A 288,358-nucleotide genomic window follows, 5' to 3' on the forward strand; every position below is an offset into this window, starting at 1 on the left:
TAGGAAAAGGAGACTTGGGTAGAGCTGGGGAAGAGTGGGAAATTAAGGAAGAAATGTTTTAACACAACCAAACCTTCTGTGAGACCTGCAGGTAGAGTGAAATGAAATGACAGAATCCTAACTCCTGGTGGTGAATCTCTGTTACTATGTTTTTGTTTCCTTTTGTTTTTAGGTTCACTGATATGTCAGAGGCTGGGCCAAAATAGCCTCTTCATGAGAACATCACTGTAACTCTGCTTAAAATGGGTACTCCCCTTCCTATCCCGCTGCAGGCCAAAGTAATGTGATGACTCAAAGGCTTAAATAAAAAGAGGAATGGGCCAGCCCTTAGCCATGACTGCCCAAAGACAGCTTTCTGTTGGTAAGAAACTAATGCCACCATTTGATCAGAGTAAGTTGTGATGCTTTTAGAGGATCAGACAATGGATGAGACTTCCTGGGGAAGACAGAGAAGCCCACCAGTGACTATGCTATCATTCTGGATGAGATAACTTCATGAGGGCCGCATCCTCACCAGTGTACCAGGTCAGGAAGGCACATGTGTAATACATTGAGATCAGTAAGACCAAAAAAGAAAGAATACACCAATCAGAAAATAAAGACTTTATGAACATGTATGGGGTCTAAATTATCCCTTACAAATGTTTGTACTCATTCCGCAAGAAATCAGGTGGTTCACTTCTGTGTAACTTGCAGGGACCACCTCCAGGACTTCCGGGTCTGCTTGAGTGACCTCCTCCAGGCTGCCCCGTTTAGAACTCTCAGCATCGCAGGGATAGCAGCTCTCTCAGAGTCTCCACACACCCATGCGCTATATCAACTCCAGCTGTGAACAGGAACAACACATTAAGAAAGAGAGCAGACCAAGTTCAGGGCATTGCTTCTCTGGGGAGGGGACCATAAGTGACAAGGGTTCTCCTCACTGGTGACATGCGCGGACTTGCACACTTAGTAACTATTTTAGGGGGTTTCCCCGGTGGCTCAGAAGTAAAGAACCTGCCAATGTAGGAGACATGTATTTGATCCCTGGATTGGGAAGATCCCTTGGAGAAGGAAATGGCAATCCACTCCAGAATTCTTGCCTGAGAAATTCCATGGACAGAGGAGCCTGGAGGGCTATAGTTCATGAGACTGCAAACAGTCGTACACGACTGAGCGACTAAACAGCAAACAAACAAGCTATTTCAGGAGCTAAATTCGAAGCATCTGTTTTTATTTCAATACTAAGAACTTCTCCACAAAAAGGCTGAAAGTTTTTGCTGGACTGCTGTCATGTGAGGCTTAAAGGCAGGAAGTTCCCACACATGAAAGATGGATACAAAAGCCAACACCCTACCCAGCCTCCCAGGCATCCAGACATGGTGTGAGAAAGTCCAGAAATCCCCCAATGCTGATCAGTCTGTTTTGTTTACACTGAGTTCATTGAGAACATTTAAGAATGAGGCTTTTTAAATGCTGTTTTTATTTGTCATCCCACACAGACTGCGCACTGTATTGCTTATTTTGGTGGAGAGCAATTTCAGTAAATTATGAAATTTTTGCTGCTAAAGGAATAGCCTTCCCAGCTCTTTTTCAGTCCTTCAATGAGAGGATTAAACTGAATGAACAATAAATTTAAAGAACCACAGAGCACAGGACTGTCTATTATGAAATTACTTATCTGATTACATTTATAATGGCAATAAATAATAATAGTGTTGAGAGCTGCTGGTGTGTTAGAAACTCAAACACATTAAGTCCACGATAAGCAGGCTTGGTGGCTGTATTTACAGCTCAGGCAAGTTTAAGGGTGACAAGACCTGGTAGACATTAAAAGTACTTACCAAGTCATCCACGTCCCCACCCTCCTCAAAGGCGGCCGCTGTGTCTGCATTTGCATTTTCTTTGGGGGCCAGAAACTGTGAACAGAAAGTCAGGCATGATACCACAAGGACAGCTTTGCCTCCTTTGATGGAGGAACACATGCAAATGGCCCCAAAGAAGCACCATCTTGATGTACGCCCCTTCCTTTGGTTCTGGATGAGAGGACCCATGTGAGGTTGTTGAACAGTCCACTAACTAGTCACGGAGAAAGTTCCTGTGAAGAGGGAGGCTGTGATGTGGCTCGCCAAGGCAGTGAGCATGTGGAGGGGCCTCCATCAGGCCCCGAAGACACCAGGTATTCCCACTTCTGCTTCCACAGCGGGTATATGGGCTCATTAGGGTTAAGAAAAGAACCAAACATCCCAAACCAGTATGACTCAGTCTCTCTTTTTTTTTAAACAAAAGCAAACTTTACTGAGGTGTAATTGGCATACAATAAATCTCAGTCTCTTTTGAAGGGAGCACTAAGGATCAAGTGTTTGGACTTAAAAGATTATAAGCATCTACTCAATTCCACTGAGGACAAAAGAGGTAAAAGGAAGGACTTCTTCTAGGAGATGTGAAACACAAAAATGGGTGGGTTTGTTCTATTCTTTTTCTGGCAATCTTTAAATGTGTGTTAGAAATTGTTTGAAAACAGGAAGGTGGGTGAGAAAACTTCCAGTGTACGCTTCTGCTTAGCATCAGTATTCTAGACCTGGAACTTCTAAAGGCAGATATGCAGAAAGGCAAAGGGCCCTGAACTGAAGTCTGCAAGGATGGAGGAAGGCAACTCAGATTTTCAAAGGGGAGTGAGTGTCCATGAAGACTATCTGAACATTCCTGCCTTCCAAAGACAGCAGTGGGGACTCTTGTCATTCACGGCGTGTGATAACTGTATCGAAGACCTAGGTTCTATTAATCTCTTGTCCATCCTAACACCAGAGCTGATCTTCTCGTAGGATAAGTACGGTGGCAGAGACCAGCCTGTAGGAGGGAGGGTTTTTAAAAGGGGAGGTGGAAGTGTGGCAGGCCTCTCCCAGTTAGCATCCCTCAGGGTCAGTGTGCATGGAGCTGGCGGGCGGTAAACAAGCCTTCCAGCCCACTTCACTCCTGTGGCAGCTCCACCCAAGAGGGAAAGGTGTGTTCATGTGTACACTTTCTCAACAAGAAAACAGGGCAAGAACTGCTTTCCCTGTATTTTCTGTAATTTTTATGGTACCATGGACACAATCAAGGCCTCTGAAACCTAAGAATCATATATAAATTAAAATATGTCTCCTCACAGATGTACAGAACAGACTTTTGGACTCTGTGGGAGAAGGCGAGAGTGGGATGTTTTGAGAGAACAGCATCAAAACATGTATATTATCAAGGGTGAAACACATAACCAGCCCAGGTTGGATGGATGAGACAAGTGCTCAGGGCTGGTGCACTGGGAAGACCCAGAGGGATGGGGTGGGGAGGGAGGTGGGAGGGGGGATCGGGATGGGGAACACATGTAAATCCATGGCTGATTCATGTCAATGTATGGCAAAAACCACTACAATACTGTAAAGTGATTAGCCTCCAACTAATAAAAATAAATGGGAAAAAAAAAAATGTCTCCTTATACCACAGACTAAAGTAACAACTAAAATACAAGGCTGTGTACAAGTCTAAGGAAGCAAGCGCTGTGTGTCCTTTCATTCCTTGTGTGCCGAAACTTACTGGCGTGGCTAAGAAGGGCAAGAGGAAGGCTGCTCGTGCAGAACCGGGCGAGGCCGCGTCAGCACCTGGATGTGGCTATGACAGTCTGTTTCTGACTCATTCTCCCTCCTGGACTTTTTCCCCCTCAGTCAAAACCACCTCATCAATCATTGACTTCAATTCTGATTGAGAGATTAAGGAGTTCACCTTTCTCTAAGGACATGTATACATCTTTCTGTAGCCTTTTGCTGACTCTGAACTGGATCGTGGTCGGTACTGGAAATCTATCCGTGGTTTAGGAGACAGAAGATGCTAGCAGTGGAGGCACAGCCTGAACACAACAGAATTGATCCATATCATCAATTCTACTTATTCATTCAGGTTGATTATTAATAAAGATACTCTATGTGGCACATAGAGATGAATGAGTCAGCAATCCACACGTGCATCTGCATGTAGGTTACATCTAAAGGTCAGACTCTGCTCCTGGATTCCCAAATTAATTTTTATTTATGATTCTAATTATTATCAACATTAAAAACGATTTTTATTTTGTTCCTCTCCTACTATCATTAACCCCCAGGTGATTTTCCCTACAACAAGAATATCAGCCTAAAGGATAAAGACATATCGAGTTGATGAGAAAAGAATAAAAAAGTAAAAAAAAAAATAAAATAAAATAAAAAAGTAGAGCTGTGTCTTACCAGAAGCCTCTGGGGACTACAAGTGACTGGTACCTTCAAACACAAACTCTGTGTGGTCTTAATCGTTTTATAGTCCGTTATATCTTGTATTACCCCCTTAGAAACCTGACCCATAGTAGGTACGCACTGATGAATCTTGGAGAAGGAAATGGCAACCCACTCCAGTATTCTTGCCTGGAGAATCCCATGGGCAGAGGAGCCTGGCTAGCTACAGTCCATGGGGTTGCAAGAATCGGACATAGTGACTAAACCACTGATGAATCTAGAAAATTCCTAATGCTTTTTGGCACACAATCTCTGGAAGCTCCAATTCCCATTCCCAAACCACCTGCAAAGCCCCTTTCACACTGCAATTAAGGATAAATTCAGATAGGACTGTCTGCACCATATGACCATAGTACATACCTTTAAACATAAAGGGCACATTTCTGAGATGAGGCCGAATTCCAGGAAGAAAGGAACGGCAGCAAATAAACTCTCCTTTCCATCAAGTGCTAAACATCTGGAGCTGATTTCCTGACAGATCTGCTTTACACTTCTGCTTAAGCAAATTACAGCTAAGAGCAGGCTGCCATCCATTATCCTTCCCACAGCCCCAGGCGAAGCTGATCTCTTACACTTATCACTCCTCACCATCAGAGTTTTTAACTACAAGTAATTTCCAGGCTGTGCATGACAGGGAAGCTAGAGATAAGCAGAGACTGGCTTGTTTTCTCAATAAAAGCAACAGATTCTCTGAATGCAGCCAAAAAGGGCACGAGTCAACACCTGACTTTTCTTATGTTCTTTCTCTCTGCAATATGCTGAAAAAAGAGGATAAATAGAAAAAGAAAAAAAAAAAAAATAAAACAGTTGTGTGACACAGTCCTCCATCCTCAAGCCACCATCATGTACTTGGGGTTACCAAGAAAGAACCTTCTTACTTAGAGATCTTTATGAGATGGATAAACCACTACTTCTCAGGTACACTGAAATACAATCCTGGCCACAAGCAGAGAAACTGCATCTATCACTTCTATACAGAAGCTTGCAGCCCTATTCCTCCATTAAGACTAAAAACTAAAGATCAGCTTGTCCTAAGGCCCTTGCTGCTGCTGCTGCTGCTGCTAAGTCGCTTCAGTCGTGTCTGACTCTGTGTGACCCCATAGACGGCAGCCCACCAGGCTCCGCCATCCCTGGGATTCTCCAGGCAAGAACACTGGAGTGGGTTGCCATTTCCTTCTCCGGTGCATGAAAGTGAAAAGTGAAAGTGAAGTCACTCAGTCGTGTACAACTCTTCTCGACCCCCTTAGCAATCCCCAAATTGAAAACATATGGTTTCTACCAGGTTGATTCCAACACCAAGGTCTAAACATACAATAGCATCATGAAGAATGAAAACCTGTTTGCATGTATTTTGTTTAAAATGACACACACTTAGGTTTCATTAATGCTATTTTCATGCTTTATAGGGAATACAGTTCAGCAGAGGAATCTGCAAACCAGTGTGGGGAAAAAGAACCATATAATCAAGGCACTGTACATTTCCCAGTAACCCTGGGTAAGCCACTTGACCTTTCTATAACTAGCTCTCCTCAAAAATAAAATGGGAATACTACTACTGACCCCATTTAACTCTTGAGGTTGCACTGCTTCTCAGACGAAATAAAATATACAAAAAATGCCTCGTGGTATTGTAGATTTTAGGTTCCAATTCCTAGGAATACAACCAATATATGTTTACCAAATGACAGGCACAAGAATACCCGTAGCATTTTTATTCCCAATTGCCAATGTTTAGAAACAACCAGTGTCCATCATTAGGAGAATGGATGAAAAAATTGTGGTTTAACCACAAAAGAGAATACTACATAGCTGTAATAAGAATGAGCAACTTTAACATCATGGATGAGTCATAAAAGGCATGATTCCAATTATACGAAGGTTGAGCTAGGCAAAACTACTCTCAAGTGACAGATGTCAGAACTGGGTAGGGTATCAGGGAGCCTTCTGAGGTTTTGGAAATGCTCTGTATTTTGCTCTGGGTGGTGGGCACCCAGATATATGACTATGTAAGAATTGACCAGTGTTCACGTTTAAGATTTGTGCTTTTACTGTATGTTCTAGCTCAATAAAAAATTTAAAATCATATCTTAAAAATATCAAACTCTAAACAAATATAAAGTAACAATGTGATATTTTAATTACTGCTTTTCTTGTACTAACATATAGAACTTCACTAGGGATTTAAGGCAGAAAAGGAAGAAAAGAACAAAGGAAAATGTCATGGGGTCCAACAGGGGCCAGCAGTCAGAGACAACTGTTCTCCAAAAACAATTCTTAATTCTAATCTTATAATCTTTCACAATGTTTGGGGGATCTTTTTTGAAAGAGGGAGTGTGAGAATCTTTTATGTACACTGGTGGCTGGTGGCATTCTATGGTGGAGGCATGAAAACGCATGGACTATGGTTGAGTCAAGGGTCTGGACTCTAACCAGTTTTGCTGGCCATGAACTTGTGAGACACTGAGGAAGTCAACCTCACCTCTCTAGACTGCCTCTGGAAAATGACCAGATCACTAAGCTTTGAGCATCCATGATGCTAGGCTGGAAAAATCAATAAACGTCAACACCAATAAAGAAGGCTAGGTTAGGCAGCTATAAGGAAAGCTATAAGGAAACAAGTGCTAAAATGATGCCTTTTCCCCCATAGACTTTGTATCAAATGCTTACTTAGGCAAATCTCAGCCTTGGTATCCTGTGAGAAACAATATTCCAAAGCCACGGGAATAAATTCTCTTTCCTCTCTGAGCTCTTAATATGGAGTAAAAAGAATGGAGGGCTGGAGCTCAGTCCTACCACTGGATTCCTGGCCAGTGACACTACGAGATTGTAAGCACATCATTTGATGTCTCAGCCACAAGTTTCTTCACGTGTAAATAAAAAAAGGAGTTTGGACCAGATCAGTATTTTTCAGGTTCTGTTCCCTGAGGGCTCTTCCAAGTCCTCAGGGCATGGGTAACCCCCAAATTTCCACTCCCACTGTCCATCAAGGGAGAGGTGTCACCCCTTCTCTGTTTTATGTATCAGGCTTCCTTGCAAGCTTTCAGTTTTAAAAATAAAAACTTAGCTAGATCATCATTAGGATTCCTTCCAGCTGAATAAAATTCTATACAACTTAAGCCAGTATCCTCTGCCTTAGTTAAGGATCTGACTTGTTTAAATCCTTTCAGCCCAGGGCTTCTCATCACTCTTGGTTGTGAGGGTATCTACCTACTAGGAGTCAGTCGCATGCCCCCTGCTGTAACCACCTGGAATGTCTGTGGACAATGCCAATATCTCCTGGGGAATAAAATCACTCCTGGCTGAGAACTACTCTTTCAACCCTAACACAGGTTAGTAGGAAAAAATTTTTAAAAATTTTGTTTTATAAAGACGACAAACTTTGAATGAAGAATCAGCCTTTCCTGACCTTTTATAAGTCCAGGTCTCATGGACCATGGTTCCTGGTCCTGGACTGTGATGCTCCTGGAGTGTGGCAGGATCAACAGGCACGACTCCCACCCACCACAGAGCCAAGCCCTGCGAGTGAGACGACAGACAGAGGGGGCACAGGCGCTGCAGAGTCCTCCCGACGTTGTTGCAGATGGCAAGACTCCATCTTTTTATGGCTGAGCAGTATTCCACTGCGGAGAAGGCGATGGCACCCCACTCCAGTGCTCTTGCCTGGAAAATCCCATGGACGGAGGAGCCTGGTAGGCTGCGGTCCATGGGGCTGCTGAGAGTCGGACTCGACTGAGTGACTTCACTTTCACTTTTCACTTGCATGCATTGGAGAAGGAAATGGCAACCCACTCCAGTGTTCTTGCCTGGAAAATCCCAGGGACGGAGGAGCCCGGTGGGCTGCCGTCTATGGGGTCGCACAGAGTCGGACACGACTGCAGTGACTTAGCAGCAGCAGCAGCAGTATCCCACTGTGTATGTACACCACATCTTCTTTACTCACTCATCATCAATGGACACTTAGGTGTTTTTTTTTCCCCCCGTATCTTTGTTATTGTAAATAATGCTGCGGTGAACACTGAGGTGTATATATGTTTTTGAAATATGGTCCTTGAGAAGATTATGCTAAGTGAAATAAGTCAGATGAAGAAAGATAAACACTGTATAATTTCACTCATATGTGGAATATAAAACAAAACCAGAACAACTGAACAAACCAAATGAACCAAAAACAAACCCACAGATACAGAGAATAGACTAGTAGTTACCAGAAGGGAAGGCATGAGGGGAGGGTAAAATGGGTAAAGAGGGTCAACTGTATGGGGATGAATGGAAACTAAACTTTTGGTGGTGAGCACGTAGTGTATACAGAAGTTGAAATACAATGTTGTACACAGAAACTTACTAACGGTATAAAGCAACATTAACTCAATAAAAATAAACAAAATAAAACTGGAGGAAAAAAAATATATACAAACATCAAACATTAATGGCATGTCTAACTACCAGAAAACAGAAAAAGTGAAAGAATTCACAAATGGAAAACAGGGGTTATATTTATATCTAGGCTTCAAAATGTAACAGAGGTATCAGTTATTGAAAGGAAAAGTGACTGTCTAAGCTTATGTCATGAGAGAACTTTCTATTTCTACAGCAAGAATGACTTACCTATATTCTCAAAGGATCATAAAATCCACACATTTCTAGAATATACTAGAGGGAAACAGCTGTCCTTAAGATGAGCAAGTGTAAAGTCATGATTTAATTTTCATGTAAAATGGGCATCCCTGAATAATATTTCCTTTCAAATCATCAAAATTTAACAGCGATAATGTGACAGTGTGCCAACTTTAAATAACTTATGGTCAATATCTTGAAAGAATTTTAACAGACTATGAAGATTGTTCTTCAATGTCTGATTACAGCCAAGTTTCTATAATTGATTCTTTGGGAAGTGACCAAACACAACAGCTGCTTTGAAGAAAATGTAAATGAGTATTTTACTGTGTGGTCAAAACTGATTATACTTCCATAACTTGGCTAAGATAAAAAGCTGAAGCATGTCTCTCCTATTAAAACTACAAGGAATCAACTTCCTTGAGCCAGAATTGTACTAATTCTCCCCATTATCATCCATGTGTACCTTTTCCCTTGCACAATTCTCTCCAAAAATCAACAGGTGCCATTTAAAAATTTTTTTAACATAGAGGACTAAGTTTTCATTCTGGAAAAAAATTTTAAAAAAAGGGCTCCTGTGATACTGAAGCAGACACAAAAGCATAATCTTACAGGTCAGATATGACAGAGTGTGTGCCGAGAGTCAGTCACAACAGCAAGCTTCATTCACTCTGCTATGTTGACCGTGTTCTCTCTCTCTTTAAACATGGTGATGTTTTCGGAGTTGTCTTAAATTGCAACCAACTGAAATCATTTCTGTTGATATTAGACACCCACCCATATCTAGTCTTCACTGAAATTCCTCTTTGCAGCTTCCTTACCAGACATTAAAATTACTGACGGTTATGCTCTGTGCTCTTAAATTCCAAAGGTGATATTGCATTTGCAACAAAGACTAAGGCTCAGACACTTGCAGGAAGCACATTATCCTTCGCTTTCTTCCTTTTCTCGTATTATGGCCTCACGCAACTGTGACACCTTCAGTTAAGAGGTAATGCTGGGGGAAAAAGACTGCCTTTTCAGGTCAGGGCTTTCGGCTTCCTCCCAAAACTGTAACATGTACTCAACTCTCAACTGGATAATAGATTTTTTTGAATGCAATAATGATTAAAATTAAACTATCTGCCTTATTTTACCTGTTTACCAAAAACTGATTGATAAGCCTTCACTCTACATGGTTTTATGTGTCAACTTCACTATGCTATGGTGCCCAGCTGTCATGGCAAACACTAGATGTTGCTGTGAAGGTATTTTATGAATGTGACTAACATTTGCAATCAGCTGACTAAGTAAAGAAGGTTACCCTCAATAATGCTGGTAAGCCTCATCCAATCAGCTGAAGGAATTATGCCCCTGGAATGTAATACAGAAATCCTGCCTTAATTTCCAGCTTGCTGGCCTGCTCTATAAATGCCAGATTTGCCAGCCCCCACAATTGTGTAAGCCAGTTCCTTAAAATGAATCAATCCCCACTCCACACCCTCCCCACACACAGTGTTGGTTCTCTCTGCAGAGCCCTGAATGACGCACCCTAGTTCAAGGGGGAAGTATTATCATGCCACTGTATAAAGTAACCAATAGAAATAGAACCAGTGACAGGGCACTCGGAAGCCCACAGTACTCAGTCTTGACCGTGGCAGCAGTGGGTACAGACATCACAGAACCTTCTCTGAGACAACAGTTAGCATCTTAAAGAATGCTTCTTAAATCCTGAGATCTTACTTCCTGAGAGCAGGGGCCATATCTGTTCTTTAACAAAATGCTTTTGCCAGGCAGAGGGCTTAACAAAAAGTCTTGTATATTCTCATTTCTTTGCCAAACAATATCATGGTTTTTGCCAAATGTATTTTCTGAACTGAAAATTGAAGAGTTTTAAACTTTGGCCTGAGTTTAGCCCATAGATGAACATCTCTGACCTTGTTTCCGCCATTCCCTTAGATTCCTGTTCATCAGTCCCTGACCAAGCTCTCTCTTAGTTGGGCAGTTACTTTTTGAGTCTCCGTTGCTTCCTCCTGCTACCCTGTAAGCAAATGAGTCTCTAGAGGATAGGGGCGCTGTTTTACCCTTCAGTACAGTGCCCGGCACACAGCAGAGGCTTAGCACACAGCCGACAGCGGCCACGTGCTGTGCCAGCAAGGCTGGGGCAGCCACTGACTGTAAACAACACTGCATGTTATGAACCACATACTTTTGAGCTACTCAACTTAATTTCATTGAAATTTCATCACAAATCTGCAGTATAATGAAGAAGAACTGAGCTAAATAGCTGTATGTTTTTGACTCACAACTGAATCAGATGTGATGCTCATTCTCCACATAGGAAGACACCAAGTATGTTGACCATTTGCATCAATATGAAGTCCATGGGGCCTGCATGCCCGGGGTGTGTTACTATGAAGACCTGGATGTGCCTTATGTTGGAACACTAGTGTTGTTATACCTTGCTGCACCTTACAACTACCTGAGGGGCCTTAAAAACTCAAAACCACATTCCAAATGCATTTCAGACCCATTTTAGGGGAGAGTAAGGGGTCATCTATATATACATATATTTATATATATATATTTCTTTTTTTGTTGTTAAAAATTAACTCCCTGGTGACTAATGTGTAGCCTGGGTGGGGATCACTGGGCTGATGGATTTCCTAGCCTTAACCAGGGTCTACTATGGATCACAAACTCTAGAGGTACTGAAGTGCAATTGTAGGTGAGTTCTAGAAACATTATCGTAGCTTATGGCAAACTGAGTGAGATTACAATTTCTCCTATGAGGATGCTGCAGCTGAAGCAATTTGCCTGTTGGTTGAGTAAAGAATGGTACAGTAATTTAATTTAGTTACCCCTAGAATTTTACTTCTTCAAGGAAGAATGAGCACCAAGAAAATAATCTCCCCTGCAATAATTCATCTAAAGACAGGGAGCTACCCCACAATACCTTTTTGGCTTCCTCAGCAGTGACAGAGCTTCCAGGGGCTTCATCTTTGGTGATCAGAGTAACTCCATCTATAAAGTAATTCACAGAGGAAAATGCAAGCACAGAGACTCAAGCCCAATCCCACCTTCCTTTCCACCACCTCCTCCCAGCTTTGCATGGGAGATTTTTGGAATTATTAATATAAAGGTGCTCTTCTCTATAGGAAATATAAAGCTTTATGAAAGGCGCTGAACTCACATCGTTTTTTCCATCCTCCATCACCCTTTCTCCCATGTTTGCTTATAGAAAATGAAGGCCACATCACAAATGCTACCTGCTGTGTGAAGTCTTTCTTGATTGAATCTCTCCCTTAGAACTCTCAGATCACTTTGTTTATCCCTTTGAAATAGCTCTCACCATACTGTATCCTGTATGACTGTAAATATTTTATCCCTCCTAACAGATTATACTTTCTCTAGGGCAGGGATTACATTTTATTCATCCTTATATTTCCCTCAGTGTAATTCATAGCAGGAGCTCAGTAAATAAATGCAAATTGAGTAACGATGCTTTTGTCCAAACCCATTAGGTACCAGATACGGGAATCTGCAGACTTTCTGACTTCTAGCAGTGTGACCAGCTATTGATGGAATTGAAGAAAGCTAAGGTCCAAAGGAAAAATGCTCTTACAAAGATCTTGTCTATCATTTAGCCCAGAGTGTTGAGCTGAGCTCAGTGAGAGCAAATCAAGGATGGAAAATCTACCCTTTAGTTTTCTCTTCTTCTTAAGATTTTCTTCTGTCTCAAATGGTTGATGCACGAAACACTCTCAGAAAAGCACATGCATTTAACATCCATTTGTACCTAGAAATGGTACAGGTCATGTGCATTCTCTCAACAGGATATATATATGTATCTTGTGTATGTCCTGCAAACTTCTTTTAAGCAAGCAATATACTGGAGGCATTCAATAGCTACCAAAACCAATCTCTTTCATCTACTAGGTCGACAGCAGAGACACAAAAGTGATTTGAGTAAGCCCCATTCACCACCTATTCTAATTGCTTTTGCTCCCCAGTGTAGAAGTTAAAGGGCTGAAAAATTAACTGTCAGGGAAACGGTTGTCTGTGTGATGAAAAACTGCCTGTTAGAAGCTGGAGAGATAGGCGTGTGACTCCTTTTTTACAGAGTTTGCACAGAAGGACAGGTTGAAACTAATTTGGGGGCTCTACTTCAAGTAAGAAGTTTTGTACTTTGCAACATCATTGTTTTCATAATAGGTACTTTTAACAGGTAATATCTTGTGTTTTGGTTCTGAAAGAAAATCAAGGCATGTTAAAGGAAATGGGCAAATGGCATGATAGAAATCAAACAACAAGCCGAAAAGTGAAAGAATGTTTGTTGCCCTCTTCCTATGTTTAATTTGCATTGGTCATTATGAATAAGTGAGTGGCTTTGATGCATGAAGATGCTGGTTGGCTAATATAAAATGCCCAAGAACATGGCAATGAAAGATGGAGGAGGGCAAAATGTGGGGGAGATTAATGAAAGTGCTATGGATCCAGCAGAACTTACAGGTCTAAGAATCTGAGACAGGGATCAATGAATGCCTATACAGCTTCTTTGGTCATCAAACAGAAAGCACAGTCATGAAAGGGCCACACTACACAAAGAGTTTAAGATGGGACTTATATGTTTACTTATTATTTATCACTTTGTATTTCTGCTTATTAATCAAGATTTTTAGTTTACCAAATACTGAGCATTTCCCAAATCCACATGGAAAAATCCACATGGGAAGTCATCAGGTCCTCACATAACACATCACACAATATAATTTATATTTAGAATTTATACTTGAAAATATAGCATAACTATATGGAGAAAAAGACAAATCACACCTTACCATGGACGACAATTTCCCAGAAATGATTTAATTGTTTCATTTCCACTTTCTCTCGAAGGGCTTTCAGGAAATTATTAAAGCGCTGCTCTTCTGAAAACTGTGGGAGCATGTGGGGGTAGGGAAGGTGGCAGGTCAGAGCTCATACAGAAACATAATTCACCCCTAAACTGTTTTATATACATATATACACAAAGCCACCATATTTATTAAAAACACATAAAATGTTCTTCTTTGGTAAATTCGGCTTCGTTTGCTGGAAGTTGTAAATCCTTCCATCTGTTGAAGGCACAGAACTTTCCATAGCCACCCAGGTTTTTTCGTGGCCTGGTACTTTGTTCTTTTAAGTTTTAATATAGACAAATTCAAACAGAGCAATTTAATGGGTGCTGTGTGCCCATCACCCTTGTAACATCTATACCCTCACTTTCTCCCATGACTCTTGGGTTGTTTTGAAGCAAATTTCAACCATATTAGCTCATCTATAAATATGCATTATCTAAAATATAGACTTAAAAAATTCACAAAAAACTAATAATAAGAGTAATAACCAGTCAGTATTCACATATTCCCAACTTTCTTTTTATATTTTTAGTTTAAAAAAGGTCATTAAGATTGACTGATATGTCTCTAAAGCCTCTTTGGCTCCTCTTCCACCTTCTTCTCTCTCTCTTTTGGAATCCAATGACCTGGTAATTTAAAGGACACGTGCTGGCCACAGTGCACAGAGTGTTATCAGACACTCCATCCGGGCAGAGGGGATGCGTGCACTAAAAACCATTTCCACTACCTTTTCAGCTAAGCAAATCTTTCTCCACCTGAATGAGTCATCCTTAGTCTGATACTGACTCTATTTGGCCAAAATTTTGATATTTATCTGTAGGGCATTTGGTTTATCTACTTCTGACTCTTTCATCCCATTCTAATTTTAACAATATTTTTATTTTCTTATCACTCTTTGTAACTACCTAAACAATTCAAGAAGTAATTTGGTCATTCACTCAATCCTCTCAATAATTATGTAACTGTATTTTCTCCATCCATTTCCCTAAAATAGCCAAATAGAATCGAACAGAAGAGAAATTTGGTTGGCTCACTAAGTAGAAATCATAAAGCCAGGGCTATAGTGTAATAAAAAGCTAACTCCGAGGGATACAACATCCCAGTCACCCACCCATCTTTATTCTTCCTCAGAAATGACAGCAACAGTAACATGAGCTAGTCATTTCTACTCCTCTTGGCACATGTTGCTCTTCACAGTAAGGATGATTATTTTCAAAGCCCAGGCTTATCTGTGGGGTGCTGTATGTCTCTCCACTGTGATGGTGGCCAAATGTTTAGGAAGAGGACACAGGATAGAGTTACCTGAATGGCTTCTTCCCTGAAGGCTTTGATGCAGTCCATGCTCTTCATGAAATACAGTGTTTCGTTAGTATCCAAAAACTGCTCGATGTGATTTATTAGCTGGTGACTCGCTAGAACATAAGACAATAAATTTATTTTCCTTGATCTGAGTGATGCTTGTTAGAGAGAATGGATGCTCCTGTGTACCTGTAAGTAGTGTGTTTTTAATGGATCAAGAGCCTCCCTGGTGGTCTGTTTGCACAAAAGCCATTCCTCTTTTAAGAGGGTGGATGGGAAGGAAAGATGAGATGCAGAATGCGGATTTCAAAAGCCTACATTTAAAAGGCTTGGATATACTTACATTTGTCAAGAAACAAAATTTCTTAAGTGCTTAGAATTATAGCTAAATGTTCCTTTTGGAATTTCAAACATTTAGCTGTTATTGCTTTTTATTTACCCCCCAAAATTGAGGGGCCATTTGGGTATTTCAAAACTGCATTTCCTGATAACGTCATCGAAAATAGATCTTCTATTTCCTCCCCTAATTCCACTCAGGATAAATGTCAAATAGTGTCAGACAAAGAAAAATAATCAGCCAGGGACACTCCACTCTCTTCTAATCACAGGTCACATTAGAAAAGACCAGCCCTCAACTTAATTTGGTAATATCCCCATAGAATGGAAAATCATTGCTACTTATCCTCTGCCCGTAGCTGAATCTTAAGAGTCTCTAAGGTACTCAGCACTCTACAAAGCCATGGATACTTAACAAACGATAATGGTCAGCAAGCAACATCATAAGTAGTACAGAAAGAGGAAATGAATTAATAACGTTACGGTTTCCAAGGTGGGCTGCAATTTGAGACTGCCTCATAAACAAAACATTCTTCATTTAAAAAAAAGCAGAGGAAATTAAAACATAAAGTCATCAGGGAACTTAAAGTGGTTAAGCAGGTCAAAACAGACCCTTAAGATCTGTGTGGAAGAACAAACCAAGGAGACGTGCACAGGTCATGACCTAAAGGCTCATTCTTACTTGCTCCCTGAAACTGCTCACCAGCTGGCTGTTCAGCAATTTGTGCTGATGGTCAAGACATTCTAAGAGTGCACGTCTGCCATTGCTGTGGCCTCACCTGAGCTTTCCCATAGCTATGAATGTGCGCCTGCAGTACTAATGAAAATACTTTCAAGGCTTCCCTCTAAAGGCTAACGGCCACTAGCTGAATCACAGTGACTGGAGCACTGCTCAATACCTTACGAAAAGACATGAAATGTGGTGCCATCAACTTATTTGCTAAGGATCCTGTAGCATGTGGAAAGGATTAAAAAACTGCATGAAGTATTTCCTAATATAACAACTTTGCAGCAAGTGAAAACATCCTGGTAACCATTTCATCTTTTCTACCAACTAGGAGATTATGATCTCCATAACCAACTTGAGGTATTATAGAAACACTTTTCTGAAATTTCAGAAATCTTTACCTGTGTATCCTACAGCAGTGAATTAACATCCAACTATGATTCAAAGCAGAGAAGGAATGTTTGGATAGGACTTTTTAAACAAAGTTTTAAATAATACAACCCTGATCAGTAAGCAGAGCAGAAAACTATCAACAAGAAGCTGAAACCAACAGAAGCTCTCTCCCTCTTTTAGCCTGGAAAGGTAAAGTAAGAGAAATGTTTGATATTTTCATTCAAGCAGCCTGCTTTCTCAGATAGTCTGATATCAAGTTCACTTGGCATTTCTTATCTGGGCACAAATTAGAATTTTTAAAGGCCAAGGGCAATAATCCCAGAGACGTCACGTTTCTCATTTCTTTTGAAATGTGAATGAGGAAATCTCTGCAAGTTATAATGTAAAGCTATAATATTTCTCTTTGCTTGATACAGTGATTATTTTAATTTAGCCTAGTACATACTTGGAAAGAAAGTTATGACCAACCTAGACAGCATATTAAAAAGCAGAGACAATACTTTGCCAACAAATGTCTGTCTAGTCAAGGCTATGGTTTTTCCAGTAGTCATGTATGGATATGAGAGTTGGACTATAAAGAAAGCTGAGCACCAAAGAATTGATGCTTTTGAACTGTGTTGTTGGAGAAGACTCCTGAGAGTCCTTTGGAGTGCAAGGAGATCCAACCAGTCTGTCCTAAAGGAGATCAGTCCTGGGTGTTCATTGGAAGGGCTGATTTTGAAGCTGAAACTCCAATACTTTGGCCACCTGGTGCAAAGAGCTGACTCATTTGAAAAGACCCTGATGCTGGGAAAGATTGAGGGCGGGAGGAGAAGGGGACGACAGAGGATGGATGGTTGGATGGCATCACTGACCCAATGGACATGGGTTTGGGTGGACCCTGGGAGTTGGTGATGGACAGGGAGGCCTGGCGTGCTGCGGTTCATGGGGTCACAAAGAGTTGGACATGACTGAGTGAGTGAACTGAACTGAGTACATATTTACTGTGTAACTGTGACATATAAGATGCTATTCTATGTTCTAAAGGAGGCATGATTAAGTTGAAGATAAGATCCTTGCCCTTGGGGAGTTTCCACGCTAATAGAGAATATAACACATATACATAAAAATAGTAACAGGAGGTAAACATGAAGAGCGCTGAGTGGTACAGAAATATATCAACTAATCTGAATTTTACTGAATCACTCTTTGGTGATTATAAGAAAGCTTTGTGAATTAACATGGCTGTTTTGCTGGGCAATGAATGAAAAATAGAAGTTGGCTATCAGACAGCAAAAAAACAGAATGAGCAAAAGTATAAAGCAGAGAGGTGAGAAAGCACGGGGTGTATGTGGAGAAAAGCACTCGGTCCAGCACATCGAGCCCATGGCCAGGAGTAGTGAAGAAAAAGGAGGAGAGGCAGGAGGGAAGGGTGTCCCAAGGAGAATGAACAGTGTGCGTGAGGAGCTGGGGCAGGACAGAGAAAGTGCAGGAAAAAAGGGTTCAAGACCAAGCCTATAAGGAACCTCAGGACTCAGAGGCTGTACAGAGGAAAGGCTGCTGACAAAGGAGGCCAAGAAGGGGTGGTCAGGGAGGCAGGAGAGAGTCAGGAGGGTATGGCACCACAGACACTAAGAGAAGAAATTATCTGAAGAGGAGAATTGTCTACTGTGTTATAAAGTGTTACATAAATAATATTACACATTATTGTTACATAAATTCTGCAAGGAAGAGAGTGCAATGAGCACAGAAGATAAAGGACTCTAAAACATAGGGTGTCCTTGGGCCCGGGAGCCCATGAAACAACTAGACAGTGCTGAATTGCTCTGCAAAAGACAATCTCTGTACCCATCTTTATCTTGAATTTTGATGGCACGCACGTGCGCACGCGCACACACACACACACACAACTGCCACCTTATAGAAAAAAATATTCAAAAGAAGCTAAAATAAAGCCAATGCGAAAGCCAATAATCCACTTGCAATAATGATATGGATAAGAAAGAATACAAAGAAAAGGAAGTAGCAGTCTCAATACTCAGTTTCCATTTAAGAATGACATCCTTATGTATCTGTGGGCCCATCTGGATTTAGTTTTCTTATTTACATGTTAGACTGTTCTGTCCTTTTCCCCAGAAGGTTCAGAACGCAGGTAGATAAACATACCCAAACTTCAGATAAACCCAATGAATACACAGAATCACTCTGTCCTTCTCAGAACAATCAGTTATGTGGTCTGTGCATCTGGCCCCCTACCTAGACTATTTTGTGGTTCGCTGATTATAATGAACCTTTTAACACCAGTGAATAGATGTGATGGATGATGCTCTAATACACTGAATATCAGAATGGGATGTGGATAAGGGACCTCTCATCCAAACTTTGGTGGCATTTTCCTGCCATTTTTAATAAATGTAAAAATGCAGAAATGGCTGACAAAAGTAATCTAACTCTGGCTGGATTATGCTTTTGATTCCCCCTCTTCTCCTCCTCCTTATATAGGAAATGTTGAGCATTGGGGTGCTTTCCACTGCTTCCAAATCAATCACAGTGTTCACACTCAGTAAATCACAGTCCCAACTATAATTCACCAAAATGCTTTTTCAGAATTACTCAGAGGCTCAATAATACTCATTAGCAGCTAATATAAAAAATGGCCACTGGAAGAGCCATCCGTCTTAGGATAGTAGTTCAGGCAAAGGCTGTCATTTATCTCAAGAAGTCTTCAAAATCAAGATGTCTATTCTGGATTTCAAACCTGTCTGTTGTGGATTTTGAGGTTTTTAATAGGGGCATTAATATATTAACCTAGAATCTGACATGAGTACAGATCGTCGAGACACAAAATGAGTCTTCATATTTATTATACTTTAGTGTTATATTAAAATCTTATCAAGATTCAAAAGTGTTATGTAAGAGGAAAATGGTGGTGTTTTTTTGATCTGAAATGTATGCTTTTTCTCTCTCTCCAGAAAACCTTTAAACACCTTCCAAAAGTGAAAGGGATAGTTGCTCAGTCCTGTCTGACTCTTTGAGACCCCATGGACTATAGCCCACCAGGCTTCTCCTGTCCTGGAACTTTGCACACAAAAATACTGGAATGGATTGTCATTCCCTTCTCCAAGGGATCTTCCCAACCCAGGGATCAAATCTCGGTCTCCTGCATTGCAGGCAGATTCTTTACCATTTGAGCCACCAGGGAAGCCCCCAAAGTTCTACAAAACGAATCATCCCCCCTCCTGCTGCTTAGTCATGACCACCTGGGGCCGTGTGCTTGCTGGCCTCTGACTTGACATTTACTTACTCCTCTCTTTTCTGCAAAGATGTTTCCAACAAAGTGAAAGAAAGTCATTTACTGAGGGTTTTTTTCCCTCTATCCTACAGAGCCAAAAGAGCAGTAGTTCACTCAACTGTCACACGTTGTATATAAGGGACTGGAAAGCTACTCAAATGATTTTGCTGAACCCAGGCATCATTCAGGATGTTTCTCAATTTTCTTCTCGTGATCTCAATGCCTTATGTGAATTTTACTTATTGAAGAGGTGCACATTTTACAGATGTCAGCAGTTAAATCATTTTAAAATGTTCAACAGTTTACATAGTCAACGACAATGGCATCTTTGTTAAAGAAAATAAAGTGACAATAAAAAATCCAATATTTAAATTAAAAAAGTATATGATCAGGTCAGTCATTAAGAGAATTAAAAGGAGTAACATCTATCAGTAACAAATAAAAATCTAAGCAAGCAGTTCAGTTTATAGCCAATGAAATCCACATGTAAATTACTATCACTGTTTTCAAAGCAAAAAGTTAACAAGAAACATTTGCCTGGTAAGAAAACAAGTCTGTGTTTTAATACAGGGAACAAAAATCAGTCACAAAGAGGCTTCCCTGTGTCTCAAATAGGGTATAAACTGGCCATTGTGGATAGAGGCTTTGTGCATTATCAGCCAGGGTCCAAAGAGAAGAACAGAAATCACTGAATATTTAACCCAAGAAATTTAATGCAGGCAACTGTTAACACAGGTGATAAAGAACTGTAAAGCCAACTATGGGTGCTGTAACCCAGAGATTAGAAATAGCAAGAAGCCCCTAGTACCTCCTGGCACCACAGGGGAACAAGAACAGAGCAGAAAGGAGGTAAGAGGAGGGGATAACTAAAGCCTGCCCTCTGGGAGCAGAAACCGTGGAGGACTTGGAGATGCTGCCCCACTTGGCGGGGGTGAGGGGGGGAGGGAGAAAGAGAAATACTCTGGCTTCTCCCTCCCTCCTTACTTCTCACCAATCTCTCACCAGGATCTGAACCTGTAGGGAGCCAGTAGCTGTGGGAGCCTGGAAGATGCAACCTGCGGGGACAGGCCCTACCCCACTCCTCCCCGCAGACCCCAGGCACCCAGGGAAAGGGTGAGCAGAGGACCGAGGGGCCACTGGCACAGTGGGTTATCATGAACCCACAGGAGTGCATGCCCCATTTACACATCAGATATTTGCAGGAGACAGAAATTAACAAAGCATTCTTGAACTTAAATAATAAAGGAATATAAAGTACATAGGACTTTTCTTCATTACTGAACCCTTCCCATGGTGTTCATGACCTTTAAGGAGTCAAATGCACTTCAGGGAATATAAGAACAAAAAGAAGGTATCCTAAATATTTTCCCTCTAAATGACATAAGATGTGCCGATTTATTTCTTTAAATACCCTTTCGACTTCTACTTCTAAAAGAATTTGGATTTATGATCCCAGGAATTTGTCCTGAATGTTGTGCTTCTTGGTCTGGTTTTATTGCTGTCTTTAGTTTTGCAGTCTTTAATGAAATCTGCTTACTGGGGAAAAATAAATCACTGGTGACAACAAGAGAAACTAAGAACCAGGGGTAAAGGATAAGCGTTATGAACCTGAAAGTGACATTCAATTGTTGTCTCGTTTTTAAGCAGGTGGACTGTGGAGTGGACACAGCTCTGTCCTGCCGTTTACCTCTGCCCCACCCTTCCCCCTTTAAGAAACTGTTCTGCTAGACTCTTTGCCCCAAATTTCCTCATGTAGCAGACAGAAGAAGTTGCCTGCCTCCCTTGAAAGAACAGAAAAAGTCAGCAGATATGACAGAGAATACCATAGCTATAATATTATGCATGACCAGTGGCACAGGAAATTGAACTAAGGTATGTAAAAGCGCTGACCACTTCAACAGTACAGATACAGCCCTGGTAGTTGTTTTTCATTATTAATATTTTTCTTACCAGTAACTAAAAAACTCAATTAAAACTTCACCATTTAAGCTCCGTAAATTAAGTCACAGCCCATTTTTTCATGCTTAACGATTTTCTCATTAAGTGCAGTAATTTCTTACAAATTGCACTAATAAAAGTAAGTCTTGCTGGGTGTTTTCCCCCTCTTTTTAAATGCTGCCTTTTCATTGATGTGTTAAATTAAAACCCCAGGCACAAAGAGCGGAGTAAATGCAAAGTCTTTATTGTTCAGACTCCAATCGGCAGACTATGAGATCTCTCTCATTTTATTTTTGTTTTCATTTGAGCTAACTGTGAGGCCTACTTTGTAGCCACAGGAAGAAAGATTTTGAAGGTCTCTTGGTCTTAGCTCACTCTAGAAAACAAGTGATAATGTAAGCTAATGAGAAACTAGAAAAATGGCATTTGGTTCAGCCCACTGCCTTCAAGATCAGTTTATGAGCGGGAACATGACGACAAGACCTTTTCATTCTGGATGAATAATATTTCTCATCTTAAATAACTTGGGTGTAAGACTAGATCTGTCCCCAAGTTAGTTGGAAATTTTTAGGCTTGCTGGTCGGTGGGTGGCAGTTTTATGGTATTCTATGGCCTTTCAACTTTTTATTAAAAATTCTATTTATTTACTCCATTTAACTATTAAAGACCCACCAAATACATCCCATGAAACCTGAAGATGATCAGTTCATATTTACAAGGCTTATAGCAATTAGTTAAAGACCAAAGAATATCCACTCTTTAGTCTAACAAATTCCTTCGTTTCCAGACAGGAGTGTACTTTAAGCAGTGCAAATCGGGGGCATGACGCTAACATAAGGAAGAAACGCAAGGAAGTCCTTTTCATCAAACGAGGAAGTGATATCTTCAGCTCACTTATATAATGTACATGCTATATGCTTGGAAGTACGTGTTGAAGATGGGAGTAGGGAGTGGAGAGGGCAGAGAAAGAGCATCTTCATAATTTTCTAAGGTCCTAAAACAAATGTTCAATTCTACAATGGCGAAGCATACTAAAATAAGATATTTTACTAAATACTGCAGTGATACAGAAGAATTCAGAATTAAACCATCTAGATTCCATTCTGGATGAGTAGTGGGAAAGAGGCAGAATGCAAGATGACAGTATTTGGTACTGTAGGCATTTTATAGTCTCTGTCCAGCTTCATACCTGAGTGGATGCCATCAAACTAATACGGGAAGTAGGCAGAGGGAACCAAGCAGACGCAGAAAAGAGGGCAGCCAAGAGAAAATGCTGGGACAGGAGACCAATCTGGCAGTGGGATCCAATTAAAAGTTGGTAATTGCATGGAACTGAAATTCATGTATCAGGTGAAGAGATACAGTGAGTGATGAGTCAGACTCCTCAGCAAGGAGAGAAGCAGATTGCCGCTAGCTGGATGTGCTTTTGGGGATGATGGAGGAGGGGGAGGCAGGGCACAGAGCTTTACAATGCCTCAAGAATCTGACAAATTCTTAAAGGAATATCAAGAACCAGAAATTTAAAAACCATACTCCATGTATAAATCTTAAAAACTGGTAAATAATGATGTACTGGGCATATTTGGTATCTTTCCTTAAGGACCCTTCAGACCACTCTTTTTTTTTTTTTTCCATTTTTTCCCCTGTTTTTGATTTTTGTGAAGAAAGTTGTATAATATTCTAGAACTCAAAATACAGAGATGCTTCTTCTCTGATGAGGCTAAGATTTACAAATCAATCTGGAAAATCTGAGGGTTAGTCTGGCTGTAATTCAAAAATTCAAATCATGATTATTCCCAAGCACTGTTTTATTAAGGACAATGATGAAAACAAAAAAATTACTACTAGCCAGCAGACTCAGAGAGCAGAAAAACAAATGGAGGTTTTATCTGTATAGACCAGCAGCAGCAGCTTTGATAATGAATCATATTACAATAAAACTACTACCAGGCATTAATATCCCAGGACACACAGTCTCTTAAATCTCCAGAATCTCTCTGCAGCGTTGGGGCCGGGATCTGGCGGGGTGAGAAAAAACAAGGGACATTCATACAGAAGGGCAGCAAAGTGAACGTCACAGGACTATTAGCAGGTGTCCAGTGTGGTCTGAGCACAGGGTACACAGAGGGGACCTGTAGAAGATTGGTCTAGAATGGCAGGATGCGACCAGGCTGTGTGAAGTCTCGACTGGAGGACTAATTTCAAAGACACGGAGAGTGATTAAGAAGGGTTGAACCATAATCAAATCTGTGCTGTAAGAAGCTAAATCTGTACCAACACATAGGATGAGTTGAACAAGAAGAATTTTGAGGGTAACTAATTTAGGATGCTATAACTGTCCAATGGTGAAATGATGGAAGCCTAAATTGTAGTAGTGGTATTTAGAATGGAAATGAAAAGAGATATGAAACAACTGGATTAGAAAGTGATTAAAAATTAGAAGAAACTTAGATCTAGGTACAAAGCGGTTAGAAACACTCATCAACAATAAATTCAAGAGGCAAAATAACAGCAGAAACAAAAATCCCTTATTTCTGCAGGAAGTCCTATTAACGCTCATGGCACTAGGACACCCCATCACTTTGGCTGCTGCCTCACTTGGGATACCTTTCTCTGGGCCCTCTCCTATCCAGCCTTTTATTGCTCAGGTCTGCCAGCCTCTTCCACGAATTCTTCCTCACACCGGTCAACCCACCTGCACCTATACCCGTACTCTGCTTCCTTCCTATTGTTTTGGATAAACTATCTGTGTGTGCAACTATCTAAATTACTCCTTCCACCTGTGCCCTAAAACTCACACCTCTCCCCTACTCAAGAATCTCATTATTCTCATGTCTTTACAGATCATTTCTATGGTGACTTCTCCTAGATTTATATTTACAATCCAGGCCTTTTTCTTAAAGTCAGGACCTGTATAACCAACTTAATATGTCTTTATATTCTCAATAAATGTCAACACCTTCCAGTTGTTCAGGCCCAAATACTTAAGAGTCACCCTTGACTTGTTTCCTTCTCTCACATCCTATTTTCAGACTATCAGCAAAACCTGCCAAGAATATATATATATATATGTATATAAATATATCTCAAGAGTTTGACCTCTTTTCACTACTTCTCACTTGGATCACTGCAGTGGCTTTCTAACTCATCTCCCTACTTCGACCTTGCCCAGTCTCAACAGGGCAGCCAGAGTGCCTTTTAAAACATAATCAATCAGCTCATCTTCTACTCAGAACTCTTCAGCAATTTCCCATTTCACTCAGAGTAAAAGCAAAAGGTTAGGAGGCCCTACATGACACGTGCCCCAGATGCCGCTCTGATCTCCTCTGCTTCTTTCCTCCAGCCACACTGGCTTCCCCGATACTCCTGGGCAATGCTCCCTCTTGGCTGCAGTGTTCCCCAGATAGCTACCACACTTTACCTTCCACATTCCTCAATGCTCTGTTCAAATGACAACCAAGCAGCAAGCCTTCCTTGGTCCTCTACGTAAAATCACAAGCCTGTAGCAACCCCAGCACCCACTTTCCCACCAGTATCCTGTTTTAATTTTTCTCTATAGTGATGGTGCTATTAGGAGTTGAACAGGGTTCCCTCCAAATTCATATTCTTCCCAGAACTTCAGAATGTGACCTTATTTGGAAATAGGGTCCTTGCAGAGTAATCAAGTCAAGATGAGTTCATAACGGGGAGGTGGTGCTGTCCAGTAAGACGGTGTTCATGTAAGAAGAGGGAAATCTGGATGCAGATACACAGAACTCCAGCTGAAGATGAGGCAGACTGGAGGGATGCATCCACAAGCTAAGGAACACCAAGGATTGCCAGCTGTCACCAAAAGCTAGGAGACTGGTGTGGAATGGACTCTCCCAAGAGTCCTTACAGAGAATCAGCCTGATGGACACCTTGATTTTGGACTTCTAACTTCCAGAACTGAGAGAAAATAAACTTGTTATTATAAGCCAGCCAGCTGGTGTACCTCATTACAGCAGCCCTAGGAAACGAATCCAAGTGCTTACCACCACTTGACATAGATTTTATTCATTTACTGTCTGTATCTTGCCAAAATGACTAGCACATAATAGGCATTCAACCACCATTTGCTGAATGGATGAATAAATGATCGAGGCCTCCTGAGTTACTCCCCTAAAAGCTTCATGTCTAAAAGACATGAAGATGTCTTTTTGTGTTCCTTCAACTTAAATCCATACATTGCGTATTCAGTATTGGCTATCACTGGGGGGAATGGACAGCCGAGATTCTTATCACCACTCTTTCATTTTTATAGAGAAAGAAATAATTAAAACAAAGATCCCTTAAAAGAGAAAATGCAGAGACAAAGAGTAACAGCCTACAAATGATGTATACAGGAGTCAGATATATCATTTCCACATTACTATAACTATATATGCAGGCATCTTTGTTGCTGTCATTTACTAAGAATGAATTAGCCTCACCCCATCTTGTTGTAAGCTCTTTTTTACCCTCTTAGGTCAAGATGCTTGACCCCACTGCCTATGACTATAGCCTCAATTTACCATACCGTAAAAGAATAAATCATCTTGACTATAATATAGAACAGTAACAGGGATTAACGGGGTTATTCTTACAAAGAGAGAGTGAGAAAGCAAGACAGAGAATGCTGGTTATAAGGAGGGTTTGGAAGAGAGGGGGACAATGAATGAAGAGATTTCTTCTTTTCATGTGCTACTTACTGTATTATTATTTGACTTTTTTTCAATGAGTATATACTTATTTTTTAATGAGAGGTCTAAGAAGCAATTAAATCATCTTGAAACTGTAAGAGACTATTAGATAAGTAAACAATAAACAATTATTTCTATTTCTAATGAGTTCTAAATGGAAACATATTTTTCATGGATTGGCATTTATGGGTGGCAGTTACTCTGGACACTTCTATTTCACTGATCCTTTAATTTATTTTGTTTTCTTTCTCCACCACTTACTTCTTTCTGTTTATTACTCATTTACTTAAATGGCAGTATGAAAAAGGACCTTAGAAAATATTTAATTTCGCCCATCAGCCTTCAGGTTAGTCTACCAATTTGAATCAGATTTGTAGAAGGCAAATTTTATCTTTATAGATTCAATCTCCTCTATAATTCCTTATATTTAAAATTCCAATGTGTAAGTGGCTTCATTAATTGTGGGATAAGCCAACCTATGTGTGAGACAAATAATGAATCAAACAAAATACACCCATACTTGAGAAAAATGGCACAAAGAAGAAACAAATGAAAGGCGGAAACAATGAAAGCTTTGAATTTTCCGAATCTGTAAACACTAAAGTGAGACTTGCTAACAAGTTCCTAAAATTGCCACGGTTTTCCCTGTACTGTGTAAGCTTGTCCTTTACTAATGTAAGGGACTTCCCTGGTGACTGAGACAGTAAAGAATCTGCAATGCGGGAGACCCAGGTTCAATCCCTAGCTTGGGAAGATCCCCTGGAGAAGGGAATGGTTACCCACTCCAGTATTCTTGCCTGGAGAATCCCATGGACAGATGAGACTGGTGAACTACAGTTCATGGGGTCACAAAGAGCTGGACACAACTAAGTGACCAATACTTTACTAATGTAAATGAATTCCTCCCAAGAAGCAGAGAATTCTGAAATACAAACAATCGTGTGATATATATATCTACGTTTATTTTTTTTAAACTCCAATACCTGAAGACCTTTATTTAAAATACACCCTATTACTTGAATTGACAATGTTTCTTTATTGGTACTCTATAGACATTCACTTGGGGTTCTAGACAGTTGTTTAGCTAGATGAGGCAAAAATATAAAGGTCTCACTAGCCCACAAGGTCTCAAGGTAAATAACCTTCCATACTCAAAACATCATGGAAAACAACTAGATAGAAAATCAACAAAGGTACACGTTTGAACAAACTATCATCCAAAGTGATCAACTTGACATTTACAGAAGCCTCAACCTAGCAACAACAGAATAGATATTCTTTTAAAGGACATATGAAACGTCTGTCAAAAGAATCTAAATGCTAAGCCATAAAATAAGTCTCAATAAATGTAAAAAGTTGAAGCCACTTGAAATGTTCTCTGGTCAAAACAGAATTAAATTAAAACTCAACAACAGAAATAAAATTGGGAACTTCCTAGTATTTGGAAATTAAACAACACAGTTCTAAATAATCCAAAGATCAAAGTAACCACAAAAGGAATTAGATAGTATTTTAACTGAGTGAGAATGAAAAGTTTATGGTGCACAGTTGGCTAGAGAGAAATGTACAGATTTAAATATCTATGTTAGAAAAAGTTTCAAATCAATAATCTAAACTTATACCACAAATTAAAAAAAGAACAAATTAAATCCTAAGTGAGAAAAAGGAAGGGAAAATCAAGATCAGAGCAGAAATCAATGAAATTTTAAAAAAAAATTATGAAGAAAATCAGTAAAACTAAAAGTTAGATCTTCTATAAAAGAGAAACTTTATTTAGACTAACCGAGAGAAGATACAAATTACTAAAAATCAGGAATAAAAGCAGTCATATACCTAACAACCACAGAACTTAAAATTTATAAGGGAAAAATAATGTGAACAATGCTATGCCAACAATTAGACAATGTAGATGAAATGGACAAATTTATATAAAGATACAAATTACCACCAGTGATTCAAGAAGAAATAGGAAATCTGACTAAATTTATCATAAGTAAAATAACTGAATTAGTATTAAAAACTTTCCCACAAAGAAACCAGGCCCAGAAGGCTTCACTGACAAATTTTATCATATATTTAATGAAGAAACCATACCAATTCTGAAAAGGAGGAAAGAATATTTCCCAACTCATTCTATGAGGCCTGCTTTCCCAGATACTGAAGCCAGACAAAGATACCACAAGAAAACTACAGGAAAGTATCACTTATGAACATACACACAATAATCCTACCAAAATATGAGCAAAATGAATTCAGAAACATTCAAAAAGGATTATTTACCATGACTGACTGGAATTTACTCCTGTAGTGGAAGACTGGTTTAACAACTGAAAATCAATTAACATAGTATACCATATAAATAGACAAATAAAACCCATGTAACCATCTCATAGATGTCGAACATGCACCTGACGAAACTCAACACTCATTCACAGCAAAACTCTCTGTCCCCTAGGAGTAGAAGAAAACTTTTTCAAGCTGATTAAGGGGATCTGAGAAAACTTACAACTAACATTATACTAATGGTGAAGGACTAAAAAGCCAACACTGTACTGAATGTTCCAGCCAGTAAAATTAAAAAAAAAAAAGAAACTGAAAGCAATACAAGTCACATAGGAAGAAGTAAAACTGCCTTTATTTGCACAGTATGATCCTGTAAGTAGAAAATCCTAAGGAGTATATAAACATACAAATATCCATAGCAGCATTGTTCTTAATAGCTAAAAACTGGAAACAATCCAAATATCCAGCAATTGGTGAATGGATAAACAAAATGTGGCATATTCATTAAAATGGAATACTATTCAGCACAAAAAAGAATTCAATTATTGATACATTCTACAACATAGACAAAAGTCAGAAACCTTATGCTAAATAAAAGAAGCCAGACACAAAAGCCTGCCTACTGAGTGATTCCATTACGGAATTTTCAGAAAAGACAAATCTATAGAGACAGAAAGTGGTTGGCTGAGGTGGTGGTGACAGAGAACGGACTACAAACTGTCAGGGGGAACTCTGTGGAGTTAAGGGAAAAGTTTTTCAACTGGGTTGCGGTGATGATTGCATAACCTTTTTCATTTATAAAGAATCACAAAATTTTACTTAGAATGAGTACTTTTATAGCAGAAAATGACACTGCAACAAACTGTTTAAAAATTGGCAATAAATAAGTGCAATTCAACTAAAGATTTGTGGAGATTTACCACAGCTAGAAGGGAGACACTAGGTGTTCTACTACAGAATAACCACTAAAAAGCTCAAACAATAAATCTTGTCCTTAATGTCCCAAGGGAACTCTACTAGATTCCAAGGGCAAGAGAATTATAGTTTGATAGTTCCCATATGAGAAATGGCTCCTGACTCCAATGGCCTACCAGTGAAACACTGTACAGTGACCATCCTGAGTGTTATGGCTGCATCTCATTACTGCTAAAAGACAAAGAGATAAAATACAGGATTTCAGCAGCTTAATCTGACAAAGGAAAAGAAAATGAGCCTATATTAGCCAGCTCAGTCTGACATAACAAAATATCATGGACCAGCTGGCTTCAACAACAGAAATTTATTTCCTCACAGTTGGAAGCTGGTGTCAGGTTTGGGTGGGGGCTCTCTTTCTGGCTTGCAAACAGTCACCTTCACATCAGAGAGAAAAGAAAGAGAAGAAGAGAGAAGAGAATGCAAACTAGTGTCTCTTTTTATAAGGGTTACTAATCTCATTATGAGGGCTCCACCATCATGACCTCATCTAAATCTAATGACCTCCCAAAGGCTCCATCTCCAAATACCATCACATGAGGGGTCAGGGCTTTAAAAAATTTGGGGAGGACACAGTTCAGTCTACAGCAAGGCCTTTAATCATAACTGTTAACTAAAAGTTTTTTTTTCCCAACTGTCCAGAAGGAATTGCAAAAAAAAAAAAGTTGATTTTTTTCCTCTATATCCAAGGATATCTATGCTGCTAATATTCTCAAGCTCTACTGGAACTGTGTTCTCTAACTGAACCAAATTCCCTTCCCTTTTCTGGCCCAAGAAACAAGTATGCCATTTTTTAAAGTTTTATGTAGACATGGAAACAGACAGGACTAATAATACCTAATTATACTTACCACTTCTTTCTGTGTCAGCATATTTTTTGCCCTGGGCTTGCAATTTGAAGGTGGGGTGGGGTAGAGGGAACCAAAACATTTTTACTGCATTTAAGCTGTTTCTGGGTTCCTCTTAACACATTTCAACCTATTAGTGACTATTCTAACGAAAGATTAACATCCTTTCCTAAACATTTCCATTGGTTAAGAGCTTCTGCTAATTGCTACAAGCAGTCATTTTCAGTCAGTCATTGACTGCAGCAGTTTGCAGATCAGCAAAATCAGATATCAGTTTCCTTTCTCAACCAGCTGGACTTACAAAGCAGTCATGAAGACAGCTCAATTCAAGGACAACTAGGAGAACCAAGTACAATGCCCTGCATGACAGTGATCTACTATGCACCGTGAATTACAGGCAATGAAGAAAAAGAACCAAACTGCCCTAAGTACTTCAACAGCTCTCTGCTTCACAAATCACTCTCATTAGCACGTCTTGCAAGGGTGAACACCAACAGCAAGCTGGATACCACACCCTTTTTCCAGAGAACCCATGATTAATTCTGTTTCCAGCAGAGCCAACTGTGAGCACCTGCCTGGCTGCACTGCTGGCACGGGTCATCAATGCAAGCCAGGGGGTCACCACATTACATGCAGGCTTGAATGAACTCTGTGTTCTTCTAGCTGTTCTGACACAGGGAAACCATTCATGTGAGTTCCACATTTTCAGCCAGAGAAAAAAACATTCTTTCTATTTTTAACATAAAAAAAGAAAAAAAAAATACTCAGCAAGTTTAAGACAAGCAACTTTACCACCTGGCATGAGAAAACAAAACATTGGGAGACTGAAAATGCTGTGTGTATCACACATAGGTGTCCTTTAATGCTCTCAGGAAGAAATCTTGGTGCTTACTGAGAGAGTTTACCTATTAGCAAACAGTTTTTGATTTGCATGCTCTCATTTTTAACATACAGCTAGGCTACAATTTACAAGAGTCATACTCCATAATTAGAGATACTCTGATCCACAGATTGACAGGAATTTGAAAAGATGTTAGAAGCTGAGTAAGAATGGACAGGAGACTTTTAGGACAAATGTGAAAACTGAAAACACTTACTTATAAAGTGGTTGTGTGTATATGCTAGTCTTTGACTTCTATGTCATGTCTCTTTCTATTTTTTCTTTTTGTCTTCAATGATTTCATTGGAATTATTTGGTTAATGAGTTTTATTACATTAAACTGTAAACTTCAGAGCAGTTGTGTACAATCTAATGCAATGTAAGCAACGAATGGAGATGTTTAAGGCCACAAAAGGCAACAACTGGCTCTTGAATCTGATCCACACATTTGCAATAATCTGTGGAAAGTCATCTCAACCATTCTGGGCCTAAAACCATGGGCCACATGGAAGATGAACAAGACCCTAAGAGTCACTGATACACAATTATCACATCAAATAATAGCATATCTTTCTACTAGGGGTCCTTTACAATTCCAAATAAACTTTAATTTTAAAATTCACATTGATAAGTGAGGTATAAATTAAGCATGGATCATCAAGTTTTAGAGTTTAACAATTTAAAACTAGTCAAAAAGAAGGTCAATGAAGGACAAGTAAAATATTTAATAAAAAAATATAAAAGCATAGACTAAATCTCTAGAATTTGTAATCATGTATTTTCTCTCTCATGATTACATGGATCTCTGTTGCTTTGGGGAAAGCTAATAAAGTATGTCAAATTGTTAAAGAAACTTTTAAAGGGCTAACAATACTAAAAATTTTAGTTCTGTTTGTATTTAGTATCCTTTTTTCAGGATGTTTAAGGTACTTAACAGAAGCTATTTTTCTGTTATTTTCTCTGTGCAAAACAGATAAAGGCCATATTTTTTATTTTCTTATGTTTATCTAGAAAGGGGTATGATAGGTTATATAATTCATAGCGAAGATTAATAAACCATTAACAAAGGAAAATACATAAAACACACACATATGGGAATTTTTTCCCAGATCCCTTAAGAAACTTGGATTGAGAACCCAGAGGTTAGACTAGATTCATGGTAGAAAATCATATGGGTCAGTGCTCTACTCACAGAGTTGAAAGAAATTATTTATTTGACTTTGCTGAATAATATAATTTCATTACTAGTTGCATTGATAACATTCTGCCTAGTTTTGGGCAATCCTGCAGAAGTAAATTTTAAGAAACGTCCTTTAAAGTTGGAAGGATGTTGTTTGACATATGAGACTAAGAGGTTGGAGAACGAAGATGGCAGACTAGAGGATGAGACATGATCCAAACAAAGTGAGAGGAAAAGATGTGAGAATCATGAAATACCTCAATGGCCACAGAATTGAGTGATCATCATCTATCAAACGGCTGTGCACGTTACACTCACTGCAAATAAATCTAATGTTAGATATCAGACCCCAAATAGGAGTCCATATCACTCCAACTTAGGATGTTTTAGATATCAGACCCCAAATAGTAGTCCATACCACTCCTACTTAGGATGTCTTTTCTTGACAGGTTTGTTTTTTAACCAATCATGCTCCTGTGAATTCAGTTTGGTGGAACAGGGTTCCGCTACCTTGTCACTACTCAGGGGTCTCCGAGAACTGTGGACTCAGGTTCCCTCAATAACTCACAAGTGCACATAACAGACATCACAGATGATGGAATTGATGGGTTTATGGATACTGTGTGAGGGAAACAAACCCACCTTCACAACTGAGAGATGATTATTTTATACAGAGAATAAAGAACAAGAATTTTCTATTGTAAAACTGTAGTAACAGAATGGCAGGTGGCTAGCAAGGAAGGGGGAAAGTTGGACCAGAAAGAGAAGGGCACATAAGAATTAAAGACATCTCATAGAAGCATCAACAGCCAGAATGAACATGTTCCTGGGGTTCGGTGTTACTTGCTCTATGTCAGTAAGCTTAGGACAAGGAACACCGCTTACACTAAAAACCAGAAAAGAAAATGTGTGTTGCTGACTGCTCATGTCAAGGGGACAGGATCACAAAACTCTATTTGAGTTGAAAGTTTTGGATGACTCTGCTATTGGTTCAAGGGCAAAGGAATTACACCCGTACTTTAGTTTATAACAGAAGTTAAAGGGCCAAGTTCTAACAAAGGGTAAAACTACCCATTATTAATCACACTTTTGGCCACTCCATTTAAAAAATAGATATACAGGAGAGAAGAGAAGGACTTCAGCCTCCCCTGCCCAATCTCTAGAAGATCAAAACCAGGGAGGTAGCTTTAAGTTTGGGGGAGTTCTTCAGGCTTACAAGTGAGTCTTGGCTCACCAAGACATTTTCAAGTAGAAGAACACGGGAGGTAGAAAAGGAATGAAGACATAAAATTTCTGAAGCTTGAAGCAAGAAAGGGAAGCCAAATGAGGACCATGAGACAGAACTAACTGCTAACAAGTGGGCAGTCCCATTTTTTGGCAGCTCGGCAGAAAGTCTGCTTTTGTGAGGTCACTGGAGATCTCTGACTGACCAAGTTCCAGAATGAGGTCCAGAGGGACATCCACCATCACAACACTTCAGTGTGCTAGGACTCAGTCACCTTCAACAGGGAAGAACAGTCTACCGATCAAAATCCTAGCTGTGGGCACAGGTGTGAGATGCTTGACCTTGTAATGTTTAAACAAATAAACAAACAAAAAAAGGGCACAGGAAAGGAAGGCATTAGGAATCAGGAAAAATAGTACTGCTAAATAGAAAAATCCAGTATCTGAAGGACACATGGATTTGAATCCCTGTGTGATTTTGGGGGGAAGTTCATTTCTTCCAGTTTTACAGATTGTCCTCCTATAAAATGGGAATAATGATAATACCTATTGTGACCTATGGGCTTCCCAGGCGGCTCAGTGGTAAAGAATCTACCTGCCAATGTAGGAGATGCAGGTTTTGATCCCTGGATCAGGAAGATCCCCGGGAGGAGGACATGACAACCCACTCTAGCAGTCTTGCCTGGGAAATCCCACGGAGAGAGGAGCCCGACAGGCCAGAGTCCATGGGGTCACAAAGAGTCAGACACGACTGAGCATGCACACATTGCGATCTATATGCCATCGAGGGGTCACCTGCCACTGTTGTTTTCACAAGACTGCTTTAATCCCCAATTAGCTTAGGAAAAACAGTGTTTTCCTAAGATATAAGCAAATTCTCAAGAATTTACTCTCTCAAGACCTCTTTAGACTCTGGCATCTGGTGTTCTCAGGAGCTTTCTCTGCTCTGTCTGAAGTTAACTCCAGACCCAAAACTCTGCCTCCTCACCAACTTCCCCAGGCACAGCACTCAAGCCAAGCATTCCAGAGTTTTACCAACACTGAAGAATATCCTCAGTCATGAGTTGAGAATACTGTAGAACACTGTGCCCTTATGCAAATCCATTCACTTCCTCTCCTCTTACCTGTTTCTCCTCATTCCCTCCTCTCCTGAAATAGCTTATTTTTCCACTTCTATGGTGCCAGCAGCTTCCCTCTTCTCTGAACCCTACCACTGGCCCCTAACCTTACTTTTTGTCTCAATTATCCCACAAAGCAATCCTGCAGTCATGAGAGCAAGTAGAGAAAATATTAGAGCTTCAAAAACTGGTACCAGAATTGTCTGAAAAAAATATTTTTATTGGGAAAATCCTTTGATAAGTACTTGTCCCCCAGGGGAACACAGATTCAGTTTCTACCTCAAGTCTCCATTCAGCTCACAGGCCCTGACCCAGGGTAGCAATAATGAATACAATACTGTTACATACACCAGGCTGTAGGATTACAATTGCCAGTGGCCACTTGTTAAAGGCAAATGAACAGGAACCGGAATGCAATCAAGTGAATGAATGTCAGTCCGAGACCCTCCATCCATCCCTTCAAGTTGCTTTAGTATCAGCTCAAGACTAAATGGAAATCTAGGTTTCATCTGATAAGAAAAATGTGAGGATGTAATCAATTTCAGAAGGATCAAATCCAAGGGCAGGAATAAGGTCTTTCTGAGATTATTGTCATGAGGCTCAAACTCTTAGGAGCAAACAAGAATTCTGTCTCAGAAAATGGGAGGATATGACACAAAAATATTTTATTCCCAGAGAACTTCAGTGAAGTGGAACTAAAAGCTCCAGGATTCCAGCCCACTGTTTTCCTAACAGAGAGACCTATGAATTGGCTCTTCTCTGTTTAAAAGACCAGTGCTAAATTTACCTTCCTGTGCTCACACTGTGGCCCTGGTGAGCTTACCAACAAGGGACAGTCACAAAGATCTACCAGGAAAGAAAATCGTTCTATAAAACAGTGTAACAAAAGGTGACAACTATTAGTCTAGACTTAAATCACATTAACCTAACTAAACACCTTTCCTCAAGTGCAAAGCCCACGGCATCTCTTACCTTCCTCAAAGCTGGCCTTCTTCTGCCTCACTAGAACACGGAAGTTCTCAGCAGGATTCACGCTTCCAACCTAGAACACACCCACAGACAGTAAACCTGCAGATCACTTCTCTTTTCGGAAGTACCCCAGGCAAGACGAGACAGCTTAAAGTAGAGTGTTCTTATAAAACAGGCAAAGACAAAGTGAGGCCCTTCCTGTTCATTTTCATTTCCATGGTTTGTTAAGAACTAGCAGATTCCTGTGGTCAAAGGGCTGCCGTCTGTCTGTACTTCCACTCACCTCTCCTCATGCAAACTGACTTCATTCCCGAGGGGTCAGAAGGCTGATGCCCGAGGCACCAGGCAGCCTAGCTTACCAGGCAGACTACCTGTCCATCCTGACACCCAGCCAATTAGGAAGGGGAGGATGCTGTGGCGCAGGGTCAGTTCAGAGTATCCCTGTCCCACTAGGATGACACAGGAACTGAGAGCCTGATGCCCTGATGTGCTGAACTGTCCTTTCTGGGGACTGCTGCTGATCAAACCCGTGGCACTGAAGTCTTGGTAGACTATTCAAACATGCCCAAAATAAACATGGCCCCAAAATAAAAACAAATCAGTGCTAGGTGGGAGAGTTTCAAACACAAAAATCTCTGCCACACTATATGGCACTTTCTGATCATGCCCATGTCTTTCATCATCTGATCTTAACCTTAATAGGGGTTAAGTTGAGCTCAAGGAGAAGACAATAGGCTTCTATAAAGGCTGGTAAATGCTGGTACAAAAGTACTCAGATTTCCAGTCTACTCTAGTATAGCATCAGAAGAGCTCTGAGAATAAAAAAGGTCATGACTTTTTTTTTCCTTTACTATGAAGATATTGGACTAAAATCCAAATAATTTTTTAGACATTCAGTTTTTCTGGAGCATTGCTTTTTCAGGAGGGGAAAAGGCATGCCCTAATACTAGCTACCCTTTCTAGTCTATTTGGCTAGTAGTAAAGAACAATTTTTAAGATCCATTGATTCAAAATAATGTCACTTAAAATAAGGCAATATGTTCAAGTTCCAAAAACCATTCCATTAAATAAAGAAGATCTCAAGTGTCAAAGGATACATGGTTTGGGGAAATCCTAAACTAGTGAGCTGTACATCAGAAAAGAAACGAGACATTCTTAAAGCTTATATACTCGGAGATAAGACTCCTATCACTAAGCCCCCACTTATCCTACCATTGTGACTAAACAGAAAGCTGCAAAATGAAGTCAGCAGAAAAACTTTACAAAAGTGATGTTTCATGTTCTATATAGTGCTCTATGTATTGATACTACATATCATATAATATAAATGTATCATAAAATACATATCATATACATGAATCATATAGGTGATTCACTGACAATAATTAAAAGAAGAAAGGAAGAAGTGTGGGATGGACAAACGTGGCTTATATACTGAAAGGATCAAAGAAAGTGCTACATTGAAGGACTAACAGAAATTGATGCCAACTCCCCAAGTCCCAACCTTCCCCAAAGAGGGGAGCACAGCAGGGAAGTTCTGCTTACACAGGTGACACCGCCTTCGGCCAGACTGGAGATACTAAAGTGGGCATCCTCTTCCTCAGTCTTCAGTTTTTTACAGGTGGGTCCCTCTTCATGACTGGAAAAGAAATAAATGGTTTTTTCCTTCCCTTAGAACAGAACAAACAATACAAAACCCAGAACTGCTGATGTGAAAAGTATAAATTTATTTTTCAAGAATCAAAGACAAGTAGCCACATTTAGTCTTCTTTACAAGCAGCTGTCTCCCCTTCCCAGCCTCCAAGTTCCTGACAGACCAACTACAGCGGCCTGGGCTTTAATTAGCAGTCGCATCACAAAACCCTTTCAAAAGATGAAACTGCAAGCACCAGTAATGGAAACTTCACATTTCAGTACGAAACCCATTTACCCTTTGGTTATTATTTGCTAGTTTCTGAGAGTTGATAGAGTTGATATTAGCTTTCTAGATACAGAGAAGACTTTTGTGTCTAATAACTTATCTTCTTCATCATGTATGTGAGAGTTTTATAAGCTCCTACTTACAGCTGTCAAAACTTTCTAGACAATCCTTAATTAAATATGCAAGAGCATACTCTTAAAGAAGTCTTAAACTATAAAAAACCACTTTCAAAAGAAAACTTTTAATGTGTTCCTTTATAAACCTAATTGTGTTTTGGGCAATAGTGCAAAAGCATCTGTGTGGTAAGGGAACGATGACTCCAAGGAAGTGTATCAAACATATTGCCTCAAGTAACACACTGGCTTTAACAGTCTGCCTTAAAGTCAAGAGGAGGTCAAGTTAATTGCAAAGGAGAAGAAAGATCCAAAGACTGTGCCCATAATCTTCCTTAAGCTACAGAACAGAGAAACATGAATATTTTTCTCCCAGACAAATAGTCAGTGTGGGGCAAGAGAAGCTGCCAAGAAATGCCTGAATGAGAAGGGAAAATAGTAACTAAGAACTACAATTCTAAATGTGATGTTTTTATTCAAAAGCCCAACTTCCAGACAGTAAGGCTTGAAGAGGTTATCCTAAAAATAAAGCAAAGAAAAATAAGACATAAGTTAGCTTATTCAATAATATTTCAATAATGAATCTCCTCTTCGAGCCCAATGAAAGAACTAAAGTCATCGTTACAGTCTTACAAACACAAATTAAAAGTTTTACTCTTGACATCTTTCCCATTTACCATTTGCCTTCTTCTCTTTGAGAAGTAAAGAAAAGATAAGGAGTGAGTCATTCAGAGCTCTTTCCTTCAAGCAGAATAAATAAACACACAAAACCTTGCTGATGAAAACAAGGGAAAATGCACAAACTTGAGGAAGCATAAAATTCTATCAGAATTTGAGTAGTTCTTTAAAAAAAAAAAAAAAAAAGTCACAGCCACTTTAGTTAACCTTTGCCAGCTCTTCCCAAGAGAAAGATGACATGGTTCAGGGAAAATCTACAGATAAAAACATCCAGGCTCTAGTCTCAGGGATACTGGCTAGCCCTGGAGTTTTATTCCTTCTTGAAGGTACTGACTCGGTACTAATTTTTGTATGTTTAGAGTCTAGTAAGTTACTGTCCTCTCTGACCTTCAGTTTGTTCCTCAGGAAAACACTAAGATGAAAAATACCATCTATTGATGGTATTTTGATATATATACCATATATCAACTATTCACACTTTCTCTTCCAAAAGGACAAATTAACTTATACAGTAGCATTAAACATACAAAGCTAAGTTCTGTGAGAACACAAGGTCAAATCACATGGAAGAATTTCTTCAACCCTCCCAAATAAGATTCTAGGGAAGGAAGAATTAGAAAACATATATACTAATTCTCCAGAACTGGGCAGATAAATGCCAGTCCAGAAAAGAGCAGGAAGCAGTAAGAATACGTTTAATAATCTCAAGATTGAATCACTTAACAGGATTAATGGGAAATCTACATATATTAAACTCGTAATATCTATCTGAAGTGGGAAAGTGCAATGACTCTCATTCCCAAGTTATCTATGAATGAGTTGAGCCCTGGAAAGTACACATCATCCAGGCGAGGACACGGCAGACACAGAAGTGTTAACAGCTGCTGCGTCTGGATGCTGGGGCCCTAGACAGTTTGTTGCTTTCTCTCCTTTTCTCCTTAGCAATCTTTATTTTATACAGAAAACTAGGAAGTAGACAACTGCAAATTATCTGTCCTATCCCAGTATTCTGCAGCAGATTAGCAAATTTTATGAGTATAGCCTCTTATAATCTGTAAGGTTGGAGAAGGAAATGGCAACCCACTCTAGTATTCTTGTCTGGAAAGTCTCATGGACAGAGGAGCCTGGTGGGCTATAGTCCTTGACGTCATAGAGGGTCAAACACGGCTGAGCACCAGCATGAGAATACATAATCATCACCTTCAAGAAGTTCAGTCAAATAAGAAGGATAATATATAAACAGGCAATTAACAAAACAGTGTGGTAAGCAGTGCATCCCTTTGAGAGAACAGCGAGAGGCTGTACTGGGCTGGGGTATGAGGTGCAAGCTGGGAAGTAGTGAGAGATGAAGACAGAAAATATCTAAACTGTAGGCATAAAAACTTTGAGGACACAAAGTGGTTCTCCAGTTAGCAGGATAGATACTTCTTTTCCTTCTCATTTGTGTAACAGAATTTGACCCGAAGCTGAAGGTAACAGAAAGCCATGAGAGCAAAGGTTTTTAATCAGGCATCCAAGAAGGACATCAAAGAATTTGTGACCACCTAAAATTATATGCAAAATTTATTATGTTGGGGCATTTTCCTGGGGAGATGGTTCATAGTTTTTATCAGAAGACAAAAGGGTCCATCACATACAAACACACACTGACGAAGAATCACTGCATTAGAGAATTTTAAGCAAGGGAGTGATGTGATCAGATTTGTTTTCTAAAAAATCACTCAGCAGATTGCAGAATGAACTGGAAGGGGAAGCCTGGAATGAGGGAAATTGGCCAAGGGGGTTATATCAGTAAAGCAGGCTAAAGTGAAACCTACATAAAAGCAATGGCAGTGGGCAATGCTAGTAAGAACTAACTTTTTTTTTTTTTTTTTAATGCTTACCATTAATCATGAAGCCAAGCATTTGAGTTAGCTATTATAAACTATCCTCTTACAAATGAGCAAAAGAGCCTGATTTTGTCTTAAGCACACAGTAACACAGTCCACAGCTAACCCTGTACTTTTAACTACTCTCCTAAAAGGCAGGTATTTGTTATCACAGCTTGGCATGGAGCAACTTGCCTATTTTGACCACTATTAAAAACAAATGCTTGAGTTTTGATCCAAATCTATCTGACTCTAAAATCAATGCTATTAGCCACTATACTAACCTGAAGTGAAAGGAGTGAACTTGAGGTAAATCTAATACAACCTGGTAAACCAATTAGATGAGGAAAGTGAAGAAAAGGGATGACTCCCTAGAAATTAGGTGTCATTCACTGGAATTGAAAATAATAACATGAAGAGGGGGCTGAAAGGAGTGTGGAAAGGGAAAGGTGATAAAATAATCTCTGGACATATTGACCTTGAGTTATCTGTAGACACTTAGGATCCAGTGGATAAGATGGAAATATTTTAGGATAGACAGGTATTCAGTTATTTCTGAAGACCTATATGAGAAATAATTAAGGTCTTAGGATGTGCAACACAGCATAATCCTTGAGAGTGTAAGCTCTGGGGTCGAACTACCACGTTTAAATCCTCACTCTAACACTTAACCAGCTGTGATCCTGAGCAAGTTTCTTATCTTCTCTAAGCTTCAGGGTTCTCAGGGTTAAGATGGAGTAAATAAAAGAACCTACTTCATAGGGTGGCCAGGAGGATCCAAACAGATAATACACGTAAAGCTCCCAGAACATACCTGTGTCCAATAAATGTCAGCCCTTTCAGAGAAGGAGACCTACAAAATATCAACCTGAAAGACGTGTGGGGAAAGAAAAGCCGCCCCAGAAGAATCTGAGAGGGAGCTGTCAAAGGTTTAGCTGGACAAGCTGAAGTTCAGGAAGATATATAAATTTCAAGAGGGAAAGAATAACTGACAATGTCAAGTGTTACAAAGAGGTCAAGTAAGAAAAGGACTGCCAAGCTTAAGTAAACCTAGCAGGGAGGGTCTTTCAGGAGACCAGGGGCAGGGACGTGGTGGGGGCATAAGCCTGAGCTGACAAGCGCTGGGAAAAGCAGCAGTGTGGGCTATTCTTCTAATAAGCCTGGCTGTGGAAGGAAAGAAGATGATGACAGGTAGTAATTAGAGGGAGGAAAACAGAGAGGATTACTTCATTTTCTTTTAGAGGAAAGAAATAAAATGTTAATGTGTGGAGGGAAGGGGGTTGGTACAGTGGGAGAAGCTGAAAATTACAGTGAGGAAGGAAGGAAGGAAGAAATTATTAGTGGACTGAAAGGTACCAGATAGGATGGAAGACGGCATCCGAGGACACAGGTGAAAGGATTAACTTGGGACAGGATGTGGTACCCTCCTCCACTGAGACAGGAAGAAAGGAAGTGAAGGCAGATAAAATGCAGATATGTTTTTCGGTAAGATGGGCTGGAAAACCGAGGCGTTCTGACCTACTATGGGCTTCTATTTTCTCTTTGAAATCACCATCATCATAGAAATACGTACCCTGGATACAGGGACGTTGAATATACACAAAATCATAGCTTTTTGTAAGCAATCTCTCTTTCCCTTAGGGAGACCGCCTCTAAAGCTGATTGGGGTTTAATCATAAAAACTGAGAGTCTCTAGAACCTTGCAGAAGGGACTGAGTCATTCTTAAATATACGAGGTGCTCGATAAATACTTGTTAAATGTGTCGTTTCTGCAATTCTTAAAAACTAAGATTTCTGAGAAGGAAGACTAGAGCAGTGACGTGTGAGTAGGTATGTATGAGCAAGATTATTCTCTGGTCCCAGGCAGCTCACTTGGCTGTGTGGCAAACCAAACCTTTATGGGAGCAAAGAACAAGCAGGGATCAAATCACAGAACAACAGTCTTCAGGGTCTGGGTCTCAGTGGTATGTTGTTTTTTTTTTTAACCAGCTAATTTACATTTTAATCAACAGGAGGAGGGGGAAATGGCCCATTTCTTTCCCAAGACATAGGAAGGTAATCAAGATCATGAACGAGAGCTTTAAAACAGAGAGAGAATAGCCATATGACTGTTGGTAGATGACAGCAAGGCTGTCGTGGGAAGAAAAGGACTCAGAGTTTTATTGACTGTTCTGAGACAGGAGGAATCCAGAGATAGCTGAGGGTAGCAGGGGGAAAGAGAGTTTTGAGTGACAGTCTTCTAACGTAGAAAAAGGCACAACAGACTAAAGAGAAACATAAAATTCTCCAGATGTGTTAGAAATGCACATGATAGAATCTTTCAACCCTACAATTTTTTTTTTTTTAATCCTGACAAAGCTTGGAGTAGTAACCTCTAAAAAGCCACAGAAAATGCAAAGATTTCTTTTTAACTTGGAAGATAATTCACTGAATTAACACTTTACAGAACCCTGTGAAGATTTCTGGAAATTACTCAATACTGTTCCAATCAGGTACTGACAAATAAAAACTTTATTTTGTCAATAAAGACACAGCTGTGGTAAGGAAATCAAAGAAAAAGGAAAAAATAAATTGTGATCTAAAATAGGATCTCAGCATACAACCTACAAAAATGAGTAGATCGTTTTGATCTGGGGGGAAAAGTTACCAATAATCAGACCAAAACCTGGTGAAATCAATGTCATACACCCACATAATTCTGGATAAGAACAGCCTACGGTTTGTTTGTGTTCTGCTTTGAATGGAAACTGATATAATTCTAAACAGACTCTGATGTGCGGGAAAAAACACTTAATAGCTGCCTGAAAGATTGATCTAAGGGCATGAAAACCATTTTACAATCCTTAATCTGTGACTACCTCACTAACGGTATGACCAAGCACATCACACAGTAACAGCAGAGCTGCAGACGGCCAGGCTTCTCATTCTCCTCCCCATCTTCCTTCCAAAAATCTCAGATGTTCTCCTGAGAGCCTACCTCCAAAATGAAAAACTTTGACTTCACCCTTCTCCTCTCATCCCCAGCACCTTACTTTAAAAATGGTAAAATTTAATCGCAGATATTCAATAGATCATTTATCTTCATATATATATATGTGTATATATATATATATATATATATATATAAAATTCACTAAGAATCTGACGCTGGTTAAAAAGTCAACAACCCCAAAGGTAGCTCTGATTCCTAGACGCACAAGCAGGATAAAACGTATCCACACTGGATTTCCAACGCAAGGCTCAAATAGCAAGAGGTTTCTTTCTCCCACCTTTGTGATTCTACAAACCCAGGTTGCAATCCTTAATGACAGAGCCCCTCTAAGACCACCACCCGTCTGCTTTGCTCCAACCTCGCACACAACTCCATTGAGTACTTACTTATCTTGGAAAATGTCCTGACCAGTCACTTGGTTCTTCTTCTTGATGACTTCCGTCAGAGGGAAGAGTGTCTTTACTTTGGAGAGAGGAACCTGACATCTAGCAGTCACCTCGGCGGGAGGATCCAGCATATTCAAAATGTGCTGCTGAATGGGGGGCAGAGGCTCCTGGGGATGGAGAGCTCTGTGCAGGAGACACTGTGGAAGAGGAGTGAGGACTGTGAAATGCAGACACGGACACCACACACAGCTGACCAGGCATCCTCCATCTTTAGCTTGGGAGGGCTACAAGATTCCTACCATTAGTAAAAGACAGCAAAGCAGGCGGACCCAGAACCACCCTGGTTAGCAGGATGCTGGTAATGTCTAAAAGCAACCATAAGACAGATCCCAGCCTAGCAGCACCGTCAGCTGAAGCAGTCCTAGAAAACAGCTTCACCCCACAAAAAGAGTCCGCTGCTCTGGCTTCATGGAAGATATATGGGGTTTCCTCAGCCTCTGACAATTTGGGAGTATAACCTCTTGGCTATAATCCTTTTACCTCCCTTCAGCATGCTGTGCTTTCTCCCTTGTACTGTCTGAGATAACAACACAAGCTAGATGAATCAGGTGCTGAAGGGGAGGTGCTCAGTGAGTCCCGGGAAGAATGTTCAAGAGATGGCACCAGAGGTGTCTCTCAAACCTCCTGGAGTCAAGCACTCGCTTCCAACCACCTCTACCACAGCACTCCTGTCCAGGCGCCTTCGCCTCTCACATGGGCTACCACAACCCCTTTCTAACTGGTCTCCCCGCGTCCACTCTCACGGCTCTCCTGTCTGGAGTCAGCCATCACAGAGCCGCTGAACGCCTCTCTCCTCCTCACTCACCACGACCCCACTAGCCTGGGCTCCTCCTCCTCCACTCAAAGACCAGCTCTCTCCAGATTTTAGGTCCCATGCGTAAGGCTCCCTCGGCCTCTTCTGCCTTCCCTTAGACCTCAGTGGAGCTGGCCCTTTTAAAATCATTCTGTTCTTTGCTCACTTATCACCTCTTCTGAGAGGCTTCCCCTGACACTATACGAAGGAGACCTTTACCCTCATTTTACCACTCAGTCATTCTCTATCGTGAACCTGATCTTATATTTGGTACAGTATTTACCATTATCTAAAATTACCTTATCAACCTTTTAGTTTACTTACTACCTCCACTTTCTCCCTGAAAGTAGAAATACTGCTGGTCTTGTTTACTGCTGAATCCCAAGTGCTGAAAATGGTGCCCCAACATGATAAGCACCTAACAGGTGCTGGCTGAGGGAATACGGTGCTCTTCTTCAGAACTCCAGTTGTTGACAGAGGTTTTAGGAAGCTGCACCAGGAGTGGGGCCAAGATCAAGGCCAGGACAGGTTCTCCACTGCTCACACAAGTGGAAACCCGGACAGCAGGCCACATCTATTCAATCACTGATAACTGCTCTCAGACTAGGAAGCCAGGCCTTCGCAAAGTACTGTTATCTGCCCAGAAAAGTAAATACTCTAAAAGGAATGCAGGAATGTCATCAAAGAAGGAAGTAACCATTTAGGAAAAAAAAAGAGAAAAAGTGAAACTTACGAATATACTGAAGTTTTATTCCCCTTGCTAGAGGATAATTACAAAATTAGGCTGAAGAACAAAACTCCTATTCCCACTTTTTTAAACAATTTATATGTTAGTAACTGTGAAGAAAAAAACCAGGGAACTGAATAGCTCCTATAATTTTAAAATTACTGTTTCATATCACAAGGTATATATGTATTGTTTTCCTACCCTGTCGAAAATGGAAGCTAGACGTCTTAGTTCTAAAAAAAAAGATACTTGGGCTTAAGTAGTAAATATCATCAGAGTCAATGTTCTACAAATTAAGAAAACCCCGAGGTAGGAATTAAATACCAATTTTCTCTAGAAATTTCATGTATTGCTCCCTGATTTCACTAGACCAACCCCAAGCCTTCCTTCTCCTGGTAAATTCATTGTTTCAGAGTCCTGATTTCCTTTTTCCTAATTACCTTCCCTGGCGCATCAATGACACTGGGCCTGTTCAATATACAGCAAAAGGGGAAACCAAAACAGATCTCAAACTCTGTGAATCTACCCTGACCTTCTCATGAATAATTTATAATTCACCACGCTCTCCCTCAGGTCAGTCATTAAAATACCTAAAACAATTTAGAAAGTCCTAAAGAAGTAAGCAGAAATCCAACACCCAACACCACACACTACCTCTCAAATACTCTGGGAGATTCTATCTGTGATAGTCAAGTGACATTTTTGGGGAAAGAACTGTGAATTCTAGGCAATTCTTTCAAATAGTATCATTATCCTTAAGTCAGTAATAAGGAACCCACAAGAGATGTTCAAAACCATCAAACTCACATGTTTTCTCAAAGGTCACATTTTAAATAAGGCTCAGTGGGGGTAAAAATCCAATCAAAAAAATCTCAATTTATTAAAAAAAAAAAAAAACAGGTTATGAGAAAGTGACACTTTTCAGTGGCCAAGACGCTGAGATCTCAGTCCTCAGTCTACTTAATGTCTCCTTTAAGCAACTATTTTCCTTTATGTGATTTTTACAATTTGAAACAGACTAGAGAAAAAACAAAAAAAAACCCAAAAAACTTCAGGCCACATGGCTAGCTTGTAAGTTACTAATATGTTGATTTTAGCAACCAAGTATCAATTATTTAAAAGGCAGTATTAACTCTACACTTGACAAAGGATATTTTTCAGCATTTCTTCCCAAAGTTAGAATTAAATTAACTCCTGCCAATGAGTTGATTACTAACCTCTCCCTACTTCTGCCCTCTACTCCCAGCTCATTCACCCTTAGTTATAAGACATTTTAAAAGGGGGGGGAAGAAGAGTCTTCCTGGGTCCGACCTCCTCCTGTAGCTTCCCAGTCCTCTCGCCCCTTCATCAGCACAGCTTCCTCCTCCAGGCCCTGTAACCTGGCTCCCTCACCATCAGCCTACTGCCCCCGGGCCCTCGCAGTCATCAGAGACGTCACTACAAACCCCAAAGGCCCTTTGCCAGGTTCAGCTCCCTTCACCACTGCGCAACGTCTGACTCCAACACCCCTCTAGTTCTTTCTACCTCTCTGAGCTGTGGGGGGTGGCGGGGGGCGGGGTAGGAACACTGATTAGCAGCCTTTCTGTCTCTCCCTAATTGTTCAGGACTTCGTTCTCTTCCCTTGTCACTCAACACTCTCCTAGGTGACCGCATTCACTTCTGTTTCTATCTAAATGAGGAGGGCTCTCAAATGTATAGACATTTAGTCCTGAAGGCTCTCCTGGGTTTTGCACCCCTATTTCCAACTTCCCCGAGTGTCTGAACTGGAACAGCCGACAGATAACTCAAATTGAACACCTGCAAGAATACATGAACTACCTTTTCTATCTGTTCATTCTGTATTCCTTATCCTAATTCATGGTGATATCACCCCTCCAGGGGTCCAAGTTAGGATTCTGTTTTCTTCAACTCCTATTTCTCATCAGCCACCACTCAATCCCTTAAATTCTATCCACTTGAGCTTCTAAATTTTCTCTTCTTTACTCTCTGTCACTGCTGTAACTCAAGTCTTCCTGGGGGCCACTGCAGGTTTCCTAACTGGTCTCTAGCCCATCTCCCGTGCCACCATCAGACCTATTTTCTAAAATTCACGTCACCTGCCTACTGACAACAGCCTTTCCTGATTACCCACTGCCTATGGGATAGAAACCCAAACTACTGGTTCTTCATGACCTGCCTGCTACCTGCCACCTTTCCCATCATTTTCCCATAGAGCCCATTTCCCAGCCAAATGGAACTCTTTGTGGATCCCTAAATACATCACGCTTCTTATGTTTTCTTGTTTTTGCATGTGCTACTTCTTTTGCCAGGCACGCTTTCGTCACATCACACGTCACCTTTATTCCTCCATGAAATCTTCCTAAGTCACTCACTTGCAAGAATCTCTCTTTCCTCTTATTCCCACAGCATTTTGTACCCACCACTGTTGAGCCTATGAATTTTACTACTCTATTCTCTATTCCTCTCTTCTCTCTATTCTCTTTCACTCCTCTGGAGGGGTCCTTTCAGGTAGTGAGCTTCCAGTATCTCCAGCACATGAAACACTTATGAGTACCTGATACTTGTTTTAGAAAAAGTGAATTCAATTTATAAATACCCCAGTAATGATACTTCTTTATACAGATAAACCATATTAAAAAGTCACCCCCACAAAAGAAAACAATGTCTGCATTTATGGCTTGCATCTGTTCAATTAATCCAACAAATATTTGTTGAAGATAATAGTACCCACCCTTGATAAATCTACCAAGTATTAGAAGTTTCTATTTTTTACCACGGTGACCTGTTTTTGCAAGCTTTCCATACCAACTTATCTATTCCTCCCTTCTCTGTCAAGTGGCAAAGGCCATTTGTCAAAAACAGCAGGTCTTGAAGTCTACTTGTCAAAGACAGCAAAGGAATGTATACAAATAATTTATACTTGATTATACTTAGAATACAAAAGTACTTACTGAGTCAGATCTTGACCTGTTAAGCTTCATAGTACTGATTTTAGAACAAAAGACTTCTTTAAAGGAAGTTTAAAGGAAACCGCCTAGTATAAAAAAACTAGGCAGCTTCTTTTGAGTAGAAAAATCCATAAAATCATAACAGGCCTTAACATGGACTTGAATTAGTTAAGGACGCTTTGAGAAATGAGTCAAAGGGGCAATCAGTGGACCCCCAATACGAAGCCTCCACTCTCACCTCCCTGCCTCTCCCCACCTGTCATAAGAGTAGGCCCTCCACTCCCCTTCATGGAGAAGTCTGCCTAGAGAAGCTGCTGGTGACTTTCTGCACCTTCGTGGGGTTCAGACACGCCTACGTCCTGCAGCCACCAGGTCACTCCAGGACTGGGACCAACCTTCACCACTGGCCCATCCCTCCCCTTCCATCAGATAAGTCGCTCCCTTATCAAGTTCCCAGTTCCCATTAATCTAATCTCCATCTTCTAATTCCTTTGGACCAAGATTCAGAAATTTAAATTTTTCTTTAGTTACTGTTTAATAAGTTCATACTATAACCTCTCTATCTGACTTCTAACACTGCTTCCCTGATAGTGGTTATATACTACACAGTCCCTAAAAACTCCCCTACTATTTGGATATTAAAAAACAATGAAAAGTCTCATTCACATAAAACATAGGAGGAAACTGTTAAAATATATACATATATATTTATATATATGTAAAAGAAACAGGTTTTTATTTTGCCCTCCTATTTAAGACACAAAACCACAAATCTAGCCTTCTCCTAGAAAAAGATATTTAAGAACATCCAAACTTTACTTCTTTCTTTCTAAAAGCTCAGAGTATTTTTTTAATCGTTTTTCAGTAGGAAGAGAAAGGTGTTAACCTTTCATTAAACAGAGCAACTGAGCTCTCGATTTGACTTGGACCAGCCAATTGCCCTAACTTTTCACTCTGCTCTCTTTCATCTAAAAAAAAAGTCTATTATTGGTTCATCTTTCCTCTCTCACCTGAAACAGTCTCTGGAATTGAGGATTTGGGATTTTGCTGGTTGGAAATAAGTCTTCAATGGTGCCCTCCTCTTCATCTTTCTGCACCAAGCTCATGGAGTCAATCAAAGCATCAATGGCACTCAACTGTGCCTCTAAGACAAGGACAAACAAAGCAGCAAAAAGAAACAATGATTAGTTCCATTAGTCTCCCAAACAAACGCCTTCCATTCATAGATGTTCACAGCAACACTGGCAGGAAAGACAGTCCTGGCCCTGCCAAAAGCACTCTCCAGTTACGTAAGCCATTTAACCTAAGCCTCAGTTTTCTTACTGGCAAAGAGAGCTATTTAGAATAGCTGGTCTCTTAGGTACTTCTGAGCTCTACCAATTGATGAACTTCTGACAATGGGTTATCTTATCAAAAGTGCTCTAGAGGAATGCACCACAGTCAAACAAAACTCACCTTCTATATGCTAATTCAAAATATTGGGTATTCATGGAAAAAGTGAAGTGTCAGTCACTCAGCCGTGTCTGACTCTTTGAGATCCAATGAACTGTAGCCCACCAGGCACCTCTGTCCATGGAATTCTCTAGGCAAGAATACTAGGGTACCAGTTCCTTCTCTAGGGGATTGTCCCCACCCAGGGATCGAACCCAGGTCTCCTGCATTGCAGCGAGACTCTTCACTGTCTGAGCCACCAGGGAAGCCCTTGAGTTGACATTTAAAAAAACTATTAACTGGCAAAGGAGAAGAACATTAAAAACATTCCTTTGGTAATGAAACATCAGCTTCATAACGATTTAACATAACCTGTATTGGAGTATACCAACTTAACAGGAAGACGTCACTGGACCAGACGGAGTGGATTCTTTTACAAGCTCTACAAGGCAGATAGAGTTCTTTTCCTCTCACAAATCTCATGGCATTAATCACATAGACCTGCATGCATATCTTTTTTTAACTGAAGTAGAATTGATCTACAACATTTCATTAGTTCCAGATGTATAATGTAGTGATTCAGTATTTCTAAACATTACAAAATCACCAACATAATAAATCTAGTTACCACCTGTCACCATGCAAAGTTATTACAATATGATTGACTATATTCTAGCGGTCATGTATGGATGTGAGGGCTGGACCATAAAGAAGGCTGAGCACAGAAGAACTGATGGTTTTGAACTGTGGTGTTGAAGACTCTTGAGAGTCCCTTGGACAGCAAGGAGAGCCAACCAGTCAATCCTAAAGGAAATCAATCCTGAATATTCACTGGAGGGATTGATGCTGAAGCTGAAGCTCCAATACTTTGGCCACCTGATGCGAAGAACTGACTCACTGGAAAAGACCCTGATGCTGGGAAAGATTGAAGGCAGGAGGAGAAGGGGACGACAGAGGAGACGGTTGGATGGCAACACCGACTCAATGGACATGAGTTTGAACAAGCTCCAGAAGTTGGTGATGAACAGGGAAACCTGGCATGCTGCAGTCCATGGGGTTGCAAAGAGTTGGACACAACTGAGCGACTGAACTGACTGACTATATTCGCAATGTAAAAAGTGTTTTATCCCTGTGACCTATTAACTAAGTTTTTACCTCTGATCACTCTTACCTATTACACTCATCCCCTTATTCTACTTCCCTCTAGCAACCCCCAGTTTGCTCTCTGTATCTATGAGTCTGTTTCTGTTTTGTTTGCTCATTTGTTTTTTAGATTCCACACTTAAGTGAAATCATACCGTATTTCTCTTTCTCTGCCTGACTTGTTTTACCTGGAATAATACTGGGTTGGCCAGTAAGTTTGTTCAGAGTTTTTCCATAAAAGGTAACAGAAAAACCCAAACGAAATTTTTGGACAACCCAATACCTTCTAGGTTCATCCATGCTGCAAATGGCAAGATTTAACTCTTTTTTTATAGCTGAGTAATACTCCACTGTGTGTGTGTATGTGTGTGTGTGTATCACATCTTCTTTGTTCATTCATTTACTGATGGACATTTAAGTTGCTCCCATATCTTGGTTGTCGTAAATAATGCAGCAATAAACATAGGCATGCATATATCTTTTTGAGTTCGTGTTAATGTTTTCTGTGGGAAAATATTCAGAATCAGAAGTGCTGGATGGTATGGTAAGAATTTAAATTTTTGAGAAATTTGCATACTGTTTTTCATAGTAGCTACACCAATTTATATTCTAACAACAGTGCACTGGGTTTCCCTTTTCTCTACATCCTCACAAGCATGTTATTTGTTGTCATTTTGATGATAGCTATTCTGACAGATGTGGTTCTAACTTGCATTTCCCTGATGATTAGTGATGTCAAGCATCTTTTCATGTGTCTGCAGGCCATTCATATGTATGTATTCTTTGGAAAAATGTCCTGCATACATGTCTTACCACACTCCAGGCAAATTCTAAGGATCTTTAAGAGCAGAAACATGGTGTCCTCTTCTTTATGTCTCTCAGATACCAGATAGAAAGCAAGTTTTTCCCAGTAAAAATCTACGAAGTCAATAAAAATGGCACTGCCCAAAGCTACTCTCCCCAAAATGCTTCTACCTAAACTACCATAAGGAACTTTCATTCTGCTGACTCATACGGCAGTTCAGCTATTAAAAAACTGAAGTGTTAAAAAATAAATAAATAAATAAAATTAAAAAAAAAAAAACAAAAAAACTGAAGTGTTATTTTGGGATCATTCACGGCCACCAGGTAAAAGGCGGAAAAGAGTAAGCAGTTCCTCAAAGTTTATTATACTTCTGTTCCTCGCCTTTCAAACATCCCTTTCAGACAGCTACTACAAAAGGAATGAGCATATAGACATTTATCATGAGACATTTCTGTCCCATTTTTTGACTTTCTAAGGGAGGCTTCAGGGACCATGTCAAACTGATGACTGCAGGGTCCACCCGGCAATAAGAAGGAGGTGGTACCTGTGTGGGTGAATATTCAGTGATTTCCATCTGCTACTCCAGGCTAGTATCAGGCCAGACCACGCTGGCATCACACACCCTTACATAAATGTTGACTTGGGAAATATGTCAAACAGTTTTAATGATCTGTTTTTCCAATGGAGCAAATGCAAACAAAACTGTCAACTCACATGAAATAAATCAACAGATTGAAAAATTATGTTTTAGATCCTGAGTGATTTATATCTATTAGGTTCTCTCTCAACAAAGTTCTCTTTTTTAAATGTTCTTCTCATTTAAAGTTTGGAATTATCAAGAGGAAAAGACTGAATATTATAATACACTGGCATCTTCTACACATTCAAGTCCATGCTTGACTCCACATGACGGATCTGACTCTTGGCTCTTCTCCCACACCCTGCTCCCAACATCCAGAGAGCACCCAGTTCTGAACTCACCTCACAGCTCCCTCATCCTACACCAAGGCAGATTTAAAGTTGTCAACTAAAACATCTATTCATCATTCTGTGTTCTTTTGGGTGTATGTTCTCTATTTCAGCCCACTATTATATCTTATGATAACTGTCTTAAACTGTGAGATTTATGGAAGACAGGATCTATGTGTGTGAGAATCACTGTGTGTAGCATCCTGACATCTGCAGACAGATACTTAATAAAGGCCTCTTCTCATTAAGCTTCCAGTAACTCCTGGCAATAAGGAGCAACAGGACTTGGACTGAAAATGTGAACTAGGAAGAAAGGGCAAAGAGAAAAGTATGGTTAAAGTTACATCATATTTTATGTAGGACACTAGTCACAAGTTTGATACTATGTGCCAATTCACTGCACAGAAGGACAAACCCTCTGCTCATAATTAGAGAATGTACATCCATTTCCATTAAACTGCTCCCTGGAGACAACCTCTAAGTCAGAAGGGGGATGCTGGAGAATCCCTACTACTGGGAAAAAAATCACCTTTCATCATTACAGTATACCACTGTGACTGGAATTCAACTACAGTTGACTCTTGAACAACATGGGTTTGAACTGCTCAGATCCACTTACATGTGGATTACAAGTAAATATGTACATTTCTATACAATCTGAGATTGGTTGAATACAGATCTGTGAATACTGAGGGCCCTGTAAAGTCATACATGGATTTTCAATTGGGGGAGTAGTGCCCCAAACCTCTTCAGTGTTCAAGGGTCAACTATAATCCCACCCTGTGAAATCCTAGCCCCCAAACATGACTAAAGACGGGTGGTTTCCCCCAGTCTGTGTTTAGAGCAAATAAGTGAGCAAAATGGAAATCAACTCACCTGTGGGAGTGCATTTCCTATTATTTTTCAAGGATGAAAACATGTACTGGCGCAAATCTTCCATGAAGGGCAGTTGTATGTACACTAAACACTAATGAGAAGCAGTGAGATAAACACAGAGACAACTCAGTTAACGGAAAAACTTAAAGCTGATCCCAAATGCTATGAAAATGGCCAACAGAGGGACTTCAAAAATCAGAAGGCAGAAGTACAGGACATGGGGAGTGAAGCGCTCTCATCTCTGTTCTTAGCTGCTGCTGATCCGTTGCTTGGTTCAGTCATGTCCGACTCCTTGCGACCCCATGGACTGTAGCCCACCAGGCTCCTCTGTCCATGAGGTTTCCCAGGCAAGAGTACTGGAGTGGGTAGCCACTTCCTTCTCCAGGGGACCTTCCTGACCCAGGGATTGAATTCGTGGCTCTGTTGGCAGGTGGATTCTTTACCACTGAGTCACCTGGGAAGCCCTGCGATTAGCTGTATACAACCGCAAACAGCACAAAAATAGTAAATATAAAAGAAATGCTCAAAGAAAGACTATCAGATATCCACAAAATGCATGACCAACACAGCAAATGAGAAGAGTCAAGGTGACTGGCAGGCTGGCGTGGAAGTCAGGATATCTGCCTTCTCTTCAGGAAGTCAGGATATCTGCCACAGGGAGTTCTCTGAGACACAGGAAATGGCAAGGAATCTAGGCCTGTGTTTTCAACAGGAGAGCCCTAAAAAAAACGTCAATTCAGCAGGATCACAAGAAAATCACACCTTCAGCCTTCATCCATAGTAAAGACTGTTGTATAAAGGGAGGTAATCTGTATTCCCTTGAGGTTCTGAGAAGTCAGGAAGGATGAGAATGGAGAGGAAGTCACTGGATTGGGCAAACGGTAAGTCATGGTCAACCGTTACTAGTTGTTTTATTAGGAAGCTCCTTGTACATTGTCGTAATTTATGTTCTTTCACTGCTACTGAAAGTGTGATTTCCAGACCAGCAGTCTCAGCATTAGGTGGGAGTGGGTGAGAGATGCAGAATTTCAGGCAACGCCGCTCCCCAGAGCTACAGAATCAGAATGTGCATTTTAACCAGATTCCCTCAGTACCTCCCATGCACATGAACAGTTGAAAAACACTGTTTAGAACAAAGCAACTGAAGGGAAAAAATTAATATGAATAAAAGACTTGCAGGTTCTACCTCATATGCGTCCTTGATCAAAGGAAAAGCCACGCCAACTTGAGGATTAGCTCTTTTGTCGTAAGCATATCGAACCACGGCCACCATGTCTAATTCATCCAAAGCGTGAATCAGGGAGGAGAGGGCAACTGCCGCCGCCTAGTAAGAGATGCCTATGTTAACAGGTGTTCAACATGTGAGGATTTTCACAGCACAACCGAGTACTTGTAAGATTGCTACCCACTTTCTCCCTGTTTCAGATATTAAATACTCCTCTATCCACTTGGAGGCTACACTGTACACATCTGCATTTGATCACATTTACTGTACCTCTTCGGGAACTTCGTCATATGCTCTTTTTCCTTCAACTTTCCTCCTCTGAATTCATACCTAACTCTGAACAAAATTTTTCTTTGTCCCTCTCTCCATAAATTACTATCTGTAACCTTCTTTTCCTTCATCTTTAAATTTCATGAAATAATCTTCTTGTTTCACCACTTAGAACCCAATTATTCTTCAATCTAAACCAGCTACGTAGCCATTTCCTTCCTGAAACTACTCTGAAGTGACCTGTGATCTCCAAGTTGCCGAAGTCTTAGTCTCCATTCTATCTGTGTGACCTTTCAGTAGCATCTGACCATCCCTCTCTCTCTGCACTCTCTCCGTCTCTGGCTTCAGAAGCAATACTCTCCCCTGCTTATTCTACTGTTGTGGACCACTCTTCCCCCAGCTCTTTCCATCTTCCAGTCTTGAAATTCTGCTCTTGGCCTTTCTCTCCTCCTCTCACTCTAAAAGAACTCTACTTTGGTGACAATTTCTTTCATCCAGTGCCACGAGTTGATGAATCAAAAATCTGTATATTCAGCTTCAAAACTCCTAAGATCTAGACTTACACAGCCTACTAGTTGGTAGATAACTTGTATAGTTATACCTCAGGTATTTTAAACTGTCCATGACCAAAACTAAGTTTAGTATCTCTCCCCTCTTCTCCACCTGTATTCCCTACGTCCACAAATATCACTTCCAAATGAGAAGCCCAAAAGTTGTTGATAAGGCCTCCCTACTGTCCTTCAAGTGTTCATCAAGTTCTACAAATTCGACTTTTATGCCATTTTTCAGATTCTATCCGCCCTGTTCCATCACCGTGTCCCCTGTTCCGAGAGCTATGTCACTCTCTTCCATAAAAACCTCCACAGGCACCTCTCTCTCAGCCTCAGTAGAGCAGATCATTATTCACAGGCAAGTCTTGTGCTTTCCTGCCCCAGTAGTTTTTCCATGTACAATTTCTACTCACTGGAATGCTCTCCCCAAGTCTCTGGCTCTCAAGCTTCGAACCCATCCTCAAGAATCAGAAAACTGACAAGCTCTCTGTTTCAGATCTGCTTTACTAAGCCCTCCCCCACTCCCTAACCTCTCAAACACTTTGTATTTTTCTCAAATACAAATACAAAAACATTTGTATGTTTTTGATACTATGTGTCAATTCCTAACATCCATCAAACTTAGCTATGTATATTCCCATATCCTCCACAAAAAAACCTATGATATCAACACCTGGCCATCAAAATCCTCTATAGATGTCATGATAAGAGTGATTACCTTTTCAGTTCAAGGAATATTAACTTAGTGCCTACTCTTGGCTAAGTACTGTCTTCAGTTCAGTTGCTCAGTTGTGTCTGACTCTTTGTGACCCCACGGACTGCAGCACGCCAGGCCTCCCAGTCCATCACCAACTCCTGGAGTTTACCCAAACTCATGTCCATTGAGTCAGGGATCCAACCATCTCATCCTCTGTCATCCCCTTCTCCTCCTGTCTTCAACTTTCCCAGCATCAGGGTCTTTTCCAATGAGTCAATTCTTCACATCAGGTGGTCAAAGTATTGGGGCTTCAGCTTCAGCATCAGTCCCTCCAATGAATATTCAGGATTGATTTCCTTTAGGATTGACTGGTTTGATCTCCTTGCAGTCCAAGGGACTCTCAAGAGTCTTCTCCAACACCACAGTTCAAAGGCATCAATTCTTCAGCACTCAGCTTTCTTTATAGTCCAACATCCATACATGACTACTGGAAAAACCATAGCCTTGACTAGACGGACCTTTGTTGGCAATGTAATGTCTCTGCTCTTTAATATGTTGTCTAGGTTGGTCATAGCTTTTCTTCCACGGAGCAAGTGTCTTTTAATTTCATGTCTGCAGTCACCAACTGCAGTGATTTTGGAGCCCAAGAAAATAAAGTCTGTCACTGTTTCCACTGTTTCCCCATCTATTTGCCCTGAAGTGATGGGACCGGATGCCATGATTTTAGCTTTTTGAATGTTGAGTTTTAAGCCAGCTTTTTCACTCTCCTCTTTCATTTTCATCAACAGGCTCTTCAGTTCCTTTTTCGCTTTCACCATAAGGGTGGTATCATCTGCATATCTGATGTTATTATTGGTATTTCTCCCTGTAATCTTAATTTCAGGTTGTGCTTCATCCAGCCTGGCATTTCCATGATGCACTCTGCATATAAGTCAAATATGCAGGGTGACAATATACAGCCTTGATGCACTCCTTTCCCAATTTTGAACCAGTCCATTGTTCCATATCCAGTTCTAACTGTCGCTTCTTGATTTGCATATAGGTTTCTCAGGAGGCAGGTAAGGTGGCATGGTTTTCCCATGTCTTTAAGAATTGTCCACAGTTTGTGGTGATCCACACAATCAAAGGCTTTAGCATTGTCAGTAAAACAGAAATAGATGCGTTTCTGGAATTCTGTTGCTTGTTCTATGAGCCAATGGATGTGGGCGATTTGATCTCTGCTTTCTCTGCCTTTTCTAAATCCAGCTTGAACATCTGGAAGTTCTTGGTTCATGAACTGTTGAAGCCTAGCTTGAAAAATTTTGAACATTATTTTGCTAGCAAATGAAATGATTGTACTTTGGCAGTTTGAACATTCTTGGCATTGCCCTTCTTTGGGACTGGAATGAAAACTGACCTTTTCCAGTCCTATGGCCACTGCTGAGTTTTCCAAATTTGCTGGCATATTGAGTGCAGCACTTTCGCAGCATCATCTTTTAGGATTTGAAAGAGCTCAGCTGGAATTCCACTACCTCCACTAGCTTTGTTCAGTTCAAGCCAGCACTAAATGTTCTGCTTATGAAAAATGAAAATATTAACCTAATGCCACACTTCCTGAACCTGTGACCATGAGATCCCCAAATTAAATGTATTTGTTCAAACATTTTTGTTTTTAATACTCACCTGATCTCCAAATGCAGGACTATGCTCTCAGGCCTTGTGCTCAAGCTACGACAAATTCATTTATCACTTCTCCATTTTCAAAGCTAAAGGTAAGTGAATTTTCCCGATGTTGCAAGAATTAATGTTATTTTAAACTATAAAAGGCCCGAACAACTCACTTAAAATGACAATTCAATTCTGTGGCCCTGCCTCAAAGACCTACTGTCAACTCACCTCATCATCTTTTGCTGCAAAGACCTTTAGAACTTGATTTCCCATAAAATATTTCATGTGGACCTACAGGAGGAAGTGAGGAAAAGAACTGGTTTAGATCCAAAGTAAGGAACATATGAAACCATAATGCCACATGTTATTAAGAAATTCTATTCAAAATGCTCTTGCTGAAAAACATTCACAGGCACTAGAAACAACTTACTACTTGAGGTCCAAATAAATTAAACACGATAAATGTAAAGTCAGATGAGTAAGATTTAGCACAGATCAGATCATGAAGTCTCATAAGCAAAGTGGTTTGGACTTCATCCTAAGAGCAATGACGAAGCACTGATGAATTGCAAAGAGACTAGAGTGCCATTTGTCCTTTAAATTACTTAACTAGCACAGCATCAGAGTCAAAGAAAGACTAGAAAATGAATACTAAGAGTTCCTGATATTATAACCACCTGCATCTATCAACCAAGATCAACATCTCTTTGATCTATGTCATCTTGAGCCCAGAGTTTCTAAGAAGGTGCCATAAGAGAAGTAATGCTTCTCAAATATTTTTTCTGCACTCCCACCTCTAATGCTGAGAAACTGTGAGCACTTTCACAGTAACAGCAGTTCAAGAAAACGAAGTCTCAGAGGTGTGGGGGTGAGGCCCATATTATCCAAATACCCTCCATCTTCATTCCCTACCTGAAAACCATTATGAAGAAATATGGGAATAATTTTATATTTTCAGTCTGCTATATTTGTATAGATTTATTTGCCCTTCTATTAGAATCTGTAATAGTTGACTGATTTAAGAACAGTTAATGATACCTCTTCCTAAGGCACCTAAATGACTTCTCTAAGGACAGTCAGACATTTGGGGAATTTCTGGCTAAATTCTTATCCATCCTATAATTAGATACCAGGAACACTGACAACTTGGAAGAAGACAAAGTGAAAAGTCTCTTGAAAATTTAAAAGAGTAATTCACAATTCAAAAAAAAAAAAAAACCAAACCAAAAAGTCCATTTTATACAATGAAAAGTTTCACACTAATTCAATCCAGAAATATTACTGTCCCTCAGTTTAAGGGAATCTGGAAAACTATGTGATCTTATTTACTTAAGGCTAATTACTAGTCTGTTAGAAGGTACATACATACACTTTACTTTAGTTGGTATGGCAAAACCTTCTTAAGATGCTGTGTATGCATTGGTTAACACAGTACACGAAAGCAAGTATGCAAAAGCTCGACTATTCAAAAATGAGCCTATCGGTGCACAGATCACAGCTGATTAATGGCATAGCTTCAGAGTCAGAGAGACCTTGTTCAAAATCCATCTCTACCACCTTCTAACTGGGTGACCTTGGGCCTATTATCTAACAGCTCTGAACCTCAATTTCCTAATATATAAAGTATGTATCATGCACCTACCTAAGAGGGTTGTCCAACCAGTCCTTCCTAAAGGAAATCAATCCTGAATATTTATTGGAACGACAGATGTTGAAACTGAAACTCCAATACTTTGGTCACCTGATGTGAAGAACTGACTCATTTGAAAAGACCCTGATGCTGGGAAAGATTGAAGGCGGGAGGAGAAGGGGACGACAGAGGAGATGGTTGGATGGCATCACCGACTCAATGGACATGAGTTTGAGTAAACGCTGGGAGTTGGTGATGGACAGGGAGGCCTGGTGTGCTGCAGTCCCTGGGGTTGCAAAGAGTTGGATACGACTGAGCAACTGAACTGAACTGAAGCGGGTTGTAATAAGAATTAAATGGGAATTTATATAAAATGCTTAGTATACTGACTGTATTATTGTAATCACTCAATAAACGGTAGCTATTATGATTTTCTATTGTATCCGTCTGATACTGTACTTAAGATAAAAATAACTTAGAGCTTAACTTCAAAAAAAGTTGATTTAGAAAATACTTCATGACTTAAAACTTCAGTTTAAGTGAATAAAAATCTCTTTAAATGGAATATGTACTTTTTCAGCTCACTCTTTTTTGCTTCATCATTTAACTAAATGGGCCCCCACACCCATTGTGGCACAGATGATTTAAGTTTTTTGAGTCCTGAATTACAGTTGTAGCAGTTTTAGATAGGCAATTCTTTTCTGCCTATCTGGAATTAGCTCTCAAGAGGCCAGTTTCTACAAACAGGTCTGAATGGAGGCTCTGTTTCACTTGACTCATAAGCACTGGCTTTAATAAACATAAATTTTAAGTTTAATCACACCTCCCAAAGTAAATAATTTTAAAGAAAAGTATGTTGATTGTAATTTGTTAGAGACTCTCAACTTCCAAAAAGTATTTAATCTCACCATTAAAACTGTATTGACTTTGAGTAAATATTCTCAAATTTTGACTTATGAGTCTTGAACATGCACCTAACAGTTTGAGCATATCATGAAACACATTCTCCCCAACTTCACTGAATTATTCTAACACTGACTTACACAAGGACTACAAGCTAGAGCAACATGAAGAAGTTCATATCTGGTATACTGGATTATATTTATTTTATTTTAATTCTCACTTGAGTTCTTCTAGAGCCAACAAGAATCTCTTCATCCCTATAAAGCTGAAAAGATGCACTTTCTACTTATTCAAGTACATTTCAAGAACATTTCACTTCACTTAAGACCTCTATGAATCTTTAATGACTCTTTCCAGGACCATATATTGTATCTCATAGCCTTCACTGAGTTACTGCATTTCCCATTGTGTCTATTTTGCATCTCTGTATTGCAGTCTAAAGAACCGATGACTTATGAACAAGCTTCACATCTTAGATCTCTGTTGGGCACTGAGAAGGGTGACTGGCATGAATCAATGATATTCTAAGAGATCTATGGTCATTCAAAACCCAACTAGACTTTTATTCCTATAAAACATTCCAGTTTACAATTAGAGAAAGGAATACAATAGCAAAGAACTGGCTGCTGTTTCTTTAAGGCTACCATGAGCTACCACTGAGACCAAAGTGAAGAAGTGACTTTTCACTGAGTTTGTTCTTCTGATTTATGCTGACTTCTCTACCTCCTGATTTTCAATCTTCAAAAATCAAAGATAGTAGCACCGCAAACTACATTTAGAAAAATTAAAAGTGAAATAAGTATAAATAAAAGGTCCAATCAAAACCACACCATTTCAAATAATGAGGAAGAAGCTCGTCTGTTTTATTTACAATTAGTAGAATGTGTGCTTTACCTGAGAAGATCTACAAAATCCCAACACAGAGAAGCACTTTCCCTCCGATTTATACTTCATTTGTTCCTCATCCACTTTAGAGAAAGGAATGATATCACTCCCATAGCGGAACCCTGGAGAATAAGAGAAGAGCATCTGTTAAGCATATGGGGCCTCATTTTCTACAAGCTGAAATTGGCCCCACACATACATTAACAATATATGCACACTCCGGATCAAGCCTCTATCTACTGTTCCCTGGAATCAAATTTCTGTCCCTTGTGATCAAAGAGGGAAAAGAAGCAGCAGATCCACAAACATATACAATATAGAGATAATTAAAATCTAATTACATTTTTTAAGTAGCATATTCTGCCATCTAGTTACCTTGATGATTATCCAGCCTAGAAGAAAGAATAGCAGCAAATGCAATGTACTAGTTATCCTCCAAAGATAAACCATGAATGACTGTAAAGTATAATCATTATTTGTAAAAATAATAACAAGAGCACATTTATTCAGAAACCTGCAGATCTACAGAGAAAAACGCCCATTGGAAAATTTCAGAACAAAATGTTCCCAAAAATGAATGCTGGAGATATATAAATGCCTAATGGAAGATGCCAAAATTTTTCTATTCAGAAACATTCAATTGATATGCTGGATATTTTTCTGCATTTAAATTTATTTTATTTCTGGGGTAGGATTTTCTATATATATATATATATTTTTTAATTACTTAGGGTATTCATACACATATAGGCTCTTGGCTCCTTAAAAAAACTCCAACCCTGTTTCAGGGTCTTTGCTCTATGCAAGCTCATGCCCTTTCACTATATAGTATTATATGTTTAATAGGGAGCAAGATCATCAAAATCCAAGGAGTCTGACCTTGGGCAGATAAAAAGGAAAAGTATATGCATGCATCTTCACTCCAAGAAACAAAGAAACATGTGTGTCTGGGGGCAGATTCTGTGATCCAATGTTTCTTAGTCCCTCTCACTCTGTTCATGAAATGTATTTGATTAAAAAGAAACATGTTTCTGTATGTCTTTTAATAAAAGCTAATGATAAAAAAAATTTCAACAAAAAGTTAAGAGGGAAATATATGGCACATAAGAGTGGTACATAATGTTTTTTCAGACATCTTACTTGAATTGTTTAAGAGTAATTTGAAACTTCTCATTAAAAGTGTCATGATTTCTGGTTCATCTTTTAAAGGGCAAATCAATTACTGTAACTTTTGTATATGGCCAAAAGTAGAGAACAGAATATAAATACGACCACAGTCTTTGCTCATATTAACTGATCCCTCTATCTAGAAGACAGAACTCTACCTATTAGGGGGTAGAGAGTAGAGGACAGGCAAAGGAAGGATGTGGGTAACTGCAAAAAGCTAAGAGAGAAAAGCTACACACCTGTACTCTTTGAACTTAAACCATATTTAACTCTTTACTCTCCACTGCTATACCAATGAATTTGCTTTTTGCCTAAGATAAACCAGAGTTGCTTTCTTTGCTTGCAACCAAAAGAATTGGCACCCTCATGTCTAGTCCCTTCTCCTTCCAATCCATCCTATACCCAGATGTTCTATTAATCTTCTTAAAACACAACTCTGACACTCTGCTCCTCAAAATTATACACAGTTCCATGTTGCTCTCAAAATTAAGCATCAACTCTTCAGTGTATCATTCAGAGCCCTTCCTAACTCAGAATAGTATGGAGAAACACAGACTCTTGCAGCCCTGGGTTCAAATCTACTAGCTGTTAGCTACGGGATACTGCATGTGTTAATGAATGTCTTTCAGCCTCAGTTCTCTTATCTGTAAAATGGGAACAAGAGTGCCTACTTCACTGCTTGCTGTGAAGACTAAAAGAGAAAAGAAGTATATAAAATGTCTTTTATATACTGCTCTGACCACAAATCTGTATATGCCCAGTACATCTTACCCAACTATTCAGTATCATTGAGAAGGCCCTCTACTTTTCTGGTCTTATGCCCTTAATCATGTTAATCCTCCTACTATGAGACAGTCATTATACTAGGATTAAATGACTAGCAAGTAGTGGAGCCAAGATTCTAACCAGTCTGACTCCAAAACTTCTGTTCTTAACCCCACTCTACCGATGAGCTGAATTAAAGAGTTAGTAGAGATTATGGGATGGTAATTACATTCTAAATATAACCCATGAGAAGAAAGAAAGGAGGCATAACAACTATCACTTTTAATCATTCTCCTACCCCCCTGAAACCCTGCAAAACATACAAATATACACAAATACTGTGACACAATGCCACACAAATAAAATGAATTTTTTCAAGGCTTGCAAATTAAAATTATACTGAGACTATTTACCATATAGTAGTCTGGTGATAAATTTATTATATAAAGACTCTGGCTTCTATGTTAACCATCATTTGGTATCTTATCATTTTAGCTCTTGAACATTCAGCTGGTTTCTAATCCCTCTGGATAAAGACATGCTCTAAATACACTCTACAGAGCCAATGGATATAAATATATGAAGTACAACTCTAAAGATCCCAATGAATATAAAGCAACATGACAAATATAAATAATTTTTCTTATCCTCTAAATTACCTTAAGGGAGCTAATCTGGCACATTATGAGACCTGAAACTGGCATTCAGAAAAATGATCACCATGGAAGTCAAAGATTCACAAAAGAAGTTGTTTCACCCATGTTAATATAAGTATTTCCCTAGCTAGCAAGCGTCAGACTTCAAAACAAAGCCAAGTATTAAGTCCTGTCACTTGAGAAGAGGGAGAGGGTGAGCTGAATGGAGAGAGGAGCATGGGAGCATATACACTAAGACATGTAAACAGACAGCCAACGGGAACTTGCTATACAAGTCAGGGAACTCAAACTGGGGCTCTGTGATAACCCAGAGGGGTGGGAATGGGTGGGAGGGGAGAGAGACTCAAGAGGGAGGGGACACATGTACACCTATGGTTAATTCACGTTGATATATGATAGAAATCAAACCAGTACTGTAAAGCAATCATCAACAATTAAAAATAAATAAAAACCAGAGAGACCGAATGCATGAGCATACTCCTGTTTCAGAACAGCCCTACCCAAGCCTCAGCAGATGAGTTACAGAACCCAGCATCCCATGATTCCCTCACACAGATGCGTCTCTAGACAAATAACAATACAAAAACCTAGCCTGCCTCGTATCATCTTGAAGAAAATCTTCCAGGAAACAGTGAAACTCTCACTGGCCTAATACCTTGAATAGTATCCTCTTTTGAAACTTCAGTTTCATCATCATCATTCAAGCAATAGACTGTTTCTTTTTGTATATCTTCTTTTTTCAGAGTTCTTGCATCCACAACTGTCCAACACTTTTTAACTTTCTCCTGTAGAATCTGATTTCCAAAAGAAAAATAAAGGGAAAACAAGGAACGTCAGGGTTCAGATTGATGAAAGAGGAAAAACTAATATATACTCTCTGCTTTACAGAAAAATATCCAAAACAATCACTCCAGCTACACTGGTTTGTTGTCTCTGGCTTACTGTGGAAATTTTAGTTTATTTTATAATCCTTTCTACATTTTATTTTCCCCAAGGGTAATCCACAAATATTAATATTCATAGATACTCGAACACTTTCTACACAAAACCCACAGACTGCCTAATAATAGAAAACCCTACATTTTGTTACCATACTTTTTCGATAGAGAAAAGAGGGGAAAGCAGTCTATCAGTAGTCAGAAATCAATAAGAAAATATGAAAAAGAAACTACCAAAAGAAAAAAAAAGGTAAGGGACTTATTCTCATTCTCAGGGACACTATTCTAGGCCTTGAAGCACCTCCATGGTGTTCATTCATGTAGTATGTTTTGGAATTAAGTCCTTGAATATTAAAAGAAAAAAAAAACACTTTATAAAAAAACATGCTTTTGTACATTTTATATATTTAAGTGTGTTTATATATTTATTTTGTGCATTTAAAGAAAAAAGGCAAGGAGGGTCAAGTGGAGGCATGGATCAGAGACTGACATTCAAACTGGAATGTCATCAAGTCATTACCAAAAACAACTCATTTTTGAGAGTGTGCTATTATGCACATATGCTACAAAAAGCCATTTCACAATAACAGGTCAAAATGTGTTCATATTTTTTAGATGCTGTTACTACCAGGTCATTAATAATTTAATTAGATGTGACTGAGCTTTAAAAACTCTGAACTTAAAAAAAAAATAAAAAAAATAAAAACTCTGAACTTAACTCTGGTGTGTATCTGTATTTCTGCTACAATACTACAACAATGCAACTTAATGCATTTCATTTTCTTTCTTTTAAAAAAGAAAAGGAGAGGGAAAGACTTGAAACTTGTGATTAACAATCAATTGTCAATGGAGAGAAAGAAAGAGAAAGAGGAGGGAACTAACTTCTATTACAGACAATTCTTAAAACTTCCTCTCCTAGGATGCCTTTTACATAAAAGCTAAATAGAGATGAAATAAACAGGGAGAGCAGTTAGAGAAGCAGTAATTATGGTTTTGAATAACCCATACATGAATTGCCAGTTTCTTATATAAGCACATTTGTCTGCCTGGTAACATTTCTTTAAAAAATGTGTACCTACCACTTACCGATTTATAAGCCACAATCTTTATAGATAAATTGGAGCCAACGGTCAGCTGACAGGGCCAGGGCATGGAACGCCTCTCAGTTTTCTTGAAGACACACAGCTGTCTCAGACTCTCACTTGACAAAGAAAAGTGTATTTCTTATGAAAGCAGCAATTTTAAAATGTTAACCTTTGCTGGGTGTTGCATTTAGTTTTCTAGACTGAGAAGTGAGATGCTGTTGATCATAAAGAGAGGAACAGCAGGCGATGACAAGCAAAACTTGTGGCAACTCTCAGCTGGGGGAGCGCCAGAGTACAAATGAGTTGGCTGAGGAAGGAGCTGAATTCCAGCTGAATTTCACCAACAGGTGAAAAGGTGCATCTCTATCTTCCCTCATTCAATCTTTTCTCTCAACTCAGCCAGGTGTTTGTCACATTTTTTTTTTTCAGGATCAAGGACACTGTGAGGATATGATACAAGCACATTCATAAATGCATTTGCACAACTCCCTTAAAATCACAGACCTCAGGATAAAAAGCCCTGCTCTAGGATATCAAAGGGTGGGCTCCACCCTATAATGTCACTGTTCAATGTCATTGAACTCTGCAATTCTTTAGTTCGTTTCCATTCTCTTAAATAAAAGACATGATGAGTATATGCACATTGTGGAGAGAGTTAAAAAATGATCTTTCAGGAGTTAAAGGAACTTAGCAGTCCATACTGTCTTAAAATAAAGCAGATATAATAACTCTAGGTTTCTCAGTCGGCAGGGAAGGGGAACTGGCAAGTAGCAAACACAACGTACAGAGCTAGTTCCTTTGAACATTAGAGAAGATCAATTCTACCTTCATTTGGTTCCTAATCAAATATAACAAAGAAAAATACAGGAAAGAGGTGGAACTTATGGAATTCACTAAGGATTATCTGGCATTATTGGACAGAATTATGGACAAATAGGCCTCAAGAGACTCCAATTTTCAGGAACAATTTACAATGAATAGTAGATATTCTACCTGATACTCTGCTCCAAAGCTTATGGTACACCTTGGCTTTGTATTCGTTGAAGTATGAGTGGGTCTGAAATCAGGTTTCACCTGTCCCACAGGACATTGCTAGTTGTACTATGAGTCATGCCTAAAATAATCGAGAGGTTTGGATTCTGTTCCAGGCGAAGTTCTAAAGACCAGCATCTTATAGGTAACATCTGAGAACAACTGGATAAGTTCTGCAGCAGATATGAACTTCCCCATATTAGAAGTCACGTTATCTCCCTCTAATGTCTTCTAGATGAGAATAAACCTAGCCCAGGGCGGTCCTGTAGAACTTTATGCAATGAGGGAATTGCTATATTTCCAGCTGTGCCTGTACAATAGGCTACTGAGCACTTGAACTGTGAAGAGTATGACTGAGGGACTAGAGTTTTAATTTTATTTAATTTTACTGAAATTCCATTTAAGTAGCCACCTGTGGATAATGGCTACTACATCAGATGGCCAAGTTCTGATCCATACCTTTATGGCATACCTGAAATCAACATAGCTTCAAAAATGGTAAGAGGGACTTGTCTGGTGGTCCAGTGGTTAAGACTCTGCACACCCAATGCAGACGGCCTGGGTTCCAACCCTGGTCGGGAAACTACGTCCCATGTGTCACAACTAAAGACCCTGCATGCAGCATTTAAGACCCAGGGCAGCCAAATAAATAAATAAACATTTAAAAAAAGGTGAGTATAACACGTAGTAATTTCCCTCCTTGCTGTAAGCTTTTTTAAAAATAATTTTATTGGCTGATAATTCTTTTTAATATCATGGTGAATGTGTTCACTTTAGGCATGTATTCCCATATTAAAGCAAGCCATGTTCAAATTTGAGAGAATAATAATTTAGAAACACACATTCAAATATATTACAATTAGAACACATACTAAGACAAAGAAATATCACTTTATAGGATTCCTCTTTGATTCTTTCACCAACCCCTTGGGAAATTACAGTTTAATTTCCAAAATCCCCATCTACCTGCAATTTTCCAAGAGTATCTATACTTAGAAAAGCAGGCTGATCACTTATCAACCATAGCTCATTAGAAATATGTAAAAATTGTGATTGAGAAGAAAAATTAGAGCAGATATACACTATCGCTACTCAAAAAAATCTTAATTGTTGAACCTCTACTTCAACAATTAAGAATTTTATTTAAAATGCTCGTGCTTTGTGTATTTATTGATAAACTAGAATGAATTCTTTAACATTAAGTAGTATTATTCCTGAAAATTTGAAACTCTAAAAAAGCCATACTGTGTGGTAGAGTATGCCGCCACCACCTTTACCAAATCAAGCCCCTAAAATATACACTATTCTAGATGCCAGGGGCACCTCTCAGGTTCTTGCTCAAACTAAGTGTATATCCAATTCCAACCAAGAACGACACAAAGAAGATCATCTCTCCCACTATCTCTGGATAGCTGAAAAAAGCAGCTTGCTTTATTGTTATATGGTACTTCAGGGATTTCACATTTCTTGCCTTTACAAAGCCCATATGGAATAAGTACGTGATAAATTTGGGGGTTTTGTTTTGCTTTTGCCTGACCAAACTATTTTGTGACTAAAGCTTTGAAAAAAAAAAAATCACTCTATTATATATACGGACTTCTCTGGCAGTCTAGTGGTTAAGACACTGCACTTCCACGGCGGGGGGCACGGCTTCGAGCCCTGGTCGGGATGCACACTGCACAGCACAGTCAAAAAGGTAAAACTAAAGAAATAAATGGCAAAACATTACTCTAGTCTAGTATACTGCCTCCAAAACCTAAATCAGAGGACAAGAGGACACTGAGTATTATCTCAGATCTGATACCATGTTTATAATTAAGAATATTTTTTAGGTGTATGACAAGGAAGGGCCTGAGATATGTACCCCAAGCTTGGCATAAAGAAGAAATCTACCACCTCATCTTTTATCGTTTGACTTGTTAAATCTTTCATTGTATCTATATATTTCCAACCTCTCCTGACAGTCCTGGAAATAAAAGAGAAACCTTGTGCCAACCATGCAAACTTCAAAGAAAGGGATTAGAGGCTGGTATACCATTTCTTTAGTAAAAACCAGAGTATTTATTAAAGTGTTAGTATAACTGCTAATTCAAGAATGGCTCAGAAAAGGAAAAGCATTAGAGAGCTCTCTGATCAAAGCAGAAAGGAATATGCTTACAACTGAAATTTGTAGACAAATGTTTTCACTTCTTACCTAAAGGAATAAATTTCCTCCAGCCCATCTTCACCTTCTAAAGACATCATCACCTTTTTCACCATCTGAATACCTTCTTTTTGCTGCTCAGTGATTCCTTTTGGAGGAAAGGAAGGCCCGTGGTGGTCTGAGAGCAAGCTGCCGTCTCCTCTGTCCCCAGTTCCACCTTGCTTGCCAATTGGGAAAGGCAAACTATCAAGAAAAGATCAGCAGTAGTTAAGAAGACAAGTTCTGCAGCCAAATAATAAACTGGGTTCCAATTCTGTGACTGCCACTCACTAGCTATGAGAAAATGGGCATGTCAGTCAACTTCTCTGAGCTTTACATTTCTCAGCTGTCAGACAGCACTCAGCTACCTTAGCCAGTACTCTTACCAGTTTCAAGTAACTGAAGCCTCTTTGGTTTGGATTTTATGGGGGAAATTTATTGGCTTACATAACAAAATAATTGAAAGGGCAAGGTTGCACATGGCCTTAGGATGACTAGATCCAAAGTCTCAAACACCACAAGGATTCTGTGACCCTTCAACTCTATCTCCGTATTTCGTCTTCATTTGCCTTTATGCTGGCCCTGCTCTCTCCTCCACATTGCTTCTGAACACCCTCAAGCTCATAAAGCCCAATTCCACTACCAAAGAGGGATTGATGGTTTAACCCTCTACTCTCCAAATAAAAAAAAACAAAATCAAAAGCAGGAATCAGTGGTAACCTGGGGGCCAGATCTAGAAGAGGTCAGCTTTCATTCAAGCCATAAGGTTAAAGAGTAGGAAGAAATGCTTCCTAGAAAAAAGCTGGGTGACATTCTAGGCAGACAAAAATAACAAACAAATGCTCATTAATGATTTCTCAAGGTTATTAGAAAGATCAGTAAGATAAAGTGTTAAAATACTTATAACGCAAATATTATCATCATTATTTTAGATATAAAATTCTTATACAGAAATCATTTAATTGCTAGAAATAAGTAAAACCAATTTTGTTCTTGCTTCACTCCAGTTGTTTGACTGAAATGAGACTAAAACTAGATTGGGATCAACAGTCATGGGAATAGTCAATAGTCAATATACAAATTGAAAAGTAAACCAACGAAACACATTTTATGATAATAATCTATATGACACTTTATAAATGCTTTCATATAAACAATCTTATTTCATCTTTATATTATAGGTAGACAGAGATTTCTATCTTCATCTTTTGAAAAGAAATGAAATATACAGAGATAAAATAATTTAGCCAAAGCTGCATAGCTAGTAAGTGATGGAGCAAAGACCTGGTCATCTGACTGAAAGAGCAAGGTTCTTGCCACTGTAGTATGTCACCCTACTTTGTCCCTGGAAACCCAAACAGCTTCTTCAGTTTACTCAACATTATCTGTTAGTCACCCCATGTGGATTTTTAAGGTGATTCCTTTATCATTTTATCTGCCATCATTAAAACAGAGCTTCCCATTGACATTTTTTTCTACATGTTGTTTGCATGACAAATGTGATGTCCTGCATTACATGAAAAAAGAGCTTCCAGGGAGCAGGATATGGCACAACGTGTTTGCATGAGACTATTGCTGCTTCCAGGGCATCAACCAGGAAGAAGGGATGATGAAAATAAAGGGTCAGGAAGGTCTGGTCCAACTAGAAGAATCAATCATACATGGGAGACACCAAACAAGAAAACTCAAAACTCTACTTTGGAAGCTACAGGTCTGCAGCAAAGGGAGAGAGAGTTAAACAATCCAATCAGCATTTTATAAACAACCAGTCAAATACCAAGGCAGTGGAAGAAAAGGCTGTTCTGTCTCAGCTCGCTTTACAGTGTTGCTCACACAAAAGGAAAAGTAGCCCTTTCCAGTGAAACCGACAGAAGTACAGGATGTGTGAAGGATGCAAAGACATCTGAGATTATGAGCAGGGAACAGAAACCACGCTGGGCTTTTGAAGTGCTGAGAAAACCCCGACTCAGTAAGAAGAATCACTTAAAAAGCACTTAATTTCTCTGAAGTACCATCTTAACAAGTATCAGCTTGATGGCTTATTCTGAACTATTTTTCCACAGAAAGGAGATGCCCCTCAGCAGTCTTAAGAAGTACATACATGCAACAGACGTTTTTAATTCCCCATGGCAGACATTTTAAAGAAGCCATGGGCTTACCACTCAGAGCTGGAGGCTTCCTGGTAGAGCTCTCAACCTGAAAAATGAGTGTCCCCAGAAGACTAATAATTCAACATTCTATACTATCACTCTTTTTACCAAAAAATAGGGCAAGGAAAAACAGGTTTTAGATGGAGCAGGAAGGTTAATATAGTGAAAAAAACTTTCTGTAAGTGACATAAAGTAAGTACCTGGAGGGGAAATTCAAGTTAGTGAGAGAGGAGGGACTCTCCCTCTAGCAAATTGTGAAATATATTTTCCCCCTAAGTTTGTTACCTCATCTGTAAATACACACAGCAAATTACATTTTACAAATGTGTATGTATCCTTTAGATCTGAAAAAGAGTTAAAAATAAGCATATGTGTTTAAAATGGTTTCCAAGTTGACATTCCTCTCTATCCTAAAAATATCTACTGTCTTTAAGACACAGTTCTCTAGGACGTTTAAGAGAAGACACTACCAATCCGGTAACTATTGGGTAAAGTCTTCTATGCAGGCAGGGGATGAACTGGATGATCTTAATAGATTTCTCTAATTCCTCAGTTCTTTGAGTCTAAGAACAGCACAAGCAAACATCTGCTATAGAGCCAAATTCCCATGTTTCACTGTGACTTTCATCCCTTTATCATCAAAACTCAGAAGAGTTACCGGAACAGCCAGTGAGTGCTGGCTGAAGTTACTGATGTGGCAGATTCTGACTCAAGAGCAGAGAGGACTCCTGCAAACCAGGCGCTCTGTGAAGGGGTCCTATCACCGCATCACGAGAACACAAGAGCTGTCCACAATGATTATTCGTATGGTCTTACAAGAACTGCAGGGAGATGCCAGATTTCTTCAGGTTATGAATTATAATATCCAGCTGATCTCTGCTGAACGGGCTGCTGAGGTCAGTGAACACTTCAATATGCCTCTTCTCAAACTTCTTTCCTCTAGAAGACAGAGTCAGCACATTAACAAATCATTCTTCTAAATCTTTTTCCTACAAATTCAAATGTACTTGGTCACTGAGCAGAAAAAGGGTAAGGAATCAATTAGCTCCAGTTAATGTGATTACGCTCTAGAAGTCCATGTGCTGTTGACGCTAAGTTCTTACTAAACACATAATCAACCCAGTTGTGACTCACACTTTAAACGTCTTAGGCAAAATTTCTGAGCATTATGGAAATATCAGGTCTCTGATTTCCAAACTTTAACCACCTCGGTTAAAGGTGCAGTCACTATGATAAAAAAGGATCCCCTTCCAGCCTTCAGAAGGTAGAATATAAACAAGGAGCTCTCCCGGCTTCCCTGGTGGCTCAGACGGTAAAGAGTCCCCCTGCAGTGCGGGAGACCTGGGTTCAATCCCTGGGTTTGCAGGGTACTACAACCACAACCGTGAAGGGTTCATTTTCCAAACAGTCTGATTCCACACTGAGAGGTTCATTTCCAACTCTCTTCAGCTGCGATACTTACACAGTTTCTTCTTGAATCAAATCCATGCAGACGATGAGGGCATCCAGGACTCAGCTTGTTAAGGGCAGAAGATCACACCAAACAGTCCCTTTACCCCCCCAAAATGCAACTTTTCCCCAGTGAGATCCAGTGCTGGAACCTGTGGACGCTGGGCTGACTGTGTGATGATTTAAGAGTACTTGCCCAAGTGCCCTTCTTCCAAGTTTCTTTCACTAACATATATCCATATATATATATATTAAAAATCAAAGTAGACTCCCTAAAACATATAACCAGGAAAAATGAAGTAAGCCGAAAGGTAATCTCACATATTCCACTCATTTAATGAAAAACTGTGATGCCATTTTACTGGGTCTAGAACTCATCTTCTGTGAGTGCAGCCCATTCTTACACATGAAGTGAGCCATAATGTAGCATCGGTAAGTCACTCCCAGCACAGCAGCACCTCCCAGTGACCAGAGATGGCATCACTGTTTGAAAAAATAAGAGGAACAGGACACCTTAAAACCAGGGCACCTGTGGAAGAAATTGTTAAGTCTCACGGTTGGGGCATCAGTCTGATTTTTGGCATACAAACATCCTCTATGCAGGAAGGCTAGGAGAACGCTAAAGCTGGACTCTCTGTACAGCACTGTGTCCAAACACATCTAACTATGGCCACCACCACGCCTTCTGCACACAGCCAACACACACACACCCTTCTGGTACTTCTCATCCTCTCAATGTCACTAGGGCAGAGACTGGAGGGCTTGGAGTCCAGGCACCCAACCAAGTAATGTGTAACTAATTTCACATTAAGTCCTAATGCGCATCACATCCATGATGTCCTCAGTGCCAAAAATGTCCATATACTCAGAGCAAGGACTCTTAAAGACCCTCACTGAACTAGATGACAATTCCCCAGATTAAAGGAAATTTCTTCAGAGTCTTCTCTGGCTGAGAAAAGGATACAGTCAGCTTGTTGAGAACCTGGTTGGATTTTGCTTTCAATGTCCTCCAGCAAGTCAAAATCCGGGAGCATCAGGTGTCTGTGCACTGTGATGTTCTGATACTGATCCTTACCAGCAAGGGCATTCTCGGTGCCATCGGTACCAAAAAGGACTACGGCAACTTCATCTTTGCTCTCAGCAAACACCTAGAGGAGTACGTGAGAAGGCTGCAAATCATACAGTACCACCTGGAAGCCACAGACAGTTAACCTTCCGGGAGCAAGACAACCGTATTTCCCCTTGGGAGGCCCCTGGGGCCATTGGCAACAACAGGATACTGGGCTAACTGGCCCCTGGGATTGATGGGCAATGACAATTCCTAGGTTCTAAGCGGACTTCCTCATTGACTAAAGGTCCCGCCCTTTCAACACACTTTGTGGTGGAGGAATGGGTGGGCACTAAATGCTTTCGATGAGTTTCTTTGATGTGCTTCCACCCAAATCAGACTCTCATTCTCAGTGAAAACTAATTACAGATGACTTGAAAAGATTTTAGTCTGTCTTTCTGGAATGACTATCCCTGGTTGAAATTTTCCAGAGATTAAAAGAAAATTACTGGTTCATATTCTATGTCCCAGCAATTTCACCTGTAGGTATATATACTATAGAGAAGCCCTTACACATGTACGCAAGAAGATAAGGGACAAGAAAGTTTAAGTTCACTTCAGCACTGTTCATAACAGGGCAAAACTGAAAATAATCAACTGAAGAACGCAAAAACACACTGCAAAATATTTATACAATGGAATATTATACCCTAGTTAAAAAAAGAATGAATTTGTTCAGTGTTTACCAACACGAATAAATCTCAAAAACATAAGGTTGAGAAAAAGTAACTTGTGGAATTATATGTACTGCATAATACTATTACATATACTTTTGAGAGCTTCATAAAATACTAAATATTATTTATAAATACACTTAAATCCAAAGCATAAAATATGCACAGTAATAACTGAAAATTCTGAGGAAAAGAGGGGAGGAAGAGGAAAGAAAAGTGTTAGGAGGGGACACACAGGAGGCGTTAATTTAAGATTTTTTTAAGAAAGAAAAAAAAAAAGAAATCAAACAAATAGTGTAAAACTTTAGGGCTGTATAGCTCTAGACAATGGGAAAACAGCTTTCCATTATATTATTCTTTGTATTTGCTTCTTTCACGAAGCATTTCATAATTAATTAAAAAAACAAGAAATAGTATGATACAAAAGGCAGTCCTGCTCCCACCTACTCATTAACATAAGCCATTAGTAAGAAAAAAGCTGCATCGGTAAAGGATGGAATTCTGTCATTCTTCATCTCTCTCTGCTGACAACAATTCCAGTCTGTTAACAAGTTCAGCTACAACCGCCGGTTGTACATGGAGGGAAGGTCCCAGTTGCTGGGGTTAAAATATTTCCAGCACACCCATGGGGAGGGCCAGCAAGAGTTCTAGCTGTATCCTGCACAAGTATGCATCTTCAGGCAAGGTATTCTTACTTGACAACAGAGTCTCAGTCTGGAGAGGGGAGGAAAATTCCATGTAGCATGGGAGTGACACCAGGTTTTGTCTCCTGGCCTTCCAGATTCACTCCGGCTCCCATGTAAGGGGCAGAGCCAAAAATAAAGACCAAAAGCACTGCTGCTCTTTAAAAACTATACACACACTACACGGGGGCACAACAGCACCACTTAAATATCACCAACACAAATTACTATAACCAAGAATGGGGTTAGAAGCATTCTTGTCTTCTTTAAGACATTAGGTTAGGACTTCAGGTTATCAGAATTTGTAAAAAATAATCTTGGATGACAGGTGGGAGGTACTAGTTCCATGTGGAAAAGGCAACACCCAGAAGAAGCACAGAGGTATCCGGGGAAGCAGTGGATGAAGCAGAGCTTCATGGACTTAGCAAAAGCAGCAGTCAGACCAGGTAGAAAGGGCAGAAATGAATAATTGTAGTAATAATGATAATAAAAACATATACAGTGTTTACAATACGCCAAGTACTGTTCTAAGCATTTTATTCTTAGAGGTACTATTATTTTCCCCTATTTGACACACAGGACACTGAAGCATCGTGTAGAGTCTTCAAAGTGGCCTCCATCCATTCCTTCTCTCTCTGTACTTAGAGGCTATGCTTGAAAACAACAGGGGAGTCTAATTCCTGCCCCTTCTCCCCCACTGAATGTGAGCTAGCTAAGTGACCCGACTAACAGAAGGCAGGGGAAATGACTTTCTGGGACTTATAGAGCTAGGTCATAAAAAGTCACATAAGCAGGTCTCTTAGAATACCCAGTCTTGGATATTTAGAACCAACTGCTATACTGAGCATCCCAAGCGACATGTAGAGGCCACATGTAAGGGTTCTGGGGGACAGTTCCACCGAGCACACAGCCAGCAGAAGGCAGCACTTCCACCCACAGGAGCGAGCCATCTCGGATGTACATGAAGGGACCTGCTGAACCTCGAGATGACTCAGCCCCAGCCATCACTGAGTGCGCCCGAACAAGAGGCCTCAGAGAGAACCACCCAACACAGACACCCATCTATCTCACAAAACCACACAGGATGACTTTCTTAAACTGTCATTTAAGACATTAAGTTTTGGGAGGGTAGTTTGTAACCAGTAAAAGGTAAACGGAATAGGCACAGAGTAGTTGAAAGACTTACTCAAGATAGCAAGGTTAGTAAGTGACATGGCAGAGCAAGCATTCAGACCCAGGTCATCTGGCTATAGCGGTTACACGTTTAAACATTACATTGCCTCTTGTTTCGGAAAAGCTGCAATATCCAGTGGAGGAGCCAAAACGAGAAAAGAAAAAACATCAGGCTCTAATGGCAGCTGGACTTGCATGTGAGCGTGTATAAGAATAACTCCTTGGGATACCCCAAACACTGAGGGTGGACAACATAAAGAAACGGGCATCTTGCATTACTAAGTTGCAGCCACAGACAGTGAAACCATGAGTTACAAGCTCAGGACCATTCTGAATCTTACCTGTCGCTGCACGAACATGGTCATCACCTTCTTTGCTAGTTCAAATGGGGATTCTTCACCAGGAAAGGAGTTACTCATGGCAAAGCCCACATCCATACACAGCACCACTGCTGCCTAGAAATGAAGTCCCAGAGAGTGTGTGAGAAAATATTAATGGTCATTAAAAAAAGAAAACAAAGGATGTGTCCTTTGCTTATTTCACTTAGATATTCAGGGGATGCATGATAAAGGGAGGGGAGTTGTTCAACGTAGAGAATGGATCTAAAACATATAAATTTTTACTGTGGAGAAACTTTAAATAGTCCTGCTATTTCTGAAAGCTACAAAGTATTTTACCTGCCAGCACAGGAGCATGCTCCAAGCAGGTGCTGCTCCTCTGGCCTGAGCCTGACCATGAGCAAACCCATGGGGAGCAGATCTGAAAACAACCTGCTGGCAACAGCTAAGTCCAGCCCAGCTCAGCCCCAAATCCACCAAATCAAAAAATTCAACTGATCTGCAGACCCACGGCATGAGGACAGATGCTTTTGTTGCAAGCCACCAATTTGGAGTATAGTTTGTCATAAAGCATTTTTGTGGCAATAGGTGACTGTCACAATCTATATATGCTAAAATGATATACTCCAATCATTTGAATCAGTTTGTAAACTGAGAATCTAAAATGAAGACTAAGACACCAAATCTATTCTAGTAGGGGACACAGACACATAAATGACATCAGTGCAATATTCCATGACCGAGGTATGCAGTGGGCACTAAGAGGGCTCATAGGAGGGGCATCTACCCAAGACTGGTGGAAGTGACAGAGGACAGGTAAGGAAGCGGAAAGACTTTCTAGATATGATCCTTGGGTGAACTAAAGAATGAGCAGGAGTTAGTCCTGTGAACAAGGAGAGTTTTAGGGAGAGGAAACCAAATGAAGACTCTAGTCGTTGGCTAGTAATAATGCATATTGGGAACTAAGGAAATAGGGCAAACATAAACTGAAAGTAAAATGGATACATGTAAAGTCCTACATTTGGCATCCAAAATTTAACTGAACTGGGCTGGAGGAGGCCTAAACAAACAGCAGCTCACAATTTCAGGGTGGATTATAAAACATCACCAGTATGGCATGGCTACAGTAGTTGATTCCCCATACCTACCCTATTCCACCCTCTGAAGTATTTTTGGTCCTAAATGGTATGATGAAAAAATATTTTCAATGTTGTAATCAATTCATGGAAGGAAAAGACAGGTTTAATGGTTTAAAAAAAAAAAGACTAGATTAGCAATCTGGAGACCTGGAATCAGTCCCATCTTTTTTACCACATAGCTACATTTTCAGGCATGTCACTTAACTTCACTGCTAATCTGTGGAAGCAGTTGTTCGACTAAGTGGACTAAATGAGATCTAAAGTCTTTTCCAGAGTTAACGTTCTCTGACATTGACTGACAGTCTCACCTATGCTTTGTACTGATTGGACCACATGTGACAAACTCTGAGCAGTTCTGATCATCACATCTTATCAGACTAATTACAACTGAATATGAAATAAGCAGGTTAGAGACGGATCTGGAGCATATGTGGTTAAACGGAACAGGTGGACAAAACTGACTATTTGAACCAGACAAGAAGGTTTAGAGGAACGTGATTGTTATCCTCATATAGTTGACAGCTGTGTTACAGAAAAACAGCTCTGCAAGAGAGATAACGGGATTCACAGATGGACGTTACACGGAAACTGATTTGACTCCATTATGACCAACCTAGACAGCATATTAAAAAGTAGAGACATTACTTTGCCAACAAAGGTCTGTCTTGTCAAAGCTATGGTTTTTCCAGGAGTCATGTATGGATGTGAGAGTTGGACTATAAAGAAAACTGAGCACTGAAGAATGATGCTTTTGAACTGTGGTGTTGGAGAAGACTCTTGAGAGTCCCTTGGACTGCAAGGAGATCCAACCAGTCCATCCTAAAGGAGATCAGTCCTGAATATTCATTGGAAGGACTGATGCTGAAGCTGAAGCTCCAATACTTTGGCCACCTGATGTGAAGAACTGACTCACTGGAAAAGACCCTGATGCTGGGAAAGATTGAAGGCGGGAGGAGAAAGGGACGACAGAGGATGAGACGGTTGGGTGGCATCACCGACTCAATGAACATGAGTTTGAGTAAGCTCTGGGAGTTGGTGATGGACAGGGAGGCCTGGTGTGTTGCAGTCCATGGGGTCACAAAGAGTGACTTAAATAGTCTTTCCTTTCCATAGTTTTGCCTTGCCTGAGATGTAACCAAATTAGATACCATCTATAACGTCCCTGATAGGAGCTCATCCAGAGTCACGAATGAGCGATTGAACTAAACTGAAGGGAGGAAAAAATGATACCTAGAAGTAATCAATGAAATTATTTTCTGAAACAACTATCTCCTGACCCTAGAATTCTTTGAAAAACCTGGATGAGCTCCTATCAGGGACATTATAGATGATATCTAATTTGGTTATATCTTAGGCAAGGCAAAACTATGGAAAGGAAAGACTATTTAAGTTTTTCCCTAATTTACAAAAAATTAAACACAATGCACTAATATTAAGAGAGCTCCAGGTTATAAATAACATGTTTGGAGAAATTCCTTTGAGGGCAACAAAATTTACATCCCATAGTTTCAATGCTCTGACCATAAGAATCTCTAAAAAAGTTAGAGTCCCCAAATATGCTGCTGCACTTATTTAATATATAAATAAGTTCATAAAGCTACTTTTTTTTTCCATAAAGCTACTTTTAAAAAAGAAAACTCTAAAAAAAGAGGACTAAAGGTCCTCTGCCAGGAATCAGCTCTCCAAAAAATGTCAACAAAGGGTTTCACAGTATGGAACTTCTCTGAAAGCAGAGAATGGTCTATGTAGTATCTCAAGTTCTTTTCTGACAGCAGTAAGAAAACCAGGAAAAAGAAACGGAGCGTCATAGTGCCCACCCCCCTCATTTAAACACTGAAGCAAGTATTAGAATTTTGCTACAAGTCCACCTGCCATAAACATCTGCTTTATTAGAGCTGAAAGTTTTCAGCAGCTGAAAGGAATAAAGGAGGTGCGTGGCATATGTTTAAAACCATTTTAGTCAGTATTTCCCTCTGGGGAAGCGAGGGCACTAGAGACCACCTCCTCCAACTCCTATCTGTATACCAGTTGCCTAATAAAGGGCCTAGTTCTTGAGATTACAGATGGATGCACGAATAAACAACTCCTCCGAACACACCTACCTCTAGTGATCACTCAGAGACAAGTACCACTTTCTGCCTATACTGAAAACACTATTTTAAAAATTCATCATCATACGTTATTAACCTGGGTCACTGAGAACCATCGATTTCTAGCAAGAGAAACATTCTCCAGAGCTCTGCGAGCAGAGAGCTTGTGTTCAAATTCTGATTCTACCGCTTATGGGCTGGGTGACCTTGGGGCTAATCACTTTCTTTAAGCTTTGCTTTTCTCAACTTATGTAAAGGAGATAAAAACGTTTCGACTCCAGGGCTTGTGGTGAAGATTAAGACAGACAGAAATAAAGCCTTTAGATCAGTGCTTCATCAGAGTAAGCTTTCAATAAATGCAAAATATTTGATATTCGATTACTATAGAGGTAGTAATAGAACGGGGCTTCCCAGGTGGCTGTGATCTCTGGGTTGGTTAGATCCTCTGGAGAAGGAAATGGCAACTGACTCCAGCATTCTTGCCTGGGAAATCCCAGGGACAGAGAGGCCTGGCGGGCTACAGTCCATGGGGTTGCAAAAGAGTTAGACGCGGCTTAGCGACTAAACAACAATAAGGATGCTTTACATTTAAAATTATTTCACTTGCAATCCCTCTCTGATGTTTTACGAGTCTGTGGGATTGGTGCTTATTATAACTAACGTCCATCCTCACAGATTTTTAAAAACCAGATTCAGAAGTAATGCAGGAGTTGGCAGCAGGCTGGAGATGGAGAGGTACCGAGGGGAGGTCGGAGTGGGATGCGGACAGAATGAGGACCGGGGGCGATACAGTGAGCACGGAAAGACTGAGGAGGCGGCGGGGGTGGGGAGTGGGCGAGGCTTAAATTCCCTTTTTTCAGACTCCAAATGCCCAGTCTCTTTCATAGCGCATCGCTCGATCAGCCCGCCAACCGGAACTCCCCTCCTCACTCCTTGGCACCGCCGGGATCCCATGATTCCTGCTTCCGAACCACCTTTTCCGGACCCCGAGCACAGACATAGGCCCAAGCCTACTGATCTTTCTACCTTATTCCCCGACCGTGCCATGCTGCTGCCCCACAAGCGCCTCGGCCGCCTCTTCCGAGCGGGAACCTCCGGCTTCGAAATTCAGTTCCGCCGGACTCGGAGCTGGAGTGGCTGGAGTGTTGCAGGAAAAGCCGCTTCCCGCGGAGCCCGAAGGGGGCGGGGAAATCGTGCGTCGACACTCTGGGCATGCGCGGATTGACTGCGCTTGTCCCCTGGTTAAGTGACCACGGACGGAGGAGCGTGGTACAGTCCATGGGGTCGCAAAGAGTCGGACACGACTTCACTTTCACTTTCACTTTAAGGAACTTAAGGAAATCAGTCGTGAGTATTCCATTGGAAGGACTGATGCTGAAGCTGAAACTCCAGTACCTCGGCCACCTGATGCGAAGAACTGACTCATTTGAAAAGACCCTGATGCTGGGAAAGATTAAAGAAGGGAGGAGAGGGGGACGACAGAGGATGAGATGGTTGGATGGCAACACCGACTCAATGGACATGAGTTTGAGTAAACTCCGGGAGTTGGTGATGGACAGGAAGGCCTGGCGTGCTGCAGTCCATGGGATTGCAAAGAGTCGGACACGACTGAGCGACTGAACTGAACTGAAGGGACTTTGTGGTCTTCGAACTTACCAAATTTCTAGAATTAGGTAAATAGGAATCTCTACTTTGAAAGAGTCACTCTCCTTTTCTCACATTGACAATAACACAGCGTCTTGTGTCAGAGATCTGGACTTAGATCTCCTTATATATGAGCATGAATCCAGAAAGTCAGTTGACTTCCCTAAAATTCTGTTTCTTCTTACAAGAAGGATAAGGAAAGACAGCAGATGGGATGACCTTAGAACCAATTCTTGAAAGAAAAGTAGTTTTCCAGGCAATCAAAAGTGGAAACAGCATCTTTTCTTGAAGAGGAGGTGGGATGTATATAGGCCTGGAGGCATGAACAGCATCTGCTAAGGATCTCCGGATACTTCAGAGTATCCCTGGGCTTCACAGGTGGTGCTAGTGGTAGAGAACCTGTCTGCCAGTGTAGGAGATATAAGAGTGGCAGGTTCAGTCCCTGAGTGGGGAAGATCCCCTGGAGGAGGGCATTGCAACCCACTTCAGTATTCTTGCTTGGAGAATCCCATGGACAGAGGAGCCTGACGGGCTTAGCCCATGTGGTTGCAAAAACTAGACAGGACTGAAGTGACTTAGCACATACCTAGTTTGGAAAGGGGGCAGTGAGGTTTAGTTCAAGAAGAAGAACCTAGGGAGATGTTCTAGAAGTGGCAGCTGTCAATTATGGTGCCTGACGATCTCCCCACCCGCTTTCAAGGGAAACTGTCCAGGCTGCAGCCCCTTTGAGGGAGGCAGGCCCAAGTTGAACCTTGCACAGAAAAGGCTATTTTCTGTACCACATGGCCCACAGGCTGACGGCTGCTTGGACAAAGGATCTGGCAACTTGCAAGTGTCTGCCAACCTAGAACATTAAGTCCAATCATCTTCTTTTTTTTTTTTTTTTCTGCACAAAGGTTTCTTTTTATTCATAACATTATTATTTAAGTCAATAAATTTTTAAGGATTTTCACACGTCCTGATTCTTTCCACTGCCAGTCACCATAGTTCCTCCAAAGTTGTCACCTTCAAGGCAGCCCTACAAAAACTTCTGCTCAATCCACAGCTGTGATGCCACAGCTGTTTTAGTTGGGCCTCTCTGATCTTCAGTGGAGTGCACTTCAAAGTTTGCCACCTGTAATCTTTAAGATCCAATTTCCTCAAGCAGTTCACTATAGGTTCCTGTTTAGGGTCAGGAGATGGGATGTCTAGTTCTCTAAAAGCTTATCAAGTTCAAATGATATTAATTCCTATGTTATCACACCCTAGAACTTGACAGAGATCATTGGGATATGCCAATACCTTTGGAAAATCCAGACACTGTATTCCGAAGATAAAAGCCTAAAAAGAGGAGCCCATCTTCGTTTGTTTTATGTCAACATTAAAACTGAGTACTAGGATCAATACAGCTGGTAATTTAAAAGCTTATTTAACTTTATAGCCCTGGAAGCAATCTTTATGCTCATCAATACACACCCATTTTATGGATCATGTTCCTTCTATCTGTATCAAAACTCATACTGAACAATGAGTTGTGGGTTGCAAAAGAGGACTTACTTTTGCACTTGTCTGTTAAGTCTTTGTCCACAAATTAAACAAAAACAAACACAAGTGCTACCAATCATCTTCTTGAAAATCAGACCTAAGAAAAGCAGATGTGAAGCTGGAAAGATGTGGGGAGGCCATGAGGAGGGAGGGATCTTGAGGGAACCCAAATAACAAACACACCGAAGCCAAGAGAGTCAGATACTTTCAGATGGTGCTTTTAGAGTCCAGGAAGTTCACCTAGATGTTGATTCAAGGATTTCTTTTAAGGCTGAAATATTATTCTTAAAGTATTTTTTGTATGACAGTTAAATAATTACTGGTGACTCACCATGGTGAAGGAAATCTCCATGCTTTATGTCCATGATTTTCTCTTGTGTGTAGCCTCTATTTCCTTCTTTCTTTTTTCTCATTTGTATTATAGAGATATGGACCAGGCATATCCATCAAGCTCCACCCAAATTGCGAATTAGAGCAAATAAGTCAAATGATTGTTATTTTAATCCAGTTAAATTTTACCTGTTACACAACAAGAGATAACTGAAACAATAGGGATATTTTAAACACTTGCTGTATTGTAGACTAAGCTTCCCTTTGGAGTAGTTAACAAAGGCAAGTAAAAAATTTTAATTTGAAATTACAATTTAAGTTGCTGAAATGTATTCGAGTTTGATATTGTTCTGATATGATAAGTGATGAACTACATAAGTGATGAATTTATGAACACTATACAAAATTGAAATGTGCAGGTTTTGTGTTCTGACAGAGGTGTAATGATGTTTATATGGGCAATTGGAAAAATTAGTTTAAAATCTTAACAAAGTACAGATATGAAATAAGTTTATATCCCAGAAAGATGTGAGCAGTGATGTACCATGTCGATGTGATTTTTAAATGCCATTAAAAAGACATAAAATGCTTGTTAAAAATGATTAAAGAAGACAATGCCAGTGATAGATTTTATTTAACACTTTTTGAAACAGATTCAAAGAACCACAAAATAGGACAAAGGCAGGAAGCTTCTATGGGATAGAGAATAACCAACAAGGAAGAGAAAAGTAGAAAATATCTAATTAGCTGCTGGCCACCTAGTGAGCATTGTTTGGAATGAGAAGGAACAAGGAAATAAGTATAGAGCTCAGAGTTGGCTTGCTGTCTGGGAGTTGGCTGACTACACACACAGTTGGCCCACCATATCCATAGGTTGGGCAACCACAGGTTCAACCAACTGCGGATTAAGTTTAACCCCTGGTTCATTGAATTCAATGCAGAATTCAGATGTAAAGAACCAACTCTACTACCATTTTTATAAGGGACTTGAGCATCCACGGAATTTGGTCTCCCCAGAGGTCCTAGATCCAATCCCCCACTGATGCTAGGGACAATTGTACTGCGTTTCTGGTCAAGCAGAGCATTTAAAGGGACACAAAAGTGATCTAAATTTTGGTTTGCTGATGTGGCACCTAGGCAGGAGTGGCTCCATCTTGGGCCTAGAAAGTATTTCAACAAGCTTATATTAGTAATTAAAGAGGAGGAAATTTCTGATTTTGGCCACTAATCTTTTACAACACTGTAAACCTTAAGCGCTGGATGGCCCTCAATGATGCAATGAATCAAGTCATCTAAAATTAGTTCTTTTAAAGATTTAGAACCTTGTTTCATTGGAAACCATGGATAATCATAATCCAAGGAGATTTTGTTCCCCCTGGACTTGAACTGAAATGAAGGATGGCAACTTAATGTCGATGGACTAGATGGCTTGGGGGACTTCCTGGTGGTCCAGTGATTAAAACTCTGCAATTCCACAACCTAGATGTCCATCAGCAGACGAATGGATAAGAAAGCTGTGGTACATATATACAATGGTATATTATTCAGCCATTAAAAAAAGAATGCATTTGAATCAGTTCTAATGAGGTGGATGAAACTGGAGCCTGTTATACAGAGTGAAGTAAGTCAGAAAGAAAAACACCAATACAGTATATTAACACATATATATGGAATTTAGAAAGATGATAACAATGACCCTATATGCAAGACAGCAAAAGAGACACATGTAAAGAACAGACTTTTGAACTCTGTGGTGAGGGTGGGATGATTTGAGAGAATAGCATTGAAACATGTATAATATCATATGTGAAATAGATCACCAGTCCAGGTTCGATGCATGAGACAGGGTGCTCAGGGCTAGTGCACTGGGATGACCCTGAGGGATGGGATGGGGAGGGAGGTGGGAGGTGGGTTCAGGATGGGGAACACATGTACACCCATGGCTGATTCATGTGGCAAAAACCGCCACAATATTGTAAAGTAATTAGCTTCCAATTAAAATAAATAAATTAAAAACAAAACAAAAGAAACTCCGTGCTTCCATTGCAGGGGGCACAGTTCGATTCCTGGTCAGGGAACTAAAATCCCACATGCTGCGTGCCCCCCCTCACTCCCAAAAAGACTTGGCAACATTGGTATTATTATACTGGATCAAATATAGTTTACCCAGCTCAGCATATTATGGCCGCAAAGCAACTGGAAAGCATAGTTCTCCTTCCTGATACTTACCAAAAAGATTATGTAACTGAGCTAACAGAATGTTCAAATACGGCATTTAACTCTCTAGTTTCTCCTCTAAAATTCTCTAGGCATTTGCTGACAGCTGAGATGAGATTGCTTTGGGTATTTGGTGAAGTTTTCCTCCCTCTAGTTTAGACTTCTCCATGTCTCTCAGAACCCTTTTTAAATGATTTTATGAACCTATGGGGTCCACTAGCTGGCGCGCTCAACTAAAGTGCACTCAACTACATCTACTTCATCTAGGTATCCCTTGTTCCTTACCCTAACCCCACCCTCCTCCATCCCGCAGGGGCATCTTACCTTTGTCCTAATCGTGACTGCTCTGGGCCTTGTCCACTGGTTTCCTTAACCTCTGAAAAAAATGTGACAAATAAAGCTGCAACTTTCTAATGTAGGCTTAGGTAAATCTGTGATCTGTGGGAAGAGTCCACTGAAATGGAAGCCTCACAAATTGTTGGTCCGTGGGAAGAGTCAAGATGTTAAGGACCCATATTAAGACCATCACACACCTATAAAACAGTCACTGTGCTCACTCTTTTTCTGAAAACTGTAGTGTTCAAAGCAATGTTGGAGAGACTCAGACAAAGTGAGCAAATGTTAATTAGATTTTATTTTTGTCTTCAATTGTTTGTATTTCTGCAAAACCACCAGACAGCACCAAAGTTATCTTCAAAAATGTTGGGCAGAGTTGGGTTTTTTCAAATACTTGATAGTTATTTTTAAAAGGGTGGGTTTCCCTCTGAAGGCGGAATTCAGCACCATGCCTTAGACAAATGCCCCTGGCCTTCTGTGGCACAGCGTTCCCTGACCCATTGGGTTTGATTCACAGCAGTTCTTTCAACAGCTTCTTCCTGAAACATGAACATGGACACCAGCTCTTCTTGTAAGGACCCAAACTTTAAAAATCTGCGTGACCTCATAGCATTTGGTTTTTTTTTTTTTAAATTAGAAAGGGATCCCTCAGGAATTTTTTAAGTTCAGAATCTATTAGTCTGGATTCATCTGGTTTATACCCTCAGTGGCCACAAAGACCCAAGCTTCTCAGCAAAGATTGTATTTGTTGATGAACTCCAGAAAATTCTGAGTGAGTGAGGCTCTGAGTGAGGTTTGGACAAACCATCCCAAGCTGGGGCTTCCCAGGTGGTTCAGTGGTAAAGAATCCGCCTGCCAGCGCAGGAGACACAGAAGACATAGGTTCAGTCCCTGGGTCAGGAAGATCCCCTGGAGAAGGAAATGGCAACTTGCTTCAGTACTCTTGCCTGGAAAATCCCATGGACAAAGGAGCCTGGTGGACTACAGTCCATACGGTTGTAGAGTTGGACATGACTGAGCCTACACGCACACCCAAAGCTGACTTCATCTTCTTTTGCTTAGGGTTACTGACCCTGCTGGGGTTTTGGGGGGTGGGGATGTCTGACAGATGCGATGCATCTCTTCACAGTCCTTCATCTGCACATTACCTTAAATATCACCACCCAGTCTGTCTTCACTACCTGGAAAAAAGCTATGCTACTATGATATAATTTGTACATGATATAGTTGTACTCAGCTATCCACTCTTCCTTTTGAAAACACCTGAAACCATATGGCATTACAGATATTTCACTGCAACACACGAGTTGCTAATATCTGTGTGGTTTATGCATAGTATATGTAGCTAGTATCTATGTATAATTTCTCTGTGTAAGACTTAGGCTTAAATAAATAAATAAATACATAAATAGAACTATATTCACAGTTTGGGATCTGAACATATTTAAATAATTACTGTAAGCCAGAGACTCTTACTTGCCTACCAAAATAGCCATTCGTTCCTTGTCTCTTAAATTAGCAGAATCCAAATATTTAGAATACAGCCGCCCAGTCAAAAGACTACATTTTCCAGCCTCTTTTGTTCATGAGATCATGTGACTAAGGCCCGGCCATTGAGACAGAAGTGTTGAGAGGGGCTCCTGGGAAACCTCCTTAGCTCAGGAGAGTGTATGTGCTCTTCTCTGCCCTGTCCTCTATTCTGAAGCATGGGACGACTGGAGATGTAGTCAGTGCTGGGAGCTGAGGATAAAGGCAATGAGGGTTGGGAAATAAAAAGCAAGCCTGGAACTCTGATGACTTCATCAGTTTCCCTGATGGTCTGCCTCCAGACTTCTGTACAGTAAAGAACAGACTTTTGTCTTGTTTAAACTACTGATATTTGGACTTCAATTATATTTAAGGTACAAATCAAAATCTAAGTGATACACACAAATTCTTACATTCTGCTACACTGTAGCAACCCTGCTTCTTATATGTTTCACTCCATCACTATCTATTGTCTTATTAGTGGATTTGGTCTTCCCTGAGCCTCCTTATTCTCCCTGTCACATTTAGTCACATACTAACCTGGGTTCCAGGCACCAGGAATACCTTCAAGCTCCTGAACTGTTGCACACCTGAACTTCCTTGTCTCAGATAAAGGGTTATCTCAGGGTAAGGAACAAAGAATTTATCCATTAGATGGACTATTTGGGCACAAATTGCTTTTCCATTTCCTGCCCTCCTGGAAACCAACAAGATGGCAGGACAGATAAGTGTGGGCTAAAATTTTCCAGAAGGACAGTGTATGGTGGGGAGAGGAGGAATAATTTAAACAAGGAGTATCTGGAATTGGAAGATGACAAACAGGCTACTGAGACCAGACAATGAAATAAGTCATTGGGAGTTTAGACAGTGGATGTTTCTACCTCCTGGGTGGCATCCTTGTTGGACAGATTGCCTGAGATATTGTCTGATTCAAGCAACTCCACAATGCTATAGGGAGAACAGTCTTCCAGACCCAGCTTACTGCATAGCCAACCACAGAAGCCTTTCTCCATGTCCCGGGCAGCTTGCCACCAGGCTTCCCAGGACCATGAGAGCTGGACCACGGCCGCGTAGAGGCCCAGGGAAGAGGCCATGGCCATGATGAGCACTGGATAGAAGAGGATAAGGCAGGGGCAACATGAGATCTTGTGCCAGAAGGTCCTTTCCTCATTGTACACGAGGAAGATATTGTACCAAGTGATGGTACCATAGTAGAAAGAGACCACAAAGGAGAGGAGGAAAACCACAGGCAGGCAGACCAGCGTCCAGAGCACCACGTGTGGCCCACGGTCTGCTCCCAGCTGGCAGGCCTCTCTGCCTCCAGGCGTCGTTTCCCTTGACGATGGCTTGGGCTTGGTGAGCTCCTGCAGTTCCTTCTCAGTCAAGGTGACGTGGATGTCTACCATCTGCCCCTTTTTCTTTCCTCGGGTGATGGTCCCAGTTAATGTGACATAGCGGCTGTCCACGGGCACGTTCCACACACCTGCAGGGCACAAAGTGGAGAAAGTCAAGATCAGAGGAACAGACATTTCATCAGAGTGTTGTCCCCTGAGACTGGAGCCGAGTACAAGAAGGTCCTTTATCCTGGTCTCTGACACCACATGAAGTCAGTGATTTCACAGCAGATTCAAGGAAGTCTCCCTTGAGGGAAGGATTAGTATTCCCGGGAACAACTCTCCTGCCAGGTCCCTTCTAAGACTGTGAAGCAGGTGAAGCTTGTTTTTTATTCTCTCTACTTCTCTGGGCTTCCATCATGTCTGCGATACGGGAGTGAGAACTCGACCACAGATAGTTCTTCAGCGTGATCGTATTTCTGATTTGTAAGTGCTGCGAAAATACTGTTTCTGAGTATCAGCTACTGTGTGTGAAGGTGGCACCGTGTATGTGGGTTATACTGATGGGCAGCCCACTCCTCTTCTCTCCTCATTGCTACCTCCGTGCTTCTCTGAGAGAGGCCTCTTCACAAACCGGTCGACATCCCAGCCTTCATATCCAAGTTCTGTACACACACAGGCACCTCACATACACACATGCACACCGCATGCACATTCCCCCGCACAGATGCACCAGCAGCGTCACTCCCACCCCCACCAAACAGCCACTCTTTGGCGGGCCTGGGAGTGAGTCTGCCGCTAGTGAAAGTAAAGCGTGCAGCAGAGTCCACGGTCCTTAGTATGCGAAGGCTTTTGGTTGGCAGCTCCCTGAGGCCCTGTGGACTTCTAGCCCCTGGCTGGAAGAAGGACAGAATGGGGCCACCTCAAAAGCAAATGTCCCCTCCTCTGAGAGGCTGTGCAGTCTAGCCCTCCACCTCCTTCCCTCACTTGGTCACCTTCCTTCCTTTCACAGAGGTTTACTGTCTTTGGAACCTTGTACCACTGTTATCTTTTCTTCTCTTTTGAAATTATCTTTTGTTTGCTGAGTTGTTTGCTATCTGTCTTCCCCCGGCTGGAAGGTAAATGGTATGAGAGCAGTGACATGGCTCACCTCATTCACCGTGGGCATGTGTCTTAGAGATGACCCATATACACAAATAGATCTACCACATCTGTCTATTGCTGCATAGTGACACTTAATATAGACGTCCTGCAGTTTCCTTAGCAGCAACAAACATTTTTATAATTGCTTCCTTATCACATGGGCATGTGGTAGATACTGAGAATTTCTAGGAGGTAAGCTATGCATATTTTGAATTTAATAGATAGTGACATATTTCCCTAAAGCAGATACCTTTTCCACATGAGGTATATGAGAGTATATCCATTTCTTTACATTGATGTTAATATGTTTTGCCTAACTTTTTTGCCATCCATACAGGAAGTGAATGTTATATAGTGAAGGATTATAACGCATGATGTTATAATTCATGTTTTCCTAACTATTATGAACGTCAACTATTCTTGTTTCTTTATCTTACATGTATTACATAGTTAGCTTGGTTGTCTTATATTACTAATTTTTGTGATAAATTGGTCTCTTCTGTTATACTAGGAGTTTCAAAAAAGTAGAGTTCTCCTCCATATCACCTAGAAGAGAACCACAACAAATGCTCAATAAACATTGTTGACTTGTTGGATGAAGACTGCAACATTGTGAGAAGAAATCTATCAGTAAGAAGTAGGTCAGTGATTGAATGCCCAGTCTGTCTTCTGGAGGATCCTTATTTGGCCTCCTCCCTGTTGCTTTAAGCAAGTGACCCCAGAGAGACTCACCATCATCCACAGGATAGTCTAGGAAATCCTCTCCCTCCTCCTCTTTAGGCTGATCCCCACCTTCTGATTCCCCAGGCTCCTCATCCAGGGTCTCACTCCCTGACCGGTAGATGATGATAGATTCTGGGCGGGACTCTTTCTTCTTCTTTTTCCTGCGCCCCATGGTGGATTCCCCATCAAGGACCAGAGCAGCTGCCATGGCTTTCCTCAGGGAGCTGTAGTGGGGGCTTGGGAGCTGACTCTGGCCTTCCACTGGTGCTGGCTCTTCCATCCTCGTCTTCAAATCTAGCTGTTCCTTGTTAAGAGTCCAATCTGCCAGAGCAAACTCATGACCCACACATCACAGAGCTTCTTCCAGGATGCAGCTAATGCAAAGGCGTTCCAGTGATGAGTTGCACTTGAAAGACAGGAAAACAAAGTCATTAACAGGGAATGAATAGGGTGAGATGGAGAGGGGCTTAGGAAATGGTCCTCAACTTGGCAGACATCTTCCCCTCCATTTATTTCTCACAAAACTTTATTTCGAGAGTAACATGGACATACGTTTATAAGAATGAATCTTGAATAAAATTTTATTTGTGTTGTCATATTTTGAGTTGCATGTATTATGTAAAACCCATCAATCTAGCTGGGGGATGCCAAGTATAAAGAAGTTGGGTGAGGAAGCCTTACAGGCAGGTTAAGGACCATTCTTCCCTTCACCATAGATGGAGATTCCTATGGCTGGGACTAGAATTCCAGGCTTCTGGCTATTAGGTCAGACATTACAACTATACTCAAATGGTTGAATGCAACTTTGAGCAAGTAGTGCCACTCAACACTGGCACCACTTCACCAACCATGCCTTCCCTGGTATTCTATAAAGGACACCTGTGTCCTGGTTTTTGTTAGCCAAGATCCCAGAATTGCTGGGATCTGTTCTAGCACCTTTTGGGAGACCAGTGGAAAGAATGCACACATTTCACTCTTAACACTTTCTCTTCTCTTCTATTCTTCAGGTAAAAAGAAGTGGGAGAGATGAGAGGCTATACAACATCTTTTTTTTTTTTTTTTATAATTACATCAAAAAGAATTTTATTTTTTTTATTTTTTATTTTTTTTTGCAGTATGTCACTTACTTCTATTTAATTAGGATTTTAGTTTGGTTTTTTTTTTTTTTTTTTCCAGTGGGTTTTGTCATACATTGATATGAATCAGCCATGGATTTACATGTATTCCCAATCCCGATCCCCCCTCCCACCTCCCTCTCCACCCGATTCCTCTGGGTCTTCCCAGTGCACCAGGCCGGAGCACTTGTCTCATGCATCCCACCTGGGCTGGTGATCTGTTTCACCATAGATAGTATACATGCTGTTCTTTTGAAATATCCCACCCTCACATTCTCCCACAAAGTTCAAAAGTCTGTTCTGTATTTCTGTGTCTCTTTTTCTGTTTTGCATATAGGGTTATCGTTATCACCTTTCTAAATTCCATATATATGTGTTAGTATGCTGTAATGTTCTTTATCTATACAACATCTTTTAAAGAAAAATAGATTAGCCTGTGTTCTTGGTACATGAGTCATAAAGGGGAAAGTAATGTTTTGAGTGCTATTGCTAAAGAGGTGCCAATTAGCAAGTATCTAGCTAGTGGCATTTAAACAGGTAGTTGCTTGTATGCTTCTTAACAAAATTGTTATTATATGAGGTTGGTGCTAAAGTAATTGAGGTTCAAAAGTAACTGCAGTTGACTTATGCAGGAGGTGCAAGAGAGGTGGGTTTGATCCCCGGGTCAGGAAGATCCCCTGGAGAAAGGAATGGCGACCCACTCCAGGATTCTTGCCTGGAAAATTCCATGGACAGAGGAGTCTGGCAGGCTACAGTCCATGGGATCACAAAGAGTTGGACATGACTGAGTGACTATCACTTTCACTTTTTTTGCACCAACCACAATTACTTTTTAACCTTTATTACTTTTGCACCAACAATTACTATTGCACCAACCTCAATTAATTTTGCATTAATTGCAATTACTATTCTTTTCTACCAATCGCAATTACTTTTGAACTGCAACTACTTTTGCACCAACTACAATTACTTTTGCACCAACTGCAATTACTTTTGCAACCCAATATTATAGAAAGTTTCAAATACATAAAAGGAGAAAATTTTTATTAGGGAAAGTGGCAAACCTTTACAGAAGCAAAGAGAATAATTTGAATGAACCCTCACTGTACCTCTCACCCAATTTCAACTATAATCAAAATACCAATAGCCAATTTTGTTTCATTTCCTCATATTATTTAAAAGCAAACATTGGACATCATTTCAGGAGTCACCGCAGACAGGGTTCAGTCCTTGGGTCAGGAAGATTGCCAGGAATAGGAAATGGCAACTCACTCCATTATTCTTTCCTGGAAGATTCCATGGACTGAGGAGCCTGGCGGACTACAGTCCATGGGGCCACAAAGAGTCAGATAACGACTGAGCAACTGAACACACACACACGATATTGTGATTATCTTTTTTCAAAAAGAGAGTTCTTATATGTAAGAGATATATGCTGAAACAGTTACATCTGTTGGATCATCGAAAAAGCAAAAGAGTTCCAGAAAAACATCTACATCTGCTTTATTGACTATGCTAAAGCCGTTGACTGTATGAATCACAATAAACTGTGGAAAATTCTTAAAGAGATGGGAATACCAGACTACCTGACCTGCCTCCTGAGAAACCTGTATGCAGGTCAGGAAGCAATAGTTAGAACTGGACATGGAACAACAGACTGGTTCCAAATAGGAAAAGGAGTACATCAAAGCTGTATATTGTCACCCTGCTTATTTAACTTATATGCAGAGTACATCATGTGAAATCCCGGCTGGATGAAGCACAAGCTGGAATCAAGATTACTGGGAAAAATATCAATAACCTCAGATATGCAGATGACACCACCCTTATGGTTAAAGCAGAGAAGAATTAAAGAGCCTCTTGATGAAAGTGAAAGGAGAGAGTGAAAAGTTGGCTTAAAACTCAACATTCAGAAAACTAAGATCATGGCATCCAGTCCTATCACTTCATGGCAAATAGAAGGAGAGACAATGGAAACAGTGACAGACTTTATTTTCTTGGGCTCCAAAATCACTGCAGATAGTGACTGCAGCCATGAAATTAGAAGACGCTTGTTCCTTGGAAAAAAAACTTGACCAACCTAGACAGCATATTAAAAAGCAGAGACATTACTTTGCCAACAAAGGTCCGTCTAGTCAAGGCTATGGTTTTTCCAGTAGTCACGTATGGATGTGAGAGTTGGACTATAAAGAAAGCTGAGTGCTGAAGAATTGATGCTTTTGAACTGCGGTGTTGGAGAAGACTCTTGAGAGTCCCTTGGACTGCAAGGAGATCCAACCAGTCCATCCTAAAGGAGATCAGTCCTGAGTGTTCATTGGAAGGACTGATATTGAAGCTGAAACTCCAATACTTTGGTCACCTGATTCGAAGAGCTGACTCACTTGAAAAGACCCTGATGCTGGGAAAGATTGAAGGTAGGAGGAGAAGGGGACGACGGAGGATGAGATGGTTGGATGGCATCACTGACTCGATGGACATGAGTTTGAGTAAGCTCCGGGAATTGGTGGTGGACAGGGAGGCCTGGCATGCTGTGGTCCACAGGGTCAAAGAGTCGGACATGACTGAGCAACTGAACTGAACTGAAGAAATAAAGCAGGTAAAAAATTCTCTTTTTCCAAGGTTTTAAATAATAGAATTAGGAGAAGAGACAGGATTTTGCTCTTTTTCCTGCATAGTAGGCTTCGCTCATCCACCACCACCCCTAGTCCGAAGATTATGAACGAATGTGATACTGCAGACTGTTAACCTCAATCCACGATGAGCTCTGAATCCTCAGTCATTCTGAGGTAGGGGGAATAGATTTTAAAGCATATACTGCTCAAACTCTGGAACTTAATGCATAAACTACTGATATTAAGCCATCTTTGAAAGAAATTCTCCAAATAACTCTTAAATGCATCCACAACTTTTTCCCATCTTCACTGTTACCACTGTGGTCTACAAGGCCATCATCTCTTACCATGGTTCTAAATATGCTCCTTATCTTCTGGCTTCTATTCTTGCTGTCTTGCAATCAATTCTCCACTTAGCAGTTAGAAAGGTCTTTTAAAAACATACATAAAATCAGGCCATTTTCTGTTTAAAATCCTCCAGTGACTTCTCATTGGTATAAAATGAAATTTGAACTTGTCCTGTGGCCTAAAGGCCTGTGGATGTGGCCCCTCCCTGTCCAGCCATCCTAGCCTATACCATCTCCTTCACATATACCTCCAATGCTTTAATCACTCTAGCTGCCTATGTACTCCTCCAGAGTTTTATTAAAAGAAAATCAATAGCTCCAAAGCAGTCAGTAAACACCCAAAGACTCACAAGGCCACAAAATGAACTTATCTACTTGGGTATAGTGCCTTTGTAGGGCTGGGTTATCAGTACAAGTCTGGTCATTATTCCCATCCAATCAGTCAGTCACTCGGTCACTAACCCCACCTCCACAGTGGTGGAACACCGGTGTTTCATGGGCTTCTTACCATTGGGCATGATTTTCCTGGAGTCTGTTTACAATTCTTTGCTGCCAGGTAGTCACTGAAGCAGACCTGATCCAGTGCCTTCTCTAAACCCATCCAGATCCTCAGAAGAACTTCTGGACTTGGTGGGTGGGAGAGGCCAGGAAGCTTTGAAGCCTCTGCTCTTAGATTAATTGCAGGGAAGCAAGTAACATACATGGATGAAGTGTGCCTGGAAAAAGTTAATAAGTGCCAATGATCCCAAGCCTTAGCATTTGGACACAAGAAGTGGTGGGGGCTATGGAAAATATAAGAGCTCAGGTCTCATCTGAAATAGGAAGTTACTGTTCACTTCTTCCCACCAAGCCCAGTATTCAGCCAACTGCTTTCACAGACAAATTCAGGTCCATTTGGTAGGGGTTGTCTGAAATTGCCTGTGGAAGTTTGTGATTTTAATTGTTGCAATTAGTCTAAATTTAAATAAATTACCAAGGGGACAAACAACCAAAACAAATCGTAAACAGGCTGCATTTTGCCATCTCTGACTTATAAAGCTTCCAAATTAGGGTGCTCTGTTCCGCTGGTTTAATTAAGTACAAGCAGGAATTGCCTTTTTGCACCTTCACTGAAATTAACACATCGTCTTTCCTCAAGGAACCTGAACTGGGGCCAGGTGGGTTAAGTATCATCATTTTCAAGTTCATTTACAACTATTCCTTATTGTAAAAGATCCTGATGCTGGGAAAGGTTGAAGGCAAAAGAAGAGGGTGGTAAAAGATGAGATGGTTGGATAGCATCACCAATTCAATGGACATAAACTTGGGCAAACTCTGGGAGATAGTGGCATGCTGCAGTCCATGGGAGGGCAAAGAGTCAGACACGACTTAGTAACTGAACAACAACAAAAACAACAGTGAACGGTGCCTTGATCCAGCCCCGCTGTTCTTCCACTTTTCTTACCTGTGGCTCTGTCACTCAAAGAGCTATGTGTCATCTGTCTGGGGTGACCAAACTCTCTGGTTAGCATCTTGGCTTAACACCATTAGATGTACTAGGCCAACTAAGAGATGAAATGTTTGCCATTTCATCACTGAAAATGACTAGTAGACCCTCTCAGAGAGAGACTCTCACAAATGTAAAAATGGAAGGAAATTTGGTTCAGACGAGTGTCAAGAGATTGGAAAATGATGGAGAAGCAACTTAAAACGCGCAGTCTCCCACCTATTGCTGTGATTGGCTGTGAGCATAGTTAAGGCTATAGCCTTTTCCTTTGTGGTCCTGTGAGCAGCATTTCTCTCGTCTCCTGGTCCTGAAAGGCTTTCACACTGAGGCTAGTTCATCACCTGAGGAGCATCTGTCTATAGAGGAAATAGCTCCTGGTAATAAAGCTAGTTGGTTATAAGGAGCTTGAGCATCTTTTTACTGTAAGAGCTATAAGATATGATCTTTACTGTCTGATCTTTCATTTGCTTATTGCTTTACTTCTTATGGCACGCATGCCCCTTCCATCCTCAACTCTCAACCTATCCTAAAACATAAACTCTCTCAGTCAGCACACCTAACTGTCTCGTCCACGGTACTGTATCCTTCATGCCTAGAACAGTATCTGGCACATGAAAGGTGCTCAATAAATATTGGCTGAATATTGTCAACTGGCTTCCCTGATGGCTCAGATGGTAAAGAATCTGCCTGCAATGCAGGACACCCAGGTTCGATCCCTGGGTTGGATCCCTGGAGAAGGAAATGGATACCCACTCCAGTATTCTTGCCTGGAGAATTCCATAGACAGAGGAGCCTGGTGGCTACAGTCCATGGAGTCAGAGTCAGACGTGACCTGAGCAACTAACACATTTTAAGAATCTTACATATATAAGTTGCCTCTGGATTGCTTTTACATCAAGGCAGGGCAGAGCTAGATATGCCCCAGTGATATTTCTTCGGCACTGAGATTCTGTCTCAGTGTTGAGAATCCCACAGGCCCCTGTCAGCCTGAGCCAGCAGCTGCTTTGTGGAGGGGAGAAAATGAAGATACTGGGCAGATGGGGAGGGGGGAGTGGGAAGATGGGTGAGCAGCAAGAGAATCTCAGAAGATGAACGGAGGGAGTGCTAATGGGCTATGACAAAGCGGGAGGGTGGGAGGATCATGGCCACGGTGATGCCTTTTCCCCCAGGACAAATGGGGCAGTGATGCATAGCACCAGGCGGTCTTTGATTCGGCCAAAGGAGCAGTCATTGCAGCAGGGCGTGGTTGCCCTGAGAAAAGAGGACTCAATCCGGCATCTGAGTTAAAATACGGAAACAAAGAGTCTCCCCAAAGCAGAGCTGTGGCTGGGCCTCCAGGTCTGTTGGGGGTTTGCAGACATATCTAGAAACACTTGATCATGGAACAAAGGAATTATTTTTATGGGTTTTATTTTAGTTTACTTATTTTTGCTATTTTCTTTTTTTAATTAAAGGATAATTGCTTTACAGAATTTTGTGGTTCTCTGTCAAACATCCACAAGAATCAGCCATAGGTACCCATCTCTCTCTCTCCCGAACCTCCCTTCCCATCTCTCTCCCCAATCCACCCCTCTAGTTTGTTACAGAGCCCCCAGTTTGAGTTCCCCATACAGGAAATTCCCATCGGCTATCTATTTTACATATGGTAGTGTAAGTTTCCATGTTACTCTCTAGAACAGGTCTTTTTTTAAAAAAAGATCTCTCAAAAAGATTCCACATCTCCCTAAATCATAGCTATCTTTGGACTGTGAAAAAGAGCTTTCTGTCTGCTCATAGTGCAACTTCCTTGAGCTTGCAAAATGGCTTCTGGTCATCCTCAGCAAGCAAAACTGGCTTGAAGCCAGTCCAGCCAGTCACGTCTTCACTGGAGAACCGCAGAATGCCTCTCTGAGGCCACCGAGCCACCACCACACACACAGAGGCTGCACAACAGCCAGGTCCATGCGGAACCACCCTGGCGGAGCTCCGTGAATCCACAAGTCCAGACCAGGTCACAAACCACGCTGAATCGCATCTTCAATCAAAGTATCATTGAAAGAAATTTAAAGTGCTCCTTCCTCCCGAGAAAGAAGGCCTCAAATTTTCTGGAGTAAGAAACCTCTCAGAACTGAGAGGTGACCAGTAGAAGTGATCCCTTCATAAACCAATCAGTGAATGCGAAGCGCAAGAGGTATCTTCCCTTCTTTAAGGAGCATAGCTTGGAATCTGTCAGCAACAAAGACAGGGAATATGTTCTTCTCAAAAGCGGTCAGAGGAGGGCAGGGGGATGGAGGAAGCGATGTCTGATTCCACTCTCAACCAGATCCATTTCCAATTCACTCTGAATAATTCGGTGCTGGACCCAACAAAAGAATGATGGCATTTGTTTGCTTTTACATTACTTTAATACCTTGCAGGGGGAAATACAGTATTCTTGTTAGGGGTACCACTGACTGAAACTGCCCACCCTGGCTAGGCACAATAGTAACCATTTGCATGAGTTACAACAGGAGGTCCTGGTAAGGAACATGGAACTAGCAAGCTACTGCCCACCAGAAAAATCTGGGAAAGGTCAAAAGGAGAGAGAAGATGCCAGTCAACATGTCTTACCAACCTCCCAGATTCCTTCTTGCTGGAATCCATCTTGGCTGAGTGATGCTCAAGTCACCAGGAAGGACCCTGAACCAGAATGACTGGCCAGAGACAACCCAGAAACTAACCCCGTTACCATAAAACCCAAGACTAAGGGCCACTTGGCAGAGCAGTTCTCCTGGGTTCCCTTACCCTGCAGCTATCCCCACCCCTACACCCGGATGTCCCCTACCAGTAAAGTCTCTTGCTTTGTCAGCATGTGTGTCTCCTTGGACAATACTTTTGTGGGTGTTAGACAAGAATCCACTCTCAAGCCCTGGAGGGTCCTACTTCCTACAGACTTAGAAACAGCATCCTGCATGGACAATTAGGATCACAGCACCTGTCATAGTCCCTAGATCTGCCACTTTCTTAGGCAAAGTCTCCTGAGGCTAGTGTAATTGCACTCTGGTAGGTAGACAGCACAAAGCAAGATGGAGAATTTGAACAGCGAATCACTGCTAATGGGTACCAAAACGCCGATGAGAAATCTCCCCCATCCTCAATAGGCGGGCTCCCCCGCATAAGAAATTACCTAGAGGGCAGGATCTCAAACACACCTTTCTTACAGACACCTTTCTTACAGACACCTTTCTTGCAGGGAGCATACACCTTTCAAAAAAAAAAAAAAAAAGATCTTTTGGACTCATCAATTTTATGCAGCCCAGCTGAAATGGATCAAACCTCAAATCAAACCTCAGAGTCCTTCTTTCCTTCATTCCTGGGTGAGGAGAGGTAGATAAGGTGGTGGTGGGGTTGTGTCTTTTAAAAATCATTTATTATCTTGTTCTCTGGATAATTACAAGTGTATTCCGCCCCCTCCCTCTTTTGTTCCCATCCCTTCCGGAGGATGAAGCAGGATTTTCTCCCTCTCGGCTAAGGCTGCCCCTTTCCTTTCCAGCCAGCTGCACAAAGCAGCTGGAGCCAGAGCAACGCTCTCGACACCACGCCCTCCGCGGGAGGGCGGAGCAAGGCTCCCGAGCTGCAGCCTCTTTTCCCAAACGCACCGGAGATTTAATTTTAATTAAAACCGTGAGAGGTATACCACTGAGGATTAAATTTTTCAAAATAGAGCACAGCGCCACTTTTTGTCTTCTTCCCTTCCCCAACAGCATCGAAATAAAACACACACACAAAGAACAAGGAGTCTCACCTACACGTGCTGCGGACCCAGGCAGGCGGAGAGCGCTGAGCGCCGGGATGCAGCCGCTGGGGAACGCTTCTGCACTGGGGGGACGGAAAGCCGCTGCGACGGGCGTGCCAGGTTGGGGATCGGGGTGGGGCGGGGTGACGGAGAGGGGCGGGGCGACGGAGAGAGGGCGGGGCGACGCGGGCCAACGAGCGTGGTCGGGGCGGGGCCCGGGAGGTCACGTGGGCGTGACCTCGGTGACTTAGCTCGCCCTGTTCTTCATCGCTCAGACGCGTTACGGCCATGAATTCTTGGGTTAAGGGCAAGAGTTGCTTAGCAGCAGGCTTGCTGCAGCACCAGGTGGCCATCGTCACCGGCGGGGGCACGGGCATCGGGAAGGCCATCGTGAACGAGCTCCTACATCTGGGTGCGTGAGCAGGTCCCTGGGCTAGGGAATCCAGAAGGAGGGGTCCTCAGAGGCTTGTTTAACCGGGGAGGGGCGGGGGTTTCCCGGTTCGGGAGCCAGCGGGTGGTACGCGGGCTTAGGAGAGCGTGGAGTTGCAAAGCCAAGGAAGTGTAGCTGTGGGTGAAATTAGAATCGCGAGCGAGAGTGGGGAGAGAGTTCTTTCTAAAAAGTCGTGGACAGGCGTTGGATGATGAACCACTATTTGTAAACTAAAGGGCAAATTTCGAGCCAAAGGTACTTGCCCGAGGTGGAGGTTAAGGAAATGCGTGGAAGCTTGCTATGGAATTAATTATGAAACCATTGTCATTATTAATATGGAATTATGGAATCGTTATGGTCAGTTAAATTATTCATATGGAACTGGTTATGTATTTTGCATTAATTCTAGGGAATTTCCTGGCGGTCCAGTGGTTAGGACTCAGCGCTTTCACTGTAGTGGACCCAGGTTCAAAACGTGATCAGGGAACTAATATCCCGCAAGCCATGCAACTGTGGCCAAAAAAACCTCTGTTTTTTCATTCTGTTTATTGCCTGATGAATGATTAGGAAATATGGAAAGACTACTGGAAAAGTTTTTAACATGTGGAGAGGCTCCCATCATATAGTCTTGAATCTCTTTTAATATTTACCTTGACTTGGGAGTTAAGTAGGTAGTAATGGCCATGAAGTTTTTCACCAGGGTCAGATTAAGAAATGCTAATTCCCCCCTTTTTTTCTTATTAAGATGTATTTTTTCATTTTTTTAAAGCATACTTTTTTAAAGTTCATACTATGTGCGGAGCTTAACTTGACTTGGGTGAAGGGAGGACTTTGTGAGTACATAAGGAGGAAAGAAACCACAAAATAGAAGATAAATAAATATGAAAATGTAAATCCTCGTTGAATTAAAAAATATATATGAATAAAATTTGAAGGTACATGAAGAAAAACATTTGCAATATGCAACAAATTTACTGTATAAAGAGATCTTATAAATAAGGGAAAGATCTAACACACTGATAGAAAAATAGGCTTATGATAATGGGCCACACATTTTAAATAAAGAACTAAACAAAGGCAGTAAGTGCATGAAGAAACAGTCAATTTTTTGGCAATGAAATGCAAAATATAGCAATAAAAAGGTCCATTGTTTTTCTAACAAAATTTTAAAACATTAGGGAGAATGAAAATGTTGATGACAGAGAGGACAGGGAAGAATGTAAAATATCGCAAGCTTTCTAGAGGTTAGCTTAAGGGAAAAAATCCAAACATGTTAACAGTGTTTGTGCTGTGTGACCTAGTAATTCCTCTGTCAGGAATTTATTCTTTGGAAATAATCAGGAACAGGCACAGATATGTGTAAAAGAGTATAATGTTCAGTAGTGAGATGTGATAAGGGAAATGAGTAAATCAGTAACAATGAAATATGCTGCTAGACTTTATATTGTCAAATGCATACCATGTAATTTAAACAGTAGGATTCTAAACAAAATATAGCATTCCAATTTAATTGTTAATGAAAAATCTATATGCAGGAAAGACTGGAAAGAAGTTTACAACATTGTTTATCAGCAACTGCTTTTTCTGGAAATGATTTGAATGATGAGTGGTTAAATTGTATTCATTTTTCAGATTTTTTTTAATGAACATGTAAATTGTCTTTGCTTCCCATATGTTTCTAATTCTCGGCACATAGTATGAGCTTAAAAAAATGAAAAAATGCATCTTAATAAGATAAAAAAGGGAAATTAGCATTTCTTAAAAGTCCGTCTAGTCAGGGCTATGGTTTTTCCAGTAGTTATGTATGGATGTGAGAGTTGGACTATAAAGAAAGCTGAGCGCTGAAGAATTGATGCTTTTGAACTGTGGTGTTGGAGAAGACTCTTAAGAGTCCCCTGGACTGCAAGGAAATCCAACCAGTCCATCCTAAAGGAGATCAGTCCTGAGTGTTCATTGGAAGGACTGATATTGAAGCTGAAACTCCAATACTTGGGCCACCTGATGTGAAGAGCTGACTCATTTGAAAAGGCCCTGATGCTGGGAAAGATTGACAGCAGCAAGTAAAGGGGACAACAGAGGATGAGATGGTTGGATGGCATCACCAACTCAATGGACATGAGTTTGAGTAAGCTCCAGGAGTTGGTGATGGACAGGGAGGCCTGGCGTGCTGTGGTCCATGGGGTCACTAAGAGTTGGACACGACTGAGCGACTAAGCTGAACTGAATCTGACCTTGGTGCAACTTCATGGCCGTTACTCTCTACGTTACTCCCAGCACCAAACTGTATCCCTGTTCAGGAAAATCCATAAGAAAAGTAGACTCGGTTGTCATTTTCTGTGAAGGTCAGATACCAGGCTTCACAGCGGATTGATCAGATCCTGGCTCAGCCTTCCAATGTACTTGTAAAAAACAGTAGTGGTGTATCAGAAATACATTCCCTACAATGAAAGACTATGCAAATACCTTTTACTCTGAGTTGCTCAGCTTAATTTTTTTCTACCAGAATTAATGGCTATTTCTGAAAATTGTTACAGAAACCCAAATCAGGCAAATTAAACAATAGCCAATTCTCTTTTCATTGAGAAGGCTCCTATTTTTTGGCGTGAGATACAAGTTGGATTTTGAGGCAAGTGGTGATTATTGTGTTGTCTTTCACATCCAAATGATTTTGACTGTTCCTTTTCGATGAGAATGGTGAAAGCCCTAGCTCACAAGAGTAGGATATAGTGAACAGAATTGGAACTCTCTTTCATCTATTTGACAGATGCTGTTAGACAAAGGGAGCCCTGATTCCATCAAGGGATATTGAACCTAAGACCATTCGCATTGAATTCAAGCCAAATCCTTGTCTCTGTCCTCAAGTTAGTCACTCCCTTTCTATGACAGTGGCTCAGCTGGTAAAGAATCCGCCTGCAATGCGAGAGACCTGGGTTTGATCCCTGAGTTGGGAAGATCCCCTGGAGAAGGGAAAGACTACCCAGTCCAGTATTCGCCTGGAGAATTCCATGGACTATACAGTCCATGGGGTTGCAAAGAGTTGGACACGACTGAGCAGCTTGTACTTCCACTTTCTGTGACAGTGCATAAAATGAAAGTAGGAATTGCAAGTGGAAATTGTGAGGCAGGACAGCACTTTTTGTTGCTCTGGTGACTAGGTTCTTACCAACACCTGGGACCTAGAAGGTGCTGAAATGGGGCACTCTGAGTTGAAGGTTGAAAGGAATCAGTATCAACCCAGGCAAAAATCAATATATTTGGCTACAATTGCCTCAGATGTGGAAATAACTCATTATTTGCTAGTTATTTCAGTACCTTGTTCTAAGCAAGTTTATCGGTCTGAGTTTGTCTTGCAACTCATATAAACAAAAATGTCCATCCAAATCATTTAGCCTAAGGGTGAGGAGAAGGATATTATCTGATAATTTTCTAAATTTCTAAATGGATTTTCTAAAATAAGAACATTTATTTATTTATTTATTGCAATAAATTCAGGCAGTATTGAAGTATATAAAAGAAAACTAAAATGAGCTTTCCCATTCTGCCCATCTCCTAAACCCCCTTCTATAAGTCACCCACATGCACAAATATACACACGTGTATGTATTTTTTTGTTTATAAAACCAAGACTGTAATATTGTTGTTGTATGCATATGTAATAATTTATTTAACCGTTCCTTTAATGGAATTGTAAGTTTCTAGTTTTACCCACCATTGCAACATTCTGCCTTGTAATACCTTTATACCCTGGTTCAAGTTTATATACCAGTTAAAATAAATAGCCTTTTAAAGTTGTGTCCCAGGATAGCTCTACTAATATTAAATAACTTTCCAGAGGCGTTCAGCATTCAGATAGTAATTAGTGATAATTTGATAATCTTCTAATTAGATAATTCCTGTGAATAATCCTAGTTTGAGACCTTGGACAAAGCAGGCATTACTCACCTAGAATTCTTGAGAAATTTTTTTTTTTTTTAATGTGGCTTAACTTCTTAATGTGGATTTAGGAAGAGTTATAGATATCCAATTTCCTTACCTTGTTCAGCCTGTGCTCTACTCTGGAAACTAAAACAGATAATGCTTGTCTTGAAGGCAGAAAGATTGAAGAAAGAAGGGCACAGGGCAGAGGCCATGGCTGATCCAGGGGAACTCGTTTCTCCTTTCCATTTTACTAATCGGATTAGTTCTTCCTCCTAACTCAGGGAAACTTGGTTAGACCTGGGCTGAAAATGTGTGTTTCAATTCTTTCCCCTCCTAAGGAGGGGAGAAGTTTCCTTTTGGAAGCAGAAGCAGAAAGGAATAACAGTACTCCTAACAATATAATATATGCTTTGTTGAAAATTACGCATTAATTTTGATAAATTGAATTCTGTTTTAGTCTTGTCTTACAAGGAATTCATGGTGAATTTAATACTTGTTTTGTAAAGCTCTCAGATTACCTACCAGAATTTCCAAAAGTTGTCTGCATATGGAATTCACTAAATTATAACCTAAGCTTGAAAGATAGTTTTTTTTTTTTTTTTTTCAGGTTGCTTGTCCTTTATTTAGTTTTGATCACACATAGACTATCCCACTTTTGCATAAAATCCTCCTGATACAGTATTATGGCATAAAAGAGTCAAAGTGCCACTAGACCTAAGGACCAATTCTTTTAACCATAAAACATGGTGCTGGGTAATGTTTGAATGGGAACATTTGATATGGATGGTCAGATGAAAGATACCAAAATGTCAAGATAGTTTTTTTTTAAGTGCCTTATTTTAATATGGAGAAACTACCTCCTCATATACAACTAGTTTTGGCCAAAATGCAGAGCCGTTTTACTTTTTAACGTTTCTAAATGTCATTTGTTCCATATGTTAATATTGAATGTGTGGGCTGTTTGTAGTGTACCGGTTATAACAATGACAGGGTCCCAGTCCTCCAGGAGACAAAAGTGAGTGGGAGGAGACTGTGAATTATCATCCAGTGCAGGCTTAAATGCTCTCTTAGTGTAAGGGATACAGCGGGCTTCCCATGTAGCGCTACAGGTAAAGAGCGCGCCTCTCAATTCAGGAGACATTCATGTAACAATTAAATGCTGTCCTCATACATTTTGTTTCTACATATGTGATAAAGCCTACAATACATTGATATCATTTTTACTTTCAACAGTCACCACCTTTTGCAGGATTTGAATAGAAATAAGTCTTCATATTTATTTACTCACATAGTGACCATTTCTGGTTCTCTTTCTTCTTTTCTATAGATTTAGATTTTCATCTCGTATCATTGTCTTTCTGCTTAAAGAACTTCCTTTAATCTTTTTGTAGTGAAGTTCTGTTTTCATGAATTCGTCTGAATATTATATGTGTGAACGAATCTTTATTTTGCCATTATTTTTTAAAATATTTATATTATTAATTATTTAATAGATATATATATAGTTTAACAGAAGTGGGAACATTAATATATTTATGGGAGGAGAAAACACAATGGCAAGCAGTACATTTTTCAAACCCCACTGATAACATCAAACAATTCAGACATCATTTTAGTGGATAACAGCACCATTCATTCTTCCCTGAAACTGGAGTTTAAATCTATTTTCACTGGGTAAGAGTTATAGGTTCCAAAACGCCCATCTCCTCTCCCCACCCCTAGTGCCTTCAAGTACTTGTCTTGGCTTGCGTTGTTTCTGAAAAGAAGTTTTCTGTCTTTCGTGTGTCTTGTGTTCTTTTTCTTTGGCTGCTTTTAATATTTTCCACTGTATCCCTGGTTTATTTAATTATGCTGTTGGTGTTATTCCTGGGTCTCTTTTTATTAATTCACTTCTCTCCTCATTCTGGGTTGTATTTCCTTGCTTCTTTGCGTACCTTGTGGTTTTTCGGTGGATGCCGGACATTTGAATTTTACTTTGTTGGAGGCTGGTTTTTTATTTTTTCTGATGTCTTGTTACTCTTAGAACATCTCTTTTTGACTGGACTCAGAAGTGGAAGCTCCCGGAGAGGACAGCCTCCCTCTCTTGGCAATCTGTTCCTGCCGTTTTTCTTTGGCTTCCTTCAATCTGTTGACCAAAAGTTTAGTATTCTGCAGGCTCTGTCCTTATTTTTCTTAAGTAGGCTGTTTCTTCAGAGCAATATGCCTGTGTGTGTGTTGCAGAACACGGGGAGTAATAAGATGCTTAATCTTGGGTGCTTGGGTCCTAGGTAACTTTGTTACTATCATTGTATGGTTATTTTTGTAGTCTTGCAAACATTGCTGAACTTTGTTCTGTGATGTACTTAACTTGGTAGCAGTTTGATACTTTAAAGAGGCTTTCTTTCTGTTAAGTACTGTCCTAAACAGTCTTTAGTCCCGGATTAATTATGCTTCACACTTGAGGCCATACCCTCCAGTTACTTTGCTCAATACCTTGTGAGAGTTTTTTTCCTGGTTGGAACACTAACTTTTGCCTAGTGCTGGACGAGTGTCAGAGTTTGTTCCTTCTATTTATTTTGATTGGTTCTCTTTTCTCCTCAGATTGTATCTTTTCTCCAATGTACCGATCAGTGCTCAGTTGAAGATCTGAGGGAACTCTCGAGATCTCTGGAGTTCTGACCCTGTGTATCTCCCTCCTCTCTCTGTTCCTCTGTAATCTAGCTGTCTTAGCCTCCCCAGACTCCCGACTTCATCTCTTCTACCCAGGAGCCTGCTGGGCTCTGAATGGATTCTTCCTGCCTATGCTTCAGTCTGAAGACTCTCTCTAGGCAGCAATCTGAAATAATAATAGGGCTCACATTGTTTGTTTCCTGTGTTCACTATCACTGCCCTGTGCTCCCTGATATCCAATGCCTGGAAATCCTTGTTGCATATATTTTTTCAATGTTTTAGTTGTTCTAGTTGCTTTGTTTGAATTAGGATCAATTCAGTTCCTATTACCATAGTAGAAGTTCTCATTCATATTTCTATTCCTATTCGTATTTTCTAAACATTTTTGCTTTTGGAATGTAGACAACTAATGAAAATATATCAATATTTACCTGTTCTCTGACTGTTGTCTCCTCAGGATGTAATGTGGTCATTGCGTCCCGTAAGTTTGATAGGTTAAAATCTGCTGCAGATGAACTGAATGCCAATCTGCCTCCTACCATCCAGGCTCAAGTTACTCCCATAAAATGTAACATCCGTAATGAAGAGGAGGTAAAGCTAATCTCTCTTTTTTTTTTTAATTGAAATATAGTTGATTTACAATGTCATGTTTAATTTTTGCTGTATAGCAAAGTGACTCAGTTTTATATAAATATATGTATATGTGTGTGTGTATATTCTTTTTCATGTTCTTTTCCATTATGGTTCATCACAGGATATTGAATATAGTTTCGTGTGCTATATAGTAGGACCTTGTTGTTTATCCATCCTGTATAATAACTTACATCTGCTAATCCCACACTCCCAATTCTTCCCTCCTCCTTGGCAACTACAAATCTGTTCTGTATATCTGTCAGTCTGTTTTTGTCTTGTAGACATGTTGATTTGTGTCATATTTTAGATTCCATATATAAGTGATGTCATATAGTGTTTGTCTTTCTTATTTCACATAGTATGGTGTTTTCAAGGTCCATCCATGTTGCTGAAAATGGCATTATTCCATTGTTTCTAATGGCTAAGTAATATTCCATTGTATGTGTATGTATATCTGTGTATATATATGTATATAATTTTGTATATACACATATAACACATCTTTATCCATTTATCTGTTGATGGACATTTAGATTGTTTCAGTGTCTTGGCTATTGTGAATAGTGCTGCTATGAACATTGGGATGAATGTATCTTTTTAAATTTTAGTTTTTTAGAGGTATATGCCCAGAAGTTGGATTACTGGATCATATAGTAAGTCTAGTTTTCGTTTTTTGAGGAAGGCAAATCTATCTCATCATTTATTCATTTGTTTTAATTTAGAGTAGCTGTCCCCAACTCTGACTGTGCTTTAGGTTTTGCCGTGGTAGCTGTCTTAGATGAGGTTCACTAGAAGCAGAGCCTGTGAAGGTGATTCTTGAGCTAATGATCTATTGAGCAAGTGGCCTCAGGAGAAAGAGAGGAAGGGAAGACATGGAGGGAAGCCAAGCAAGAAGAGTTTAGTCTGGAGGTTACATTTCATGCCTTCTGCCCTTTAACTCATTTTGTAATGTCTATTTCATCACTCTCCAATATTCTGAGTTGGTTGTTTACAGATTGTTACAGATTATTGGATGAGTGATACTAATCCTTGGATAAATCTTGTCATCAAAATTCTAAATTTAGCATTATGATCTATGGGTATTGAAACTGGTGACACAGGATTTTCAAGTTTATTCATTGTGACTACATCTTCATTTATTGTGGTTCTCAGAGTTACTATTCACTGTGAGATACTGTAAGCTCTGCTACTCTCCTAAAGCAGATTTGATAAAGTCCAGGTAGCAAGTTAGTTATTAATCAGTTCACTCTTAAAATTTTATTTGTTTGCTGGAGTATAATTGATGTACAATATTACATAAGTTGCAGGTGTATAATATCATGATTCATAATTTTTAAAGCTGATACTCCATTTATAGTTACCATAAAATATTTGCTGTATTCCCCATATTGTATAATATATTCATTTAACTTATTTTATACCTAATAGGGTATAGCTCTTAATCTCCTCCCCCTACGTTGTTGATCCCTGCTTCCCTCTTGACACTGGTAACCAGTAGCTTATGCTCTGTCTCTATGAATCTGCTTCTTTTTTTTTTGTTCTATTCACTAGTTTGTTGTACTTTTTAGATTCTACATATAAATGCTGTCATACAGTATTTGTCTTTGTCTGTAACTAGTTCCCTTTTATTGTTTTTCTTTAGGTGAATAATTTGGTCAAATCCACCTTAGGTATTTATGGTAAGATCAATTTCTTAGTAAACAACGGAGGAGGCCAGTTCTTCTCTCCTGCAGAAAAAATCAGTGCAAAGGGATGGAATGCTGTGATTGAAACCAACCTGACGGGCACCTTCTACATGTGCAAAGCAGGCAAGTGTGGATCAGTAATCCAAAAAGTCAAAGTGTATTTATGTTAAGATCATAGGGCACCTGAAAGAGAAATTGTTAGGAGCTCAGAAGCTCCATGTCATCAACACTTATTGCCCTAATTTAACTTATATACAATATAGCCATGTAAATTCCTACATTTCTGGAGAGTAATTTGGCAGTGTTTTAAAAATATGAATTTGCTTGATCTGTTGATTTTATTTCTAGGAAGTTATCATGTAAAAATGATTAAGAATTTGTGCAAAGATATAGCTACAAAGTGCTTCATTAAATTAAGGAAAGCTCCATACTTATTTTGTTTTTAAGAGATGAATCTGTTAAATCTATTGTATGGACCTATTATTTCCATGAAACCTTCAAGGAGAATACCAGAGTCCACAATTTTTCTGACTAATAAGTAACTAGCACACATGCATAGTTTTTGGATCAAAGGTTATCTTTCATAGGTGGTAATATTCAACCCTGAAATTGGATAACTGAAGAGTTTCCTTACAAGCTACTCAAGACATTTCTACACTGCAAAATGTGAAATGAGTATAATTCTGACCCACAGGGTCTTCACCCCAACATGGATTAGGCTTTATATTCTTAGTATTTCCAAATCAAAGGTCTTGCAGACATTTTCAGGCTTTATCTTTATCTAACTGATAATACAGAGTTCTATATTAATTGTGATAACAGGATTGACTGCTGAAGTGTAGCGATCCAGAAAAAAATAGGAGCTTGAATAAGATAGTTGATTTCTCCCTCACATAAAAATTCAAGGTGTATGGTCCAGGGATAGTATGGTAGTTTCATAATCATTAGGGAATAAGGATCTTTCTTCTTGTTTACTGTCTTTAACATGTCCATCCCCTAGTCCAAAATGGCTGCTTCAGTTCCTGCCATCATAACCGCATTCTAGACAGCAGAAATTCAGAGAAGTGTAAAACTCATTCTTTTTAACAGCATTGTCTGGAAGTAGCACCATTACATTTACTGACATTCATCATCAATTAAAACTCAGTTAATTGATTATACCTACCTATAAGTGATACTGGGAAATAGAATCTTTAGCTATGTGCCTAAGTACAAATTCAATTTCTTGTAAGAAGAGAATGAGTACTAGGAGACAGGTTTTAGTCTCTTAACTCAGCCTTCATAGTTCAGCGCTTTGACATCTTCCAGCACTCAAGTCATCGATCTCTTACAAACCTTAAGTTCCATTAATTAGAACTTTTCAGAGTCTAGATTCAGTTATGATTTTTATTAGCCAGAGTTGAATTAAAGAATCCAAGGCCTGTAGTTTTTATTTTGTGTTTACTTTAAACAATGGGACTTTTGGTTTTGACAACAAGGAATATGGAACATACATTTTTCTATACCAGAATAATAATAGTGAAAAACTGAAAACCATTTAAATATTTATTAATTGAGTGAAGTTTTATACATCTATAGAATAGAGTACTATGCAGCCACTGAAAATATAGGTACAAAAGTCTACTTCTCAGTATGAAAAGATATTCCTAGATATCACTGAGTGAAAAAAAAGGTTTAAAACATTCTATCCAGTGTGATCACATTCTGCAAAAACAGTATATATTTATTATATGGCTGTATATAAATAGACATAATTCTGAAAGAGTTTCTAATAAAGCATTGACATCTCTGGGAGGTAAAATTGCATATTATTTTCTTCTTTTTCTTTTTGCTTCTCTGCTTTTTCTAATTTTTCTAAATTGCATGTGTATTGTTTTATGTAATTAAAATGAGTTAAGTCCCTGACTTAACTGCCCTGAAGTTCCAGCTTCTTCAGCTTGTACTCTTTGACACCATATGCTGCTGTTAAGGAATTGTGGGAAGATCCACGTTTAAATTTCTGGTGAATTTAGACTTTTCTATAACCTTTAATTATTCATTTTACTAATATAGAAATTTTTTTCTCTCCATTTATTTTTGGAAAAATTTTGAATATAGAAAAAGTAAAGAAATAATGCAATGAACTCTTCTAAGGCATACCTTGTTTTATTATGTTTTGTTTTATTGCCCATCAAGCAAATCTGTCAGCAATGTTTTTCTAACAGCTTTTGCTTACTTTGGGTCTCTGTGTCATATTTTGGTAATTGGCACAATATTTCAGGCTTTTTCATTATTATACTTGTTATGATGATTTGTGATCAGTGATCTTTGATGTTACTATTGCAAAAAGATTATGACTTGCTGAAGGCTCAGGTGATGGTTAGCACTTTTTAGTAATAAAATATTTTTAAAATTAAGGTTGTACTCTTTTTTTTTAGACATAATGCTGTTGTACATTTAATAGACTATAGTATAGTGTAAACATAACTTTTATATGCACTGGGAAAGAAAAAAAATTTGTGTGATTCACTTTATTGCAATATTGCATTATTGTGGTGGTCTGGAACTGAACTTACCGTATCTCTGAGCCCTGTCTGTGTACCTTTCATTTAGATTCACCAAGTGCTAACATTTGCCATATTTACATTCTCTAATCTCCATGTCTTTCCCCCTCTCATCCTCCCTCCCTTTCAATCTCCCCTCAACCCCCCACACCCTTTTCACAAATAATTTAAAAGTGAATTGCATACATCATCACACTTTGACTTACATTTTTAAAAAATAAAGAAATGTTTTCTATGCAACTGCAATACCATTATCACATCAAAGGAAATATACAGTAATTCAGTAAGATCAATTATCACATAATCATATTGGAATTTCCCTTGAAGTCTACTAGTGTTGGCGATATTATTCTGAGACTTATGGTGTGTAGTGTGGGCTAAAGCGAGTAAATCAGTTCAGTTCAGTCGCTCAGTCGTGTCTGACTCTGCGACCCCATGGACTGCAGCACCCCAGGCCTCCCTGTCTCTGTAAATAAGTTATTTTAGTACAATTGAGAACCAAGATTTTTGGCATTGGCAAAAGGAGAAGTGAATGTAGACAGATGAGGCTGAATAAAAACCCCTGTAGTCCGGAATTTGATTAGAAACATTGTCCCCTGAAAAGAAACAGTTATTAATTCAGTGACAGTGCGTCCATCCTAGCATCCTTTATGTGATCTCTGAATGTTACTTCCAATTAAAAGGAACTGGGATTCCATAGTGAAACAGCTTATTACAGGGGAAGAAATGTGCAAGATAAGCCTAGAATATTTTGTTTCAACAGAAATCTAGGAAGCTATATGGATATGTTACTGAACCAAACTTGGATCTGCTCGCTTGTGTGTGTTGAACCCTCATGCATTTCTGGTGAGAATGTAAAATGGTGAAAACACTTTGGAAAACAGTTCAGCAGTTTCCTAAAAAGTTAAGTGTAGATTTAACATGTATGCGTGTTTGTTAGTTGCTCAGTCGTGTCAGACTCTTTGCGACCCCATTGACTGTAGCCCACCAGGCTCCTCTGTCCGTGGAATTTTCTAGGCAAGAATACTGGTTGTCACTGTTCAGTCACGCAGTCATGTCCAGCTCTTTGTGACCCCATGGACTGCAGCACGCCAGGTTTCCCTCTCGTTTACCATCCACCAGAGCTTGCTCAAACTCATGTCCATTGAGTCGGTGATGCCATCCAACCATCTCCTTCTCTGTTGTCCCCTTCTTCTCCTGTCTTCTATCTTTCCCAGCATCAGGGTCTTTTTCTAATGAGTCAGCTCTTTGCATCAGGTGGCCAAATTGCTGGAACTTCAGCTTCAGCATCTGTCCCTCCAATGAATATTCAGGATTAATTTCCTTTAGGATTGACTGGTTGGATTTCCTTGCAGTTCAAGGGACTCTCAAGAGTCTTTTCCAGTACCATGGTTCAAAACCATCAATTCTTCAGTGCCTCAATAAATATTTTTATAAAAAGAAAATATAAATTAGGATTTAGAAAATATCATATAAGCAGCAAGCTGGAATAGTATCAGGGAAGAGTCAAGCACTATTTAATAGGGCTTCCCTTGTGGCTCAGCTGTTAAAGAATCTGCCTGCAATGTGGGAGACCTGGGTTCGATCCCTGGGCTGGGAAGATCCCCTGGAGAAGGGAGAGGTTACCCACTCCAGTATTCTGGCCTGGAGAATTCCATGGACCATATAGTTCATGGGGTCACAAAGAGTCGAACACAACTGAGCGACTTGCACTTTCACTTTCTTTTCATGTCAATGCTCAGCTTTCTCTGGTCCAACTCTCACATCCATACATGACTACAGGAAAAACCACAGCTTTGACTATATGGACCTTTGTCAGCAAAGTAATGTCTCGCTTTTTAATATGCTGTTTAGGTTTGTCATTGCTTTTCTTCCAAGGAGCCAGTGTCTTTTAATTTCATGGCTGCAGTCACCATCTGCAGTGATTATGGAGCCCAGGAATACTGGAGTGGGTAGCTATTTACTTTTCCAGGGAATCTTCCTAGATCCCTGGAGACCCAGGGATTGAACCAGGGTCTCCTACATTGCAGGCAGATTTTTTACCATCTGAGCTACCAGGTCATATGCAGATATAGCATATGACACAGCAATTCCACTCGTAGGTATCTCCCTACTAGAAGTGAAAACATGTCCACACAAAGACTTGTATTCATAATCACTCAAAGTGGAAACTGTCCAGTTGTTCCATCAGTTGGTGAATGGGTAAATATGGAATGTGCACACGATAGAATACTATTTAGCAATAAAAAGTAGCATTTTTACTTTCATGTGTTACAGTATGGAGTTCAGTTCAGTTCAGTCCAGTCACTCAGTCGTGTCCGACTCTGTGACCCCATGAATCACAGCACGCCAGGCCTCCCTGTCCATCACCAACTCCCGGAGTTTACTCAAACTCATGTCCATTGAGTCGGTGATGCCATCCAGCCATCTCATCTTCTGTCGTCCCCTTCTCCTCTGCCCCCATTCCCTCCCAGCATCAGGGTCTTTTCAAATGAGTCAACTCTTCACATGAGGTGGCCAAAGTACTGGAGTTTCAGCTTCAGCATCAGTCCTTCCAATGAACACCCAGGATTGAGCTCCTTTAGGATGGACTGGTTGGATCTCCTTGCAGTCCAAGAGACTCTCAAGAGTTTTTTCCAACACCACAGTTCAAAAGCATCAGTTTTTTGGTGCTCAGCTTTCTTCACAGTCCAACTCTCATGAACCTCCCAAAAACTATTCTGAGTTAAAGAAGGCAGACACAAATGACCAAATATATGAAATATTCTGGAAGGGCAAATCTATAGAAAGAGAATGTAGACGAATGTTTGCTTGGGGATGGATTGGACTGCAAATGGTCATAAAGGGACTTTTTAGAGTGACAGAAATACTTGAAAACTGGATTGTGGTGATATGTATTTATTAAAAACCATTAAGGCATACACAGAAAATGGGTGAATTTTATGTTATCTATATGTGCTGCCGAAGCAAGCACAGAATTTTATGATATGTAAATTGTACCTCAATCAATATTTTTATAAAAAGAAAATATAAATTAGAATTTTAAAAATATCATATAAGCAGCAAGCTGGAACAGGGTATCAGGGAAGAGTCAAGGCACCATTTAATAGGATTGTCTTTCTGTCTCCTGCAGTTTACAACTCCTGGATGAAAGAACATGGAGGATCTATTGTCAATATCACAGTACTTACTAAAAATGGATTTCCAGGAGCTGTGTAAGCACTTACATTTTTTTCTTCCTATGTCTTTGGGTTTGTCCGTTGAATAGCTGGGGAGTAGGTAGAGCGATTTTCTTAAGTATATATCATTAATCCCTTTAATGAATTGTGACTTCAGTACTTAAAATTCCATTTATTGAACTTTGAAACATACTTCTAAAACATGACCATTCATATTAGGGTTACCCAATTTTCCAAAGAAGTAAGAACAGTAGTAGGCCCAGTTAAGTAATTTTTTTTAATCAGTATGTCCAAATATCTCATGGAGCATTCTTGTTGTGTTTGTTTTGGCCACACAGTGCGCTTGTGGGTTTCTAATTCTCTCACCAGGGATAGAACCCATGGCCTCCTGCAGTGGAAGGGTGGAGTCCTAAACACTGGACTGCCAGGGAATTTCCACATGGGGCATGCTTATGCCAAAAATGATTTGTTGTCTCCTGTAAAAATTCACATTTAACTGAATGTCTTGTATTTTATCTGGCAGTCCTAATCCAGATGTAACTAAATGTGTCTGGAGACATCTTTTTGGTTAAAATGAGGAAATGACACCAATCTATGCTAATTTAGTTTTGAGCATTGTGGATATACCTATCCAGATTAAAATAGAACTGCCAATAAATTATTGTTCCATAATAGAATTTGACCTATTTGACTCTTATTCTGATTTTGATAAGTTTTTATTTTGGAAACTGATTTAAAATTTTTTTTTAAACTTTTTTATTTTATATTGGTTTATAGTTGGTTAACATTTTTTTTTTTTTTTAAGAAAGTGAATGAACAGCCTTCTGGCACAGTTGATTCTTTCATAATAGCCTAAAGGCTACTCAAAACAGAAAGTTGAAAAACAACATACCAGGAAGCTACTTGACCAAGTTTAGTTGTTAAAGAGTATGATGTTTTTTAAAAAATGAGTTGTGCTGATTTCTTTTGTATCTTGTAAGCTCTGATTCTTTCCAATTTTTTAAATTAAAATTTTATAAAAAACTTTCCAACATAGAATTTCTGTTTTTGTGAAGTAGACCTATCTTAGTATTAAATTATGCATGCTAGTTTAAACAAACAACTATATAATGTAGAAAGTCAAGTCCTCCGTACTCTTTCATCCCAGAGATAACCTGTTAATTAAGTAAGATGGTGATCTTACTTCATTTAATCCCTCTATAATTAGTAAGTAATTGATAAGGCAATAATTTGGTACTGTGTTAATAGTGTTTGCCATCATGATTTTAGCAACCACTGTTGACCCTTTTCAGAGAAGGCAACAGTAACCCACTCCAGTACTCTTGCCTGGAAAATCCCATGGATAGAGGAGCCTGGTAGGCTGCAGTCCATGGGGTTGCTAAGAGTCGGACATGACTGAAGCGACTTAGCAGCAGCAGTTCACCCTTTTGTGAATCACTCATTACACTGGGGCTGTGAAAATGTTTGGTTTTTCTGATTTCATAATTGCTTCTATGCTTTTTAGTTGATGGTGCAGTGCTTAGTCAGTCATGTCCGACCCTTTGCAACCCATGGACTGTAGCCCACCAGGCTCCTCTGTTCACGGGATTCTCTAGGCAAGAATACTGGAGTGCATTTCCTTCTCCAGGGGATCTTTCCAACCTAGGGGTTGAACCTAGGTCTCCTGCATTACAGGCAGATTCTTTAGCTGATACTCTTTTGTAGAAAGACTTTTATTTACATTACAACCATCACTTCTTTAATATATGGTATTATAATTATTAACTTTTTTGGTATACCACTATGAAGTCACAGACTTCTTTTCAAATTGATTGTTTCAAATGTACACATTGTCTCAAATTTAATAGAAATTTGTGTTGTTTCTGTGTTTTGCTATTACAGATAATTCTGCAATGAATAACATTGTAAATACTTCTTTCATATTTGCAGAGGTATATCTTCAGGGTGGGCTTCCCAGGTGGTGCTAGTAGTGAAGAACCCATCTGCAGATGCAGGAGACATAAGAGATATGGGTTCCACCCTTGGGTCAGGAAGATCCCCTGGAGAAGGGCATGACAACCCACTCTAATATTTCTTACCTGGAGAATCCCATGAACAGAGGAGCCTGGTGGGCCACAGCCCATAGAGTCACAGAGAGTCGGACATGACTGAAGCGACTTAGCAACAGCCGCAGCAGCATCTTCAGGGTACATCCCAGAAGTTAGGATTGCTGGGTGAAAGGTAAAGGCATCCTCTTAGGCATTTGCAAGTTTCTTTGCATTTTGCTGTCCCATCAGCAATGAATGAGAGTGCCTGTTCCTCAGAGCCTTATGAAAAATGTGTCTTGTCAATTTCTGGACAACTCTGATGGTCAAGATACAGTATCTCAGTGGAGCATCTATTCATTTGTTAAAAGGCTACCTGAGTATCTCTTGTGTGTGTGTTCGAGTTGCATTGTTGTTTTCACACATGCTTCTCTGGTTCTCATCATTTCCTGACATTTTCAGTGTCATCTAAGAGTAGCCCAATTTCCATTATAGTCTATGCAAAGCAGCTTAGACTGACCTACTGATCTTTTGGGTCCTTGTCAATAATTACCAGGGCAAGAGACAGGCCAAACAGCAACTTGATATCTCTCATGGAGAGAGAATTCGTGGCCCAAATACCTACCAATGAATGAATGAATAAACAAATTGTGGTATAGCTATATAATGTATTCCTCAGAAATGAGAAGTGAACTATTGATTCATGCAGCAATGTGGATAAATCTGAAAATAAATATTCTGAGTGAAAGAAGCCAGATGGAAAAGATCATGTATGTATGATTTCATTTATATGTTTTAAGGTTTAGAAGGATTTAAAAATTTTGTTAGTGCTAGATTCACTGAGAGTTGGATATTATTTTACCTCCTGTTCATTAATTACAGGAAGGAAATGGAGCAGTGTGATAGCCCTTAAGGTGGTTTATCACTCATAATCTCTTCCTGCACAGATTGGTAGACATTTTAATTCGCATCTGATACAGAAATAAGGCCTTAGTGTTTCAGAAAATGTTCTCAGTGAAAGAATGGCTATAAGGCTTGTTATTCAGATGGTGAAATGAAATCTCACAGAACTTGTAGTCTAGATAAATGCCCTTCCCTTCCTTCTCTCTGGGCTTTTGCTTTAAAAGAAGAGTGGCTGGAATAATGCCCATATAACGGTCACCAACCTGCAGCTGAATTGTCCACCATCTGTTCTGTCTTGATGGGGGTCACTTTCCCTTCCTGGAAAGGGTGTTTTTAAAAACCCCATGGTCCATTCAGGTGTCTCACCCACCTGGAACTTCCAGCAATGCCAGCCAGAATCAAATCCTTCAGAACATAGGACTACTGGTGATGCCGCCAAAATCTTACTTTCCTCCGCCTGTTGAAGCTGAAGAAAAAAATACAGAGAGTTTAGAGGAAATAGAAAGGTGACTTTAATCCTCAGCCAGTGGAGGGGCGAACACAGTAGGCTTATGCCTCAAGAGCTGTTGCCCCCTCCTTCCTAGAGGAACCTGGGGGATTATATAGATGAAGGCTACCAGTCAGGGATCGGAAATGAGGAATAAAGGTATAAGGATCTTGCATTCTTCTTCCTCTTGCACTGTTTCAAAAACAGTCATGGGTTGGCATCAGATAGCCCAGTAATTGGGTCTGGCAGTCTGGTAGCCTGGTGGTTGGATCCACTGTCTATGAACTGTACTCCGGCCCTCTTTCTATAACGCAAAAGAGAAAAACCAGAGTGGGTGGTTGCAAGAGACTTCTGTGCAGGTGGCACCGAATTCAGGATGTAATTAGCACAGAGTTAAAGGGCAGCAGGTGCAGAATGTGGTCCATGCAGAGTTAGGGGGCAGAACAGATTCAGTTCAGTTCAGTCGCTCAGTCGTGTCCGACTCTTTGCAACCCCATGAATCGCAGCACGCCAGGCCTCCCTGTCCATCACCAACTCCGGTCGGTGATGCCATCTAGCCATCTCATCCTCTGTCGCCCCCTTCTCCTCCTGCCCCCAATCCCTCCCAGCATCAGGGTCTTTTCCAATGAGTCAACTCTTCGCATGAGGTGGCCGAAGTACTGGAGTTTCAGCTTCAGCATCAGTCCTTCCAATGAACATTCAGGACTGATCTCCTTTAGGATGGACTGGTTGGATCTCCTTGCAGTCCAATTAGAAACAGTTAAAGTAAAAATGAGGAATAACCAGGTCTGCTCACTGTTCTCTCCATCTTCTTTGTTCTCAGGAAAGGAAAGAAAAACTCACTCTTTTTTCCCTTCCTTTTCACTGCACCACTGGATAAGCAGTAAATCTCTCTGGATAAACTCTCTGCTTTTTCTTCACAAATGTCACCATTTTTTTTTAATCCCCAGAAACAAACAGATTAGGATGTGCTATTTCAAGATCCAGAGTAACTTTCAATTTCTGTGTAGTTTTCTTCAGTGCCAAATACTGCAGAGGAAGGGCATATCCTTTCTTCCTTATGGACCAAGCAGAGAGCTGGGCGCTTCAGGCTGTCGTACCTGTCATAGGTGGCCTCACCATCCAGCAGCAGCTTCCCTCCTGACATCACACTCTTCTCTGCCAGCCTCTTCAGTAGATCTTTGAGTGTGGAGATGTGGTCTGAAGATGCTGTTGTGTTTGCACTGAATCTGTGTTAGGTGTCCTTCTCTTCATCAGCTAACCTTGAGAGAACTATGCAGGGGAGGAAAAATAATTTTCCCTCTGCCCTTCTGAGCTCTTAGCTGAGACCCCTGTAATAAAAGACAAATGAACAAGAGAAAAACAAACAGAAGTTGATTCACATGTATACTCATGTATACACGGGAGATACCCAGGGAAAAATGAGTAACTGCCTGTTGGGGCTTTGAATTTAGGATTAAAAACTATCTTAGTAGGGAATGGGCTTCCCTGATATCTCACTTGGTAAATCATCCGCCTGTAATGCAGGAGACCCTGGTTCGATTCCTGAGTCTGGAAGATCCACTGGAGAAGGGAGAGGCTACCCACTCCAGTATTCTTGGGCTTTCTTCATGGCTCAGCTGGTAAAGAATCCGCCTACAATGCGAGAGACCTGGGTTTGATCCCTGGGTTGGGAAGATCCCCTGGAAAAGGGAAAGGCTACCCATTCCAGTATTCTGGCCTAAAGAATTCCATGGACTGTATAATCCATGGGGTTGCCAAGAGTCAAACATGACTGAGTGACTTTCACTCTCACTTAATAGGGAATGGGGAGAGGGGTTATAGGCCTCTTGGGGTGGGGAGTAGATGATCTTTAGGAAAGATGGATGGACCCTTTGAAGAATAGATGGGAGATATGATAGTCGGTGACGATGTTTGTCTGGATGTGGTGTTGACTGCTAGTCTCCCATCCTGTGACAACAGTCAGCCTTCCCTGGTTGATGAGACTCCCGGGGAGGGGATTTATGACACTTGGTTCCATTTGGCCAATAAGGGGAGTTCAAAGAAAGCCCCTCTCTGCATCTGCTGTTTTTTCAAAGGACCCCAGCTGAAAATGATCACTCCACCAGAGCAGCAGCATACTTTGGGGGGTGTATTCCGCTACCCTTCAACCGCCTCTTGCTCACATTCTGCAGACTGCTTCCGGTGCTGAAATTCAGAGTACTTTCTGTCTCTGCTCTTCCATCTGCTTCTCTCTCTCCCCCAACCCCCACACACCTCTCTCTCAGTTTCAGGGGGCTGTTCACAAGTCTGGACCTTCTGTGGTGGCCCTGGTGGTCAGGGGATGAGGACAAGGGGACAAGCACCTCTAGGTCCTGCTCACAGAAGAGGGCCCGGACTTGACTGTGCTTCCCGCAGACGCTCATCTGTTCTGTTCCCACCTCTTGCTTCCAGTAGCGTAAAGCAAGGCAGTAACCCTGTGACCCTGCCCAGCTGGGAGGTACTCCAGAAGGGCCCCTCCTAGCATTGGTGTCAAGCAAGGAAACCCGTCATGTGAATTCCCCCAGGGACGGGTGGATGTAGTGTGACACAGGTGTTGGCTGCGTTTGATGGTGATGAGGTTGCTCAGGTAACTCTGGCAGATGGGAGCTGTTGGCTTCTGCCTGGAGTCCTGCTAGGGCTTCTGCAGCCGACACTGGGGCGGGGGTGGGCTTTCATCAGGAAATTGGGGCTCTAGAGGTCATCTCTAGTGAGGAGTGGTTACATGCTTGGTTCTGAGGCTTCATAATTGGAAATTCTAAGCCATAGTATGTCTCTACCTTTTGCACCATATGGGTGCATACTGAAATATTTTGAACCTGTTCCCTGGAACTATCTTAAGATTTATTTAAATTTTGGTATGTCTAGAAGTTATTTTGACATTATTTCTAGCCTGACATATGAATTTCATATACCTTATTACCTGAAATTGATTTAAAGAATAACCACACTTGTAACCCTCCAAATTACCAATTTGTTTATTTTCCTTCATATTCAAAAGTTCCTCAAAATATTTCCGTTTCACATGTGGGAATTTGGGGGGGATCTTGTGTGGGCTTTGGGGCTTCCCAGGTGGCGCAGTGGTGAAGAATCCACCTGCTAGTGCAGGAGATACAAGAGACGCAGGTTCATTCCCTGGGTCAGGATGGTCCCCTGGAGCAGGAAATGGCAACCCACTCCAGTATTGTTGCCTGGAAAATTCCCTGGACAGAGGAGCCTGGAGGGCTACAGTCCATGGGATCCCAAAAGAGTTGCACATGACAGACCATGCATGCAGACAGGGAGATGTGGGCCTTGACTTATGTGAGATTTGTTTGACTAGCAGTTAGCTATGGTTTCATGTTAATATTGAAGGACCTGCTTCTTTTTTATAGCTCAGACAGAGACTCATAATAAGAATGTTCTTGTGGAACTCTGACAGGTCACTGGTATACCTATCAGTTTAGGTGATATGAGACATATCCAATAGAAACTAATGGTAATGTTTGTATTTTGTCTTTTAAAGGCATAGCGGAGCTGCCAGAGAAGGTGTTTACAACCTCACCAAGTCCTTAGCTGTGGAATGGGCCAGCAGTGGAGTAAGGATCAATAGTGTTGCCCCTGTACGTAAATGTTTAATATGAAAGCTTTTGACAAATTGTGCTTTTCTGATTTCATTTGTGTTGTTCATAGAAGTATTTGTTAATATGTATGTGTACTAGAAAAGATTGACTTTTTAAAATAGATAGAATAAAAAAAAAAAAAAGAATCAGAAAGAAGTATTCTTTGATTTACAGTCAGATTTTCAAGAAGGTTAAATTAAGTGATTCTCAATCCTGGCTGTATACGAGAATTATTTGTGAAATAGTTACAGACTAGTGATATATAAGCTTGAAATGCTGGGCTGGATAAAGCACAAGCTGGAATCAAGATTGCCGGGAGAAACATCAATAACCTCAGATAGGCAGATGGCACCACACTTATGGCAGAGAGTGAAGAAGAACTAGAGAGCCTCTTGATGAAAGTGAAAGAGGAGAGTGATAAAGTTGGCGTAAAGCTCAACAATCAGAAAACTAAGATCATGGCATCTGGTCCCATGACTTCTTGACAAACAGATGGGGAAACAGTGGAAATAATGTCAGACTTTTTTTGGGGGTTCCATAATCACTGCAGATGGTGATTGCAGCCATGAAATTAAAAGACGCTTACTCCTTAGAAGGAAAGTTATGACCAACCTAGACAGCATATTAAAAAGCAGAGACATTACTTTGCCAACAAAGGTCCATCTGCTCAAGGCTATGGTTTTTCCAGTGGTCATATATGGATGTGAGAGTTGGATTATAAAGAAAACTGAGTGCCAAAGAATTGATGCTTTTGAACTGTGGTGTTGGAGAAGACTCTTGAGAGTCCCTTGGACTGCAAGGAGATCCAACCAGTCCATCCTAAAGGAGATCAGTCCTGAGTGTTCATTGGAAGGACTGATGTTGAAGCTGAAACTCCAATACTTTGGCCACCTGATGCAAAGACCTGAATCATTGGAAAAGACGCTGATGCTGGGAAAAATTGAAGGTGGGAGGAGAAGGGGGCGACAGAGGATGAGATGGTTGGATGGCATCACTGACTCAATGGGCATGAGTTTGAGTGGACTCTGGGAGTTGGTGAAGGACAGGAAGGCCTGGTGTGCTGCAGTCCGTGGGGGTCACAAAGAGTCGGACACAACTGAGTGACTGAGCTGAAGTGAACAGCCTTGACATCTTACCACTGGCCTGCTTCAGCAAGAATATCCCTGCCGTTGATGTCTCTCTTTACTATAGATATTGTTATCTATGCCACTCAGTGGTAACTAAGCATGGGCTGACTTGTGGATGTTAGAGAGATCTTATCTTTAACAAATGCAGGTTCCTAGCCAGAAGCTTCACATCCTTTTAATCCTTTGGGGCTGACATTACAACAGATTGGATAGATTTCCATTCTGAGTGTTGATTCTTTGGCATGTTGGTCTCCACATATGCATTTCTGGACAACCTTTAATGATGTGTTGATGCTTTAACCATAATACTAAAGTCACATTTGTCCTTCAGAGATGTTTTGGGGTTTAATGTCTAAACCTTAATACCTCTGGAACATTCCATCCTCTTTAAATGAAAGCCTGAGAAATTGTTTAATCAGAAACCAGTATATCACCTCAGTATTGTTTGGAGTAATTAATACTGCAAAGTTTCCTCCTCATATTCACATCCCTCCTGTCTCCTCCCCTCCTTCAAATAATCAGTTGTAGTTATGAGCCAATAACAAGCAGCTTTATCCTGTGTTAAAACAGTTTTTAAGTAATTTTTTTCTTTATAAACCATTGAAAACCACTAAAAGTTGAATAAAAGAATTCTTAAACAATTAAAATTTTAATTTATTTATATTGGATTCAAATTTTTTATTTGTGATTTCTTTCTAGGTAAAAAGCCATGAAAATACTGTATTTTCTAAGTCCCACTTAACCATAGGCCAGTTTTCCATTGTAAAACATAGAAGCCTTCAGTTCAGTTCAGTTCAGTCCAGTCGCTCAGTTGTGTCCGACTCTTTGTGACCCCATGAATTGCAGCACGCCAGGCCTCCCTGTCCATCACAAACTCCCAGAGTTTACTCAAACTCATGTCCATCGAGTCGGTGATGCCATCCAGCCATCTCATCCTCTGTCGTCCCTTTCTCCTCCTGCCCCCAATCCCTCCTAGCATCAGGGTCTTTTCCAATGAAGCCTTAGTGGAAGACAAAATAGACTACCCTGTCCCATTGTCCCCAGTTAAGGGCTTCTCTGATATGCTCATGATTATGCTTTCAGAAGCCAAGTCTTTTATGAAAACATCCCGAGCTTGGCTGGTTATTAGGGGAGGGGAGGTCACAAAATGAGCATTCAGATTATCCTTTTTTAGTAGAGGTTGACTGTACTTCTTTGACCATATTAAGAAAAATTAACATTACAAATGTGAACTTAAACTCTATTAAACTTAAACCAATTAATTGTTAGTGTTGGATGACAGACTGCCTTGTTGTCTTTCCAATTAAAATTTAATTTTATGTACTTTATTTTTTCCTGTCTTATTTTAAACATAGGGAATCATTTGTTCCGAGACTGCATTTAGCAACTATGATTATTTGACAAAAGACCTGCTTAACAAGTACATTGACAAGGTCCCAGCTAAAAGATTTGGAGTTCCTGAGGAGGTAATGTATATTTCTAACAGTGATGAATTACTTTGTTTTATACTTTGGAGATTTGTAACATTTTAGTGTCCTTTTCACGTAGTCTGATTGGTTAATAGAGAAGATTGCTCCCATGCCCTCAAACTATGTTCCCTGTGCTTTTTGGCTGCCAGGAATACTGTGCTCCTGGTGCCTTGGATACTCACAGCAGTATTTATTCAGGAATGAATGCAGTGTCGGTTAAGAGCAGCATGTTTTTATGGTTTTCATTGCACTTTTCAGCTCTTTTCAGTTGTTTTATAGTACACAGAATCTCAGATAGGCAGATGATACCACCCTTATGGCAGAAAGTGAAGAACTAGAGAGCTTCTTGATGAAAGTGAAAGAGGAGAGTGAAAGAGCTTAAAGCTCTTTCATTAAGAGCTCTCTTAAAGCTCAACATTAAGAGAACTAAGATGATTGCATCCAGTCCCATCACTTCATGGCAAATAGATGGGGAAAGAGTGGAAACAGTGGCTGACTTTATTTTTGGGGGTTCCAAAATCACTGCAGATGGTGACTGCAGCCATGAAATTAAAAGATGTGTGCTCCTTGGAAGGAAAGTTATGACCAACCTAGACAGCATATTAAAAAGCAGAGACATTACTTGGCCAACAAAGGTCCATCTAGTCAAGGCTATGGTTTTTCCAGTGGTCATGTATGGATGTGAGAGTTGGACTATAAAGAAAGCTAAATGCCGAAACATTGATGCTTTTGTACTGTGGTGTTGGAGAAGAGTTCTTGACAGTCCCTTGGACTGCAAGAAGATCCAGTCAGTCCATCCTAAAGGAGGTCAGTCCTGAGTGTTCATTGGAAGGACTGATGTTGAAGCTGAAACTCCAATACTTTGGCCACCTGATGTGAAGAGCTGACTTATTTGAAAAGACCCTGATGCTGGGGAAGATTGAGGGCAGGAGGAGAAGGGGACGACAGAGGATGAGATGGTTGAATGGCATCACTTGGGTAAACTCAGGGAGTTGGTGATGGACAGGGAGGCCTGGCATGCTGTGCTCCATGGGGTCTCAAAGAGTTGGACATGACTGAGCGACTGAACTGAACTGAGCACAGAATCTAAGCAAGTCAGACAGTTATGACAAAATGAAGTTCCGTACCTGATTTCTGTAAGGTGACCAGTTTTAAGTCTGTAAAAATTAATAGCTTTCTTAAATGCCAACAAGATCAGTCTTAAAATGTAATTTTTTAAAAAGGAGATATATTCCACAATAATGAGAATAAAAACTAAAAAACCCAGAGTAAACTTAACTCTAAATGAAAAAAAGTTTATTACTGAAGAACAGAAAAAAAAAAAAGACCAGAATAAATAGAGACATGCCATATTCCTCAATGGAGAGACTCAATTTTACTAAAATCAAGTTTCCCTAAATCACACAAACACATTTAATATGTCTTTGGAATTAATACATTGATTCTAAAATTTTCCCTAGAAAAATATTTATGCCAAAATGTCCAAAATGTTTTGAATAAGAATAATGAGGGGATTTGACCTTCCTGCTGTCAAAACATACTGTAGGGCTTCCCTGGTGGCTCAGTGGTAAAGAATCTGTCTGCTGATGCAGGAGGCATGGATTCGATCTCTGGTCCGGGATAATCCCCTGTGCTACAAGTAGCTAAACCCATGTACCACAACTACTGAGCCTGTGGTCTAGAGCCCAGGAGCCACAACTACTGAACCCACGTGCCACAACTACTGAAGCCCATATGCCCTAGAGCACTGTGCTCGGCAACAAGAGAAGTCACTGCAGTGAGAAGCCTGCTCTCCATAGCTGGAGGGTGGCCCCTGTTTGCACAACTGGAGAAAAACCCACACAGCAGTGAAGACCCAGCACGGCCAAAAAGAAATAAAATTATTTAACCACCCCCTGAAAATGCATACTATAAAGCTATAGTTGTTTCCTACATTTGGGGCTGGTACTGGAAGAGATTAAAGTTAGTGGGATAGAATGGACTCTCATATCAGTACTGTACACACACACACACAGAGTTTATAGGATAAAAGTAACATTTCAAATCTACAGGGAATGAATATTCAGCAAAAGTCTTGCAGCAGTTGGCTGTTCATTTAGAAATAAATGAGAGTCACCCATCTCATATCACATACAAAATAATTTTCAGATATATTAAAATGCTAAATATAAAAGCAATGCCATAAAACTCTTAAGAGAAAAATGTGTTCTAATTCCTAGAGCTAGCTTTCATTATCAGTTTGATGTATATCTTTCCAGAAATTTACTGTGTATGCTTAAAGATATTTCTATTTACTGACCTTTTTTGTTTTTAGAAACATGGGATTCTATTGTATGTTTTTCTGCAACTTGCTATGGCTGGATCATTAGATCCTGTTGCTGCACATTGAGATTTTATTAATTTTTTTATATTGTAATAATTCTGCAGTGAACATTCTTGACTATAGTCATGAACTGTTATGTGGAGGGTAGCTTTCTAGAAGTAGAATTCCTGAACTAAAATAGACTTGCATATTATGTGGAGGGTAGCTTTCTAGAAGTAGAATTCCTGAACTAAAATAGACTTGCATATTAAATTTTAGAAGATACTGTTAAATCCAACATTTGATGAGCTTTTTTGAGCAAGGTGCCAGATTTTTGTTTGGAAAATTGAGAGTGATTTTGAAAGAATTTTAATCAAGGGATTTATCTGATTAAGCTTTTATTTTGGAGAGAACCCTCCTTATGTTTTCTGAACAATTATATATTGTCTATATGCTGTGCTGTGCTTAGTCGTTGAGTTGTGTTCAACTCTGAGACCCCATGGACTGAAGCCCACCAGGATCCTCTGTCCATGGCCTGTAGTTACTGTATTAAAATTTGACATTGAGAAATTCAAGAAATATTTATGAATTCATTAAAAATAATCTTAATAAAATCATGGATGTTAGAGCTGGACCATAAAGAAGGGTGAGCACTGAAGAATTGATACTTTTGAATTGTGGTGTTGGAGAAGACTCTTGAGAGTCCCTTGGGCTGCAAGGAGATCAACCAGTCCATCCTAAGGGAAATCAATCCCTAATATTCATTGGCGGGATTGATGCTGAAGCTGAAGCTCCAGTACTTTGGCCACCTGATGCAAAGAGCTAACTCTTTGGAAAAGACCCTGATTCTGGGAAAGATTGAAGTCAGGAGGAGATGGGGATGACAGAGGATGAGATGGATGGATGGCATCACCGACTCAATGGACATGAATTTGAGCAAGCTCTGAAAGATGATAAAGACAGGGAAGCCTGACATGCTGCCGTCCGTGGGGTTCCAAAGACTTGGATACGACTGAGCAACTGAACAATAAATAAAGGCATTGCATACTATAATATTTTTAATGAAAAATAGCTGCATTTTAAAATACAAAAACGAACAAGTCTTGCTTGGTTGTACATGTTTTACCCAGTTCTTTAATGTGTGGCTTAATAGAAAACAGCTGGACTCACACATCTGCTCCTGCTTTCAGCCTGTTAGAATATGTTGTTTTGGTAGAGCATGCAAAGAAAATCTGGCTTCATGCCAGTTAAAATAAAAGGAGGAGTATTTTAGCAGTCTTTTTGAGTAACTGTGGACATTCTTCTTTAACAGTCAACAAGTGACAGTTTCTTTTTTTTCCTATTGCTGTGTATTTTGGGTATTAAGTGACCTGCCCCATTACAATGTATTGGTACATACATGGTGCTTCCAAGGTAGCACTAGCAGTAAAGATCCTCCCTGCCAATGCAGGAGACATAAGAGATGCAGGTTCTATCCCTGGGTCAGGAAGATCCCCCGGAGGAGGGCATGGCAACCCACTCTAGTATCCTTGCCTGGAAAATCCCAGGGACAGAGTTTTCTGGTGAGCTACATACAGTCCACAGGGTCACAAAGAGTCCAACACGGCTGAAGCGACTTAGCACACACAGTACGTACTTGATGTGTGTACTAACGATACATTCAGTATTTAATCATCATTTACTTCATGCATGAGTACAAAGTATGACTATTACATAATTATATTGTTTACTTCATGCATGAGTACAAAGTATGACTATTACATAATTATGTAGAACAAAATGTTATTTGTACAAATTGCATTAAGTCAAATAGCTCTAGTCACCATACTTAATCACAACCAATGACTTTCCTTAATCCCAAGTTTTGAGAAATCCACAACTCATCCATAACCATGCCTCTCTTCTCGCTTTGGGCCTGTAGCATGTGGTGGTTTCTAGAAGTGAACTGTATCTGACATCTAGTTCTTACTTTTAAAAGTATTTCTGTTTACTGACATTTTTACAGAAAGGAGATTCTACTGTATGTTCTTTTCTGCAACTTGCTAAGGATGTAGCATAGTATATTTAATTAGACCCTGTTGTTGCACATTGGAGTTTTATGTGTATTTTTATGTAAATATATATTTATGTTTCAGAAATATAAATTTATATTTCATAAAATCTCCCAGTTTTTCCTCACTAAACAAGACATCTTGTTGGACTAATGACTAATCAGCTCATGTGCACACATAACTATGGTGTCATACGTTCAAATTTTTAAAAATCTGTGGGCAACTCTGGCCACCTGAGGTCTTAGCACAGTCAAACAACAGGTAGTTGAGCCTATACAGAGTATTGTTTTCCAGTGTCAACAACCATCAGGTGTTAGTCAGTGCTTAAAATACATAAGAAAATTGACCTTATTGTGTGTGTGTGTGTGTGTGTATATATATATATATATATATATATATACACATACATATATATATATTTTATTTTAATATCCAATCTTACCAAGTGGCAGTTTCCTAAAGATTAATTGCGGTGTGGAATCTGAAGCCATTCAGTGAACTTTTTCTATTCCTTTACATTAAAATTCCTTAGTATTCCTTGCACTTTTACTGAGTCTTTGCATAGATGATTTTGTAACATCAGATGTTGGTCTTTTGGAAAATATTGATTCAGTGAGTTATAGACATCTTCTGAATGTTGATACACAATTCTTGATAGAATACCATATGATCACATTTATGAATGTCACCACTGATCTCTTCCAAAAACTCTTTAGGTATTGGGAAACTGTCAAGGTCATGGTGACATGTATCGATGCAACTTTTCCAAAATTCTGGTTTTCACTTGAAAGCTCAAATCTTATCATTGACAACAAATGCTGTCAGTTGTTTTCAGCTGCTTGGAGTGACAGTCTCACTTGGTTCATTTTTGGAAAAATGTCTGCCAGATACCCAAGTGTGAATAACTGTAGTTTGTTAGTCATTCTCTCAAGCAAAAAACAGAAAAAAAATGTTTTGTAAAAAAAATGACTAGTTTGGTTTGCAGCTCAAGCACATGTTCTTTTCCTCGAGACAGTCTTTATACTTCCATATACAGAACAAGAGCTGAAGGTGTAATTCCCACTTTATCACACATGATAATTAAAAAGATGTGTACCCAGTAGTTGAGATTAATATGATTAATAATTTTAGTGCTCATCAAGGACATTTGAAAGGGAAACAGACTCTCCCCTCCCACTCCCAGGAGTACTTGCTGGTGAAAAATATTGTGACTGTTAGTATGATGCTTCATCTTTGTTTTCCTGCCATGACTTGTGCTGAGGGTCCAGGCATTTTCCCCATCATTGCTTTGGCACCATTAGTACAAATGTCAACACAGTGAAAAAGACAGATAAGGACTCAGTATTGTTATGGAACAGTTGTGACTTCACAAATCCCCTGAGAAGATCTTAGGTATGCCCAGGGTTTTGCCACCCATGCTGTGACTAATTGGGAAGGTGAGTTTTATACTGCAATAAGCTGCAGAATGAGAGAGTTTCAGTCTCTGTCTCATAGGGTCCTAGCATCTCCAGGTTATCTTTTCAAGATCCTCTGATGGCCCCAGCTAATGACTAATGTCACTTTTGGGGCTGAGTGTGACAATAGGCTATTGGTGGACTGTTTGGAACTGCTTATCAATGAGTTGTCTTCTTTTAAGTAATAGTTATTGGGATTGAGTAAGGGGGGGTCAGTGTAGCTGTAGTTTTAAAAGGAACTTCCAGAGCTCCTACGATGTCCCTCCATATCTCTTGGAGACAGAATGCAGCACTTGGCAGACCCCTCAAATGGCTTGTACTTGTACTCTATACTAGTTTTACAAATTAGGAAACCAAGAGCCAGTGACGTTCAGTAATTTGCCTGAAGCCATACATAAGTCAGGTGGGCTTCCCAGGTGGTCCACTAGTCAAAAATCCATCTACCAGTGCGGGAGATGCAAGAGACAAGGGTTCGTGTCTTTTCCAAGTTAGGTAATGGAAAATCCCTTTATTTGAGGGGGAGAGATGCAAAAAGATTCCTTCACTCTGTAAACACTTAATGAGTTATTTTATGCTGAACACTGTCAAAGGATGAGGCCACCTCTCGATATTTGAAACAGAACTCAGCACTAAAGCACATTTATTCCTGGTCGGGCACAATCTCTCAGAGTAGACTGTTGAGTTTTCTTTTTTTCCTGGGTGGAAGTATGGTTTTAGAGATTTGCAGACTTCCAGAGGCCATGGTTACTTGAGTGAGGGGGTCGTTGTTTGGCTGACACTCAGAAAGGAACTTATTGGCATGAGTCTTCCTGATTGGCTAACTTAGAGGGCCAAGGAACTTTCACCGATTGATCGGCTAACAAAACAGTGTTCACAGGGTGAGTTGTCATTGATTGATTACACAGGGTAAAGCTAGTTCTGGTTGTTACTTGTTCCCAGGCCCCATCAGCCCTTTCCCAGGAATGTGGGAACTTTTAAATTATTAATTCCACACCAACTCCGTCCAATAGAAATGTGATAATAGTCACATGTGTAATCTTAAACTTTGTAATAGCCACGTTAAGAAAAATTTTAAAAAGAGGTGAAATTAGTTTTAAAAATAAATCTTATTTAACTTAGTATACCTAAAACATTATCATTTTAACAATTATTAATGAGACTATTTTACGTTTTTCTTTTCCAAAAAGAAAAAGTCTTCTGAATCCGACGTGTGATTTCATACTCACAGTGCCTCTCAATGCAGACTAGCTGTGTGGAAATGTCTTGGTTGTGTCATATGGTTAGTGGCCTCATTTTTGGACAGTGCAGTCCTATACTACCTGCTGGGGACACAAGGATGGAGGGAAGGCTATGCCCGCCTTCTCTCAGGTCTTAGAGCCTCAAAAAAGCATAGCCCTGTGAACGCACACGCTGTAGTGCTCCATACAGGATCAGGACTGGGGTGAGACAAGCAAGGCACAATGTTTAAGGACTCGCTTGCTTTCAGTGTTGCTCAGGTGCAGGGTCCACCCGCCCCCCAGAGCAAGCACCTCCTTTAACTGCTGCATCCAAAGCACTTCATTAGTCTCACCCCTGTCTCAGCCCTGCTTGGCAGCCTGATAAAACAGAAGATTCTGGGGCTCCAACCCCAGAGTTGATAACCCAGATGATCTTAAGTAGGACCTTGGAGTCTGGAGTTTCAGTAAGCAGTCCTCGGGATTCTAATGTAGGAGCTTAAGATCAGCGTTTGAGAAACTCGGCTTGTGTCAACAGCCTCATGTGAGACTCCATTTACATCCAGTGAAATATTTCCATCGTTTTCTTTGGTTTTGGGACTGGTTGTTGCTGAACTCGCCAGTCATCTATCTATTTCTTGGGGCCGCAGCGGGATTCTGAAGTCCCCCTGATAGAAAACTCCTGTACTCTGAGATCCTGGGCTTTGGGCCTGCGAGGACTGTGGACTAAACAAGCTAGAATGCCAGGTTATTGTTACACAGACACAGTGACTTTTTCAGGGAGAAACCTATGAAAGGCATGTGATGGTGCTGAAAACAATGAGGATCGTGGAAGGAACTGAATTATTTGATGGGAGAGAGCAGACACTGGTTCCTTCATGTTGTTTTATTTATTTTAAAAAAGATTAAAAAAGATTTTTGGCCACGTGACCCTGCTTACAGGATCCTAGTTCCTTGACCAGATTGAACCCCAGGCCCCCTGCAGTGGAAGCATGGAGTCTTAACTACTGGACCACTGGGAAAGTCCCTTAACGACTTCACAGTATGTGATTCATTTCACACTGGAGGACAAAGGGGCCTGGCGTGTTACAGTCCCTGGTATTGCAAAGAGTCGAACACGACTTAGTGCCTGAACAACGACAAAAAAGGCTCTTTTTATCTTGCCTTCACCCTAGTCACATCCCTGACTTTAATGATACTTAAATAGAAAAAGGCATCTATTACGCACCTTCAGATTATAGTACACACAGCCTGGCATTCTAGGCTGTAGGCTTCATGTTACAGTTCTGTAGTTTCAGATGTGCCTACTCGGAAATGGGAAGCAGCCAGAAGTGAGGCGTATCTAATTTTTCGTGTGCATGTGTGTGCTTCTGTTTCCAGATCTCCTCCCTGGTATGCTTCCTGCTGTCTCCTGCTGCTTCCTTTGTCACTGGACAGTTGGTATTTGTGGATGGGGGCCAGTCTCTGTACTCACAGTTATTTGAGGTACCAGGTGAGTGGTCAGGAAATGAGTCTGTCCCTCACTTTGTGGCTTCTCCTGTTCAGGTTTTCACAATTCCTCTAGGTACTTAAGAGATAAGGTTTTTTTTTTTTTCTTGTACATCAAAAAAATGTACAAAATATTTATAGTCATCATATGATTTTTAAAGGCAATATTCCTAGTGCAGAAAATATCTAAATAGCTTTATTATAGCACACAGATATAAAAAGTTGTTTGCATGTGCATAGGCTAGTGGAATTTTAACCTTGAAAAATATTCTCAGTGTGAGTATATATGTACAAGAAAGAGACAAGAACAGAGGCAGGAAGGTGTCATACTTTTGATATTTAACTTGTCTTTGTTTATCCAGTTAGTGGCTTGTGTATATGAGGGGGAGAATCAGACCTGTTAGGTGGGGAGAGGTGATATGGTGCTATTTTACAGTATCTTTGGGTTATTGATTGAGGGAAACCGTAGGAATTTGCTGTATTTATTCATTTTTTATGTACAAAATAGTTTTGTATATCTCAATCTAATGTAGATATTGCATGCAAATGTGTTTCTGTGTGTGTGTGTGTGTGTGTGTGTGTGTATCTTATGACTAGACCATCAAACTTTGGAGCTGAAAGGATCCTAAGAAATCAGTCAAGTATCGCAGTTTCATCATACATGACAAAACACGTCCTTGGAACCAAGGCATGTCCAAGCTAATCACTCCCAAAATGTAGAACAGGATATGAAATTCAAATGTGTCCGAACTGTTGCCAGAGATAGTTGATTAAATGACTACTGGCAAATTAAAGGGCTTCTCTGGTCCTTTAAAGTGATAAAGATATCTGTGATCAGTGCAGGAGACACAGGAGACATGGGTTCAATCCCTGGTTCGGGAAGATCCCCTGGAGTAGAAGTGGCAACCCACTCCAGTATTCTTGCCTTGAAGACCCCATGGACAGAGGAGCCTGGTGGGATATAGTCCACGGGGTTGCAAAGAGTCAAACATGACTGAGCACACACACAAAATTAAAATGTAGTTGATGTAGCATATATGTACTTGAATTTCCTGTTCAGGACTTACTCTTTTCAACCTACTCTTTCATGTGCTAATAGTCTCATCGAAGATTCAACCCTTCTTTGCAGTAATCATTGTTTGGTTTGGATCTATAATATTACTATTTCCCCCCAGTTTAATTTTTTTACTAAGTGGAAAGAGGAGACGGGAGACTGGATGCCGGGAGGGGGCAACACTTAAGTGTCTGGTAGTAAGTAAGCATGTTTCAGAAGGTACTGTTATTAAGGAAGTAGGATTGATTGAATGTCTACATTATGTCCAGTGCTATATGCAGGGATCACATGCACTCTCTAACCTTTAACAGAGAGATGTTGTTATCCCCTGTAACAGATGGGGATTTCCATGGTGGATCAGCTGGTTAAGAATCCACCTGCAATGCAGGAGACCAGTGTTCGATCCCTGGTTCAGGAAGATCCTCTGGAGAAGGCAATGGCAAACCGCTCTAGTTTTCTTGCCTGGAGAATTTCATGGAGGAGCCTGGCAGGCTACAGTCCATGGTGTCGCAAAGTGAGCGACTTAACACTTACTTAATAGATGAGGAAGCTGAGGCTCAGCAAGAGTAACTTCTCCAAACCTGTAGAAGTAACTTCTACAGTTACTAAGTGGCAGGTATGGGGTTCAAATTGAGATTTTTCTCAAAACCTTTGCCATGTGTCCCAGTGATTTCTTTTTTCTTGCTAAGAAAAGGGGTGATCCAGGGGAAATGACAGATGTGTTTGGTGGGAACTAAGAGAACTAATGAAGGTTAATAGATTTGTGTCTGACCTGAGGTTTTCCATTTAACAGATCATGACAACTGGCCCGAGGGAACAGGGGACCTTTCTCTTGTCAAAAGCATAAAAGAGTCTTCTAACCATAAAGCCAAGCTGTAAGCTAAGGAAACATGGAAGTGTCCTTTGTCCCCAAGTGCCTTAACATCTCGACAATACACTTCTGTACTTTACAGGAACTTATAATCTGTATGGGAAACTCACATTCTGATTTTTTAATGTTAATCAATTACATCTATGCAAAAGTTATTCCTGATATAAATACATCTTTAAGTGCCAACCAATGTTCTTTAATTCATGATAAAAAAAAAATTTAAGGAGTGGAAATTAACGTAATTTGTGATTATACTTTTAATTCTAAGAAAGGTCTTTGAAAAGTGAAATAGTTTCAGGTTAATGATAGTGGTATTATGATCTCCCAGAAGGTTCTAATATTTCATTGTAAATATTACAATAAATCTAAATTGTGGCATCATTATGATTTTTGCAACAATGACTCATTTTTGATGGCAAATACTTTTGGATCAATAAAGCTTTATATAATTATTGATATGTGGTTTGTTCATGAAGTCATATTTGTACAAACCCTCTTAATAAAAAAGAAAAATGAAGTCATAAGTGGTATTTTTTTTCCGTCCTTGACTTGATATGTGTCTTGATTTCCTAGCCAAAGTATTCCCCTTTCTCCATGTTTCTCCTTTTATATGCAAAAAAAATTTTAATTAAAATCTGTGCAGCTGTTTTAGGGTTCAGTATTCTTCCTTCCATTGATCCTTTCTGTCCATTGATCTTGATTTGTAGAGTGTCATCTACAAACTCTATATGTTCATCTTTTTTCTCTTCATCAATGAAACCTCTTTAAATTGACTTATTCCCTGTTGAAGTGAAGTAGTTTCTTTAACAGTAACACTCAGTTGAAAGCATATGATTGACCAAATCCTGAGCGGGGTGGGGCAGGGCAGATGTGGGCTGCAGAAATTGCATAATCTGCAATTTTATCAGCATCCCAAGCAGGTCTGGGACTAGGATGAGGCTAATGAGCTGCTGTGGTTGCCGCATGTAAGGAGGTGCTCACTCTTGGGTGTGAACAGGGGAGGGTCGCCCTTGAGAGTGAGCCCAAGCTCACTTTAACACTGTGTGCATGCTGAGTATGTAGCAGAAATCTTCTTTTCCTCCTAGACTGCATTTTAATAGTAGCCTTCTGGAGGTGATGACATCACACCTCCTAAGAATTACAAGTTGGCTTAAAGGGCAGGGTGGCCCCAGCACAGGCTGGTGCAGAAAAGGAAAGAAGCAGGGCTTGCTTTTCAAATTACCTCTTGTTGATGATGGTTGATGACCCCTTATATCTCCCTAGGTTGAAATTTGCTGATTTCTATTCAACGCATGGAGCCTGCCCTATGTAGCACTAAACTTAGCTACAACTCCTTATTAGATCTTCTTGTTCAACCATTGCTGTACTCAGTGTATTCATTGTTGTTCAACCAATGCTGTTCAACCAATGCTTGCCTGCCCTATGTAGCACTATGTAAACTTAGGTCCAGGTCCTTATTAGGTCTTCTTGTTCAACCATTGCTGGACAGCTGATCGTTAGCTGTGCTCTGGAATTAGAAGTCTGCACTCCAGGATTTCTCTGTGTCATGATAGTGCCTTGTCAATAACGTTCTTCTGCAACTGCACTTGGGAAATTTTGCTGTAGACTGGATGTTCCTGAATGGAACTCATTCATTCAGCTAATAATTTGGTGCCCATTCTACGTGCTCAACATTATGGTAGGAGTTGGATGTTCAGTAGTGAAAAAAAAAAAAAATATATATATATATATAAAATAGAGAAATATAAATTTTAAGTTTTGATTTATCTATTTTTATTGAAGTGTGGTTGATTTACAATGTTGTATTCGTTTCATGTGTATAGCAAGGTGATTCTCACACACACCCCCCCACACACATACACATATTCTTTTTCAGATTCTTTTCCATTATAGGTTATCACAAGGCACTGAATATAGTTCCCTGTACTATACAGTGTGCCCTTATTTATCAATTTTGTAATAGTAGTATGTATCTATTAATTCCAGACTCCTAATTAATCCCCCCTTTCCACTTTGTTAACCATAAATTTGTTTTCTATGTCTGTGAGTCTGTTTCTGTGTTGTAAACAGATTCAGTTGTATTATTAAGATTCCATATATAAGTGATATTTGTCTTTCACACAGTATGATAATCTCTGGGTCTATCCATGTTGTTACAGATGGCATTATTTCATTCTTTTTATGACTGAGTAGTATTCAGTTATATACATGTACCATATTTTCTCTGTCAATAGACATTTAGGTTGCTTCCATGTCTTGGCTATTATAAATAGTGCCTCTATGAACATTGGGGTGAATGTATCTTTTTGAATTAGAGTTTTCCTCTTTTCCAGATATATGCCCAGGAGTGGGATTGTTGGATCATATGGCAACTCTATTTTTAGTTTTTAAGGAACCTCCATACTGTTTTCCATAGTGGCTATACCAGTTTATATTCCCACCAGCACAATAGGAGGCTTCCCTTTTCTCTGCGCCCTCTCCAGCATAAAATTCTCCATTATTTTAAGTGCTCACAAGGATAAGGTCATGGTACTAAAGGCATGTAAGAAAGGAAGAAAAGGACATCTAAGGGGGAAAAAAAAAGACATTTCTATAGTTACGCATTTCAAAAGAGGTTGTTGATAAGATGACCTTTGTGGATGTTATCGCCTCTCTCTCTCTCTCTCTCTCTCTCTCTCTCACACACACACACACACACACTGGTCTTTTAGTTCATGGCTTGTGTTAGTTCAGGTTCTCAGAGAAGAAGATGCCAAGACACAGTAAAACATGCATGAGATGTCTGGAGAATGTGCCCATGGAGGATAAAGGGCAGGGAGCCCAAGAAGGCATCCATAGCCTTCAGACCACGATGGTGTCTGACACCTGTAGAAGAGGGAGGGAGAGAGGAAGGGACAGGAAACACCTCTTTCCAAAAGAGGTTTTGCTCAGTCACAGCTGTCACGTCAGTCGGTCCACAAGTCTTTTAGTTTGGCCTCTGATTTTCTGGTGGCTCAGACAATAAAAATCACTGCAGATGGTGACTGCAACCATGAAATTAAAAGACGCTTGCTCCTTGGAAGAAAAGCTATGACAAACCTAGACAGAGTATTAAAAAGCAGAGACATTACTTTGCCAATAAAGGTCCACATAGTCAAAGCTATGGTTTTTCCAGTAGTCATGTATGGATGTGAGAGTTGGACCGTAAAGAAGGCTGAGTGTTGAAGAATTGATGCTTTTGAACTGTGGTGTTGGAGAAGACTCTTGAGAGTCCCCTGGACTGCAAGGAGATCCAACCAGTCCATCCAAAAGAAAATCCTGAATAGTCATTGGAAGGACTGATGCTGAGGCTGAAGCTCCAATACTTTGGCTGCCTGATGTGAAGAGCTGACTCATTAGAAAAGACCCTGATGCTGAGAAAGATTGAAGGCAGGAGGAGAAGGGGATGACAAAAGACAAGATGGTTGGGTGGCATCACTGACTCGATGGACATGAGTTTGTGCAAGCTCCAGGAGATGGTGAAGGACAGGGAAGTCTCGCGTGCTGTAGTCCATGGGGTCACAAAGAGTTGGGCACGACTGAGTGACTGAACAACAGATGGTAAAGAATCCACCTGCAGTGTGGGAGACCTGGGTTCAGTCCCTGCATTGGGAAGATGCCCTGGAGAAGGAAATGGTAACCCACTCCAGTATTCTTGCCTGGAGAATTCCATGGACAGAAGAGCCTGGCAGGCTATAGTCCATGGGCTTGCAAAGAGTCAGACACAACTGAGTGACTAACACATATATATTTTGATTTCCAGTGGAATACAGACACACTTCAAAACTCCCCTTTTAAAAGCCTTTTAAAAATCAGACACCGTGTTCTTAAGATAAAAGCCTAAAAAAAGAAGCCATCTTTGTTTCATGTCAACATTGAAATTAGAGTATTAAGTCAATACAACTGATAATTTAAAAGCTTAAGGTATGAGGAAAGTATCAGCTCTATAGTCCTGGAAGCAAACTTTATGTTCACCAGTACACCCCCATCACTTGAATCTCTTTTCAATGTCATGTTCCTTCTTATCTCTTATCATACTGAGCAAAGAGTTATGGGTTGCAAAACAGGATTTCTTTTTGCACCTATCTATAAATCTTTGTCTACAAATTAAAAACAAACAGAAGTGCTCTCCCATTTGTTTTTAACAAACACTACCAGGTGCTTGGCTCAAAAGTGTCCCCTTGTGGTTAATGGTGGAACACCGGCCTGTCTGAGCAGCACCTTTTTGGGTTTCTAAGATCTGGCTGCGGAGCTTCAACTTGAGCTGTGGTTTCCTCTCGGGATTTCTTCTCCACTCCTAGTTTACAAGGGTTCTACTTCACCAAGTGGCTGTTCATTGAAATAAGGAAGGTTTGAACCATACTTAAAAAAGTCATATTAGATCAAAAGCTAGTGGTTATATCATTAGCCCTTGTTTTGAGACAGTCATCTAAAGGGATACTTATCTCCAGTTATCTAAAGGGATATTTTGAATCTTGTGGACAACACTGTTTGTGACTTGTGTGGCAACTAAATCCATCTGTTGGTTAGCCCAGTCATGCCCCTCTGAGTAAGAGGCACGCCTGCCCTCTGCCCTAGTAGGAGTTCAGATTGTGGGGACCTGCCAGGCCCTGATGCTTTCATCAGCAGCACTGCATTCCTGGGATCTCCTGATTCCTCCTCTGCCCTCTCACCTGCTTCTCAAAGGTGAGCCTCCTCACCTTTGCTCAGCCTCCAAACCTACTCTTCTGGAGGCTGTCAGTTCTCTAAAAGGAAACATTTCGAAAGTCCCTTCTGATTGAAGCCACTTGGCTGAGGTTGCTATTAAGTGAAAGTGTTTTGGCTCAGTCATGTCCAACTCTTTGTGACCCCATGGACTGTAGCCTGCCAGGGTCCTCTGTCGATGGAATTCTCCAGGCAAGAGTACTGGAGTGGCTAGCCATTTCCTTCTCCAGGGGATCTTCCCGACCCAGGAATTGAACCTGAGTCTCCTGCATTGGCAGACGGGTTCTTTACCACTGAGCCACCAAAGAAGCCCTGAGGTTATTAATAACCTTTATGTTTATTGCTTCCTTGTATCCTCTCCCCCTTCCTATTTTGTCCTTTACTGTCCATTTCTGCAGAGCTCTTGGTGGGCTCTCTTTCCATGAGTTATGGATTTTAGAGTCTGCTGGAGTCCCAGCTGTCTGGGTTCAAATCCTAGCTTCTACCACTTAATTACTCTGGTGATAGCTTTGAGATAATTGAGGAATTTGAATGTGGATTGTGTATTAGTAGGTAATGTCAAATAATTACTGGTCATTTTGTTAGATTTGCTAATGGCATGGTAGTTACATTTTTTTTTTTAATGCCTTTACCCATTAGGGAAGAAATATTGGTATTGGGATTTGCCTTAAAATACTCCAGTTTAGGAAAAAATGGTGGTGGGGAGGCAGGAAGCAGATGAAACAACATTGGAAGCATGGTAGTCATTGTTAAAGCAAGGTGACAGATACTCTATATGCTATATATACAGTATATATATACAGTATATGGCTGATCCTACTATTCTCTCTGCCTCTGGAAAAATTTAGAAATTCCCCAAATAAAAAATAGTATATAGATGATCTTATTTGCAAGACAGAAATAGAAACACAGATGTAGGGAACAAACATATGGACACCAAGTGGGGAAAGAAAGGTGGGATTAATTGGGAGATTGGGATTGACATATACATACTTGATACTATGTATGAGGTGGCTCAGTGGTAAAGAGTCTGCCTGCATTGCAGGAGACCTGGGTTCGATCCCTGGGTCTGGAAGATCCCCTCGAGGAGGGCATGGCAAACCACTCCAGTATTCTTGCCTGGAGAATCCCATGGACAGAGGAGTGTGGCAGGCTACAGTCCATGGGGTCGCAGAGTCAGAAAGGACTGAAGTGACTTAGCATGCATGCCTGCATAACTTAGATAGCTAATGAGAACCTACTGCATAGCACAGGAAACTACTCAGTGTTGGCCTAAATACGAAGAATATCCAAAAAGAGGGGATATAGGTATGCATAGAGCTGATTCACTTTGCTCTGCAGTAGAAGCTAATACAACCTCGTAAAGCAATTACGCTCCAATAAGATTTTAAAAAATAAACAATTACAAAATAAAAATGATCTCATTAATTACTTGGATAGAGGCTGACATGAGCAAGAGTTAATTGATTATAAATAAGGGTTATTTGGGAGAAACAGGAGGACTTTTTATTGGACAGCGAGTGGTTTATGTGGCAGAGGCCATGGGAGACCAGGTTCCAAATGGAATGTATTTGGTGATACAAAGTCATTGCTTCTTAAACTGAATTCTTCACTGTAGACCTTGGATGTAACCCATCTAAGCTCCTGGCCAGCCTCCCACACTGGCTTAGTCAACATGACCAGTTAGTTCTAGTATAAGCCAGTTGAGTGAACATGGAGGGTTGCAAGAGAAGGACTCTAGTTCATCTGATATTCTGCTGACGCTGATATACCTGAGTTTCTGTATTTGAATGGGGACATGATGTCCAGTTGGTAAATATGGAAAAACTCAAATCAGCAAAGTAAAAACAATATTCCTGGTTTCTCTTGCATATTTTGAATCATTCCGTTTCTTTTTTCGTCTGTCCTGACTGAATCACACATTTATTTAGAGTTTGTAGTTCTAAGTATGACTCAACAGAATCGCCTTCTTTCAAATGCTACCAATTACCATGGACTTAAATAGCAAAGATTTTTTAAAAAGTCATTTCTATGGGTGATTCAGAATAGATGTTAATCAGAATTCCTTACCCTGTAATTTTAACACTCTGAAGTAAGAGCTATAGAGCAAATCTTTGCTTCGTTAGGTTTCTTCAGCTTCTTCTTAAACCAAGAAATATGGTCTATTTCTTCCTGCAAGAAGATTCACTTGTGAGGCATTGAGTGTGGATTTGGGGTTGGTGGGATTGACTGTGGCGAGAAGGGAAAAGAGATGGAGCAGCCTTCTCCTCTACATTGTTGAGATGGAGATTAGGGGACCTCAGAGGGTGGCTACCTTTATCTGACTCTTACTAATTAGTTCTTACTATTTCATTTGGAGAAATGAAATTAGATTTCAGTGGATACAGGAGTACATTTTGCTGAACAAGCAAAGTGTGTGTGTGTGTGTGTGTGTGTGTGTGTGTGTGTGTAGGAATGGGCCTTGTAGTTGGCTTTTGAGCTCAAACTGGAGAATAGAAAATACACTGCCCACAAAAGTTAAACTACAGAATCACTAATGATGGGTAATAATAACTAGCATTTATTGAGTGATTACTATATGCCAGACAGTGCCAAGCACCTTCCATGAATGATCTTATTTTAACCATACAAAAACCATGTGAGGTAGGTTTCATCAGTAACAGTATTTTACGATGAGGAAACTGGCATAAACGATCAAGTAACTTGTTTAAGATCTTAGTTAGCAAATGGCAGAAGTAGAATTTGAATGAAAGGAGTTTAGCTTTAGAGCCTGTGACCAATGCAATATGCTGAGAATGACCAGAACCAAGACATCAAGAAATAATTATTGAAATAAAATTTTGAAAAAATTTTAATGGAACGATTTGAACACACATTAAGTAAAGAAAATAGTATCATCATGCCCCAACCCAGTTTTAATAATGATCTATATTTTTCTAAAATTTCCTCTCTCCTACTTGATTTTTAAGTATTTTAGGGCAAATTCCAAATGTCCTGTCATTTCTCAGAAAGTTAATTTTAATCTAATTGAAAATATTAATGTGAACGGAAAAACATAGATCACTCTCAAACGTGGGACAGTGATTCACCCTGATAGCATATGAAAAACCCACGTGGTCACCAGCAGTAGTGCTCACCGACCACTGGCCATAAGACACACGCCCCCTCCTTGGGCTGCAAATGTCTGCTTTGCTCGGCGTCTTGCTTGGTGTATACATCCCTCTTTTGCAGAAGGATACACCAGACTCTCAGTGCTAAATTAAACCACTTCCCTTTCCTCCAAAACCATGTCCAAAAATAAATAAATTTTGATTTTCTGGGCAGCTTTGACAAAGGGAACTAATGGGCTGGTCTGGTGCATAGGAATTTTCAGCCAGCTTGAGAGTTGTGTGCAAGTCTAGGCTATACCCTTCAACTTCTGGTGAGTTTGTGAGCATGACTCAGCATCCCTGAATTCTGAGAACTCTGGAGAGACAGACACAAGTTTGAGTCAGGTTTGTTACTAGACCTGGAGCGCCACTTCCTGCCTGGTTTTAATCATTTGCCTTGTCTGCTCTAACTTAGCAGCCTCAATCCTTCTTCTGTTTTTTCTTTTTAGTATTTATTTATTTATTATTTGGCTGCATCAGGTCTTAGTTGTGGCATGTGGGATCTTTCATTTTCAAACTTCAAGTATGTTTGAGAAAATATCTAGAATATAGCAAGATCAAGTAGAATTAAATTAATACATAGTAACTGGGAAAACATCAAGATATGACATTTAAATCCTGCCTAGAAAGATCAAGTAGAAACTTTGCTGATGATTTGTATATATTTTTGGATTGTCTAAGTTTTTTGGGTTCAATTCATAAAAGGCATCTTTGGTTTACAAACAGCACACTTCAAATGTAGTTTATTTCAACCTAAAGCACATGTTTTATATTTACATGAAATTTTAGCTAGTTATTTTTAGTGAAAGATATAAATTGTTGTATGGAATTCAAAATGCCATGCTTTACATTTAAAATTTTTAGCATGAAGAAGTTGTACTGAAGGAAAAAAAAGGAACATTGCATTCTTGAAAATTCAGGTAAACATTAAAATTTTAAACTCCCTTATATAGTATGTTATAGCAAATAGATGGGGAAATGGTGGAAACAGTGACTGACTTTATTTTTCTGGGCTCCAGAATCACTGCAGATGGTGATTGCAGCCATGAAATTAAAAGATGCTTACTCCTTGGAAGGAAAGTTGTGACCAACCTAGATAGCAAATTAAAAAGCAGAGACATTACTTTGTCAACAAAGGTCCGTCTAGTCAAGGCTATGGTTTTTCCAGTGGTCATGTATGGATGTGGGAGTTGGACTGTAAAAAAAGCTGAGTGCTGAAGAACTGATGCTTTTGAACTGTGGTGTTGGAGAAGACTCTTGAGAGTCCCTTGGACTGCAAGGAAATCCAACCAGTCCATCCTAAAGGAGATCAGTCCTGGGTGTTCATTGGAAGGACTGATATTGAAGCTGAAACTCCAGTCCTTTGGCCACCTGATGCAAAGAGCTGACTCATTTGAAAAGACCCTGATGCTGGGAAAGATTGAGGGCAGGAGGAGAAGGGGACGACAGAGGATGAGATGGCTGGATGGCATCACTGACTCAATGGACATGGGTTTGGGTAGACTCAGGGAGTTGGTGATGGACAGGGAGGCCTGGTGTGCTGCGGTCCATGGGGTCGCAAAGAGTCGGACACGACTGAGCGACTGAACTGAACTGAACTGAAATGTGTTTTGAAATTTAGAAAGCATTTTATACAAAATATTCAAATTTGGAATGCTTTAGAAAAAATGAAATTTATAAGTGGTTCTTTTTTCAGAGAGGATGGAAGACAGGATAGTTGATTTGACTCTCACTTGTCTAGAACATGAACTTTGGCTATTTCTTATTTTCCAAAACCAAACACATTAAAGGAAAACAATCAGATGCAGTTATTCATGTTTTACCAATAAAAGATGAATGATTTTCATCAAGTATTTTTAAAAATTGTTTGTTTGGAGTGTGCCTTTCCAAATCATTCTGGAGATTCTAAAATCTCTGAACATTATTTTTTATTTCAACAAATTTTTAAGGCTGTGTGAATCACAATATTTCAAACTTCTTTTGAAGGAAAATACCCTCTAGTTTTAAATAGAAATTACTTGTCACATTTAAATGAGTTGCTTATAGTTATACATAATTTTGATTTATTCAGTGTCTGCTTGACAAGGATGCTTGATTTTTAAAACAAATAGTAGTAGCTGACTTGCCTTGTGTAATCTAAATTTGCTTTGAGGACAGAGTAACAACATTTTGATAACACCTAGTTACTCAGAAGGGGCTTCCCCGGTGGCTCAGTGGTAAAGAATCTGCCTGTCCATGCAGGAGACTCAGGGTTTGATCCCTTGGTCTGGAAGATCCCCTGGAGAAGAAAATGGCAACCTGTTCCAGTATTCTAGCCTGAGAAATCTCATGGACAGAGGAGCCTGACCAGCTACACCCCATGAGGTCGCAAAGAGTCAGATATGACTTAGGGACTAACCGAGTTACTCGAAAGTGAAGGCTCCTGCAGTAGAGGGTTAGTTTTAATATAACAAACTGCTTCCAAAGAAGAGGTTTTTTTAAAACTAATTTTTAAAAAGTGGAGGTGACATTGACATAAAACTAGCAATTTTTAAATGAACGATTCAGTGGCATTTAGTATGTCCACAGTGTTCTGCAACCACCACCTCTATTTAGTCCCAAAATATTCCCAAAGGGAAGCTCCATAAAGCAGTTGCTCTGCATTTCCCCGCTCTGCAGCCCTGGCAACAATCAGGCAGAGTTCTGTCCCTCTGGATTTATCCACTCTGGGATATGTCATGTATATGGAATTGTACAATATGTGATCCTTGGTGTCTAGCTTTTTTCATGTACCATAATGCTTTTGAGGTTCATCCAAATTGTGGCATGCATTTTTAATCAGTTTATGTAGGTGAGATTGCCTCCACCGTTGGACAGAATTCTCTTAACCTTATTTATAGAATGTTCCTTCTTAAGAGCAAAAGGATTTTGTGATAATGCCTAGAGGACTTAATATGTTTTACCACGATAAAAGGAGGAAGAAAATAAAGATCAGCCTACCTCACTCTGAAGTAATCTGATACTAGAATTCTTGGCATTTTCAGAGGAAGGAAATTCTGAGCTCATGGAATGACCAGGGGTATAGATTTAGGTCTCGGGGTTACCAGGCAATGGATGCTATGATGTGCCACCCAGATCTTCCCCAGGAGGAAAGGAGTTACTGGGGCGACTACTGGAAGTGCTGCTAGCAGTCAGCCCTCAGCAGCTACCAGCTCCCTGCCAGCCAGTCTCAGCTGGAGAGCTGCCCTAGCCAAGGTTATGTTCCCTTTCCAGGTGGCTCTCATCCAGAGGTTGATATCATGGAGGTAGAAAGGCTAAGCCCTCTTGTACCAACACAGAACAGCTCAGCCGTGAAGTCCCCATAGAGCTGGCTGAGACCCAGCCCTGCTCCCTTTTCTTCCCTCCCCTTCCACAGGTGTTGATTCCATGAGTGCTCCTCACTAAGCCTCCTATACCTCTGAGTACTCCCAGCTAGACCTCCTGTAAGACATGCTCTCCACTGTTTGTTGTTTAGTCCCTAAGTCATGTCTGATTCTTTGCAACCCCAGAGACTGTAGCCTGCCAGGTTCCTCTGTCTGTGGGATTTTCCAGGCAAGAATACTGGAGTGGGTTGCCATTTCCTTCTCCAGGGGATTTTCCTGACCCAGGGATGGAACCTATGTCTCCTGCATTGGCAGGTAGATTCTTAACCACTGAGCTATCTGGGAAGCCCTGTGCTTTCCATTATGCCTCCTGTAAGCCCTGAGTGATTCCTGCTGATATTCTGTAAACTCATTCCATCTCAGAGTCTGCTTCCCTGGAAACCCAATGTATAGTCCCAAATTTTGCATGGTTCCACGAGGCATTCCAGGAGTGAAGTCAGGCACCTTCTCTAAGCTGAGAAGCTTAGCTTTTTCCTACTGGAGACTTGCTCTTGTACCAGAGATCATCTCTCCAAGTTAAAATAAGTTCTCCTTTCAAGGTCTTTAAAGCAACGTCTCTTCTGGATATTGGATGGGGAGTAATTAAGGATTTTTTTTTTATTTGTTAAGTCTTATTTGAGTTGGACTACAAAGAAAACTGAGCACCAAAGAATTGATACTTTTGAACTGTGGTGTTGGAGAAGACTCTTGAGAGTCCCTTGGACAGCAAGGAGATCCAACCAGTCCATCCTAAAGGAGATCAGTCCTGAATATTCATTGGAAGGACTGATGCTGAAGCTGAAACTCCAATACTTTGGCCACCTGATGCAAAGAGCTGACTCATTTGAAAAGACCCTGGTGCCGGGAAAGACTGAAGGCAGGAGGAGAAGGGGACGACAGAGGATGAGGTGGTTGGATGGCATCACCAACTCAATGGACATGAGTTTGAGCAAGCTCCGGGAGTTAATGATGGACAGGGAGGCCTGGTGTGCTGCAGTCCATGGGGTCGCAAAGAGTTGGACACGACTGAGCGACTGAACTGATTTCCCACGGAAATCATTCCCCCATCTGGCCAAGATGTGCATGTTCAAGGGTTCTTTCGCCTTGTCAAGGACCTCAGTAGTGCTAGGAATCAGGAAGGGGATATACTTAAATTTGGGGTTAAATTGTTATACCAGTTCCTCATTTTTATAATACATTTTCTAGAGGCAGAAAACCATCAGTGTTTAATATGACCTGAGCAAGGATGGGTCTCCGTTTAACTGAGGAGTCCTTATGATTAAAGTAGCCTATAGACCAAAAAAAAAAAACAAAACACGGGGCAACTTATCCTTATAGGGAGTATAGGAAGGATGTACACAGAGGGTGGTCTATGTAAAACCCTGCCTGAAGTGACGAACGCCTTTCAAGATTGGAACAGGGCAGGCAGAGCTGATGTGGGGTTCAGCAAGGGAAGGGAGAACGGAGTTTACAGACTTAAGTAGCAGTCTTTACAGTCATAGGAAAGGACCCTCATGGCTTACACTGAAAAGAGCCTCAACTCCAGCCAAGCGGAGCATTAAGCATCTATAGACTTGCTGAGTTTCACTCTTTCCTTGTCCAAATACCGGCATATGGTGCTATTCTGTGATGGAGGAGCGAAGACCACCTCCCTTCAGATACGACTCACTGCCGATGGTCTTCTGGTACTGGCCTCTGTCCTTCCTGCTCCATCCTGTGTGTCCCAGCCTGTCCCCACCCCTGCTCCTCACACTCATACTCAGCCTCCATCTCTGTGTAGAACAATGTAGTTCTCTTTTCCCCCTTTTCTACACCGTTTATCAGAGGGAATCTTTACACAGCCCAACGACCTATTAACACCTTTCACCAAATGAAGACAGTTCTTTTTTTATTATTATTATTGTTGATAGCAGTTTTATTTGTAATAGACAAAAACAGGAAATAACCCAGATATTATCCAACGGATGAATGGATAAACAAACTGTGATCCGTTAAAATAAAAAGGAGCAAACTTACTGATACACTTAACAACCCAGATGGATTTTTAGAGAGCTAAGCTCAGTGAGAAAAGCCATCCCGAAGGCTATATATTGTGTGGTTTCATTTGTATAACATTTTGGGATTTTTGGCTGCACCTCCATGGCTTGCAAGATCCTAGTTCCCCCAGCAGGGATCGAACTTGTGCCCCCTGCCATGAAAGCTCAGAGTCCTAACCACTGGTCCTCCAGGGAAGTTCTTTACATAATATTTTTGAGATGACAGTTAACACAAGTGGAGTACAGAATAGTGGTTGCCAAAGGTTGATGAGAGGGTGGAGCAGGAAGGAAACAGGTGTGTCTGTGAAGAGCAACCTGCAGGATTCTTGAGTCTATGGAAACGTTCTGTATTGAGATGAGCTGCGTCGGTGTCAATATCCTGCTTGGGATATGTGCCACATATTTCCCACAAGATGGGAAAACTCAAATCTCTCTGCATTATTTCTTATAATTATCTCAAAATAAAAGGTTTAACATAAAAAACCTAAATGAATGAGATTATAACAGATTCTGTATTGGGGAAAAGAGTTGATGTAAAGGACAATATTGGGGCAACTGGTGAAGTTTGAATATTGATTGTATATGCTTAAAAATAATGTTGTATTAATGTTAAATTCTTTGAACTTGATAATAATTACACTGGGGTTATATAAGAACATATTTTAGGTCTGGCAGATACATTAGATTATTTAGGGCTGATGAATCTTGATTGCTGCAATTTTATCTCAAATATGCCAAAAAAAAGAAAAAAACTGACAACATATATAGATATAGGGGCGTGTAGGTGTGTATAAAAGAGAAAAACAATAAAGCCAAATGTGCCAAAATGTTCTTCTGGGAAATTGTACGCATACCTTTGAATCTATGTCTTACAGCTGTTTCAAAGATATTAAATTTTATTTAATTTATTAAATTTGATTTATTAGATTATTTTTATTTATTTAATAAATAAATTTATTAAATAAATAAATGTATTAAAGTTGACAAAGTGCAAAATAAAATATTAAAATGCAAAACCCAAAGCACTTCCACTTTAATCATTTTACCTACATTTCTCCTTTTATATAAGTCAAGAAATATATGTAATAGCCTCTGCTTTCTATGTTTTTCAAGCTAACAAATCTAGTAGCAATGGTTAATAAGATCGAATGAAAGATTAAAGAGTAACCAGTGCTGTTTAGCCCATGCAAGTCAAGAGAAGAGAGGACTTATTGCTCAGTTGAGCAGTGCCCTATACAGGTTTAGAGTTTAGCCTTGCACCAGTTTAAACCTCTAAACTGAACACTACAATTCAATTGGCCCTTTAAGCTAAGGCTCCTTAGCCCCATCTCCAGAGAAACTGTAGTTCATTTACAACAGAGGCCCACGAGGTGGCAGCATGGAGCACTACAGGGGGTTTATATGTAACCTTCATGGGAAATTTCAGTTCAGTTCAGTTCAGTCGCTCAGCTGTGTGCGAGTCTTTGTGACCCCATGGACTGCAGCACGTCAGGCTTCCCTGTCCATCACCAACTCCCAGAGCTTGCTCAAACTTATGTCCATCGAGTCGGTGATGCCATCCAAACATCTCATCCTCTGTCGTCCCCTTCTCCTCCTGCCCTCAATCTTTCCCAGCATTAGGGTCCTTTCCAGTGAGTCAGTTCTTTGCATCAGGTGGCCAAAGTATTGGAGCTTCAGCTTCAGCATCAGTCCTTCCAGTGAATATTCAGGACTGATGGGGAGATTTACCTAGTCCTTTTACAGTGGTAGAACTTGTGTGGAGAAGTTGCAGAGTTCTGGTCTGTTTATGTATCTCTGTGGGTGTTGTGGAGAAAGAGGTAATATCAATGAATGGGAAACTGAAGAATCATTGGCATAAATTTGGTTGTCTATTAACACTCATATTGGTAGGATCTGGGTTTAAGTTGGGGCAAACTTTCAGGGGCCTTTCATAGCAAATGTGAAAGGTGGTCATGTTTTCTCCGTTACTGTAGTTTTTGATGCATGTCCTATACAACTTTGTGTCACCTTGTGTATAGCAGATGTTTAATAAGTATTTATTTATTTTTTTGGTGCGTCAGGCTGCCTCCCTTTATTCAGATAAAATAGCTGTATGTTTTGATGAGTGTTAACAACCAGCCTCCAGTTTATTACACCTACAAGACAGTGATTAATGCTGCTTCAGAATTATCAAATTTTCTGCTATTGAAAAGTGAAAGTGTTAGTCGCTCATTCGTGTCCAATTCTTTGTGACCCATGGACTGTATAGCCTGCTAGGCTCCTCTGTCTATGTAATTCTCCAGGCAAGAATATTGGAGTGGGTAGCCAATCCCTTCTCCAGGGATCTTCCTGACCCAGAGATCAAGCCCTGGTCTCCTGCGTTACAGGCGGATTCTTTACCATCTGAGCCACCAACACTGATAAATGTTTATTAAGGTGAGTTTAATTGGATTAAGAATAATTGTGGCATGATGGAAGGGTCTGAGTTTATGTTTAACTTTAGTTAGGTGGAATTTAGAGAGACTTTAGAAAATGTAGAATTCTCGGGATTGTAGGAGTAGGTGGTCTTCCAGAGGTGGGAAAAGGTCTGATTCTAGATTACATCTGAAGATGTGAGAATTGAAGCTACTCTGGGTATCTGAAAAATGTTTATTGTAGCAGAATAGTTAGTATGACAATAGAGTTAGATAAATGCATAGTTAGATGTGGGAATATAGTTAGAGTGGGGATATTGTTAGAAGGAGCAGTATAATTAGCTGTGGGAACATAGTTGGCTTATGGCAAGGTAGCTGGCTGTGGAAGCATAGTTAGTAAAGGTATGACAGGATAGTTAGCTATGAGAGCATAGTTAGGCACAGCAGTTAAACATGGGAAGTCAGGAGTAAGGTAAGAAAGAGCACATTGGAAGAATCAAAATGATGGGTGTGCTGGGGCACAGATGAACCACTTGTTTCATTATTTTCCAGTTTTTGCTTTATGTCGTGCTCTGAAGATGGGTACTATTTATTTTTCATCTTTGATTTCATAAGAAGTTGAGCACAATGCCATGTTTATAAAGTTGACACCAAATAAGTATTTCTTGGGCTTCCCTGGTAGCCCAACTGGTGAAGAATCCGCTTGCAATGCGGGAGACCCCAGTTCAATTGGGGCTTCCCGGGTGGCACAGTGATAAAGAATCCGCCTGCTGACGCAGGAGCCGCAGGAGATGTGGGTTCGATCCCTGGGTTGGGAAGATCCCCTGGAGGAGGAAATGGCACTGTTCTTGCCTGGAAAATTCCATGGATGGAGGAGCCTGGTGGGCTATAGTCCATGGGGTCGAAAAGAATCAGACACGACTGAGCACACATGTACCAGTCCAATTCCTGGGTTGGGGAGATCCCCTGGAGAAGGGAGAGGCTACCCACTGGAGTATTCTTGAGCTTCCCTGGTGGCTCAGATGGTAAAGAATCCACCTGCAATGCAGGAGACCTGGGTTCGATCCCTGGTCCAGTATTCTTGCTTGGAGAATCCCCATGACAGAGGAGCCTGGCTGGCTACAGTCCACGGAGTGGCAAAGAGTTAGACACGACTGAGTGACTTAGCACAGCATAGCACAGGTGGTTTGTTAAATCAGATACATTTAGGTGGTCACAGTTGGCTGTGTAAACTGATAGGTTAGAAGCTGACTAAAGTACATGTGCTTTATTGATAACAATGATTATGGCCAGCATTTACAGGCTGCTTCCTATTTTTCATGAAATTGTACTAACTGCTTTCTGTGTATTATCTCACCTAATCCTGACTGCAGCCACAGGGGCTGATGACATATCTTGTTTTCCCTTGCCGACATCCATTCCTTTTCTGGTGGCTCCATTTGATTTTCATTAGGAAACCCACTCAGTCCAACTGGCTTACTTTTCCTCTTGCCCCCATTCTTCTTCACTTGAACACTACAGGGTGTCCTTGAGACTCAGCAGGTACACTCCTCCCTCTAAAAAAGCATTGGTTCCATTTCAGGCCAATTAAAGTTGGACCCAGGCCTGTGAAGGAGCTCCTATCTTCTGCTGAGATTATCAGCAGAAACGATGGTGAAATCCAGTGTTACCCGGAGCCTGAGAGTGTCACTACGTCAGAGCCCAGAGAAGACCGTGGAGCATCTTAGTCTGTTGTGTGTTCCTGTGTCCGTCATTCAGTCGTGTCCAACTCTTTGTGACCCCGTGGATTGTAGCCCGCCAGGCTCCTCTGTCCATGGGTTCTCCAGGCAAGAATACTGGAGTGGGTTGCCATTCCCTTCTCCACTTTGTCTGGCTGGGCTACTGTAACTGAAATTCCACAGACTGGGTGGCTTACACACAGTTCTAGAGGCTGGAAAAGCCAGGATGAAAGCACCAGTAGATTCAGTGTCTGGAGAGGGCCTGCTTCCTGGTTCACACATAGCTCTGCTCTCTCTGTGTCCTTATGTGGCAGAAGGAGTGAGGACGCTCTCCGGGGTCTCTTTTATTGGGTGCACAGTGCTCAGTCATGTCCAACTCTTTGTGACTCCATGGATTGTAGCCTGCAAGGCTCCTCTGTCCATGAGATTTCTCAGGCAAGAATACTGGAGTAAGTTGCCACTAGCTTCTCCAGGAGATCTTCCCAACCCAGGGATCGAACCCACATCTCTTGTGTCTCCTGCATTGGCAGGTGGATTCTTTATCATTGTGCCACCTGGGAAGCTCCTTTCATTAGGGCAGTAGTCATATTCCAATCACTTCATGAGAAATATATGGGGAAACAGTGGAAACAGTGTCAGACTTTATTTTTCTGGGCTCCAAAATCACTGCAGATGGTGATTGCAGCCATGAAATTAAAAGACACTTACTCCTTGGAAGGAAAGTTATGACCAACCTAGACAGCATATTTAAAAGCAGAGACATTACTTTGCCAACAAAGGTCCGTCTAGTCAAGGCTATGGTTTTTCCAGTAGTCATGTACGGACGTGAGAGTTGGACTGTGAAGAAAGCTGAGTGCCGAAAAACTGATGCTTTTGAACTGTGGTGTTGGAGAAGACTCTTGAGAGTCCCTTGGACAGCAAGGAGATTCAACCAGTCCATCCTAAAGGAGATCGGTCCTGGGTGTTCATTGGAAGGACTGATGTTGAAGCTGAAACTCCAATACTTTTGGCCACCTGATGCAAAGAGCTGACTCATTTGAAAAGACCCTGATGCTGGGAAAGATTAAAGGCAGGAGGAGAAGGGGACGACAGAGGATGAGATGGTTGGATGGCATCACTGACTCAATGGACATGGGTTTGGGTGGACTCAGGGAGTTGGTGATAGACAGGGAGGCCTGGCGTGCTGTGGTCCATGGGGTCCCAAAGAGTCGGACATGACTGAGAGACTGAACTGAACTGACTGAGTCATATTTATGAGTGCTCCATCCTCATGACCTAATCACCTCTCAAAGGCCTCATCTTCAAATTGCATCACACTGGGGCTTCGGTGTCAACATACGAATCAGGGAGAAACACAAACATTCTGTCTCTAGCAAAGACCAACCCTTTTTAAAAATCTTTTGAGTGCCTGGATCCATTTATGTTTAAAGCTAGCATGACTTCTTGATTTTCAGATACTTGGGACAGTAAATTTCCTTATACTTAAACTAGTCTTAGTGATGTTTTTGTCATTCAAAATTGGTGAATTAAGACCCAAAGGATTATCACAGAGGTCACACAAATCTAGACAGAAAAAGTATTACATAGAGTTGAGACACAGTCCCTTCACGTTGGGACTATAAGAATACAGTTTTCTTGGAGAATTTTTCCTTATGCTTTATACCTTTTTCTAGCTTACTGTGTTTTTATTCTCTCTAAGGGCCTCTTTTTAAAAGGTCTGACCTATGCCTAAGTATGAAGTTATTTTAAAAAGACATTCAACTAAATTTTGAGGAGAGACAAGATGTTTGTTGCTTGAAACTAAAGAGGGAACAAAGATTGATTATTAAGGTTTTCTCAGAGTATATACATTTGGGAGGAGGGAAGGAAGTGAAACTGACCAGCAAACTATAGCAAATAAAAATAGTTTCAAAATTTAGAAAGTATTATGGGAAACTACAGAGTGATGTAACTGACAAATTCTTAGGTAGTGGATAATGAATGTTTCTCTTCAGAGAGAAGCCAAGTAGAGAAACAGAAATAAAAGTCTCACCTGACTAAATCAAAGTGGACTGTTGTGCTTGGCTTGAAAGAGAACTTTTTAATTCTCTCTCCTGTCACAATTACCCTTTTTTGCCTTGTAAAACCCTTTATTTCTGAAAGCAACAGAATCTGATTCTTAGTTACTTAAGCAATAAAAAGAACTATTGATCCACAAGTTATGGAGTAACCCACAGAATGACGGGAAAACTAAATAGCTAGAATGGCTAGATTTTGGAAAATACAGAACCAGAAATGCTACAGGTATAAATATGTCCATTGCTGTTGAACCTCCTCTTCAAGATGATGTCCCCCAAATAATTCATATCTCAATTATTTTCCATCTTTGGGTTCTTGCCCTTAAGTTGCAAATTTCAGGAAGAGTGTCCGATTGGTCTATCTTGGTCACAGGCTCATCTCTCATTTGGGATCAGGGACCAGAGGTGGGGGAAATGCCTTCACTGTCTGCCTGGCTCCTGTAATTGAAAGGGGGGCGGGGTTCCTCAAAGGAAAACAAAGAGCTGGTAACAAAAGGAGGGATGAGGCACACTGCAGAGGCAGAAACAACAGACCCAACAGGAACCCTTGACTGGCTTTACCTTGTTGACATCCAGTCCACTCTCTGATGGGATCTTTGCAGAGTCCCATAAAAGGCATCTGGGCTGTCCATCCTGGGCCCCTTGGGGAGGATGATAATGCTGGCCTTGGCTTGGAGTGCTTGTTTGTTTCAGAAGATGTCTTTTTTTCTCTAAGGAAGACAATGCTTTTGAAATCTTTACTGGATTCGGGAAGCTCATTAATAGGCTCTTCACAAACTGGCATAATGCAAACTCTGGGTTCATTAGCTCTTTTTCTGTCTTCATACACACATTTATTCAACACACTTATTGAGTGTCTACCATATACCTACATTGTTCTAAAAGTTGTGATACAGTGTTTGTTTCTATTTATTCTCTGTGATAAGTCTGTACTATTGTAGATGCTAGAATATTGCAAAGAACAAGCAATATCCCCACCTTCATGAATGGAACCTACATTCTAGTTCACCATTGTATCCTAGTACTGGACTCTATAAATATTTGTTGAATGAATAACTGAATGATACCAACTTGAGCTATGTTGCTGCAAGCATAGCTTTTTTGTGGAATGCTAATTGTATGGTGTTGGAACACAAGAATTTTTCCCACGCTGCATATAGTATGCCTCTTCCTCCAATTCTCAGTAAGCTCTTAAAGAAATAGGACTTCAAACTATACTGTTCAGTTGCTCAGTTGTGTCCAATTCTTGTTTTCAAAGCAAACTGTAGTTTTCTCTGCCATGGAGAAATCTGAAACTATAGGATGGCAGTTCTGTCTTGTAACAAGCAGCTGATGGGTCTCTGAGTCACCGGTTGTTCCAGGGGACTGCCCACTCCCACAACATCAGGTGCTCAAGGGCTCTTGGTAAATGTCAGATGTTGCTGCCAGTGGTGGGTGGTGTTGGCATCAACTCAGGCAGGAGGAACAATGTAACATCACTCTAAAAAAAGGAAAGCTTGCTGCTCCCCTGCTAATGAAATCTGAAACAGGAAGTGGGAGTGTCAAAATGTGGTCTCAGATATCTACCAGCTGAAGCTGCAGCGTTTGGTAACACTATCATTCCTCAAGTTACCAAACAAAAAAAAAAGCCAGGGAAATCATGAAGGTATTTAACTTCTGGGAAGATTAATACTTGAGAAAACCGATATAATAATCTTTAGAAAACTAATAAATAGAATATTCACATCTGTTAACCCTGTTGGAGATCATGGCAACCCACTCCAATATTCTTGCCTGGGAAATTCTCTGGACAGAGGAGCCTGGCAGGCTACAGTCCACGGGGTAGGACAGAGTTGGACATGCCTGAACAACTGAGCATGGATGCGCATCGGTTAAGAAGAATGAGGTAGTATGATGTGTACTAAAAGGCTATATCTCCACGAAATGAAGTGGAAAAAGCTCGCAGGTAAATGAATGCATGCCTTGTATATTAAAACCAAACTCACTATCAAAAATGATGAGGTAGGGACTCCCCTGTGGTCCAGTGGTTAAGACTCCGCACTTCCACTGCAAGGGGTGCGAGTTTCATCCCTGGTTGGGGAACTAAGATCCCTCATGCCTCATGGTGCGACCAAAAAAATAAAACACACACAATGATGGTATACATACATTACAGGGAACATACGTGTGTGTATGTGTCCAAAAAAACGTTTGTAGCATACTGATAATAATGGTTACCCTGAGGAGGCTAGAAAGGAGACAGGACTGTGGATAGTGATCACAGGGAACTTTGTAACATTTCAGTCTTCTAGAGGCATATTTCATTTAAAAGTTTTAACAGTTAACATTAATTTTAAAAAAATTAATAGTTGTTCAAGCAAGCAAACACTAGATATAATCCTTAGTAAGGAAGAGCATTAACCTTCTGATCAAGTTTGTTAAAATGGACATAGTTCTACGGCTTTCCAGAAATATTCAGTCTGAAACTGACCACATGAAAGATGCCCACACACTTCAGAGGCACAAATGTGAAAAGAAATACTGTCATATGTCAGCCCAATAGTACTGGAACTGACATTTGCTCAGCAGGCCTTACTATTTGGATTTAGTCAACTGTGTTGAATTCTACTACTTCCTAGAGTACTTTATGGCTTTCCAATGGTCTCATTTGAGTCTCACGACTCAGCATCTCCATTTCACAAATTAGAAAACTGAGGCTCAGAAAAATTAAGTGGGACTTCCCTGGTAATCCAGTAGTTGAGAACCTGCCTGCTAATGCTGGGGACCTGAGTTTGATCCCTAGTCTGAGAAGATCCCACATGCTGCGGGGCAGCTAAGCCCATTCGCTACAACTATTCAGCCTGCCCTCTAGAGCCTGTGCTCAACAAGAGAAGCCACGAAAATGAAAAGACCGCCCACCTCATCTAGAGAGTAGCCCCCACTTTCCACAACTAGAGAAAACCTGAGTGCAGTAATGAAGATCCAGTGCAGCCCAAAATAAATAATAAACAAATAAAACTTCTTAAAAAAGAAATTAAGTGACTTGTTTAAAATCAAGTTTAGTAAAGGGCAGAGAACCTGTATTTTCCAGGAACTGAATACCTTCTCTGATTTCTCCATTCTCAACAAATCCAACTTCAGTAGTTAATAAAAGTTGTCGGATGCCAGCTTTCATCTTATTGCTAGCAGCCCCCTTGGTCCACTTTCTACCTGAATATAGGTGAGTGAACTCAATCCAGCATCCAATTTCAGAACAAAGTTCATCCACCAAAGGGACTGCCCAGCTGCTAGCAAGTCTGCTGTCGAGAACAACAGTCCCCATCCTGGCACAGCTGTAAGTGATCAGGGACACAGTGCTGGGTTCGATACCGCAGCCCTGTGCCGCCGGGTGACAACTGGTGTTCTGTCACGTCCTCTTAACTTTTCATGATGCGTCCCTCTCCTGTTTCCCCAGCTAAGTCAGAGCTCTGAGGAACCTTCTCTTATCTTTCCTTAACTCTCAGTAGCCAGCCTCTCAATGAATATGCACTTGATAAGTTCCTTCGGCCTCATAATGTAGCCAGAACAGGATAAACTTAGGTGTAGTAACACACTTTTAAATGAACACACTGCCCATGAGAATTGACACTTCTGAAAATAAACTTGCTCTTCTTCCTTGCCTCTTCAAACCTGCCCATGTGACATCCATCTTTATCACAATCAATAACACAATTCTACTCTCACAAATTGTAAGCCCCCAACGTTGGACTCACTCTTGACTTTCATTTATGCTTTACTTCCAATCCATTATAAATCTTATTGGCTGTGCCTTCAAACTCCATTCAGAGTCCAGTTATTTCTTCCCACCTCTAGTTGCTTCCTCCCTGGTCTAAATCACGGTCATCTATCACGTGGGTCATTAGAATGGCCTCCAGTCGCCTCTTCTAAAACAGTCCTTGTTAGCCAGTTTCTTCTCAAGACAGCAGTCAATGGATCCTATTGCCATCCATGTTGACCATATCTCTCCCTCTACTCAAAAGCCTCCAAAGGTTTGCTCGCTCACATGGGACAAAATCGAGTTCTTACCACGTCCTAAGAGGCCACTTGGTTCTATCATCTCCTATTACTCTTCCTCCTGGCCCATTCCTCTCTCCAGCCCCTGAAACCCCTGCTCTTTCTTGGGCAGCCTACTGTTTATTCTGTCTCCTCTGGGGTTTTGCATGTAGCCTTCACTCTCCCAGCAATACTCTTCCCCATGGAACCAGGGCTAGCTTGCTCATCATCTTTCAATCTTTCCCTAAAGGTCACCATGTAGGGAGGCCTTCCCTGTCCCTAAAGGTCACCATGTAGGGAGGCCTTCCCTGACCCTAAAGGTCACCATGTAGGGAGGCCTTCCCTGACCACCCCATTTAAAACTGCAGCCACCACTCCTCTCCCCAGTACACACACACACACACACACACACACACCTGCAGCCACCACTCCTCTCCCCAGTACACACACACACACACACACACACACACACACACACACACACACCTGCAGCCACCACTCCTCTCCCCAGCACACACACACACACACACACACACACACACACACACACACACACCTGCAGCCACCACTCCTCTCCCCAGCACACACACACACACACACACACACACACACACCTGCAGCCACCACTCCTCTCCCCAGTACACACACACACACACACACACACACACACACACACCTGCAGCCACCACTCCTCTCCCCAGTACACACACACACACACACACACCTGCAGCCACCACTCCTCTCCCCAGCACACACACACACACACACACACACACACACACCTGCAGCCACCACTCCTCTCCCCAGTACACACACACACACACACACACACACACACACACACCTGCAGCCACCACTCCTCTCCCCAGTACACACACACACACACACACACACACACACCTGCAGCCACCACTCCTCTCCCCAGTACACACACACACACACACACACACACACACACACACCCTTCCCTGTCACTGCTTAGCCCCTTTCCTGTCTTATTTTTCTCCATAGTACACATCACCTTCTAACACACTCAATAATGTATTTCATTTGTCTAACTCCCCTAGTAGAATGTTTGCTCCAAAAAAGTAAGGATTTTTATTTCTTTCCTTCACTGCAGTGTCCCCAGAGCCTACAACATGCCTGGTACCTACAGATGTTTGATAAACATTTGTTGAATAAACATGATTGATAAAGATGAAAATTCCATAATATTGGTGGTTGTCTAGGGAAATATACTTTCAGATGTGGCCGGTCAGAGTGTGAATTGGAATTACCTCTTTGGAGGACAATTTGGCAAGATCCAGGCTTCCCTGGTGGCTCAGAAGGTAAAGCGTCTGTCTGCAATGCAGGAGACCCAGGTTTGATCCCTGGGGTGGGAAGATGCCCTGGAGAAGGAAATGGCAGCCCACTCCAGTACTCTTGTCTGGAAAATCCCATGGACGGAGGAGCCTGGTAGGCTAGTCCATGGGCTTGCAAAGAGTTGGACACAACTGAGCGACTTCACTTCACTTCACTTTTTGGCAAGATCCATCAAAAATTAAAAAGTCATCTTACCTATGACCTAGAAATTCAACTGCCAAATATTCATTCAAGAGATATACATGTCCAAACACATAGTTCAAGGATATTTACTGCAGCATTATTTTAATAACAAAAGGCTGTAATGAACTTGTTATTCATCCATTGGAATCTGGTTAAAAAAACATAAGGGCATCAACCACATAAATGCAACTGTTTAAGATCATAGAGAAGGAGTTCTTCATGAGCTGGTGGGACAGTCTCCGTTGTAAACTGAGTGAAAAAAGTCAGGGACAGAAATGTGTGGAGTATGGCAGAGTATAAAGGGAAAAGGCTCTGGGTGCCTATACTTACACGTTTGCATAAGCATTAAGTGTGTATGTGTGTGTGTTTAAAATCTGGAAAATAGTAAAAAAAAATTCAGTTGCAGCCGACTTGTTGGGACCCCATGGACTGCAGCCCCCCCACCCCCACCCCCGGTCCATGGGATTTCCCGGCAAGAATCCTGGGGTGGGTGGTGGGTTGCTATTTCTTCTCCAGGGGATCTTCCTGACTCAGGAATCCAACCTGCCTCTCCAGCCTCTCCTGCACTGGCAGGCGGATTCTTTACCATTGAGCTACTGGGGAAGTAAAAAAGCTAATGACAGAGGTTGCCTTTTTTTTTTTTTTTTTGAGAAAATTATTCAAGGGCTGGGAGACTTGAAGACATTTTAAAATTCGTTGTGAACGGACTACTTAAAAAACTCGCTTCTATAATGCATGAATCCATTTTTGCTAACTTTTGCCCTGTGTGGTGCTGACACGCTAAAAATACGCCCTAACCTCTGCTTTGAAGGCAAGGGGTGGGGGCGGGAAGGAGGACCTTTTATTTCCTCGGGGAGTGAAGCCAATAAAACGTATGAATAGATCCAGCCCAACCTCGCGCTCTGTGACTCGGGGGCGGGCTCCTCCTTCCCCCAGCCCCATCCCCAGCTGCGCCCTCGGATTCTGCCATCTGGCGGCTGGAGTCCCGGCTTCCTCCTTAGAGGGCAGCAGCGGAGCGTCTCGGGGACGCATGCGCCCCAATTTGCGCCCGGGGAATTAAAGAGCGAGAAGAAAAGCCCCAACGAAACCCGCGCCCCAAACAAAACCCAAGTGGAGGAAAGCGCGCGGCTCCGCAGCTCCGGGGCCGTGGAGGCGCCTCCCGCCTCGCCCGCGTCCCCGGCCGCGGCGGGATGCGCACGGACCGGCCCGCGACGCCCCGGCCGCCACTGTCCCCGCACCTGGACGCCGGTCGGCTGGCCGCGCCCCAGCCGCGCTCGCTCGCCGCCGCGGCTCGCCCCGAGTCGCCCGGCGCCGGCGGGGCACCTCGCTCTCCATGGGGCTGAGGGACTGGCTGAGGACCGCGTGCTGCTGCTGCCCCTCCAAGTGCCTGGAGGAGCCCGCCGTGCCGGAGAAGGAGCCTCTGGTCAGGTGGGTGCGCGCGCCCCGGCCGTAATCTGGGGCTCCCTGGCTGCCGCCGGGCACCACGGACTCGGGGTACCCGTGTGCTCGTCCGAGCTGGGGAGGTGCGCTTGTTTTTAGCTCACACGGAGGCACAGACTAAGCCCCTTGGTTCCTTAAAGAAGATCCTGCTCCTTGGGGGTTGTTCCTTGGTAAAGTTTCTGCCAGAATGCAGGAATCCTTGGAGGCGCCTGAGACCCAAGAAGATGCGTGTGGGAAACGGCAAGAGCTCGGGTGCAGTTCCCCGGGCAGAGAACTACCGGAGAGAAGTTTGCACAGGGGTCCTATTAAATACAACTGTGATTGTCTGTTACATAGGCGTATTTCAGTGAAATGGGCGACTGTGAATTTCTTTCACCCAGGAAAAAAGTTGGATACGTTATCATTCAATTTTGTTAGGAAGAGAAGACATTTACAGTGACGGAGAGCAAGGACATATTTTTCACATTAAAGAAAGTACCTATTTTTCTCAAGGGACACTGGAACGTTGATTCATGACAGATTAAGCTATTAAATGGGAAGAAATTAATGCATGTTAGCAATGTGCTAAGTGCCTTTGTGAAGGGACCATACAACAGGGCTTTGTTCTTGGCTGTGATTGTAAGCAATTATTTTATATCTTGACTCTGCTGAAATTAAGGTTTCATTTCGGCATGACTTGGGGGTAGGTAGGGTAGAAACAAAATATTTAAAATGAAATTAGGAAATAGTAGATGAGGCAAAATTCCAGGGTTGCGTAGGGGAGAACATGGAAGCCAGTGTTTCTTATGAAATATGCAACTGATATGATAAAGCTTTCACAACTTTTTTAAAACACGATTTACCTTTTCTTACTCTATCAAGTCCAAACACTCCCCTTGGCTTTTGAGATCTTACATAACCCCTTCCCTCCTGTCCACTCCTGTTTTCCAGTATATTACACATTGTGCACTCTTTGATTTAATCAGACAGGCATCCTTACTGCTCTAGGAACAATCTAAGCTTCTTATTCCCTCCAAGCTTGTTTCAAGTGGTGACCTTTATTCTTCCTGCCCCTTCTTAAATGCCAGTTTTCAAGTCCCCCTCAAACAGTCTTCTTTGATTTTTTCGTCCTTATTCGTCTTTCTCTCCTATGACTTAGGGTTTAGAACTTGCTATCTGCCCCTCACGGTTTAGTGAGCACATGTATATGTAAACTTGTATGTCCTGTTTGTTTTCTGTGTAATATACACACCATACAGAATGTTTTTGTTTGCTCCTGCAGTGGTGTTCCCACTTTGATTATTAGATTGTTGTGGGCAGGGAGAAACCCAGTAATCTACCCGTAGTCTTAAAATAGTGGATAGCAATCTGGAATTTCAGGCTTGGATTATGCCCTTAATTTGTCAATATTCATAGTAACATGAAATAACAGCCTTCAGCTTGGTCTCATTCTCAGAGCCTTGGGTCTTTCCAGTATTCTGTTGGGAATTGCTATTTAAGGTAATAGTTTTGGTTGTTTTAAAATCTCAACCCTCTTCTGCCTTGGTTTACACTGTAAGTCAGTGAATTTGCAAGTGATTTTAAGACTTTAGAGTCAGTTGGGGCAGAATAGCATAGTGCTTAGGAGCCAGATTGCCTGGGGTTAAATTCCAGCCTGGGTGACCTGGCACAAGTTATGAAACTTTTTTTGTGCTTTAATTTCCTCATCTGTAAAATGGGAATGATAATAGTATGTACCTCAAAGGGATGCAGTGTACAGATACCTGCATGTTCTTTCCTGCCCAAGTCATTAGAAGGTCTAGATTGAAATCTTTTTTAAATGTGAAGTTCACTGCTTTTTGATACATTCACAGAGCTGTGCAGTCATCAAGACTCTTAACTCCGGACATTTTTCATCACTCCAAAAAGAAGCACTATACTCATTGGCAGTTACTCGCTGCCCTCCCCTCCCTGCCCACTCCCTGCCGTCCCCTAGGCCCGCAGACAACCACGAATCTACTTTTTGTCTTTAGAGATTTACCTATTCTGGACATTTTGTATAAACGGAACCCTTCATTATGTGGCCTTTTGCATCTGACTTCTTTCACTTAGCATGTTTTCAAGTTTCATCTATGTTGTATGTTTATCAGTACTTAACTCTTTTTATCATTGGATAATATTCCAGTGTATAGATGTTTTACATTTTATTTATCAATTGATAGATATTGGGGTGGTTTCCACTTTTTGGCTTTTAAAATAATGCTTCTGTGAACATTAGTGTACAAATTTTTGTGTGGACATATGTTTTTGATTCTCCTGGGTATATACCTAGAAGTGGAATTGCTAGGTCACATAGTAAATTTTACATTTTAACTTTCTGAGTTGCTGCCAGGCTGTTTTCCAAAGTGGCTGGTTTGAAATCTTGAGGTAGTGAGGTCAGATGGCCAGATGGTCTTAATTTTTATTTTATTAAGAATTCATTCTTCATGTCATTTTTTTTTCATTTATAAAAAAAAGATTTTATACAGACACTGCCTGCCCTCAACTGAATCCGTTATTCCATCATAAAACAGTGGTTATCAAGCTTTATTTCATACCCCAAAGCAATAGTGCTGGAAGAGATATGGTCGGAAGGAAGACGTCATTTGTGCACATGGTCACCTGCAGTCCTTTTCCAAAACAGACCAGGGAATCTCATTAGTTCAGCAAAACTAGTTTTTAATCTCTGCTCCTATGCCAATCTGACATTGCCACTTGAGGGTTTTAAAAAATATTTATTTATTTGGCTGCGTTGAGTCTCAGTTGAGGCACACAGACTTGAGAGTTGGGGTTTTGCTGCCCCGCAGCATGTGGGATTCCAGTTCCCTGACCAGGAACCCAACGGGTGTCTCCCACATTACAAGGCAGATTTTTAACCACTGGACCACCAGGAAAGTCCCTGTGTGTTTGATCTTGCTCTGTTTGCTTTTTCTGGAATTCTGTACCTAAAGGGAATGGCTGTCACTTGTCTGGCTTGCATCTATGCTTTTCTCTGTCCCATGAGTTCTTTCTTTGCCCTTTCTCTAGAAGTATGCTGGGGCCGCCCCTGACTGTAAATTCCTCCCCATGTTGCTGTTTTCTTTAGCTGGCATCCTCTGCTTTCCCTCGTGTTGGGCGCAGATGTCTTTAAAGTGCAGTTGGTTGTACCCCCACCTCCTTCTTCACCTCCCACTCATCATGAGATCTGGTTCTTTCCCCTGCATGATTACATGAGCACTCTTCTCTTGAAAGTTACAAGAGAAAGAAATCTGCTGCTCTTCTCTCGGTGTACACGGAGTGCCCCTATGCTGACCATCCGGGCCTGATTTCCCATTTCCTCATTCCCTGGCCCCTGATTTCGCATTTTCTCATCTCTGTGCCTGTGATCCATCTAATCATGCTGGTTTTCCTTCTGGTGTTGCTGTCAATGGCCTAATTGTTAGCCAGACATCTTTTTGTTTGCTCTACTGCTGAAGATTCTGCTTGGATACGGTCCATTTCAGTTGCTGCCTATATGATGAAGTCTTAGAAAGTCTCCCCAGACAGTTATGGTGTCTCTTTTTTTTCTGTTGACCCCTTAAGTCCCTTACTGCACTCTCCCTGGTATTATTTCACTTGTAAGGTGGGGACTGTGACCCCTGTCAGACTGTAGATTCGAATCTAGATTGAGGGGGATGAATCTTACTACTTTAGCATCCCCTGGTGTGTCCAGCACAGTCTTCCACATGGAGTCAGAACTGAATAAATGCTTTTTGATTAATAAAAATTATAATAGCTGTTAATTTATTAATTTCTTCCTATGTGTAAATTTTAAAAAATATATTTGGAACAAAATGTTATAAAGAATAACAGAGCAGATACCCACATACCAGCACCCACCTTAAAAAAAAATTAACAGAAGAGTCGAACCCCCTGTGTATCCATCCATGGCTGCATCATCCTTGCCCTGCATAAGTAACCTCTACACTGAATCTGTGTTTAGCATTCTTAAGCTTATGTAAATGGTGCATACTGTATTGTGCTATTGTATATGGTTTTTTACATGCATTCTGTCATTTGTCGCTATGGGAAAGATTAAAAGCCATGCATTCTGTCTTCTGTCACTGTGGGAAAGATTGAAGGCAAAAGAAGGGGGTGGCGGAGGATGAGATGGTTATTAGCATCATTGACTCAGTGGACATTAATTTGAGCACACTCCAGTTGTTTCCCGTTGTCATCTGTGGATGTGAGAGTTGGACCATAAAGAAGGCTGAACACTGAAGAATTGATGCTTTTGAACTGTGGTGCTGGAGAAGACTCTTGAGAGTCCCTTGGACAGCAAAGGAGATCAAACCAGTCAATCCTAAAGATTGAAATCAACCCTGAATATTCATTGGAAGTCCTGATGCTGAAGCGGAAGCTCTAATACTTTGGCCACCTGATGTGGAGACTTGACTCATTGGAAAAGACCCTGTTGCTCGGAAAGATTGAGGGCAAGAGGAGAAGGGGGTGACAGAGGGTGGGATGGTTGGATGCCATCATCGACTCAACGGACATGAGTTTGAGCAAACTCTGGGAGATAGTGGACAGGGAAGCCTGGTGTGCTGCAGTTAATTAGTTAATGAGGTCCCAAAGAGTCAGACACGACTTAGCCACCAAACAGCAACAGTGACCAGATGAAATAGGTGTTATTTATTCCCATTTTATAGATAAGGAACTCAGGGCTTAGAGTGTTTAAATAATTAGTTCACAGTCACAGTTGGTAAGTAGGAGAGTCAGAATTTGAATCCATGTCTGTTTGACTTCAGAGTTTATGCCTTGCATTGCAGAAAATTCAGAAAGCTACCAAATGGTTTCCAAATTTAACTGATAGTGTTTATATCCTAGACACTGGTAGATGTCACTAGCCTTAGCTCCTGCCCATTGTGACTCTTTTCTCCTTTTCTCCTTTCTTCTATGTCCTTCCTTAGCTTAATTCTTCTACCTGGATGCAGGGGAAACCTGACCTTGAGAGCCAAGCCAGGGGGAGTTAGGAGACCTGAGTCCTCGTCACAACTATTAATTGTCTGTGGGACCTTGGGGAAGTCTCATAACTTCCTTGAACCTTAGTTTCTTCTTCTGTCCAGGAAAGACATCTGACTTTAAGGTGCAGCCTTGAAGAGCCGTCCCAGGCTTGATGCAGACTGTCTTCTTTCTGTGGGCTTACGTCACCTGAATTCTGTTTGACATGGAATACAGGCGCATCAAGGTTGTGTGTAGTCCTGGGGAAGAGCCTGAAGGCCTACGATGTGTGAATCATGACTATGATCCAGCTGCCAAGGTCGGCTTCGCCAGCAAATATATGAGTAGGCATTTCTAACACCAGGAAGCTTAGAACAAGTCTAGGCTTGGAGAAATGATCCATGGTCTGATATGGGCTTGACACCAGGCTTCTGTCGAAAAAAAGCCAAAGGTTTCATTCAGTCTCACTATTTCCTCACTTTCATCCCAGGTTTAGGAATGAATCATGTAATGTTCATCTTGTCCATCATCTATGTAAGGTCTGAAGTTCTGACATTCTTCTCCACACTATTTTTCTCAAGTAGAGTAAGTAATGATCACAATGACAATAAAATATCCATATGCACTGAGGACAGGACAGTGATGCAAATGGATCATTTTGGAATGGCTGGATCATTGTTTATTTGTCTGTAAAATAGCGAATGATGTTTTGACCCAAGATTTCATGTTGCTAATTAAAAGAAACAGTGGGGTACCTGTTATTAGGTTACAGGACTGCTGTGACAAGTTGCCACAAATTTGATAGCTGTATATTAAGGCATATGTGTGGAATCTAGAACAATGGAACAGATGAATCTATTTGCAGAGCAGGAATAGAGATGTAGACATAGTGAGCAGATGTGTGGATATGGTGGGAAAAGGGAGGGTGGCATGATTTGGGAGATTGGGGTTGACATGTAAACACTGCCATGTGTAAAGTAGATAGCTAGTGGGAACTGTTGTATAGCACCGGGAGCTGAGCTGGTTGCTCTGTGATGACCTCGGGGGTGGGATGGGGGGAGCGTGGGAGGGAGGTCCACGAGGGAGGGGTTATATGTATGCTTATAGCTGATGGCAGATGGTGACTGCAGCCATGAAATTAAAACACGTTTGCTCCTTGGAAGAAAAGCTATGACTAACCTAGACAGCATATTAAAAAGCAGAGACATTACTTTGCTGACAAAGATCCGTCTAGTCAAAGCTATGGTTTTTCCAGTAGTCATGTATAGATGTGAGAGTTGGACCATAAAGAAAGCTGAGCACCGCCGAATCGATGCTTTTGAACTGTGGTGTTGGAGAAGACTCTTGAGAGTCCCTTGGACTGCAAGGAGATCAAACCAGTCCATCCTAAAGGAAATCAGTCCTGAATATTCATTGGAAGGACTGATGCTGAAGCTGAAACTCCAATACTTTGGCCACCTGATGCGAGGAGCTGACTCATTTGAAAAGACCCTGATGCTGGGAAAGATTGAGGGCAGGAGGAGAAGGGGACAACAGAGGATGAGATGGTTGGATGGCATCACTGACTGGATGGCCATGAGTTTGAGCAAGCTCTGGGAGTTGGTGAAGGACAGGGAGGCCTGGTGTGCTGCAGTCCATGGGGTTGTGAAGAGTCTGACACAGCTGAGCAACGGAACAACAACAGCACAGAGTTTGTTTTGCACCAATAATATGCCCTGCACTCTGTTCTTCGGTGTTTTTTGTTTTTTTTTTAGAAAATAATTTTTGTGAGACTGTATATATCTAAAGAACTCCTGTACTGCCTGGAAAGGAGTTAAGAGTTTACAGTATTACCTCTCATTATTTTTTTCTTAACTTTTAAAATCTGGTGTTTGTATATCAAAGACTGAAAACATACAAGCACATGTACAGTGTAAAACACGACTACAGGGACTTCCCTGGTGGTCCAGTGGTTAAGACTTTGCCTTCCAGTGCTGGGGGTGCAGGTTCGATCCCCAGTTGGGGAGCTAAGATCCCACATGCCTGGTGGCCAAAAAACAAAAATATAAAAAAGAAGCGATATTGAAACAAATTCAATAATAACTTTAAAAATGGTCCACATGAGAAAAAAAAAACCAAAACTTTTATTTTTAAAAAAGAACAACTACAAGATGGATACTCCTATAACTACCGCCCAAGGCGAGAGATAGCTGTGGGCAACCCCACACCCCGCCCCCACCCCTGATTATATCTAAACTTTTGTGATAGTCATTTCCTTGCTTTTCTTGATAGCTTTTCCACCTATGTATGCATCTTAAAAATGGACTTTAGCTTTGCCTGCTTTTAAACTTGACATACGTAGGATCAAACTGTGTGTGTTCTAGACTTTGTGAGCTCGGTCCAAGCTGGGGCAGGCCGTCGGTGGTTCTCACTGCTTTATGGTGTATCCCCACTGATTCACCCATTCTTCTGTTGGTGGATTTTCTGGCGTATTCTCCTTGGTTCACCCGTTCTTCTCTTGGTGGATGTTTGGGTGGTTTCCAGTTTGGGGCTCTTAGGCACGGTATAGATTTTAAAGTCAGCGCATAAGGACAAATTGCTCATTCTTCAGCCACATTGGCCTCCTCCTGGGTCCTCAGATACACTCTTAGCGCCCTCCCTGCCTCGCATGTTCTTTCTTCACTTACCCAGGAAACTCCCTCCCGCGATTCAGGTCCCTACTTAAAGTTATTTTATCAGAAAGATCTTCCCTGACCACCCTCTTTCAAACAGTACTTTTTACCCTCACTCTGACCCTTATTCTTTCAGAGGCTGATCACCACCAGACAGGAATATGTATGCTTACTGTCTGCTTCCTCTGGAAGACTCTGAGCCCCACCTTCATGAACTTAAACAGATCAAAGATGTTAAGAGCTTGTCTGTGAGTCCAGAGAGTGGGATTCCAGCCTTGTTTCTGACATTCAGAGCCCTGTGATGTTGGGAAGTCAGAATTCATTCATTCAACAAATTGAGCATCCATTAAGTGTCAGGTTCTGTTCTAAGCACTCCACATACATCATTGAGCAAAACAGATACAGACCCTATTCTCAGGGGGCTTTCATTATGGTTTTAGGGGAGCACAACAAACAGTAAACATAGTATTGATAAATAAATCAGAAGGTAAACAAATACAGTCATCCCTAGGTATCTGCAGGGAGTTGATTCCAAAAACCACCATCTCCTCTGCCCCTCCCCAACCCAGGGATGTAGACCCCATGAATATGGAGGTAGAGCCGGGGCAGGAGAGCATGCATGCAATTTTAAATAGATTGGTTAGAGTAAGCCTCATTGAAGAGGGGATATTTAAACAGTGATATGATATGAAGGAGGGGAGGGAGCGAGGCATGTGGATATGGGGGTGGGGTGGGGAGGGAGCACTATTATAGGTGGAAGAATCGGCCACTGCAAGGGCCTCAGATGGCAGTGTGACTGGTGGGTTCAGGGAACAGCAAAGAGACCAGAGTGGCTGGCATGGCATGTGGGGACTATAGACCACAGTGTGACCTAGGCTTGTATTCTATGTCAGATGGGAGCCGCTGGAGGGTTGTGACGGAGGGGAGACAGGAATTGATTGATGTATTGAAAAGACCACTTTAATTGTGTTAAGAAGAGAATTGGTAGAGGCAGTGGTTGAAAAAGGTGAAAGTGAAAGAAAGTGTTAGTCACTCAGTCATGTCCGACCAACTCTGCGAGCCCATGGACTGTAGCTCCTCTGTGCATGGGATTTCCCAGGCAAGAATACTGGAGTGGGTAGCCATTCCCTTCTCCATGGGCTTTTCCAGACCTGGAAAAAGGTAGATCAGTGAAAAAAAAATCTGCAGGAATCCTTTTGTAAGACAGAGGTTCTTTGACCTGGGGAGTGGTAGTGGTAGAGGTGGGCATTTGTTTAATGTATGATCAGTAAGATTTTCTGTTGGATTAGATGTTGGGGCTGAGACAACCAAGGATGACTTGAAGGGTTTGGCCTGAGGAAGGATAGGTTTCCCATCTTCTAGATGGGGAGACTGTTGGTGGGGAGGTTTGGAGGGAAGGTCAGGGGCTTGGTGCACCATGCTGAACTTGAGCAGTGGACCAGGCATGCTCATGGAGAAGGGGAGAAGGCAGGCCGTGCAGGAGTCTGGGACTTGAGAGCGTGGTCTGAGCTGGGGATTCAGTTACAGGTTTGAGACTCTTCCTCAAGAAGATGGCATTTAAAGCCGTGAGACCAGGAGTTAGTGTAAACAAGGCAGAGACCAAAGGCTGAGTCTAATCTTCCCGAGCCTGAGTGTTTCCTCATCTGGGAGACAGAAAAGTCATGCTTCCCCTGCCTACCTCACAGACTTCTTGTCAGAACCATCTTCAAGCCTTTAAAGCATTTAAAGCAGTGAATGAAACCCGTGATGACGCGAGGTTCTGTTTCAGCCTTGGGATGGGAAGGCATGAAGGGTGAGAGCATGTCAGGGAGTGATCGGGGCCCAGAAAAGCAGTGAATGAAACCTGTGATGACGTGAGGTTCTGTTTCATCCTTGGGATGGGAAAGCATGAAGGGTGAGGGCATGTCAGGGAGCAAGCGGGGCCCGGAGAAAAGCACCCGGAGGTTTTCTTCTTACATATTGAGAAGGTAGATACTTCTGCTGTTGAAGGATGTCGTGAGACCAGGTGTTTAAACGCTGAGAAAAGCGCCAGAATCCATGGGACGATGTTTAGACTTGGGGTTCAATCATGTTCAAACATTGGATTAACATTGGTGTATTTATGCCTGGAGTCTCCCTTAGCCCTATTGGTATTGGAAGAAAAGATTCCCGAGAGGTTTGGCCTCACACCCTAGGTGGGGTTGGGGATGGAAGCTGAGACTTGGCTCTTCTTACCTTCTGGGAGAAAAAGCAGCCTTTGCTTTGCTTCACGTGTAACTTCAGAGTCACCTCTCAGATGCCCAAAGTTCATAAAATATTTATCATCAGCAGATGGCAGCCAGGGGCGAATCGGCCCCTCTCACTTTCCTCGGAACCTTTAGAGATCATTTTACAGAGGAGGGAGGGAGAGTGAAGCTCCATTTCAGTGCCCTCTTCTCCCTGCCGTCTGTCCTTCTGGGCTGTGTCCCAGACCCCAGGGCCTTTGCACAGAGTTCTGTTTACACAAAGGTCCCACAGTGCTTTAAAGGCTTGAGTGCACAGAGGTTCCCAAGCTTCTGCTTTAGTTGTTCGCTAGGTTTTTCTTTGCTCTGGACTCTCCACCCTAAGGGTTCAAAGTTTTAGAACAGTAGATCCTGCCTTGCCTGGGTGGTGGAGCAGGACGAAAGGAAATGGGGAGCAGGGATCTTGGGAATCAGGCTGGTGTGACAGGTCCTTCTCTATGAGTTCAGGCCCTTGTTCACTGTTACCTTGATTGGTGTTTTGGTGACATTGTTAACACAATGATTTATTTAGCGGTGAGCCCCACCTCTCTAGGCCTTCAAAGAAACCAGACTTATAACTTGAATAGGTAAGAAGAAGGTGATGGGAGCGAGGTCCAGGTGAGGGAGGCAGCCAAGCAGAGTAGGGGGCTGCTCTGCAGAGGAGGACAGCTGCCCAGATCCCGAGCTTGAGAGCATCACTCGGATGAGAGTCATTGCTCACCCTGGGCCAGAAGCCCTTGGTTCTCTCCCCCGTTTTATATCGTCCCCTGGGGAGAGGATCAGTGACTAGGCAGAGTCTGAGACTCACAGGTTGTCAGGGGAGCACTGCTCCTAATTAGGGGGTGCTGGCGAGGCACCGCCTGTCTGGAGACATCCAAACAGGCCAGTGTTGACCTTCCTACAGAGCTGTCTTCAGGATTTGAGGTTAAGGATGAGTGGTACTGTTAGACATTGGCTGGAGTCGTGTGTGTGTGTGTGTGTGTGTGTGTGTGTGTGTGTGCTTGTGGGGTGGGGAGAAGAAAGAGAAGACAGAGAGATATTGATTAACTGATTGACTGTGAGAGGGTAGGACGACTGGCCAAGGGGCTTCCTGGTGGCTCGGTGGTAAAGAATCCACCTGCCGATACAGGAGACGCGGATCTGATCCCTGAGTTGGGAAGATTCCCTGGAGAATGAAATGGCAGCCTGCTCCAGTATTCTTGTCGGGAGAGCCCATGGACAGAGGAGCCTGGCAGGCTATAGTCCATGGGGTTGCAAAGAAACGCATACGACTTAGCTACTAAACAACAATGAGTGACTGGCCAAGAAGGCACCTGTCATAATCTTCTCAAAACAGGCCAAGAAATGTGGCTTGTGAAGCTAAAAGCGGCTAGATTATTCAAGGTCAGATGCTATTTTATCACCTTCCCAGGTGGCACAGTGGTAAAGAATGTGCCTGCCAGAGCAGACATGAGACTCAGGTTCGATCCCTGGATCGGGAAGATCCCCTGGAGAAGGGAATGGCAACCCACTCCAGTATTCTTGTCTGGAAAATTCCATTGACAGAGGAGCCCTGTGGGCTAGAGTCCATGGGGTCACAGAGAGTCAGATACAACTGAGTGATTGAACATACACCCATTCAAGTGGATATTGGCCAATGTCTAAACCTCCTGCATTAGGGAACTTTTAATGAGTTATGTCGGATTTCCTTTAATACTTTGGGGTCACAGCTTTGTAACTTTTAAAGGTACTTGTAAAGCAGCTTCTCTCTGCCTGCCCCCACCAGGTGATGTGGGTTGTGAAGAAATACTGGGTACATCCCGGTGACTCAGATGGTGAAGAATCTGCCTGCAATGTGGGAGACCCAGGTTTGATCCCTGGGTCAGGAAGATCCCCTGGAGAAGGAAATGGCAACCTGCTCCAGTATTCTTGCCTGGGAAATCCCATGGACAGAGGAGCCTGGCAGGCTACAATCCATAGGTCGCAAAGAGTCGGATACGACCCAGCAACTAACACTTTCACTTCTCATCCCTACTTTAAAGTAGTGGAACCTATCAACTTGTTGAGACAAACAAATGAAACAGATTTGGGGAAAAATGAAAGACTGAGTTTCTGGAATGTAACTCAGGTTTCAGGATCTGAGAGGGGTGTGTACTGTCCTGGTGAAAACTGTGCCCCCGGGGTTTGGATGCCTTGAGAAGTCCCAGGGGAATTTGCTTCCCAGGGAAGTCGGGAATCACTTTACACCTGGAGTCAGTATCTGAGCTGCTGTGTTTGAGGACCCTTCCCATCACAGCACTTGGACGCACTCTATGCACTCTGTGACCGTGGCTGCTTAGAGATGCCCCATCGGGGACCTTGTGTTGGAGGGTGGGGACCATCCTGTCCCGGGAGAAGTCAAACAACTGTGGAGTCTCGTCCCCATCTGTCAAGTGGGATAGCGTCCTTGTCACCTGCCCCCGTGAGACCTCAGATGGTTGTACAGAGGGAGGGATAGAGTGTGGAGGGATAAGGTAAAGTGCTGTGTGGTTTATCACTGGCCGCAAAATTGTATGGGCATAAAGATGTTGGAGTTCATGCTCTTCACGCTCTGACGCTGGCCGGTGTTGCCTGCTCTGGAGGATTCCTCTCTGTCCAGCGTTCTCGCTCCCTGGCTCTCCTGCTGTCTGTAGTCTCCTTTTCCATTCCCCTGAGGTCCTTCTTCACTCCCTCCCTTTCCTTCCTCCTTGTTCCCAGATGCTTCCTCTGGTCCCCTGGCTTCTGCGGTGATGAAGATGCATGAGTGTTTCTCCCACATCTAGGTCTCCTGCCCTGTCCTTGGTCCTAAGCCCAGATCCTGAGTGCCCCCCGCGTGTCCTGCAGGTCAGCCGTGGCTCCTCCCGTCCTCCGTAAAGGCATCACCTGCACGCGGTCAGCGCTGACTCCCCTCCTCCCACCTCCGTGTTACCCAGCTGGGGTCAGGAGGGCAGCCTTGACTGAGTCACTGATGCTGCAGGAACCCATGCTTGCTGTTCCCACCTCTATTTCTCAAGCCCGTGCCCTCCCTCACTCATGCCCCAACCAGTATTTCAAAATGTTTCGAATTAAACATGGACTTATTTAGCGATAGAACACTACCTTTCCTATGCCCCAAAGGAATCTTCTCTGTAGCTCTAACGAATTACAGATTTGAACCAGCTGTTCTGGCTGTGGTTGGTTTGTGGGCATCTTCCTCTCTGCCGAGCAGCCCTGCCCATCTCCTGCCCCACGGTGGCCCCGAGGCCCCCAACACTAGGAACTCAAAAGGAAAGCCACACCTACCCTCTTGTGACCGTTGATTGTGACAGCCTCCTAAGCCCTGTTCCTTCTTTATCGAGAGTTGTTGTTGTAAAACTTAGACCTGACAAGGCTCAAAATCACTTCGATAACTTGTCACCATTCACAGAACAAAACTTGAACTCCAGCAGGCCCCAAATGTCCTTTTCTTCCTGCCTGTCCATTTCCCTCCTTGGGAGCCTATGTGGTCAGCCCTGTGTGAACACTTGGGAATTCCCCCACCCTGTGGACACTTTCCATTTCCATACGCTGCAGGTGGTGTTCCCTCTGTCAAAAACACCATTCCCTTTGCTTCTCTTCCTGGAGAAAGACTGTATAGTCCTCAGATCTGGGTTACTTTCTGCTCCATGCAACCTTTCTTGAACTTCCTTCTCATCACACATAATGTGTCACTCTTTCTCTGTTCTACAACTTTCTGTTTGCACTTAAAAAGGAAATTCACTTGCCTCCTTGCATTATATAGTCACACCAGCAACAGGGACAATGCCCTGTTTATTTGTGAGTTCCTAGAGCACCCAGCCCAGTAGCAGTATACAGTTGAATAAATGAATGCATGAATGAATGAATGAGATGGACGTGCTTGGTAAAGCTCGTATGGACACCAAGGCATCATTTGCCTCCCCGTTTGTTGGCTCATCATTCTGAAAAGGAGCAGGTGGTGGGTCTCTCTGTTCAGCTTTTGCGGGGTCAGGCAGCTAAGGGAAAACAGGGCATTTCTGACAACCTCATGGCTGAGCTGTGTCTGACTCCCTGAAAGTCGCTCCTTCTCTCTAGTTCTGATCCCTCTGTCCAGTCTCTGCCCCTGCATTTCTGAACTGGAGAGACTTCAAGAGCACTTTTCAGCATCCATTCAGGTAGCTGGCCTCCTGTAGACCTTGACTGCCAGCTCCTGTCCCCTCTCTGTCCCAGTTTTCATGAGCGGGCCGTGGTTGGCTCTCCCAAGCCTGACCCAGACTCATCACTCAAGTGCTAGAGTCCGTCCGTAGCTGGGAGGGTTCCTGTGTTGGACACCAGTTTGGAGACCCAAGTTTTGCTTCCTGTTGCAGCATCTCCTTAGTGCCAGCTTCTGAATATTTCATGTTGGTTTAAACCTTAACATTACCTTCAGCCCAGTTGTCAGTTACTCTTATCCTTCCTTCCCAGAGGCTGTCTGCTTATCAGGCGCCCACTGTCTGTCCTCCTTTGCCAGTCCCTCTCATCACACCTGCAGATGTGTTGGCCACCCTGTGGCCATGGGGCATTGTAGCTCTGCCTCAGACGAGGGCATCACTCACCGTCCAGGTAAAAAGCCAGGAGCTTCTACCACCTCCTGCTCCTGGATGATGCAGGGTAATACCTACCCTGTCTCACCAGAGTTGCTTCAGTTCCATCCTAATGAATCCCTCACATCCACTCTTCACCCCTCTGAAGCATTCCCCACACTGTAGCCAGAAAGATTTTTTTTTTTTAATTGTGGTAAAAGTCACATAATATAAAGCATGCTATATTAACCATGGTCTACCTTGATAGCTCAGTTAAAAGAATCCACCTGCAATGCAGGAGACCCCGGTTCGATTCCTGGGTCAGGAACATCCTCTGGAGAAGGGATTGGCTATCCACTCTGGTCTTCTTGGGCTTCCCTTGTGGCTCAGCTGGTAAAGAATCTGCCTGCAATGAGAGAGACCTGGGTTTGATCCCTGGGTTGGAAAGATCCCGTGGAGAAGAGACAGGCTACCCACTGCAGCATTCTTGGCTGGAGAATTCCATGGGCTGTATAGTCAAGGGCCGCAATGAGATGGACCCGACCAAGTGACTTTCACTTTCATGTGAACTATATCTAAGTGTGCAGTTCAGTGGCTCTAAGTACATTCACATTGTGCAACTGTCACCACCATCCATCTCCTGGATTTTTCACTTTCCTAAACTGAAACTCTGTCCCTATTAAACACTAAGACCCCCTTCCCCCTCCCCACCTCCCTCCCACTCCTGGCCCTTCTCACCTACCATTGACTTTCTTTTATTAAAAAAAAAATTATTATTTGGCTGGGCTCGGTCTAAGTTGCAGCATCTGAGATCTAGTTCCCTGACCAGGGATAGAACCTGGGTCCCCTGAATTGAGAGCCGGGATTCTTAGCCAGTGGACCACCAGGAAAGTCCCCAGTGTACTTTCTGACTCTGTGAATTTGAGTATTCTTTGCTGTTGTCATTGTTCAGTCTCTGAGTTGTGTCTGACTCTTTTCGACCCCGTGGACTGCAGCATGCCAGGCTTCTGTGTCCTCCACTGTCTCCCAGAGTTTGCTCAAAGTCCTGTCCATTGAGTTGGTGATGCTATCTAACCATCTCATCCTCTGCCACCCCCTTTTCCTTTTCCTTTTCCCAGCATCAGGGTCTTTTCCAGTGAGTCAGCTCTCCACATCAGGTGGTCAAAGTACTGGAGCTTCAGCTTCGGCATCAGTCCTTCCAGTGAATATTCAGGATTGGTTTCCTTTAGGATTGACTGGTTTGATCTCCTTGCAGTCCGAGGGACTCTCAAGAGTCTTCTCCAACACCACAGTTCAAAAACATCAATTCTTCGGCGCTCAGCCTTTTTTATGGTTCAACTCTCACATCCATACATGACTACTGGAAAGACCATACCTAGCTTTGACTATACTGACTTTCGTTGGCAAAGTAATATCTCTGTTTTTTAATATATTGTCTAGGTTTGTCATAGCTTTTCTTCCAAGGAGCAAGCGTCTTTTAATTTCGTGGCTAGAGTTACTATCTGCAGTGATTTTGGAGCCCAAGAAAAGAAAATCGGTCACTGTTTCCACCTTTCCCCCTGTATTTGCCATGGAGTGGTGGGATCAGATGCCATGTTCTTAGTTTTTTTGTATAAGTTAGCCAGAAAAATCTTTAAAGGTGTAATATTGTTCATGTCACATTACAGTCCTGCTTTAAGGCATTCTGCACCTTACCTAGCTCCTAGGAATAAAGACCACATTTCTAAAGAATGTTAGAAAACATGGCCTACGGAGCCAAGATTATCTGGCCCCCACTGCCACCTCAGCTTCTCTTGCACTCACTAGCCAACATCCCCCTTCTTTTCCTACCTTTGCTCTGCTTCAGTCGACCCCAGGGCCTTTGAACATGCCATTTCCTTTGTTTGGAACTCTTGTTTCTTGTCTTTCAGCTTAAAGCTCATTTAAATCCCTTTTTCACAATGCCTACCTGATGCCTACCCCCACTACCTCTCACAGCTCCCTGAGTTCCCCCTTTATAGCACTTATCACTGTTTTTAATTATATTGTCATGTGATCATTCATTACTCTGTCGCTCCTTAGACTCCAAGGTCCAAGGATAGGGACCACGTCTGTGTTGCTCACAATTTTATAAGCCCTGTGAGTAATGTAGAGTCAGGGACTTGTACATATTATTAACGTCAGATGAAGGAGATGACCCCAGCGTGACCCGACCTGACCAGTCCCACAGAAGTTAACCAGGTCTTTGCATAAGCATGTCCTAGGTATGACAGTCTGCCACTCAGCTCCTTGTGAACATAGATACTGCCTCATAAAGGGTAAATCCTTTACCTTTATGGCTCATGAAATCCTTACTCAACATCCAGTACTGCTTATTAAAAGTATTCAGATGTGTGTGTAAGTATTCAGATGTGCATGTTTATTACTTAATTTTCTTCTAAGGAATTTGATTGATAATACATACCATTGTACTTTGAATTCACTCTATTTCCTTGAATTCAGAACCAGTAAAAATTTCATCTCTTCATATTAATTGTTTGCTTCTTTTAATCACACGAGAATTCTATTCCTCATTGGAACCCCCCCCCCCTTTTTTTTTGTCTTAGCTGCCAGGGTATTCATGATAAATTTCATGTTTAACATGGTAATATTACCTCTGCCAGGTATCCTATTTTAGCTGTCCTCTGTTGTTCTAAAAGTGATTTTTTAATTGTTATGCTGTGTTATGCTTCATTATTAAAAACAGCGCAGATTCTTTTCCTTGGAATATATATTTATATGTTGTGTGTGCATGCTAAGTCACTGACTCTTTGCGACCCTGTGGACTGCAACCCACCAGGCTCCTCTGTCCATGGAATTTTCCAGGCAAGAATACTAGAGTGGGTTGCCGTGCCCTCCTCCAGGGGGTCTTCCTGACCCAGGGATCGAACCCCCATCTGTTAGTCTCCTGCATTGGCAGGCGAGTTCTTTACCACTAGCGCCACTGTGCTCTAGAACCCTTGATCCACAACGGGTGAAGCCTTCCACACAACTATTATATGTTACTGAGAGAGTTAACTTCAGTTCATTCAGTTCAGTCACTCAGTCGTGTCCGACTCTTTGCCATCCCATGGACTGCAGCACGCCAGGCTTTCCTGTCCATCACCAGCTCCTGGAGCTTGCTCAAACTCATGTCCATTGAGTCGGTGATGCCATCCAACCATCTCATCCTCTCTCATTCCCTTCTCCTCCTGCCTTCAATTTTTCCCAACATCAGGATCTTCTCCAGTGAGTCAGTTCTCCACATCAGGTGACCAAAGTACTGGAGTTTCAGCTTCAGCACCAGTCCTTCCAATGAATATTCAAGACTGATTTCCTTTAGGATTGACTGGTTTGAACTTGCAGTCCAAGGGACTCTCAAGAGTCATCTCCAACACCGCAGTTCAAAAGCATAATTTCTTTGGCGCTCAGCTTTCTTTATGGTCCAACTCTCATGTCCATACATGACTAATGGAAAAACCATAACTTTGACTAGACTGACCTTTGTTGGCAAAGTAATGTCTCTGCTTTTTAATATGCTGTCTAGGTTGGTTATAGCTTTTCTTCCAAGGAGCAAGCATTAAGGAGAGTTAACAGGCAGGTTGATAAGAAGTCCAAGCCTAAGACCCCCTTTAAGGAAGAGGTAAACATTCTTTCTTTTTCACATTCTTTTACCTTAGACAAGTAGGCCTTATAAGCAGCAGTATCTCTTGTTCAAGGACCTGCCTTTTTTTGAGCTTTGGATGTATGTTATAGGAGAAAGTCTGGATAAAAACTTCCGCAGCCTTGAGCTCTGGGTTAACCTGTTTTTTCTGGCTAATCTCATGCTGATGTCATCCTAGGATGTATGTTATGGGAAATGGTCTGGGCAAAATTCTCACAGCCTTGAGGTATTTTTTTTCTGTTCTCAGCAGCTAGCAGAAAAGTATATAAGGCCCCACTAAACTAGTGAGGCAGGTACTCTTTCCACCCCCTTCTGATGTCTATGTCGGAAGCTTTCTTTGTCCTGTCCCTTTAAATAAAATTCTGTGCACAAAGCTCTGAGTGACTGAGACCTGTCTTTGGTCCCAGAGTTAAATCTTCTCCTTTGGAGACCAGGAATCCACTGGTGGCACTGTTCACCACAAGCTATCACTACATTATGTAATATGTAACACATTTTGATTTATATGTAACTTACATGTGGTGTATGTATATGTTTAGTTAGTTATTTTGGGTCTTTGTTGCGGCACAGCTTTTCTCTAGTTGTGGAAGTCAGGGATACTCTCCTGGTGCACGGCTCCTCTTGCCGCAGAGCATGGGCTCTACAGCACAGGCTCCATAGTTGCGGCTCTTGGGTTTAGTTGCTTTGCGACATGTGTATCCTCCCGGACCAGAGATCAGACTCATGTCTCCTGCATTGACAGGTGGATTCTTTACCACCGAGCCACCAGGGAAGCCTGATGTATGTATCATATGTAATATGTATTACAAAGCCCTTATACCCCCCTTTTTTTTTATCCCATAGTGGTAGCAATCCATATTCTTCGTTTGGAGCCACGCTGGCGAGGGATGATGAAAAGAATTTGTGGAGTATGCCTCACGACGTGTCCCATACTGAGGCAGACGACGACAGGATCCTGTACAACCTGATCGTCGTTCGTAATCAGCAGGCCAAAGATTCAGAGGTAAGCAGCTTTTGAGATCATGCTATGAGCCGATGGTAATGCACAGCAAAAGAGAGCCATGACAGGGAAGAACAGCTTGAAGTAGAGAAAAGAATGAAGCATGATACGTGTGACATGAAGGGCAGGTCTTTTAGCAGCATCTAGTCACAAATTATAGCTGGTCTTGGTGTACCTGCTTAATACACAGATAAGACTGATTTCTACTTGTTGCTTTAATGATATAAGTTACAACTGTATGGGAACAGCAAGGCAGTGCTGCTCAGATCATGAAGATACTTTATGGTCTTAAATAGCGTAACCAGCCCGTGTCTAATCTTTCCAGTTGTTTGGCAAGCCGCAGTTCAACGTTCAGACTGAAGGTTGGAGGGTACTTTGCGTCATCCCCAGTTTTGAATTAATGGAGCCTAAATTGTTTTTTTTTTTTTTTCCTGTTTTACCTTCTTGAATTGTGCTTATTGGTCAAATAATGTATCTGGAGTATTTGAGATGATTTGTGTGATAAGGCTTGAAATCACTCTTAATGGACTTTTAATCAAAGTTATTGATACAGGAACACTAGACTATTGAAAAGGAGATGACCTCATAAATGAAGAGAAAACAGCAAAAGGGATCATATTTTATTTTCTCTTTTTTTTCAAAAGTAGTATTATATACTATAACAATTCAGTATAATGTTGTATTATGGGTGTCTTTTTCCATATAATACAGCCTAAGTTTTCTTATCTCTGTGTTCAACTGTTAGTTCTGAGTAGATACCTATATTAGATATGACTTTATGTGTTCCTTTGTATATTATAGTAATTGAGAAGAATAGGGACATTTAAAATGCCAGGCTCTTGCTTTGAAGTAAAGTACCAGAGTGTGTGTGTATGGGGTAGTTATGGCAAGGGAGGTCTGTTTCTTATGTAGGTTTCTTTATATTTTTGATTATTAATTGTTTTTTCTCCAAAACATGCTGTAGCAGGATATGATAACTTTTTTTTTTTTTTTGGTCACATGACTTGTGGGGTCTCAGCTCCCCAGCGCAGAGATCAGTCCCCCACCCCCTGCAGTGGAAGTGAGGAGTTGTAACCACTGGACCACCAGGGAAGTCCCATTAACTCTTAGAAGAGCCACGTGTCCCAGTCCTTTTATTCTAGTGTGACCTGGGGTACCTTAGGGGGATAGAGGTAGACTTAGAAGTAAGGAATCACAGTTGCCTGTGGTTCTTAAGACCTGGGGGAAGGGTAGCTGAAGAGTTCCCCCAGTGGCTTTGATGAGCATCGTTTCTTGGCAGTGGGGTCCTGCTGAGGACCACTTCTACAAAATATTGGTCACAGGGCTTAACTCAAAGACTAGGGGAAGGAAATGGCAACCCACTCTGGTATTTTTGCCTGGAAAATCCCATAGACAGAGGAACTGGCGGGCTACAGACCATGGGGTCACAAAAGAGTTGGAGTTGACTTAGCAACTAAACCACCACCACCAACATCCTACTAGTGGCCCTGCACCTGCTACCCCGGCTTCCCTTATCCCCACTGCAATCCCCTCCTCCACTGGTAACGTTCAAAAGACATCATACAGGCTGCTTAGGCCAGGAACAGCTGTCCTGGCTGCCCCTCCTGAGCATATGGATGGGAATGCATGCATGACCTAGTTTTTCCTTTAATGGGAAGAGATAGTCCTTACCCTACTGTATTGAGCTGACCAGTTAGGGTTTCTGCTGGTGAGAATGGAACCCGTTCTTTTTCTTTTCCTTTTCTTTCCCGACCCTGCTCAAAGCTGTGACTGTAATAGGGAAATGAAACGTGTAGTACTCTCCTCTCTCTCCCCGCACAGGGTCTCATGCCAACTCGGAAAGGGGCTTGAAGGGTGTTTGCACGGGGCCTGGCAGCCCTCTCAGAGCAGCTCCAGCTTCTCTGCCCTGTTTGCCTTTGCTATTGAAGAATCAGTGGAGGAGGCAGTGTGAGCTGCACATCGCCCTGAATAAGCACAGCTTCCAAAGAGGCTATTGTGTCATTCTGTGCTGCTCTTGGGCCTGTGTGAAGGGCCTTCCAGAAGGCTGTTTCTTCTCCTTGCCTAAGAGTAAAGTCAAGTTTAACTCTAGAGAAAGAAACCTTGCAACCAGGACAGGCCATCAGGTCAGCAACATGGAGATGTGACGATGTGATGATGATGATGAAATGGTGTGAAATGTCTGTTCATAGTGCTTCCTTCTTTTTAGGTGTAAAACATATATATAAATATATTTCCTGGTGGCTCAGATGGTAAAGAGTCTGCTGGCAGTGCAGGAGACGTGGGTTCAATCCCTTCATCAGAAAATTCCCTGGAGAAGGGAATAGCTATACACTCCAGTATTCTTGCCTGGAGAAGTCCATGGACAGAGGAGTCTGGCAGGCTATAGCTCATGGGATTGCAAAGAGTCAAACATGACTGAAGTGACTAACACACTGTATCTATATGTTTACATACATATATACACATAAAGTGAAAGTCGCTCAATCGTGGCCGACTCTTTGTGACCCCATGGACTGTAGAGTCCATGGAATTCTCCAAGCCAGAATACTGGAGTGGGTAGCCTTTCCCTTCTCCAGGGGATCTTTCCAATCAAGGGATTGAACCCAGGTCTCCTGCATTGCAGGTCTCCTGCAGGGATTCTTCATCAGCTGAGCCACAGGGAAGCCGTATACATATAAAGGTGTTTTATAAAGTATGTATTTTAAGGTATATGGGTTTCCCTGGTGGCTCAGTGGTGAAGAATCTGCCTGCAATGCAGGAGACCTGTGTTTGATCCCTGGGTCGGGAAGATCCCCTGGAGGAGGACATGGCAACCCACTCTAGTATTGTCGTCTAGAGAATCCCATGGACAGAGGAGCCCGGAAGGCTGCAGTCCATAGGGTCGCATGGAGTCGGACACAACTGAAGTGACTAAGCAGCAGCGTCTATACATACATACATACATAATATATGAAAAAGAAAGTGAAAGTGTTAGTTGCTCTGTCATGTCCAACTCTTTGCGACCCATGGGCTATAGCCCACCAGGTTCCTCTGTCCATGGAATTCTCCAGGCAACAATGTATATACACGTAGTTAAAAAAAGTTTGTTTTCTACCAAAAGTATGACACGCATATAAAAGTATTGTTGTTCAGTTAAGTCGTGTCTGACTCTTTGCAACCCTGTGAACTGCAGCACGCCAGGCTTCCCTGTCCTTCACTATCTCCCTGAGTTTGCTTAAACTCAAATCCATTGAGTCAGTGATGCCATCCAACCATCTTATCCTCTGTTGCCCCCTTCTCCTCTTACCCTCAATCTTTCCTAGTATCATTCTCCCCACAGATTGGATCATATGTTACATATCATTCTGTACTTTGCTTTTTTTCCATTTAATAATATATATTGGACATATTTCCATCTCACCATGTGTTCAGTTCAGTTCACTCGCTCAGTCGTGTCCAACTCTTTGCGACCCCGTGAATCGCAGCATGCCAGGCCTCCCTGTACATCACTAACTCCCGGAGTTTGATCAGACTCATGACCATCGAGTCAGTGATGCCATCCAGCCATCTCATCCTCTGTCGTCCCCTTCTCCTCCTGCCCCCAATCCTTCCCAGCATTAGGGCCTTTTCTAATGAGTCAATACTTTACATGAGGTGGCCAAAGTATTGGACTTTCAGCTTCAGCATCAGTCCTTCCAATGAACACCCAGGACTGATCTCCTTTAGGATGGACTGGTTGGATCTCCTTGCAGTCCAAGGGATTCTCAAGAGTCTTCTCCAACACCACAGTACAAAAGCATCAATTCTTCGGCCCTCAGCCTTCTTCACAGTCTAACTCTCACATTCATACATGACCACTAGAAAAACCATAGCCTTGACGAGACGGACCTTTATTGGCAAAGTAATGTCTCTGCTTTTAAATATGCTATCTAGATTGGTCATAACTTTCCTTCCAAGGAGTAAGCGTCTTTTAATTTCATGGCTGCAGTCACCACCTGCAGTGATTTTGGAGCCCCAAAAAATAAAGTCTGACACTGTTTCCACTGTTTCCCCATCTATTTCCCATGAAGTGATGAGACCAGATGCCATGATCTTAGTTTTCTTAATGTTGAGCTTTAAGCCAACTTTTTCACTCTCCTCCTTCACTTTCATCAAGAGGCTTTTTAGTTCCTCTTCACTTTCTGCCATAAGGGTGGTGTCATCTGCATATCTGAGGTTACTGATATTTCTCCCGGCAATCTTGATTCCAACTTGTGCTTCTTCCAGCCCAGCGTTTCTCATGATGTACTCTGCATATAAGTTAAATAAGCAGGTTGACAATATACAGCCTTGACATACTCCTTTTCCTATTTGGAACCAGTCTGTTGTTCCATGTCCAGTTCTAACTGTTGCTTCCTAACCTGCATACAGGTTTCTCAAGAGACAGGTCAGATGGTCTGGTATTCCCATCTCTTTAAGAATTTTCCACGGTTTATTGTGATCTACACAGTCAAAGGCTTTGGCATAGGCAATAAAGCAGAAATAGATGTTTTTCTGGAACTCGCTTGCTTTTTTGATGATACAGCGGATGTTGGCAATTTGATCTCTGGTTCCTCTGCCTTTTCTAAAACCAGCTTGAACATCTGGAAGTTCACAGTTCACATATTGCTGAAGCCTGGCTTGGAGAATTTTGAACAGTACTTTACTAGTGTATGAGATGAGTAGATTTCCCTTATTGTTTTGAGGGGCTCTCTGTTCTCTTGCTTGGATTTCCCATCATTTATTCAGACAGTCCCTATTATTATTTAGGTTGATTCAGGTTTTTTGTTGTTAGGAGCAGAAGCAGTGCCTCAATGGGTATCCGTATATACTTGTATGATCTTTTGTTGTTTTTTCAGGTGTAGAATTACTGGATCAAAGAGTCCATGTGTATTTAAAATGTAGGAATTGTCTTAGTGCTTCCTTTCTGGAAGAACCAAGGAAAAACACTTTAGGGTGCAGAATTAACACTGGAAATTCACACAGTGTTTAAGAGGAGCAGCTGCTGATCTCCAGATAGCTATTTGCCATGCTGAGAACTGTGGATCTGGAAGTGCCAGAACTGGCTTTTTAAGAGAAACTAAAACCCTAAATTTACATATAAAATGTTCAGATTAGTAAATGATAGCTCACATTAAACATGTGTCAGCTAAACAAAATATGTTTATGGGCTATATACTTAATGTTTACGATACAGACTGCTGCTGCTGCTGAGTCGCTTCAGTCGTGTCCGACTCTGTGACCCTATAGACGGCAGCCCAGCGGGCTCCTCTGTCCCTGGGATTCTCCAGGCAAGAATACAGACTACTACTACTCAATATTATTGTTATTTTGTTCAATAGGATTGAAAAATGAACTAACTGTGAATTTAGAAGGTAGAAGTAAAAAGCTGGTGGTGGGTGTATCTATTGCTTATTTTCTTTTTCATGCAGGATAAAATTGGCACAACTTTTAATAAAATAGAGGATTTTCGTTTCTTGAGAGAAAAACAGATTCCACCTCCTAAGGAATAAGGAATCCTAGATACTTTTGCATGAGGAAGATTTAGAAACTCCAGCAAGGCATTAAGGAAAATTGAACATTATGTTTTTCCTTGAGCAGCAATAGCGTGAAAAACCTAGGAACGTCTGTACTTGGAATTCTCTGGAAATTGAAGAGTAATTTCAAAACAGTGTGTGTATCACCTACATTCCCTCATTGAATCTGGAGCTGGTAGGAGAAGGGCTATGAGTATAGTTAAGGCTAAATTTGCAGTGTTGTCCCAAACTGGAAAAAAATCAGAAAAGACGATATATAGGAGGGCAAATAATGAAACATGGCCTGAATTTAAAGTTACTTGCAGTGTCAGAAAATAAAATAGTAACATTATTTAATTCTTACACAATACACTTTCATTTACACAAGCCTTCAAAAGCTTGAAGACAGCAGAAGAACTGACACATTTACAGACCTCCAAGTACTGGAAAAATTTTGCTCTTGTCTTTCATTTTGGAAAATATTTTATGCTTAACTAATTCAGAAAACTAAGATCATGGCATCTGGTCCCATCACTTCATGGGAAATAGATGGGGAAACAGTGTCAGACTTTATTTTTTTGGGCTCCAAAATCACTGCAGATGGTGATTGCAGCCATGAAATTAAAAGACACTTACTCCTTGGAAGGAAAGTTATGACCAACTTAGATAGCATATTAAAAAGCAGAGACGTTACTTTGCCAACAAAGGTCCGTCTAGTCAAGGCTATGGTTTTTCCAGTAGTCATGTATGGATGTGAGAGTTGGACTGTGAAAGAAAGCTGAGCGCCGAAAAACTGATGCTTTTGAACTGTGGTGTTGGAGAAGACTCTTGAGAGTCCCTTAGACTGCAAGGAGATCCAACCAGTCCATCCTAAAGGAGATCAGTCCTGGGTGTTCATTGGAAGGACTGATATTGAAGCTGAAAGTCCAATACTTTGGCCACCTCATATGAAGAGTTGACTCATTAGAAAAGACCCTAATGCTGGGAAGGATTGGGGGCAGGAGGAGAAGGGGACGACAGAGGATGAGATGGCTGGATGGCATCACCCACACGATGGACATGAGTTTGGGTGGACTCCAGGAGTTGGTGATGGACAGGGAGGCCTGGCGTGCTGCGATTCATGGGGCCGCAAAGAGTCGGACACGACTGAGTGACTGAAATGAACTGAAGAAATAATAGGGACTTCCCTGGCGGCCCAGTGTGCTTTGAATGGAGGGGGTGTGTGTTCAACCCCTGGTTGGGGAACTAACACCCCACATTCCAAACCACCAAAAAAATTTTTTTAAGTAGTAAACAACCATCAAATTATGTCAATAAATCATTGTCCTTATATTCATTCTCATTAACCTAGCTGTATACTTCATATAACACTCTGTATTCTAGGGGGCCTAATAATGGTTAATGAAATAGCACTGCACCTTATTTATTTGTTTTGTATAAATAATTCTAATCATACTGACTGACCCTGCCCTCCGAGATAATTATGAAAACTGTGCCAAGCACTGGTGAGCTGCTTGACATACATTAAGTCCTCTACACAACAGCTGTGAGGTGTATGCCATTATTATTTCTTTTTGAATCAACTTGTTCAAGGCCACATCGTTGAAATATGGAGCCAGGATCTGAATCTGGACTTTGTGACTCTAGAAATGTAAAATGTAGTGAGCACCATGATTGAAGTTGTAAGAGAGGACTAGATATTGTCTGTGATTCCATGAAGATTTCAAAATGCATGGGCGGAATCTATCCAAAGTCTGTTTCTGTGACTTTTTGAAACCAGTGATGTGAAAGGCAGTCTCACATCAGTGGGATAAGAACTGTGTTTGGTTTGGGGATTGTGACCAAAGTTCAGAAAGTGGTCTCTGTCAAAATCCACCTTTTCCACATTATGGATCTATATGCTGAGTACAGCTGGTTAAGACTCCAACCAAGTGTTTTGGTTTTATTAGCTCCAAGATTCTTCATCTTGTTTCTTCTCAGCCCTTCGGTGTTTAGTGTTCTCTTGTCTTGCTATTTGGTGCCTCTTCCAATGGTTCAGTAATAGATCTTTTAGGAGTCTGTGCATGGCTTTAAGATTTTTACTCTCTTCAAAAATACTTACATTTTTGATTAAGAATGTGAGTGCTGAGAATCAAACTGTTCTTATAAATGCTATTAAGGACTATTTTGGTTCAAAATAGGTAATGTTTATTTGGTACCATTGGTAATAGACATGCTAGGCTTGTTTTTAAAGCTATTAAATAATTACATGCTCGGAAATGTACCTCGTTCTGATGATGAGCTTCTATCACTGACTGAAGTAGTGTTTATGCACTGGCAGGAGCCACCTGAACACCAGATACTATGTGGCTCAAGGGATCCTGTGAAAACTTGAACATCTCCCTCTGCTGAGCCCCAGGGAGTGGCTGTATGTTACTATTTTTCAAAACTTTACAGGCAAAAACATAAAATGTTCCTGTTTGCAATTTGTTTGTTCTTCCTGTGCCTCAGGACTCCCTGCTGGCAGAGTGTTGCCAGGCATTGTAAACAGTCCCTATAAAATGTTTAAAAGAGCGACAGATGTTCCCAGGGGTTTGTTTGAAGTGTCTGGATTATAAGCTCAGCCTGTCATATTAAAAGAAGGGACAAAACAGAGTTAACTGGAATGTGTGGTCGGAGGATGTGAGGAGGTGGAGAGAGGGTTGAGTTGATGGGGTACCAGCCACATCACTTGGAAGCGCTTGGAGGTGGGATGTTCTGGCTGGGCTCTGCATGACTCCCTCCAAGTCTTCACTTGATGCGTGGGGCTTGCTCTGGTCAGGCCCTCTGACTTCTGTATAAGTGGGTGAACACTGGCTACAGTTGGTGATAGGACTGTAAGTTTTAAGCCAAGCGTCAAGGAGCAAAATAACAGTGGAAAATGGAAGCGATTCTCTAGATAATTCTGGGCTTCTCAAAAGGCCTCTTTGTTTAGGATGCGGATGATCCAGATTGTTGAATGTAAGCATTCTTTTTTTTTTTTTTAACTTTTTATTTTGTATTAGGGTATAGCCGATTAATGAACAATGTTGTGGTAGTTTCAGGTGAACATTGAAGGGACTCAGCCATAGGTATGCATGTATCCATTCACCCCCAAACTCCCCTCCCATCCAGGCATGCAAGCATTCTTTATTTGACTTTACTAGTGACTGTTTGGGTTGGAGGGGGAGAGAATAAAAACACTCATTAGGATCTGAGAATTAAGTTGTCTTACCCTCTGTGTTCTAGGTAATAATATTTATGCAGGATCATGCTGGGTGCTGAGCACAAGTGCCCTTCTTAATGTGTGTGCTCCAGACAAAAACTCAAGCCTCACAGGAACCCTATGAAGAAGGGGTTTTGACACATAAGATCAGAGACTTTCGGCCATCTGTCCAAGGCATTGAGAGTGGGGCAATTGGGATCATAGTTCAGCCTGTGTGTGTGACCTGGAAGCCTGTATGAACAGAAACACTTGTCCACATCTCTCTCTTGAGCTTAGAAAGAGCTTCAGTGGGATCTTTTTGGTCAAAGATAAAGTGAATGGGTGTTAACAAATGGGTGTTGAAGTGAAGTGAAGAAGTCATTCAGTCGTGTCCGACTCTTTGCGACCCCATGGACTGTAGCCTTCCAGGCTCCTCCATCCATGGGATTTTCCAGGCAAGAGAACTGGAGTGGGCTGCCATTTCCTTCTCCAGGGCATCTTCCCAACCCAGGGATCGAACCTGGGTCTCCTGCATTGCAGACAGATGCTTTAGCATCTGAGCCACCAGGGAAGCCAAATGGGTGTTGACTTCTGGCCAAAGCAGCTGCCCTGGGCTGAGTATTTGTCAACTGTTCCTCGCCCTGCACCAGCTGAATCACAGAGTGGATGACGTTGGTATTTGTTTAGTATCCGCCTCCCTGGTGGCCCAGACAGTAAAGAATTTGCCTGCAGTGTGTCGGACCTGGGTTTGATCCCTGGGTCAGGAAGATCTCCTGGAGAAGGGAATGGCAACTCACTCCAGTATTCTTGCCTGGAGAATCCCATGGAGAGAGGAGCCTCGTGGGCTGCAGTCTGTGGGGTCACAAAGAGTCGGACACGACTGAGAGACGAACAAAACTGCAAACCTGTGGTGTGCAGTGCATGCAGCAGCCTCCAGGCGCTGCTGCCTGGGGAACTTCTAACACCTCGGGCACCATTCTGGGTACAAAAGATCTGCTGGGCTCCACCAGAAGACATTGTCTGTCTGTCTGTAATGTTCTTTTCTACTCTTTGCCCACCCCTGACTTTAAAAAAAAAAATCTAAGCATTTTGGATATTAGCATTAAGGTTTTACGTGTTTCTTAGCAAGTAGGTAGCACATCAAAACTCTGTGTAAGCCGCTGAGACAGAAAATGAAGCAGGCAAAGGGAAAATCATTAGATATTCCGTAGGATGTGAGGTGGTGAAAAGCATGCTGTTTTGGAATTAGACAGCTGGGGATGAGAGTCATACCTCTGCCGACACGGAGATGACACTGAATAGGTAGTTATTTGACCTCAGGGAGCTCTTCCTGTTTATTGTCCAATCTGGGACACGATCACAAGGTCTTCACTAAGAGGAAAGATGGAGGACTTCTCTGCTGGTCCAGTGGTTAAGACTCTGCGCTTCCAGTGCAGGAACCGAGGGTCGATCCCAGGTCGGGAAACATAAGATCCGGCATGCTGCGTGCCGTGGCCAAAAAATTAAAAAAAGGAAGAAGAAGAAAGAAGTTTCCTAATATTGAGTATGTATATACATGTGTGCTCAGTCGTGTCTGACTGTGACCCCACGGAATATAGCCTACCAGGCTCCTCAGTCCATGCAATTTTCCAGGCAAGAATACTGCAGTGGGTTGCCATTTCCTACTCCAGGGGATCTTCCCGACCCAGGGATCAAACCCGTGTCTCTTGAGTCTCCTACACTGGCAGGCGGATTCTTTACCACTGAGCCACCGAGTATGCCAGGCCAAAGATATAAATTGAAACTGCTCTAGACAAGCTGGGATGTATGATCACCTTTTAAAAAAATCATGGTAAAATATAAATAACATAAAATTTGCCATTTTAACCATATTTAAGTGTCAGTTCAGTGGTAGCTAAATGCATTCGCATTGTTGGGCAGCCATCATCACCATCCACCTCCAGGACTTTTCATCTTCCCAAACTAGAACTCCATGTCCCTTACACGGTAACTCCCTCCTACCCTTCGCAGCCCCTGAAACCCACCTTTCTACTTTCTGTCTCTGTGAATGAGACTATACTAGGTACCTCGTATTAAGGGAATCATACAATATTTGTCTTTTTGTGACTGGCTGACTTCACTTAGCCCAAGACCCTCAAAGTTCATCCATGTTGTAGCATGTGTTAGAATTTCCTTCCTTTTTAAAGCTGAATAACATTCTATTGTATGTATAAATAACATTTTGTTTATTCATTCTTCTGTCAGCAGGCATTTGGGTTGCTTCCAACTTTTGGCCAATGTGAGTGATGCTGCTATGAACGTGGGTATACAAATATTTGCTTGAGTCCCTGATTTAAATTCTTTTGGGTGCATACCCAGAAGTGGAATTATTGGATCATACTGTAATTCTGTGTTTAATTTTTTGAGGAACCACCATAATCTTTCACAGTGTCTGTACCATTTTACTTTCTCAATAGCAAAGCATGAGAGTTCTAATTTATCCACAGCCTCTCCAATACTTGTTAGTAAGATCACCTTTCTTAACCTCCACACTGATCAATGAAACAGCTGATGACTTCAGATTGATCAGCTTTCACATCCAGATAGAGACAGTTGCAGCTGTGGACCACTCACCACCACTTATAACCCTAGCATTAGGGTTATAAACCCAGAAGAAACTGATGTCTTAGCAGAGCCTTCTTCTGAGCCACTTGTCCACGGAAGAGAAATAGAGAGAGACTGGGAGAGCTCTTTGTATGCGAATTTAGTTCTGTTTTTTCCTGAGCATCCACATGCTAACGAGTAATGGCCAGGCCCTCTTTCTATTCCTGTTCCTTAGATTGTCCTTACTGGCCTCCTTTCCTTGGAGCTCTAGAAAGGTAGTAGATAATACACCTTGGGAGTACTGACAGGTCAGTGCCAGAGAAGATGGACAATGCCTTGGGGACCTCCAGGAAGATGCAGTGCCTGGAAGAGAAGGGCAGGGAGCTGTCCATCTCGTTGCGTTACTAGAACTTCACTGTCACAGTAACAGGTGGCTGCATTTTTGGGTTTCCTAAGTTATTGTGCTTGTGCTGGTGAATTTCCAGAAGGCAAACCACATGTTTATTTGTGCTCATGTGCAGGATCGTTTGATGATAAGACTTGTATCTCTCCGTTAGTTTTTCTACAACTTGCATAAAGCAATTAGGCCTAAGAAGAAACAGAAACCATAAAGCTGCCTCAGTTCACTTCCGTTCAGTTCAGTTCAGTCACTCAGTCTTGTCTGAGTCTTTGTGACCCCATGGACTGAAGCACGCCAGGCTTCCCTGTCCATCACCAATTCCCAGAGCTTACTCCAACTTATGTTCATCGAGTCAGTGATGCCATCCAACCATCTCATCCTCTGTCGTCCCCTTCTCTCTTCTTCAATCTTTCCCAGCCTCAGGGTCTTTTCAGATGAGTCAGTTCTTTGAATCAGGTGGCCAAAGTATTGGAGTTTCAGCTTCAGCATCAGTCCTTCCAATGAATATTCAGGACTGATTTCCTTCAGGATGGACTGGTTGGATCTCCTTGCAGTCTAAGGGACTCTCAAGAGTCTTCTCCAACACCACAGTTCCAAAGCATCAATTCTTTGGCGCTCAGCTTTCTTTATGGTTCGACTCTCACATCTGTATGTGACTACTAGAAAAACCATAGCTTTGACTAGATGTACCTTTGTTGGCAAAGTAATGTCTCTGCTTTTTAATATGCTGTCTAGGTTGATCACAGCTTTTCTTCCAAGGGGCAAGCGTCTTTTAATTTCATGGCTGCAGTCACCATCTGCAGTGATTTTGGAGCCCAAGAAAAGAAAGTCTCTCACTGTTTCTATTGTTTCCCCATCTATTTGCATGAAGTGATGGGACCAGATGCCATGATATTAGTTTTCTGAATGTTGAGTTTTAAGTCAACTTTTTCACTCTCCTCTTTCACTTTCATCAACAGGCTCTTTAGTTCTTCTTCACTTTCTGTCATAAGGGTGGTGTCATCTGTGTATCTGAGGTTTTTGATATTTATCCTGGCAACCTTGGTTCCATCTTGTGCTTCATCCAGCCCGGCATTTCGCATGATGTACTCTGCATATAAGTTAAATAAGCAGGGTGACAATATACAGCCTTGACGTACTCCTTTTCCTCTTTGGAACCAATCTGTTGTTCCATGCCCAGTTCTAACTGTTGCTTCTTGACCTGCATACAGGTTTCTCAGGAGGCAGGTGAGGTGGTCTGGTATTTCTGTCTCTTTAAGAATTTTCCACTGTTTGTTGTGATCCAACTGCCTGAAGAGTTGTATTTTTTTAAGTTATAGTTAACTAGTTACAAATTTGAAACATGAGGGATTATCAACAAATTAAGCCTTCAGTGAACTACCTCAGTGATGACTTTGGTTTTTCCTTGAACAAATGAGATCATCAGAAATACCTGCCTCTGTAGAGTCAGAGAGCTTCCTCCACACCACACCTGGATTTTCACAGCAGTCTACTGATGTAGATGAGTCATTTATTAAAAAAGAGTGAGAGAGGCTTCCCTGATGGTTCAGTGGTTAGCACCCTGAGCTCCCAATGCATGGGGCCCCGGGTTCGATCCCTGGTCAGGGAACTAGATCCCACATGTCACAACTAAAGATTCTGCATGCCGCAACCAAGACCCCATGCAGCCAAAAATATATATAAATTAAAAAAAAAAAAAAAGAATGTGAGAGAGAGAGACCCTAAGAGGTTTTCTCTTCCTGATAGCATCCAGAAATAGGCTTCTGACTCAGGGTTCAATGCCCTTCCCTCTGGGGAGGAGAAGAAGAGCTACAGGATCTGAGGATTTAGGGCAGATAGCTATATGATTGTCTCTGTTCTTTATTTTAAACGAGAGCAAAAATAATCATGTGGTAAAATAAGTCTGTGGGCCTAGAACTTTATAGAGAAGAATGTAAAACACTTGCCAACTTATTTCCTTCTTCAAAAAATACCAGTGGGGCCGCGGCGCCCGTTCCCCGCCGGCGGGGCAGGGCCCGTTCCCCTGGGGGTGGGGAATTAAAAAAAAAAAAAAATACTAGCGTGTCTGATCTTTCAAGGTATCTGCTATTAAGGATTTGTTTCAACAAAATTCTGCCTAATGTGTCTAACCTATTTATTAGTTAATTTTATTAAAAACAATGTGTCTAATGTTCAGTTAGGCAAGCTTATTTCCAATGAGTGCTTTCAGTTCTTCATAGAGTCTAGTATTTTCTAGACCCTGAGAATCTAGTATTTTCTAGTCTTGATGTTTATTTAGTGTTAACAATGCAGAAAACTCCTTTATGCTCTTCCTGCATCTCTTTCCTCTCAACTCAATACAAGGACAAACTGATTTCTATTTGCCATGCAGTTAGAATTTCTGCTTTCATCAAAGTAAGGACCCGCTTTCAATTTCACAGCTGTTCTTGGGTCACCGTGATGGGCATGTATGCCAGGGAGCCTGGTTGTTTGCTCATGCAAATCTCACAGGCTTATGATACCATGGGTGTGTCACTTCTGCCCCAGATCTAGTAATCAGCTTTGCAGGTCTCTGCACTTGATTTTCTCAGGGCACATAGAGATTTTTGAACTTAGGGAGCATATTATTCAGAGAAACAGAAGCAGGAGGATGTGTGGTGTATCTATATCTCTATATCTGTATATTTATACCTATATATCTCTCTCTCTACTTCTCTATCTTATCTATCTCTATCTTTCTATCATATTTACCTGTCTATTTACTTTTTTTTTTTTTTTAAAGGAAATGGTGCACACAATTGTGGAGGCTTGGTGAGTCAGCATCTGATGGGGGAGGCTGTAGATTTAGGGGGTAGTTGCAATTCAAGTTCAAAGGCAGAATTCCTTCCTGTAGAAAGGAGGGTAATCTTTGTTTTATCGAAACCTTCAAGTGATTAGGTAGGGCCCACCCACACTGAGCTTCCTTTGTGGCTCAGCTGATAAAGAATCTGCCTGCAGTGTGGGAGGCCTGGGTTCGATCCCTGGGTTGGGAAGATCCCCTGGAGACGGGAAAGGCTACCCACTCCAGTATTCTGGCCTGGAGAATTCCATGGACTGTATAATCCATGCAGTCGCAAAGAGTCAGACATGACTGAACGACTTTGACTTCACCCACATTATACAGAGTAATCTGCTTTACTCCCAGTGTGCTAATTTAAATATTAATCTCATACACAAAATACTTCCAGAGAAACATCCAGAATATTTGACCAAATATCTGGGCACTGTGACTCAGCCAACTTGACACAAAGATGAACCATCATAGAGGATTTTACTAACACTAACCAAATTTGCAAGAGACTGCCATGTAAACCCGAACGTATGTAACCATTTGATGGGCCAGAACCTTGACTAATGTGTCCAGCCTCTCCCACATAATGAAATGTGTAAAGGAAACCGGTGACCACACTAGGTGACTGGGGAAGAGGGATCAGAGCTCAGTCGCAGCTGACATCAGCGAAACACTTGCTGTGTGCCCAGTGCTGCTCTGAGTACATTACACTGGCTTGTGCTCAATCACTAAGTCCTGTCTGACTCTCTCCAGCTCCATGGACTGCAGCCCGACAGGCTCCGCTGTCCATAGGATTTCCCAGGCGAGAATACTGGGAGTGGGTTGCCGTTCCCTTCTCCAGGCCAAGCCAAGTGAAGTTGCTCAGTCGTGTCCGGCTCTTTGTGATCGCATGGACTGTAGCCTACCAGGCTCCTCCGTCCATGGAATTTTCCAGGCAAGAATACTGGAGTGGGTTGCCATTTCCTTCTGCAGGGGTACTTCCCGGACCAGGGATCGAACCTCCTGTGTCTCGTTACAACTCAGTTACCAGGGAAGCCATCCATACACCATGTTGACAGCTGTTGTCCTCCAGATGTGATAACCTGGAACTTTCACCCCCGGTATAAAGTTATTCCTCTGATTTGGTTAGGACACCGTGCCCCTTGATGGTGGTGGATAGAGGTTTCTGAACATCACCCCCAGGTGACTTGTAGCTTCAGGAACTGGACATAAGCAGGGATTTGGGAGGGCAGGCAACAGGATATGGAATCAAGGGAGATCCAGAATAATGCAATATTAGACGAATCTTAGACTTGAGAGCAGGGGCTATTTGTTTAGTCACTAAGCGGTGTCCAAGTCTTTGAGACCCCACAGAATGTAGCCCTCCAGGCTTCTCTGTCCATGGGATTCTCCAGGCAAGAATACTGGAATGGGTTGCCATTTCTTTCTCCAGAGAGCAAGGGAGATATTTCAGATATTTTAAACTGAAGAGGCTAGGCAGATACCCAACAGAGCCAGCAGATTAGTAATGGAAGGTAAGATCTCTAGACATTTCACTTCCAGTGAAATAATCTATGTAGATTTATTGCAGATAGAATTTAATGCATTGCCAAGGCTCCGCAAGTCCTATCTCATTTTCTCCCATGGAACCTCTTGACTTTTTTCTCAGTCCAATAGTGATGTCATGTGTGTTGCCTATGGACAACTACACTTCAATTGAAGACACATTCATTTTCTTAATTTGTTATTTAATATATAAAGCTGGACTGAGAGCATAGAAATTGAGGAGGCTGTTGAGCTTTGAGGAATCTCTGCCTAAATAGACTGTGGCAGCCTTCAGTAAAGTTATATGTTTTCCTCTTTGCAGAAAGGAGAGAGCCCAGGGGAAGTGGTGGCCTCTGAGTGGTATCCCTTGTGATCAAAATAGCTCCTTGCTTCCTCATCAGTCCTTTTGGCCCCTTTCATTGGCTTGAAATTCTTTTAAGGTGGAGCAGCCTAAGTATCAAATCCAAGTTACATGAACTCACGGGGCAGTTCTGCTGTTGGCAGTCCATCCTATACATATTATACCGTTAAACAAAGATACGTGTTCTTTGCAGTGGTGTTTTGAAAAGTAAACATCTGAAATAAAAATATTTGATGGTTAAAAAATAATGAGGTTTAAAAAAAATAAAAAGAAAGCAGTGCTGTGATGAGCCAGTCTGAAGCTTGAGGCAAAAAGGTTAGTTATACTGTTTGTATTGAAAAATGGTATTATTTGTTCATTGTGTATTTTTTTATATTGATTTAAAAAAAATATTGCATTAAAATATTTATCTTGAGAAAAATAATGAGGTAGGATTATCCTGGCTTGGAAAGATAGTTATGATCTATTGCTAAGTGGGTATGTATAATGTGTAGGAAAATGTCCATTTGTATAAAAGTATATGTATGCTAATATATAACTAAGATTTCTTCATAGGAAGGTCACCTATGAGCTTTTTTTAGCCTTGGTGACCGCTGGGGAGTAGAAGTGGGTGGAAAAAAGGATACTTTCTCTTTTAATTTCATGATCTTCTGTACTGTCTGACAGTGGTACATACGTGTGTTTTGCTTCTGTATACATCTACTTGGTATAAAATAATTATTTCACAGCACACTTTGTGGAGGCTATTTCCCTGGGTCTTTCTAATCTGTCTAGTTTTAGTGTGGGTATGTTGAAGAAAAGGGAGGGAGTGGGAAGACGGAGAGAGGGAGGAAGGGAGAGACAAGAGAGATTAAAAGAGAAAAGGAGAGATCGCTTAGGAGGAACTGCAGCACGTTTTGAGGAATCCTGCCAAAATGGACTGAACGGCAGAATGTGCATGAAGCAGTCAGTTGGTATTTATCTTTTTAACATTCTGAGATTCGTCTGATAAAGCAGGCTCTTTCTCTGGAGCTTACCTCCCCTCCAACCGCCTGCGAATTCACATGGTAATTAACAGAGCCGCGGTTGTCCGCGGCTTCCCCACCCCTGCTTCCCCACCGCCCCTCCCCCGCCGCGTCCTTTGATCGGTCTTGCTCGTCTTAGAGGAACCGAAAATGGCTCTTAATTGCACAGAGCCTGCCGGATCCCTGGATACTGGTGCGCTGGGACTGCAGGGTGTGAATGTGCTCAGCTGGGGAATCTCGGAAGGCTTACGGGGAGTCCTCTGTAAGAACAGTTTTCTGGTTTTGAGTGGATGCGGGGAGTGGGAGCTGGGGGGCAGGGGGCGTGGATGGCAGCACCCGCCCGGTTCTGTTGGGGGCCGAGATCTGTGGCCTCTCCGCCCTAAAATCCCCAGAGTGTTCTGGAAGGAGATCATGTTTTTCTTGATATGAAACCACCCTTCCGTTTAGGTATTCAGTCCCTGGGTAACTGTTGTTACATCATAATTAGGCCACGTGACCATGCTCTTTCCCCACCCTGGTGGGAGCTGTGCCCTTTGATGGGTTTGCAATACAAGAGGCAAGTCAGGTGGCTTTTGAATGAATACAAACTGGGTCTGCACTCTTGAAATAATCCTTCTGTTTAATTAGAAATGAGGTCAGGTAAAGTCACTCCCACAGCTTGTTTACCACATTGCTGTTGTCATTGTTATGATTAAATAACTTGGAGCCTAGACCTAGAGATTATCATACTAAGTGAAGTAAGACATACAGAGAAAGACAAATACCATGTGATACTACTCATATGTGAAATCTAATTTTTTAAAAAAGATACAAATGAACTCATTTACAAAAGAGAAGCAGATTTATAAATGTTGAAAAAAAAACTTAACGGGTACCAAAGAGGAAATGTTGAGGGGGTGTGTGGATAAATCAGGAGTTTGGGATGAACACTCCAGCCCTGCCATATATAAGGTAGATGACCGGAGGGGCCCTACTATATAGCACAGGGAACTCTACCCAGTATTATGTGATAACCTATGTGAGAAAAGAATCTAAAAAGTGATGACTATTTGTATATGTGTAACTGAATCACTTTATAGTACACCTGAAACTAACAGAACATTATAAATCAATTATACTGAAATAACATTAAAATATTTTTTGAAAATCAAGTAAATGTGTGTGTGCGTGTTAGTTGCTCAGTCATGTCTGACTCTGTGTGACCCTATGGACTGTGGCCCACAAGGCTCTTCTGTCCATGGGATTCTCCAGGCAAGAGTATTGGAGTGGATCAGTCAGTCAGTTCAGTTGCTCAGTCATGTCCAGCTCTTCGTGACCCCATGGACTGCAGCACGCCAGGCCTCCCTGTCCATCACCAGCTCCCGGAGTTTAATCAAACTCATGTCCACTGAGTCGGTGATGCCATCCAACCTTCTCATCCTCTGTTGTCCCCCTCTCCTCCCGCCTTCAATCTTTCCCAGCATCAGGGTCTTTTCACATGAGTCAGCTCTTCGAATCAAGTGATCAAAGTGTTGGAGCTTCAGCTTCAACATCAGTCCTTCCAATGAACATTCAGGACTGATTTCCTTTAGGATGCACTGGTTGGATCTCCTTGCAGTCCAAGGGACTCTCAAGAGTCTTCTCCAACAGCACAGTTCAAAAGCATCAATTCTTTGGCGCTCAGCTTTCTTTATAGTCCAACTCTCACATCCATACATGACTATTGGAAAAACCATATCCTTGACTAGATGGACCTTTGTTGGCAAAGTAATGTCTCTGCTTTTTAATATGCTATTTCTCACTTGCACTGTATAATCATTAGGGATTTGATTTAAGTCATAACTGGAGTGGGTAGGTAAGCATAAACAGAGATTTAAAAAAAATCCACTGAAACTGGCTCCGAGTTATTATTTTTAAGCAAGCATAGACAACTCCTTAAAAAAGTAAATAACTTGGAACTAGTTTCAGTGGACCTGAGTCAAGTTTACCTGGCTCCTTCTCCGATGGTGTGGTTTGTGGTAGGAGGCCGCACGCAGTGAGCAGTGTGTGTTTGGGCCCCACGTCGTCTCTCCTGGCTGTGGATCCAAGAACCAGAAGATCGTTTGCTCCTGCTGCTTTCCCCAGGCCCAGATGCTGGGCAGTCATCAGGGAGGGGCCAGGCAGGAGGAAGGCCTCACAGACCCACCAGGATACTTTTTGTTTCATGGTGCAGTTGAAGGCACCTCAGTCTCTCAGAGTTTCCTTTTTCACTTTTTCTTGTTTTTGCCAGCCTTGGCGAGTTTACCAGGAAGTTTTGAAGCCATGTACAAGTGGTCGAAATAAAATGTCCCTGTGGTTGAGTTTGTTGTTAAACACACGACATGCTTCAGGGACATGAGCTTTTATCTGTTGACGCTTTGCCAGCAGTCACTTAAAGCTTGGTGGACTCCGAGGAGAGCTATGGATGGGAGTGTCAACAGCTTCTAAGAAGAGAGACACCCTCAGACCAAGGACTGGTCAGGGTGTCTGCTATTTCAGCCCAGCCTTGGCAATGTGCAAAAATAAGTTTTAAAATGCCCTCTTGTCGTCTTATACTGCATAGACTATCATCTGTCTAAAGTCAACGCGGTTTTTGTATTTTTTCCTTCTGGGAAATGACTGTAGGCCATGGTCTTCAGCCATCATCCATTTGCCTCTAGGCAGAAGCCTGGGGGGAAGGGTGATGGGGTGTGAGGAAAAGGGTGATGTGCAAACAGGAGACTGCTTGAAGTAAGACTGAGCTACCCAGGGATGTATTTGTCACCCCCAAGATGGGCAACCTTTGAGTACAGAACTGTTCTCCCTGCCTTTCTGGGGCCCCATTGACTTCTCAAGGCTCCCCTCCGCCCTGCCCCCGCCAGGATTGTTCTCATGGTGCCCTCTGGCTGTGCCCCTGTTGTTGGCTCTTCATCAAGCCTGGTCCCCCTACCCCCAGTTACCCCATCGCTAACATTTTTTTTTCCCCATCTTTCCACCCAGTTCAACATCCTTTTACTCTCTGTAGGCTCAGCTCAACTGGAAATTAAAAAGAAACAGGTATTAGGTCAAAGCTAGAGGAATTCAGTGAAGAGTATGAATGACTTGGAGGAGGAAATGTGTGATCTCGAACTCATCATCACTGGTAAAATGTGAGGAAGAGCGGAGGTTTTCTGAGCAGAGAGGTCCCTCAGTGTAGTGGTTTCTTGCTGGGCATCCAGATGTATTCATGCCTGTTGTCACTGTGGTTTTTGGTCCTGAACTGGGGTTGGAGCAACCTCATCACCTTGGAAACACTGCCAGAAGCATGCCATATGAGATTCCTGGGGTAGGGATAGAATCCTGTCTGAGGGCTCTCAGGGTGGAGGTCAGGGCCCTGGATGAGCCAGTCTGTTTCTTATCCCAGAGGACTTTGTGGGGCCCAAGGGCTGAATTGTTGAAAGGGGTGGACTTTGGCACCGACTGGCAGTCAGCATCAAGCGCAACTAGTACCAGCCTTGTGTGAGCTGCACAAGAATGTGGGCAGTGAGCTGGGGGTGCCTGGATACGCTAGCCTTCTGACTGAGGTCGGGTAAGGAGGGGACATTTGAACATCATCTCCCTTTGAGCTGGCAGATCCTCTGCTGATGTGGAAACACTGGCTGCCGTTCACACCACTCACTCTGCCTGTTCTTCTGACCTAGTTTGGAAAGGTCTTTTTCTTCCTCTCTTGTTTCTCCTGCTCGTGGCTCTTCTTCCAGCCATGGAAAGCAGAAGGGCAGGGCTTTGTAACGTGTCCCAATAGGGAAAGAAGCAGAACCTGATTTTTTGGGTCCATCCTTCTCTGCATTTTGCTTGCTCATGTTTTCACCCCTGTCTGTGCTTGTATTTAAAGTGAACGTCTTGGCCGATGCGGGCTAAGATTTAGTCATTGAGAGGAACTGGCTCAAGCCCACATGGATCTAGACTTTTCATTGCTGAATGTTTTTGAACTCTCAGCATTTTCATTGATGCTTCAGTTCCCACCTTCGTATTTTGATCCATGACATGCTGTTTATCTTTTACCTGCTTTAAAGTGACGTTTGGGGGACAGAAAGCATCTTTGAACATATTTGGGCTTCTCTGGTGGCTCAGACAGTGAAGAATCTGCCTGGAATGCAGGAGACCCAGGTTCGATCCCTGGGTGGGGAAGATTCCCTGGAGAAGGGAATGGCAACCCACTCCAGTATTCTTGCCTGGAGAATTCCACAGACGGAAAAGCCTGGCAGACTACAGTCCATGGGGTCGCTATGAGTCAGACATGACTGAATGCCTAACCCTTTGAACATAAAGCGCTAGAAGGTACATGTTTCAGAGGGATGATTCTCTATTGGGTGGAGAGTAGTTGGCACTATTGCTTCTTCTTTTTATCCATTGCAGTGACTTATTTTCTTCCTTCCTTCCTTCCTTTTTTTAAAGTGTTTATTTATTTGAGTGCACCTGGTCTTTATTGCCTCACACACGACCTTTGATCTTTGTTGAGGCACATGGCATCTTTAATTGTGGCATGTGACCTCTCAGTTGTGGTATGTGGGACTCAGTCCCCTGACCAGGGCTTGAACTCAGGCCTCTGGAATTGGGAGTGTGGAGTCTTAGCCCCTGGATCACCAGGGAAGTCTGGCACTATCTGTCACTGTTTTAACCTATCGTGGCAGCGTACCGTGTGCTTCTGGCACATGTTGCCTTCTTTGAAAGCTCATCAGTCATGTTGGATTAGGGCTCACTTTAATGACTTCATTTTAACTTGATCACTTTTGTAAAGACAGTGTTTCCCAATAAAGTCACATTCTGAGGCGCTGGGGGTTAGGACTCGGCATACAAATTTTGTGGGGACACAGTTCAACCCGTAATGGGGACCAAAAATATTTACTTGTTTGGTCATCAGATGTAGACCCTGTGGCTATAGCAGGGTTTAAAGAGTCTGCCCTCAGGGAGCTTACATTCTATTAAAAGGACACTGACAACAAATAATGTAGGTTTTGCTTGCTTCTTAGAAGGAAAGCTGACAGACTTAGATAGCGTATTAAAAAGCAGAGACATCACTTTGCTGACAAAGGTCCGTATAGTCAAAGCTATATGGTCTTTCCACTAGTCATGTATGGATGTGATAGTTGGACCATAAAGAAAGCTGAATGCCAAATAATCGATACTTTTGAATTGTGGTGTTGGAGAAGATTCTTGAGAGTCTCTTGGAAAGCACGGAGATCAAACCAGTCAATCCTAAAGGTTAAAATCAACCTTGAATATTCATTGGAAGGACTGATGCTAAAGCTGAAACTCTAATATTTTGGCCACCTGATGCAAAGAGCTGACTTATTGGAAAAGACTCTGATGCAGGGAAAGATTGAAGGCAGGAGGAGAAGGGAGTGACAGAGAATGAGATGGTTGGATGGCATCACCGACTTACTAGACATGAGTTTGAGCAAACTCCAGGAGATAGTGAAGGACAGGGAAGCCTGGCATGCTGCAGTCCGTGGGGTCACAAAGAGTGGGACAGAACTTAGTGACCGAGCAACAACAACACAAGGTTATGTAGAGGTGGAAAAATTTTCCTTTCTTCCCTTCTTTGGCTGGACTGATAATTAAATTGATATAAGACAGATTAATAGGAGAAAAATAAACTTAATTATGTATTTATGAGATTCCCATAAAGATATGAAGACTCAAAGGGCAACCACATAATTGAAGTTTATGTAACATCCTGAGTGAAGAAAAGGGGTGTAGGAGTTCGGGGGTTCAAAGTTGGAGGAAAGCCATTCATGGGAAGGCAGAGGAGATGTTTGAAAAACAAGTTTCCTTGTTATGCAGATAAGTTTCCTAGATAAAAAATAATTTTGGGTACAGGCCCCCTTTCCAATATAAATTTAGATGGTTGAGGGAAATTAAAAAACTTTTCCTTAATCCGATGGGTTTTGATTGCCTTTACCTTCAAATATTGGGTTGGCCAAAAAGTTCATTCAAGTTTTCCTGTAACATCTTATGGGAAAACCTGAATGAACTTCTTGGCCAACCCAATAATCCTTATGCCAAAGAGATATGTTTTAGGGTAACAAAATCTTCTCCCCTTTCAGTTGTGATAAGCATTTGGAAGAAAAACGAGATAATATGAGGGAACAGAAAGTGACTTTGGGGTCAGTGCAGAGACCTGATTGGGCTGGGAACAGCCTTGTAAAGCGCATTCAGGCAGAGGAATAGGACCTGCAGAGGCTCCGAGGCAGGAATGAGCACGGTGTGTGCGGGGACAGCAAGGAGGCCAGTGCGGCGCAGCAGAGGGAGCCAGGGGAGCAAGGACCAGACCCCTCAGGCCTGGTAGGCACGGTGAGGGTTTTGAATTCTAAGAGGGGTAGGGAGTGCTTTCGAATTCATCAGATAGGAAATGCTAATTTGTTGCTTTGCAAAATCTGTTCTTCTCTGGCCCCAGTTACTTCTAATCTGGGCAACTTGCATTCCCTGGGAGTCCTGAGCAGGCCTGGCCTTCCACCATGCCTCTCCTCTGCATTGCAAGATACATCTCCACAGGAATCCTGATCTCTGCACACACCCTGAGCAGAGGCACTGTCTGCCCTTTGTCTGGACTGTCTTGTCAGGGTGTTTTACGGTGAACAGCCTTGGGAGGTAGAGCCAGGTCTCTCTCTGGAGCAAAGGGTGGGTGGGTCTATCCCATTGTAAAAGGTCAGGTTCCCTGAGTTTAGGGTTCCTTTCCTGTAATGTAGCCCACTGCACGTGTAGGCATCATTGAGCTCTCTTCTCATTACTGGATGGGATTTGGCGTGAACAATGCTGATCTGCTCTTGCTGGATTCTTTGTCTCTGACCCTGGAGTCTTGTGTCTTTTGCCAGCACTTGTGAAACTGTGGCAGGAGATCACATTCGTTTCTAAGCTTGTGAGTCAAATCTCAGATGCCTCACAATTTTCAACACCCTTAAAATAGTTCTTATGTTGGCATCATGACTGAGAGCTTGACCGTGGGTCAAGACTTCCGTGTATGTATGTGGTTTTTAAACATTTTTTCTGTTATTTTTGGAACTCTTCACACTTCCCTCTTCCATGAAATTTACCAGAAAACAGATCTAAATTGAAACTGCCCTGGTCTGAGGAAAGGCAAGAACTTAAAGGGCGAGGTGAGGACATGGTCTCAGAAGTTTCTGTGCTTAAAGGCCTGTGAACCATGGAGCCCAGATGCAGCTTTTAATGCAAGAAACGTTAAGTGCTGTCATCCTGGGTGTCTGCATTTTAAGGATTCAGACCTTCTTTGAGTGAGATGTGTGCCCTGTGGGAATGGGGGTGGGAGTGTTTCTGAGAGTAAGTCAGGTGGACTGGATTCCTCCATGCCACATGTCTCTCCACAGTTTAGACAAGCTGTGGTCCACGTGCCAAATTCCAGTTTTATTGGAACACAGACACTCCCACTTGTTTATATGTGTTTTCTGGCTGCTTTGGTGCTTCGGTGACAAAGATGAGTAATTGTGATGGAGACCTTCTGTTTTGTCAGTTCAGTTCAGTCGCTCAGTGGTGTCCGACTTTTCCAGTGGGTCAGCTCTTCGCATCAGGTGGCCAAAGTATTGGAGCTTCAGCTTCAGCATCAGTCCTTCCAGTGAATATTCAGGACTAATTTCCTTTAGGACTGACTGGTTTGATTTCCTTGCAGCCCAAGGGACTCTCAAGAGCTTTTTCCAACATCAAGTTCAAAGCATCAATTCTTTGGCGCTCAGCTTTCTCTATGGTCCAACTCTGACATCCATATATGACTACTGGAAAAACCATTAAATATGTCTTGTAAACATATGAAATATGCTTTGTAAAATATGTGTTGTGAAATATGAAAAGCCACTAAATGTGTCTTGTAAACCCTAAAATATTTAGTATCTGGCTTGACGCCATCCAAGCTTTGCTTGTGGTTTGGTGCTCAAGTAGAAGCTCTGATACTTTGGCCACCTGATGCAAAGAGCCAACTCATTGGAAAAGACCCTGATGCTGGGAAGGATTGAAGGCCAAAGGAGAAGAGGGCGGAAGGGGATGAGATGGTTAGATAGCATCACTGACTCAATGGACATGAATCTGAGCAAACTCTGGCAAACAGTGAAGGACAGGGAAGCCTGGGATGCTACAATCATGGTGTCACAGAGTAGGAAATGACTTAGCGACAGCAACAACATACTTGGCTCAAATGCTTGTGTGGCAGATTTAATTTTTAAAACAACAAGCACACATAACCAACCCCCCTCGAGGAGGGCTCTCCACACCCGCTGCCTGGTGATACTTTGGAAGAAGACATTCTCTTTGGAACCTGACAGACTCTTTTCAGCCTTTTCATTTATGGGTGCAAAACAGCTTTTAATTCCTGATGCTTTTTTCTTTAGAAAAATGCCTATACAATTACGTATCATGTGAGATTAGTCAACATTTTAAAAAATACCCTGGCATTTCTAAACATGTTGATTTTACCATGGATGGGTGCCACTGTTTTCTCTTCCCATTCTGAGAATTTTAAATGCAGAGGGATTGTTTTAGGGGCTTTGTTTGAATTAATTAAAGCCTGCCATGTTGATAAGGAAACAGGCAGGTGACTGACAAGGCAGAGGTCTGGAAAACTGGAAATGGCTGCTGAATTTAGGATTCATGAAGGCAGCTTCCTAATTGGCTTGGCAAAGGGTCATCCATGTGTCTATGACAGCCAGTGAAGACTGGGGTAATTATAAACCATGTGTTAACCAGTGAGTTTGCAGGCAATTACAGGACTGCTTCCACTTAAGCCATTATTTTGCCTTCAGGCGGAGGCATTACATCACGCTTGGGGCTTTGTCAGAGTCATCTCCAAACACTTGAGTTGGGGGAGCAGCATCTTCGGGTTCTGCTGAAGATGGTAGAGGAGTAAAACATGGATGGCAGATGAGATACTGGAATTGTAAGGAAAAATGTTTGAAAGGCTTGACTCTAAATAATAACTTCCAGTTGTTATAGGAACCCTGTCGTCATTGACAGGTGACAGAGCAGGCATTTTGTGCCTCTTTTGAAAGGGTCCGTGTGACTCCACGGTGTGTCCGTGGGGGTATAATATGCTGGAGGTATTCTTTGAGTGATTGGGTGGTGGTTCAGTTCACAGGTCCATGTCTTCAAAAGGACATAGATCACTTAGAGCAGATCTGGAGTAGACAGCGAAAATACAGAAAAATTGGAAAGTAGGAATCAAGTGAGGGGACAGGTGGGGTGAACGCAGATTGTCAAGTCAGATTCACACGGATCATAGATTTTGCCCAGTGCCAAACTTTCCCTGAGAGCTCAGTTGGTAAAGAATCAGCCTGTGATGCATGAGACCCAGGTTCGATCTCTGGGTCAGGAAGATCCCCTGGAGAAGGGAATGGCTACCCACTCCAGTATTCTTGCCTAGGAAATCTCAGGGACAGAGGAGCCTGGCAGGCTACAGTTCATGGGGTCGCAAAGAGTCAGACACGACTTAGCGACTAAACCACCACCTCCTCCAGGCTTTACTAGCACTTTCAATGACACAGACAGTTGAGAGGCTCAGGAGAAGCAGAGAAAAGTCTGGGACACTGAGAATGTTTCCCAGGGCCCCCTGCACCCCACAGGACCTGCACCCTACAGGACATGCACCCCTGACTCAGAATACTAGGCGAGGTTCACTGGGTTACCTCACACAGTGCAAAGTATTTAAATTATGAAAGAGCTCTGTTGTATGACCTCTCATTATTCTGTAGAATATGTGACATTCTCTGGGGACTATACCCCAAAGATATTTGATGTCTTGAGTCCAAGTCATCCTATGGCCAGAGACATCCTGCTAAGGGTATTCTATAGCCAAACCTTCTTCCTAGCAAATATTATTAGTCTAGTTACCTGGAGGTTCACTTGATAAGAAAATCAGATAGATTTACCTGCCTTCTTGGGCTTCCCAGGTGGTGTTAGTGGTAAAGAACCCACCTTCCAATGCAGTGAGTTCAGTCCCTGGGTCGGGAAGATCCCCTGGAGGAGGGCATGGCAACCCACTCCAGTATTCTTGCCTGGAGAATCCCCATGGACAGAGGAGCCTGGCACGCTACAGTCCATGATATCAATTCAGTGGTGTGCGACTCTTTGTGACCCCATGGACTGTAGCCCGCCAGGCTCCTCTGTCCATGGGATTCTCCAGGCAAGAATACTGGGGTGGGTAGCCCTGCCCTTCTCCAGGGGATCTTCCTGACCCTGGGTTCAAACCCGTGTCTCCTGTGACTTGTGAACGCAGGCAGAATCTTTACTGCTGAGCACCCGGGGAAGCCCGTAGGGTTGCATAGAGTCAGAAATGACTGAAGCAGCATAGCACGCGTGCACGCACCGGCCTTCTTTCCTTTTTTGGGGGAGGCTTACCCACGCCTGCCCTTAACACACAGCCAGTAAATGGACCACAGGCCAGCTATTTAACTCCTGAAGGTGTAAAGAACTGGAATTATTCAGGGCCAGGCAGAAATAAAAGCAGTTTGGCAGCTTTCAAATAAAGGAAGGACAATTATAATTTGGGTTCCTGGTAATAAAGTATGGAAAAAGTCATTCAGAAAGGGTTAGCACTATAACAAGAAGTATTTTTATTAAAAAAAAAGAAAAGAAAACTTTCAGATTTGGGAGGTTGTTAGTGTTTCAAAGCAAGTGACAACTTCCTACTTTCTCTCCTTCCTTCCTCTCTGCTGTCTCTCTGCCTGGCTCTGCTCAGTTTTGCATGTACCAGCCACCCCCTTCCGGGTTATCATCTTGTCCTTGTTCTTTCTCCCTTTTCCTCCACCTCTTTGAAGCTGACAGAGATCCTGAATTCAGAGTAAATGCCCACAGAAGCAACAGTGTTTTCAGCTAAATATTGTAACATGCACAGGAACTTGCAGACTTCTTGACAGGCTTTTCAGTTCAACAGAATTCTGTTGAAATCAGGTGACCTAAGGTCTGTGCATTGCAATCCAGAACATGGTAAATACTTTTAAAAATAAATTCGACTTACGGTAATATCCATAGCTAGATTTTTCTATTTTTGAAGCAGTTAGATACTTGGTTAGGTTAATAAAGGAAATCATTAAAAATAATAAAAATCAATAAAAATAATCCTTGGGGATTTTAAAGTTTTTATTCTGAATATAAAAGCAGTACATGATCATTATGGAAAATTTGGAACATATAGGGAAAAAAATCATCTATACATAATCTTATCCTTAGATTAAACACTATTATACTACTTCATTACATTTTTCTTTTGCTTTTTTTGAGACAAAATATATATATATATATAGACATGCACAGACATGTATGTATTTATTCTCCTCTGTCCATGGGGAATTCTACAGGCAAGAATATTTGCCATTCCCTTCTCCAGAAGGGAGAATATATATATATATACACACATATATATATGTAATGTTTTATATACTATATGTAATATTACATTTATACATAACATTATGTATAGTGTATATATTATGTATATAGACTATACATACATGTACTATGTATATATGTATTATATATATTATGTATATACACTTATATATTATGTGTGTATTTATGTCTATAATGTATATATACTAATGTGAATATATACACTATTGTTTCAAAAATTTGTTATGATAAATATATATAGTCTGCTTTAACCCTGGTCACTAATGTATCATTTTTTTCATCCATCACCTTTTAATTAGTGCTTTAAAGCACATTATTTGCATTGACCTTTTTTGCATTTGAGATTATTTCCTTAGGCTAGATTCTTAAAACTGGAATTCATAGATTAAAGATTTTAGCCATTTTTATATACTCTGATATATACTGCCAAATAGTTTTGTCTGTGAAAAAAAAATAGCACCAATTTCATAACTCTCAATCTTAATACAAAAAAGCTCCTTTCACCACACGCTTCCCAGCACTGGATGTTCTCATTTTTTTTTATTTTTAATAGATAATTTCGCTAAATGTAAGGGTTAGTAAGGGTTGGTTAGTTGGTCAGTCGTGTCCAACTCTTTGCAATCCCATGGACTGTAGCCCTCCAGGCTCCTCTGTCCATGGAATTCTCCAGGCAAGAATACTGGAGTGGGTTGCCATTCCCTTCTCCAGGGGATCTTCCCAACCCAGAGCTCGAACCCGGGTCTCTTGCATTGCAGGCAGATTCTTTACCATCTGAGCCACCAGGAAAGCCTTTATACACCTTGGCTAGACAACAGCAAGACAAAATTTACTGTTTCATTGAGAGTTCTTGAAGGGTAGATAATTATTTCCTAATTGATCCTTTCGTGAATTATCTATCCATGGCTTCTGTTCTTTAGTATGATTGTTCTTTCTGTATTCATCCCTTGCTATACTGTATCAGTGGAGAAGGAAATGGCAACCCACTCCAGTATTCTTGCCTGGGAAGTCCCATGAACAGAGGAGCCTGGCGGGCCACAGTCCATGGGGTCGCAAAGAGTCGGACACGACTGAGTGACTAAACACCATACTTGTATCAAATGCTTTTTCCACTATGTTACCTGCCTTTTTAATATTATTATTTTTCTCTGTGAATAAGTTTCAGGTTTTTATTTAGTCAAATTATATATTTTTCTGTTGCCTTGGAGTTCTTTCAAAGTAGTATGACGTTTGTCCAGGTATAGGAATCAGTTCAATGAGATTGTGGTACAGAAGCATTTTTAGAGAGTGAAAGACACACTACCAATGATAGGGGCAGTGACTTCTCCCCCGACCGTCACCTGGAAAGAACCTGCAGTTCTTATGGACCCACACAGGAACGTTTTCTGTAAGGTCTGGATAGAGAGGTGGCCTTTTGCAAACTGCCACTCTTTAGCATATATTTACATATACGGCATCTTTTCATTTGGATGAGCCTCACTGAAGGTGCTAACTCGCCAGGCATGGCCAGCAGCTGCCATATTGCACATCCCAGGGCTAGAGGCTGACCTTTGCGATGCCCTCTAGACTCATGCAGACAATCCATGGTTACATCCAGGCTTGCCTCGGTACTTTGAAGATGCTGCCTTCCTTGACGGCACACACTTCAAGTAATTGGCTGTTTCTGTCTTGCTCAGAAATTCAAGCCCCCCTTTCCACTCCATGCACAGGAATTGACTTATCATCCTTTGCCTTTAGTGACAACAACTAATTGTCTCTTTCTTGCCGTGGCCTGAGCAGCAGAACCGAGAATGGGTTCCAGTGAGTTGATTAGGAGTTGCAGTGTCACAGGAAAACACCGAGGCCCAGTTCTTTCCACTGACCATGTTGGCCAGATCGCCTCCTGAGTGGAGCCCTTCTCCCATCACTAAAACTGTGCGTGGGCTGGAACCCCCCAAATTCAACAAGACTGACTTGAAATCTCTTTGCTTAACAGCCCCATCCGTGGCTTTGCTGGCATCCATCCACAGCCGGAGCTGCAAGCTATCCCTCGGCTTAATCTGGTTTAAACCAGATACAAGAATTAGGTCAGTGGCCACTGGCTGCAAGGCAGTCTGTTTCCAGAACTCCAGTGGAACTGCAGAATATAAATAAGCAGGGAGAGTTGGAAAAGTATTACTTGGTACTTGAATTTGACTTGTTCTGGGTCAGACTTCTAGCCCTGGTTCTGGGTCTTGACACAAGAGCTCGCAGAGGGCAGTGAATCTACATTAGCAACCAGGGGTGGTGGTGGTTCAGTAGCTCAGTCGTGTTTGACTCTTTGCGACCCCACGGACGGCAGTGCTCCCCTGTCTTTCACCATCTCCTGGAGTTTGCTCAGACTCATGTCCATTGAGTCGGTGATGCCATCCAGCCATCTCAGGATGTACTCTTCCATGGTGCCTCCGGCAGGAACTGCAGGATGCTATTTGGGGTTTAAGGCTCTGCCTGGTAGGTTGGGTCAAACCGCCCAAACTGCCAGACCTTGGGCAAGTTTCACTTTATTATCTTTTAAGTATTAGAGCAGAGGTCCCCAGCCTTTTTGGCACTAGGAACCAATTTTGTGGGAGACAATTTTTCCAAAGACCAGGGATGGGGGGATGATTCAAGTGCATTACATTTATTGTGCACTTTATTTCTAATCTGATGCCACCTCTGATCTGACAGGAGGTACTGCTTTGCCGCCTGGAGGCTGGGGACTCCTGTTAATTAGAGCATCTGGGGTGGGGGGTCTCAGACCGTAGCGGTCAGTGCAGGAAGCTTACCCAACTAAGGCCCAGCTTTCTCTGGGATTCAGGGAAAAGGCAAGTAGATGGCTCTGGAAGGTCAGTAGGAAGGAGTTGTTGTTCAGTCGCTCAGTTGTCTGACTCTTTGTTACCCCATGGACTGCAGCACGCTAGGCTTCCCTGTCCTTCACTATCTCCCAGAGTTTGCTCAGCGATGCAAACCTGTGTCAGAGGCTTGTTCCTTCTTCTTTTTTTTTTTTTTTTTAAATATGAGCTTTATTTTTTTTAAAGATTATTTTGATGTGGATCATTTTACAAGTTTAAATTTTATTGAATTTGTTACAGTGTTGCTTCTGTTCAATTTTGTGTTTGTTCGTTTGTTTTGGCCACAAGGCATGTAGGGTCTTAGCTCCCTGACCAGGGATTGAATCTGCACACCCTGCATTGGAAGGTGAGGTCCTAACGACTGGAACGCCAGGAATGTCCCCAGAAGCTTGTTCTTATCTCACTGGAGTGGTGGGTCTGAGGAGACTGGGGGAGAAAGAACCTCATCAGAGTTTGACCTTCCCAACTGAAAAGGCTCATTTCCTTAGGCCTTAGTTACTGACTGATAGGTCTGGAGTGGAGCAGGTGTTCCAGAGTAGCAAGATGTCTAGGCTGAAGCAGTAATGAAACTACACACTTCAGATTGGGACCCGAACCCAGGCTCACTTCAGCTGGAACTGGAGCCCAGTCTTCTAACTTCTCTCCTTTGGAACGGACTGGAATTCAGCCTCACATGAGGTGGGACTTGAACCCACAGTCTCTGGCTTAGAAGGGGACTCAAACCCACAGTCTCCCGGTTGAAACAGTCTAGGACTTCCCTGGTGGTCCAGGGTTAAGACTCTATGCTCCCAATGCAGGGGACCTGGGTTTAATCCCTGGTCGGGGAACTAGATTCGGCACCTAAGAGTTGGCTAAAGATGCTGCAGGCTGCAAACTAAGATCCGATGTGGCCAAATAAATATTAAAAAAAAAAAAGAATGGAAACCCCACGTCTGATCACAGGACTTAATGAAGCAGGCTGTTTATATCTCAGCACAGAAGGAACTCAGCAAGAGGTCAAGTGATAGGCAAGAAGTCGATTTATTATTAATGATATAGAAGGCTTGTGAAAGACACGAATGGGCAGGCAGGAGGGCTCTGCCCTGAGAGCTAAGAGGAAAAGCAGGTTCATTCAGGGAGAAACACGCTCCACAGAGTGTGGGCCGTGTCAGAAGTCAAGAGGCCATGAGGTGTGAGGTTGGTTAGTGTTTATGGGCTGGGTAATTTCATAGGCTAATGAGTGGGGGGATTATCCCAACTATTTTGGGGCAGGGGCAGAGATTTCCAGGAATCGGGCCAGTGCCCACTTTTATAGGTGGCTTTGGAACTGTCATGGTGCTGATGGGCGTGTTATTTAGCATATGCATTATATATTATAATGAGCATATAATGAGGCTCAAGGTCTACTGGAAGTTGAATCTTTTGCCATCTTGGACCTGTTAGGTTCTAACCAGTTCATGTTGTATCCTGAACAACGATGTCATTCTTTTTTTAAAAAAACAATTTTATTTATTTATTTTGGCTGTTGTGGGTCTTCATCACTGCAAGGGCTTTTCTCTAGTTTCGGTGAGGGGAGAGCTAGCTACTCTTCATTGAGGTGTGCGGGCTTCTCATTGCAGTGGCTTCTCTTGTTGTGGGGCACAGGCTCTAGGGCTTGCCAGCTTCAATAGTTGCGGCACATGGACTCCATAGTTGCGGTTCCCGGGCCCTAGACCGCAGGCCCAATAGATGTGGCATACGGCTTAGTTGCTTTGAGGAATGTGGGATCTTCCCAGAACAGGAATCAAACCTGCGTCTCCTGCATTGCCAGGCAGATTACCACCGAGCCACCAGGGAAGCCCCCCTATGCCATTCATTTAAAGTTTGTGCCCTGCCTCCTCCTGTCCTGCCTCTATAAGGCCAAGCCTTGGTGGGAGCTGTTGGAGGGCCCTCCAAATTCTGGAGCCTCCAAGGACCAAGCGCCAGGTCCCCGGGCACTGGCTTCTCCTTGGCCTCCACTCCCTACCACTTCCTCCTGCAGTGTTCATCTGGTCTGCGGTTTCTCCTCTAACACACCAACTTTCTTGTCTGATCTGTGCCACTTGGGCCGAGGTGGAAGCAGAAGGCTGATGAGTGGAGCGGCAGTCTAGGAACAGTGAAATACAGTCCTGTCTTTCCTGCTCACACACGGTGGGGTGGAGGGTGGAGAGAATGGGCTTTTATAGTCCCGACGGAGGATGCCTGTCCTGGGTGGGTGGCCTTGACTCTGTCCAGACCAAGCTCTGAGCTTCCTCTGCATAATCTCTTCTTTCCTCCCCTGGCCCCTTGCACTGGGACCTGGGCAGTGAGGGGTGTGTGGTCAGGGGTGTGTGGAGAGCAGGGTGGGGCCTGTCTGTCCTCTGAATCCGAGTGGCCCTGCCAGAGCCGCTTTGGGAATGAAAGTCCCTGCATTATGTTCCCTTTCTTTCTCTGTGCCCCAGTTTCCACATTGGTGACAGGGCAGGGCCATGGAATGAGCTACATTTGGGCCTAATTGGTGCAGCTTAGGGTACTGGGAGAAGCATGGGTTAAGGTGTCAAAGAGACTTGGGTGGAAACTTTAGGTTCCCTACTTAACAGCTGTGAGGTCGCAGCTGAGTTGTTTAACCTCCTAGGGTCTCACTTAACAACCTCTAGAAAAGAATCCACAAACCCAGCTCATCAGATTCTCTAATGAAAACAAGGACACATGTGGCGTGCTCAGGACAGGGCCTGCCTCACAGTCTAGCCTCAATGTCTGTTGTTATTTAAAGAGACATATGTGAAAAGTACTTTTCAAATGTCGGCTGCTTGATCAGCACAGAGCAGGAGATGTGAATGGGTTATTTTGTTTTATTTCATCTTTCTTGAATTTATTCTGCTTCCCCAAAATATGGGGATCAAAATATCTTGATTATATAAACCTGCCTTGTTCAGAATCCACATGGAGAACTCACATGGCTTTTTCTGATAACATTTAGTGCTGCTTTCTAGATTCAAAGCAGGCACTCAGGCATCAGCAGAAGGTGGCCTTTCTGTGAATTGTCATTTTCATTTGAGTTCAGCCAACCCACTGGGATGCCTGCTGTGTGCTCTACGGCATGGATGAATCCAGATTCTTGTATCCACAAAGTCCAAAATCTAGTAGTGAAAGAGGTATTACAAGTGCCTGTATGACAGTGTGTGTGCCCAGTTGTGTCAGGCTCTTTGTGACCCCATGGACTGTAGCCCACCAGACTCTGTCCATGGGATTCTCCAGGCAAGGATACTAGGGCGGATTACCATTTCCTTCTCTAGGAGATCTTCCCAACTCAGGGATCGAACCCATGTCTCTTGTGTCTCCTGCATTGACAAGCGGATTCTTTACGCCAAGCCACCTGGGCAACCCCTCAATGACAATATCTTGACAGTCAGTAACTCTACAGCAGTTCCCATAAAGGGGCTGAGGAATTTCCACAGAAGCAGCAGTTCCTTTGAGCTGGTAAGAAAGGTGAAGGCTTCTCAGGGTGGCAGCATTTGGCTGTCCCTGGGAGACGGGGTAGGGTTTAGATGACAGTGGGTTGTGGGCAGGAGTGAATGTGGTCAGAGGCAGACAGGGTCACGATGGAGAGCCTGTCTGGGGCTGACACTGCTTTTTCAGTAAGTGGTACCCACTGGAGTTCTCTGTGAGAGAAATGACCCAGTCTGACCTTTAGGAAGATAACTTGTTGGGAGGAGACTGGAGTAGTTTGTTTCTGGAAGCAGAGGGACCTTTACTGGAGCTGTTCAGGCCAGTGAAGGCTGAGGCAGTGGGGATAGATAAGAGAGGAATCTTGTGACAGAGGCCGAAGGACCAGGACTGGGTGACTGATTGGGATGCGATGCGAAGGTGGGCTGGAAGGGGAGTGAGCGGTAGATGGCCACGTTGGGAGTGTCACGCTCCACAGAGCGGTAGATGGCCACGTTGGAGTGTTGGGGTGCTGGCTTGGTGGAGGCCGCTGGGGAGTCAGACTGGGCTTTGTCCAGTGGCCGGGTCAGCCACCCATCCATGTGGAGGCATCGGGCAGGAAGGGGATGATGGAGACCTGGACCCAAGGCTTGGGCTCAGGGCCCCAGAAGGAGTGACCACAGAGGTGGGGGCGTTTGAGGAAATCATCCAGGCAGGTGGAAAGGAAACGACCCGACACAGTGCCTTGGGAGAGGACCGCCCAAGAAGAGGCAGAGGAGGAACAGGACCTGCAGAGGGAGGCAGGAGAGCGAGGAAGTGGAGCCGGAGGAGGCACTTTAGAGGCAGTCAATGAGTCTGAACCTCAGACCTCTTGCTGGCTGACTCCAGGCAAGGACCAGACCTTTCTTCTGTCGTATGGGGGGACTGATGTCCACCCTCCCCCACCAGGTGTCCTGAAGGGCACTTAGTAGATGCTTCTTTCTTCTTTCCCGTAGAGACCTGGGGAGACATGGGAAGAAGTGGGGTGGGGAGGGCACATCAGTGTCCAATGCTTTAGGAAAGGACACTCCTGTTGGGTTACTCCTGAGCTGAGGAGGTGGGGGACGGACCCTGGTACTTGGCGTGGGTAGCAGGTCTGAAAAGCTGACGGCCAGGCGGCAATGAGTAAGGGGATGAGGAGGAAGAGAGAAGGCTCTGGAAGGTCCCTTTGAAGCCACGTGGCCGAGAAGGGAGGGTGGAGAACCACGCGACGTTAGAGGAAGCAGGGTAAAGGGGAGGGCGTCCTGGTAGTGCGTCAGTGAAACCCTCTGACCTCTCAGGAAGAGGGAGCTAGTTCCTGGCAGAACTCCATTTCTTGCATTTGGCATCTGGGGTTGAAGCTTTCGAGTGTTTTTGTTCAGAGATGCCAGCCAATGCACTCTGGAAGGAAGAAGTCTGTCACGTGAGCCAGGGAAACTGTGGTTGGTCTTGTGAGCCCACTGGGGCCCCAGCCGGGTTTCTGAATTAGGTGTCCTGTGACCCAGTCATCTCGAAAGCCTGGGAGGAGAGGGCCACCAGCTTTCCGGGGACTTTTCCAAGGGAAGGGAGACAGTGTGACCGGTCTCTTTCTGAAATGAGTGATGGGGCTTCAAGGGGAAGAGCAAAGAAGTACCCAGTAGGTAGGTGAGTCTAAGAAACTTGGGGCCTTTCTCAGTTCCAAAGCCTAGTTTCAGAAAAGCGTGGGCAGTTTCTCAGCTCTCTCTGCATTGCAGACAAGCACAACCCAGTCCCAGACATTGACCTTTTCTCCTTTGTCCTCGTGATCTCAGACCCTGGCTTCTGCCACCCCTCACTGCCCACCCCATCTGCATCTTGAAGGGAGTGGTTTTGCCTTTGTCTCACTCCTCAAAGATGAGTGTAGCAGGAGGGTGTGGGAGAGGGGGGTTGAGGTCCTTCCACCTGCTCTGAGGAGGGGAGGCGGAACGGAAGTCCCCAAAGGAAGGACTCCCAGGAGTCAGCCCTTGAGAAGGATGTTCTTGCATGGCTGCATTCTTGCCTACAGCCTGGTAATACTTTGCTTTTAGAAAAGTTGTTTTTCCTTCCAGGATTTTAATTGTATTTTCTTAGATCCTCCTTCAGGTTGACCTCTGTTCCAATCACCGGCTCTTTCGTCTTTACCTCCCTTCTTCCCTTGCTCATGTGCCAACTCCCCCCCAACCCCGCCACTTTCCCATTTGGAGAGACAGGGTGGACAGTGGCTATGTGTGTTGGCCTACAACCAGACTGCCTGGGTCAGAAATCCCAGCTCCTTACCTACTGCTGTGTGCACCTGGGCAAGTACTTCATCTCTCTGAGCCGCAGTTTGCTCATTTTTCGAATGCTGTAGTAATATCCATCTCGTTGGGACTTCCCTGGTAGCCCAGTAGCTAAAGCTTTGTGTTCCCAATGCAGGCGGCCAGGGTTTCGATCCCTGGTCCAGGAACTAAATCCCAGACGCTGCACCTAAGAGTTTGTGTGCCACAGCTAAAGATCCTGCCTGCTGCAAATATGATCCAAATAAATAAATTAAAATATTAAAAAAAATCCATCTCATACATGTCATATCATGAGAATTAACTAAATAAATACATATAAAGAGCTTAGAGTAGTACCTGGGAAGTTGTAAGTACTCTGTCAGTATGATCTATCTATGTCTGTCTACTGTCTGTCTGACTCTCTTTTTTTTGTAAATGCCTTCAAATCCTTTTCTGATTTTCCCAGGTGACACAGAAGGAATATATTATGTTGAAAGAACCTACAGAAGTTATATTTCTAGAAATTATAAATTATATAGTATATTTTCACTGTGCTGTGTGCTTAGTCATTCAGTTGTGTCTGACTCTTTTCGACCCCAAGGATTGTAGCCCACTAGGCTCCTCGGTCCGTGGGGATCCTTGAGGCAAGAATACTGGAGTGGGTTGCCATGCTTGCCTCCAGGGGTCTCCCAAACCCAGGGATTGAACCCAGGTCTCCTGCATTGCAGGTGGATTCTTACTGCCTGAGCCACCAGCGAAGCCCCTAAAGTACAGCAGCTATCCCATGAAGCTCCAGTGATGGAGAGCCCATTCTCTTAGAAAACCTTCATCCTGGGTGGAAAGTTCCATCTAATATCGATCTTTCTGTGGCTTCCACTAAAGCGAACAATTCTTACTAGAACAAGGAATAAATAAAGTTATTAGTTCTTGTTATGAGGAGCAAATAAAAATGCACCCAACTCTTAGGTTGAAAAAAGTCAACATAGTCAAAGGACCAGATGCAGGGACGTGTCTTTTGCATGAACTGCTGCTAATAAATTTCACCTTGTTGATTTTATATCATAGGCCTTATTTGTTACAGGTTTCAAGCCTTGATTCTTACATTCCCTGTGTTAGTCATCTCTGCTATTTTTGTGACCTTTGACCCCATGCAGTACCTGATGAAAATGATGACTAGGCTCAGAAACCAAGCCCTTTCCTGGGTCACTAAAAACCTTCCTCCAGGCTGACATCAACAGCTTTGAATGCTCTTCAGTAGCTGGAAGACTACCCTAGTCTGTGTTATCCACTTCGAGTTTCTCTGTGAAAAGCAAGCACGAGAGAATCTGTTAGAGGCTTGTTAAAATCCAGATATTCCCCCACTCCCATATATCACATGTCTTTTTCTTACTTATTTACCTGCAGAATGAAAGAAAATGAAATGGGAGAAGCAGTCAGTATTTTTTTTTTAATATCTTTTGGAAACTTCATTTTGAATAGAAAGTAGCATAAGATGATCCAAACTGGTGAAAGTTGAAAGGAAAGAGATAGCAGTTACAATGTTCAAAGAATTCATTTTATCAAAAAGCTGTCACTTGCAAGTAAAAGTGTTTGACTACTCTGTACCTTGTAGTTCCTTGAGTTAGATGTTTAATGTTATTATAGCCACAGTCGTATGGAGTCTTCTTTTAGTGTGGATGTTGAGTTGAAGTGGGAATTCCCATAGGGATGTTCACAGTGTATGATACATGTGGATACTTGGGGCGATATAGCTATTCCATCTTTCTCTCTCTCTCATTGCAAGGGAGGAGAACAACTGGGGACACAGATTCTCACTAGCATTTGCACAGATCACGATCTGTTCCCTGGGACTGGCACATTGCAGCCCCAAATAAAATCTGGGTTCCAGTAGCAAAAAAGAAAGACATAATGCAGACCCTGGGGTAACTGTTCAGTCTGCCATAAGCAGATGCTTGATGTTTGCTTCTCCAAGACCTGTTTTCTCCTTCCCTCATCAATCTATCAAGTTTGTCCCAAATTTCCTTTGGAGAGAACAGTTACATTCTCAGTTCTAAGAGTGGACACTGATTCAGTTCAGTTCAGTTGTTCAGTCATGTCCAACTCTTTGTGACCCCATGGACTGCAGCACGCCAGGCTTCCCTGTCCATCACCAGTTCCCAGAGCTTGCTCAGGCTCATGTCCATCGAGTTGGTGATGCCATCCAACCATCTCATCCTCTGTCATCCCCTTCTCCTCCTGCCTTCAGTCTTTCCCAGCATCAAGGTTTTTTCCAATGGGTCAGTTCTTTGCATCAGGTGACCAAAGGATTTGAGTTTCAGCTTCAGCATCAGTCCTTCCAGTGGATATTCAGTACTGATTTTGATAGGTTTGATCTCCTTGCTTAGAGTCTTCTCCAGCACCACAGCTCAAACAGGACACTGATTGGCTTAAGCTAATAAACTCAACCCTGGCTAGATATTAGAACCAATAAGAAACTATTTAAAAATATCTGTGCATGGGACCCACCTCTCAGAGCAATAAAATCAGAATCCTTTGAAGGGGTGCTTGGCTTGAAATCCAATAACATAAGCCAATCAGCATATCCCATTGGCTCAAGGATGGTCACATAACCCAGCTCAAGCCAAGTAGATGCAGCAAGTTTTCATTTTATGCCCTCTGTTCTCTTTGAATTTTTATTTCTTTGTGTTTATATTATTTGTATAATTAAAAATAAATTGATCTCTTTTGAGGTTGCTCCTAGAAGTATAAGGTGATTTTAAAGTATATGTCATCTATTGTTAGAGTTCATTTCTTTAAATGTACAAATCTCCAGGAAGAAGTAAGAAGTATTTTTTAACTGTGCCATGTATCCACAACCTCACAATAACACAGAACAAGTGTGAATAAAATGTTTTAATTTTATGTATGAGAAAATGACCCCTGGAGCTTGAATCAGAGCTCAAGGTCAGGACCAGTTCGTGGGATGGAAGAGCTGCAGGAGAGCTGGCTCCTGACAGTGGAAGCCGATTGTGGTTTGCTCTGCTTTTCATGTTTGACCTCAGCCTTCCTCTCTAGCAGCTCTAATCTGATCTGGCCAACAACTAGAGAGGAGAAAGACCTCAAGGATTCAGCTAAGTATCTTCAGTTGCTCTTTGTCAGACGTTTTTGGGTTTGACTTGGTTCCCAGATATCTTGTGAAATTAAATTTGCATGATTTTTTTGATTACACCTCTGCTAATGTATTCATTGTTTAACTTTCAGGCCATGGCATCACAATGACCACATTGCATTACTTCAGAAGTTATGAGTAAACAAAGATTGTTTTAGAAAATAAGAGTTTAGCTTTTTATGTCTAGTTAATTTGAGTGTCAAGTCACTTATGAAGAATATTTGACTTGTTATTTTCAAGTTATTTATCTGAAGAAAACTGGTGCAATTTTTACAATGTAGAAGGATATCATAAGACTCGTTTTCTCTAATACTAAGGAATAAATGAGTTAGTTTCTTTAGTTGTGGGTAAGATTTTGTTCATCACCATTTCTTATTTGCTACTTTTAGATTCTGTTCTTTGGGATCATATGTTAAAAAGAAATTCAAATCCCCTCTTATCATTTATTTTTTCAAAAACCAGTTCTTTGTTAAAACTCTGCCCAGGTTACTTCTGGTTTTAGAGCTTTAAGTTTTGCACAGAGCTTTTGGATGCTTTCATATATGATTATCCATGACTATTGTGTCAAAAGAAGACAGTGGATAATGTGGATTTATGAAATGTGCAGTTTCATTCTGTTAATCTTAACAGGCACTTATCACATGCATCCATCCTCAGCAGATTTTAAAATGTTGCATTGTTGCTTCTCCTTGACAGTTTATCAGAGGAACAGACAGTGAAATGGAATGAGTTTGTGTAACATTAAGTGTTAGTGTCTAGGAATAGCAAAATAATCGACAGATGGACAGCAAGAAAAGAAAGATTAAAAAAAAAATCTGAAGCCTGGATTACCCAATGATGAATGTGTGTCTGAAAAAGAGAGATTTGGCTACACTTAATTCAGGACAGAAGTTCTTACCATAAGCCCAAGGAGCTAAAGAAGAATTAGCAGAGACTTTCCATTGCGAGGTAATGAAGCCACCTAGTGGTTTGTTAGATAATTTAAGGTTATGTGAATGTATAAAGTGTCTTACTTGCGAATTGATTGGGTGGGTCTCTATCAAGCATGAATAGGACTCGGATCACTTGTCATTTAGTCTGGCAAGGAGGGTCAGTTTCATTGAGAATAAGCACAGCGCTGCTCTGTGTAATCTTTTATATATTTATAATCTTTTTTTAAATCATAAAGGACTTAAGTTAACTCACATGAAACTACAATGAGAGCACAAACTAGAAAAGAGAAAAAAGATACAAAAAGTAGTAAAAATTTCTGATAATTCAAAAATGTTTTCAAGATTCTGTACATTTTCCATGATAGGATTCTACGTTTTCAGGAAAGCATGGAAACCGATCAGTTATAAAAATTCAGTGTTCAGAACAGTGAAATAATTTTGGGGGAAAGCAAAATCCTACCTGATGTCAAGAACAGAGAAATGTTTTTTTCTGAAGGTCCTCACCGATGAGGTACTGCCTCATGCCATGTATAATACCCTCAGTCCTTGTAATGGAAATCATCCCGAGTCTTGGAATATTGTTTCTTAGCTGTGCCTGGAGGAGAATGTGCACCAAGCTCTGTTTTCAGGGCTTGCATTAAAGCGTTTGATCCTCATAATAAGCCCGAGAGGAAGGCAGTATTATTATCCCATAGTGCAGATTAGGCCAGTGACATGCTGTGTCACTTTATGAACCTGCCCAAAGTTAGGCTCTTAGTGAGAATGGAACTGGAATTCAGACCCTCTGCGCTTTTTTCCAAGATGCTGTGTATACTGAATGACACGTCCCGTGAAAATGGCAGTGCCGTACTGAATACTTGGACGGTCTGCAGGGCGCTGGTTAGGAGCGCTTTGACATGGTGCCCAGGACGCGGTGTGGACTGCACACTTCTGAGATGACCCAGCTAACGTTGCCCTCCGGTGTCGCAGGCTTCTCCCTGACTCCAGTCCCTGCACACTCATGCATATGCATGTGCATTCACACCTTTGATCAAAAACAGAGGACCAGGCAAGAGGATTCAGACTCACCACTTCCTGACTGATGAAAAACAGCTGAAATTCATGACCTTTTAAAACAGTTTTATTGAAGTACAGTTGATTTACAATGTTGTGTTAATTTCTGCTGTATAGCAAAGCAGTTCATTCATTATATGTATATACATTCCTTTTCATATTCTTTTCTATTATGGTTTATCACAAAATATTGAATATAGTTCCCTGTGCTATACAGTAAGACCTTGTTCAGCCATTCTATGTATACCAGTTTGCATCTGCTAACCCCAGACTCCTAATCCATCCCTTCCCGCTCCCCTCTCCTTGGCAACCACCAGTCTGTTCTCTATGTCCACAATTCTGTTTCTGTTCCATAGATACGTTCATTTGTGTCATATTTTAGATTCCACATATAAGTGATACCAGAGAGTATTTGTCTTTCTTTATAAGTGATACCAGAGAGTATTTGTCTTTCTTTCTGACTTATTTCACTTCGTATGATAGTCTCTAGGTCCATCCATGTTGCTGCAAATGGCATTATTTCATTCTCTTTTATAATGGCTGAGTAGTGTTCTGTTGTATACATGTACCACATCATCTTTATACATTCCTCTGTCGATGGGCATTTAGGTTGTTTCCATGTTTTGGCTGTTGTGAACTATAGTTTGTGAAATCCATGACCTTCTGATGGCTTTGTACCTTCAGATACAAGATTTAAAATGCAGTCATAACCAAATCTGCTTTATTTTGCTAGTTTTTCTTTCTTAGAGTGGTATCTATAAATGTTTGGGGATGGAAGCTAAATTGATTTCTCTTAACCAGTCATGAAAGTTGATTAGGGATGAGCAAGGCAAGCCTGGCAACACTGAAACGTTTTCAGTTAGAGGAGTCAAAATACCATATAATCTGAGTCTCAACTTGAGCATTTAGAATGATGCTCTTTTAAGCTGTACTTTAGCATAATTGTATGACTAATTTCTTGCAAAGCAGAAAAGATATACTCTATAAAATGAATTTTCCATATAGATAAGGCTCCTTGAAAACAAATTTCCATGGTGTTTAAAAGAAATCCATAGCTCAGTAAAGATTCTAATGTTCCTGAAAGATTTAAGTTCTGTTTGAGGAGCTGAAGCTCAATATTTTGGCCACCTGATGCGTAGAGCCGGTTCATTAGAAAAGACCCTGATGCTGGGAAAGATTAACAGCAGCAGCAGAAGGGGATGACAGAGGATGAGATGGTTGGATGGCACCACCGACTCAATGGACATGAGTTTGAGCACGCTCTGGGAGATGGTGAAGGACAGGGATGCCTGGCATCCACGGGGTTGCAAAGAGTCGGATATGACTCAGTGACTGAACACCACCAATGATGACCTACTACCCATAAGGTTGAAGTATTCAGAAAGATAACCTTTTAAGAGTTCTGCTGAGTGCTTGAAAGTTTATCCTGTCTTGGGAATATAAATGAAAGAGCAATGCTGTAATACGATAAAGGAAACATTGGCTGGAAATCAAGAAACTTGGGATTCCCAACTCCACTGTATTCTGATAGCAAAGGAAGATACAAATTCTTTGGGTGTCATTTTTTCTCAGAAACTTCTGAGTCAGACCTGGGTTCAAATACCAATTCCAGTACCTATTAGCTGGATGATATTGTATTAGCTAGGTAAACTTTCTGGGTGTCAGTTTATTTATCTATAAAAAGTCTTTAGTAATACTGTGTGCAGGTATTTTATATATAAAAGTGTGCCGATATTTTATATATAAAAGTTTTTTTTAATACCTTCAATCTTTATAACATTCTTAAATGGAATATTCACTGTTGTTATCCCCACTTTATAGGTGCTATCACTGTAGTTGGGAAATTAGATAATGTGAAGAGGTTACTTAGGACAGTTTCTGAGATGTGTTACCTGGTACATGATATTCCAGACATGGAGGTGATGTATTCCTGCTGACTTCATCTCACCCAACTCCTTCTTCCTTTTGGGATATGCCTTGAAGATTAGTGAAGAGGAGAACCACACGCATTAACAAGTTAACTTTGGGAATTAGATAGAGATTTAGGCCAAAGTGTAAAAATAAAACTGAACTTTAATTTTTCCTACAGGAGTGGCAAAAACTCAATTATGATATCTACACCCTGCGGCAGATTCGAAGGGAAGTGAGAAGTAGATGGAAACGCATTTTAGAAGATTTAGGTGAGTCTAAAAGTGATTATAAAATGGCAAATATAACCAGTTGTGGTTATTCTTCTTTACTTCTTCCAGCCTGGTTTTTATAAAAGGAATGTCAATAACTGACTGATTAAGGCTACTGTGTACTAATTATTTTCCCAATGCCATCCTCTCTGTATCCTCCGGCATACACATCTGATGTTTCTGTTATCATCAGCCCTTGTCTTGAGGACATATTTTGCCATGTGTTACCCCATCTGTCTTCAGTATCAAGTAGCACAGGGCAGTGAAATCATATGGGACATTCATTCAATCAAGATCATTGAATTGGGGGGCACTGTACATTGATTGATTTAAATGGAGTGATTTGCCAATTACTCATAGATTTATAAGATAGAGCAGATTGGGAGAAATATTATTTGTAAGAGAGGCAGCAAATACCTGTGGTATTAGAGTAGCTACTGGGTATTGATTTTTCTTAATTCTGCCAGGGTTGTAATTCAGTAAATATGGCCCTCACATGATAAAGAAGCTTGTTTTCATGTTCACAAAAAATGAATTTATCAATTTTGAAGTCCTCAGTCCTTCTCCTTTGAAAGAGAACATTACACCTTGGCATTATAACTTTGCAAATGTGGGTACCAAGTTGCTGTCCCCTGTTACTTATATTATGCTTGTATTAAATCTATGAGTCTTTTAGACCTTTGTACAAGTAATTTAGCCAACCAACAATATTGCCCTGGGGGAGGGAATCTGGGCTTGGAGGAGTGTGGACCTGAAGATGACCATTTTGCAGGTTGAGGGGGCAAGTAGGAATTCTGGGGACAGGGGAGGAGGTGGGGAAGGGGAGGAGGGTTTCCAAAAGGGGGTGGCAGGCAGTCAGTAGGTGAGTAGCAGAGGCTTAACTTGGAGGGATAAGTAACAAAGAAAATTTGATACGAAGAAACCGCAAAAGCATTTTGATTAAAGACCCGACCAACCTCACTGAGCTGCAGGGCAGCAAAGGGAGTGGGCTTCAGTTTCCTCGCATTTGCTCCAAAGCCATCGACGGGTCCCCTCACCCCTTGCAGGTCTGTTGTCTCCTCGTGACTGCTTCACACGAGGGTTTAATTTCTTTACACAGGTTTTCAAAGAGAAGCAGACTCTTTGTTGGCAGTGACAAAACTTAGCACCATCAGTGATTCTAAAAACACAAGGAAAGCTCGGGAAATACTGCTGAGACTGGCTGAAGAGACCAGTATTTTCCCAACCAGTTGGGAGCTCTCGGAGAGATATCTCTTTGTTATGGTAAGTGTCCATCTGCTTATTTTTTTGTAATTTTTTAAAAATTAATTTTTATTAGAGTATAGATGCTTTTGTCCTTTTGGAGGGTGTCTCAGATGGTAAAGAATCCGCCTGCCATCCAGAAGATTTCAGAGACCAGATTCTGGCCTTGGGTTGGGAAGATCCCCTGGAGAAGGGAATGGCAACCCACTTCAGTATTCTTGCCTGGAGAATCCCATGGGCAGAGGAGCCTGGCAGGCTATAGTCCATAGGATTGCACAGAGTCAGACACGAATGAAGCAGCTTATCTCATGTAGTTGCTTTAAAATGTATTGGTAGAACACTGAATCGAGTTTCCTGAGCTATACCGTAGGTCCTTATTAGTTAATCTATTTTATGAATAGTATCAATAGTGTATATACGTCAATCTCAGCCTCCCAATTCATCCCACTCACTCCCCTTTCCCTCTCGTTGGTGTCCATACATTTGTTTTCTGTATCTTTGTCTCTATTTCTGTTTTGCAAATAAGATCATCTGTACCATTTTTCTAGATTCCACATACATGCATTCATATATAATATTTGTTTCTCTCTTTCTGACTTACTTCCCTCTGAATGACAGGCCTTTAGGTCCATCCACATCTCTGCAAATCATCCAATTTTGTTCCTTTTTATGGCTGAGTAATATTCCATTGTTTAGATGTACCGCACCTTCTTTATCCAGTCCTCTGTTAATGGACATTTAGGTTCCTGATTTTGCTTTAAATTTTTGCTTCTCTGTTAATCTATATACTTACTCATCATTCTGACCCCATGAACTTCACCATGGTATGAGGTGTGGCAGATGGTGCTGACATCTTATGCCTCGGTGTCCAGTGGCCAGCACATCATAATCATTTGGAGGGCTTTTAAAATTCAGGTTTCTGGAATATGCTTAGACCAGTTGAGACTTGGGTTGTAGTTCAAGAATCTGTATTTTTCAGCCAATTTTGTTGTGCAGTCAGCTTTTTGAACCGTTTTTAGATCAAAGAGATGTGAGAAATAGTGGGTATACAGCCTAAGATTGAAAAATGATTTGAAAAGACTCTAAGAGCCAGGGGAATGTTTCCTGAGAATGTAAGTGATTAAGGAGTGTCTCTAAATTTGTTGAGAAATATTTAATAAATGTTTTACTCACTCATTGTTATTTCTAGATGGATGTGCTTTTAGATGAATTTTGCCACAGACATGGCTTTGTTTCCATTTTGACAACAATTTTTGTTTTTAATTTTTTAATTTTTTGGCAGGACCGTCTCATTGCACTTGATGCTGCAGAAGAGTTCTTTAAAATTGCCAGTCGAACTTACCCCAAGAAGGCTGGGGTCCCATGCCTGGCAGATGGCCGGAAAGAACTGCACTACTTTCCTTTTCCAAGTCCCTAAAGGAGAAGCTTCAAGGCAGAATGGGAATTCTTCCACTGGACCTCAACAACCAACCAAAGTTGGGCAAATGTGTGCAAACAAGAATGAGCAAGAAGAGAGCTAGCTAAGAGAAAAAGGATTTTTGAATCCTCCTAAAACCTAAGAGTTTGGATAGCTGGTCATCATGAAACTCCATGAAATGTTGAGGTTGCATTGAAACATCTTGGTGATCTTGCATCAAAGAGTTGGTCAGTGGGCTGTTTTATCATGGGTGATTAGATTCTTTTGCCCCCATTTTTATAAGTAAACGGCAACCCACTCCAGTATTCTTGCCTGGAGAATCCCAGGGACAGAGGAGCCTAGTGCCGTCTACGGGGTTGCACAGAGTCGGACATGACTGAAGCGACTTAGCAGCAGCAGCCCCCATTTTGGTTTTGGTTGTACAATGAGCTTTGACCACTGATCCTATTAGGAGAATGGGATATTCCAGTTAATAAAATAAGATTACTGGAGCCATCATTGAGCCCAAATATGGATTACCAATTTTTAAATAACTGTTATATAATACAGGCTAACACCAAAACACTACCAGACATGATGTGACCTTCCTTGATTTTGGAGCACCTACAGAACCTTGGAGGTGTTTGGGGCATCCATTGGATAATATCCAGAAGTTTAGGTGTACCAAATAATAGAAATATCTAGGAGTGCTGCTCAGGAGGGAGTCCTAAGTAGAATGATCCCAAGTAGAACTCCATGTAAAAAGCTTTGTCTTCAGTTGTGGTACAGGCATCTCAAATTTTTAACATTAGCGATATCTGGTTACCTCGTTTTTGCATAGTGTCCAGCTCTAGTCCACAAGCCCCTGCCTGATATTTTATTGGGGATATTTGACCTTCACTGCCTTCTCTTCTCTTTAGCCTATTTCCAGCTTATTGACTGAAAGTTGGACCTGCCCAGAGTCCTCGCGTGTATATTTGCAAATCTGTAGGCCGTGTTGCATTGAAGAAAGTCATTGCTGAACTTTCTTCCATCCTGAAGATGATTTTCAGAATGGAGCATTTCTGTCAATACAGTCTGCCACAGGTTGAGCGGCTCAGCTTCAAAAGTTAATAGCCCCTTAAGCAAGGAGCTTGCCATGAAATCAGGGTTCATTGTATTGAAAAGAGCTTTTCAGGTTTATCAGTAGATTGCTGAAAATAATAGTAATATTCTTACTTTTACAGATTTTGCTTTTATGACTTCAAGTTTAAAAGTAACTTGTATGTAGTCTGTGCAGGGGATTGTGACTTGAAGATTTCCCTACCCCAACTCGCTCTTTAGGTAGTGAATACTTTGTTTAAAATATTTGTTAAAAAAAAAAAAAATATTTGTTAGAGGAGATCCATGTTATCCATTTATGAGTGCATTGCAGACCAATTAACTGACATGTTTCAGAAAATTTTTTCATAGTTGAATAAGTAAACAAAAAGTTTTATTTTTTAAAATAAATAATACATTTTTATTTTGTTTAGTTCTTAATACCTCTCTCAGGTATTAAGAAAATATGAGAGGTATTTTCTCTCATTTCTGTAGGCTCTTGCAAGATAAACATACAGTGAGACAAACAAACAAAACCAAAAAGAAACCATAAATTAGCAAAATACATTTGAAGATCATACTGTTTTCATCCTTGTCCATGGAATTTGTGTTTTGTCTTTCTCCCTTTTTTGATGTCAAAATAGAGAATATTGTTTGCATCTATAGAAATAGAGAATAAATTGTAACCATAGTCTTTATTTTTGGTAATGAATAAGTAAGGTTAAAACTGTCTCTATGATTATAAAAACTCATGGAATTATCCAGGAAACTTTCATTGCAAAGAATTAAAAAGTTTCTATTTTACTTTTCAGTTGCATGTGTGTTATATTTCCGAGAATAAAGAGGAAACAGATATTCTTTCCTTAATCCCTTTAAATTAAAGGTAAAGAGGCTGAGAGAGATGGGCTTAAGGACCTCTGGTCGTTCTAAAGCCAGTCAAGGGGCCAATCTGTGCTCAGTTCCATTGAGAAGTACTTGAGAGGGGCTTGAGGGTGCCGGAAGCGACCACTTCAGAAGTCACAAGGTGCTCAAGCAGGAACAGGATCCAGGGGTTCATGTGTGTATGCAGGGCAGTTTCAAGTGGTAGGTGGATGGAAAATTTTATATTAATAGTTATTTATTTTAACATGCACCAAGGAAGCGAGGGGGTGGGGACTTCCCTGGTGGCTCAGCGGTAAAGAATCTGCCTGCAATGCAGGAGACCTGGGTTCCATCCCTGGCTCGGGAAGATCCTCTGGAGGAGGGCATGGCAACCCACTCTAGTCCTCTTGCCTGGAGCATCCCATGGACAAAGGAGTCTGACAGGCTGCACTCCATAGGTTGCAGAGGCGGACACGACTGAAGTGACTCAGCAGCAAGAGCGGGGAGGGGGGCTGTAATTTAGCAGATAGAACACGAGATTTCCTATTCCATGAATATAATTACAACCAATAAAAAGTATTTCTGTTTCCTTAAAGGGTCCCCAGGAAGGCAGAGTGGACACACCGACCAAAGTGATAAAGGATGCTTTGGTGAGGAGTCACTAACATCACTGAAAGCTTGGTGTGTCCCTTAGGACAGGGGCTGTTCCAGAAGTGAGCTCACTGGTAGCAATGGGGATGGAAGAAGAGGGGCCCAGTGGCAGGGCTTCACCGTCAGAAGCCAAGTGGGCACAATTATAATATGAGTGACCAGATCTGAAGAGTACCTGTAGAGAGATTTGGCAATGGCTGGTGGAACATGGCCTCTCTAGGGGCAAAATAGATGGGTAGCCAATAAGAATACTCTTCACACTTTACCATCAAAAGATCTCAAGGACAAGGCTAAGAATCCAGCTTTCAGTGCAAGGGACACCAGTTTGACCCCCAGTCCCGGAAGATCCCCATGTGCCACAGGAGAGTTGAACCCGAGAGCCGTAACTACGGAAGCTCATGCACCCTGGGGCTCAAGCTCCGCGACAAGAGAGGCCACTGCAGTGAGAAGCCTCATGCCGCCAGCTAGGGAGTAGCCTCCGCTTAACTGTGACTAGATAAAGCCCTTGCCTAGCAACGAAGACCCAGCACAGCCAAAAATGTATGAATATTAAGAAAAAGATTAAAAGATCTCAAGGATGCATGATCAAGAGATAAGCAGGACACAGATACAGCCAGTTTAATAAAAAGTTACGATCTCTTGCCAGCTTTCCAGACTTGGACTGTTTTCCAGACCCAGAAACTACGGACTGAAAGAAAGACTCGATCTCTTAAGAAGGAAAACTTTGAAACACCACTGCAAGGGGACATGGCAATGCTTCCCCTAGTCCTCCCTCAAAAGGACCTGTGGTTATTTACTGGGATAACTACACTAGGGAAAGGAGTCTACACAGACACACTGCAGACAGGGGACACAAGGTCCAAGTGGACGTAGACACCCAGGGGCAAGAGAATCATTACAGTGTGCGGTTTAGAGTGGGGCACATGGAACGCAGATAATAAATGGAGTCCTACCCCACTTGCCTGGTGGCTCAGACAGTAAAGCGCCTGCCTACAATGCGGGAGACCTGGGTTCAGTCCCTTGGTCGGGAAGATCTGGAGAAGGAAATGGCAACCCATTCCAGTATTCTTGCCTAGAAAATCCCATGGACAGAGGAGCCTGGTAGGCTACAGTCCATGGGTTGCAAAGAGTCGGAATTGACTGAGCGACTTCACTTCTGACCCCACCTCTAACTCACAGTTAGTCAGTTGAGTTCCTGGATCTACCCAGTGGTCATCTCCCCAGTTCCAGATTAAATTCCTGGACAGAACATACTTGGGACTTGGCAGAACCAACATTTGTTTTTTGGCCTATGGGTTAAAAACCAACCTACTGAGAAAGCTAAGTAGAAGACTCTGAAACTGCTTCACTCCCTGGCCAAGATAGTAAACCCAAATTAACATTGGATTCCAGAAAGACAACAGAGATTAGCACACTTAAAGACCTAAAGGATGCAGGAGTGTCGATCCTAATTATAATTCCATTCAATTCACCACTCTGACCCTGAAACCAGATAGATATTGGAGAATGAAAGTGAATTATTGAAAATTCAACTAAGTAGAAGCCTTAGTTGCAGCTACTGAGCTAGATGTGGGATCTTGGTGAGAGTAAATTAACAAGTCTCATCTACAATGTGGGTATTGATCTGGCAGATGCATTCTCTCCATGCCCATCAGAAAGGAAGGTCAGAAATTGCATTCACTTGAGACAGACAACAGTATGCATTTCTGGTATTGCTCCAGAGCTAAGACTCTCCTACCCTTTGTTATACTAAAAAGGATCTGGACCCTCTGGATTATGCAGAGTATCACTTTGGTTATTATATGGTAAAATAATAAATTTATCTAAATTGGTATCATTAGATCTGATAAATGCAAAGTGGAAAATGCACCAGAGGCCTTGAAGAAAGACAGTTCAGAGGATAAGAGAGAAATTCTACAAAGTCTCAGGAGCCTGTCACTTCATTGTAGTTCTTAGGGGTCCAGCGGTCTGCGGTGTGCTGAAACATCCCCTCAAAAGGAAGGTTGAGTTACTTCATTGTACACCTCTTAGGAGCCACCAGAATGCTAGGTAGGCCTCTATGTTGCCTCCTGGAACTACCCCTCATCCCATTTAACTAGATGATGTGAAAAGCTGCCAGCTCTGAATGAGGTCCAGGGCAGGAAAGCACTCCCAAGCAGGTCCGGGCTGTGGCCAAGTGGCCTGACACGTGTAGCTTAGGACCCTGCAGACCCATCACTATTGAAAGTTGGTGATGAAAAAAAGATGCTATGTGGAATTTATGGACAGCTCAATAGGAAAAGGACAATACAGACTCCAAGAGTCCTGGAGTGAGGTCATGCCATTTTCAAGGGATGATTACATATTACTTGAAAAACTGCTCATCATGAATTGGATTTTTGTCAGACCCATGAAAGTGTAAGGTCAAATCTAACAGCAATCTATTTTTTTTTCTGTTATTTTTCAGTATAAGCTATTTAATTTTAGAATAGTTTTAGATTTACAGAAAAGTTGCAGAGGTAGTGCAGAGCATTCCCATATGCCTCATGTCAATTTTCTATTATTATTAACATAGTATAGTACCTGGGGCTTCCGTGGTGACTCAGACAGTAAAGAATCCACCGGCAATGCAGAAAACACAAAAGACACGGGTTTGATCCCTGGGTCAGGAAGATCTGGAGTAGGGAATGGCAACCCACTCCAGTATTGCCTGGAGAATCCAGTGGACAGAGGAGCCTGGCGAGCTACAGTCCATGGGGTCTCAAAGAGTCAGGCATGAATTACCAACTAACAATAACAATAGTACCTTAGAATGGTACATTTGTTATATCTAATGAACCATTATCAGTGCATTATTGTTAACTAAAGTCCAAGTTTATTCAGATACCTTAGTTTTTACCTAATGTCTCTTTCTCTTGCAGGATCCCATCCAGGATATGGTATTCTGTTTGAAAGAAAGTGAAAGTGTTAGCAGCTCAGTTATGTCCAACTCTTTGAGATCCCATGGACTTAGCAAGCCAGTTTCCTCTGTCCATGGGATTTCCTAGGCAAGAATACTGGAGTGGATAACCATTTCCTTCTCCAGGGACTCTTCCCAAACCAGGGATCGAACCCTGGTCTACTGCACGGCAGGCAGATTCTTTACCGTCTGAGCCACCAGGGAAGCCTGTGATGGTTTCTCAGACCTTCCATGCTTTTGGTGACCTTGGCAGTTTTGAGGAGTGCTGTTCAGGAACCTAGGAGGGGAGAGATGATAAGTATTGGTGTGGCTTTGAGACCAGCTGTGGCAGCGGGGCTGTAAGTCATCCAATTAGCCTTTCTTCAGGAAAAGAAATACACCAGATTCCAGGAGGAGTCTCTCCCAGGACGTGCCATGAAAAGCAAGCAGTTCAGGCAGCATGGAGATGCTGTAGTCTGCCCCCTGTGGGACAGAAATATCCATCCCCTCCGCTGCTGGCAGTGTCTGAGATATTGGTGTCTGAGATCTCAGCCAGGTCTCTCTGTAGCAATTGCCATCAACCAGTTAGAGCTGCCTTGTCCAAAGTCGTCCCCCCATTCAGCCCATCCTGCCTCTATGGATGAGTTAGCTGGTGCAGGGGTGGGAAGGGTTATCCTAGCTCTGGAGTTCCCCACTAGATTGATGGAGCCTTTTGTTGCGACAACATCTCAGTAACAATTTTCCCAACCCTGCTGTACATATTTGCTTGCAAACTTCTTGCAGGCCAATCTCCATTTCAGAATCTTTTTCTCAGGAAACCGTATTCTGACAGTATCTGAGTCAACAATACAATATGCAAGTCTGCAGTTGTAGCTAGCACATTCATAGTGATTCTACGTTAATTTTAGTGGAACTATACTGGAGCATTTATCTATTGAAATACATACTACTTCATCATGAGTCATTAAAATGTATTAAACAGGTATCTATCCTTGGTATTAAGGCATTGTTTTTTAAAAGGTTAATTAGGTGGTTATTTGTAAATTCATTTAACATAAATGGTTAAATTATTTATTTATTCCGGCTGTGCTGAGCCTTTGTTGCTGGGCCTGGGATTGTCTCTAGTTGCACTGTGAGGGCTTCTCATTGCAGTGGCTTCTCTCGTGGAGCACCGGCTTTAGGCGCATGGACCCAGTCGTTGCAGCTCTTAGGCTCTGGAGCAGGGGCTCAGTAGTGTTGCTTGGGCTTAGCTGCACATGGGATCTTCCCAGACTAGGGATGTAACTAGTGTGTCCTGCATTGCAAGGTGGATGGATCCTTAACCACTGGGCCACCAGGGAAGCCTGGTTGAATCATTTTTAAAGACCATCATAAAAGTTACCTTTTCCTTACCTAAGACATTAAAGTCAGTAACTTCTGGGAAAGGACTGCATTGACAGCCTCAGAAACTAGTTTTTGTGATTTCTTGCCAGTGATTTCTTACACAGAAAATCTGTTTAAGTTGCATTGAAAGGAGCATAACTCATAATTTCTAAATCATTACTGTGTACAGAGTGAAAATGGCCAGCCACTTTGAACTTTCTTTTACAATGTTTCAAAGAGTGTTATTATTAGCTTTCAGAGTAGTAGTCTATATTTTTCTTTGACAGCCTACAACCGGACATATGGAGTTTCAGTTTTCAACTTCCTTATCAGATGTGTTTAGAACCATGTATGGTTTTCTGTAATCTTAACCTGATTCTCATCCTTTAATCATTTAGTAACTAAATAAGATTTATCTAGTTTTGCTATTCATCTCTATTCTAAGTATTTAGTCATGTTAAATTTATAAAGAGCAGTCTTTTGTACATATGTATGTGTACATATTAATATATTTCTATATTATAAAAAGAATAAAAATAAAATTGTGAGATTTATAAGAGCTAAATAAAGCCCATACATATAGGTCAGTACTCTTTCAAAAACTAACAGCAGTAGTTTTTAGGTAGCAATTTACTTTAAAAAATTCTTCCACATTAATAGTGTGAAGTGTGTAAGTAAACTTTTTATCATATATCTTAGAGACATGTATTTAGCATTTGAAGTATCCTAATCAGGAAACTACTTTCCAATAGGGTTGTTTACTCATTTCAATCATCTTTATCAAAATTTACACCAGAAAGTTCATCAAGTTGCATAAAGAGTTAGGAATGATTTTCCATTTAAAAATGATTTTCCACTTATAAATTATGAAACCACTCAAGATAAATGGTGAGCTAGAAAGACTGACTGACCTCTATCCTTTTTGCAGGATGAGGACATATATACACATATACACTACCGATACTGTGTATAAAATAGACAGCTGATGAGAGCATACTCTACAGTAGAGGGAACTCTACATAACGCACTGTGGTGCCCTGTTAAATGGGAGGAAATCCAAAAGTGAGGGGATGTATGTATACACACGGCTGATTCATTTTGTTGTGCAGTAGGAGCTGACATGACATTGTAAAGCAACTATACTGCAATTAAAATTAATTAATAATAATGAGAAAAGAATCCATTGTAACCAGCAGCGCTGAGGAGCAGAGCACCTTTCTGTCCTTTGTCTGCCTACTTCCAAGTCCTCATACCAAGCTGTTCCACTTTGTTACTGGAATGTTGTTGTGTCTGCCTAAGAATGAAACTTTCACGCAAGTGTCTTTAATGTTTATTTCAATATTGTGGGTGCTAAGAAAAGAAAAAAGGGAGATTTCTTTGGGATTACAGGAAGCCGCTCATAATTCCTGGTTAATGAGTGTTGTTTCTTTAGAAGAATTTGGGCTAAGATCTGCTTTCGCTAGGTTGCAAGTGATGGGAGACAAGACCCACACAGCCTTCATTTTCTCGTAATTGCTGGATATCGCTGATATTTACTCACAGACTGGACATCTGCTGAAAGGTTACAACGATTTAACTCAACTTCTACTATCTTTTAAAAATATAAAAGTAATAGTAAAATAAAGGTAAAATATTTTTTATATAAAAAATATAAAAGTAAATAGTAAAAAAAACAAAACCATGATACTCAAATTCTAATGTGACTATTCAAAACATTTTGGGAGGTTAAAGTTTCAAAACACTTAAAAAAACTTTATTTATTTATTTTACTATTTGACTGCGATCTTTGTTTCTGGGTCTTTGTTGCTTCACGTAGGTTTTCTCTAGTTGCTGCGACCTGGGGCTACTCTTCATTGTGGTGTGCAGGCTTCTTATTGTGGTGGTCTCTCTTGCTGTGGAGCAGTCTCTTAGGTTCTTGGGCTTCGATGGTTGCTGCACGTGGGCTCAGTAGTTGTGGGGCTAGGGCTTAGTTGCTCTGAGATGTGTGGGATTTTCCTGGACTAGGGATCAAACCAGTGTCCCTTGCATTGCAAGGCAGATTCCCAACCATTGGACCACCAGGGAAGCCCTGGTTCATTTTTTATGGGCATATTTGAAATTTGTATGTAGTTATTTTCTGTCCTATTAAATTTAGGTCAGGGGTAATGAGCACCCAGGCCACCCTAAAGGAGATCAGTCCTGGGTGTTCATTGGAAGGACTGATGCTGAAGCTGAAACTCCAATACTTTGGCCACCTCATGCGAAGAGCTGGTTCATTGGAAAAGACCCTGATGCTGGGAGGGATTGGGGGCAGGAGGAGAAAGGGACAACAGAGGATGAGATGGCTGGATGGCATCACTGACTTGATGGACATGAGTTTGAGTAAGCTCTGGGAGTTGGTGATGGACAGGGAGGCTTGGCGTGCTGCGATTCATGGGGTCGCAAAGAGTCAGACACGACTGAGCGACTGAACTGAACTGAACTGAATGAGCACGAATGCTTCCAAGGTAACTGCATAGGGACTGTGGATCAAGGAGAGTTTGTGTTCCTAACTCTAAAGCAGCACTTGCCTGGTGGCTCAGACACTGAAGAATCTGTCTGCAGTGTAGGAGACCTGGGTTTGATCCCCGGGTCAGGGAAGACCCCCTAAAGAAGGGAATGGCAAGCCACTCCAGTATTCTTGCCTGAAGAATTCCATGGACAGAGGAGCGTGGTGGGTTACAGTCCATGGGGTCTCAAAAGAGTCACACACGACTGAGTGATTTTCACTTTTCACTTTACTCTAAAGGAAATACAGTCTCTAGTCTCCTGAGACAGCCCACACATACCCTGTAGAGTGTTTCTCTCTAAATAAATCCACTTCTTACCTAAAAAAAGAAAAAGGAACAGCTACGAATTAGTTCAAATGATTGTTGTCATTGAATAAGGGCTCAGTTCTGTTTGTTATTCTGATTTTTTGGCAAGATCCAAACAAGCATGATTTTAATGCAAATTTTATCCATCTTAAAATATGGTTACTAAGTTTAAAATTTAAAAACATCATGTAAGCCAAAGATATATATATATATATATAAATGGACAGCTTACCCCATTTCACAGATCATAAATATTTTCTGTTACTAAGTACTTTCTGAAAGCATCATTTTTACAAAGCTGCATATTGAGTAGATGTAAGCAATTTTACTGTTCCTGGGGTTCTCAAGGCAAGAATACTGGAGTGGTTTGCCATTCCCTTCTCCAGTGGACCACATTCCGTCAGACCTCTCCACCATGACCCGTCTGTCCTGGGTGGCCCCACACGGCATGGCTTAGTTTCACTGAGTTAGACAAGGCTGTGGTCCTGCGATCAGATGGGCTAGTTGTCTGTGATTGGGGTTTCAGTGCCTACCGTCTTACCTGGGTTTCTCTTACCTTGGACATGGGGTATCTCTTCACAGCTGCTCCAGCAAAGCGAAGCTGCTGCTCCTGACCTTGGGCGTGGGGCAGCTCCTCTCGGTCACCGCTCCTGACCTTGGGCGTGGGGCAGCTCCTCTCGGTCACCGCTCCTGACCTTGGGCGTGGGGCAGCTCCTCTCGGTCACCGCTCCTGACCTTGGGCGTGGGGCAGCTCCTCTCGGTCACCGCTCCTGACCTTGGAAGTGGGGCAGCTCCTGCGCTGCGCAGCTGCCATTCCTGACTCTGCAAGCCAGGCTTCAGCATGCGAGAACCGTGAACTTCCAGATGTACAAGCTGGTTTTAGAAAAGGCAAAGGAACCAGACATCAAATTGACAACATCCGCTGGATCATTGAAAAAGCAAGAGAGTTCCAGAGAAACATCAATTTCTGCTTGATTGACTATGCCAAAGCCTTTGACTCTGTGGGTCACAATAAACTGTGGAAAGGTCTGAAAGAGATGGGAATACCAGACCACCTGACCTGCCTCTTGAGAAAGTATGCAGGTCAGAAAGCAACAGTTAGAACTGGACATGGAATAACAGACTGGTTCCAAATAGGAAAAGGAGTACGTCAAGGCTGTATATTGTCACCCTGCTTATTTAACTTCTATGCAGAGTACATCATGAGGAATGCTGGGCTGGATGAAGCACAAGCTGGAATCAAGATTGCTGGGAGAAATATCAATAACCTCAGATATGCAGACGACACCACCCTTATGGTAGACAGTGAAGAAGAACTAAAGAGCCTCTTGATGAAAGTGAAAGAGGAGAATGGAAAAGTTGGGTTAAAGTTCAACATTCAGAAAACTAAGATCATGGCATCTAGTCCCATCACTTCATGGCAAATAGATGGGGAAACAGTGGAAACAGTGGCTGACTTTTTTTTGGGCTCCAGAATCACTGTAGTTGGTGACTGTAGCCATGAAATTAAAAGACACTTACTCCTTGGAAGGAAAGTTATGACCAACCTAGACAGCATATTAAAAAGCAGAGACATTACTTTGTCAACAAATGTCCATCTATTCAAGGCTATGGTTTTTCCATCGGTCATGTGTGGATGTGAGAGTTGGACCATAAAGAAAGCTGAGTGCCACAGAATTGATGCTTTTGAACTGTGGTGTTGGAGAAGACTCTTGAGAGTCCCTTGGACTGCAAGGAGATCCAACCAGTCCATCCTAAAGGAGATCAGTCCTGGGTGTTCATTGGAAGGACTCATGTTGAAGCTGAAACTCCAATACTTAAGCCACCTGATGCGAAGAGCTGACTCATTTGAAAAGACCCTGATGCTGGGGAAGATTGAGGGCAGGAAGAGAAGGGGACAACAGAGGATGAGATGGTTGGACGGCATCACCGGCTCAATGGACATGGGCTTGGGTATACTCCGGGAGTTAGTGATGGACAGGGAGGCCTGGTTTGCTGCAGGTCATGGGATTGCAAAGAGTCAGACATGCCTGAGTGACTGAACTGACTGGCTGAAGCAATTTTATGATCTTTCATCTATTTTTGGACATGTAGTGGTTGTTTGCAATTTTTCTCTACAACAAACATCTTCATGCGCATTGCTTTCTCCTGTGTTCTTAGTGGAATTACAGAATCAGAACAGGAATACCTAAATCCTATTTGATATACATCATTAAATATTTTCCAAAAAGTTTGTACCAATTTATGCTTTTTCTAGCAATGATGCTTGAGAATATAGTTGCAGCATATCGTTGTCATCATTCAGAGATATACCAAGAAAAAATTGGCAAAGAAAAATGACGGTACCTCCTTGTTGATTTAATTTGCATGTCTATTTATTAGAGTGAGCATTATTCCATATGCTTCTTTACCACTTCTATTTCTTTTGTGATTGGTCTATTTGCTTCTGTTGCCCTCTGTCTACAGGCTGAGCTCCTGTTTTGAAATTGTAACAATGTCAAGCTATAAAGCAAGGCATAAATAAACATCAACACCTGGTTCATGTTTAAAACATCTGTTTTATGGGCTTTTCTTTTCTCTCCTTGTTTTCAGCTTTCATTCTGGGCGTTTTCACTGTCTCACATGGCAGCATCCATAACAGTGGCAAAATGAATTGAAAGGCATCTTTAAACAGGCTTTGATATTGGCTGTGTCTCTTTATTGTGTGGGATGTAATTCTCAAGGATTAAGACTGCTGAAGTTTGACAGCTATATTTTGTGATTGGTTTCTGAATTATTATGAATTGTTTTGAGTTTATAAATGCAGGTTTTAATTCTTTTATTAGGCATCAGACTAATTCTTGGTTTTGAGAGGTCATACTCAAAATTTCAGAGTTCAGAAGGGTCTTTAAAGTTGTCCATTCCAAACTGCTCATTTTGTTGATGAAATTGAGTCCAGATTGCTTCTCCAAAAGCACACAGCTAGCCAGTACAGCACCACCGTCTACTACTTAGGCCTCTGACCCCTGGTTTAATTTCCTTTCCATTTCACCACGCCGCCTTCCTCTTCTATTGTTGCATGTGTTGCTATACTTTGCAATATAATTTGATCCTGATATATCTGAATTCAACTAATGAATGACTGCATTTCTGTATACTCACGTCAGCAATCCATTACAGAAAGTAATTATTTTGCTCTTTCAAGCCTGTTGAAAAATTTTCACAGAGTTGTGGAAAATCTTTATAAATATTGTTTTTATTACTCTTATTCCAAGAGATTATGGAGGTAAGAGTGGGAGCCAAGAAGTAAGAAAAATTAAATCTCCAAATGCTTGCTTTACTAATCATAGAAGCACAAAACTGCTGCCTAGATATTTTATTAGGGGTAACTCTATTAGCATTATTATGGCAGAGGTTCAAATTCAATCTGGGGGCAAAACACTGAACTCATGCTTTCTATCTAAAGGCATTTAATGTTAATAAAATACACACAAAAAAGGAATTGCCAGCATTGTTCTAGAAGCTGAACGTTTACTTTGGGTATCCAGAATATCCCTGTGTGTGTAAGGGTCTGCATCTTTCTTTGTGGCAGCCAAGGAGGTGGCCTATAGGGTCTTGCCTCTCAAATGTAGCAGGGATCTCAGATTTGGCCTAAACTAGTACTTTTCAAACTTGAGGGTCTTGTTAAGTACAAAGGTAGTTGAATTCCACTCATGATAGTGTGATTCTGTAGGATTGGCATGGAGACTGGGAATATTCATTTAATGTACTTTTAACTTTAGGATAGTTTTATTTATTTATTTTTAATATTTATTTATTTCTGACTGTGTTGGGTGTTCATTGCCATAAGGGCTTTTCTCTAGTTGCAGCGAGTGGGGGCCAATCTCTAGTTGCAGTATGTGGGCTCCTCACTGGAGTGGCTTCTCTTGCTGTGGAGTCCAGGCTCTAGGGCACGCGGGCTTCAGTGGTTGGGGCACACAGGCTCTTGAGCACAGGCTCAATAGATGTGGTGGACGGGCTTAGGTGCGTCGCGGCATGTGGAATCTTCCCGGATCAGGGATCGAACCTGTGTCTCCTACACTGGCCGGCAGATTCTTCACCACTGAGCCACCAGGGGCGCCCTAGAATAATTTTAGATTGATAGGAAAATTGTAAAGATAGTACAGAAAGTTTCCATATACCCCACTCCCATTTTTGCTATTTTATTAACATCTGACGTATGGTACATTCATCACATCCTGTGAACTAGTATTGATACATTATTATCTAGTAAAGTCCATACTTTATTCGTATTCCACCCCCGCCTTTTTTTAACCTAATTCCCCAACTGTGAGTTACAGAGAACCCTACACAGAAAGTCTTATTTGTATTATGCAACAAAAAAGTCTGGGGTGGGGCAGTCCATGGATCAACTGAGTCATCTATAGCTTACTTCCAGCTCTTCATCCTTAACTATGACTTTAATCCTCAGGGCTCCAAGAGGGCTGCTACCTCCAGAGTTAGCATCTACGTCCGGGTACAGGATGTACAGAAGGTACAAGAGCAAAGGAAAAATGGGCATGTCATCTGTGCCTGTCACTCTAAAAGAGTTCTGTTTATAAAATGGGATTGTCCAGAACTGGGTCACTGGGCCAGCCAGGAATACAGGGGAATCTGAGAAGGTGAGTAATTTTAACTGGGCACCTTGAATAAAATCATAACCCTGTGAGTGAGCAAGAAGGGGAGGGTGGCTGGTAGGTGGGCACTCAGTAGTACCTGCTTCCCGGAGATGCCACCAACAATGTATTTATATTCTTTCTTTCGATTCTTCCATAGCAAAGTGACTTTCTGAAAAATGCAAAGAGGTTCATGTCCTCTGCTGCTTAAAGCAACATCCTTTGGAAAAAGTTCAAATTCCTAAACACGTCCGTGAGGTTCTGCAGTTTTGGACCTTGCTTGCTTTTCAGCTTCTCTCTGCAGGCTGGGTACGGTGGCCTCCTTCTAATAGCACAGACTCCTTTGTTTTCTCTTCCCTCTTAGCCTGAGCATGTAGTGTTCTTTATTTGGAACACTCTCCAGCTCCTACAGACATCTCCCTCTCAGCTTGTTACTGCTCCTAATTTCATTCATTCTTTAGATCTTCATGTTTCAGTTCAATCCAAGTTCATCAACACAGTATTCCCTGACCCTAGAGATCAACAAGACCCCACTGTAAAACATGTCCTCTTAGGACAACATGCACTTTTCCTCCATGGTTCTTAGCCCAGTCATCATCTTGAATTTGGCTATGTGATTATTAAATGGGTGGCTGCCTGCTCCATAAAATGCTAGCCCCACAACGCTGGTGGGCATCACATCTATCTTTGCTCATTGATCTATTCCTTGTGCCTAATAGGATGGCTGGCATATGGAAGATATTAAGTTAATATTAGTGGAGAGAATGAAGGAGGGAAGCTTGCATTCTGAGGGATGAGAGAGTCAAGAGGCAGAGTTTGCTTCGAGAACAAAGGGTTAATGATGGAGGAGAGGCACTCTGAGCCTTGCTAGGTTTGCCGCTGACATTTTCCTTCTCCTTTCTCACTCTGGCCTCATCTCTGAATTATAAAGTGAGAAGATGCAAAAAATAGAGAAAAAGCTACACAAGCTATTTTCTGTGCCCCCCATGGGACACTGGGAGATGTCTGCAGTGTTGGCATCAGTGGCATCGACGGCTCATAAGCATGAACTCTGTATGCAAGGTCGATGCATTCTACAGCAATGGTCATAGTCTTAGCGTGTTGGCTGTGGCTTTGCAGAGGCAGAAGGGGTCGGAGGGAACTGTAATTTCACCACAAAGATTGGTGATACCCTAGGTGGTCAAAGGGACAGCCACATTTTAAGGGTTAAGATTATTTTAAGGGTTAAGGGTTATTTTACCTAATTTATCTATTCTTTGTAAATTGCCATTCCAAATATTTCATTTTTCTCGGAAATGGTTCCACTGTTAGTTAAAATATTGAAAATCACTGGCTTCGTCACAAGGAAAAATGTTTTTTCTATTTCTTTAATGTTGTATCTATATGAGATGTGCACTAAACCTATTGTGGTAATCATTTCATAACGTATGTAAGTCAATCATTACGTTGTACACCTTAAACTTATGCAGTACTGGAGGTCAATTATATTTCAAAAAACGTGGAAAAAGAGGAAAACCACTGCATGCCTAGATAAAAAATAACCTCTTATTTATAGAATGCAATTGGTTCAATGGTTCCCCTCAGAATTTGCTATTCATTGAGAAGTTCAAGATGTCAAGGAAAAGCTAATGGAAAACCAAGATTATTTCCCAAAGTTAAACAAGATCTATTCCATTTACTCCAAGACAAGTCTGTTAAGCAACGGCCCTGGGCTCTTACCTCTGGGACTCTCTTATCATCCTGTCTTTGAATACAAACAGGGAAGGCTGAGGGATGAACCAACTCCTTAGCTCCAGGTGTGCCCCAAGGCTTCCAGCTGTTGGGTGTCTCTGGAATTAGCACAACCTGCGTGCTTTCCCTGTGAACGTCTGTAGAAACAGCACCGTAAATACTCAGGTGAGTGCCTCTTAATGATCTCCGTTGGTTGGTTGGTTAAAAGTAACAGGTTTGATCTTCCAGTCGCTGTTCGAAAGCTTTGCTGAAAAAATCTAATAGAACACTAGATGTCGCTGTTGACTCACTCTGTTGTCTGTTAACATCGCGTTTTTCTCTGGTCTCTGCCAGGAGATGCAATTAAAGAAAAAAAAAAGCCTAAGTAAGTATGCAAAGTTCTGTTAATTTTCCTCTCTTTTAATGACTGATTTAGAGGGTTTTTTTTCTCTTAATAAATTCCAGAGGTGGTCTTTTTTCTACAGAACATTTGACAATTGGCAGAAAATGGAGAGACGTAGATGCATGAATGTCAATTAGCTCACACTTGGGGTTTGTAAATAAGATCCTTTTTGTATCAGTTTCTTTTTTTTAAGAGTTAATTTTACTTCTTTATTTCCAATTTGAATGCCTGTATAATTTTTTCCTGCCTGATTGATCTGACTAGGAATCTCATAATATATGGGATATGGGAATAATATGTTGAATGGTAATGGTGAGAGTAGGCATCTTTGCTTTGTTCCTGATCTTAGGAGAAAAGTTTTCAGATATTCACCGTTGAATATGATGTTTGCTGTAGGCTTTTTAGACACGTTTTTTTTTTATCATGTTGAGATGCATGGCTGTGTGCTCAGTTGCAGCTCACTCTTTTCACGCCACAGTCTTACAGGCTCTTCTGTTCGTAGGATTTTCCAGGCAAGAATACTGGGTTGGGTTGCCATTTCCTTCTCCAGGGTGTACCTAACAGTTGCTGATGAGGAAAACACTCCACTTCCCCTCAAGTCTACTTGTTTCTTTTTTTCTTTAATATTTATTTATTTAGGATTTTTTTTTTTTTTTGGCTGTCTTGGGTCTTTGCTGCTTCATGGGTGTTTCTCTAGTTGCAGTACGAGGGTTTCTCATTGCACTGGCTTCTCTTGTTGCAGAGCACCGATTCTAAGATATCAGGGCTTCAATAGTTGTGGCTCCCAGACTCTGGAGCACAGACTCAATAGTTGTGGCACATAGGCTTAGCTGTTCCACGCTATGTGGGATCTTCCTGGATCAGGGTTCGAACCTGAGTCTCCTGCATTGGCAGGAGGATTCTTTTCGACTGAGCCACCAGGGAAGCCCCAATCCTCCTTATTTCTTTATCTAGTTCTCTGATGTACTAGATTGTTTCCACCTTTGGAATTTATTTGAATATTATAATAGAATATCTGCTTAATGGTTGCATTAATTATGCAGCAGTCCAGGTTGTTGGTGGCATTTTTTTTTTCTTTTTATAGGTTTTAGTTTTTAGAGCAGTTTTAGGGTCATCAGAAAAATAGAGCAGAAGGGGCAGAGGTTTCCCATACACTCTTTCCTCCCCACCACACACAGCCTCCCACATCGTCAACAGCTCTCACCAGAGCAGTACCTTTGCTCCCACTGTTGAACCTACTCTGACGTGTCATTATCACCCAAAGTCTGTAGTTTACATGAGGATTCACTGCTGGTGTTTTATGGGTTTGGACAAATGCATCATGACATGCATTTACCATTACGATGTCATACACAATATTTTCACTGCCCTAAAAATCCTCCTTCTTCTGAGGATTCATTCTTCCCTTTTCACTAAGCCCTGGCAACCACTTATCCTTTTACTGTCTCCATTACTGGGTTTTCACTATAACCCTCCAAACTTTTCACTTTAAAAATTTTTTATCACAAAAGTAGAAAGACTAGTAGAGCAAACCCCAGCAACTATCTCATCACTTTAAAAACCATCAAACTTTACATAATTATCTACTTCATCTTCCTTGTAGATAGGTTTTACAATTCTGTTTTTTTTGGCAAATGTTGTGACTCCTTGCCTTTCTAAATTTTAATTAATTAATTAATTTCTATTTTGGCTGCGTTGGGTCTTTGTTGTGGTTCATGGGCTTGGTTGCCCTGCAACCGGTGGGATCTTAATTCCCAACTTGCATCTCCTGCAATGGAAGGTGGATTCTTAAGTACTGGACTACCAGGGAAGTCCTCATGTACATTTTATAGATAGCGAAATTGAGGATCAGAGAGGCCAGGCAACTGCCCAATTTGATGCAGCTAATTCATGGTACAGTCCCATTCAAACCCAGTTCTGTTTCCAAAAAGTATTTCTAGGATGGGACTTTCTGCCAGCTTGGCTTGCATATCTCATTTGAAGACCACCCCTGCATATACATTTTCAAAACTTTTGAAATGTATTTTCAGGAATCATCTAAAGAGAGAAAAATTTACCATTAAATTCAAAGATAGATTTACAATAGCTGTGTGTTTTGTAAATGTGTATATATTTTTAGGCATTTTATTCTATAAAAAATTCAAAACTATCAAGATACACTTGTGATCCCTTGGGCATACAGTTGTAGGTTGCCCATGTCAAGGACAGTACAAGATCCTTTCCAGCTTGCATTTCCAACCTGAACATACCCCTATACGAGTTTCCTTCTCCATCTCACTATATTCACAGAGCCCAGATATTTTTAAATAAAATCTATGCTCTTATTGTCTATCGTTGGTCATCGTCCATCTTCAAAACTACTCATCACTCCCTATTTTTAATAAAGTCTCTGATCCCTCCTGTAGCAACCCCAGGCAACACTCACATGCCAACCCTGGCAAGTTGGTTTCTCTTCACATAGCGTATAGTCTGGGATGCCATTTAACAAAACGTATGAAGTTCTTACAGCTTCTTTTCATTATCACTATAATTTCAGCAAACTGAGCACTAAAGGTACAAGGGTCTCTTAAGACCAGTTTTGAACTCTCCACGATCTGTTGATGGATGGTAAAGAGGTATCTCTCTCAAAGGCAGATCACTAAAAGTTATTTGGAAACATAGAACATTGCACATAACATTGGAGAGCATTTGCTTCATATTAATGCTTAAAATTCCCTCATTCTCCAGCACAAGTATGACTCAGACACAGCTCCCGCTCTGTACTTTCAGAACAGTGTGCTCAGAATGTTTATCATATTGCGTTGAAATACTTGTTTACACACCTTGCTCCCTGAAGAGAATTCCTCTAGAATAGCATCTGGTCATTTTTGTGCTTCTGTGACCCAAATTTTTCACAGTGCCTGGCTCACAGTGGTGTTTTCCAACCTTGACTCCATGTCAGAATGTCTTTGGAGTTACAAATGTGGAGCTCTCTAAAGCTCCCTGCGTACCTCTCGAGTCAGAATCTCGAGACAGTGTGAGACAATATGGTTCTGTGTGGTTTGGCATGGTGGAGGGATAAAAAACAGGGATGTGAGCAGTCATGGATCTGAATCTTCCAGGACATCTGCCCAATTACTTCCGGTCCTCCATTGTTGGTTCCTTGCCTCTCATTTAATTGAAGTATGGACACCCTTTCTCATCCTTAAACAGTTGATGCTACTACAAAATTCTATCCTTTTTCTGCAAAAGTAAGAACTTTGGAAGACTATGCAAGAGTTGTTAGCCTCTTTGAGTCATAACTTTGGAACAGAGACTCATTGACTCTGAGATATTCAATATTAGAAAACCATCCAACCTTTGCATAGAGAACCACACCCAGAAGAAAAATGCTTCTTTAATCCATATTATATTAACACCAAACAGAACAAATATATAAGATTCTCCCTAGAATTATGTGAGGGAAATCCCAAAATGTTAAATCCAAACTAGGATAGTAAGTGGGGAAATTAATTGTGCCAAAATTATACCCAATATTATGAATTTCAATTCTGCAAAATGTTACTGATAATCTTTTTGTTTTGTATGCTATTGTTATTGTTTTAGTTCAGTAAATATTTTAAAAAATCATTGTAAGATTTTTCAGTTTCATAGGCATCCGATAATCCTGATTTTCCCATTAAATTTTTATTTGCTGGTGATGTTTTCAGGAACATAGCTCTTTCTTAGTCTCCTTTGCTGGATCCCTTTCTAATAAACCTGAAAATGTAGGGATTTCTATGGGCTTTCAGTCACTCTTTCATTATGAACAAATATTCAACTAATTATAAATATACTATAAAGAAAACATTAACCTTAGTCTCTAAGAGGGAAGAGACGAGCAGACAAAGTAACTACAAATGACAATAAGACTGTGAAACTGAACATGGATAAGATAACATGGAAGTAGGTGAGACAGTGCTATGTAAGTTAGTCAGAAACATCTCTGATCAAGGACATTTGAGACCTAAAGGATGAGTGGCAGCCAGCCGTGCAAAGATTTAAAGGACAACTGGTCCCATCAGAGGGAACACCAAGTGTAGAGTCCTGAAGTTAATAAAGGATTTGGTATAATTGAGGGAAAGAGGGGAAGACAAACTAGAAAAATAATGCACTTTTTGTTGTGATTGCATCTTTTTCTGAATACTGAACTTAAAAACTTTTATTTGGACAAGAATCTATGTATCTATGAGGACAGATATAGAGACAGATATACAGATTTTATATAAAATCAAAGGAGATAATTTAAACAGTTTTATATGTTCACCTTTTCAGTAATGAAAGTTTTAAATATTAAAATTTCATGTTTCTGAGAGAGCATTGCTGACTAACCAATACTTGAATCATACCAAAAAAGTGATATATCCCATTGGTACAAGCCATCGTAGAATATATACTGGTCACAGTCTTTTCTCAAGGACACAGAAATATATCCAACAAGTACCACCCAATTAAAGAGGAAGATTCTCTTTTCTCTGTAAGTTGTGCAATCCTGCATAGCAGGATTCTTGAAATTTAGTCTTGACTTCATTTTTAAAATTGAAATGCAGTTGACTCACAATGTTAAGGACACAATGTTGTGTTAAGGCAGACACAAGAGCCACCTGCGTTGTGGCCTCAGCCTCTCACTGCTTATGAGGAAGTGTGCCCAGCACATCCTAAGGGGTGGAGTGCCGAGACCACGGTGCAGGTGGATGTTGTGTCCCAGCAACAGGGAAGTCGCTGAAGGAGTCTGCAAGAGGGACAGCCACAATCTGATTTCCACTCTAAGACAATCACTCTGGCAATTTGTAGGGAATGGATTGGAGGATGGCAAGAATGGAAGCAAGATCAGTTGAAAGCAAGGAGACTGATGATTTGGATTAGAGTGGAGGTTGTAAGGATGGGGATAAATGGGCCAAATTTAAGATATAATTTAGAGATGATATAATGAACTTTAGAGATGATATAATGATGGACTTGGATTTTGGAAATGGCACAGGAAAAGGAGATGTCCAGGATTACTCAAAGCTTTCTGGCTGTGCACGAGTGTGCTTCCATTTCTGAGATAAGGAAGGCTGGAGAAAGGTAGTCAGTTCTCATGGAGCACCAGAAGTTTTTTTACCCTCAATAATTAAATAGCTCATTTTGTTTTGAAGTGCATATAGAATATTGTTTTTTGGTAATAGCTTTACTGAGGCATAATTCACATACCATGCAATCCACCTATTGAAACTGTATAATTCAATGCTTTTTCTTTAACAGTACATCCATAGACTTGTGCAACTATCACCACAATCATTTTAGGATATTCTCTTTCCTCTGTAGGAAAACCTGTTCCCTTTAGCAGTCACTCCCTCCTAGTTCTTCACATCTGAATCTCCTTTCCCACCCCAAACACTGTGCATGCGTGCTTAGTCGTGTCCGACTCTGCGACACCATGGACTCTAGCCTGGCAGGCTCCTCTGTGCATAGGATTCTCCAGGTAAGAATACTGGAGTGAGTTGCCATTTCCTCCTTTAGGCAATCTTTCCAACACAGGGATCAAACCCACATCTCCTATGTCTCCTGCAATGGCAGACAGAATCTTTACCACTGATTCTTTACCAACTTGGCAACCACTAATGTAGTTTCTGTCTCTATAGACTTATGCATTTGGGACATTTGGTGTAAGTAGAATCATGTAGCTACATTAATATGTAGCCTTTGTGTCTGATTTTTTCACTTAGGATAATACTTTCAAGGTTCATTCATGTTGTTAAGTGTACCAGTATTTTCACTCCTTTTTATTGTTGACTAATATTCTACTGTATCAATATACTATATTGTATTTAACCACTCAACTGTTGGGCACTTGGATCATTTCTACTTTTTGATGCCTATGAATAATTCTGCTATAAATATTTGCATACAAGTTTTAGTGTGGGTATCCATGAGTTTTGTTTAAATTTATGAAATTTGCAGTGTTCCCAGACTGCAAAGAAGTCCAGTTGCTGCCATGGTCTGTACTTCCTTCCTCTGGCCTTTTGACCTTCATCACTGTACTAAGGAGACTCCATTCCCCAGTAAACCAACCAACCTGAGTCCTCAGAACTGCCACCTCCCAGGACCCTTTTCTTTATCCTGGCTTCTAAAGTTGGGGGGAAATACTATCTTACAGTAAGTCAGCTGGTGAGCATTCCATGTAGGAGATGGCTCATGTTTTTGTCACTTTCACAGGTGACATCCTGGAGGAAGGTGTGCGACCCAGTGTGTATCCTGAGAGTCAGGATATGTTGGTGAGGCCGTCCTGGGTCGAGTCCCAGCAAAGTGCTCAACTTTCTGATCCTCTTCTCTAAATGGTGCCATCCAGATATATTTAGCTCACCGAGGGGTTCTTAGGAGTAAATAAGATTACTGCTGAGCACCATCCTGGCACAGAGGAACTACTCAATAATTGATTTTATTATTATTACATTTTTATTGAAGTATAGTTGCTTTACAATGTTGTGTTCATTTCTTCTGTACAGTAAAGTGTATCAGCTATATGTATGCATATATCCAGGGCTTCCAGGTGGCTCAGTGGTAAAGAATCTGTCTGCTTATTCAGGAAACTAGAGTTTAATCCCTGAGTTGGGAAGATCCCCTGGAGAAGGAAATGGCATCCCACTCCAGTGTGCTTGCCTAAAAAATCGCATGGACAGAGCAGACTGGTGGGCTACAGTCCAAGGGGTCTCGAAGAGTCAGACAGGACTTAGCAACTAAAGAGCAACAACAGCGGACATGTATCTCCTTCCTCTCGGACCTCTCTCCCACCCCATCCCCATCCCACCCTACCCTCCAGCCCACCCATCTAGGTCACAGCAGAGCACCGAGGTGAGCTTTCTGTGCTATATAACAGGTCCCCATGATGATTTTATGCATGGAAGTATGTATATATTGATCTCAATCTTCCAATTCATCCCACCCTCCTCTTCCCTCATTGTGTGTCTACACATCCGTTTTCTACATCTGTGTCTCAATTCCTGCCCTGCAAATACGTTCATCTGTAGCATCCCTCTAGTTTCTATATATATGCATTAATATATGACATTTGTTTTTCTTTGTGACTTTACTTTACTCTATGACAGGTCCATTTGCATCTCTACCAGTGACCCAGTTTCGTTCTTTTTTAATGGCCGAGTGATATTCCTTTGTCCATATGTACAACATCTTCTTAACCCATTCATCTATTGATGAGCATATAGGTTGCTTCCATGTCCTGGATATTGTAGATAGTGCTACAATTTTTACTATTATTATGCAGTCATCTCTTTGTGGGCTACTGGTAATGTAATATGAATTTCCCCCCTGTTCTGTCTGGCTATTACCAAATCTGCTTAATATCACTTTCTGCATCAATAATGAAAGGATAGTAATACATATCTCATAGGTTATTATAAAGATGAAATAATGGTAAAGGACTGGGCATAAAATATGGCATTCAATAAATGACAGCTATGACCCTTTTTTTTTTTGGTAAACGTATCTTTTAAGCACCCTTTATGAACCGTTTTTCTAGTCCTGGAAGTATAGCAGTGGGTGGAATCAAGTCCATATCCATGTGGAATCTGCATCATCATCACTATTAATATTACTGCAAGTCTGGTCTGGGTTGCTGTGTACAAGGGGAAAGGAGAGTGAGGTATGTCTCAGGCGATGGACCATATTTCTACTTTACCTGGAAAAGTGGGCTCATGGCTTTTCATCTTTTCTCCTTCATAGGAGCAGACAAACAAGAACCTCTGAAGACCTCGAGCTGCTATGATCAGAGGCTGTGGACTCTCCCTGGGCTTTCCCCACTGTCCTGGTGTGGGTCCCTCTGGAGTCCAGGCTGCCTGCTCACAGACCACAGGGTTGAGGTCTGCTCTGTTTGTGCGGTTTTAAGTCGATTGCCTGTGAAGCTGGAAATTGTTATTGATGTTCTCGACTGTTTACTAATACGGCAGCGACTGTGATTTGTGCTTTAATATTTTTTCAGAGCCCATTTGCTCTGCAGCTGCAGCTCTTAAGTGCTCAGGTGGATTCCCTGAGCGGCAGTTGCTAATGGACACTGGATGTGTCGCCAGACGATGGCAGCAGAGACACGCCGTGCAGGTTCTTGCGAAGGGACCCGGGCCTCTTAGGCAGGGTTTCTCAGATGGCCCCGTAACAAAAACCGCATTTCTTGTTGCTCTTGTTGTTCTTGTGTTTTTTTGTTTTTTTGTTTTCTTCCATGTAAGCATCACAGATAACCCCACAAACAGGACCTCATAAAGGATCCATTTGGAAAAGTGAACAAGATTACTTGTGGACCGGATCTTCCGCCCCTCCACAGCTGCTCTGTAAATTGTTGCTGGTGGACCTATGGGAGTAGGCTAAAAGCGATTAACGAGAAACAAAGAGATGTTTCTTATCTCACTGGGGTTTTTCACAATGTGTTTTAAGCACATTCAAAGATTTGTTAACAATGGAGACCCTTATATGTTCTATGACTCACAGGGTTTCCCAGATAGCTCAGATGGTAATGAATCTCCCAGGGGATCTGGGTTTGATCCCTGGGTTGGGCAGATCCCTTGATGAAGGGAATGGCAACCCACTCCAGTATTCTTGCCTGGAGAATTCCATGGACAGAGAAGCCTGGCGGGCTACAGCCTATGGGGTTGCAAAGAGTTGGACATGACTGAATCGACTAACACACACATATATACATACATACATGACTCACAAGAGGAGGATAGATGTGAAAGCTGATTTTGATTACAGGTATTGAGATGCTTGCCCAGGATGGATGGTTTTTGTCATCTCTACAAGGGTTAGTGTTCTGGCTCTTGCAGGAAAGAACACCTTCTCTAGTCCCTACAGCTTCTATTCCTTGAGAAAATGTCTGTTTATGTCACACGATTCGCTGCCTGCCGCTGGATGCCTTGTGTGGATTTCCTAGACAGTTTGATGTGAGAGAAAGGAATCTGCAGGCATTTTGAAATCCATGGCACAGGGATATTTTCCGGCTTCAGCTCCACCACAAGCCAAAAAGAGGTCTTAGAACAATAGCACACACTGCAATGTAGAAGTAGAATGTTGGGGTTGCAAAAGGGGTGATGTGGAGAACAGCCGGTTCTGCTGCAGTAAAGCATTGCTCAGGGTAAAATGAAAATGCGGGACTTGCTCAAAATTATTAAGAATTTCAAGATGGCAGCAGGGTGCATGTGTGTTCAGTCGAGCTTTAGTTGTGTCTGATTCTTTGTGACCCCCTAGACTGCAGCCCATCAGGCTGCTTTGTCCATGGGATTCTCCAGGCAAGAATTTTGGAGTGGGTGCGATTTCCTCCTCCAGGGGATCTTCCTGACCCAGGGATGGAACCCACATCACTTATGTCTCCTGCATTGACAGGTGGGTTCTTTACCTCTAGTGCCACCTGGGAAGCCCTGGCAGCAGCATTGGATTCTAACAAGTACAATGGCTTTTCTGAGTGTGGGGGCCTGTGCATCTTCACGTGTGTGTGTGTGTGTGTGTGTGTGTGTGAGAGAGAGAGAAAGAGAGAGAGAGAGGAAGTGGGGGAGAAGCTTTTTAAAAATTCTCTTTTCACTGCTTAGTCTTTTTAAGCCAGAGTTCTAAACCTCGTCACTATTGACACGTTCACTGGATCATTTTTGATTGTGGGGGCCACCCTGGACATTAAAGGGAGTTTAACTGCATCCTCTGTTGTCTACCCTCTAGATGCCAGAAGCACCTCCTGCCCCCCAGTTTTGACAATCCAAAATGTCTTGAGACATTGCCAAGTGTTTCTTTGGGGGAGGCAAGATCACTCCCGTTGAGAATTACTGCTTTAAGATAAGGTTTTACAACTCACCCAAAGAGAGCTTAATGGCTTGCTTTTCTTCTTTTTTCTGGTTTTCCCTTTCATTTCCTTTCTTCCTATCTAAGCATGAAGGAAACTATGAACTGTGCTTTTTGGCTTGTTGCTGGTGGGTGCAGAATACTAAACTTTCACGCCAGGCTAATCCAGCGTGGAGACTCCCGTAGAGCTGAAGGCACACCCTGGTTCTGTAGATGTGCGATTTGTCCTGGTCGCCTTGGGTGGATATACAGTTCAGAATCTGTTCTCTGAATCCTGAAAATGTATCCTTTAATCTTTGACTCAGAAAACCCCTTGACTCTGGGAGGAGACACCAAAGGCCTTCTCTGTGACAGGCGGGGAGAGGGCTGTTTGGACTGCTAATTTGTTTTCACTCCCTGGTCTGTTTTCCTTCATGCTCCCTTTCCACTTTAGACCTTGCGTATGAATAATTCCGCATAGCCTGAGGGGAGAAGCAGGAGGCCTGCTAGTAGTGTTGTTTGTACTGTAATGAAATAGAAAGTTTAAAAGCCCTGTGAAGCCTGAGACCTTGGAAAGGGAGGGAGGTCTAGAATGTACTCTAAAAATGACTCATAAAACATGACAGATTCTGGAAGCCTCTTGGAGGTCAGCACAATATATTGCCCACTTGCTTTAGGAGGGGATCCCCAAACTGCTCCCCCCCCGCCCCCCGCAATGTGGAGTCTCAATGCAGAGTGTCCCTGTCACTCACAGGCCCTGTGAGATAGCTTTCTTAACCCTGTATTTCACAAACTGTCATCCCGAAAGGCAAGCTAAGCAGTGACATTTTTTGGATTGTTAGTCAGTCAGTCAGTTCAGTTACTCAATCGTGTCTGACTCTGCGACCCCATGGACTTCAGCACGCCAGGCTTCCCTGTCCATCACCAATTCCTGGAGCTTGCTCAAACTCATGGCCATCGAGTTGGTGATGTCATTCAACCATCTCATTCTCTGTGGTCCTCTTCTCCTTCTGCCTTCAATCTTTCCCAGCATCAGGGTCCTTTCCAATGAGTCAGTTCTTCACATCAGATGGCCAAAGTACTGGAGTTTCAGCTTCAACATCAGTCCTTCCAATGAACACCCAGGACTGATCTCCTTTAGGATGGACTGGTTGGATCTCCTTGCAGTCCAAGGGACTTTCAAGAGCCTTCTCCAACACCACAGTTCAAAAGCATCAATTCTTTGGAGCTCAACTTTCTTTACAGTCCAACTCTCACATCCATACATGACCACTGGAAAAATCATAGACTTGACTAGACGGACCTTTGTTGGCAAAGTAATGTCTCTGCTTTTTAATATGCTGTCTAGATTGGTCATAGTTTTTCTCCCAAGGAGCAAGCGTCTTTTAATTTCATGGCTGCAGTCACCATCTGCAGTGATTTTGGAGCCCCCCAAAATAGTCTGTCACTGTTTCCACTGTTTTCCTATCTATTTGCCATGAAGTGATGGGACTAGATGCCATGATCTTAGTTTTCTGAATGTTGAGTTTTTAAGCCAATTTTTTCACTCTCCTCTTTCACTTTCATCAAGAGGCTCTTTAGTTCTTCTTCAATCTCTGCCATAAGTCTGGGGTCATCTGCATATCTGAGGTTATTGATATTTCTCTCAGAAGTCTTGATTCCAGCTTGTGCTTCATCCCACCTGGCATTTCGCATGATGTACTTTGCATATAAGTTAAATAAGCAGGGTGACAATATACAGCCTTGATGTATTCCTTTCCCGATTTGGAACCAGTCTGTTGTTCCATGCCCAGTTCTAACTTCTTGACCTGCATATAGATTTCACAGGAGGAAAGTCAGGTGATCTGGTATTCTCATCTCTAAGAATTTTCCACAGTTTGTTGTGATCCACGCAGTCAATAGTAGTCAATAAAGCAGAAGTGGTCAATAAAGAGTAGTCATTAAGCAGAAGTGGATATTTTTCTGGAACTCTCTTGCTTTTTTGATGATCCAAAGGATGTTGGCAATTTGATTTCTGGTTCCTCTTCTTTTTCTAAATCCAGCTTGAACATCTGGAAGTTCACAGTTCATGTACTGTTGAAGCCTGTCTTGGAGAATTTTGAGCATTATGAGAAGAGTACAATTGTGTGGTACTTTGAACATTCTTTGGCATTGCCTTTCTTTGGGATTGGAATGAAAACTGACCTTTTCCAGTCCTGTGGCCACTGCTGAGTTTTCCCAATTTGCTGGCATTTTTAGTGCAATACTTTAAGAGCATCCTCTTTTAGGATTTGAAATAGCTCAACTGGAATTCCACCACCTCCCCTAGCTTTGTTCATAGTGATGCTTCAAAGGTCAAAAAAGGCTAACAGAGTTTTGCCAAGAGAATGCACTGGTCATAGCAAACACCCTCTTCCAACAACACAAGAGAAGACTCTACACATGGATATCACCAGATAGTCAATACCAAAATCAGATTGATTATATTCTTTGCAGCCAAAGATGGAGAAGCTCTATACAGTCCTTTGCATTACCATCTATTATCCACAACTTACAAAATTACAAAATAGCTCGAAATCAAAGACAGCCTCATGGCTCAGAAAGTAAAGAATCCGCCTGCAATGCAGGAGATACAGGAAACTCGGGTTCAACCCCTGGGTCGGGAAGATCCCCCGGAGGAGGAAATGGCAACCCACTCCAGTGTACTTGCCTGAAAAATCCCATGGACAGTGGAGCCTGGTGGGCTACAGCCCAAAGGGTTGTTTGGCACCATTACAATGTCTTTTACAATTTTTTCCTACACCTGTATATGTTTGATTATCTAATAGTGATATTTTGTTTGGGGAAATCAACTGTACTTTCAGGAAAAGAAGCTGTTGAGTAGCTTCCTCTTTGAACAACTCCAACAAGACAGGATGAAATGTCCATGGATAGCCTTAAGGATGAGTTGGAAAGAATGAAAAGAGGCCATTGATTAACCAGAGGTGTGTGTGGCATACTGCCTCAGAGAAAAGAGTTACAGCTAAGCTTTAGACTAAGTGTTATTGCCCTGGATGTCATCTTATCTAGCCTCTGCCTCACCTTGAGCTCATCTTGTGGAGACATGAAAGCCATGAGAGGCTGTGATTTAGAGCTCCCTCCAGAGCAGAAAAAGGGGGATGGAAAAAAAAGGGGACGGAAGGGGGCTTCCCAGGTGGTAAAGAATCTGCCTGCCAATGCAGGAGACGCAAGAGATGCAGGTTTGATCCCTGGTTGGGGAAGATCCCTTGGAGTAGGAAATTGCAACCTACTCTACTATTCTTGCCTGGGAAATTCCATGGACAGAGGAGCCTGGTGGGCTACAGTCCATGGGGTCACAAAGAGTCAGACACACTGTGAGCACACACACACAGGGGAAGAAATGTCATTAGAGCCATCCTTGATGTAATTTGGAGGGTGGAAAGGACTTGGACATGCGGAGCGAGCACCATCTAAGGTAAAAGGAGCATTCTGAGAGAAGGATCATAAAATTCTCGAAGGAATGGTTTTCAGAGGCCATGTGTTTTCCCCCTTTACCAGAGCATCCTCACAAAGATAAGAAAAAAAAAATTAAAACATCTGAAAAGTCTGTTCTGACTGGTTTTTGTTGATTTTGTAGCTCAGACCAAAAGAGACCATTTGAAGCTAAGTGGTAAAAATAGGAAAGAAATGTATGCTTTTTAAAAGATGGAGACGTAGATATGGATGAGGGAAAGCAATGTGACTGAAGCAGGCTGGTATTTCTGAGTCATGGGATCATGAACCTCTAGTCTTGGGGTTAAAAGGTGATCCTTGAGAATTTACCTGTTTATGAGGAATTTAGTACAGGCCATTGTTTTGAATCATAAAGCTCTGACTGCTTGCTCATTTCTGTTCTTCCTTCAATAGGCAAACAATGGAGAGCTTTTATTCTCTTCTTGCTCTTGAATTTTTCAAAGTCCATTATGAATAATATAATATCAATATTTCACTTAAGTCCAGGTCTCAGCACCACAGAACTTGAAAAAGTCAGCCAGAATAAAAGGAAAGAAAAGACACAAACCTTCTTTTAAAAATCATTAAAACTCTTTTAACACAAAGTGTGGCTAAATTATATCTGTGCCATGGAGATAGTTTAAAAGCCAGACATAATTTATGGCTATAACATGTTTTCATAATTGTAGCTTCAATTGAGAATAACTAGGATTTTTGGATTGACTTGGAATCTTCCTCTGGCTGTTAATTTAAAATATGAAAATGAAACTGTAGGCTTGGACTCTTTTCCGAGTAAACACAGGAAGAAAAATATGTCTGTGAAACTCGAGAGCATTTGAGGGGTTTTGCCTTCTTATGTGAATAGTTAGACAACAACAAAGTGAAACCAGAAATGGAGAACTACTTCTTATTGCACATCTCAAAAAGAAGTTGGCTCTGAAGCATTAACTTCAAAATAGTTTGTCAGTGAATTAATAGAACCTAACATCACCGATTCTCAGCTGAATTAAATAAATAACCCAGTCAAGCCCATGGTAGCTACACAGGTCTAGTTTAGATCTCCCAAGTTACTAAGAGAGTGATTACCAAATCAGGGGAAAAGGGCAGAGTTTGACACTTATAGTGATTTATAAGCCCCTGTTCTTGGAAAAATCTGGCTAAAATCAATTTAGGTTTGACTTGCATTGCGTTCTCTTTCATACTGCATGAGGGCTCAGGAATAGTCAGTGGCTCAGGTGTGTAAAGACATAATTCACATCGTGTGCCTGCGAGTATTGCTCCTCCCATAGGTGTGTTTGGATGGCACATTACAAGACTGAGGAGGGCATATGAGGTGGTCTCCTTTTCTTGATCGATGCCAGAAGCTCTGGTGAAGAAGCAACAGTGGGTGGTTAAAAGCATCTTAGCATTCTAAGATTGCTTGCTGCCCAGAGAAACTGTGTTACCGTTTCTGAGACCTATGCATTTGGATTCACCGTACCTACAGGGAGGTTGGAAAGAAAGACTAGTGAGAAAGACAGAGACACTGAGAAACCTCTCAGCTCCTCAGCGGTCGCTCACTCACAGGCTACCTGGCCTTGGCCAGGCCCTCAGCTGCCGTTGGTTCTCAAGTCGCTTGCTCCTTGCAAGAGATTAAGGGCTGAACTGTTCCCCGGTAAGGTGGAAACATCAATTCTGGCTATAACGGATGACACTTTAAGGCTGGAATATCCCTGGACGGCTGTTCTGGAAGAGCCAAAGTGTCAATCCGCTGCTGCTATTCTTATTATTAAAAATTTATTTCCACTTGACAACAATGGCTGCTATAAAATTGCCTCTCCGATCACTCCCGTGTCGAGGACCAGAGCTACCCGAGGTCCCAGGATGTCTGCTGATGGCCGTCTTCTGGTGCCTCCTGGATGGCTCAGGGGGTCCTGGTCTCCGGAATTCCCCCTTCTTTCCTGGGGTGTGAGGTTGATTGCTGAGAAGATGTTGTATTAGGGGGACCCCTGAGGGAGGATAGCAAAGTTATTCTGAGCCAGAAATGGAAGGTCTGGACTTGTCCTGGGGCCATAAACTTGCAATTGAGTGTTGGGAATAGAGAGCTTGAAGACATAGCTCAAATGATGGAGTGATACTGACTTGAGTCTTATTGACCTTAAGATGCCTCCTTCTACCTGCTGTAAAGACAGGCTGGCCTGTGGCTGGTGGATGTCATTGCTTACATCCTGAGACCCAGAACCTGTAAGACAGAAATGTGTTTCATGGAACAGTGAGATTGTCTCTAGAAACATCTCTCAAGTATAGTTGATGATCATTGTTATGACCAAAGTGACATGAATGTGAACTAGTAAGACTGGCTTTTGTCTCTGGATTAAGTAATTTTTGCCTTCTTATAGTAACACTTCATTGAAAAATTCTGTAAACAGTGAAGCTCAAAAACCAATGGGAGACAACAGGAAATTCTCTTTCATCTTAGATTCGTGGTTGGCGCACCTCAACTCAGGGCTGGCCCAAGCATGCCTTTCAAATTTTACAGCAAATCTTCATACTTAACTGCAAATGTTGAAATTACAGCCATTCTTAACACCAAACAGGAGATTTAAAAAAAGTCATGTTAACTCAAGCTTTAAAATTTTTTCTAAAAATTCTTTTCGCTTAAAAATTAAAAAAAAAAAACAAACCTTTAATGCTGGCACAAAGAAAAATTTTAAGTCAGCACATAAAAATGTAGAAAGAGTTTCTTTCCCATCCCAGGTCTCCAGGTCTTAATTCCTCTCCCCAAAGACAAGCACTAAGAGAATATTCTGGTATAAGCTGCCAGAGACAGTCTTTTCAAGTCCAAATGTGTATATGTGTGTTCATGGGTTTACAGTCTTTTCAAATGCAGCTGTGTGTGTATGTCCTACCTTCACAATCATTAGCACCTTATACACGTTGTTCTGCATATTCCTTTTTTGCACATCTTATCTTGGAGATCATTTCATATGATATTAAGCTGCCTCATTTTTTAAATGCTGCAATATTACAACACACCTTTCTTTGTGAAAAGATATGAGTAAACCTGTGGAATTAGTTTTAAAAGAGTATAACTGCTACTCTTTTAAAAGTGAAAGAGTATATGCATTTTTTTATTTTAACATATATATTAGTACATTTTTTTTCCCCTGAAAATGTGTTAGTAAGTTACACTCACACCAGCAATGCACCAGAGTGTTTTTCCCTCTATCTTCCTGCTAACACAGTTAGCTCAAGTTTTTAACAGAACTAACAGTTTCTTCTTTTCATCTCTTCTCCATCTGTGGAAAGTGGGGCTTCTATGGCTCAGGCAGTAAACAATCTGCCTGCAATAAAAGAGACCCAGGTTCAATCCCTGGGTTGGAAAGATCCCCTGGAGGAGGAGGAAATGGCAACCCACTCCAGTTTTCTTGCCTGGAGAATCTCATGGACAGAGGAGCCTGGTAGGCTACAGTCCATAGGGTCTCAGAGTCAGATATGGCTGAGCAACTAACACTTTCACTTTCACGTGTAACCTTAGCCAACTTGCAAAAAATTTTTTGTTTTCTAAATAACATCACTCTTCTGTTCTCTGATGTTATGGGAGCTTTGGTATTTGGAGAACAAGTGCATTTGATTTTGTTTTGTAAAAGTGGTTTGAATTCTAGTTCTGATTTGATTCTGATTTGATTGCCTACATGTCCTGCGCTCACTACTGGGAGCAAGAGGACATAATTCTTACTTTGAGGTAGCTTGAATAGTTTAACAATTAAAAGGGAAACAAAAGACCTGGAAACATATTTAGTAATCTGCTTTAAATAATTTGTGGATAAGAGTGTATATCTGGATATATCTCCTCTTGGCACACAGATCAGCATATGCTTGTCTGGCTGAAATCTGGATGGAATCAGAATATGGTAAAAATAAAGGAAAAGACCAGCAGTGAAGTGAAACTTCACTCTTTCTGGTGGGCAATTTTAAGGGCGTGAGCAGCAGATAGGAATTGAACAATGGGAAGAGTGTGATTTTTTAGGAATCCGACTGCAATAGAAAAGGAGATGGAGGAGTCAGTGGAAAGAAAGAAACATGAGCTACAGGGAAGACAGGTCCTGCAGGAGCCCGGCAAGGCTGAACTTCTAAGCGTGGATGGAAAAGAGAGAGAACCCTTCCTACAGAGAGGAGAGTAAGTACCTCGTGATGCTGGTTGAGGTAGCTCCGAGCAGAGGGAAGAGGAGCTGAAGTTCTCTATTTAACAGAGACTGTGTGGGACTTGGAGAAGACCTGGAAGTAGGTCCTGGCTCAACCACTGCAAGGCCTGTTTCCCCCACCTGCCTGGGTGTTCCTGCTTGTGTGATGGGGACATTCTGCTTATCTTAAAACTTTGGGGATCAAATGAGGGAGTGCACGGGGAGATGTCTATCACAGCACCTGAAGCAGAATCCCTTGTAAATAAAGGTGGATTGAATCTAAAGCCTGAAGGTTTGAGGAACAGGATGCTTTCTAGGGCCATAGTCTGGGAATATAAACCACAGTAGCAAAAGGGGCAGGTGTAGGGGGGAGTGATAAAATGAGTGATATTGGGTGATATGAAGGATAGTTCACATTTTTAAAAGATTTTTTAATTGAAGTATAGTCTATTTGCAATGTTATGTTAATTTCTGCTGTACAACAAACTGACCCAGTTATATACACTCTTCTGTAAAATATTCTTTTCCATTGTGATTTATCCCAGGAGATTGGATGTAGTTCCCTGTGCTATACAGTAGGACCTTATTGTTTACCCACTCTGTATGTAAATAATAGCTTGCCTCTCCTAACCCCAAACTCCCAGTCCATCCCTCTCCCACGTCCCTGCTTTCCTCCCACTTAGTAACCACAAGTCTATTCCCTATGTCTGTGGGTCTATTTCTGTTTCATAGATATGAGGCTCATCTGTGTCATGTTTTAGATTCCACATGTAAGTGCTGTATCATAAGGTATTTGTCTTTCTCTTTCTGATTTGCTTCACTTAGTATGACAATCTCTAGCTGCATCCATGTTGCTGCATTATTTCATTCTTTTTAATGGTTGAGTAGTATTCCACTGTATCTACATAAGGAGAGATCCATTTTTAAAAAAATTTTATTTTGGCAGTGCCAGGTCTTAGTTGTGGCAGGTGGGATCTAGCTTGCTGACCAGGGATTGAATCTAGGACCCCCTATACTGGGATCATGGGGTTTTAGCCACTGGATACCACTGGGCAACTTCCTGGACAGGTCACATTTTTGAAGCCAATTTTTAAAATCCAGTTTTATCTCAGCAATAAAGGGAAAATTGAAGAAGAAATTCCATGCAGTTAAATGAATAGAGTTATTTAAAGTTAACAAGGACCATTAAAAAAAACAATAACGTGATCTGTTCTCACGGCAATGGAGGAGGTTGAGGACAATTCTTTGCAGGACCCGACTGTAGGCAGGACAGAGCTGCATCAGACAGGCAGTACCCTGTACATGACTCTCTTTCAGGAGAGAATGTAAGCTTGCCCTCTTGGTCCATTTTCCATTTGTACCACCATCCTTTGAGAAGTTATCAAACCATGAAGGTCCCTGTGTTATTAAATAAAATGCTATGAAGGGCTGTGCCTGGGATATCAGTGTGTTGGTATAGCTGCAACACATTTTGAATCGTTCTTGAATAAGCTCTGGTATGATCCAGATTGTTTCAGTAAGAGAATTGCTGTCTTGGCATGTTGGGAGGCTCTGGTTTGGCAGATGGAGGCACAGGGACAAGCCATGTGGGATTTAGGAGATGCTTCCTCTGTGTGTATCTTGCCTCTCATTCACAGTGATCAGTTATCAGGTGAAGCTCTCTCTTATACAGAGACATGTGCCCCATAGTGAGAATGGACACAGGACTCAAATCCTTTGATACCAAAGGGTTGTTGCAATCAGGTAGGAGACCTCCCTGGACCCCGCCAAAGGCATCCGTAATGTCAGGTTTCATTGATTCATCACATATAACTATTCTTGCCAAGATATCAAAACACTCCACAAGCATCACCTTCCTTATCTCACTTCACGTGGATCATGAGGAGGAGCAGAAAGAAACAGAGATGAGACCCCTGTCTACTATTGCAGATTGTGTCTAGAAAACACGTTCCTCCCAGGATGAGGACACCAGGAATTTTTAAGTGGTAGAAGCTCCCAAAGAAGGAAAAACTGAAGTTCCCTCACTGAGGTTTATACTCATATCCTTCTTTCCAGATGGCCACGACTCCAACCTGGCTGAAAATGTGAGAATGCAACCTTCTTCAGCCTTGCCTGCTACCTTCAAAAAAATGTCACGGCCGTTGATTGAGGGTAATGACCCCAGCTGCAGTGTCTCCCTCATCACCAGCTCTTGTGCGGGAAATGGGACTATAAACCTGACCCCCCTTGAGGCAATGAGGGAAGAACATGTCTGGGTCCTCGCCTGACACCTGGACCTCACCATGGTGCAAAGTGAAACTCATCAACTCAGGTGGCCAAGAAAAGCAGATGTTTAGCATGGTGAAGTGTAAAGTGTGGGGGAAGTGGCTTTATGGACCTTTGGCTGAGATGCTCACATTTGAATGTTATACATAGGAAGTCATCAGGTAGTGGAATAATATAAACAGACCTTACTTCATGAAGTAATTTATTTTGGATCGGCAGCAGCAGCAACAGCCTCTACAGCACAAAGGAAATGTAAGGATCTACTTTTTTATATGGAAGATTTTTCAGCCAGCAGGGGCTGCTTGTAGTGAAAAAGTTGGGGCACCATTTCCTTAATTTTAAACATTTCTTCATCGTTAGAGGGGATGAGGTTGACTTGCGGCCATAATGTTTCCCAAAGCATTTGCAGAGGCATGATTTCTTCAGTCTCTACAATCACCAGTAAGAGAAGTAGGAATTCCTATCTAAGTTCCCCATGGGGGGAAACTGAGGCTTAACGCTGGTCAGAAAGTTTGCTCAGGGCCACAAAGCAAGTAAGGAGTGAAAAGGGAATTGAAATCAAGTCTTCTCTGAATCCAGAATTCTTTTCCACTCAGCTGGTATTTCTTCAAGTGTCGATGTAAAACTGAGTGGTCTATGAGATGATTTGAGACAGTATATGAATTAAAATGAAAACTTTTTAATAGCTTAAAAATTTTGTATTAAAAAAGGATATAGCAGATTAGCATAGGAGTTAACTTAAACTCAGGTGAAACTCAAGTTCTAGAGCCCGTCTACCTGGATTCCAATCCCAGTTCTACTAGCTACTGTGATTTCCTGCTCATCAGTCTAAGCCTCAATTTCCTCATCTGTAAAATGGGAATAATAGTAGCTTCTACCTCATAGGGTTGTTGTGAAGATTCAATAAGCTAATATTGATAAAGTATTTAGAGAGGGACCTGATATACAGTGAGAATTCTTTAAGTGTTAGTTAGGGAAATAATAAAAATAGTATATTAAACTCATGACTGCATGAATCTTTTGAATTTGGAGAAGGTAAGGAAGAATTTATGTTTTAAAAGGATAGATGATAATTTTGGAATACAATATTAATAGGTAACTAATAGAACAGGTAGCACTCTGTATCTGGGGGTTTTGTATCCACAGATTCAACCAACTTTGATCCCAGATCAAAAATATCTGGGATCTCTTTGAGGGAAACACGGTTTCCGCTGCAGGGGAACCCCAGGCCACCCGCTCCTGCTCCTGACTTACCACTGTTCGCTCTCGTGGGGGAACAAGTTGGTCGGGAAGCCACAGCATCTATGGCCTTTAAAGACAGGAGCAAGACTCCCGTGGAGCCAGAGGTGGCCATTCACCAGATTAGATCACCATCACCAGCCACAACGTGAAGTCTCTGAAGAAGCTATGTGCGGACCTGATCAGAGGTGCAAAAAGGAATCTCCAAGTGAAAGGACCTGTTCTGATGCCTACCAAGACAGAATAACTACAAGGAAAACTCCGTGTGGTGAAGGTTCTAAGACTTGGGATTGATTCCAGGTGAGGATCCACAAGTGACTCATGGACCTGCACAGTCCTTCTGAGATTGTCAAGCAGATCGCTTCCATCAGTACTGAGCCAGGAGGAGGTGGAAGTCACCATTGTCGATGCCTAAATCAACCTTTTTAATAAGTCAAGAATCAGCTGTTAAATATATATATGTATATACACATGGGAAAACATTCCAGAAAGTTCCCGAAAGTAAAACTCGAATTTGTTGTGTACTTGCAACTGTTTAGTTAGCATTTGTATTGTAGTTATTACTTGTGAAATAAATACAAATACAATAAATACATTGTGTTTATTAAATGTGAAAGTGAAAGTGCTAGTCACTCAGTCATGTCCGACTCTTTTCCGCCCCATGGACTGACTGTAGCCCATCAGGCTCCTCTGTCCATTGGATTCTCCAGACAAGAATACTGGAGATGGTTGCCATTCCTTTTTCCAGGGGATTTTCTTGACCCAGGGATGGAGCCTGGGTCTCCAGCATTGCAGGCAGATTCTTTACCATCTGGGCCAAAGTGATCCATGTATATAAATATCTCGGAAAAAAATTCCAGAAAGTTGCCAAAAGCAAAACTTGAATTTGCTGTGTACTTGCAACTGTTTACATAGCATTTACCTTGTATTTACTAGAACTAGTTAAATAATGTTGATATTGTGGTAGGTATTATAAGTAATCCAGAGCTGGTTTAAACTATAGTGGAGATGATATGCAAATACTATGACGTTTTATAAAAGAAACTTGAGCATCCATGGCTTTTGGTACGTGCCTGGGGGTCCAGAAACCAATCCCCTGTGGATATTAAAAGACAACTGTGTGGAGAAAAGTGTGGCACTTGTGATGCACCAGTCTATACCAGGAAGGACGGTGTGACAATAGAAAAGTTTGAACCAATAGTTGGGCTGCACAGCCGGGCTGCCTCTGGTTGATTTTCTGAAGGGAAAGGTGGTGATGGAGACTCAGCCTGTGTTAAGACACATGCTAGTTTTCTTTTTTTTTCATGATTAAGAAGTTGAATATTTTATTATTAAATTGTTTATTCTACATGCTAGTTTTCTATATCTTTGTCCTCTCACCTTTTCTAAATAGGTCCTCTTCTCAGGCAACGTTCCTTAGACCCAGAGAGCAGGCATGAACACTCGCTTTAATAAGAAATACATTTACTGTCACCCAACCCGACCAGGACAGGAAAGCTGCAGTGGTTTCTCGCCCTGTTTGTTTGGGTCAGAGTGTCAGAAGCAGGAAGATGGAAGCCAGACCTGACTCAGGGTGTGGAAGGTAAGGGACATGGGGATGCTGGGACCAAGGGAGCAATGATCAATTCGAAACCCAGACACCGTGGCTGTAAGAAGGAGACAGAAGGAGCAATGCCTTCAAGTGAGACATGCTGCTTCCGTTACTTCAGTGAAATAGAGGCTCACGGGTCTGCTGACTCGTCGTTCCTATCCTCTGAGTGGCAGGGGAAAGAAATGAACCTGGCGTGGGTGTTCTGTCTCCTCTAGGGACAGGTTTCCTGTAACGGACTTCTCCCTGGACTGAGGTTTTTGCTCTGCCCGAAGGACACCAGGGGGAGCATCTTGGGCTCCTTTACCTGAGTTTTCACTTTCTGCCCCTTAGTGAGCTGCTCCAACAGCTCACCCACCCAGAGCGACTCTCTCCTGAGGCTTGTGCTCCCTGATAACATCCTGCCTCCAAGTCACTAAGAAACACAGTGGCCTGAAACCTCAGAGGGAGGGAAGCCCAGTAAGGTGCTTCTTCCTTTCTCATCCTTGATGACAAGGGCGCCTTATGCTCTGGTTCCATGTCTCTTTGGACCAGCAGGACATTGGATGTTTCAGGCTCTCATGTGGTCTTTTTTATTTTTTCAAACTGTGTATATTTATCCATATCTATGTATACGTATCATTAGACCACCTGCTTCAGACAGGCTCATTTTTGTCTGGTTCCTCTGGGGTAACCAGCATTGATCACAGTAGAAAGTTACGCTGATCAACTGAGGCAAAACGTCAGCTTACCGGAAGGATTGCTGCTGCTGCTGCTAAGTCACTTCAGTCGTGTCTGACTCTGTGTGATCCCATAGACAGCAGCCCACCAGGCTCCTCTGTCCCTGGGATTCTCCAGGCAAGAATACTGGAGTGGGTTGCCATTTCCTTCTCCAATGGAAGGATTACTGCTGTCTAAAAGAAGAAAAAAATGGAATAATCATATTTTGGAAAAGAGAGAAACTCAAGCAGATACCCAAATCTACAGTAATAGAAGCATTTTTTTTTTTGAGAGCTTATTATGTTCCAGCCCTTGTTAAGCCCCAGACATGTACTAATCATCTGACCCTCCCCACAGTGCTGTAAATGGGTACTGTTATTATTGTTTGGGTGAAAGTTTTCACAAAACCAAATTCCCGCACAATCTGACAATCTGACCTTTGCTTAACTGCCACTCTGAAGACCAGATGCAATGATTTCTGTCAAGCCTAATGCCAGGCAACATCACTTCTGGTAAAAATGACCCCTGATTGGTGAGTGGCCCCCAGAATGGGAGACTGTGTGTACCTGTTAGGAAGCTCTCATTTTGGGCTTCTCTGAGTTCTCGCAACTGGCATGACTCTCTGTGGGGACTTGTAAGCTATGTCCAAGGAATTGTTACAGGAACTACTAGCTTCCAAAGGGGAGGTTATAATATTTTTAAGCCAGCGAAATTCCTGCCTGGAGGAGTTGTTGTCTCCTTGTACTTGAAACCTTCTGTATGGATTATTGTCAGGGCTTCTGGGCTGAAGAAGAACATCTGATGTGGTTCTGAGTAATCTGATGCTAAGTGTAGAGCCTATGGCTGTCTTATGAATTTGAATCTATATTTTCACCTAAGTAGACCATCATGGGCCTTGTATATTGCTTTTATACAGAAGAGGAAACTGAGGCAGTGAGGAGTTAAGCAACTCTAAACCAAAGACACATGGATAATAAATGGTAGATCCTTGTTTGATCCAGGGCACGTGGTGCCACCTGGTCTCTTAAACAATGGCCAGTCTCTACAGGGTACAGACTTCTGGAGGAATTTGCTTCAATTACCAGTCTTGGGTCACTCAGTTCAAGCGGGGCAAACCTGGACAGCCAAACTGGACCATCAGCTCATCTCTTGGCCATGGTGCCACAGAGAAGCCCTTGCCATGATTGTCCATCCCAGAGGAAAATCAGAAGAAAGAGAATGGATGCCAACTGGACAAAAATAATGAATGTCCACAGTTCTTGAGTCAGATAGGGCTCCAAGGATGGCTACACAGTGGGCATTAACCTCATTAGATATTTTCTGTTGTTGTTGCTACTGTTGAACACTTGTGTCACTCAAGGGAACCTCTTTTTGGTAGTTTTTACAACATCTCCTACCAGATTTTGTAAAGCATTCAATGATTCATTCATTTATTCATGCACTCATTTATTCTCATATTTTTTCTCATTTATTCATCATTCATTTACTCACTCACTCAGTGAACACATTTAGAGAACCCTGGGGATGAAAGGATGCAGCAGTGGGGTTTAGTGATGTTCGGCAGAGGAGGTATCCCTGGGCACACTACGCAGTAGCTAAAGTTCGTCGGAGGCTGGGGACAAGAGATCTAGTGATGAGGGACAATTAGAGACCGGTGGGAGGGGGTGATGGCTGGTCGAGGGGAAAGTCTAAAGAGAGCCGGAGTATTGGGCATGGACGTAGTCTGACTGGGTCAGGACAAGGCCCTGGAGCCCACAGGAGGTGCAGCAGATGGGAGCAGAAGACAGAGCAGGGATGACAGGCTGGGGCGGTGTTTGGGAGCAGGTGAGGAGGTGGCAGGTGGGGTTGTTAGAGGAGAAGAGAGAAGAGTCAGTGTGTTAGCTGAAGCATTTGCTGAGGACGTGCCCACAGGAAGTTCTTCACTAGAAAGTACACCTGTGCAGCCATTGTGGAAATCATGATGGAGGTTTCTCAAAAAAGTAAAGCTAAAACTACCATGCATGTGTGTGCGCTAAGTTGCCTCAGTCCTGTCCGATTCTTTGTGACCCCATGCACTGTAGCCCGCCAGGCTCCTCTGTCCATGGGATTCTCCAGGTTAGAATACTGGAGTGGATTGCCATGCCCTCCTCCAGGGGATCTTCCCCACCCAGGGACTGAACCCACATCTCTTACATCTCCTGCATTAGCAAGTGGGTTCTTTACCACTAGTGCTACCTGGGAAGTCCAGAACTACCACATGACCCAGTAATTCCACTCCTAGGTATATACCGCCCACCCCGCCAAAAAAAACCCAAAACATTAATTCCAAAAGATCTACACACCCCAGTGTTCATAGCAGCATGATTTACAATGACCAAGATATGGGAGCACCCTAAGTGTCAGTCAACAGATGAATGAATAAGGAAGATGTGGTACATATTACATAATGGAATACTGCTGCTGCTAAGTCACTTAAGTCGAGTCCGACTCTGTGCGACCCCATAGACAGCAGCCCACCAGGCTCCCCTGTCCCTGGGATTCTCCAGGCAAGAACACTGGAGTGGGTTGCCATTTCCTTCTCCAATGCATGAAAGTGAAAAATGAAAGTGAAGTCGCTCAGTTGTGTCCGACTCTTAGCGACCCCATGGACTGCAGCCCACCAGGCTCCTCCGTCCATGGGATTTTCCAGGCAAGAGAACTGGAGTGCGGTGCCACTGCCTTCTCCAATGGAATACTACTCAGTCCTAAAAAGGAATGAAACATTGCCGCTTGCAGCAAAATGGAGGGTATTAAGCTTAGTGAAATAAGTCAGTCAGAGAAAGGCAAATACGATATGATACCATTTATGTATGCAGTCTAAAAAAATACAACAAACTAGTGAATATAACAAAAATGAAGTAGACTCAGATATGGAGAACAAAGTGGTAGTTACCAGTGGTGGTGGAGGGGCAATGAAGGGTTGGGGGAGGAGGAGGTACAAACTATTGCATGTAAAATAGGCTCAAAGATATATTGAACAACATGAGGAATATACCCAATATAATAGCTGGAGCTAGAAAATAACCTTTCAAAATTGTATAAAAAAATTAAAAAAAAAAACAAAACAACTACACCTGGGTCTGTAGTGTCGCCTAATAAGGAGAGCTCAAGGCTTCTTGGGTGGCCGTGTCTGGTGGGTCGGGGCCTTCACTCCGGGGCTGGGGCTCGGGCCGGGGTCTCTCACATGGCCCATCTCTGGATCACTCCTCTCCCACTGCTCCAGGCCCTCCTCCACTTTGCTGTGTGTTCTCTCTGGGCTTTGCCTCCTGCTCACCTCACACTTTGGAATCTTTTCCTTCTTCACGCTTCACATAATGCCTCAGGGCATGGCTGCTTGCCTGGTTAGCTAAATTGAGAACTGGGCTCAGAGAATGAGGTTGGTGTCAGCGACTGAAGGTTTTACCTGTTTTAGGGAATATATTTATATTTACCCAGTCTTTGGGAAGTCACTGTGGGAAATTTAGACTGGTGACATTTCTGCTGGTTGATGGGGAGAAATATTTTGAAGCAGAAAGACCTTTGACCAGACCTCAAACCCTGCCAAAAATCTGGCTAAGGAAGGCCTTCCATAAACAAAAACTGGCCCCAAATTATGCATATTGCTTTGTGAAGTAATAAACTCCTTGTCGTTGAATGTATAGAGGAGAGTGCTTACCTGTTAGAGTTTTGTCCCAGAGGCTGCATTTAGAATGGACTAGATCAGTGGCATCCTTTTAAATGAAGTTTTAAAAAAAATTTATGAAAAAAGTGAATTTTTCTGTGGGGCCTCAAAACAAAAAAGAAAAAAAAACAAAACCACACTGTATTGTAATTCATAGTCTGTCTCCATTTCCCCTGCCTTTCAAGGAAGAAGGATTCATACTTATTGCACTAGTGTCTGGGCTTTCCTGTATAGGGCAAAGGAGGGAAAAACCCCAGGTGCCAGCCTGTGGAGCTGGAGACCAAGCTGAGATACAGACTGGAGAACTGAGCCGGATGAGCGAGGGAAGAGGGTGGGTGAACCATGAGGCTGCGTGTCGTGGAGTTTTTGGTCTGGCTTTAGGACTAGGAAAGACCATAAGATTTCAGAAAGAAGCTGCCATCTGTGTTGAGGATATTAAACATGGCAGAGATAAGGAATAATGGGTTTTAAAGGCATCTTGGTGCTCGTTAAGAATGCACTTTGCCCCTTCTACTTTTTCTTTAGAGGCTGAGTAGAGATTCGGATTGCTTTGGATGATATATTTTTTTGATGGACAGTTGTTTCTTTGAACACGACTCCACGCTGAGGCTGGACCACAGGGGAGAAAGTCGGAGAGAAAACAGGTAAAATAGTGAACGGCTCTCAATGAAGCCAAAACAGGCAGCCCAGAGCACCCCTAGGCTTCACCCTTGTCCCCTGAGATGCCTGCTCTGACCCCTGGGCCTCTGTGGAGCCCAGTCTGAAATCCCCCTTTGACTCCCCCTCAAAGTCGCCTCCAGCTCTGGAAGTCATTGTGCAATGCCAGCCTCGCCTCCTTCTCAGTCACAGACACTGACCACAGGGAAATGCAGACTCCTTCTGGTTACATGTCTGAGTTGCCACACTTTGGAAAAGGTGCCCTCAGCACGGAGGCTCTGGGCCGCGGGGTGTGGCTTTGTAAATGGGGCCCGCTGTGGTTCTGTGGAGCCCAGGTAGCCCGGCCCCGTCCCCCGCCTGGCCCCGGGGCAGACGTCTAGTTCCATGCCACAGCCAGCCCCTGGAGGAGGCTGCTTCTATGACCCACATTTTCCTGTTGCCTCCAGACGCGACTTCTCATAAATTGCTTTGCTATATCCTGTTGGAACGAGACTTGAGGGTTTAAACCAGTTTGTTCAGCAGATCTGGGTGTCCTGCAAACAAGGGATCATTTGAGATAGACTGGGAGTTGCCCCGCTCCTGGGCAGGCCGACTGGCAGAGGACACAGCAGGCTGCCTTCTGGGGTAGAATTGTTTGAGGAGTGGAAAGGGACAGGGTTCGTTGAGGCTAAAGACACACAGGAGAATCCCAGGTGTGCAACTCCATCTGAGAGATGAGATGCTGGTTCCTGGGATGACGAGGCTCCGGGGTCCCCCAGTGGATGAGATTTGTATTTTCCATGCTACCCACCGGAGCAGGCTGGAGCCACCGCTCACTGAGAATTTCCATACGGTCATGGCACCTCTGTCTACTTTTAACCTCCCATATAGGACCCCTAAAAAAAGAGACTTGTGATTGATTTTTTTAAATTATAGAAGTCATACAGACTTGCCCTATTAATCCTCATACTCACTACCTCCACCCTAATATTTACTTATTTTGACACATTTGTAAAATCCAGAAATACACGAATTTAAAAGCAGTCCTTCTGTGGAATATTATATGACATCCCTTATATGTGGAACCTAAAAAGAAATGATACAAATGAACTTACAAAACAGAAATAGACTCACAGACTTGAGAACAAGCTTATGGTTGGGGGAGGGGGAAGGGATAGTTAGGGGGTTGGGAATGGACAGGTACACACTGCTGTATTTAAGGTGGATAACCAACATGGACCTACTCTACAGCACAGGGAACTCTGTTCAGTGTTATGTGGCAGCCTGGATGGGAACTGGTTTTGGGGGAGAATGGATCCATGTGTATGTATGGCTGAGTCTCTTTGCTGTTCACTTGAGACTATCACAACATTGTCTGTTAATTGGCTATGAAAGGAAAGTGAAAGTGAAAGTCGCTCAGCCGTGTCCAGCTCTTTGCGTCCCCATGGAGTATACAGTCCATGGAATTCTCCAGGTCAGAATACTGGAGTGGGTAGCCTTTCCCTTCCCCAGTACAAAATAAAAAGTTAAAAATAAAAAAGTCAGTCCCTAAGCTTCTCCTGTGAGCTCTTGTCTCAGGGGCGACTGTTGTTAACGATTGAATGTATTGCTCTTCCAGAGTTTTTTCCAGGAGAGGCTGCCTTCTGTCTCAGAAGGAGGGAGGATCCTAAGTGCTGAGGCTACTGTTTTAGATTCTAGGAGACAAGTAAGATTTGAATGATTGGGGCTGACAAAGGCCTGGTAAGATGCAACAGCTAAACCCAGTCCCCCGTTCTGAGCCAGTGATTTTTCCAGCAACCCTGCTCTTGTCTCGTGGGCTCCATTTGCCCATATATATTGTTTTTAATGCAGTTTTAATTGTCCAGACCACAGTGGATTTATCTACTTTATGGCAGGTGGTGACGGACTTGCTAGTGGCATCCAGGACTGCTGCAGGGCCCTTGGTGAGCAGACAGCAGCTCCCCAGGGCTTCCTGAACAAGAGTTGCTTGAGTTTCTGAACACCTTGAAGGTTTTCTTAATGAACTGAGAGTGCAGTGGTGGATTTGTAAGTCCACTGGGGAAGTATGTCTTTATTCCTGTAGAGATTTCCAGGGGTCTTAGGGAGGAGGTGTGTTAGTTTGCTACCACTCAGACCAAACCTTAAGACTGACTGTTAGGTTGTGTCTTGTCAGTTAAAGGTCTTTGTTCTAGAAATTCTGTGGGGATGGGGAGCTCTGTATTAGTAAACATGGGTATCCATGCAGTGCTAAAAGAAATCAACCCTCAATATTTATTGAAAACACTGGTGCTGAAGCTAAGCTCCAATACTTTGGCCACCTGGTGCAAGAACCAACTCATTGGAAAAGACCCTGATGCTGGGAAAGACTGAAGGCAGGAGGTGAAAGGGGTGACTAAAGATGAGATGCTTGGATGGCATCACTGACTGAATGGGCATGAGTTTGAGCAAACTCTGGAAGATAGTGAAAGACAAGGAAGCCACAAAGAGTCAGACACAACTTAGTGAGTGAACAATAACAAGAAAATTTGTGCAGTGCCCAGCAGGGTGTGGTCCTCCCTGCCCCTTCAGCTCTCCAGTTTACGGCTGTGCTTTTAAGATTTCTTATTATCCATTGGGACCCCATGGACTGTGCTAGGCTTCTCTCTCCATGGAATTCTCCAGGCAAGAATAGCATAGTGGGGAGCCAATCCATTCTTCAGAGGATCTTCCCAACTCAAGGATTGAACCTGGGACTCCTGCATTGCAGGCAGATTCTTTACCATCTGAGCCACCAGGGAAGCCCCATCAATAACATATAACCATTATTATTATTATTAGCAACCTAAATTATATCATTACAGTTGATCCTTAAACAACACCAAGGTTGGGTCATCAACACTATACATAGTCAAAGATCCATGTATAATTAGTAGTCACCCCTCCATGTCCAAGGTTCCATATCTTTAGATTCATCCAACCATAGATGGTGTAGTACTATAGTATTTACTATTAAATAAAATCTGTGTATACATAAACCCACACAGTTCAAACCTGTGCTTTTCCTGGGTCATCTGTAATTCAGTGATAAAGAATCATCCTGACAATGCAAGAGACACAGGAGATATGGGTTCGATCCCTGAGTTTGGAAGATCCCCTGGAAGAGGAAATGGCAACCACCTCTAGCATTCTTGCCTGAAAAATCCTATCAGCAGAGAGCCTGGTTGGCGATAGTCCATAGGGTTGCAAAGAGTTGGACACAGCTGAGCATACATGCATATTATTAGATTATTAGTATTAATTATGAGCTTTTATTGAGTACCTGCTATGTGTCAGGTACACTTGGCATACACTGATGAACAAAAGAAATATTCCTGCCTTCATAAAGCTTATGGGCTTCGCTGGTGGCTCAGTCAGTAAAGAATCCACCTGAAATGCAGGAGACTGCCTGCAATGTAGGAGACCTGGGTTTGATTCCTTGGTTGGGAAGATCCCCTGAAGAAGGAAAAGGCAACCCACTCCAGTATTCTTTCCCAGGAAATCCCATGGGCCTGGTAGGCTACTTTCCATCGGGTCTACAAGAATTGAACACAACTTAGTGACTAAACCACAGAAAGCTTACAACCATCGGGAGAAGAAAGATATGAACAATACACAAAATTTGCAAGTAGGTTTTGCCGTGTTTTGAATATTGGTAAATGTTATGGCAGAAAGGAAAGAAAAATTGGGAGTGTGGGCAAGGGGTGAGGAACAGGTGTGGTTTTCAGTAAGATTGCTCTGGGTAGACCCCATGAGAAGATGAGATTTGAGTCAAGTCTTAAAAAAGATACGGGAATTAGAGAAATTCTTAGGGAGTAAGAAAATTTGGCTATAGTCCCTGAGTAAGGACTTGAGTTCCCAGTGCTTCCCTTCCCTGCACCAAGCCAAATGTATTTACATCTCTCTTACTAATTTTAGGAAGCCAAAAGTAAATTCTTCATTAGGAAACAGTTGGGGGGCGGGGCAGAGATGGGAGGCTCCAGAGTAGATGGTGAGAGTGGGCTCTTCCTGAAAGAAGAAATGACCAGAGGTCAACAATGACAGAGCCGTGCCTGGCTGGATAGAACGGCGGGGATACTGAGTGCCATGCACGGCCATGGAGTGAGACTGGAACAGCACGTCTCTGAGTTCTGGGGTCTGAGAATACTGACTCACTGATGTGATTGGGGACCATCTCCCCCCTTCCCCCACCCCTGGACATTCCCTCCTTAAATCCCATTATGGGGAATACAGATGGTCCCCGACTTATGCTAGTTTGACCTTTTCTGTTTTATAGTGGTGTAAAATCACTGCTCATTTGGTAGAGACCAGACTTCGAATTTTGAATTTTGACATCTTCCAGGGTTAGCCAGATGTGGTACTACCTCGTGATGCCGAGCAAGGTAGCTGCCGCAGCTCCCAGTCAACTCCCAATCAGCCCCGTGATCATCAGGGTAAACCACCATCCTGCATCCGTTAAGGCATTCTGGTTTCCACTTTAAGTACAATATTTAATAAATTACATGAGATATTCAGCACTTTATTATAAAGTTGGCTTTTTGTTCAATGATTCTGGCCAACTGTAGGCAAGTGTAATTGTTCTGAGCATGTTTGAGGTAGGTTAGGCTAAGCTAGGAGGTTTGGTAGGTTAGCTGTATTGAAGGTGCTTTCACCTTATGATCTTTTCCATTTATGAAGGGCTTATCTGACATGGCCGCACTGTAAGTCAAGGAAGATCTGTACATTCTTTTGGTTTCCTCTTTTAAATCGTACGCAGAGCTAAGAGGAGTAACACAGTAAACTAAATCAAAATTGTATTAGCGATTTATCAGTTTTTGCTCTCTGCACGCAGAAACTCAGAATATAGGACTTCGAGAAAAGGGAGAAGGTGAGGTGGAAAAGGATTTGGGGAAAGGGGAGGTCCACGCACTGCAGTGAACCAAGCAGATCTGTTGAGTCTGAGCCTACCCTGTTCAGTTATATCCACTTTCCAATGCAGAACTGGAGGACAATCACATCACCGACACAGATGGGTTCCTGATTGAAGTGGAGTTGACATTTGAAGAACAAGGGTTTGGATTACTTGGGTCCACATATACATGGATTTTTTCCCCACAAATATGTCCCACAGTATGTACAGATCTCAGGTTGTTTGAAGCCACTGATGCAGACAGGGGATGTGGAGGAACCAAGTGTAGAGCTGACTGTAAGTTCAGACTTTTGACTTTGTGAAGGAGCAGCACACCAACTCCTGCATTGTTTAAGGGTCAACTGTACAAGGCAGTTTTTGAAAAGTCAAGAAAAGCCTGCTGATTGAGAACTGATGAGGAGAGAGTGCCTTCTTTTAAATCCCTAAGCTAAGGAGAAAAATTACCCTCTCTTCTTCTGGTCACTTGCTGAGTTAAAAGTTGGATCGCTACAGTCTCTACAAGTAGAGATCTTGACTCAAGAGTTTTCCACAGGATTCTGCATCCTGAGGATAAGTAATTCTGGGGGGCTTATTATTCTGTATTGACTGTCCTCCCCATGGGATGTACTGAGCAAATGTAACATTCAATTTGTCCCTCTCCCAGCTCAATAATTCTTTCTATTGTTCTTTCCAAAAACCGCTTTTGGAGGGAGGATCCCTCCCTGCCTATCACAGTCATGTAAGTACTATGTTTGATTTATTTGAATGACAATAGCTCAGTGTCTACCAGCAGAGTCTGCAGGTAGGAGATGATTTGTATTAGTTACACGGCTGAATCCTGTCAGATGAATGGATAATTATAACAGTTTATGCTCAACTGATATTTGTGTGTGCATGTTAAGTAGCTTTAGTCATGTCTGACTCTGCGCAACCATATGGATCGTAGCCCACCAGTCTCTGTCCAAGGGATTCTCCGGGAAAGAGGAGAGGGTTGCCATGCCCTCCGGCAGAGGATCTTCCCAACCTAGGGATCAAACTTGTGTCTTTTATGCTCCCTGAACTGGAAGGCAGGTTATTTATCACCAGTACCACCTGGGAAACCCCAATTGATGTTCAGCAGATTTCAAAAGGCTTTTCCACACAGTGCTCACTTAATTCTCATAACATCTTGGTAAACATTTTCCTTGTTCTCAATTTGAACATGAAGAATGCACTCAGAAAGGTTAGGTGACCCATCTAAAGCCACACAGCTGAGGAGTGGAACTTGTGTTCTGCTCTAGATTCTTGCTAGTTCTCACTAATCTAAGCTAGGGTTCAAGTCTGTTCATACTAGGCAACATGAAAGCCCCCTTGGATATTTGAATACTTGTTTGAATGTACTCTCTACCACAGATAATTAATACAAATGATTGGTCAGAATGTCCTGCAATGAACATGAACTCTTAACCTGGATGACTCAAAGAGTAGAATGACAAGAAGTCTATCTACAGGACAGGGAATCAGGGAGAATCTTTGACACTGAATAACCCTCAAACCTTACTCCCACCCTCCCCCCAAATTTTATGGCTCTGGGATACATGATTAAAAATGGCGTCACACATACTTTTCATAAAGGAAAAGTGATGAGACTTTGGTTCTGCTCTTGGGCATTTTGCTCTCTGGAATAACATTCACTGATCAAACCTGGTCTAGTATAATGGTTCTCAAATTTTAATGGTCATGAAAAGCCACTCAGAGGGCTTGTTAAAAGTGGAGGTTCCTTAGTCATGCTTGCCACTCTGATTTAGGGGGTCTATATTCAACATCACCTCAAGGTGGTTCTGATGCCCACTAAACGTATCTGCAGGGACACTGGCTTGGAGTCACTTAGAAAACTGCTCCTTTCGTGACTTGAAGCTTTCATAACACCAGTCAGGAGCTCCAAAAGTCAACACCTTGTGGATTCTCACCTAAGTCTGCCTCAGGTCACTTTGAAGGTTTACTTGAATTACTTACCTTGGCTGATGGCCGAGGTTTCTCACCACTGACTTACCATGGCGTGTGGATTTTGTATTTGGTTGGAACTCTGGGACCAGGGGCCGGGGATGGATCTCTTTTCCAAATGCCTTCTACTTTCTATAATCATGAAAAGCACTATCTGTGTCTGAAGGTCATTGACCTAAATGTCCCACTAAATGACTAAAATGGTGCAAGGAATCCTTAGTGATGGCCCAAATTCTGCACCTGCTCCTCTTCTTTCCTTGTTAAATATTTGCTGTCTGTCTGAACTGGGAAAGGTTATTTCATACCAGAAGCAAATGGGGATGGTTTTGGCTGATGCCTCTTTGTACTTCTGTGTGGTTTCATTTTCTTGAGAAGTGCACCGTGGGTAGAAGTGTTGTCTATGCCTCTTACTAAAGGGCTATTCATAAAAGTGCCCCTCAGGTCAATCAGCTTGTTTTGTCTGTTCTGTGGCTTTATGGAGCCTCTGTTTGCTCACCTGTAGCAGATGTTCTTGGATTCCAGATGTTTTTAAGAATCTTTCTCTGTGGGCCTATGTAATGTTATATAGCAGCAATAACCCTTAAAGGTGTGTGACTTTGTAAGAAGTTCTGATTGCTTACTGTTTGGAAAGTGTTTGTGGTTCCTAATTAAGCATTTCATTAACAGCTGACAAGGTCTTTTGGTCTATAAACTGACTCTATTGAGTTGAATTGTTCTTCCAAATTCGACATGGTTTTACATCTATGTTTGGTGATATGTGAATTCTGTTAAATTGAGACCCACATATGAGGCACTTAGTAAAGAATTTTTAGTAGGTGATGACAGTAAAAACACACCCACAGAAACTTATCTCAATAAAAGTATGTTTATAGTTTTAAAGAAACTGGGAAAGACAAAATCTAGGCAACCTCGGAGTATAGGAACTTAATATTTCTAAAAGCACTTGAAGTGATATTTCCAACAAATACAAAATCAGACAATTAATATGTTAACTTTTTATTATCTATTACTAAACTCAGCAAGTGTCTGTTTATGATCAACCTTATTTTTCTATAACTCTTCTCATTATTCCTACCCCTGATTATTCTGAAGCAAATCCTAGGCATATAGTAATACAACTTCATATGTAAATACTTTAGAATGTATTTCTAAAAGACAAATACTGTGCTCTTAAAACATAATCATAATACACAAAATAATGCACAATAATCATACCGAATAGAAATTCCTTAATAACATCTGATATTCAGTCAGTATTTATGTTTCCTTAATTAATTATCCTAGGAATGCATTCTTTTTTCTTTTTCCTTTTTTTTGTAATGAATCAGGATCTAAAAAAGTTCCTACCATGAAATTGGCTAAATATCTCTTTTAATCAACAGATACCCTCCTCCATTTCTTTTTATTATACTTGTGACTTTGTTGTTATCTTATCATTTTTGTTGAAGAAATTGTGGTTTGTCCTAGAGTTACCACAGTTTGGATTTTGCTGATTCCACTCCAATGATGATGTTAGATAAAAATAAAATTCATTATGTGTCCACACTGATATTTCCAACTGAAATTCAGTACTAATGGTTTTTACTTAATCTCTTATATTTGTGTCTTCTTTCTCTCACTCTCCAAAATCCCAGTTCTTAACAATAGCAACATAATTGCTTATTTGCTTATCCTGTACTACACACAAAACAATCTCAGAATAAAATACCAACACTACTACAAACGCTGTGATTAGTGAAATTAATTTGTGGTGAGTTTGTTTTGTAATTGTTTTTGTCTCTAGGTAGGTACAGTTAAATTCTGTGATGTGCTGGTAAATGTTCAGTAATCGTATTCTGAAAACAAAGAAACAAGAAAACAAAATCAAAATAAGCAAAAGCCTGATTTATAGCATTTGCTGATTTCCATGGTGCAAATAGACCTTCCCAGGTGGCAGTAATGATATAGAATCTGCCTGCCAATGTAGAGGACTGAAGAGATGTGGGTTCAATCCCTGGGTTGGGGATATTCCCTGGAGTAGGAAATGGCAACCCACTCCAGTATTCTTTCCTGGAAAATTCCATGGACAGAGGAGACTGGTGGGTACAGCCCATGTCCGCAGAGTTGGACATGACGGAGTGACTAAGCAGAGCGTAGCATGTGGTGCAAATACATCCATGGTGACTGATGCCTCTGAATGCAGATTTGGGGAGAAATGTGCACAGCTTGTGAGAACCGGGCTGGCTGGCTCCCATGCACCCTCGGGGATTCCTCTGCCTGATGACACTCAAAAGCATTCCTCACTGTGAGGTGCCACCTACTAGACACAGAGTCAGGCTCATTCTCCCATTTCATGTTAAAGTTTCAGGGATTGCTTTCTAAATTTAAATTTTGTTTTCTAATTGCGCAAAATATTTGTGGTTTCAAAGTTAAATCTACAAATATTCAAATAAATCTAGCTTCCATTCCTACCACTTTCACCCCGTCTTCCCTCCCCCATAGATAACTGATTATCTTAAAATATTGTTACAGATATTTATATGTATAAATGTATACTCAGCTTCTTAATATATTTAAATATTATTATATATAATTATATATTTATATAGTTTCATCTATCTATATATAGATGCTTTCATCTAAGCACACTTTTCTATATCTTGCTGTTTTCACTTAACAAAATATCCTGGAGGTCATTTCATAGCTATGTACAAAAATATACCTTGTTCCTTTTGAACTAAATAGACATTATTTTCTGAATGGACTCTGGCTTATTTAACTAGTTTCTTATTGATAAACAGTTGAGTTCCTTCCAATAATTAAAAAAAAAATTTTCAATTAGAGGAAAATTGCTTTACAATGTTGTGTTGGTTTCTGCCATACAACAACACGAATCTGTCATAATTAAATATTTAGGTTGGTGAAAAAGTAATTGTGGTTTCAGACCATGATTTTTAAATCATTATAACTAGGCTCAACTATATCTTTATTAATCAAAATAGAAACCATTACAATTAACACATTTTTGCCAATGAGAAATAAGTTTGTTTCTTTTGTAGCATAAAAATCCGTGTTTATTCGACAAACTTTTGGAAAGCATTTTCTGCCTCCTGCTGCTTGTGGGAGCGTTTTCCCCGCAAAAAGTTGTCGAGACGCTTGAAGAAGTATCTGGTCTTGTGAAGTAGGTCATCGTGTGAATATGGCATCTGTAGCCCAATTCATTCAAATTTTGAAGTGTTGGCTGTGCAATGTGTGGTTGGGATTTATTTTGGAGAAGAATTGGGCCCTTTCTGTTGACCAACGCCGGCTGCAGGCATTGCAATTTTCTGTGTATGTCATCGATTTGCTGACCATACTTCTCAGATGTAATGGTTTTGCCAGGATTTGGAAAGCTGTAGTGGATCAGACGGACAGCAGATTACCTGTGACTAGGACATTTTTTGGGTGCAAGTTTGGCTTTGGGAAGTGCTTTGAAGCTTCTCCTTGGTCCAACCACTGAACTGGTCTTCACTAATTGTCGTATAAAATCCACTTTTTGTTGCACATCACAATGCAATTGCAAAATGGTTTGTTGTTGCATAAATAAGAGAAGGTGACACTTCAAAATGATGGTTTTTTAAAACTTTTGGTCTGCTTGTGAGGCACCTACTTACTGAGCTCTTTCGCCTTTCTAATTTGCTTCAAATGCTGAATGACCTTAAAATGGTCGACATTGAGTTCTTGGCAACTTCTCATGTAGATGTGAAGATCAGCTTTGATGATCCTCTCAGTTGGTCATTGACAACTTCCAAAGACCAGCCACTGAGCTCCTCATCTTTAAGGCTCTCATCTCTTTTGCAAAACTTCTTGAAGCACTGTACATTTGTTAGCAATTTCTGGGCCAAATGCATTGTTGATGTTGCAAGTTGTCTCCACTACTCACCTGTTTTGAACTCGGGTATGAAAATTGCTTGAATTTGCTTTTTGTCTAACATCATTTCTCTAGTTTAAAATAAATATAAAATAGATAGCAAATAATAAGTCATTAGCAAAAAAAAAATAAAGTGAGAAATGCATATTAATATGATGTATAACATAACCACATTTATTTAAGAATGTATTCCAATATCAAGCAGCAAATTTCAACAATGAAAAACCGCAATTACTTCTGCACCAACCTAATATCTATCCCCTCCCTCTTGAGCCTCCCTTCACTCCTCCCATCCCACCTCCCTAGGTCATCACAGAGCATCAGACTGGGTTTCCTGTGCTATAAACTAGCTGCTCACTAGCTATCTCTTTTACCCTTGATAGTGTGTATATGTCAATGCTACTTTCTTAATTCATCCCACCCTTACCTTCCCATACTGTGTCTACAAGTCTGTTCTCTACGTCTGCATCTTTGTTCCTTTCCTGCTAATAGGTTCATCACTACCATTTTTCTAGATTCCGTATAAACATGTTCATGTATGATATTTGTTTTTCTCTGACTTGCTTCACTCTGCATAACAGGCTCTAAGTTCATCCACCTCAATAGAACTGACTCAAATTCATTTATTTTTAACGGCTGTGTAATATTCCAACACTGGAGTTCCTTCCAATAATTTTTTAAAATTTATTTTTTTGAGGTTGATTAGATAGTACATTTAATAATTCAAAATTCAGATGCTGCAAAAGAGTATGCAGTGAAAATATGCTTTTCACTTCTTTTCCACAGACGGCTATATCCTATCTTTAGAGGCAAAGTGTTTCATATGTGTTTAGCCTACAGATTCTCCTATTTGTGCTTGCAAGGTGAAGACTGTTATTAACAATTTTATTTAGTAAGAGGGATAAAAAAGAAGGAGAGACCTCAAATATTTCAATCAATTTCAGTCAATGATGTCATTGGATATGGGATTAGGCATTAGGTTTTCAACTGCAGTTGGTTTTTCTATTATATGCGCTTGCATTCCCTTTTCCAACTTCAAGAGAAGACTCCTAAGAGTCCCTTGGACTGCAGGGAGATTGAAACAGTCAATTCTAAAGGAAATCAAGGAAATCAACCTTGAATATTCATTGGAAAGACTGATGCTGAAGCTGAAGCTCCAATACTTTGGCCACCTGATGCGAAGAACTGACTCGTTGGAAAAGACCCTGATGCTGGGAAAGATTGAAGGTGGGAGGAGAAGGGGATGAGAGGATGAGATGGTTGGATGGCATCACTGACTCAATGGACATGAGTTTGAGCAAGCTCCGGGAGTTGGTGGACAGGGAAGCCTGGCATGCTGCAGTGCATGGGGCCACAGAGTTGGACACCACTAAGGGACTGAGCTGAACTGAATTTCCAACTTCTACATAATAGAATATGGAGGAAGTGACAGTGTATGACTTTTTTTTTTTTTTTAATTTTTTTATTAGTTGGAGGCTAATTGCTTCACAACATTTCAGTGGGTTTTGTCATACATTGATATGAATCAGCCATAGATTTACACTTATTCCCCATCCCGATCCCCCCTCCCATCTCCCTCTCCACCCGATTCCTCTGGGTCTTCCCAGTGTACCAGGCCCGAGCACTTGTCTCATGCATCCCACCTGGGCTGGTGATCTGTTTCACCATAGATAGTATACATGCTGTTCTTTTGAAACATCCCACCCTCACCTTTTCCCACAGAGTTCAAAAGTCTGTTCTGTATTTCTGTGTCTCTTTTTCTGTTTTGCATATAGGGTTATCGTTACCATCTTTCTAAATTCCATATATATGTGTTAGTATGCTGTAATGTTCTTTATCTTTCTGGCTTACTTCACTCTGTATAAGGGGCTCCAGTTTCATCCATCTCATTAGGACTGGTTCAAATGAATTCTTTTTGACGGCTGAGTAAAATTCCATGGTGTATATGTCCCACAGCTTCCTTATCCATTCATCTGCTGATGGGCATCTAGGTTGCTTCCATGTCCTGGCTATTATAAACAGTGCTGCGATGAACATTGGGGTGCACGTGTCTCTTTCAGATCTGGTTTCCTCAGTGTGTATGCCCAGAAGTGGGATTGCTGGGTCATATGGCAGTTCTATTTCCAGTTTTTTAAGGAATCTCCACACTGTTTTCCATAGTGGCTGTACTAGTTTGCATTCCCACCAACAGTGTAAGAGGGTTCCCTTTTCTCCACAGCCTCTCCAGCATTTATTGCTTGTAGACTTTTGGATAGCAGCCATCCTGACTGGTGTGTAATGGTACCTCATTGTGGTTTTGATTTGCATTTCTCTAATAATGAGTGATGTTGAGCACCTTTTCATGTGTTTGTTAGCCATCTGTATGTCTTCTTTGGAGAAATGTCTGTTTAGTTCTCTGGCCCATTTTTTGATTGGGTCATTTATTTTTCTGGAATTGAGCTGCAGGAGTTGCTTGTATATTTTTGAGATTAATCCTTTGTCTGTTTCTTCATTTGCTATTATTTTCTCCCAATCTGAGGGCTGTCTTTTCACCTTACTTATAGTTTCTTTTGTAGTGCAAAAGCTTTTAAGTTTCATTAGATCCCATTTGTTTATTTTTGCTTTTATTTCCAATATTCTGGGAGGTGGGTCATAGAGGATCTTGCTGTGATTTATGTCGGAGAGTGTTTTGCCTATGTTCTCCTCTAGGAGTTTTATAGTTTCTGGTCTTACATTTAGATCTTTAATCCATTTTGAGTTTATTTTTGTGTATGGTGTTAGAAAGTGTTCTAGTTTCATTCTTTTGCAAGTGGTTGACCAGTTTTCCCAGCACCACTTGTTAAAGAGGTTGTCTTTTTTCCATTGTATATCCTTGCCTCCTTTGTCAAAGATAAGGTGTCCATAGGTCCGTGGATTTATCTCTGGGCTTTCTATTCTGTTCCATTGAGAAACAAAGAGAGAAGAACCAAATTAACAAAATTAGAAATGAAAATGGAGAGATCACAACAGACAACACTGAAATACAAAGGATCATAAGAGACTACTACCAGCAGCTCTATGCCAATAAAATGGACAACTTGGATGAAATGGACAAATTCTTAGAAAAGTATAACTTTCCAAAACTGAACCAGGAAGAAATAGAAGATCTTAACAGACCCATCACAGGCAAGGAAATCGAAACTGTAATAAAAAATCTTCCAGCAAACAAAAGCCCAGGACCAGATGGCTTCACAGCTGAATTCTACCAAAAATTTAGAGAAGAGCTAACACCTACCTTACTCAAACTCTTCCAGAAAATTGCAGAAGAAGGTAAACTTCCAAACTCATTCTATGAGGCCACCATCATCCTAATTCCAAAACCCGACAAAGATGCCACAAAAAAAGAAAACTACAGGCCAATATCACTGATGAACATAGATGCAAAAATCCTTAACAAAATTCTAGCAAACAGAATCCAACAACATATTAAAAAAATCATACACCACGACCAAGTGGGCTTTATCCCAGGAATGCAAGGATTCTTCAATATCCGCAAATCAATCAATGTAATACACCACATTAACAAATTGAAAGATAAAAACCATATGATTATCTCAATAGATGCAGAGAAAGCCTTTGACAAAATTCAACACTCATTTATGATTAAAACTCTCCAAAAAGCAGGAATAGAAGGAACATACCTCAACATAATAAAAGCTATATATGACAAACCCACAGCAAGCATCACCCTCAATGGTGAAAAATTGAAAGCATTTCCCCTGAAATCAGGAATGAGACAAGGGTGCCCACTCTCACCACTACTGTTCAACATAGTGTTGGAAGTTTTGGCCACAGCAATCAGAGCAGAAAAAGAAGTAAAAGGAATCCAGATAGGAAAAGAAGAAGTGAAACTCTCACTGTTTGCAGATGACATGATCCTCTATATAGAAAACCCTAAAGACTCTACCAGAAAATTACTAGAACTAATCAATGAATATAGTAAAGTTGCAGGATATAAAATTAACACACAGAAATCCCTTGCATTCCTATATACTAACAATGAAAAAACAGAAAGAGAAATTAAGGAAACAATACCATTCACCATTGCAACAAAAAGAATAAAATACTTAGGAGTATATCTACCTAAAGAAACAAAAGACCTATACATAGAAAACTATAAAACACTGATGAAAGAAATCAAAGAGGACACAAACAGATGGAGAAACATACCGTGTTCATGGATTGGAAGAATCAATATTGTCAAAATGGCTATTCTACCCAAAGCAATCTATAGATTCAATGCAATCCCTATCAAGCTACCAACGGTATTTTTCACAGAACTAGACCAAAGAATTTCACAATTTGTATGGAAATACAAAAAACCTCGAATAGCCAAAGTAATCTTGAGAAAGAAGAATGGAACTGGAGGAATCAACCTGCCTGACTTCAGACTCTACTACAAAGCCACAGTCATCAAGACAGTGTGGTACTGGCACAAAGACAGTGTATGACTTCTAAGGCTGGGTCATAAAAGATACTGTAACTTCTGTCTCATTCTCTTCAATTCCTTGCCCTGAAGGAAGCCAGCCACCAGCCTGGGAGTACACTCAAGTAGTTCTGTGGAAAGATCCAGAAGAGGAGGAACTGACGAATAACCATATCCACTTGAATCCACATGAGTGAGGCTCCTTGGAAGTGCATCTCTCAGCCCTAGTCTGACAACTGCAGATGGTGCAGCCCTGGCTATATTTGACTGCATCTCCATGAGAGACCCGAGCCAGAACTGCTCAGCTGTGCCCTCCTGAATCCCAGAGCCACAGACAAATCAGCAATACTCCCACTGTTTTATATTACTAAGTTTTGGGGAGGGGGTTGTTACTCAACACTAGATAATTAATATACTATCTGATTCATAAGTTAGTAGAGAACAGTAATTTTCACAATAACTTTGCAAAAACAGCCATTTTCTAAAATAATACTTACTGTTCTTTTCTATTAGAAAAAATTGAAACACACAGTAAAACTGCAAGGAAAAGTAGAAAGTATCTTCAACCTCTTATTGTAACTGAAAGTGGGATCCGGATGCTTGCCACCCAAAAGCTAACAAAGGGGCCAGGTTGTTGGAAAGGAAAGTTTGCTTTATTTTGGATGCCGGCAACCAGGAGGTGAGAGGGATAGGCTACATGTAGAAATAGCACAGTTGGCTCTGATAGTCATTGTGAAATTGGTCATCAGTGGTCTGACCTATGTCCTCTCGATTGATTTAAGTACAGTTAATCTTCAGTTCCTGGCTTCCTTGGTGGCTCAGATGATAAAGAATCCACCTGCAATGCAGGAGACCTGGTTTTGATCCCTGGATTGGGAAGATCCCCTGGAGGAAAGCATGCAACCCACTCCGGTATTCCTGCCTGGAGAATCCCAGGGACAGAGGTGCCTGGTGGGCCACAGTCCCTGTGTCACAAAGAGTCGGACAGGACAGAGTGACTAATTATAGCACAATCTTCAGTTCCAGGGTCAGTAGGTTTCCTTTTCTTGAGGCCAGTTCTCGGTGGCAGCTTATGTCTGGTCATTGTGTAGTTACCTTTTCCCACCTGGTAGGGGTTTCAGTATCTGCAAAAGAGCTCACAGGATATGATAGTTCT

General features: G+C 41.7%; 4 protein-coding genes, 1 non-coding gene and 1 pseudogene across 8 annotated transcripts; 2 read left to right on the top strand and 4 right to left on the bottom strand.

Moving 5' to 3' along the window:
* Nucleotides 1-590: 590 nt before the first annotated feature.
* XRCC5 (X-ray repair cross complementing 5) lies at nucleotides 591-81,253 on the bottom strand. 2 transcript variants are annotated; one of them, XM_043910110.1, is made up of 21 exons: nucleotides 81,086-81,252; nucleotides 76,834-76,947; nucleotides 73,819-74,002; nucleotides 72,868-72,916; nucleotides 72,222-72,344; nucleotides 69,268-69,459; nucleotides 66,043-66,157; nucleotides 64,674-64,812; nucleotides 61,440-61,552; nucleotides 58,241-58,303; nucleotides 54,809-54,946; nucleotides 53,623-53,713; nucleotides 49,409-49,542; nucleotides 43,871-44,067; nucleotides 37,458-37,551; nucleotides 35,916-35,985; nucleotides 15,077-15,186; nucleotides 13,715-13,811; nucleotides 11,830-11,897; nucleotides 1,824-1,898; nucleotides 591-826 (listed from the first exon to the last, which is right to left on the bottom strand). In XM_043910110.1, the coding sequence occupies exons 1-21, from the start codon at nucleotides 81,104-81,106 to the stop codon at nucleotides 812-814; spliced, it is 2,202 nt and encodes a 733-aa protein (XP_043766045.1). In that variant the 5' UTR covers nucleotides 81,107-81,252; the 3' UTR covers nucleotides 591-811. The 2 variants fall into 2 exon arrangements, with proteins under 2 accessions (XP_043766045.1, XP_043766047.1); XM_043910112.1 differs by lacking the exon at nucleotides 11,830-11,897 and having other exon boundaries at nucleotides 81,086-81,253.
* A 1,918-nt stretch (nucleotides 81,254-83,171) lies between these two features.
* Nucleotides 83,172-83,298, bottom strand: LOC122699010. Its single transcript, XR_006342504.1, has one exon. It is a non-coding gene; the product is annotated as a small nucleolar RNA SNORA40 (small nucleolar RNA).
* Nucleotides 83,299-86,396: 3,098 nt separating this feature from the next.
* Nucleotides 86,397-100,295, bottom strand: TMEM169 (transmembrane protein 169). 2 transcript variants are annotated; one of them, XM_043910113.1, is made up of 3 exons: nucleotides 100,161-100,295; nucleotides 90,847-91,243; nucleotides 86,397-89,120 (listed from the first exon to the last, which is right to left on the bottom strand). In XM_043910113.1, exons 2-3 carry the CDS (start codon nucleotides 91,115-91,117, stop codon nucleotides 88,498-88,500), a joined length of 894 nt encoding a protein of 297 aa, XP_043766048.1. In that variant the 5' UTR covers nucleotides 91,118-91,243; nucleotides 100,161-100,295; the 3' UTR covers nucleotides 86,397-88,497. The 2 variants fall into 2 exon arrangements, with proteins under 2 accessions (XP_043766048.1, XP_043766049.1); XM_043910114.1 differs by having other exon boundaries at nucleotides 100,165-100,279.
* A 102-nt stretch (nucleotides 100,296-100,397) lies between these two features.
* On the top strand, nucleotides 100,398-135,769 carry PECR (peroxisomal trans-2-enoyl-CoA reductase). Of its 2 annotated transcripts, XM_043910115.1 has the most exons (8): nucleotides 100,401-100,563; nucleotides 107,606-107,739; nucleotides 109,424-109,589; nucleotides 115,143-115,224; nucleotides 122,126-122,222; nucleotides 124,705-124,815; nucleotides 133,220-133,331; nucleotides 135,175-135,769. In XM_043910115.1, exons 1-8 carry the CDS (start codon nucleotides 100,440-100,442, stop codon nucleotides 135,258-135,260), a joined length of 912 nt encoding a protein of 303 aa, XP_043766050.1. In that variant the 5' UTR covers nucleotides 100,401-100,439; the 3' UTR covers nucleotides 135,261-135,769. The 2 variants fall into 2 exon arrangements, with proteins under 2 accessions (XP_043766051.1, XP_043766050.1); XM_043910116.1 differs by lacking the exon at nucleotides 133,220-133,331 and having other exon boundaries at nucleotides 100,398-100,563.
* A 3,512-nt stretch (nucleotides 135,770-139,281) lies between these two features.
* Nucleotides 139,282-139,398, bottom strand: LOC122699012 (annotated as a pseudogene).
* Nucleotides 139,399-161,165: 21,767 nt separating this feature from the next.
* MREG (melanoregulin) lies at nucleotides 161,166-229,861 on the top strand. The gene is made up of 5 exons (XM_043910117.1): nucleotides 161,166-161,691; nucleotides 180,590-180,749; nucleotides 225,250-225,340; nucleotides 226,440-226,603; nucleotides 227,865-229,861. Exons 1-5 carry the CDS (start codon nucleotides 161,597-161,599, stop codon nucleotides 227,997-227,999), a joined length of 645 nt encoding a protein of 214 aa, XP_043766052.1. The 5' UTR covers nucleotides 161,166-161,596; the 3' UTR covers nucleotides 228,000-229,861.
* The last annotated feature ends 58,497 nt before the right edge of the window (nucleotides 229,862-288,358 follow it).

This window comes from Cervus elaphus, chromosome 8 (genome assembly GCF_910594005.1).
Source record: "Cervus elaphus chromosome 8, mCerEla1.1, whole genome shotgun sequence".
NCBI lineage: Eukaryota > Metazoa > Chordata > Mammalia > Artiodactyla > Cervidae > Cervus > Cervus elaphus.

Bases quoted from the DNA above. Each gene is read 5' to 3' on its own strand.
- TMEM169 (XM_043910113.1), bottom strand. From the start codon at position 91,117: ATGGAAGAGCCAGCACCAGTGGAAGGCCAGAGTCAGCTCCCAAGCCCC. The intron at 89,121-90,846 runs GTGAGTCTCTCT...TGTGCCCTGCAG, and splicing joins AGACTATCCTGTGGATGATG to GTGTGTGGAACGTGCCCGTG.
- MREG (XM_043910117.1), top strand. From the start codon at position 161,597: ATGGGGCTGAGGGACTGGCTGAGGACCGCGTGCTGCTGCTGCCCCTCC. The intron at 161,692-180,589 runs GTGGGTGCGCGC...TTTATCCCATAG, and splicing joins GAGAAGGAGCCTCTGGTCAG to TGGTAGCAATCCATATTCTT. The intron at 226,604-227,864 runs GTAAGTGTCCAT...ATTTTTTGGCAG, and splicing joins AGAGATATCTCTTTGTTATG to GACCGTCTCATTGCACTTGA.
- XRCC5 (XM_043910110.1), bottom strand. From the start codon at position 81,106: ATGGCACGGTCGGGGAATAAG. The intron at 15,187-35,915 runs GTAAGAGATGCC...CTTATGTTCTAG, and splicing joins GAAGGCCAGCTTTGAGGAAG to CGAGTCACCAGCTAATAAAT. The intron at 11,898-13,714 runs GTAAGGTGTGAT...ATTACTTTATAG, and splicing joins CTGGGAAATTGTCGTCCATG to ATGGAGTTACTCTGATCACC.
- PECR (XM_043910115.1), top strand. From the start codon at position 100,440: ATGAATTCTTGGGTTAAGGGCAAGAGTTGCTTAGCAGCAGGCTTGCTG. The intron at 115,225-122,125 runs GTAAGCACTTAC...TGTCTTTTAAAG, and splicing joins AATGGATTTCCAGGAGCTGT to GCATAGCGGAGCTGCCAGAG. The intron at 124,816-133,219 runs GTAATGTATATT...TTCTGTTTCCAG, and splicing joins GATTTGGAGTTCCTGAGGAG to ATCTCCTCCCTGGTATGCTT.